The sequence below is a fragment of the Macaca nemestrina genome, chromosome 3, assembly GCF_043159975.1.
Source record: "Macaca nemestrina isolate mMacNem1 chromosome 3, mMacNem.hap1, whole genome shotgun sequence".
In the NCBI taxonomy this organism is placed as follows: domain Eukaryota; kingdom Metazoa; phylum Chordata; class Mammalia; order Primates; family Cercopithecidae; genus Macaca; species Macaca nemestrina.
This window is the reverse complement of record NC_092127.1, coordinates 190665961-190899301: the sequence shown is the minus strand read 5'-3', so window position 1 is coordinate 190899301 and position 233341 is coordinate 190665961. Positions and strand designations below refer to the sequence as shown.

At 50.0% G+C, this 233341-nt stretch overlaps 6 protein-coding genes, 1 long non-coding RNA gene, 1 other non-coding gene and 1 pseudogene across 14 annotated transcripts in view; 5 read left to right on the top strand and 4 right to left on the bottom strand.

The window, feature by feature from the left end:
• Positions 1 to 3363: 3363 nt before the first annotated feature.
• On the top strand, positions 3364 to 116112 carry NSD2 (nuclear receptor binding SET domain protein 2). 6 transcript variants are annotated; one of them, XM_011744853.3, is made up of 22 exons: positions 3364 to 3520; positions 34729 to 35354; positions 39243 to 39405; positions 52171 to 52337; positions 53464 to 53946; positions 66872 to 67016; positions 71223 to 71341; positions 74504 to 74585; positions 75716 to 75840; positions 87070 to 87201; positions 88039 to 88162; positions 89257 to 89457; positions 91351 to 91530; positions 91881 to 92037; positions 92171 to 92376; positions 94096 to 94199; positions 95641 to 95910; positions 97220 to 97336; positions 110755 to 110896; positions 111556 to 111662; positions 112804 to 113008; positions 114956 to 116112. In XM_011744853.3, exons 2-22 carry the CDS (start codon positions 34758 to 34760, stop codon positions 115225 to 115227), a joined length of 4098 nt encoding a protein of 1365 aa, XP_011743155.1. In that variant the 5' UTR covers positions 3364 to 3520; positions 34729 to 34757; the 3' UTR covers positions 115228 to 116112. The 6 variants fall into 6 exon arrangements, with proteins under 6 accessions (XP_011743155.1, XP_011743158.1, XP_011743156.1 ...); XM_011744854.3 differs by lacking the exon at positions 3364 to 3520 and adding an exon at positions 4164 to 4187; XM_071093921.1 differs by lacking the exon at positions 3364 to 3520 and adding an exon at positions 11945 to 12704.
• On the top strand, positions 110529 to 110654 carry LOC112427097 (small Cajal body-specific RNA 23). Its single transcript, XR_003018550.2, has one exon. It is a non-coding gene; the product is annotated as a small Cajal body-specific RNA 23 (non-coding RNA).
• Positions 113617 to 114885, bottom strand: LOC139362463 (uncharacterized). Its single transcript, XR_011621571.1, has 2 exons — positions 114545 to 114885; positions 113617 to 114100 (listed from the first exon to the last, which is right to left on the bottom strand). It is a non-coding gene; the product is annotated as an uncharacterized lncRNA (long non-coding RNA).
• A 2904-nt stretch (positions 116113 to 119016) lies between the features above and the next one.
• LOC105483843 (negative elongation factor complex member A) lies at positions 119017 to 145538 on the bottom strand. Of its 2 annotated transcripts, XM_011744857.3 has the most exons (11): positions 145111 to 145538; positions 128399 to 128570; positions 126179 to 126340; positions 124072 to 124161; positions 122515 to 122645; positions 122357 to 122426; positions 122017 to 122105; positions 121054 to 121165; positions 120118 to 120383; positions 119866 to 119965; positions 119017 to 119768 (listed from the first exon to the last, which is right to left on the bottom strand). In XM_011744857.3, the coding sequence occupies exons 1-11, from the start codon at positions 145351 to 145353 to the stop codon at positions 119584 to 119586; spliced, it is 1620 nt and encodes a 539-aa protein (XP_011743159.1). In that variant the 5' UTR covers positions 145354 to 145538; the 3' UTR covers positions 119017 to 119583. The 2 variants fall into 2 exon arrangements, with proteins under 2 accessions (XP_011743159.1, XP_024649180.1); XM_024793412.2 differs by lacking the exons at positions 124072 to 124161; positions 126179 to 126340; positions 128399 to 128570; positions 145111 to 145538 and adding an exon at positions 122914 to 124024.
• Positions 145539 to 175509: 29971 nt separating this feature from the next.
• On the top strand, positions 175510 to 176000 carry LOC105483844 (small ribosomal subunit protein uS11-like). The gene has a single exon (XM_071093918.1). The coding sequence runs from the start codon at positions 175529 to 175531 to the stop codon at positions 175982 to 175984; it is 456 nt and encodes a 151-aa protein (XP_070950019.1). The 5' UTR covers positions 175510 to 175528; the 3' UTR covers positions 175985 to 176000.
• Positions 176001 to 182089: 6089 nt separating this feature from the next.
• Positions 182090 to 184053, top strand: NICOL1 (NELL2 interacting cell ontogeny regulator 1). Its single transcript, XM_011744859.3, is given in 5 exon segments — positions 182090 to 182128; positions 182130 to 182164; positions 182414 to 182568; positions 182818 to 182906; positions 183943 to 184053. Coding segments are annotated over 5 exon segments (384 nt in total). The 3' UTR covers positions 184009 to 184053.
• Positions 184054 to 199812: 15759 nt separating this feature from the next.
• LOC105483846 (N-acetyltransferase 8 like) lies at positions 199813 to 209367 on the top strand. The gene is made up of 3 exons (XM_011744860.3): positions 199813 to 200269; positions 201326 to 201490; positions 204073 to 209367. Exons 1-3 carry the CDS (start codon positions 199894 to 199896, stop codon positions 204438 to 204440), a joined length of 909 nt encoding a protein of 302 aa, XP_011743162.1. The 5' UTR covers positions 199813 to 199893; the 3' UTR covers positions 204441 to 209367.
• A 2891-nt stretch (positions 209368 to 212258) lies between these two features.
• LOC105483936 (DNA polymerase nu) overlaps positions 212259 to 233341 on the bottom strand; it is a 156814-nt gene continuing 135731 nt past the window's right edge. The window contains exons 21-26 of the mRNA XM_071093915.1: positions 226958 to 227089; positions 222719 to 222829; positions 222053 to 222131; positions 215874 to 215941; positions 213258 to 213319; positions 212259 to 212583 (exon numbers count right to left, since the gene is read on the bottom strand). Coding sequence (XP_070950016.1) covers positions 212398 to 212583; positions 213258 to 213319; positions 215874 to 215941; positions 222053 to 222131; positions 222719 to 222829; positions 226958 to 227089 — 638 coding nt within the window. The 3' untranslated portion in view covers positions 212259 to 212397. The remainder of the gene's footprint in view (positions 212584 to 213257; positions 213320 to 215873; positions 215942 to 222052; positions 222132 to 222718; positions 222830 to 226957; positions 227090 to 233341) is intronic.
• LOC139362133 (HBS1-like protein pseudogene) overlaps positions 228350 to 233341 on the bottom strand; it is a 5939-nt pseudogene continuing 947 nt past the window's right edge.

The window sequence follows — 233341 nt, the reverse complement described above, 5'->3', positions numbered from 1 at the left end:
GTCTCTACTAAAAAATACAAAAAAAAAAACTAGCCGGGCGAGGTGGCGGGCGCCTGTAGTCCCAGCTACTGGGGAGGCTGAGGCAGGAGAATGGCGGGAACCCGGGGGGCGGAGCTTGCAGTGAGCTGAGATCCGGCCACTGCACTCCAGCCTGGGCGGCAGAGCGAGACTCCGTCTCAAAAAAAAAAAAAAAAAAAAAAAAAAAAAAAAAAAAAAAAAATAGAGATGGAGTTTTGCCATGTTGCTCAGGGTGGTCTCAAACTCCTGAGCTCAAGGAGTCCCCCATCTCAGCTTCCAAAAGTGCTGGGATTACAGGCATGAGTCACTGCACCTGGCCGGAATTTATTTCTTACGGTTATGGAGGTTGGTAAGTTCAAGGTCCAAGAGGTGTGTCTGATGAGAGTGTTTTTGCTGGTGAGGACTCTGTGAAGCGTCCCAAGCGTCCCATGACAAGGGGGCTGAGCATACTAACTGCTAGCCCAGGTCTCTCTTCCTCTTGTTATTTCTGAGAGATGGGGTCTTGCTGTATTCAAACTCCTGGGCTCAAGCAGTCATCCCACCTCAGCCTCCTGAGTAGTTGAGATTACACCCTGACAGTGAGGATCTTCTTTTCACGTGCATCCTTGCCATCCGGATATCTACTTTAGGGAGGAGGCATCTGTGGAGGTCTTTTGTCCACTTTACTATAGACAGGATCACATTCTGTTGCCCAGATTGGAATGCAGTGGTGCAATCACAGCTCGCTGTAGCCTCATGTAACTCTTGGGCTCAAGAGATCCCTCTGCTTCAGCCTCCTGGGTAGATGAGACTACAGGCATGCACCACCATGCCTGGCTGTTTTTTAATTTTTTGTAGAGACAGGATTTCACTATGTTGATCAGGCTAATTTCAAACTCCTAGCCTTAAGGGATCCTCCTGCCTTGGCCTCCCAAAATGCTGGGATTACAGGTGTGAGCCACTGCCTTTTTGTCCACTTTTTAAGACAAGGAAGGTCTTGCTATGTTGTACTGGCCGGAGCGCAGTGGCTATTCACAGGTGCAATCCCACTACTGATCAGCATGGGAGTTTTGACCTGCTCTGTTTCTGACCTGGGCTGGCTCCCCTCTCCTTAGGCAACCTGGTGGTTCCCAGCTCCTGGGAAGTCACCATACTGATGGCAAACTTAGTGCAGACATCTGATTGGCATAGCCCAGAGCTCCCGGATTCAAATGATCCACCTGCCTCGGATTTCCAAATAACTACAACTATAGGTGTGAGCCACTGTGCCTGGCTTGTCCACTTTTTGTTTTTTTATTTTTATTTCTGAGACAGTCTTGTTCTGTCACCTAGGCTAGAGTGCAGTGGCATGATCTCGGCTCACTGCAACCTCCACCTCCTAGGTTCAAGTGATTCTCCTGCCTCAGCCTCCTGAGTAGCTAGGATTACAGGTGCCCGCCACTATGCATGGCTAATTTTTGTATTTTTTTTTTTTTTTTTTTTTTAGTAGAGACGGCATTTCACCATGTTGGCTAGGCTGGTCTGGAACTCCTGACCTCAGGCGATCCACCTGTCTCGGCCTTCCAAAGTGCTTGTATTAAAGGTGTGAGCCACCGTGCCCGGCCCTGGCCGTCATTTTAAAAATTCATTTATTTGTTTGGTGATAGAGACGAGGTCTTGCTATGTTGCCCAGTCTGGTCTCCAACTCCTGGGCTCAAGCAATCCTTCCACTTTGGCCTCCCACAGTGCTGGCTCACACTTCTCACAGGTGTGAGCCACTGGCCTTGGCTCCATTTTGAATTAATTTTTGTTTAGGGTGTAAATTCTGTGTCTAGCCTGATTTTTTTTTTGCATGTGGACATCCAGTTGTTCCAGCACCATTTGTTGAAATGTCTTTTCTCCATTTCCTAAAGTCAAGCTCAGTTGACTCCATTATGTGGTCTATATCCGGGTTCTCTATTTTGTTTATGGATCTATTTGTGTATTTTTCCACCAGTACCACAATATCTCAATTACTATAGCCTTACAGTAAGTCTTGCAGCAACACTTTTTTTTTGGGCGGGGCACAACTCAACCTATACAGGGCCCAGCACCTGTGAAGGGACAGCAGTGGAGGCGGCGCGGGAGAGGAAGAGGGGAGGTGAACTGTGGCCACTCCTTGGCGGCTGGCTGGGTCCGGGGAGGCAGAAGCTGGGCTGAGGTGGCGTTCTATAGCCGAGGCCGGGCAGCAAGACCCTTCTTGAGGGGAACTCGGGTGGCGCACTTTAACAAAGCTCTCCTTGACCAAACTCTCGCCAGGCTCCCCTGGGCCCTCTTCTCAACGAGGCCTCAAGCTGGGCCTGTAAAGCTCGAGCAGACACTAAAGCTCAAGGCCGAAGGTGTCCCCGGCTCCCCGAACCTGCTGGACAGAAAACCCAAGGCCGCCGGCTCGGGCAGCACCTGGAGGCAGGAGCCGAACTTCCATGAGCGGCAGGCAGCAAATCACATCGGCTTCAGCGGCCCGGCCCTCTCGCTTTTTGCAGCGTCTGACTTCCCCGCTCGCCCGCGCCGCTTCCTCCTCCTCCCGGAGCCGCACGCCCGCGCCACCCCGCTAAGCCCGGCGCTACCGCAGCGGCGCTGGGGCAGCGCCCCTGGACCCGGCGTCCTCCCCTTGCAAGCGGTCCTCCCGCAGCCGCACCCAGCTCCGGGCCGGACCCTCGCCGGGGGGACTCGTTGTTCACGCCCTGCGGCCGTTAGGCGGGAAGAGCACGACGCCCTGCCCCGTCGCGGCGTCTGACCCTCTCCGCCACGTCTATGCTGAGGCCCCGGGCCCGCAACGGCTGAGCCTCTGCGACGGTTTCCCCACCCGTCCCCGCACTGCCGCTCCACGAGGCGCACGCCGCCAGCCACCAACCGCCTCCCGCTGGCCGCGGGCCCCAGGCCCCGCGCCCCTCTCACGGGACAGGAGTTTGCGGACCCGCGCGGGCGGGCCGCGCGCCCAACGCCGGCCTACGCGGCCGCGCGCCCACGGCTCTGGGGCGCCGGCTCCGGACGGTGATTGGGCGCGGACCGTGACGTCACTGCGCGCGGCGCCTGAGGCCGCCGGGTCTGGGCCGGGTGCGCGCCGCCGAGTAGCGGGAGCAGGGCGCGCGCCCGGCGCTCCTCTGAGGCGGCTCGCGGGGTCCGCGGCCCTGCCCTCCCGGCGCTGCCAGCCCCGCCCGGCCGCGCGGCCGCCACCCGCCGCGTGCCTGCCCGCCCCGCCCGTGCGCGGCCCCGGCGCGGATTTGAAAAGCCCGGTCCGCGGGCCCCGCGAGCGCGGCAGCCAATCAGCGGCGCGCACTTTTCCCGCGGCTTCTGCGAGGCGGCGGCGGCCCCGGCGGCGGCGGCGGCGGCGGGCGGGAGGCGCGGGGGCGGGGTCGGCGCCGCGCGCGAGAGCCTCGGCCTGGCCGCGCTGCGCCCGCCGCCGCCGCCCCCTCCCCGTCTGGGCCCTTACGCCGCACGGCCCCGGCCCCCTCCTAGCCTGCCGCTCCGGAGAGCCGCCCGCCGAGGATGCGACGCACCGCAGGTCACTGGGGCGCCCGCCCAACCGTCGCGGGCCGCCAACCGCCGGGGCTGGGGCCGGGAGGCCGGGCTGTGGGAGGCCTGAGGGGCGGCGGGGAGGACCGCGGAGGCCTGAGGGGGCGGGAGCCCCGGGAGGACTGAGGGCACCGAGGAGGCCTGAGGGGCCGGCTCAGGGGATGGGGGACCGGGAGGCTGAGCGGCCCGAGAGGGTCGTGGGGACCGGGGGGACCGCGAGGACCGCGGAGGCCTGAGGGCCGGCGGGAGGACCGGGCGGACCGCGGAGGCCAGGACGCGTCCGGGCAGGGGAGGGGCGGCGGCCTGCGGGCGGCGGCGGCTAACGGGGCCGGGCGGGCGGGCGCGGCCATGTTGGGCCCGGCCGGGCCCTGCGGCTGCACCTGTGCCCGGCCCGGCCGAGGCGGCCGCCTTTGTTCCCGCGGCGCCGAGCGGGTCGGGCCGGCCTTTGTGCTGCGCCCCCGGTCCGGGGCGGCCGCGGTGGGAGGGGCAGGTTGGGGTCCCGGGGCCGGCGCCGGGGCCTGGGGTCGGGCCGAGGATCGCTTTTTGTTTGCAGACGGTGTCCGGCGTTGACACTCGCGGCGCCCGGGCGTTGGTCAGCGCGGGCGCTCCCCCGGGAAGCCGGGCCGCGGTCCGGCCCTTGGCAGGTGGAGGCGGGGGTGAGCCGGGCGTGGGTACCCTGCTGGGGGGCTGCGCGCCCTCGGCCTCCGGGCCTCCCACCTGGGATGTTCCCCTTGCACCAGTATAGAGATTGATAGTCCTTGAAGCCTCAGGACATGAGATGGGACCTGGCGACTGAATGGCTGGTTTTGCTCCACTCACAGGAACCGTGGTTTAAAATCTCGGCGTTTAAAAAATGCTAGTCTTGACTTTCGGTAGAAATAAAATGGATGAGGATATTATGGACCCATTGCAGCACCAATCTTTCTGTGCCCACGATGGGCTTTGACATTCAAGTTGAAACATAGTATCAAAACTGATGTGGTGACGTTAGTCATTTTTAGGTAGATAACGTGTATTGTGTGTGTGTGTGTGTGAACAGACCCTGTGAGGACAAGACTAACTTGATAAAGTTCAGACCTGGCTTAGGAGGAGCTCTTCAGTACTACCCACCTACTTCACAGACTTTCAAGCCTTGATTTTTAAATGAGTTAAATGCCAACATCACGCATTGATTATATTGACTCTATTTTGTGTATTTTAAATATTATCAGCATGGAAAATAACTTAGGAGCCATCCCATTTATGAACTTGGGACTTAAACTTTTTAATTTTCCCAAAATGTTTTAAGTGCCCTAGTTACATATTTAAATGTGATGAGAGCAACAATATTTTAAAAAGCAGAACGCCAGCAACATAAAGCAAACAAGTTCTGTGAGCACAACCTTTCCTTGTGTACTTGATGTGTGCTCTCATTCCCCACAACTGATGATGGTTCAAATCTAAACTGCCAAATGGAGATGAAGAGGACTCATGCTGTAAGCACGATTACTTTGAGTCATTTCCTTTTCTTTCCTTCCATTTTCTCAGCCACCCAAACCCAGCAACCTTCAGTTTTAGGCTGATGGTTGGTAGAGTGAGGACTTACTGCACAATTTTGAGTTTCTGTAAGCTTTTGTGAACAGCTCTGATCTATTCAGTGCAAAAATCGTCCTCTCCTGACTGCTTTACTATCAAAGAGTCTGGCCTCTGATTCTAACAGTAAACATTTTATTTTAAGAGTATGAGGTAATTGTCAATTTCAAACAATGATGGACAATTTATCTTACATATTCTTGTGTAACATGTAAACTAATATAACTTGTGGAGACATACAGAACAAAATGATAAGGTCAACAGACTGTAGGTGTGACTTGGTTTGTTTTTATGCAATCAGCTTATCCAGGGCTTTTAAACCAGTACCTGCTGAAATGTGGGGACCCAAACGAAGCGTTAATCAGAATCCTGGAATGAGTCAGGAAGATAATCTGAATAGGTAGACTACCCACTCTTCCTAATCCTGTGGGAGTTACATGGGTACAGCCTTCTGCCTATTCAGATTATCTTCTCCTAAAAGGAATCAAATCTTACAAAGTTTACTCACATAGCAGAATGTGAACTTTTTTTTACAGTTTGAAGATTCAATGTAAAACATGCAAAAGTAGCTGGAATTAGTCTTGCTGAGCTGCAGGATTCTCTTTACTAAGTAAGAACTTGTATGAAAGGATGTGCTAAGATGGTGCTGAAGTTCATAATCCAAACATATTTTGTCCTGTGCTATTTATTTATTTTTAGAGACAGAGTCTCTCTATGTGGCCCAGGCTTGAGTGTGGTGGCTATTTCAGAGGAGAGCGATCATGGTGCACTTCAGTCCCAAACTTTTGGGCTCAAGTGATTCTCCCACCTCAGCCTCCTGAGTAGTGGGGACTACAGGCACACTCAGCCTTCCTGGCTCTGCCTTGTCCTTTTTAGCGGGGCAAGTGGGCAAATAACCTTTCTAAGTAAATAATTAATCAGCAGGAACAGAAGCCATAAGGCTTTGTACTCATATATTCTGATCCAGGTGCTTGGTTTTGCCTTTTTTTTTTTTTTTTTTTTGGTGGGCTGCCCATGGGCATAGAATGCATACAACTTTGGATAAGCATTTTAGTCTTCTGAACCTCAGTCTCTTGTTTTGCTTGATTGTGGTAAATGTGACCTTGGTCTCCGAATATGTGGTACCATGTCCTGACTCCAGGCCTTTGTGTGTGCTGTTCTTGGGTGTGGACTGCCTGCCACCTGTCTTTCCTCTTTGAGCATAATTCATGGCTTTTTAATGGCCACTTGTGACCTTTCTCCCCTGTTGGGTTAACTCTTAGAGGTAGGACTCTGTCATTGCCTTGGGCAGCATTGCCTCTGCTGGTGCCTTCTCATGGCAGACACTCAGTAAATGCTGAATACATGGGTATATGGCTTAGAGTAAACAAACTGCCCATTTTAATGCCAGTATCTGGCCTGTTTGCCTCTCTGTTTTGTAAGTAATGGAGCATCTGGGAGAAGAAGCTGAGTCTGGAAAGGAAATGGCTTGGCTAAGGTCACTCTGAAACATTGCAAGTATATAAGTACAACAAGTAATAGGACAGATCTGTACTACCACCAAGATGGAGCGAGAAATCTACCTCGTCGATTTCTCTATCCTTGGTCAAGACAAAAAAAAAAAAAAAAAAGTACACAGAATACAATAGAAGAGATGACACAGGGGCTTTAGAGGATTAGGCTTGTATTTATAAACTGTATGATTTGCTAATTCTTTTTTAATGAATGGTTATTTGCAGTGAGTACTTTGGGGGAGAAAAAGACTTATGTTGGTTACCCAGGGACTCTAGCATTTTATATTTGTCTGTTGGTTGCAACATTGCTCTTTTCTTTTGAGACAGGGTCTCACCTGTTACCTGGTGTGGAATGCAGTGGTGTAATCATAGCTCACTGTAACCTGGCACTCCTGGGCTCAAGCTCTCCTCCCAACTCAGTCTCCTAAGTAGTTAGGACTACAGGCAGTTGCCACCATGCTTGGCTAATTTTAAATTTTTTTATGGAGATAGTCTTGCCATGTTTGGGCTGGTCCCTGTAACTCCTGGCCTCACGGGATCTTCCTGCCTTGGCCTCCCAAAGTGTTGGGATTACAAGTGTGAGCCACTGTGCCTGGCCAAGTTGCAGTATAGCTTTTTCCTTTTTTTTTTTTTTAAAGACAGGGTTTTGCTCTGTTACCCAGGTTAGAGTGGAGTCATATGATTACAGCTCACTGCAACCTTAACTACCTGGGCTCAATCGATCTTCCTACCTCAGCCTCGTGAGTAGCTGGGACAACAGGCGTGTGCCACCATGCCTGGCTAATTTTTGTAGAGTCGGGGTTTCACCATGTTGCCCAGGCTGGTCATGAACTCCTGGGCTCAGGTGATCCTCCCACTTCGGCCTCGTGCCTGGCCTGCAGTATAGCTTTTGAAGGAATTGATTGATTTGATGAAATTTGGTTTGCTAGTTAAAAAATCAAGACAGATTGGCCGGGTGTGGTGGCTCATGCCTGTAATCCCAGCACTTTGGGAGGCCCAGGTGGGCAGATCACGAGGTCAGGAGGTTGAAATCATCCTGGCTAACATGGTAAAACCCCATGTCTACTAAAAAAAAAAAAAAAAAAAAATTAGCCGGGCGTGGTGGCGGACCCCTGCAGTCCCAGCTACTCAGGAGACTGGCAAAGGAGAATGGCGTTAACCCGGGAGGCAGAGCTTGCAGTGAGCCAAGATCGCGCCAGGGCACTGCAGCCTGGGAGACAGCGAGACTCTGTCTCAAAAAAAAAAAAAAAAAAAAAAAATCAAGACAGGTTTTGGCCGGGCACAGTGACTCAAGCCTGTAATCCCAGCACTTTGGGAGGCCGAGGCGGGTGGATCATGAGGTCAGGAGATTGAGACCATCCAGGCTAACACGGTGAAACCCTGTCTCTACTAAAAATACAAAAAATTAGCTGGGCATGGTGGTGGGCGCCTGTAGTCCCAGCTACTCGGGAGGGTGAGGCAGGAGAATGGCATGAACCTGGGAGGCGGAGCTTGCAGTGAGATGAGATTGTGCCACTGCACTCCAGCCTGGGCGACAGTGAGACCCCAGTCTCAAAAAAAAAAAAAAAAAAAAAAAAAAAGATTTCAAATTAGGTTTGTATTAGCATCTGCCTTCCTAAAACCACCTGACCCCAGATGAGTTTTCAAAGCATCTTACTTTCTGTAATACTTAATGGTTTCAACAAAATATACAAGGATAGAAATTGCAGTGTTGGTTAGCTGAGTGATGGCCTCAGCTCAAAAACTCCAGTAGTGGATAGACACAGTGGCTCATGCCTGTAATTGCAGCACTTTGGGAGGCTGAGGTGGGAGGATCGCTTGAGGCTAGGAGTTTGACACCAGCTTGGGCAACATAGGGAGACCCCATCTTTACAAAAATTTAAAAAAATTAACTGGGCATGGTGGTGTGTGCCTATAGTCCCAGATACTTGGGAGGCTGAAGTGGGAGGTCACCTGAGCCCAGGACTTTGAGGCTGCAGTGAGCTATGATCATACCACCACACTCCAGCCTGGGAGATAGCACAACCCTCTCTCAAAAAAAAAAAATCAAACCTAAACACAAAACCCCGGTAGTGAGACTACCCTAGTGGGTGTGTAGAAAAAATTCTGTTTTTTTTCTGGAAGGAATTGGAACCTCAGTTTTTAAGTTGACTTGGTTGGCATTGAGACAGCTGATGATGTGAATTAAATGTGTTAGGCCGTTGGCTGGTGCGGTGGCTCACTCCTGTAATCCCAGCACTTTGGGAGGCCAAGGCAGGCAGATCACCTGAGGTCAGGAGTTCGAGACCAGCCTGGGAAATGTGGTGGAATGCCGTCTCTACCAAAAATACAAAAATTAGCTGGGTGTGGTGGTGGGTGCCTGTAATTCCAGCTACTCGGGAGGCTGAAGCAGGAGACTTGCCAGAGCCTGGGAGGCAGAGGTTGAAATGAGCCTAAATCACGCCACTGCACTCCAGCCTGGGTAACACGAGACTCTGTCTCAAGGAAAAAAAAAATTGTTACGCTTTTAGAGGATCTGTGCATGTTAATGTTCTTATATTTTGATTGTTTTCATATATTTTTGCTGCTATATTATGGAGGCTAATGATCAGAAAGCATTTTTTCCAACTCCAGTTTTACTGTCTTCAGGTAGTTCTCTACACACTGCCTTGTTTTTTTAAAATACAGATGTCCTGTGTGTCCCCACTCTTCAGGGGGTGACTCTTACTGCCCATTGGGGTCCAAGACCAGTCTCTCACTGGGCTTTCTGACTCTCACTGCACTACGCGTTTTGCCTTCATCTCAGTTATTCAGCTTATCTCTTTCTGCCGTGTTTTTCCTCTGGGCCTTTGCATGGTCAGTTTTTGTTCCTTTCTTCTGCCCCTGTGCCCCCTTACCCCATGTGTGTGGGGGCTAGGCGTGCTTTCCCTCTTCCTTCCCTCTGCCAGGTCTCAGCTTGGGCCCCACACTGAATGCCATCCCTGACTCCCTGACTGTTTTGGGAGACCCTTGTCTTTTCCATCTTCACCCACTCCCATTCTCATTCTGTTACAGCCACACGGGCCTCTTGCCTGCTCTGAAGCCCTGCAGCTCTGCTGCCTCCGACTATTGCCCTTGCTCCTCCTTTGACATGGAATGCTGTATCTGTGTGGCTTGTCCCTCACCCTCCTTCAGGTCTTTGCTTATACTTCTCCCTCTCAGGCACCTTCTCTGACCACAGATTTAAAGTACTCTGTTGTGACCAGGTACTATTACAGTTTATCTGTGATCCTGGTGCTTTATGAAGTCAAAATGGGAGGATCACTCCAGCCCAGGAGTTTGAGGTTGCAGGGAACCATGATTATGCCACTGCATTCCAGACTGGGTGACAGTAAGACTCTGTCCCAAAAGAAAAATAAAATTAAAAAAAAATTATTATATATGTACACACACACTTCTGAGATGGAGTCTCACTCTGTCACCCAGGCTGGGAGTGCAGTGGCACAATCTAGGCTCACCACAACCTCTGCTTCCTGGGTTCAAGCGATACTCCTGTCTCAGCCTCCCAAGTAGCTGGGATTACAGGTGTGTGCCACCATACCCGGCTAATTTTTTTTTGTATTTTTAATAGAGACTAGGCCATGTTGGCCAGGCTGGTCTCGAACTCCTGACCTCAAGTGATCTGCCTGCCTTGGCCTCCCAAAGTGTTGGGATTACAGGCGTGAGCCACCATGCCTGGCCAAAACAATTTTAAAAATTACTCTGTTGCTATCTGACACTCCCCATCTGCCTTAGATTTTCTCCATAGCACATACCTCCGACATTCCATGTGTCTTTCTGACTGCATTGGGTCATCTGTGAAGGCAGGGACTTTTCTCCTTTCGCTTGGCTTGCTGTCATATCCTCAGCACCTGGAATGGTACCTGAGTGACTGTCAGGCATTCAGTGACTATTTGAATACATACACAGCCCTCAGTACTTTGTATGCTTTAGGGGGCATAATATGTCCCAGCAATGGTGTGAATGAAGGGGAGTGGTGTGAGCATGTTTGCCTTGGTGCGGAGTTGGAAAGGTGGAGGGCCACGGACTGGTGGCAGAGGTCACAGAAGAGCCTTATGCATCACTAGCAAGGGTGGAGAACCGTGACTTTACTAATGCACAGGAGGCGAGGCTGGGGAAGTGTGGACAGGTGGGAGAGAATGAGCAGAGGCAGCATTGCCGGGGCTGGACCACAGTGTGAGAGTGGTGCAGGAGCGGGGTCCCTGTCCAGACCTTACAGATGGAAAGATTGGGTAGTTGCTGGTACCACTGTTACCTCTCTGTGAACCAGGGGAAGGGAAAGTGGGCCTTGCTTCTGACCTACCTCATTTCCTTCCAGAAGGTAGCTCTGATCTCACCTACCTGCCTAAAAATGTGTTACTGGAACTTCACTGTTTGCTTAGAAGAGAAAGCCCTGGATCTTGAGGATGGTGTGTGGTTCCTGCCTGTCTTTCCTTCATATCTCTCTGTGTGTGTGTGTGTGTGTGTGTGTATACACACACCACATTTTTTTTTTTTTAATGTGTATTTTTTCTTTCCTCTGTGACTCTGGCCAGTGATCCTGCCTGTCTTTCTAGCGTCTTGGCTGGCCAGTCCTTTGTGGTTGCTGTGAGATCACATCATGCTGCCTGTAGCTCTTGTGATGAGCCGCGCCCTGTCCCATGGATCTTTGCATGTGCTGTTGCTTCTTCCTGACTTGCCTAATTTTGTGTTGCTGTGGTTGTTTTATGGCTCACCCCTCATCTCTGTGAAGCCTTTCACTATTTCTACCAGAACCAGGTGTTGCAGACCCTGGGCCCATGGCACTTGATATGTGTGTGTGTGTGTGTGTGTGTGTGTGTGTGTTTTGTGTTTTGTGTTTTCTCCCAAGTTTGTCATGCCTTCGTGAGTACTGGGCCCTCTTATGGCAGTTAGCCTGTTGCACAGGCTCTTGTCTCATTCTCTTTTCCATGTGAATTTTTCAAGTTGAGAGCCCTTTGATTTGTCTTCAGTGCCTAGATGTGGAAAGCACTTAGTTAACAAGTGGAGATAGTTTTTGGGTATTATTCTGTTTTCCTAATGATTTTTATTTCATAAATACGTGAATTTCTAGATTTTTGGTTAAAATATGTGTTAGAGGCTGGGCGTGGTGGCTCATGCCTGTAATCCCAGCACTTTGGGAGGCCAGGGCGGGCAGATCATAAGGTCAGGAGATCGAGACCATCCTGGCTAACATGGTGAAACCCCGTGTCTACTAAAAATACCAAAAATTAGCCAGGCATGGTGGTGGGTGCCTGTAGTCCCAGCCGCTGGGAGGCTGAGGCAGGAGAATGGCGTGAACCTGGGAGGCGGAGCTTGCAGAGAGCTGAGATCATGCCACTGCACTCCATATCCTGGGTGACAAAGCAAGACTCCCTCTCAAAAAAAAAAAATGTTAGAAATAGGAGGCTTCTGTGTTCTTTCCCCTCCAAAATTTGGAGTTGGTGTAATCTTTGTACAGCCTTGCTACATGAATCTTTGAGCAGCAAAGCATCTTCTCATTGAATCCTCACAGCAGGAAATTGAATCCCAAAGATGTCAAGTAACTGATCCAAAGTCACAAGGCTGTATGTGATGGAGTTAGAACTCCTACAGGGCCTGACCTCTGATTCTGCGCCCTGGGAACGAACTTGTTTTACCTCTCAGGGAAAACTTTAACATATAGCTGTCTATATGTGGATGGAAGACTGAGCCATTATATTTCTGCCAGTCAGTATGGCAGTGTACTTCTGTCTGATATTTCTTCATTCATTGAGTATCAGCTGTGTGCTAGTGATGAGCCAAGACCTATGTCCTTGTTCCCATGGGTTTTATAGGCCTGAAACGGGATGAAATGGGGCGGGACAGTGAGCAAAGGTCATATCTTTGAAAAGCCTGTGAAATACTTCTGTCAAAAAGAAAAAAAAATCAAACCTGAGTCCAGTCAAGCTCCTATGTTTAACAATCTACAGGAAATACAGGGGTGAGAGAAACATGCTGAACTATACTACAGAGTTGCCATTGGCAACACTGAGAATGTGGGAAACTCTAAGACCAGTAACCCATACTCATCAACAGGGAAAAATGTAGGGGACTGATGACAAGAGACTGGAGGTACATGGACTAATTTTTATCGTAGGGTTTATCTGTGTTAGTGTCAGGCCAGTCTGTTAGAGAAACAACTGAATATCATTTATGATATTTAAGACAATTAGAATTTGGAACATTGATTATATTTATTATTGAGGAATTATTTTTATTTTTACCTGTGGTAGTGGTTTTGTTGTGTTTAAAGTAATTCCTGCCTTTTAGAGGTGCATACAGACATTTACCAATGAAATGGTACATCATCTGGGATTTGTGTCATGATCCTATGGGAGCGAGGGAGCCGGTTATTTGTGGTTACATCAGGACTTCAGGACTGGTCTAGGTTGAAAGTGGTATGGGCACATGGGTTCTTTTTTTTTTTTTTTTTTTTTTGAGACGGAGTCTCACGCTGTTGCCCAGGCTGGAGTGCAGTGGCGCGATCTCGGCTCACTGCAAGCTCCGCCTCCCGGGTTCCCGCCATTCTCCTGCCTCAGCCTCCTGAGTAGCTGGGACTACAGGCGCCCGCCACCGCGCCCAGCTAATTTTTTGTATTTTTAGTAGAGACGGGGTTTCACTGTGGTCTCGATCTCCTGACCTTGTGATCCGCCCGCCTCGGCCTCCCAAAGTGCTGGGATTACAGGCTTGAGCCACCGCACCCGGCCTGGGCACATGGGTTCTAACTTTTTTTTTTTGAGATAGGGTCCCTCCTGGGCTCAAATGATCCTCCCACCTCAGCCTCCTGAGTAGCTGGGACACAGGTGTGTGCCACCACACCTGGCTAATTTTTTAATGGGTTTTTTTTTTTTTTTGAGATGGAGTCTTGCTCTCTGTTACCCAGGCTGGAGTGCAGTGGCGCGATCTCGGCTCACTGCAAGCTCCAGCTCCCGGGTTCACGCCATTCTCCTGCCTCAGCCTCCCCAGCAGTTGGGACTACAGGCGCATGCTGCCACGCTCGGTTAATTTTTTTGTATTTTTAGTAGAGACGGGGTTTCACCATGTTGGCCAGGATGGTCTCGATCTCTTGACCTCATGATCTGCCCACCTCGGCCTCCCAAAGTGCTGGGATTACAGGCATGAGCCACCGCGCCCGGCCTGTTTCTGTTTTTAAATAGAGACAAGGTTTTGCTGTTTTGCCATGTTGCCCAAGCTGGTCTTGAACTCCTGGACTCAAGCAGTCCTTCTGCCTGCACCTCCCAGAGTTCTGGGATTACAAGTGTGAGCTACTCCTCCGAGCCCTGGTTCTAACTATTCTCTCCACATTTATGTGTTAAGTTTAGAATTCCTGGCCGGGCGCGGTGGCCCAAGCCTGTAATCCCAGCACTTTGGGAGGCCGAGGCGGGCGGATCACGAGGTCAGGAGATCGAGACCATCCTGGCTAACACAATGAAACCCCGTCTCCACTAAAAATACAAAAAAAAAAAATTAGCCGGGCGTGGTGGCGGCGCCTGTAGTCCCAGCTACTCGGGAGGCTGAGGCAGGAGAATGGCGGGAACCCGGGAGGCGGAGCTTGCAGTGAGCCGAGATCACGCCACTGCACTCCAGCCTGGGCGACAGAGCGAGACTCCGCCTCAAAAAAAAAAAAAAGTTTAGAATTCCTTATCACACAAAGCAAGTCATGAAGGAAAGATCTAAGTGTATCTAGTAGGGAGGTTATACCTGACAGGGCTTTGGGAAAGACTTCTTGATGGGATAGACACTAGAGCAGGGAGCAGAGAGCAGAATGAGGGTTGGGTGTTGGCTCCATGAGGGTAGGGGTGAGTATCAGATGAAGGGAAGAGCCTGTGCAGAACTTCCATGATAGAGCAGGAAAAAGCTGGTATGGCTGGAGCAGAGGGAGTCGGGCACGTTCTTTTAGGTCCTATTAAGAGCAGTGTAGGCCGGGCGCGGTGGCTCAAGCCTGTAATCCCAGCACTTTGGGAGGCCGAGACGGGCGGATCACAAGGTCAGGAGATTGAGACCACCCTGGCTGACACGGTGAAACCCCGTCTCTACTAAAAAATACAAAAAACTAGCCAGGCGAGGTGGCGGGCGCCTGTAGTCCCAGCTACTCGGGAGGCTGAGGCAGGAGAATGGCATGAACCCGGGAGGCGGAGCTTGCAGTGAGCTGAGATCTGGCCACTGCACTCCAGCCTGGGCGGCAGAGCGAGACTCCGTCTCAAAAAAAAAAAAAAAAGAGCAGTGTGAGGTTTTTAAGGGTGATGGTGTGACATGAATCTATTTGCTTTGGAAAGAGGATTCCTTAGATTGCTCTATAGATTGAGTTGGTGCTGGGGAAGGTTCGGGAAGAGTGTGTACAGAAGCCCAATCTGTGGTCACTCTGTTCAGGTGAAAACCTTTCCGTTGTCCCTGCTTTGGGTCCCTGATTGGATTGGACAGCCCTGTCTCCTTGAAATGTGGTTTGGCCTGTGATTTGCTCCGGCCAGTGGAAAGTGACATGCAACTTCTGAGTGGAAGGGCTGAGACACATGCTTTATCATATTCCCTTTCTCTTGTTTCTGACTGTGGAAACAAACGGATGTGTACCATGGGCAAGAAAGAAAACTTTGGGCCAGGCGCAGTGGCTCACGCGTGTAATCCTAGCACTTTGGGAGGCTGAAGCGGGCAGATCTCGAGGTCAGGAGATCGATACCATCCTGGCTAACACAGTGAAACCCCGTCTCTACTAAAAACACACCAAAATTAGCCGAGCGTGATGGCAGGCGCCTGTAGTCCCAGCTACTCGGGAGGCTGAGGCCGGAGAATGGCGTGAACCCGGGAAGTGGAGCTTGCAGTGAGCTGAGATTGCACCACTGCACTCCAGCCTGGGCGACAGAGCGAGACTCTGTCTCGAAAAAATAAAAGAAAGAAAGAAAGAAAACTTTGGGTTGAGCCAAGTAACAGTTTTGGGTTTGTTGCTGTACCATAACCAATCTCCAGTGGTTCTCAAAGTGGTCCCCAGACTGGCATCATCAGTGGCCTGGATGCTAGTTAGAAATGCACGTTTTCAGGTCTCAGATCTACTGCATTGTAAACTCTGGAGTGGGGCCCAACAATCTGTGTTCTAATGTGTCCTTCATGTGATTCTGATGCCCTTGAGTTGAGAGCTACTGTCTGAGTTTCCTGACTGATAAGTCAGGAGACTGTTGGCGTCAGTCTTGGTGAAAGAGCTTGGTGGTTGGCCAGTGTTGGGATTGTGGGTGTGGAGAAAAGTGGACAGGCCTAGCTAGGAAGGCTTCTGGAGTAAAATTGATAAGTTGTGTTGTTTGGGATAAGGAGAGATGAGGGGAAGTTCTGGTGCCAGTGATAACCCTAAGTTTTTGTCTGACAGAACCAGATGGATGGAGGTGCCATTTACTGTCCAGATAGCGTTCTTTCTGTATGCATTTACATTTCCTTCCATTTCAAGGTTCAGAAACAAGAGAAAGCCCATTAAGAAATAAAAATTTGTGAACTTCCTTAGCTAGAGTAACAGTTTCTCAATGAACCCCACCTTGATGACTCTCCCCCCATTAAAAAGTGTACTCCCTCTGTAGGACTGGGTGCGTGACTCAGGCCTGTAATCCCAGCACTTTGGGAGGCTGAGGCAAGCAGATCACTTGAGGCCAGAAGTTCGAGACCAGCCTGGCCAACATGGCGAAACCCTGTCTCTATTAAAAATACAAAAAATTAGCTGGGCATGGTTGCACCCACCTGTAACCCCAGCTACTTGGGAGACTGAGGCATGAGAATCACTTGAACCGGAAGGTGGAGGTTGCAGTGACCCGAGATTACACCACTGCACTTCAGCCTGGGTGACAGAGCAAGACTCTGTTTCCAAAAAAAAAAAAAAAAGTATACCTCCTCTGCTCTCCTGATCCCACCTTGTTTGTTGTCCCCATCTGCTCTCTCAGCTGTAGTGGAAGCCCCATGAAAGCAGGGCTCTTGTGTCTTGTCCATGACTGCGTTCCCAGAGTGAGCAGCCTGGGTGGGTGCTCAGCATGTGTGAGCTGAAGGAGCTGCCTAGATGACAATGAGGAGTGAATGTGGCCCACATGGAGCTGCACGCAGGAGTTGCGCTGCTGCCTCTCATTATCTGTTCGTGTTTTTCTACACGGTAGCCTAGGATAGAGGCTGGAACTGTCACGAGAGCATGGAGAAGCTTGTTTAACTTAAGACAACTTATTCTTCCTTAAGTGGGAGAGAAAAATTGACATTTCAGCAGAAGCAGTACTAACTACAATGAAAACTTACAAAATTATACTACTGAGAAAGTTGCAGGCATAAAAATTAGATTTTTCCCCCTTTTTTTGTAGGGGAGGAGATGGGGTCTTGCTCTGTCACCCAGGCTGGAGTGCAGTGGCATGATCTTGGCTCACTGCAACCTCTGCCTCCTGGGATCAAGCCGGCCTCCCAAGTATCTGGGACTATGGGTGCATGCCACTGTGCCTGGCTAAGTTTTGTATTTTCTTGTAGAGATGGGGTTACGCCTTGTTGCCCAGGCTGGTCTCGAACTCCTGAGCTCAAGTGATCTGGCCCACCTTCGCCTCTCAAAGCACTGAGATTACAAGTGTGAGCCACTGCTGGCCCCTTTTGTTCTTTTTTTTTTTTTGAGACGGAGTTTCGCCCTGTCACCCAGCCTGGAGTGCAGTGGCACAATCTTGGCTCACTGCAACCTCCAACTCCCTGGTTCAAGTGATTCTCCTGCCTCAGCCTCCCGAGTAGCTGGGATTACAGGCATGTGCCACCACGCCTAGCTAGTTTTTGTATTTTTAGTAGAGACGGGGTTTCACCATGTTGGCCAGGATGATCTCGATCTCCTGACCTCACGATCTGCCTGCCTCAGCCTCCCAAAGTGCTGGGATTACAGGTGTGAGCCACCGCACCTGGCCTCATTCTTTATCTGTAAATTGTATACTTTATTTGTGGAAGACAAATGGATTATGTATCGTGTTAACAGTGTATTGGGTTCTTTTCAGTTGAGTTCTGAAATCTGCAAGTGTATCTTTAAAATTCAACTGCCTGGGCCACGCCAGTAATCCCAGCACTTTGGGAGGCCGAGGCGGGCGGATCACCTGAGGTCAGGAGTTTGAGACCAGCCTGACCAACATGGAGAAACCCCGTCTTTACTAAAAATACAAAAAATTAGCCGGGCGTGGTGGCAGGAACCTGTAATCTCAGCTACTCAGGAGGCTGAGGCGGGAGAATCACTTGAACCTGGAGGCGGAGGTTGCAGTAAGCCGAGATTGTGCCATTGCACTCCAGCCTGGGTGACAAGAGCAAAACTCTGTTTCAAAAAAAAAAAAAAAAAAAAATTCAACTGCCTGTAACTCCTTTGAAACAAATAATAGTGCTGCTTGTTTGTCCAGTATCTACCTTTTTAGGCTGAACGCATGTCTATTTTTTATATACCAGTATGTTCACAGCTGCTATAGGCATTTCAACAGATCAGTGGATTAAATCAGTAAAGAGCAGAAACAAGACATTGCCAGTGCCCTCAGGCTCCTGCTTACGGATCAGTGGAGCATTATTGAGGGCTCTCTACTGATTCAGAATAAATAGTAATAGAATGAATTATGGTCATTGCCTTCTCTATTTTCTTTGGGAGAGGGGGCCCTGGTCATTCTTGTAAGTTGATAAACTTCTGAGGTAAAGGACATCGGTCTCAGTGGCCCCTGTTTATGTGTATTTTGATAGGACCTTGTCCTTGCTCTGCATTTCTGCCTCTGGGGAGTCGCAAGTGGCTGCTTGGGGCTACGCATAATGCTGGAGTGTGGAGGCATGCTCTGGGTCCTTGAGCCTGGCTGCTGTTCATTGTTGTGCCTTCTTGGTGGGTGCCCCTGTCTCAGGAGCTGTTGTTGCCTCTCTGGTACCCATGTGCTGTTCCTCTTTGTTACCACCCAGCGGTCCCTGCAGACCTGGGTCTGAGGTCCGGGTTCCGCAGAGCTGCCCTGATACAGGCAGTCCCTCACTGCTCTCTTCCCCCAGGGGAAGTTCCAGTCGCAGTTCCACAACTCAGTAGAGAAACTGAGTTGTGTGAGTTCCAGCCTAGAGTTTATATAAATTTTATTTCCAGAGATGTGCAATTTGACACATCAATGTGGCAAAATTAGCTTAAGTATTATTTTTCATAATTCTATAATCAGAAAATATCTTTTATGAATAATTTGTATAATACAGAAAAGTGGAAGGAAAAATACAACTCTGCCCTCACCAACTAAAATGTTGAAGCATATTTTCAGCTTATCTTTTCCTTTATGAAACTAAAGCACGTCCATTGAAGACATGTGCTTTGTGAGTCTTGTAATCAAAGGTGACAGTCCCTGCTCTGCTCCCTTTCAGAGTTCCATCAAGGCAACCTCTGCTCTTTCAGCTGTTTCCTTTTTTTCTTTTTTCTTTTTGAGACAGGATCTCACTCTGTCGCCAGGGCTGGAGTGTGGTGGTATGATCTCAGTTCACTGCAACCTCCGCCTCCCGGGCTCAGGCGATTCTCGTGCCTCAGCCTCCTGAGTAGCTGGGATTACAGGTGTGCACCACCATGCCCAGCTAATTTTTGTATTTTTAGGAGAGACAGGGTTTCACTCTGTGGGCCAGGCTGGTCTTGAACTCCTGGCCTCAAGTGATTCACTCAGCTTGGCCTCTGAAAGTTCTGGGATTACAGGCTTGAGCCACTGCGTCTGGCGTTTCAGATGTTTCTATTTATCTGTACTTTAAAAAGTAACTTGCGGCCAGGTGCGGTGGCTCACGCCTGTAATTCTAGCACTTTGGGAGGCCGAGGTGGGCAGATCACGAGGTCAGGAGATTGACACCATCCTAGCCAACATGGTGAAACCCCGTCTCTACTGAAATACACACACACACAAAATTAGCCAGGTGTGGTGCCATGTGCCCGTAGTCCCAGCTACTCAGGAGACTGAGGTGGGGAATTGCTTGAACCTGGGGAGGCGGAGGTTGCAGTGAGCTGAGATTGCGCCACTGCACTCGAGCCTGGGGACAGAGCAAGACTCCATCTCAAAAAAAAAAAAAAAAAAAGTAACTTGCTTATTTTGCTAATTTTAGAACTTCCAGATTGATATATGTTCAGTTCTGTCTGTGGAAGATGATGAAGATTTAGCTTTTTTACCCGCCCTTCTTACCTCCCATGTTACCTCCCTACTTCTTTCCAATATTCCCAATGTTGTGGTGGTTTGATGATCTATTCCAGAACTTAGTGGCTGAAAAAACAACAACCTGTATTTGTTTACAGTTTTGTAAGTGGGACGTGGTCTGCCAAGGTTAGCTTGTTCCTCCTGTTCCATGTGATGCCAGCTTGTTGGTACTGGCTGTCAACTGTGAGAGTTCAGTAGGGACTTTCGGCCATGGACTTCATTCTCCCCAGTGTGGTCTATCCCATGAGGCTGCTTGGGCTTCCTTGCAGCATGGTGGCTGGTTCCATGAGGGAGGAAGTGAGATTTGCCAGTCGTTTTAAAGGCTAGAGTGAGAACTGTCATCACTTTTGACATGTTCTTCTTTTTTTTAAATCCCCCTTGCTCAGTTATAGCAAGTCCCCACTTTTGACATGTTTTGTTGGTAAAAACAGCTACAGGGCCAGGCTAGAGTCAGGGGACTGGGGAAGCAGACCTTCATGTCTTGGTGGAGAGAGTGACAAAGAATTGTTGGCCATCTTCATTTATATTTTATTGGTGAGGTCTTGCTCCCCTGTGCAGGCGAGAGTGCAGTGGCACAATCATAGCTCACTGTAGCCTCCAACTCCTGGGCTCAAGCAGTCCTCCTACTTCAGGCTACCAAAGTGCTGGGATTACAGGTGTGAGCATGAGCCACTACACCTGGCTAATTTTTGTTGGCTGTCTTTAATCTACCACACTTTTATAGCAAGTTTTGGTTTAAATGAATGTAAATTGTTACATTGTTCAGCTAAATCATACACTGTGATGGATAATACTTGTATGAGTTCTTGTTTTCTGTTGGCTTTGTTTTCCATATATCCGTTACTAATTCAGCCTAAGGTTTTTCAAATGAACTGTATAAAAAGCCTTTGGGATGGTCAGTTACACTAGATCTGTCAGTTCCTTTTTTTCTTTCTTTTTCTTCTGTGATGACCTTTCTCCCAGAGCTGTCTTCCTGCTCCAGATTGGACTCCTCCCTATTCTGCTGCACAGCTGTTCACATTATCTTCTGAGATGGACCATCTGTTTTTTTGGATCTCATGTCTTCCTTAGTTTACCTTCATATTTGGTGATACGCAGTCTGGTAGTTATCTTAAAATATGTGTGAGGCAATGTTTATTAAGACTGTATGGCTGGGTGCGGTGGCTCACGCCTGTAATCCCAACACTTTGGGAGGCTGAGGTGGGTAGATCACCTGAGGTCAGGAGTTTGAGACCAGCCTGGTCAACCTGGTGAAACCCTGTCTCTAGTAACAATACAAAAATTAGCCGGGCGTGGTGTTGGGCGCCTGTAATCCTAGCTACTCAGGAGGCTGAAGCAGGGAGAATTGCCTGAACTCGGGCAGTGGAGGTTGCCGTGAGCTAAGATCGGGCCACTGCACTCCAGCCTGGGTGACAGAGCGAGATTGTCTCAAAAAAAAAAAAAAAAAAAGGCTTTATATGCCCATCATCTCTGCATATTTTTCCTCAGAATTTTGAAGGTATTACTTTATTTTTTATTTTTAAATTGTTTTTATTTTTATTTTTTTTGAGACTGATTCTTGCTCTATCCAGGCTGTAGTGCAGTGGCAATCTCGGCTCACTGCAGTTTCCACCTCTGGGGTTCAAGTGATTCTCTTGCCTCAGCCTCTGGAGTAGCTGGGATTACCGGCATGAGCCACCGCGCCTAGCTAATTTTTGTATTTTTAGTAGAGATGGGGTTTCACCATGTTGGCAAGGCTGTTCTCAAACTCCTGGCCTCAAGTGATCCACCCACCTCGGCCTCCCAAAGTATTGGGATTACAGGTGTGAGTCACCACTCCAGGCTGCTTTATTATTTTTGAGCTTCCCATGTATATAATTTTTTTTTTTTTTGAGACAGAGTCTCACTCTGTCGCCCAGGCTGGAGTGCAGTGGCATGATCTCGGCTCACCTCAACCTCCGCCTCCCAGGTTCAAGTGATTCTCCTGCCTTAGCCTCCCAAGTAGCTGTGATTACAGGCACCCACTTCCATGCCCGACTAATTTTTGTATTTTTAGTAGAGATGAGGTTTCACCATGTTGGCCAGGCTGGTCTGGAACTCCTGACCTCAGGTGATCCACCCGCTTCGGCCTCCCAAAGTGCTGGGATTACAGGTGTGAGCCACTGCGCCCAGCCCACCTTTTTTTTTTTTTTTTTTTTTAATTGAGATAAAATTCACATAACACTTATTGTTTAAACCATTATAGAGTGTATAATTCAGTGGTGTTTTTGGTATGTTCAGTGTTGTTTAACAGTCCCTGCTACCTAATTCCTAAACATTTCATCATCTCAGTAAAAAAGTCTGCACTATTAAGCAGTCACTTTCTACCCTCTCCTCTCCCAGCCCCTAGCAGTCATTCTACTTCTGTCTTTATGGATTTGCCTATTTTAGGCATTTTACATAAATGGAATCATACAGCATGTGGCCTTTGTATCTAGCTTCTTTCACTTAGCATAATGTTTATCTATGTTGTAGCATAAATCAGGACGTCATTTCTTTTTATGGCTAAATATCCATCGCATGGATAGACCATTTTGTTCAACCGTTTATCAGCTGATAGACTGTTGGGTTGCTTTTTACTATTATCAGTAATGCTGCTATGAACATTCTTGTACAAGGTTTTTTTTGAGACGAAGTTTCGCTTTTGTTGCCCAGGCTGGAGTACAATGGCACGATCTCGGCTCACTGCAACCTCCGCCTCCTGGGTTCCAGTGGTTCTCCTGTCTTAGCCTCCCAAGTAACTAGGATTACAGGTGCCCGCCACCACACCTGGCTAATTTTGTATTTTTAGTAGAGATGGGGTTTCACCATGTTGGCCAGGCTGATCTCGAACTCCTGACCTCAGGTGATCACCTGCCTCAGCCTCCCAAAGTGCTGGGATTACAGGGGTGAGCCACCACGCCTGGCCGTTTTTTTCTTTTTTGAGACAAGGTCTCACTCTGTCACCCAGGCTGGAGTGCAGTGGCACGATCTCGGCTCACTGCAGTCTCTGCCTCACAGACTGACACGATCTTCCCACCTCAGCTTCCCCAGTAGCTAAGACCACAGGCACATACCACCACGCCCAGCTAAGTTTTGTATTTTTTGTAGTGACGGGATTTTGCCATGTTGCCCAGGCTGATCTCGAATTCTTGGGCTCAAGCGATCCTTCTGCTTTGGCCTCCCATAGTATGGAGGTTACAGGCGTGAGCCACTGTGCCCCGCCTACATGGAATTGTTTTATATGAGAACAGAGGTTCTTCCATCATTCAGTGATAGCAGGGTTGAAATATATTTCAAGTAGACTAGTGTGATGTATTAGAAAATGAGAGTATTTTAGGTATGTGTAAATCATATTTGCAAACTTGGGTTTTCCATTTCAGTCTCTTCCGCCCCTGGAGGAATGGGTTGGAGCTCGGTCCGTCTCGTGGCCTGGCTCTGGGGAATGTCCTGAAGATCTAACTGCTGTCCTAGTGTTGAGACCTCCTTCTGCTCAGTTAGATTGACAAATTATCAGAGTGGGCTTTAGCTGACATCTAAGCCAGTGGGCAAGGTGGGAGCAGTGAGGCCTACTGTGTCTGAGATGTTAAAGCTCCCCAGAGGGCTGGGTGCGGTGGCTCATGCCTGTAATCCCAGCACTTTGGGAGGCCGGCGCAGGCAGTTCACAAGGTCAGGAGATCGAGACCATCTTGGCTAACACGGTGAAACCCTGTCTTTATCAAAAATACCAAAAAAAAAAAAAAAAAAAAAAAAAGAAAAAAAAATTAGCCAGGCGTGGTGGCGGGCGCCTGTAGTCCCAGCAACTCGGGAGGCTGGGACAGGAGAATAGCATGAACCCAGCAGGCAGAGCTTGCAGTGAGCCGAGATCATGCCACTGTACTCCAGCCTGGGTGACAGAGTGAGACCCCGTCTCAAAAAAAAAAAAAAACCTCACCAGAAATGCGCACTAGGACTTACCCAGCCCCAGTCCAGGAAGGAATAGTCTTCCTGCCTCCCCACCGCCCTCTGCGTTTCTCTTTTCCTAGCATATCTACACTTCCTAATTTCTGCCTCTCTCCTCTAGAATATAAGCACCTCAAGAATAAGGAATGCATTTTGTTTGTTGCTCTATTTCCAAGTGCTGGAGAACTTGTGGGACTCAGTGGTTCTTTATTTTCATTTCTTTATTTTTATTTTAATTTTAGAGATGGGGTCTTACCATCACCATGTTGCCCAGGCTGGTCTCCAACTCCTGTGCTCAAGCGATCCTCCCTTCTTGGCCTCCCAAAGTGCTGGGATCACAGGTGTGGGTCCCCCACACCTGGCCTGAGTGAGTGGGTTCTGAATGGTGACTGTTGTTGTCCAGAGCCTTCCCCCTGCTTCGGAGAGTGGAGTCCCTCCCCTCATGTTGGAGACCTCCCAAGGTCCATGTGGTCCTATAGGGGCTGTTCAGCCTCCCTAGCCCCTTAATGTGTCAGGTCATATTGTATATATTCCGTGAAATGTGAATAGTTGTATAATTCCTAAGCACTTATTTTAAGAAACAGCAATGTGATGCTTAACTCTTCCCACCTCTGTTCCTGTCCCCCTTAGAAAACTACCGATAACTCTTTTTTTTTTTTTGAGATGGAGTCTCGCTTTGTCGCCCAGGCTGGAGTGCAGTGGCCTGATCTCAGCTCACTGCAACCTCTGCCTCTCGGGTTCAAGCGATTCTCCTGCCTCAGCCTCCTGAGTAGCTGGGATTACAGGCATGCACCACCACACCCAGCTAATTTTTTGTATGTTTAGTAGAGATGGGGTTTCACCATGTTGGCCAGGGTGGTCTTGAACTCCTAACCTGGTGAACTGTTCACCTCAGCCTCCCAAAGTGCTGGGATTACAGGCATGAGCCACCGTGCCCGTCCTAGAACCACTGATAACTCTTAACTGGTAATTTCTCTTTTAACCTCTATATTTTTATTTTTCACTTGAGTGCTTAAATATTTTCATCCTTTTTACAATGGTCATATTGCATTTGTATTTTTAAGGTATTTTAAGAAGAAAAATATTTATAAATGAGGAATTCTTAGGTTATTAGTCTTCTTCCTACAACAGCACATCTCCAGTACAAATTTGATTCCTCTAAGTCGGCCTTCCCAGGTTTGACATCTCTAACTCTAATCCCTTCTGTTCTTTGTCCTTGTGATTTTACATCTTTCTTTTGTGAAGGAGATATGTGTATTAAACTCTCAGACTGGGCTCGGTGACTTAAATGCCTCCAATCCCAGCACATTGGGAGTCGGAGACGGGTGGATCACCTGAAGTCAGGAGTTTGAGACCAGCCTGGCCAACGTAGTGAAACCCCGTCTCTACTAAAAATACAAAAAAATTATCCAGGTGTGGTGGTGCGTGCCTATAGTCTCAGTTACTTGGGAGGCTAAGGCAGGAGAATCACTTGAACCTGGCGGAGAGGTTGCGGTGAGCCGAGATTGTGCCACTGCATTCCAGCCTGGGCGACAGAGACTCTGTTTTAATAAAAAAAATAAACTCTCAGTCTTTGCATATCGCAAGATGAATTTTGCCTCTTTTTCTTGTTTTTGTTCTATTGTTTTGAGATAAGGTCTTGCTCTGTCCCCCAGGCTGGAGTGGAGTGGTGCTTTCTCGGCTCTCTGCAATCTCTGCTGCCCAGGCTCAACTGATCCTCCTGCCACAGCCTCCCAAGTAGCTGGGATTATGGGCATGCACCCAGCTAATTTTTGTATTTTTTTTGCAGAGACAGGGTTTCGCCCTGTTGCCCAGGCTGGTCTCGAACTTTTGAGCTCAAGTGATCCACTTGCCTTGGCCTCCCCAAGTATTGGAATTACAGGTGTGAGTCACTGCACCCGGCCCATCCCTCGTGTTTGAATGATAATTTATCTGGGCATAAAATTCTGGACACTTGTGGTGGTACTAGGTGGGCATTTATTTTCCCTTAATGCTTGCTTGATTGATTAACAGACAGTCTTGCTCTGTAGCCCAGGCAGCAGTACAATGGCATGCTGATAGGTCCCTGCAGCCTCGAATTCCTAGGCTCAAGTGATCCTCCTCCTTCAGCCTCTGAAGAAGCTAGGATTAGCTTCTAGGACTATAGGTGTGTACCACTCTACCTGGCTAAATTTAAAATTTTTTTGTAGAGATAGAGTCTTACTATGTTGGCCAGGCTGGTCTCAGACTCCTGACCTCAAGTGATCCTCCCACCTCAGCCTCCCAAAGTGGTGGGATTACAGGTGTGAGCCGCCATGCCTGGCAAAGATTTTCTATTTGTTCTTCATGCTCTGTCATTTCAATACACTGTATCTAGATGATTTGTTTTCATTTATTTTGCTGAGAACCTAGGGTACTCTTTTAATCAGAATACCTAATTTTCCTTTCATCTCTGGAAAATGTTTCATCTCTTTGAAATTTGTTGGCTGGCCGAGGTGATAGTCTGGCTGTGCAGATAGTCTACATTTTGCTTATCTATTCATCTGTTGATGGACCCCTGGGTTATGTCTACCTTTTGGCTACTGTAATCGCAGCACTTTGGGAGTCCAGGAATTCGAGACCAGCCTGGGCAATGTGGTGAAACCCTGTCTCTACAAAAAATACAAAAATTAGCCAGTGTGGTGGTACACGCCTATAGTCCCAGCTACTTGGGAGGCTGAGGTGGGAGGATTGCTTGGGCCCAGGAGTTCTAGGATGCAGTGAGCTGTGATGGCACCATTGCACTTTAGCCTGGGCAACAGAGCAAGATCCTGTCTCAATTAAAAAAAAAAAAAGAAAGAAAAATGGAAAACTTGTCTTTCCCTCATCCTCTCAAGCCTCTCCAACTAGAACTGCATTGGAATGTAAGCTCCTTGAAGGTAGAGTATTTTTGGGGGTATACGTAACATAAAATTTACCATTTTAACCATTTTAAAGCATTTAATTCTAAGGTCTTAAGTGCATTCACGTGGTTGTACAACCATCACACTATCTCCAGAACTTTTTCATCTTCTCAGACTGAAAGTCTGCCCCATAATTCTCCATCCCCCTTTCTCTTCCCCCAGCTCCTGGCACTCACCATTCTACTTCCTGTCTCTATGAATTCTATTCTGGGGACCTCACGTACATGGAATTTTACAGTATTTGTCTTTTTCATGTCTGCCTTATTTCACTTAGCATAGATAGTGTCTTCAAGATTCATCCATATTGTAGCAGATATCAGCATTTCTTTCCTTTTAAAGCTGAATACTACTCCACTGTGCAGATGGTCTACATTTTGCTTATCTGTTCATCTGTTGATGGACCCCTGGGTTATGTCTACCTTTTGGCTACTGTAACAGTGCTCCTGTGAACATGGTGTACAAATATCTTCTGGTTCCTGCTTTTAATTCTTTTGGGTAGATAGTGTTTTTCACCCCGTTCTGTTCAATGTTATAATCCCAACACCTAAAATCAGTGTCTTGCACATAGTAGGCACTTTATAAATATTTGAAAGAATGAAACATTCATAATCATTATGTCTTAATTTTACATGGTTTTCATCTCTTTATCAGCCTTTTTCCTTGCTGATTCACTCATATTTATCTTCTAATCTATTACATTTTTAGCTGTGCCTGGTCTGTTATATTCAACTCAACAACTGAGTTTTTAACTTCAATACCAATACCTTTTTTTTTTTTTTGCAAGTTTGTAAATCATGAAAACAGTAATTTCCTGTTCCTCTGTGGAAGACCTTCCATATTGTCCTGTGCCTGGCTCCTGGAAGATCTCCCACTGCTGGTGGGAGGCTGTGTTTACCTCAGGGGCATCTCTCAGTGGCTTTCCCGGGGGAGACGGGGGCTCCCCATGAGCAGTTCTCAGGTCTCCCTGCAGGCCCTACCAGTGTCACTCATTCTAGACCTGTTTTGACATACATTTTTTGGTCTCAGGATTTAGCCTTCTTAGGCAGAGGCTTGGGGTTCACATTTCTCAAGGGTGGCTCTGTCACCCCAGTGGCCTCTGGTGGGTGTTTGCTGAGGGCCCAGCCCTGGGCTGGCTGATAGAGGGGCTCAGGTGATGATGACAGCACTGTGACCACAGATACCTGGTGATGAGGAAGTCCTCTGCCTGGTGGTGGCTTCTTTTCCTCCTTAATGTTTGAAAGTACCCTGCAAGGTGGGTCCTCTGTCCTCAGGACATGGAGTGAGGATGAGTGGTAGAGTCACTTGGCCGGGGTCCCACAGTTTAGTAAGTGGCAGAGCTGGGATTCTAGTGCAGGTAGCAGCCTCCTCACTTGGTGCTCCTAATCACTGTAGCCAGCTGCTCTCTATGACTCCTCTCCTTGTGGCTCAGTGCAGGAAGCCCAGTCAGGCCCAGTGCCCTGTCCTGCACCTCTGCTCTGTATTCCGGCTGCCAAGCCCCAGCTCTTAAACTCTGGGGTCCTGCCATGGGCAACCTGCACCCTATGAGGCTCAGACTACTGTTCTCTTTTCATTTCTAGACCTGGAGATTTCTCTTTTTTGCTTTGTGTTAGGCAATGTAGCTGACAAGGTCTCGCTGAGTCACGAGGCTGGAGTGCAGTAGTGTGGTCACAGCTCGTTGCAGCGTCAAACTCCTGGGCCCAAGCCATCCTCTCACCTCAGCCTCCCCAGTAGCTGGGACTGTAGATGTGCGCCACTGTGCCTGGCTAATTTTATTTTTTGTAGAGACAGGGTCTCACTATGCTGCCCAGGCTCGTCTTAAATTGCTGGGTTCAAGCAATCCTCCCTCCTTGGCCTCCCAAAGTGCTAGGATTACAGGTGGTGAGCCACTATGCCCGGCCTCCCCCCCCCCCTTCTTCCTTCCTGAACTCTTTCATTTCTCTCCTTCCTTCCTTTCCTTTCTTCCCTTCTCTCGTTCTCTCTTTCTCTGTCTCTCTTTCTGTCTTTTTCTTTTACCTTTATTTCTTACCTTTGTTCGTTTTTTGAGACAGGATCTCACTTTGTCACCTGAGTGGGAGTGCAGTGGTGCCATCTTAGCTCACTGCAGCCTCGACCTCCCAGCTTCAAACAATCCTCCTGCCTCTCCCCTCCAAAGTAGCTGGGACTACAGGTGTGTGCCACCACGCCTGGCTAATTTTTGTATTAGAGACAGGGTTTCACCATGTTGGCCAGACTGGTCTCGAACTCCTGAACTCAAGCAGTCTACCTGCCTGAGCCTCCCTCAGTGCTAGGGCTATAGGCGTGAGCCACCATGCCTGGCCTCTTTTTTTCTTTAAAACAGCATTTTAGCTATCTTCACCAGAAAATTTCCATAATGTATTAATATTGTGACAACATTAATAGAATTCCTGATGTTGAATTATCCTTATATTTTTGGATAAACTATTTTTGGCCATGTTATCTTTTTTTTTTTTTTTTTTTTTTTTTTAATACAGTGATGGCTGGGTTTGATTGACTTCTGTTTGGGGTAGTTTCAGTCAGTTCTTGACTGATCTTGTCTATAGCTTTTTTTTTTTTTTAATACTTCTTTTTTTCCTGGTTTTGGTATAAGGATTGTGCTAACTTTGCATAATATTTTGGGAAACTTTACATCATGTTCTATGTATGTTTCCATCATTTTTTTTTTTTTTTGAGATGGAGTCTCACTGTGTTGTCCAGGCTGGAGGGCAATGGTGCGATCTCGACTCACGGCAACCTCCACCTCCCACGTTCAAGCGATTCTCCTGCCTTAGCCTCCCTAGTAGCTGAGATCACAGGTGTGCGCCACCACACCTGGCTAATTTTTGTATTTTAGTAGAGATAGGGTTTTGCCATGTTGACTAGGCTGGTCTCGAACTCCTGACCTCAGATGATCCTCCCGCCTTGGCCTTCCAAAGTGCTAGGATTACAGGCATGAGCCACCATTCCTGGCCTGTTTCCATCATCTTTGAATAACTTAATAAGAATAAATTATTTGTGATGAATAATAATGCAACAGCTAAAAAGACTAAGCTGTATTTGTACATATCATCATGGGGAAATAAAGATATGTTGACTGACTAATCAAGTTGCAGAGCAAAGGTATGATGGTGTTTATAGCAATACAAACTGCATGCAACAGTTCTGTGTTAATGGATACATACTATAACCTGGGAGGATATATAGGAAAATCATGATGGAGATTGCCTCTGGGGGACAGCAAATGGAACTTATACGTTGGAAATAAGGTAGACTTTATCTTTGCTTTATGCATTCACTCCTCACCAGACTGGTGGGAGGCAGCACCTAGAGGTAGAGTGCTTATATTTGAGTGCTGCGCCTCTGCTTCCCAGCTGTACTACGTGGGTGTCACAGCCCCTGCACCTGTGGAGTGGAAGAGTCATACCTACCTTACAGTGTTGTGGGTGTGGAGGTGGATGGTCTGCCTAGGCGACCCTGGCTTCTTGGACCTGGCAGCCCCATGAAGGCTGGCTCCTGTTCCTCCTTTCCTTTCCTAGTTCTCAGGTTTCGAGACTGCCTTCAAACCAGAGTGCCACAGAGGAAGCACTAAATACACATTTGTAGTGGTTATTATTTGTAGTTCTTTTCTTTCATGTTAAAACTAGAAGTGGCTGGGCATAGTGGCTCATGCTTGTAATCCCAGCACTTTGGGAGGTCGAGGTGGGTGGATCACAAGGTCAGGAGTTCACGACCAGCACCAGCCTGGCCAACATGGTGAAATCCCGTCTACTAAAAATACACACACACAAAATTAACCGGGCGTGGTGGCACACACTTGTAATACCAGCTACTCAGGAGGCTGAGGCAGGAGAATCGCTTGAACCCGGGTGGCAGAGCTTTTAGTGAGCCGAGATTGGGCCATTGTACTCCAGTCTGGGCGACAGCGAAACTCCATCTCAAACAACAACCATAACAACAAAAAACTGGAAGCAAATGTGGCAGAATGCAAAAAATTGTCTTTCAAGGTGGTGGGTATATTCGTTTGTCCTATTGTTCTTCATACTTTTCTAAACTTAAGAACTTACTCACTCCTTGCCTTCCCCAACATAAGAAAGATTGTTAAACCCATGGGTATGGTGGCTCACATCTACACCCAGCACTTTGAAAGGCCAAGGCGGGTGGATCGCTTGAGCCCAGGAGTTTGAGACCAGCCTGGGCAACATGGTGACTTTGTCTCTACAAAAACACAGAAATTAGCCGGGCATGGTGGCAAGTGCCTTATACTCCTCACAGCTGCTCAGGAGGCTGAGGCGGGAGACACTTGAGCTTGGGAGGCAGAGGTTGCAGTGAGCTGTGATCATACCACTGCACTTCAGCCTGGGTGACAGAGCGAGACTGTCTCGGGGGGGGGGGGGGAAAGGTGGTTTGGGCTGGGTGCAGTGGCTCATGCCTGTAATCCCAGTACTTTGGGAGGTTGAGATGGGAAGATCCGTTGAGCCCAGGAGTTTGAGATCAACCTGGACAGTATCGTGAGATCCGTCTCTACAAAAAATGGATTAAAAAGTTAGCTGAGCATGGTGGCATGCACCTCTAGTCCCAGCTACTTGGGAGGCTGAGATGGGAGGATTGCTTGAGCCCTGAAGGGTAGAGGTTGCAGTGAGCTGAAATTGTGCCATTGCCCTATACTCCAACTTGGGTGATAGTGAGATCCTGTCTCAAGGGAAAAAAAAAATTGTTTGGCAGGGTACAGGGGCTCCTGCTTGTAATGCCAGTACTTTGGGAGGCCGAGGTGGAAGGATTGCTTGAGGCCAGGACTCAGAGACTAGCCTGGTCAACAAGACAAGATTCCATCTCTACAAAAAATTTTATTTTTATGTTTATTTATTTTTGAGATGGAGCCTCACTGTGTCACCCAGGCTGGAGTGCAGTGGCATGGTCTTTGCTTGTTGCAGCCTCCACCTCCTGGGTTCAAGCGATTCTTCTGCCTCAGCCTCCCAAGTAGCTGGGATTACAGGTGCGTGCCACCAAGCCTGGCTAATTTTTGTATTTTTAGTAGAGTTGTGGTTTCACCATGTTGGCCAGTCTGGTCTCAAACTCCTGACCACAAGTGATCCACCTGCACTGGCCTCCAAAAGTGCTGGGATTACAGGCATGAGCCACCTCACCCAGCTGCTGAACTTTTCACCAAATTGGGGAACTTTTAGAGGGCCATTGTTTTCTCCAAATATTTTTGCCTTTTTTTTCCCCTTCTCCTCTTTCTGGGTGGGACTCCAGACGCTTTAATATTGTTTCACGAATCAGTGAGGCTCTGTTTCCTTTTTTTTTCTCTCTTCTTTTTAGTTTTGCTCTGTAATCCAGGTTGGAGCGCAGTAATGCAATCATAGCTCACTGCAGCCTTGAACTCTTGGATTCAAGTGAACCTCCTGCCTCAACCTCCTGAGTAGCAGGGACTACAGGCGCACATCACCATGGCTGGCTAATTTTTGTATTTTTTGTAGAGATGGGCTCTCACTGTCTTGCCTAGGCTGGTCTTGAATTCCTGGACTTGAGTGATCCTCCTGCCTCGGCCTCCCAAAGTCCGGCCACATTCCCCTTAAGAATGGTTTTGTGACCGAGCGCGGTGGCTCACGCCTGTAATCCCAGCACTTTGGGAGGCCAAGGTGGGTGGATCACGATGTCAGGAGATCAAGACCATCCTAGGTAACACGATGAAACCCTGTTTCTACTAAAAATAAAAAATTAGCCAGGCGTGGTAGTGGGTGCCTGTAGCCCCAGCTACTGAGGAGGCTGAGGCAGGAGAATTGCTTGAGCCCGGGAGGTGAAGGTTGTGGTGGGCTCAGATCGCACCACTGCACTCCAGCCTGGGTGACAGAGCGAGACTCTGTCTAATTGTGTCCAACAGCTGGAATCTCTTTTCAGTTATTTTCATAAGCTAGGCTGCTTGGAATCAGCCTGGAATTTGGGCAGAGTTTATAGGCAGAATTTGGGGCTCCCTTCTGAGACTGTCCTTGAGATTTCCCCCCTCATTTTATAACTGTTACAGTTGCTTCAAACTCTCCTCAGTCACACATTTAAAAATGGAGTTTACCCAGTGCTGTTCCATTTCTTTCAAGAATTGATTCCATCCATTTTCTCTCTGCTTTTGGTTGCTCTCAGTTCCTTCAGGAGGTGTTTTTTTAATATTTTGTCCAGGGTTATAGTTTTTACCTGTGGGACAGTTGGTATGATATGAGCTAGAAGAGGAACTGACTTTGATCTACCTTTTTTTTTTTTTTTTTTTTTTTTGAGACGGAGTCTCGCTCTGTCACCCAGGTTGGAGTGCAGTGGCCGGATCTCGGCTCACTGCAAGCTCTGCCTCCCGGGTTCCCGCCGTTCTCCTGCCTCAGCCTCCCGAGTAGCTGGGACTACAGGCGCCCGCCACCTCGCCCGGCTAGTTTTTTGTATTTTTTAGTAGAGACGGGGTTTCACCGGGTTAGCCAGGATGGTCTCAAATCTGACCTCGTGATCCACCCGTCTCGGCCTCCCAAAGTGCTAGGATTACAGGCTTGAGCCACCGCGCCCGGCTGTTCTACCTTTTTAAGAAATTGTGCGGGCCAGACAGAACACATTTGTGTGTGTTTTGGTGTTAAAGAGTTGTCCAAAGCACATGAAACTGAACTGGGACTTTAACGTTTTCAAGGTTTTACATTTGCTCTTTTCTTCCTGTCTCCTTCCTCGGCTGTCTACTTTTCTGTGGAGACTGCAGGTTGTAGACACCAGCGGCCCCCTATTGCTGCACGTCAGGTGTCTTCCCCCTCAGTACTGTGGACTTCTTGGGCTGCATAGCCCTGTTGCCCGGGCATCCTGTGCGTAGCAGGAGGTGCAGCAGCATCCATGACTACCACCCATCATAGGTCAGGGGCCGCCTCCTAGTGGTGGTAATTAAAAAATGCTTCCAGATGAGGCTAAGTGTTCCTGGGGAACAAAATCCTCCCTGTTTGAGAACCGCTGTTCTAATCCACGGGCATCTCTGGTCCTTACTGTATTCCGTTTTTTCCCAGTGTCTGATGCTGTTGGTTTCTGCCTTCTCAGAGGGCTCTTGTTGGAGCTTTTGATGGTGTACACCTGAGAGATGCCTTCCCAGCTGGGGCGGGTGCCTACCTGTTTCTTATTCCTAGCTGTGTTTTGGGGCTCTGGCCCCTTCACTAGGTGTCTCAGATTAGGGACTGTAGCTTTGCAGTGAAGACCCCACACCACCACACTGCAGCCAGAGTCATCTTCCTAAACTGCGTACTTCTGCACTTGGGCTTCATTGGCCAGTGTGGTGCACTGGCAAAGTGGCTCAGCAGTGTTGTCCTCAAGTAGTTAATCTTCAGATAGTAGCTAAAATATGTGATGTTACTGCTGTGTTCTTTCTTGTTTAATTTAGGCCTGAACTCGGAGGGGATAGTGGACTGTGATAAGAATACTGGGTTGAGCATAGCCAGACCTGACTGGGAAGGCTTTCACCCTTGGAGACTCTTGGTTTTTTGCTTCTTATTTTCATCAACCTGGAGCTAATCCTGTGCTTGGAGTTGGAATATCTGGTTTTACACTTTGCTGACCAGGTCATCTTGGGCACATTCTGAGCCTGATACCTCAGCTGTAACAGGAGGGACTGGGACGAACTCTTTTCCTGTTAGTGTTGATTTTGCTTTTATGCTGTTCTCTGTTGTCCTTTTGCATAGGCCTGTCATTATGCCAGCTGCCTCACACATATTAGCTCTTTTAAGTATATGCTGATGGACAGGTGGAAATCTGTGTTTCAGGGATGATTGACAAATTAAGTTATGCGTCCATGGCCATGCTGTGGATTATTAGTGGTATGATTGGAGTTTGCTGTCTTGACTGACTTTCATGTTTTTCCTTTAAAAAATGATTCCTTGTTCTTTCCTTTCAGCTTTATCATTTTTTGATTCCGTGTAATTTTTGTGATACTAAAACTGCCTTCTGTGACCTGAATTATTATAAAAACATCATAAATTACTTACAAAGAAAATCAGACCCCACAAAGCTGTAGAGGTCCTGACATACCTATTCTAGGTTTTAAATGTAATTGCTTTTTCTTTCTTTTTTCTATTTTTAATACCATAGTGTTCTAAGAACAGAAGCATCTGGGCTGAATGGAATTTAGCATCAAGCAGAGTCCCCTTTCTGTTCAGAGTGTTGTAAAGTGCATAAAGATGAAGCAGGCACCAGAAATCCTCGGCAGTGCCAATGGGAAGACTCCGAGCTGTGAGGTGAATCGCGAGTGTTCTGTGTTCCTCAGCAAAGCCCAGCTCTCCAGCAGCCTGCAGGAGGGGGTCATGCAGAAGTTTAACGGCCACGACGCCCTGCCCTTTATTCCAGCCGACAAGCTGAAAGATCTTACTTCCCGGGTGTTTAATGGAGAACCTGGTGCACACGATGCCAAACTGCGTTTTGAGTCCCAGGAAATGAAAGGGATTGGGACACCACCTAACACTACCCCTATCAAAAATGGCTCTCCAGAAATTAAGCTGAAGATCACCAAAACGTACATGAATGGGAAGCCTCTCTTTGAATCTTCCATTTGTGGTGACAGTGCTGCTGATGTGTCTCAGTCAGAAGAAAATGGACAAAAACCAGAAAACAAGGCAAGAAGGAACAGGAAGAGGAGCATAAAATATGACTCCTTGCTGGAGCAGGGCCTTGTCGAAGCAGCTCTTGTGTCTAAGATCTCGAGTCCTTCAGATAAAAAGGTATCTAGGAGATGTGTCAGGGGTCATGTGACCTTGAGCAGTGAGCATGGCCACCGTGTAAGGGCACCTGCACGAGTACTGGGGTGGGCGGAGGAGATGAGAACAGGTCTGGTACTTCCAGCCACTTGCCTGAACCCTGGCTGTGGGTTGGAGGGCGGGCTCCAGGATGCCCTGGCACTGCCTCCTCAGTTCTCAGCTGGCTGCTGAGCCTGTTGAGAGGTCTAGAGAGGTGAGCTAAGTGTTCAAGATTCAAATGGCTAAAAAGAGGCAATGCTTTTTTCTTTTTTTTTTTTTTTTTTTGAGACAGAGTCTCTCTTTGTCGCCCAGGTTGGAGTGCAGTGGCCGGATCTCAGCTCACTGCAAGCTCCGCCTCCTGGGTTCACGCCATTCTCCTGCCTCAGCCTCCCGAGTAGCTGGGAGTATAGGCGCCCCCCACCACGCCCGGCTAGTTTTTTGTGTTTTTTTAGTAGAGACGGGGTTTCACCACGTTAGCCAGGATGGTCTCGATCTCCTGACCTCGTGATCCACCTGTCTCGGCCTCCCTAAGTGCTGGGATTACAGGCTTGAGCCACCGCGCCCGGCCCATGCTTGTTTCTTAATGTGGTTCTGCCAGTTTCAGAGCCCTGGCTTGACAACATCAGGTTACATTCTTTTCGAGGATCTCATCTCCAAGGTGTTCTTTAGCCTGGTGTGGTCAGTGGAGACATGCTGGGCTCTAGAATGTGACTTCCTAAGTCTGCACCATCTGATGAGTGGGGAAGCAGAGCTGTGCAGCGGTGCGCCTGCTGTCCTTACCCTGTGGTTCAGTGTCCACTTACTGTCTTCTCAGCCAGGTGGTCCAGCAGATGGCCTGCCTCCCTGAGGCCTAGGGATGTGTCTTTTGCCTCCCATTCTTGGTTCCCAGGGCAGAGCCCAGCACACTGGACACAAGCGAATGAGTGTTTCCTCATCCTAACTTGAGATGGAAAGATGTGGTGGTGCTGCTCCATTCTGCCTGGTGGTGGGTGTTTCCATGCCTTCACGTGGCATTCAGATTGGCCCTGACACTCGGATGAATATAAGCCATGTGAAACAACTGAGGGGCCATGGCTTTGGCAGAAGGAAGGAACTCTTGATGGGGCAGCAGTCTCTGTTCATCTGGTGGTCGATAGGGTGTTGCTCTTTAGTTGCTGCTCCTTGGAATTGTTAAAATAATGAAGAGCTTTGAGAGTTAAAAAAATGTTTTTTGATTACTCAGGAGCTATTTAGTTCTTGCTCATGTAATTGCAGTGGCAAAGTTTCTTAATTTTATTTATTTTTTTTGAGACAGGGTCTCTGCCCAGGCTAGAGGGCAGTGGTGTGATCATGGCTCACAGCAGCCTTGACCTCCCAGGCTTAGGTGATCCTCCTACTTCAGCCTCCTGAGTAGCTGGACCACAGGTGTGCACCACTATGTGCCCAGCTAATTTTTTGTTTTTTTTTTTTTTTTTTTTTTTTTTTTTTTGAGACGGAGTCTCGCTGTGTCGCCCAGGCTGGAGTGCAGTGGCCGGATCTCAGCTCACTGCAAGCTCCGCCTCCCGGGTTTTTACGCCATTCTCCTGCCTCAGCCTCCCGAGTAGCCGGGACTACAGGCGCCCGCCACCTCGCCCGGCTAGTTTTTTGTATTTTTTAGTAGAGACGGGGTTTCACTGTGGTCTCGATCTCCTGACCTTGTGATCCGCCCGCCTCGGCCTCCCAAAGTGCTGGGATTACAGGCTTGAGCCACCGCGCCCGGCCTAATTTTTTGTTTTTTGTAGAGATGGGGTCTTGCTATGTTGCCCAGGCTGGTCTCAAACTCCTGGGCTCAAACGATTCTCCCACCTCCGCCTCCTGAAGTACTCGAGTTACAGGTGCGAGGGGCCGTGCCCAGCCTAGAAAGATTTTTTGAAGTGCCCATGGCAGTATTGAACCTCATGGTTTTGCATGGGAAGAGGCCTGTGCAAGTTGTCAGAGAACTAGCTGTTTTGTTTTGAGACAGGGTCTTAGTATGTTACACGGGCTGTTCTCGAACTCCTGGCCTCAGACGATGCTCCCGCATCAGAGCTGGGTTTTTCTTTTTCCTCCAACTGAAAAAAAAACAAACCAAACAAAAAAACCTGGCTTTTATTCCTAGCTCTGTCCCTTGGTTTTGTTAAAACTTGAGTAACTCACCTGAATTTTGACTCTCCATCTGCAGAGTGGGGTCAGTAAATGTAAACCTGGGTTGCTGTGCAGTAATCTGGTAGCGGTTCTGAAAGTATGTCAGGCCTGGTGCAGTGACTCACACCTGTAATCCCAGCACTTTGGGAGGCTAAGGCAGGAGGTTTGCTTGAACCCAGGAGTTCAAGACCAGCCTCGGCAACATAGCGAGACCCCATCTCTACAAAAAATAAAATTACCTGGGCATGGTGGCACTGCCTGTGGTCCCAGCTACTAGGGAGGCTGAGGTGGGAGGATAAAAACAACATGAAAATGTGTCACGTGGCAGCTCATGCCAGTCCTCACCAGCGTGCTCATGGCAAGGTTTTGGGCCAGCATCTTTAGCTCACAGATGAGAAAACTGAGGCCTGAGGCAGTGGAACAATCTACCCATGTGTATAGTGCTCTGAGGAGCAAGGCCAGGGATTCACCCTTGGCGGGTTGCAGCCACGCTGGCTGTGCTTGTTTCCACTGGAGAGCGCAACTGTGCGTGGCTTGTGGGAAGGAGTTTTCTTTGGTGGAATGTTCAGCCTCAGCCTACCCATCATGTTCTAGAGATGGAGAAATTGAGGCTCAGAGAGCCCCAAGGACTCAGATTACATGTGATGGAGCCGAGACTTGCTCCTAGTCCTCCTTGCCCTTGCCCTCACCACTCTAGGATGGTTCATGTTGGTGACACATGGGCTGCTGAAAACTGATTGTCAGACATGACTGGGGACAGGGATCAGTATGGATTTGGAATTCTGTGAGAATTCCTTTTTGACCAGTTGAATAAAACACCATTGAAGACCCTCTATTAATAGTAGGCCAAGGAAATAGATTTATATAGAGATCTTCATAATGTTGAACACCTGCTCTGTGCTATGTACTGTCCTGATCCTTTAGCTGAGAGGGAGAGACAAATTTTTTTTTTTTTTTTTTTTTTGAGACAGAGTTTTATTCTGTCGCCAGACTGGAGTGTAGTGGTGCAATCTCGGCTCACTACAACCTCCGCCTCCTGGGTTCAAGTGATTCTCCTGCCTCAGCCTCCTGAGTAGCTGGGACTACAGGTGCTCACCACCACTCCCGGCTAATTTTTTGTAGTTTTAATAGAGATGGGGTTTCACCATGTTGGCCAGGATGGTCTCGATCTCTTGACCTCATGATCCACCCGCCTCGGCCTCCCAAAGTGCTGGGATTACATGCATGAGCCACTGCGCCTGGCCTTTTCTTTTTCTTTTTTTTGTTTTTTGAGATGGAGTCTCACTCTGTCGCCCAGGCTGGAGTGCAGTGGCACAATCCCGGCTCACTGCAAGCTCCGCCTCCCAGGTTCACGCCATTCTCCTGCCTCAGCCTCCCCAGTAGCTGGGACTACAGGCTCCTGCCACCACGCCTGGCTAATTTTTTGCACTTTTAGTAGATAGAGTTTCACTGTGTTAGCCAGGAAGGTCTCAATCTCCTGACCTCATGATCCACCCACCTCGGCCTCCCAAAGTGCTGGAACTACAGGCATGAGCCACCGCGCCTGGCCTGAGAGACAAAATTTTAATGAAATGATGTTGAGGCTCTCATTTAAAACACAGCAAGGGAGCACACTCCATTTTTGGGGGTCTGTGTGTATTTGGACATTATAGCCTAATGAATCCTTGGTCTTCTGGATACACAGGTAGTGATTGGATGTGTTAGTGTTTGTCTTTTGTTGTTCATTTTCAGATTCCAGCTAAGAAAGAGTCCTGTCCAAACACTGGAAGAGAGAAAGACCACCTGTTGAAATACAATGTCGGTGATTTGGTGTGGTCCAAAGTGTCGGGTTACCCTTGGTGGCCTTGCATGGTTTCTGCAGATCCACTCCTTCACAGCTATACCAAACTTAAAGGTATTGTGTTCTTTGGGTTATTTTTCCAACTGTCTTCTGCACTTAATCTTTCTCATCTCCAAGCTTCTTTCTTACTCTTTCTAAATAGCCCTGCTGTGGTTCATTTCTGCAGCTTTACCTAAAGTTAGTGATTGATTCACATGTGATGTGTTGCCATTTCTTTTTATATTCAACTCAAATACGTATTGCATCTGATTGAATTAGTGTTAAGGGAGATATGACCTTTGCCTTGTATAACTTCTGTTTTTATGATAGTTTATTATTTAGTTACAATGATTGCTTGTTTCAGGATGATTTGCAACAAGAGTGTTTTATGCTAAGTTTAAGTTGTAAAAATGTCCAAGTGAATTTTATTAGGCCTATGGGAAGATGGAAAACACTGGAAATGATCATCTTTGTCTTATGAAGCTTGGGTAGATAAATTGATTTTTACATGGAGCAGCTGATGTAACATATTAAGAATGTAAGGCTGGGTGCGGTGGCTTACGCCTATAATCCCAGCACTTTGGGAGGCCGAGGCGGGTGGATCACTTGAGGTCAGGAGTTCGAGACTAGCCTGACCAACATGGTGAAACCCCATCTCTACTAAAAATACAAAATTAGCTGGATGTGGTGACGCACACCTGTAATCCCAGCTACTCAGGAGGCTGAGGCAGGAGAATTGCTAGAATCCGGGAGGCAGAGGTTGCAGTGAGCTGAGATTGCGCCATTGCATTCTAGCCTGGGCAACAACAGCGAAAACTATGTCTCAAAAAGAAAGAATGTTCTATGTCCCTGATACAGAGCAAATAATAGTTGGTCAACCCATAAATGTGTTTTTAGAGGAAGAGTAAAAGATAATGTGGTGTTTTTTTTTTTTTTTTTTTTTTGAGACGGAGTCTTGCTCTGCCGCCCAGGCTGGAGTGCAGTGGCCGGATCTCAGCTCACTGCAAGCTCCGCCTCCCGGGTTCACGCCATTCTCCTGCCTCAGCCTCCCGAGTAGCTGGGACTACAGGCGCCCGCCACCTCGCCCGGCTAGTTTTTTGTATATTTTAGTAGAGACGGGGTTTCACCATGTTAGCCAGGATGGTCTCGATCTCCTGACCTCGTGATCCGCCCGTCTCGGCCTCCCAAAGTGCTGGGATTACAGGCTTGAGCCACCGCACCCGGCTTTTTTTTTTTTTTTGAGATGGAGTCTGGCTCTGTCGCCCAGGCTGGAGTGCAGTGGCCGGATCTCAGCTCACTGCAAGCTCCGCCTCCCGGGTTTACGCCATTCTCCTGCCTCAGCCTCCCGAGTAGCTGGGACTACAGGCGCCCGCCACCTCGCCCGGCTAGTTTTTTTTTTTTTGTATTTTTTAGTAGAGACGGGGTTTCCCGTGTTCGCCAGGATGGTCTCGATCTCCTGACCTCGTGATCCGCCCGTCTCGGCCTCCCAAAGTGCTGAGATTACAGGCTTGAGCCACCGCGCCCGGCCGATAATGTGGTTTGAGGTTTTTCTGAAAGTTCTTCTAGAGTGAAGTTGGAATTTAGTTTGAGCAAGTTTCAATGTGGTGAGTGCAGAGTTAGAACTGAGCAAGTTGGTGTCACCCTGTGATCTGATCTGTACACCCTCTGGAAGTGTGGCGTCTAGAGCCAGGCCAGACCAGGCCAGTGCTCCAGTCCAGTATTGCTGACCAGTCAGCCTCTTATGACCCCTTGGTGGTCCTTGCGTACATGTTCCCTTCTGGTCTCTGGCCGAAGGCCTGAGCTCCTGTGGGGGCAGTGTTGCTGCCTTTGCTATGAGCTTATGTCTTTGCACTGACACCTGCATGGTCAAACAGGTTGGTCAGCTGGCTGTGGGAGCAGGTGGCTGTTAGAAGTGGAGTACAGTGGTGCCTCCCTGGCAGATGTAGATGTTAGAGGGGCAGGCTGACGATGAAGAGACCTCTGCTGAGTCCTGGGTGCCCTGGGTGCCCTTGCCTGAGTCCCGCCCTGGCCTCCTGTCCTGTGAGGCACAGGCATGTGTGCTCTGCAGGAGTTGTGGCAGAAGAGCCTATGGTCTGGCTTCAGCTCTGTCTCCGTGGAGGACCTTTGGCATCCTTGGCTTGCAGAATTGGGGGATTTCCTTTCCAAGGGGCTGCAGGAACCCTAGGGTGTACCCCAGGGTCTCTACACTTGGTCAGAATATGAAAAAACAAATGCTGGTTGAGACAGAAGTTGTCTCCTCTTTGGGGATGGACCTTCAAGCCTTTGCAGCCCGGGTGCAGGCACACATGGGTGTGTGTGAGGGGTTGCTAATTCTTTCTCTGCTTTCTAAAACCAGGCACAGTCTCCACACAGCAAACCTTGTGACTCCCATGTCATTTGTCTGTGTGGCACACAAGCAGCTCTTACTGATTTCCTTTTTAGTGTCTGGGGATATTTACTTGTTTATGTGATGCCATCTTTAGCTTTTAGCCTCTCATGCCTGTGAAACTGAAGTAGTCTTTTGAAAGTTTCCTTGTTCTTCCTATTAGGGTTTATTACTTTTAATTTCTTCTTCTTTTTTTTTGGGATGGAGTCTCGCTCCATCACCCAGACTGGAGTGCAGTGGTGCAATCTTAGCTCACTGCAACCTCTGCCATCCAGGCTCAGGTGATCCTCCCATCTCAGCCTCCTGAGTGGCTGGGACTACAGGTGCGTGCCACCACATCTGGCTAATTTTTGTATTTTTTTGTAGAGATGGGGTTTCGCCATGTTGCCCAGCTGGTCTCAAACTCCTGGGCTCTGGTGATCTGCTTGCCTTGGCCTCCCAAAGTGCTGGGATTATAGGCGTGAGCCACAGTGCTGCAGCTCAACTTTAATATCATTGCATCTTTCCCCTGCCTTGGAGTTAAGTAATTCCTGTAGTCTACAACAGCTTCTCTGACATTCAGATATACTGTTATTTTTATTCATCTCTCTTTTTTTTTTTGAGACACAGTTTCATTCTGTCTCCCAGGCTGGAATGCACTGGCATGATCTCAGCTCACTGCAACCTCTGCCTCCTGGTTTCAAGCAATTCTTATGCCTCAGCCTCCCGAGTAGCTGGGATTACAGGCGTGCGCCACTACGCCTGGCTAATCTTTGTATTTTTAGTAGAGACAGGGTTTCACCATATGGGCCAGACTGGTCTCAAACTCCTGACCTCAAGTGATCTGCCCGCCTCAGCCTCCCAAAGTGCTGGGATTACAGGCATGAGCCACTGTGCCTGGCCTCATTTCTCTTTCTTTGCTTGATTCCTGGACCTTTCACTCTTGTGCTTATGGCACTGTCATGTTACTCTCTGTGATTGAGGCTAGAACTCAGGAATCAGCCTGCCAGGGTCTAGTTCAGCTGGCTGATCTTGATAATGAACTTAATCTTGTTAAGCTTCAGGTTCCCTGTATATGAAAATGAGGAAGATGATACCATCACCTTCATGGAAAGGTCTTAATGCAGTGACCACCGGACGCTTGTATTAGCAATTGTTATTATCCTCACTTTTACTTTTAAAACCTGAGTTTTTATTTTATCAACCCTGATTCCCTTGGTTTCTTCTATAGCTGCTTCCTGAAAACCTTCCTGTTTGACCAGTTATTAACCCTGCAGCCACCTAGTATTTGGTTAATTTTAATAGTTTTGTATCTGTTTTTAAGTGTTTGCGTGTCCTCGGGTATTCCCTCAGTTTTCAATATATAATGCCAAATGGGCATACTTGGATTCTAGTTTTTGTGTGTATACGTGAAATATTTGATCTATTTTTTTTTATCTATCTTAAAAACTTTCAAGTCAAACAGCACAGCAGACACCTTTCCCCCATGTAGATTCTCCACCTTGAAACATCTTGTTCTACCTGTTGCATCTCTCTTTTTTTTTTTTTTGAGACAGAGTCTCACTCTCTTGCCAGGCTGGAGTGCAGTGGCGCGATTTTGGCTCATTGCAACCTCTGCCTCCCAGGTTCAAGTAATTCTCCTGCCTCAGCCTCCTGAGTAGGTGGGACTATATGTGCATACTACCACACCCAGCTAGTTTTTATATTTTTAGTACAGGCGGGGTTTCACCATGTTGACTAGGATGATCTTGATCTCTTGACCTCGTGATCCACCTGCCTTGTGGCCTCCCAATGGGATTATAGGCATGAGTCACTGTGCCTAGCCTCCATCTCTTTTGTTACGTGATATCTGGTAGCTGTCGTGGCACTGTTACCCCCAAATACGTCAGAACAAGGACAGTTTCCTTGTTGACTCAGCACCCAGCCACATTTTGGGAAACATCACATCAGTAACAAGGTCTGTTATTGTGCTAAAAGCAGGTATAGGGGCATGTCCCCAGCAGGCCCCATACCTGCCTTTTTCTGCACTTTGGGGTTGAGATGCATACTTTGCATCTGGTGGTTGTGCCTCTTCAGCTTTTGCTAGTCTAGAACAGCACTCCCAATCCCCAATTCCTCATGACCGCTTTAGTTTTCTCATGATCAGACCTAGGTCAGAAGGCCAGGTTGTATCTCAAAGTTGGAACCTTGAAAGGTAGCTTTGGCCCTTGACTAAAGATCTGTTTGCAGAAGAAGGGAGTGTCCTGCACCAGCCTAGGCTGGGCAGTGGCCTTCCTCACCTCAGCAGTCTGCTTCTCTACAAATTATTGTGGAATGTAGAGTAGGAGGCACAAGCAAGCCTACTTCAGAAGACTGATATATACTTTTTTTTTTTCGTGACGGCATTAGAGTGTAAAAGATACGTACATTTGAAAAGCTGTTCAGAAGGAGTCAAGCCTGGGTAGATACCCTTCAGCTGAAAGGAGATTTAGATAATCTTAAAAAGAAAAGGAGTCAAAGGAAGTAAGTAGAACAAAGAGAAGTGAGGGAAGGACAGAGTGCTAGTCAGACCACATTAAGAGGAGCTTATGTGTCAACTGACCCACTCCTGGTAGGCGATGGCCACCAGAGCTCTCTGTGGAAAGGCACAGGTACCCATTGTCACTAATGAGGGACCTGTGGACTGTGCTTGTCTGTCCCAACAGTGTAGCTTTTTTTGTTGTTTTGTTTTGAGATAGGGTCTTGGCTCTGTTTCTCCATCCAGGCTGGAGTACAGTGGCACAATCATAGCTCACTCCAGGCTCAAACTCCTGGGCTCAGGTGACCTTCCTCCTGCCTTGGCCTCCCAAATTGTTGGGATTACAAATGTGAGCCACCATACCTGTCCCCAACAACCATGGCTTTAGCAGTCCTTGATGATTCATCATGGACTTGATAAATGGTAACTGGCTATTACTGCACTTTCTACCTTTTAGCTGTCATTTTTCTGTGAAAATGAGCTCCCCCTTAAAAAAATAAGTTATGTATTTTAGTCCTTATTTTCTTGAATCCTCACATTGTCCCAAATTTGACCAGTGGGAGTCCCATTAAGTTCCTTTAAGCTGTATGCCTTTGACATGTCCCTGTCAACCCCTGAGCGCCTCTTTATGTTCTGGTAGAACAAGATGTTCCAGGCTCATCTTGTACTGTTTTCTTTTTTCCCCCCAACCCTAGCATCAGCCATTTCTCAGAGAAGGCCTAGGTTCTTTGAGTACAGAATGGTATGTAGGAGCCCAGGTCTGGTCGCTGGTTGTGTTCATTGCTCTGGGAGACAGAGTTTGCAAGGGAAACTCTGTGTGCAGTAGGTCTCCAAGCAGGGCTGAGCCCTTGCTCCAAGTGGAGCTCTTGGGTCCATTTTTGATTCTCCAACACTTGGCCTGCAGCACCCCATGATGAGAGTGAGACAGTGAATGGTGAGTGTCGTTTTGGAAGGGCAGGGACGTGAGGAAGAGATCTGCCATGGAGTGGGCTGAGCATGGGTCCTGTGAAGCCGGTACTTTTGTATTTTTCCACCCTCTATTCCTATCCTGTTTTTTTGGTTTTTTTTTTTCCTGGAGACGGAGTCTTGCTCACTTGTCCAGACTGGAGTACAGTGGTATGATCTCGGCTCACTGCAGCCTCCACTTCTGTGTTCAAGCGATTCTCCTGTCTCAGCCTCCCGAGTAGCTGGGATTACAGGAGCACACCACCATGCCCAGCTAATTCTTGTATTTTTAGTAGAGCTGAGGTTTTACCATGTTGGCAAGGCTGGTCTCAAACTCCTGACCTTGTGATCTGCCCAACTTGGCCTCCCAAAGTGCTGTAATTACAGGCGTGAGCCACCATGCCCGGCCCCCATTTAAAAAAAAATTATTTATCATGTGTGGGATTTATGGACCAGCTTGAATCTTTGTGTGTGTGTGTGTGTGTGTGTGTGTGTGTGTGTGTGTGTGTGTGTGTGTATATATATATATATTTTTTTTTTTTTTTTTTTTTTGAGACAGAGTTCCGTTCTGTCACCCAGGCTGGAGTGCAGTGGCTGGATCTCAGCTCACGCAAGCTCCGCCTCCTGGGTTCACGCCATTCTCCTGCCTCAGCCTCCCGAGTAGCTGGGACTACAGGCGCCCGCCACCACGCCTGGCTAATTTTTTATATTTTTAGTAGAGACGGGATTTCACCATGTTAGCCAGGATGGCCTCGATCTCCTGACCTTGTGATCCGCCCGCCTCGGCCTCCCAAAGTGCTGGGATTACAGGCGTGAGCCACCGTGCCTGGCCGAATCTTAGTGTATCTTAGTAATATACTTAAGTTTTGAAAACTGAAGTGTAATATACATGCAAAAATGAACATAACTCATAAGCTACAGCTAAATCTAGATTCTTTTGGAAATAAAAATTTCCTTTGGAAATCTTAAGTTAATGAAAGTCTTAGTAGCATTTTTGTAATTTATAGCAGCAGAACCTGTGTTAGCTACTATCTACCAGGCACCTAGGTGGGCTAGCAGCTTTGAGGCTCAACCTTTTCTTGAGACCAAGTCTTGCTCTGTCACCCAGGCTGGATGGAGTGCAGTGGCACAATCTCAGCTCACTGCAACCTCCACCTCCCAGGTTCAAGTGATTCTCCTGCCTCAGCCTCCCGAGTAGCTGGTACTACAGGCGTGTGTTACCACGCCCGGCTAATTTTGTATTTTTGCTAGAGACGGGGTTTCACCATATTGGCCAGGCTGGTCGAGGCACAACCTTTTAAGTTGGAAACAGAAGATAACTATACGTTTTAGATATCACACTCACTGGTTTTCTCTTTAGATAACTGTGGTCTGGAATCAAGTAATTTTCTGTTGTGGAGATTTTTGTTGTCACTTTTTCTGTGTTATGGAAGGGAATGTTAAGAATTAACCCTCATTGCTTTATATAGGAAAAAAATACTTCCAGCATTTTCTAAAAATATTGCAGGTAATCTGACTTTCTCATGTCTTGTGCTATTTGATGGTATAACCTTCTTACTAATTTGTTTCTTGCTTGTTCTATTAGTTGCTGAGAGGTGTGTTAAAATTTCCCATGGGATTGTGGATGTGCTGTTTTTCTACTTGTAGTTCTGGCAGTTTCTGCTTTACCTATTTTGGGGCTCTAGTGCCCTCCAGAGACTGAACTGGGAAACTTAGGCATGGTCATGCTTGTCCTTTGTTTCCCAGGGAGCTCTGTGGTCTCATGTCCTTGTGACTTTGCTCCTGTGCTTCCTTCTTGGCTTCTGCAGATACCTGGCCTTGTCTGCATCTTTATGGCTTCTCTTCCCTCCCTGGAGCTTTATCTCTGAGGCAGCGTTGTCTCTTGGTGGGGTTCATTTTGCATGCATGGAACTTAACAGGCTCCACAAAATCTGGAGAGAAACTCTGGCTTAGTTGAGCCCAGAGAGTCACAGATTACCTGTAGTCTAATGGGCTGTGATGGGGAAAAAAGGAACATAGTACAAAATTAGGTACCAGGACTGTTAATAGAAGCCAGGTTCTTTTAGAAGAGGATGTAGGTGGGGAGGTCAGTGACATGCATTTTTATATAGATGGTGATTAATGAACATCAGAACTTGCATAGGAAGAGGGCCAGGTGCAGTGGCTCATGTCTGTAATCCCATCACTTTGGGAGGCTGAGGCAGGTGGATGACTTGAGGTCAGGAGTTCGAGACCAGCCTGGCCAACATGATGAAACCCTGTTTCTGCTAAAAGTACAAAAATTAGCCAGGTGTGGTCGCAGGCGCCTGTAATCCCACCTCCTCTGGAGGCTAACGCAGGAGAGTCGCTTGAGCCCAGGAGGCAGAGGTTGCAGTGATCCGAGAGTGCACTAATTCACTCCAGCCTGGGCGACAGTGAGACTCCATCTCAAAAAAAAAAAAAAAAAAAAAAGGAAAGAAATTGCATAGGAAGGGAGAATTACTAATACATAGTGCTGGGACAACTAGTTAATTATTGGTAAAATAAAACAATGAGATATTCACCTCTTAACTTGGACCAAAAGATAGTTCATGTGGATTAAAGAAACCCACAAAAATAGTAGAAAATTCGGTTATGTTATCAAATTTCTAGATAGGAAGGAACTTCAGAATGTTACACTCATTTATTTTACAAACTTGGGATTGATTGCAATAATCTCTTCTGCTTTTTTTCCCACCTGACATGCAAGGAGCATTGATCTGTGTCATTATTTATAAACATGGGTTAATTTTATATTGTGTGTACTGTTACAGGTTTTCTTTATTATAAAAATGCTATAACATACCTGTATTGATTTTCATTACTAAGAAAAAGTTCTTACGAAGTTTTAAAGTAATGGAAGAAGTCACAAATCCCTTGACATATCCTTGAATCTTAGGTATTTTCAAATCAAAGAAGTTTGAACACTTAAAAACAAGTCAAATTGTACTGAAAGATTAATAGTGAAAAATCATCCCCTGCCTTCCTCTCTCCTCCCCAGAGGTAATTATTTTTATCTCTTTCAACATTTTCTTCTACTTCTAATACTTTGATTTTTTCATGTAGACATTTTTCTGTTAACTTTTTATCATGGAAAATGAAGATTGAGCTCTTTAGCCATTTTCTATTTCTTTCCCCCCATTCTCCCCGTATAATTAAGTCACTATTTGTAATAAATGAAAAATAAGTGTTTACATAATTTTGACTATGTAAATATCATTCAGTGAAAAACCAAGTTGTGTTCTGTAATTGCATTTTCCTTTTTGTAAAATCTTTTGTTTTCCTTGGAGTTAATTATTGCCTTTCTTTTGAAATCATGTGCTATGTTGTCCATATAGCCTTAATTTTTTAAAAGTATTCATCTCGTCATCCTTAAAACTCATCCTTATTATGAAGTTAGTTTCTCCTGTTTATATATTTATGTAGTTATTTTTTCGCCTTAAAAAAAAAAAATGAAAACCTGGGTTTGTGTCTCATCTTCCCTTTCTGCTCCTTGGAACTCATCTTTTAACCCTCTTCCCTTACTTAGATTTTCTTTCTTTGTAAAAAAGTTCTTTTCTCTCATCTTTTCTTCCCTTGGAGCTCTCTCCTAGAATCTTCCTTTTTTCTTCTTGAGTCTGGTTTGCTAGCACTCTTAACCTTTTGCACTGCAGTAAGCTTAGACTTTCTTTAAGCTGCTTTCCCTAGTTATTTACATTGTTTTCTGTAGTTCTGTGTGGGCGGCAAGCCACCCAGGTGCCGAGGCAAGAGACTGAATGCACAGGCTGTTCCAGTCTAATAAAGAAAATACTTAAAATAAGAATAGTTATATTAGATATAGAATATAGACATGATTATGTATGAATATTATCAATCATTAGTTTGTAGTATTATATTACTCTTTATTCCAATGCCAATGTTATAATAATCTCTGTTCTACAATTATAACCTAGGAAAAACCAGGCCATACAGAGATAGGAGTTGAAGGGACACGATGAGAAGTGACCAGAAGACAAGTGTGAGCCTCTGTCACGCCCGGACAGGGCCACTAGAGGGCTCCTTGGTCTAGCGGTAACGCCAGTGCCTGGGAAGGCACCTGTTACTTAGCAGACCAGGAAAGGGAGTCTCTTTTTCCCTGGGGGTGTTAGAGAAGACTCTGCTCCACCACCTCTTGTGTAGGGCCTGACATCAGTCAAGCCTGTCTGCAGCCATCTGGAGGCCTAAACGTCTCCCTGTGATGCTGTGCTTCAGCGATCATGCTCCTGTTTCACTTTCATGTTCTGCTCTGTACACCCTGCTCCACCTTCTAGAGAGCCAAAGCAGAATTAGTGAAAGTACTAAAGTCTTTGAAATGCATAGAAGAAATAATGATGTAAGCTGTCCCCCCTCTCTCTCTGCCTCGGCTACCAAACAGGGAAGGGCTCCCTGTCCGGTGGACACATGACTCGTGTGACCTTACCTATCATTGGAGATGACTCACACTCCTTCCCCTGCCCTCTTGCCTTGTATACAATAAATAACAGCGCAGTCAGGCATTCAGGGCCACTGCTGGTCTCCGCATCTTGGTGGTAGTCGTCCCCTGTGCCCAGCTGTCTTTTCTTCTATCTCTTTGTCTTATGTCTTTATTTCTATATCATCTCGTCTCTGCACACAAGGAGAAAAAACCCATGGGCCCTGTAGGGCTGGTCCCTACAGTTCTATACTGTGTTCTTTCTTGATTAAGTTTCCTTTTTTCCTGGAGTCTATTTTTCGTATCTTAAGATAGTTTGTATGGGAAGTAAATTTGAGTCCTTGCAATTCAGAGTATGCTACTTTTTTTTTTTTTTTTTTTTTTTTTTGAGATGGAGCCTTGCTCTGTTGCCAGGCTGGAGTGCGGTGGCGTGATCTTGACTCATTGCAATCTCTGCCTCCTGGTTTCAAGTGATTCTCTTACCTCAGCCTCCCGAGTAGCTGGGCCTACAGGCACACACCACCATGCCTGGCTGATTTTTTGTGTTTTAGTAGAGACGGGGTTTCACCGTGTTGGCCAGGCTGGTCTCGATCTCCTGATCTGAGGTGATCCGCCCACCTTAGCCCCCCAAAGTGCTGGGATTACAGGCGTGAGCTACTGTGCCTGGCCCAGAATATGCTGCTTTTCTGTCTTCACACTTGATTGATGGTTTGACTGGGTATAGAATTTTATGTTGAGAAGAAATTCCCCTAGGAATTTTGAAGGTATTACTCCATTTGTTTATAGCATCCAGAGTTTTTGGCCATTCTTCACATAATTTGCTATTATTCACATACCTTGCTATTCTATTTCTTGTTCCATTAAGTTGGAGGCTGGCCTTTCGCCCAACCCCAAGCGGCTTGAATTTCAGCAGGGTGTGCTCTGCTGTGGATGTTGGGACATTTAGGGCTGTTTTAGTTGGGGACTTGATTTTGGGTTTATTCTTGGAGCTTCTCTGTTTCTCCAGAAAGCCTATTATTTGGGTATCCGACCTTCTAGATTGATCTTACAGGTTGCTATGGAAATAGGTATTTTTCATCTTAATTTTTTTCTTCTTTCTGGGAGATTTCTTATTTTCCAAGCTTTCTTGTTGAATTTTTTTTTCATAGTTGTATTTTAGAATTTCAAATACCTCTTTGTTTTTCTGTGTTCTCTTTTCATAGCACACGGGGTTTCTCTATTGGGTGTCTTCTCTTCCCTTGTCTTGTGTCTGTGGCCCTGCAGAGGGCCATTCATTTCTGTGTGTTTTGGATTCGTTCATACTGGATGCTTCCCTGGGTCCAGGGGTTCCTTGGTGCTAGGCTTGTGTTTAAGAGCACAACACTTAGAGCTGCCTGCACCCATGGGTGGAGAGGCTTGGTTATCCCACCCTCCTTTGCGTTAGAGGGTCTCATTGGCCATTGGCCACTTAATTAGGGGAATCTCCAAAAGACTCACTGGAGAGGTTTTTCCTCTGGAGCACTTCAGGTCTTCAGGAAGTATCCTTTGATTCCTCGGGGCCAGTTCTGCATGAGGGGACAGGGAGTGGTAACCGCCACCCTCCCCACCTCACTGCCCCAGGGAGATCCCCTCCCTCTTCTCACCTGGCACAGAGATCTGACCTTTTAACCTGCTTACCTGTATTCACCTTCTCATTTGACTTCAGTGGAATCTGGTACCTCCTCTCTTGGATTTTGGGCCTGTCTCTTTCTTTCCTCATCCAGTTCCCCCTGGCTGCATTGTGGGACATGGCTTCTTCCTCTCAGCTAAGAGTAAGAGTAGTGGGCATCTGTGGGGTTACTCTCTGGTCTGAGCTGCTCTCTGAGGCCACTGATGCTCCTGCCCTCCTAGCACTGTGAGACAGCGGGGTAGCTAGCTGTTAGGTAGCAGGGCTGGTATTTGAACCCAGGTCGTGTGATGCCAGTATACTGCCTCCTTCACTGCCGCTGTCACTCTTTTCTTGCAGATGTCTTCTTGTCTTATTTAGTATCTTTCTAAGAGGGAATAAAGGAGTGTATTTAGCTAGTCAGCTAGCTAGCTTTTTTCTTCTTTTTTTTTGTTTTTGAGACAGGGTCTGGCTCTGTCACCCAGGCTGGAGAGCAGTGGTACAATCTTGGCTCACTGCAACATCTGCCTCCCAGGCTCACGCCATCCTCCCATGTCAGCCTCCCGAGTAGCTGGTCCTACAGGTACACACCACCACACCCGGCTAATTTTTGCATTTTTCGTAGAGACGGGGTTCTGCCATGTTGCCCAGGCTGGTCTCAAACTCCTGAGCTCAAACAATCTCCCCGCCTCAACCTCCCAAAGTGTTGGGATTACAGGCTTGAGGGACCGCGCCTGGCCTGGTTGGCTTTCTTTCCAAGTCAATTTTTGAACCTTATCTGAGTCTCTTGTAAGTTAGTTTCCCTCTTTGGCATGTGGCATGGTAGGGATAAGTATAGAACTTATTTTGACGTTAACAGGCTCAGACAACACCAAGGAAAACAACTGCAAAACAGCAGTAGATTTGACTAATTTCATCCCAGAACTAACTTTCATTTTCTAACATTTTATTTTAAAAACTAGGTCAGAAAAAGAGTGCACGCCAGTATCACGTACAGTTCTTTGGTGACGCCCCAGAAAGAGCTTGGATATTTGAGAAGAGCCTCGTAGCTTTTGAAGGAGAAGGACAGTTTGAAAAATTATGCCAGGAAAGTGCCAAGCAGGCACCCACGAAAGCTGAGAAAATTAAGGTGATAGATGACCCTTCAGTCTACTTTTAAACCAGAAATTTAATTTTTATTCTTTAAGTTAACTTATTTTGTTTCGAACTTATACTTACTTGCTCGAAATATTGTAATGGCTTAACAATCTCTTTCATTGCTGACTTTTGCCCAAGAATGCTATGTTACAATATGATAAAGTTTTTTTAGAGACACAACTTATTTTTTTTGCTCATTTGATGACTCTCAGAGATAACTTGCTTTAGAATTTTTATTTTTATATGTATACACACACACATACATATATATACACACACACACACAGATAGAGAGGGATTATATTAATGTAATGTGATAGGAATTGATTTCTGGTTTAAAGAAACAATAAAGGTATTATGTTGGGCTGAGTTCTAAAATTGGTTTTTATATGTTTTTTATTTCTATTTTTAAAAAAATTTTTTTGAGATGGATTTTTACTCTTATCACCCAGGCTGGAGTGCAGTGGCATGATCTCGGCTCACTGCATCCTCTGCCCCGCCGGGTTCAAGCAATTCTTCTGCCTCAGCCTCCCAAGTAGCTGGAATTACAGGTGCCTGCCACCACACCTGGCTAATTTTTGTATTTTTAGTAGAGACAGGGTTTCACCAGGTTGGCTAGACTGGTCTTGAACTCCTGACCTCAGGTGATGCGTCTGCCTCGGCCTCTGCAGGTGCTGGGATTATAGGCAGGAGCCACCACACTGGTCAAGTTTTTTGTTTCTAAAATTATGTGAAAATGTAAAAGTATTCTTTTTTTTTTTTTTTTTTTTTTTGAGACAGGGTCTTGCTCTGTCGCCCCAGGCTAGAGTACAGTGGCATGGTCTGGGCTTACTGCATCTACCGCCTCCCAGTTCAAGTGATTCTCGTGTCTCAGCCTCCCTAGTAGCTGGGACCACAGGCACGCACTACCATGCCTGGCTTATCTTTTGTATTTTAGTAGAGACGGGGTTTTGCCATGTTGGCCAGGCTGGTCTTAAACTCCTGGCCTCAAGTGATCCATCTGCCTCGACATCCGTAAGTGCTGGGATTATAGGCATGAATCATGTGCCTAGCAAAAGTAGTTAACTTTTATGTTTGTGTAATGAAACTTATAGTGTCTCTTTTTTCCCCCCCCCCAGCTATTGAAACCTATTTCAGGGAAATTGAGGGCCCAGTGGGAAATGGGCATTGTTCAAGCAGAAGAAGCTGCAAGCATGTCAGTGGAGGAGCGGAAAGCCAAGTTCACCTTTCTATACGTGGGGGACCAGCTTCACCTCAACCCTCAAGTAGCCAAGGAGGCTGGCATTGCTGCAGAGTCTTTCGGAGAAATGGCAGAGTCCTCAGGAGTCGGTGAAGAAGCTGCTGAAAACCCCAAGTCTGCGAGAGAAGAGGGCGTTCCCATGAAGAGAAGGCGGAGGGCCAAACTGTGTAGCTCTGCAGAGACCCTGGAGAGTGACCCCGATGTAGTGAAGAGTACTCCTCAAAAGACGGCAGAGGCTGACCCCAGAAGAGGAGTCGCGTCTCCTCCTGGGAGGAAGAAGACCACAGCCTCTACGCCACGAAGCAGGAAGGGAGATGCAGCATCCCAGTTTTTGGTCTTCTGTCAAAAACACAGGGATGAGGTCAGTACTAAGTTGTGTTTCATGCTAGCAAGTTTCAGAATTTGGGGAACATCCCTTCAGTGCAGAATCATCTGTTTCTCAGCATTATCAGGAGAATCTAGCGTGAGTCTTGCATAGATTTTAGATCTAATAAGTAAATATTATTAGTGAACAGCCATTCTGACCCTTGAGGGAAAAGATACTTGACTTGCACTCTGGGTTCCTAAAATATTCCTCCTAATGTGGATAAGAAGATACTGAGAACAGGCCAGGCATAGTGGCTCATAATCTCAGTACTTTGAGAGGCCAAGGCGGGAGGATTACTTCAGCCCAGGAGTTTGAGACCAGCCTGGGCAACATGGTGAAACCCCATCTCTACAAAAATTAGCTGGGCATGGTGGCACATGCCTGTAGTCCTAGCTGCTTGGGAGACTGAGGCAGGAGAATCCCTTGTCTTGGAGGCAGGAGGATCCCTTGAGTCCTGAAGGCGGGGTTTGCAGTGAGTCGTGATGGCATCACTGCACTCTAGCCTGGGTGACAACAGAGCGACACTGTGTCTCAAAAAATAAAAAAAAAACTGGCACAGAGGGAAGTGGGTCTCATCAGGCTGCGCTTTGCTTGAAGTGTGTGGCCATGTCCTTAATGTGTGACTCTAGGTTAGCATTTTCTCCAGCAGTCTGTTCTGAAGCTTCCAGTGCAGGATGTGCTCATCTATAAAGCTCATTGTATTCACTGGCACTGAGGGTGTTGATTTATTTCCCTGACATTTAAAAGGGTAGCAATGTGATTAAGACATTTATATAATTTTCTTAATTGTTTACATAAAATAAACAGTCTGTTAGTACATAATAAAGGCTGTGAGAACTGAAGGAGTTGGGTTCCCCACTTCCAACTTTTGGTTATGTTACTTGGAGTGGGTCATAGTCTAGTGCTTAAAAGGCTTTTTTTAAGTGTTCATTTTAAATTTACTTCCATAGGAATTTTCCATTCAGCAGTCTTAAGTCTATGTGGTGATTAAAGGTATCAAAAACAATAGTGTCGGCCAGGCGCGGTGGCTCACACCTGTAATCCCAACACTTTGGGAAGCTAAACTGGGCAGATCACAAGGTCAGGAGTTCGAGACCATCCTGGCCAACATGGTGAAACCCCGTTTCTACTAAAAATACAAAAAAAATTAGCTGGGCGTGGTGGTGCATGCCTATAATCCCAGCTACTCAGGAGGCTGAGGCAGGAAAATTGCTTGAACCAGGGAGTCGGAGGTTGCAGTGAGCCAAGATCGCACCACTACACTCCAGCCTGGCGACAGAGTGAGACTCCGTCTCAAAAAAAAAGTCTGTCTTCAGAAAGATTTCCATGAATCTTTAACCAGCATGTATTTTGTGGCAGGCAGCATGGCACAATAAGGAGCCATGAGGAATTCAGGCAGAGATGCATAAATGGGTGACTGTGGGTATTCTAAGAAATCTACTGGACATGATTTTTTTGTCCCTCTATGGGATCTGGAAATTCTGCCAGAGAAAGTCATTTGAGTGATATCTTCAAGAGTAATCCATGGCTGGGCGCGGTGGCTCACGCCTGTAATCCCAGCACATTGGGAGGCCAAGGTGGGCTGATCACCTGAGGTTAGGGGTTGAGGCCAGCCTGGCCAACATGGTAAAACCCTGTCTGTACTAAAAATACAAAAATTAGCTGGGCATGGTGGTGTGTGCCTGTAATCTCAGCTACTCAGGAGGCTGAGGCAGGAGAATCACTTGAATTGGGAGGCAGAGGCCATAGTGAGCTGAAATCATGCTACTACACTCCAGCCTGGGTAATCCATAGGGCTTTTCTCAGGAATGCAAGGGTGGTCTGATGTTAGAAAGCTATTATTGTGACTTACTGTGTAATGCTCATCTCCATAGAGGGAGAAAAGGCATTTGATAAAATTCATTGCTTTTTTTATTAAGTAAACACCCCATATTATGGGGTATATGTGATATTTTGGTGCATGTGTTAAAGTTCATTGCTTTTTCTCCTTGGGAGAGGCTGAGGTGGGAGGATTGCTTGAGCCCAGGAGTTTTGAGGTTACAGTGAGCTGTGATTGTGCCACAGCTTTCCAGCTTAGGTGACAGAGTGAGAGACTGTCTCATAAAAAGAAAAGAAAGGCTGAGTGTGGCGGCTCACACCTGTAATCCCAGCACTTTGGGAGGGTGAGGTAGGAGGATTGCTTGAGCCCAGGAGTTTGAGACCAGCCTGGGCAACATGAAACCCTGTCTCTAAAAAAAATTTTTTTTAAAATTAGGCAGGTATGATGGCATGTACGTGTAGTCCCAGGTACTTGGGAGGTTGAGGCAAGAGCTTGAGTCCAGATGTTTAAGGCTGTGGTGAACCATGATCATGCCAGTGCACTCTAGTCTGGGCCACAGAGTGAGACCCTGTCTTAAACAAAAAAATTACTGCTTATTGATAAAAGGTTAGTAAACCAGGAATAAAAGGGAACTTCCTAAATCTGTTGAAGGATATGTATCGGAAACTTTCATCGAGGATATTACTGATGAAACTTTAGAAGCATTCTCTTTAGGCCAGACATGGTGGCTCATGCCTGTAATCCCAGCACTTTGGGAGGCTGAGGTGGGTCGATCACCTGAGGTCAGGAATTCAAGAACAGCCTGGACAACATGGTGAAACCCCATCTCTACCAAAATTATAAAAAATAAGCTGGGTGTGGTGGCGGGCACCTGTAGTTCCAGCTACTTGGGAGGCTGAGACAGGAGAATCGTTTGAACCCAAGAGGTGGAGGTTGCAGTGAGCCAAGATCGTGCCACTGCACTCCAGCCTGGCGACAGAGCAAGACTCTGTCTCAAAGAAAAAAAAAAGCATTCTCTTTAAAGTCATGAACGAGAGCCAGGTACAATGGCTCACACCTGTAATCCTAGCATTTCAGGAGGCCGAGATGGGTGGATCAGTGAAGGTCAGGAGTTCGAGACCAGCATGGCCAACGTGGTGAAACCCCATCTCTACTAAAAATACAAAATTTTGCCAGGTGTGGTGGCCAGTGCCTGTAATCCCAGCTACTCAAGAGATTCAGAAAGGAGAATCGGTTGAACCTGGGAGGTGGAGGTTGCAGTGAGCCCAAATCATGCCACTGCACTCCAGCCTGGGCGACACAGTAAGACTCTGTCTCAAAAAAAAAAAAAAAAAAAAAAAAAGAAGAATGAGGAAACAATTTTTCACCATTTAATAAACATTGTACTGAAAATACTAGCCAATATTAGGCCGGGCACGGTGGCTTACGCCTGTAATCCCAACACTTTGGAGGCCGAGGTGGGCAGATTACTTGAGGTCAGAAGTTCAAGACCAGCCTGGCCAACATGGTGAAACCCCGTCTCTACTAGAAATAAAAAATAATTAGCCAGGTGTGGTGATGCGCGCCTGTAATCCCAACTAATCAGGAGGCCGAGGCAGGAGAATTGCTGGAACGTGGAGGCAGAGGTTGCAGTGAGCTGAGATCACGCTACTGCACTGCAGCCTGGACAATAGAACGAGTCTTCGTCTCTAAGAAAATGCTAGCCAATATTATAAAGGAATAAAGCTGCTGTTGTTTACAGAAGTCTATGTAGAAAACTCAAGAGAATGTACAGGAAATCTTTTAGAATTAATAGAGTTCACCAAAATTGGTGGATATAAAATTAACATACAAGTGCAGCATCAAAGAGGAAATGTAATGTTAAAAAAGATACTATTGATAATAGAAACAAAAATGTCAGGTACTGTGGAATCAGTATTATGAAATATGCATGTAATTTTAGAGAAAAATAACATATTTTAGCAGACCCCAATAAAGATATATTTATATATGGGAAGATTCAAGCTTCTGAAGTTGTCAATTCTCCCTTTAACAATCTATAAATTCAGTATAATTCTAATAAAACTTCTAACAGGAATTTCTTTGCCCTTTGTAAGTGGATGCTCATGTGGTCACATTTGAAGAGAGGCTTGGCCTAAGGACTTGCTCTACCAGATAAGAAGTTCTGTTATTTAAAATAACAGTATTTGGCTAGGTGCAGTGGCTTACACCTGTAATCCCAGCACTTTGGGAGGCTGAGGCGTGCACATCACCGGAGGTCAGGAGTTCGAGACCAGCCTGGCCAACATGATGAAACCCCGTCTCTACTAAAAATATAAAAATTAATTGGGTGTGGTGGCAGGTGCCTGTAATCCCAGCTACTCGGGAGGCTGAGGCAGGAGAATTGCTTGAACCTGATAGGCAGAGGTTGCGGTGAACTGGGATTGTGCCATTGTACTCCAGCCTGAGTGACAGAGCAAGACTCTGTCTCATAAAAAACAAAATAGCAGTATTCACGCAGGGCAGTCATATGGTCCAAGATGGGGCCCACAACAGGCTCCTGAGCATGTGGACATGGATGGGAAAGGGCTGCAGACCAGCTGGGTGGGATGTCTGCACTGGACATGGTGCTTGGACCACTGGTGGTTTATGAACTTGGCCAGCATGGGAGAGGAGCTTTGTCACCATGGGAGAGGGAAGGATTTCTTAAACAAGCCAAACTGATAACAGGCCATAAAGGAACTGTGTAAACATGAAAATCTAGGCCAGGCATGGTGGCTCACACCTGTACTCCCAGTACTTTGGGAGACTAAAGCAGGAGGATTGCTTGAGCCACTGCACCACTTCAGCCTGGGTGACAGAGACCCTGGCTCAGAAAAAGAAAAAATTCTTATGTGTCAAGGACACCATGAACACAGTGAAAGGACAAATTCTGTAAGGAGCCGAAACAATTCGGAAGGAGAAGGGCAAATTTCTTGGAGAGCCAGTAAGTGCATCAAGAGATGCTGCTTCACTGTGGCCGTGCCCAGGGAGCTGTATGTTATGATCCTGGTGGGGTGGTCCTTCTCAGTCATCAGGTGAGCAGTCATCAAATTCAGAACAGCCGGGTATTGAGAAGATGAGCAACAGTGGGAACAGAGAAGAGTGGGACTCCTCGTACAATGCTGGTGAAACATCATTTATTACACCTGTTTTGAGAGAAATTTGGCAATATCTAGTGAAATTGAAGATGTGCTTTTTTTCTCGTACAGTTTTACTCCTATTTACCCTAGAGTAATTTTGCCCTTGCACCCAAAGAGAGACCACAGTGTCCAAAACCAAAAAGTTACCGAGTGACAGACTATGGTGTGTTCCTACGGTGTAACTACACATCAGTTAAAGTGAACTCATTGGATGTCAAAGAAGAAACAAATTGCTGAAGGGTATGCACATTCTATCACTTGTGTAAAGTTTGAAAAGGGCCACATACCCATAATTGAGTTTAACCTATCTCTTTCTCTGCGTCCATCCAAAAAGTGTAAGTGGGCAGCTGTGAAGGTGTTTGCCTCTCTCCAGGAGCCAAGAGGTCTACCCAGGGAGGAGCCATTAACACCTCGTGGAGTAACTGTGGTCATTGTTGGATATAAAATGATACAAAGCAGGCCAGGTGCAAGGTGGGAGGATCACTTGAGGCCAGGAGTTTGAGACCAGCCTGGACAACATAGCAAGATCTTATCTCTACCAAAACTAAACTAAAATAAAATGGTATAAAGCACTCAGCAATGTGTGGACAGCCACCGTTTCAGGCATGTTGGGGGAGGGTGCAGTGGCAAGCTCTGAATGGACACCTCAGTGTTTGACAGCTAGGCCTGCACAGGGTTGGTGAGATGCTGTATGTTCTTGGGCCCTGAGGCTGTGTCGGGTGGGAACCACCCCGTCAGCCACTCTGGCATGTTGCTCGGCTGTGTCTCCACAACCTGTTCACTAGTTTGGAATTGTGAAAAAAAGTGGGTACCTGAGAAAGCCACTGTCCAAAGACCACCTTATTGGCTTTTTGGGACCCAAGTTGATCTCAGGTGGTCCTTCTAGTGCTAAGAAATGTGCCAAAAACGAAAGTCTGGATTGGCACTGTACTAAAAGTAATATAAAACCAAACTGAAGGTGTACAGTTAAAGTTGAGTTCTGAGCAGGGTGCAGTGGCTCGCACCTGTAATTCCAGCACCTTGGGAGGCCGAGGACGGCAGGCTGCTTGAGGTTGGTAGTTCGAGAACAGCCTGGGCAATACAGTGAGACTCCCATCTCTACAAAAAAAACAAGAAAATTAACGGGGCATGATGGTGCACACCTGTAGTCTCAGATACTCAGGAGGCCCAGGCAGGAGGACCACTTGAGCCTGGAAGGTCAAGGCTGCAGTGAGCCATCATTGTGCCACTGCACCCCAGTTTGGATGACAGAGCGAGACCCTGTCAAAGCAAAAACTACAAAAAATGGAGCTCTGTGTTAATGTCCAGCACTGCCCTGCCCACCCCTGGTCACTGATGGAAGGCCCGTGGGGCCTCCCTTCCCTCCACTGGACTCTGGCTGGGTGGTTTTGAGGAATTTTCTATTAGAAAAGCAGTGACTATTAGGATGCTCTTTATAACTGTTCTGTAATAAGCAATTCTAAACTTGAGGAAGCTCCTCCCTGCTTCCATCTGTAGCCTAGGTCTTTCTACATTGTTTTTTCTTTTTTGGGAGCGCTGGTGCACACAAGGATGGTTTTTGTTGGGTTGTCAGTTAACCAGGGGCCATCCCTTGAGATACAGAGTCAGGTGGAGCTTCCCTGCTGTTTCCTGGACCTTCCTTTTCTGGGGTCCCTAGATGGAAGGCTGACTTCAGGACTTTTTGTTGCTACTTGCTGACTCTTTAGAAGTCATTTTCTTTTTCTTTTTTTTTTTTTTGAGATGGAGTTTTGCTTTGTCGCCTAGGCTGGAGTGCGAAGGAGCCACCTTGGCCCGCTACAACCTCCTCCTCCCGGGTTCAAGCGATTCTCCTGTCTCAGCCTCCTGAGTTGCTGGGACCATAGGCACACGCCACCACGTCCGGCTAATTTTCGTATTTTTAGTAGAGATGGGGTTTCACTATGTTGGCCAGGCTGGTCTTGAACTCCTGACCTCAGGTGATCCACCCGCCTTGGCCTCCCAAAGTCCTGGGATTACAGGTGTGAGCCACTGCACCCAGCCTAGAGGTCACTTTCTAGCTTTGTTTCTCCCTACTAGTGAAGAAATGTACTTCTTTACATATATATAAAGATTTTTTGTTTTTGTTTTTGAGACAGGGTCTTACTCTGTCGCCCAGGCTGGAGTGCAGTGGAGCAATCATGGCTCGCCACAGCCTTGACCTCCCTAGGCTCAAGTGATTTTCCCACCTCAGCCACCCTAGTAGCTGGGACTAGAGCCATGTGCCACCACGCCTGGCTAACTTCTATTTTTTATAGGGATGAGGTCTCGCTATGTTGCCCAATCTGGACTCGAACTCCTGGCCTCAACCTGAAGTGATCCTCCTACCTCAGCCTCCCACAGTGCTGGGATTACAGGCATGAGCCAGTGTTCCTGGCTGGCTCCAGTATAAGCAGCATTTTCACTAGCAGGCCTTTTTCGCCTGATTTTTTTCTTTTGAGACGTAGTCTTGTAATGTCGTCAGGCTGGAGTGCAGTGGCATGATCTCAGCTTACTGCACCCTCCGCCTCCCAGGTTCAAACAATTCTCTTGCCTTAGCCTCCGAAGTAGCTGGGATTACAGGTGCCTGCCACCACGCCCAGCTAATTTTTGTATTTTTAGTAGAGACAGGGTTTCACCATGTTGGCCAGGCTGGTCTCAAACTCCTAACCTCATGATCTGCCCGCCTTGGCCTCCCAAAGTGCTGGGATTACGGGTGTGAGCCACTGTGCCTGGTTTGGCTTGAATTTTTAATTTTTTTTTTTTTTTTAATTTTTGAGACAGGGTCTCACTCTGTTGCCCAGGCTGGATTGCAGTGGCGCAATCACAGCTCACTGCAACCTCCGCCTTCCAGGTTCAAGCGATCCTCCCGTCAGCCCCCCTAGTAGCTGGGACTACTGGCATGCGCCACCACACCCAGCTAATTGTTGTATTTTTAGTAGAGACGGGGTTTCACCATGTTGGCTAGGCTGGTCTCAAACGCCTGACCTCAGGTGATCTGCCCACCTCGGCCTTCATAAGGGCTGGGATTACAGGCGTGAGCCACTGCACCAGCCTGAGTTTTTAATTTTTAAAGCCTTTTCTACCTTTCCTGGTCCTAGTTTTTATACATCCATTGGAGTGGAACCAGTGCTTTATGTCTCAGTTCTTTGTACATGCCTTGGTATTAGTTCTATCTATTGTTGCATAACAAGTTACCTCAAAATTTAGTGGCTTAAAACAACAGCGTGCATTTATTGTCTCAGTTTCTGTGGGCCAGGAATTTGGCAACCGCTTAGCTTAGTGGTTCTGCCTCAGGGTCTCTTGAAGTTGCATTAAGATGTTACCTGGGGCTACATCATCCTAAGGCTTGACTGATGCTGGAGGGTCCGCTTCCAGGGTACCTTCCCTCACTCATGCTGCTGGCAGGAGGCCTCGGTTCTTCACCGTGTGGCCCTCTCCATAGGGCTGCTGGCGTGTCCTCACAACTTGATGGGGGCTGGCTTTCTCCAGAGCAAGTGATCCAAAAAAGAGCAAGGTGGATATCTTTTATGCTCTACACTTGGAGTCATATGCAACCATTTCTGCACTGTGATATTGATTACGCTGTAAGCAGTAGTGGGGGCTTGAGTTCCAGGAGGCAGGGCTTACGGAGGGGTGGGGGGTTGTCTTGGAGGATGGATACCTAAACATTCTTCACTGAAGCCTGAAAGCAAAAGGAAACTCTAAAAAATGTTGGGGGGAGCACAGTGCAGTGCCTCATGCCTGTAATCCCAGCACTTTGGGAGGCCATGGCGGTCAGATCACTTGAGGTCAGGAGTTCAAGACCAGCCTGGCCCACATGGTGAAACCCCTGTCTCTACTAAAAATACAAAAATTAGCCAGGTGTGGTGGCACATGCCTATAATCCCAGCTACTCAGGAGGCTAAGGTGGGAGAATCACTTGAACCCAGGAGGCAGAGGTTGCAGTGAGCTGAGATCACGTCATTGTACTCCAATCTGGGCCACAGTGAGACTCTGTCTTTAAAAAAAAAAAAAAAAAGGCCGGGCGCGGTGGCTCAAGCCTGTAATTCCAGCACTTTGGGAGGCCGAGATGGGCGGATCACGAGGTCAGGAGATCGAGACCATCCTGGCTAACACGGTGAAACCCCGTCTCTACTAAGAAATACAAAAAATAGCCGGGCGAGGTGGCAGCGCCTGTAGTCCCAGCTACTCGGGAGGCTGAGGCCGGAGAATGGCGTGAACCCGGGAGGCGGAGCTTGCAGTGAGCTGAGATCCGGCCCCTGCACTCCAGCCTGGGCTACAGAGCGAGACTCCGTCTCAAAAAAAAAAAAAAAAAAAAAAAAAAAAAAAAAAAAAAAAAAAAGACGTGTAGGGAGCAGGTGGGATGAAGGATGAAGGAGGGGAATGTGATCTGAAGACTGTGATTTGTAGAGTCTCCAATTATATTGGCAATGTTTTAGTCAGCTGTGGGATTGTGGAAATTTGGTTTTCCATGTTTTTTGGTATGTTTTAAATTTTTATTTATTTTTGAGACAGAATCTTACTCTGTTTCCCAGGCTGGAATGCAGTGGCACAATCGTAGGTCACTGCAGCCCTGAACTCCTAGGCTGCAGTGATGCTTCCACCTCCGCTTCCCAAGTAGCTGTGACTATAGGCACTTGCCACCATACCCAGCCAATTTAAAAATAATTTTTTTTTTTTTTTTTTAACATGACCTTGCTCTGTTGCCTAGGCTGGTCTCAAACTCCTGGCCTCAAGTGATCTTCCCACTTAGGCCTCCCAAAATGTTGGGATTATAGGCATGAGCCACTGTGTCCAGCTTGTTTTTGATATGTTAAGAATAATGGGCCGGGCGTGGTGGCTCAAGCCTGTAATCCCAGCACTTTGGGAGGCCGAGACGGGCGGATCACGAGGTCAGGAGATCGAGACCATCCTGGCTAACACGGTGAAACCCCGTCTCTGCTAAAAAATACAAAAAAAAACTAGCCGGGCGCAGTGGCGGGCGCCTGTAGTCCCAACTACTCGGGAGGCTGAGGCAGGAGAATGGCGTGAACCCGGGAGGCGGAGCTTGCAGTGAGCTGAGATCCGGTCACTGCACTCCAGCCTGGGCGGCAGAGCCAGACTCTGTCTCAAAAAAAAAAAAAAAGAATAATGAAGTGGTGACTATTGAGTGCTTACCACATGTCAGATACTTGCCAGTATGTTACTGTACAAAAGTATATTTAGTACTCCTCAGAATGACCTTATAAGGTAGATATAAATTATCTCTGCTTTATAGCTGGCTAACCGGAGCTTAAAGTTGTAAGGTTTCAGTGAGATGATGCAGTCAGGAAGTAGAATTGGGACCTGACCCTAATTGTGTGTGTGAGTGTGCACTTTTATGTTTTCAGAACTCGTAACCATCATACCATACGGTTTCATTGTGAAGCTGGGAGACTTTAATGAGGAGTCATTGCTCTGTTAACCTAAAATGATGATGATACTTTCCTGGCTTCCCTACAGAAGCTGTCTGTGGTGGCCGTCTTGTGAGGCGGGGTGACTGCAGGGTGCTTGTGACTCTGCTTTGATGAAGCAGTAAAGGACACTGTTACGACTCATCCTAACTGGGGGCTCTGGAGTCATGGTGGGTGATGGGGTGCTAGGGGCAGAGGTGGGTGGAAGGGCAGCAGGCCTATGAAGGAATGTGCTGTGTTTGAGGAGATGAGAGGCAGGTGTGCTGTGGATCCGAAGCCCTGTGCAGAAATTTTCGCTGGTTGAAGAGCTGAGGCCCTTGGAGCTTGAAGAGTTGGGCATGGGTGGGCTCATGGAGTGGGTCATGGCAGCAATCAGGGCAGGGCCTGCTGGGTTGGGAGGGATGTGGCAGGAGTAGGCATACGCAGGGCTGGGGACAGGGACCCCACAGGGAACACTGGTGGAGTGCTGGAGGTCAGAGCCAGACCTGGAACTTCAGAAGGTGCCCTTGAGGTGGGAGGTCCCAGGCAATTAGGCTGGGGGTGTCTGCAGGTTGTCTAGAGAGGTGGGTGGGCATTGGTGGATGTTGGTGTCCAGGCCGGGGTGAGGACAGGAGGGAGTGGAGCCCATGACTCATCCAGGCAACAGGAGGGCAGATGGTGGGGCCATAGGAGGCTATAAGAAGCCATCTGTGGTGACTATCTTGTGAGGAGGGGTTTGGGTTTGGGGGCAGAGGTTACCTGTATTGGCTGGGCAGGTGGTAGGTCCAGGTGGTGATGGTAACCAGCCAACACTAACCTGATGGTTCCTTAGCACTGCCAGGTGGAGTGTTACTGCCCCATTTCACAGAGTGGAGGCAGAGACAGTGGTGGAGTGTTACTGCCCCATTTCACAGAGTGGAGGCAGAGACAGTGGTGGAGTGTTACTGCCCCATTTCACAGAGTGGAGGCAGAGACAGTGCCTTCACTCGCCAAAGTCCACGGAACTACCTAGTAGAGGAGCCAGCGTAAGAGCTGGGTCTGGCCCTGGAGCATGCTGGTTGGTACCGAGCCAGTCAGCAGACTGTTTCCAAAGGGCTGGTGAGCAGTGAGGGCTCTGTTCTGACTGCTCAGCTCTGCTGTTGTGGCAGGAAGACAGCCATGGGCAGCATGGGAACAAATGTGTGGGGCTGAGATCCATAAAACATTGTGGACACTGTTGTTTGAATTTCCTGTAATTTTTGTGTCATGAAATATTATGACACTTTTCAGACATTGAAGAGAAGCAGGTGGTGGGTTACACCTGGCTGGCAGGCATTAGTGTGTCAGCCCTGTGCCCTGCTCTCAATATCCGTGGCTCTCGGACTTGGGGACACATTAGCAACCCCTGGGAAATCTTTAAATCACTGAGGCCAGACCTGCCGGATTGGGTTGATCTTGGGTGGGACCTAAGCACCATGGGATTTCAAACCCCCAGGTTATTACCAGGTGCAGCCAAGGCCCCAGCATCAGACTTCAGTGTGTCTGCGGATCATCCTGGAGACCTTGTAAAAGTACAGATTCCTGGTAGGCAGGTTGGGGTGGGGCCTGGGAGTCTGCATTTCTAGTATGCTCTGGGTATTGATGCTGGCAGCCCTCGTGTGGCTGGCGAGTAGGGAAGCCTCGTCTCTTGGCTGTGCAAGGTTGTCTCCGTGTGCTGACCTGGGCTGTGACAGAAGCTAGCTTGCACTCTTTGGTGTGTGCCTTCACCCCTGTCCAGCGCCTGTACGTGAAAGACGAGAGTGGGTACTGCCCAGTGAGGATGCTGAGCTGAGCCCACCTCCATGCTCAGGGGCGGCGTTCGTTCCTGTGGCACTGGCTTTACAGCTAATTTTTCAGGGATGCCTAGAGGCTGGGTCTTAAGTTAGTTAGTGGTTTTGGAAAAGTATGTATATATTTTTGTCATGTATCGTTTCCAGCATTTACAGAAGTAGAGTTGAATTGTTTTCACTGGCACTGTTCTCATGTATGAGTTTTTAGTGAGTCACAGCATCAGTTAAGCACTACTTTTCTTTCTCTCTTTTTTTTTTTTTTTTTTTTTTGAGGCAGAGTCTCGCTCTGTACCCCAGGCTGGAGTGCAGTGGCGCGATCTCGGCTCACTGCAACCTCCGCCTCCTGGGTTTACGCCATTCTCCTGCCTCAGCCTCCCGATTAGCTGGGACTACAGGCCTCGCCACCACGGCCAGCTAATTTTTTGTATTTTTTGTAGTAGAGACGGGGTTTCACTGTGCTAGCCAGGATGGTCTCGATCTCCTGACCTCGTGATCCGCCCGCCTCGGCCTCCCAGAGTGCTGGGATTACAGGCGTGAGCCACCGCGCCCGGCCCAGTTAAGCACTACTTTTCTTTGAAGCTTTTATGGACATAGTTCCATGATGTGGGAATAAAAATGCGACACACTAAGTTCTAAAGGGCCATGCATTTAATTTCATGCAAAACAAAACCCAGTGAGTTTTACGGATTTAACTTCTCATTGCACCTTCTCCCGTGCCCACAGGTGGTGGCTGAGCACCCAGATGCTTCAGGTGAGGAGATTGAAGAGCTGCTCAGGTCACAGTGGAGTCTGCTGAGTGAGAAGCAGAGAGCGCGCTATAACACCAAGTTTGCCCTGGTGGCCCCTGTCCAGGCTGAAGAAGACTCTGGTAAACATAGCATTATGCTGGTGTCCTCCGCTTGAGTTGATGTGTGTAGTGTAGCAAACTGAGCTCTGGTCTTGGAACTGTAGGGAAGTGTGTCCACTCTCCCCGTTTCTGACCCGTGGGGTTTGGACCAGCGGTCCAAGTGTGTGTGGTCACAGTAAAAACAGCCTCTGCCGTCTGTGTTTCCTGGCTTATGAGAGCTATTCTGTGTGGTCCTGACTGGCCTGTGGCTCCCTTGCTCTCCTGCTCAAGTTGAGCAGCCACTGTGGTCACGGCTGCTGATGGGGCTGTGTGAGAGAGGACAGAAGAAGGAAGGGGAGGGAAGGTTGTCTCTTGGATTCCAGGCTTACATGATATGGTAGCATCAGCCTTCAGGCCTGTGACTTCCGAGGAGGCAGCACTTCCCATGCTTCTGAGAGCGACCCTCCTGGTTTCGGCTATAGTCTGCACCTTACAGGGGCCTGGAGTGTGGGCAGCTCCTGGCCTGTTTGCCCGAGAGCTCATAGCGCAAGAAGGGTGACTGGACTGACCTTGAATTCAGGTGTCCTTTGGTCCTTCCTAGGCCTTCGGCTTAGAAAACAGAAAGTGCTACTTTGCCTTGGGCAGAGCTGACACTGTAAGATTTGAAGATGTGTAACAATGGTTAGATTCGTGATATGTGTGTGCTTGGACACAAATTGTGGAAGACTGATATTTGAATGTAAAAATAAGTGACATATCTGGGTATCAATGTAAAATACCAAAGTACTGTATCTCTGAAGATTCATCATTGAGGAGCTCTGGAGAGACCAAACATAAAGTGTTTCAAGACTCACCTAAAAGAAAGTCGGAGCCCAGAAGCGATAGGGTCTGGTCACATGTGCTGCTGTCACCTTTCTCTTTATCAGATGTTTTCCTCTTGATTTAGGTGTTTCTAGATCTCTTCTTCAACTATCTCATTAATCTTGAATTTTGTTCAGTTTGCTCAGTGTTCATTGCAAATACTGTAATTTAGAATAGCAAGGATATTTAGGACTTGTATATTTTCTTGAAAAGAAAATATTCCTCACTCTATCAATACGCTAAATTTAGAGACATGTTCCCTTTAAATGACTGGCTTATGTAAAAATGAGCCAGCTCTTCCTGAAGCCAGATTCAGCTTACCCTCGAAGTGTAAGCATAAATTTGATGGTGTTATATTTTGCTGAGTGCTTAGTGGATAGAAGTGACAGGTGAGTTTCTGCCCACAGTGTGTGTCAGGTGTGTGCAGGTTCTTGGGTGCCCTTTAATCCTGACTCTCAGGTGACCCTGGTGCTAACAACTAAGATGGCACACCACATCTTTGTCACGCGCCCATGGCCTCAGTGTTAGAAATCTACACAGATGTCTGGGCACGGTGGCTCATACCTGGAATCCCAGCACTTTGGGAGGCCAAGGTGGGTGGATCACTTAAGGCCAGGAATCTAAGACCAGCCTGGCCCACATGGTGAAACCCCATCTCTACTGAAAATACAAAAAAATTAGCCAGGCGTGGTGGCGCATATCTGTAATCCCAGCTACTCGGGAGGCTGAAGCATGAGAATCTCTTGAACCGGGGAGGCAGAGGTTGCAGTGAGGCAAGATCACGCCACTGCACTCCAGCCTGGGCGACAGAGCAAGACTCAGTCTCAAAAAAAAAAATCCAGCCAGGCACAGTGGCTCGTGCCTGTAATCCTGGCACTTTGGGTGGCCGAGGTGGGCGGATCACCTGAGGTTGGGAGTCCGAGACCAGCCTGACCAGCATGGATAAACCCCATCTCTACTAAAAATACAAAATTAGCCGGGCGTGCTGGCACATGCCTGTAATCCCAGCTACCTGGGAGGCTGAGACAGGAGAATTGCTTGAACCTGGGAGGTGGAGATTGCAGTGAGCCGAGATTGTGCCATTGGATTCCAGCCTGGACAACAAGAGCGAAACTCCATCTCAAAAAAAAAAAAAAAAAAGCCCGAAAATCCATATAGATGGATTGTTGCTTATTTCTGTGAGAAACGGCTGCTGCTGCCTCATCCTGGATGAATGGAGAGGTGCTTAGGAGGTACTGTGTCAAGGACCTCGCCTGTGGGAAACCAGAGGTGCGGGGCTGGCGTTGTGCTCATGAACAGGTGTTCTGAAGGCAGACCTGCCTGAAGGGGTCCTCGAGAGTTTGGCTGACTGTGCCATATGGTGCCTATGCTTGGCAGTGGCTGAGCAGGTCCTGCTGCCGACCATTCCATGGGCTTCTTCCTCAGGCCGCCTTTATGCCAGCCTGCAGCAGTGTGGCCAAGAGTGGAGCTTTCATGAGGGCTGCTTACCTGACCCCCATCACGCCAGGCTGGAACTGCAGCTGGTAAGGGCCCCCATGCTCTGGCTGCTGACTCTTCTTTTGCATTGGCCTAGACCCGAGGTGAGGCTCTGTGAAAGCATTGGCACCAGGGCCTGGACACTTACTTGTAAGTCCAACTGAGGCCTTGCTGGACCCTGTGGAGCTGAGCACTCTTTTGCTGGTGTCTTCTGTCCCAACAGTAGTGAGGCTTGAGGGTGACAGTGTCCTTCAGGGCAACAGTGTCCTTCTGCAAGATGTTTTATGAAGAGTCCATTAATAAAAACCCTGAACCTGTCTGTAAAGCAGTCATGCAAATGAAAATATTGGATTTATATTTAAAATCAACATTGGCATGTTGAAATTAATCATCTGTCTAGAATTTGCACTCTTATTTCACACCTTACTGTCTTAGGTCGGTGTTGTTTGGATGCCTTAGGTCTTGGATTAGCGGCTATTCCTGGGAACACCTAGCACATGGCACAGTTGAGCAAACATGGAGGAAACTGTTAATTTGCATATATAAATGTAGTGTTACTACTTAACATGGTTCTTTAAGGAAATGTTTAAAAAGTAGCAAGTGGTTTTTTTTTTTAAAGTTCAACTTAAATTCCACAAGTCTTTGAATGTTAGTAAGGAAAAGATTTTTTTTTTTTTTTTTTTTAAAGACAGAGTTTCATTCTTATTGCCTAGGCTGGAGTGCAATGGCACGATCTTGGCTCACTGCAACCTCCACCTCCTGGGTTCAAGTGATTCTTCTGCCTCAGCCTCCCGAGTAGCTGAGATTACAGGCATGTGCCACCATGCCCGGCTAATTTTGTATTTTTAGTAGAAACGGGGTTTCTCCATGTTGGTCAGGCTGGTCTCAAACTCCCGACTTCAGGTGGTCCACCCACCTCGGCCTCCCAAAGTGCTGGGATTACAGGCATGAGCCACCCCACCTGGCCCGATGGCTCACACTTATAATCACAACACTTTCAGAGGCTGAGGTGGGATGATCACTTGAAGCCAGGAGTTCAAGACCAACCTGGGCAACATAGTGAGATCCTGTCTCTATCTTTAAATAAATAAATATAAAAGTAATAAAAAAGAAAGTTCTGGAAGTCTTTTAGGGTAAGGTGAGTTACTAATTGGACAAAAATATATTGCATACTTGCTGTGTGCTCAGGTTTGTTTACAAAGGTTCAGATAAGCAGTTTTGTAGATAAAATGTAAGTCTGATATTTGAAAACCATTTATTACACCCCTGTCCTGGGCACTGTGGTAGCCTTGGGGGGATTGCTGAATAAGAAAAGCAATCCTGTCCAGGCGCAGTGGCTCATACCTGTAATCCTAGCACTTTGGGAGGCCGAGGTGGGCGGATCATGAGATCAAGAGATCGAGACCATCCTGGCCAATATGGGGAAACCCCCTCTCTACTAAAAATACAAAAATTTGCTGGGTGTGGTAGTATGCGCCTGTTGTCCCAGCTACTCGGGAGGCTGAGGCAGGAGAATCGCTTGAACCTGGGAAGGGGAGGTGGCAGTGAACTGAGATCACGCCACTGCATTCCAGCCTGGGGAACACAGCAGGACACCATCTTTTAAAAAAAAAAAGAAAAGAAAAGCAATCCTTGGAATCCTTGGCCAGGCAGGATGGCTCATGCTTATAATTCTGGCACTTTGGGAGGCCAAAGTGAGCTGAATGTAATCTCTAAGGTTAGATACAGTCGCCAGTTTTTTTGTTGTAAAGAGATTTGATCTGTGAGACATAAGCCCTGGAAATCAGTAGGGTTACAGGAAACACATCACGCTGGATCTGTATGTTGAATGCCCTGGGTATGTTCTCACAGTGCTTCGAAGGCAGCTTTTGGAGTGGTTTTCATCTACGTTTTCCCCATCCCCCATTCCAGGTAACGTAAATGGGAAAAAAAGAAACCACACAAAGAGGACACAGGACCCTACAGAAGATGTTGAAGTTGAGGACACACCCAGGAAAAGACTCAGGACAGACAAGCACAGTCTTCGGAAGGTAATTGTGTTCCAGGTTTGCCCGACCTGTCAGTGTGTATGCTGCGGGACTCTTGGTGCCACTTTTTCCCTGCATGGGAGCACACACGAAATGCGGGTGGCGGTACACTCAGCTCCTCCCAGGCTGGTATTCAGCAGAAGGCTTGCATTGCTCACAGAACCCCATTGAGAAAGGCTGCTTAAGAAAGCAAGTTCTTACCCGCCAGGGGTGTTATCACAGAAACTGATGATATGTTGCTTTCCAAGAAAACAGACATCCAAATGCTTTGAGTAATACTTGTTTTTTAGATTGGACAAAATTGTCATTAAAAATGACCTCTTCGGCCAGGTGTGGTGGCTCACGTCTGTAATCCCAGCACTTTGGGAGGCCGAGGCAGGTGGATTGCTTGAGGTCAGGAGTTCAAGACCAGCCTGGCCAACATGGCGACACGCCGTCTCTACTAAAAATACAAAATATTAGCCGGGCGTGGTGGCATGTGCCTGTAATGCCAGCTACTCAGGAGGCTGAGGCAGGAGAATCACTTGAACCTGACAGGCAGAGGTTGCTGTGAGCTGAGATCACGCCACTGCACTCCAGCCTGGGCGACACAGCAAGATTGTGTCTCAAAAAAACAAAACCCCAAACACCATAACCTCTCTATAGGGCTTATTATTCAGGATGTAAGTAATGAACTGGCATGAACGTCCATTAAGGATATGTGTTACATGTCAGTAAAAAAGTCAACAATTCATTAAAGGCAATGAACCTAGATTTTATAGACTCATTTTAGTTCATTAGTAATTCATGTTATTGTTTACTGAATGGGAATACTAAACAGCTGTGCAGGAAAAGGGCAGCATAGCTACAAAGCCAGCCCCTGGTCCTTGTGCTCCTCACTTACTGCCAGCGTGTGTCCAGGGGCACAGTTTGCCTGGTGCCTGCAGGGGAGTGAGACCAACCAAGCAGGCCCTGGGTTATCCTGTCTAGCATATGGTGCCATGCATGTAGAAGACGTGAGCCCTTTTCCGTGTATGAAGTAGTGCCATTCATTTCAGCTGTCTCAGATGTCCGTCCAGTTAACTTTTTCATGAACTGAGACTTTAATTAGACTTAGTACTTTGAATTTCTATTTTATTTGATAATAGTTCTGGCTGGGTGTGGTGGCTCACCCCTGTAATCCCAGCACTTTGGGAGGCTGAGGCAGGTGGATCACCTGAGGTCAGGAGTTCGAGACCAGTCTGGCCAACATGGTGAAACCCCATCTCTACTAAAAATACAAAAATTAGCCAGGTGTGGTTGCACATGCCTGTAATCTCAGCTACGCAGAAGGCTGAGGCAGGAAAATCACTTGAACCTGGGAGGCGGAGGTTGCAGTGAGCTGAGATTGCGCCACTGCACTCTAGCCTGGGTGACAGAAGGAGACTCTGTCTCAAAAAAAAAAGTTCTGACAGAGTAGTTGTATATTTGTGATTTTGAGTAAAGCTTCATTCTGTCTTTCACTGATCTAAATTAAAATGTTCTTTTTATTTCAAAGAATGGAAAATAAATCTCACATTGCTAAGGTGTAAATATGTGGACACCATATCATTCATCTTATTTCTTTAAACTCGTATTTATAGTTGAGAGGAGCAGGCAGGCCCTGCCCCATTTTTCTGGCCAACAGAACATTCTTCTGGGGCACCTGCCATCAGGTGAGGTTGTTGAGCGAGCAAGTGTTCAGCAGTAAGCTAGGTCAGATTCACCTGTAGTCACTAAGGTTTATAGTTACCAGGAAGCGTGCACTTAATATTTGCTCTGGTCGCCTAAGTTTTTTTTTTTTTTTGAGAGTGAGTCTCACTTTGTCACCCAGGCTGGAGTGCAGTGGTGCAATCTCAGCTCACTGCAGCCTCCGCCTCCTGGATTCAAGTGCTTCTCCTGCCTCAGCCTCCTGAGTAGCTGGGATTACAGGTGCGTGCCACCATGTCCAGCTAATTTTTTTGTATTTTTAGTAGAGATGGGGTTTCACCATGTTGGCCAGGCTGGTCTCAAAATCCTGACCTCAAGTAATCCACCCACCTCCGCCTCCCAAAGTGCTGGGATTATAGGTGTGAGCCACTGTGGCTGACCAGGTTACCTTCTATTAAAGTAGCCCTTTGCTGGCAATCATACTGAAACTGATTGCTTTGAAATATTTGTGTAAATAGTATACCTAAAAAATACGTGACCCTGGAAACTCAAAATACTAAAATTCACATTAAGTGGCTAGTAATGTTTTATTAGCTACTATCTCAGGAGATAGCACATGATAAAAAGAAGTAGTGGTGTCTCTTCAGATTTGGGTTTTATAAACCTGATCCAAACCACATATGACACCCAATGTGCACTGAGCACTTCTGACATGCTGGGCACCGTCTCAAGTGCATTCTCCTGTCACCTTGTGCATGATCCTCTGGACTCCACACCACTGCATCCTGTCTTACCAGCTCTGGTTCCAGGCAGGTGGGTAAGTTGGGTATGAGTGCAGGAGTGGCAAGTCGTTCCCTGGGCAGCACTGCTCTAGTGCTCTGGGGACAGGGCATTTTTCAGCCACACCCTTCAGAATCTCGGCCCTCGATAAAAGCTTCATGATCATTTCTCCCTTTTTTTGCTTTTCTCAGTTGTGACATATTTTACTGATGATCCTTGTTCATTAGGTGTATCGGGAGTTTGTCTAAAAATTGGAAATCCTCAGTGTAGTGATACTAGTAATGTTGGTCCTGACTTAGCAGAGCTGAGTCTAACTTAATTGGGCACCTCTTGAATGGAAGGATCAGTTTTTCTCATGTTCATGCTCTGCTCTGGGTTCAGTGGAGAGTCTAGGTGCATGTTAAATACGACTTGTATCAGGTGTCTTAACCACATGACTGCAGCAGGTCTTGGCGTGGCCCCACCCACCTCGCCCTCCTGACAGATGCGAGAGCGGGAGGTGCGAAGAAAGAATCAGTCCAGATTGTGAAAAAAAGTCTGAGATTGGGCAACCACGGATGACTTGTGTGTGGAACACATTTCCAAAGGAAGAAGTTTCTGCCACGAAACTTTTCAGCAACCTGTGTTCATTCACATGAGGAGATTTTTTCCTTTCTTTTCCTTTTGTTGTTCTTTTTCTTTTTCTTTTTTTTCTTTTTTTCTTTTTTTCTTTTTTTTTTTTTTTTTTTTAAATAATAGAGAGACACAATCACTGACAAAACGGCCAGAACAAGCTCTTACAAGGCCATGGAGGCAGCCTCCTCGCTCAAGAGCCAGGCAGGTAATGTGGTCAGCGCCCTTTCCTTCTTGGCTTCTGGGTGCCCAGGCTGGGCTGGGTGGGCGGGTTGAGAGTGTGAAAGGGGAAGGCCGGGGCTGGTGAAGGGGAACAGGCCAGGGGAGGAATCCACAATTAAGCTAGGAGTGAAAAAGAAGGAAGGGAGGTTCTCTTGCAGTTGAAAAATAAACTGTTTTAATGTGTATGGCTGTTTTGAAGGGTTTGGCTAAATTTTATTGAAGTTACTTTTTACTTGGCTCTATTATTTTCAGTTTGAAATTTTACTAGAAAAGTGATTTCAACTAGAAGTTTTCAGGTTTCTTGATGGTGCCAGTTGCTACTGTAGATTCTGTCACCCTTCAGTACCCTGACCCTCTGCATGTAAGCTAACAGTAAGGGCTCGTTATTTATATTTCACATGCTAAAGAAACTAGCTTAAAACATATATGAAAAATAACTGCCAAAAAATAAGAGGGGAAATTACACTTCCTTTTACCTTTTAGGTATCTTTTTGAAATACCTGTTTGATCCCTTATTGAAGAAGTCATACCTTCTCCAACTCTTAATTAAAAGGAAAACAAAACCTTGGGGGAGGAGAGTGAGGGGGGTTGGGAATGGCTCTGTTTTTCTTGTTTTGCATGAGGTGCTGGACTGGCTTTTAAAAATCGGTTAAACAGACTCTTTTTTTTTTTTTTTTTTAAACATTTGTGAGCAATTGGACATTTGAACACCAGCTGATGATATAAGAGCATTATTACTTTTAAGCATGAGAGTAGTGTGGTTATATGTAAGACTTCAGGTTTAGAGATTTGTGCTAAACTTTTTATAGATGAAATGATATGTCTGAGATTTCCTTCAGAATAATCTGGCAGGGGGACATGGAACCAGATATGGATAGAGCCGTGCTGGCCCCAGGTTGATGTTTTTGGGGGCCAAGTAGTGAGGACATGGGGTTCATTGTACAGTTTGTCTGCTTTTGTTTATGTTCAGATTTTTTCCATGATAAAAAGCCAGAAGGACAAAGGAATTCAGAAGATTCATCTTTAGAACTTCACTTATTTGAGGGGTAATTTTAAAGCAGTAAAAAGATTAAGGGTTTATGATTTGAAACTTTACAAACCAAAATTATTTTACAGCAACGAAAAATCTGTCTGATGCATGCAAACCACTGAAGAAGCGAAATCGGGCTTCCACGGCAGCATCTTCAGCTCTTGGGTTTAGCAAAAGTTCATCTCCTTCTGCATCCTTAACTGAGAATGAGGTAAAATAATAATAATAACAGTAACCATGGCATTGGTATGAAGGCCATTTAGCTGCCCACGCTGCAGTGTGAGTAACGCTCAGACTTCATAAGTGCAGCATTGGTGCTCACTGCCAGTGCAGATGCTTTAGGGCCTCATGGCTATCTCACATTCATGAAATGGACAAACAGTGCACTATGTTAGTTTGAGCACTTTTTATACACACGCACACAGTGTGTACATGTACAGGTATACTTCAGTCTTGATGCAGTTTCATAGTTCTTAAAATCTGTCTTAAGAATGTTGTGTTCTGTGTAGCCCTCACACTGTAAGAGTTCACATGGAAGTAAGTCTGCGTTGGTTCTGAAAGAGCACAGTGTCAGTTGAGCTGACATACTGAGTGGGGTGGAGGGCGACTCACACACCACACCTGATTCCTGTTGCTTCCAGACCTAGGCTCATGGAGGAAGCCAAAGATTTCTTTGTTCTCACGCATTTCATGGCTTTGATCCTTTAAATTCTGGCACATTTTTAGTTACTTGAGTGTTGAGGTGAGTCAGAACTACCACTGTAATATGACTCCTGTGTTCTGGACTTGCAAAGTATATGATAGCAAAATAAAGCCATTTGAGACTGCTGCCTGCCATCATTGTAACATGACACTTAGACTTTATTATCAAACCTAAAATTTTTGCTGTTGCCAAAAACAAAACAAATAGCCACAGAATGTAGGTGTGACACTTTTTTGTTCAGAGGTAGTTTTGGTTTCCTGATTTTTAGGGATTACCTTCATAGAGCTTTGGAGTTTTAATTTCTTGTATTTGGTTCTCCGTGATGCTGATTTTCTCATTGTAGACATGGGTCCTGTTTTTGTCATATTTATGAGGGGATGATAACTGGGGGCCCTTTTGGAACAGGGTAGTGAGGCAAGGGCTGGACAGGCCCCTTACTCGTGCTGAGTCAGACGGCGGCACTTCTGACCAGGTCCCTGCTGTGGTCCCCAGGAAGGATGGGGTGTGCCTCAGGTGTTTCCACTCGTTAGAGGAGGGTAGGCCTTCCAGTGCAGGAAGGTCAGGGACCTGGGCAGCCTGTGCGGGCCTCAGAGAGCTCTGCGGCTTGCCGCTCTGAATCCTTCGTGGTGGTGCAGATAGCGACCACTCCCCCGAGTGGGATTTTCTGCAGTGACTCAAACCAACTCAGTAGTGGCTGAGACCTGCTCATGGATGGTGGGACTGGGGCTGGTTTACAGTTTGATACATGTAGATAACTAAGCATTTGTGACGTTGGGACACACTGGAGAAAATGCAGTAAGAATTATTAACTGAAACATCTAGGAGCTTACTGAAATATGGAAAGGCAAATTTTATACAAAGTATTTTTCCTTTCTTTCTGTCCAAGTTCAGGTTAAAATCCTAGAAAATTAAATGAAAGGTCATTTACAGTTCCAAAGAAGAATATTAAACATTTTTCACTGAAGTTGAGATTTTTGCTTTAAACAACATTTTTAATGAGTTTTTCTGTTATCATAATTTTGGTCCAGTTATTCACTTGAGTTGTTGCTTATCCTGTTGTCAGGTACAATAGAGAGAACATGGAGCCTGCTGGAATCTTGTCTGTTATTCCTAATCCTAAGTCATGTATATCAAAGACTTTGATTCAGAGTCATGCATGAGGCTAGTGCAGCAGGGGTTGAGGCCTGCCCATGAGTCAGGGGAGCTTAGTCTCCCTGGCCTAGGCAGTTGTTCTGACCTTGAGAAGACTTAGATGAAGTATTTTATCATCATTAGACTTAACTTTTAATTCTTTAGAATGTCAGAAGTTGATAGGCTGTTAAATACATTTATATAATACATTACATATGTGAAATCAATGCACCTTCCTACATTTTGAAGGTGATGCATAGATCCCATAGTGTGCATCATGTTCCTTATATGAAAACATTTAAATTACTGGGTCTTTTCCATTAAGCTACTTTTGTATGGCTTAGATAAATCTTCCATTAGTGTTCATTTTTATAGAATTAATGCTGTTAAAACAACTTTAGGTGAACAAATAAACTTGTCTGTTATGTATTAATGCGACTGAGCTACAGTAAATGTTTGTGATGTTTCCAATACTGAATGCCTGTTAGCATATGAGGCAAAGTGTAGTGTTATAAAAAACACTCTGTTGACTGCTGGGCCCGATTCTGATGTGAGTTAGGTGACCATGAGAATTGCTGTTTGAGGTCCACACTGACACACACCCATTTGGGTCACACCCCCTTTGCATGTTTGTATTTCCTCCCTTTCATCACATTTGTTTGAAATAAGGTACTTTCATAGGGTTGGTATTTCAGAACACTTTAGGTCATGTTATAGTTTAAATTCTTCTTGAAAAAGGTATATGTGATAAAAATTTTTATTGGAATAATTATTACATGGTACTACATCACCCTGAGGAAGAGAATAGTTTAAAATTACACACTTGCATGACAAAGGCCTGTGAAGGAATTAATGTGATTTGTTTTGTAACTTCATTTTTTATTCCTTTAGTAGAGCAAATTCTTATTTTTTTCGCCTTCACTGGTAACAGCTTTTGTGGGAGCCCACACCAGTCAAGTTGGATTTGAACCCAGCTGCCCTGTACTGCACTTAGAATGATGTAATATTCCAGGATGCTGCTGCAGGTGGCGTATCATCGTACACACTCAGTGACATTTCTATCACAATCATTTTATGGAAGATGTGTGATAATCTGTTTTTACTGGTATTAATAAACACATACAATGAAGAAAACAGATAACAAATTTTAAGACCAAGGTAAGATACCTAATCAAGGCCATTTAATCAATCACATTCATCTCATAATAGAAACACGTTCATATTCCAGTGGTCCATGTAGATTTCAAGTTGAAAGGCAGGCCCTTTAGTTGGGGGCTGTCCAGAGCTGCAGCAGGGCCTTGCACGGAACGGGTGGCCCTCTTAGAGTTGCTTCTCCTCTAGTTTTTAACTCGCTGGATTTTTGTGGAAAATATCAGCGTCGGTACCCTCAGAAACAAACTAACAGCACATGTTAGGAGGAGTCCTCATCAGCTGTTCTTATTGCCAATGAGATATGTTCAGTATTGTAGATACTACACTAATTTCCAACATAAGAGGCAGGAAGAGTTTTGATTCTATCCTTTTTTACTAAACAGTTTTATTACGACACTAGATACAGTAAATTTTTAGAAAAAAATACCATTTACAGTATTGTTGTGAACCATTTAACCCTTTTGATCCAAGGCCCCAGACCAGGGGGATACTGTAATCAGGTTATTTATACCAACTGCTGCATCGGTTGCTTCTGTAGAGCATCAGCCCTCATGTTTCATTGTCTTAATGTAGGGGAGCAGCCTGGTGTCCTGCCCCAGGTGTCCGCATTTTTGCATGGCGAGGAAAAGGCTTACTTGCCCTTCAGCTCATAAAAGCAGAAGGTGTACTATTCACAGTACCATGCGAGTAGCCCACAGTTCATTCCCAGCAGATTCTTTGGCTGTGTTTTATCTTTAATGAACGTTTCTGACTAATATTTTGTTGTAAACCATTAAGTAATGTAACGCATGTAAGACGCTTAGGGTGCCTGGCCAGGACTCCATGGTTTCCTGTTGTGACAGTAATAATGGTTATAATAATAAAAATGATAAAATCGCCATCATTCTATTTTTATCCAAAAGCATAAATTTTGCTTTGGCATGAACAGTGGTCCTCTTGACTGCATTATGCATGCGAGGATGAAATAAACCTAGAAGTGGCAGAACACTGGATTTGTGTGTGTGGCGCTTTAGGGTGCTGGACTACATGGCTGAGGGCTGGTTGGGTCGCTCTATTGGCTCTGCTCAAATGTTGCAGGGTACGTAGCCCCAAAGATGGCCTAGGAGCAATCTAAGCTATGTTACTCCAAAGGACATGAAAAAGCTCAAGAGTAAAATTAAAATTCTCCAAAAAAAATCATGAAATTTAAAGATGGGGGAAAAAAGATGGTATAAAAATGGCTCTGGTTCAATAAGCAGTCACCCAAAGTAAAGACTCTACCCTGAAAGGCTTTTGGTGAAAATGAAGGTTATTTCATTTGAAATTACAGCATGATGAATTTTGCGTGGGTGACCAGCCAGCTAGCCCATAACTGATAGATGCATTAGAAGTCAGCCAATGTGTTGGTGCTCCCTCTCTATTATGGAGAAAGTGAAACCCTGCAAATGACCAAATGGTTTCCAAAGAGCAGCATGACATCGGCATCAGCTGAATACCCAAGGAGCACACGGGGGAACATGGACGGGCATGACAGTGTTTCTCAGCGGGAGGTGACATCGTTCCCTGGGGACATTGAGAAGGTGGGTGGGGGTTAGTGAACTCAGCACTCTGCAGTGAGAAGGACAGTCCCATGTGTGGCAGCACTGCCCCACTTCAGATGCCAGGAGTGGGCTCATCATAGAGGAGCGGAGTTTTCCAAGAGGGCCATCTCCTGGTTTCCTGAAGGAGGTGGCTGGAAAGAGCTCTTGTTTTAAAAGAACTTAGAGAGGACCATTGGCTTGCCAAGAGTACAGAAATTCATTATGCTACTAATTTAACATGGAATTCCTTCATTTCATAAGAACCTCAAAATAATGGTGATACATTCTAGCCTTAAGACATTTGAATTGCCGGTTGTTGAGATGAATTTTGGTTGTCATACATGGAACCATTTTAGTCCCATTTGACTCGCTTCGGACACCACACCATGTCTGTGCCTGGCGAGGGGAGGTGGCTCTCTAGTGTAAAATTTGAGGCATTCACAAGAGGTGAAAACTTGTCAGAATATATAGAAGATTAGATTGTAGCTGTTCTAAAAATGTAAGTACTCCATTGTAATAGGGTGGCATCTTGAGGTAGTGCACGTATTGGCAATAGAGGTCCTGAATTGTTTTTCTAAGACTGATCTGAGAGCCACTGGACCATCAAGCCTTTATATATCTGCTTCTAAAATTGCCCCACCTGCTCTAGATGGATCTGTGGGCCTTTCCTCAGTGTTCATGCAAAAATTAAATGTCTTTTTTTAGTCATACATACTCTAGGTGTAGTTGCATCTCAGTGCTATCTTGAGTATACATTTTATTTCTTATACCTGTATCTCCCAACTAGAAACAGCTCCAGTGTTTTTAAGAGACTGTTCCTTAAAACCAGTAGGAAACTTAAGTGAGGTTTCATGACACACAATCTTTCATATGGTGAAAGGCACAGGGTGACTGTGTGTGATGTGCAGAGTCCTCGGACAGGAGTCCGTGGGTCCTCTGTCCCACTGCTGCTTCTTGAGTGGGTGGAGTGGTGCTTAGAGGATCTCCGAAGGGTCCCTGCAGCTCTAGGGGGATCTGATTTTGTGTTTTTTGTTTAAGTACTTCACACAGAAGCCTAGGTAGATTTAAAATGGGGTGCTCAGGGACTGGGGAACAAGACGCGGGTGGGGTGGGAAGATGGGCATTTGGAGAGTTTCATGTAGCTGGAGACTTTAAGAGCTGAGCACACCAGAGGAGAGGAGGATGCTGTGTGAGAGCCATGCTGTCAGGAGCAAATTTGCTGCTCCCATGCTGCCCTGACCCTGGCCCTGGCCTTCCTTGCCCACGGTTTGTGCCCAGAGGTATGTGTGAGGCTGCCAGCACAAGTGCTGAGTCTGTCACAGAAATGTTTAAAAAAGAAAAGTAAGGTTATAAATTGGCATCTAGTTCTAAAACCAAAAAAAGTGCCTGTGGATGTATATAAAATTAAGATGATAAGAAAGTGCTCCTGAGAGGGCTCTTGCCAGAAGCCTGATGTGAGTAGGTGGCACCTGTGGTAGCAGGGCTGCGAGCTGGGCTTCTGTCCTCCTCTGTGTCCCGGCATGGAAGCCAGTATAAGCATTTCCAAATGAGGGAAAAGTCCTTGGCTCGTTTGATCGAGTTGAGTTGAAAGGGTTGCCTTGGTGGCAGAGGCTCCTCTGATGGCTGACATCAGTCACTGCATCTGGGCCTGAGACGTGCCTGGAGGACTATAAAGCCACGATTCCCCTCACTGGAGAGGCTCCTGTCTGATAGCAGTAGATGAAAAATAAGGTCATTTTGACTTTGGCAAGCTTGCTTCATTTCTTTTTCATTTGACTTATAACACACTTCTCTAACATATCTAGCCCTTTTAAATTGTTAATTAATTTAAAGGTTCCTCTGACCAGGTAAACTTTTGTATACAGACCAGGTGAGAGCCCTTTTGACTTAGTGTGAAAATATAACATTTTATGCGTTTAAAATCAATAGGTTCATCACCTTAGTTTTAAAAAAATCTATAAACAGAGTAATTGCTGAGGTTTGCAGTTTATATTTGAGATTATAAAGCTAAATTATAGTCTTTTGCCAGAGAAACTGAAGTAACTATCATTAGAAAAGGTTTCTCAAAATACTCTCAAAGCTGTTATTGGCTTGTTATTAGCTTCTAAAATTTGCGGGCGGCGGGGGGGGGGTCTTACATTTATTTATTTATTATTTATTTATTTAGAAACGGAGTCTCACTCTGTCGCCCAGGCTGGAGTGCAGTAAGTGGCACAATCTCGGCTCACTGCAACCTCCGCCTCCTTGGTTCTGGCAATTCTGCCTCAGCCTCCCAAGTAGCTGGGATACAGGCGGCCGCCACCACACCTGGCTAAGTTTTGTATTTTTAGTGGAGACAGGGTTTCGCCATATTGGCCAGGCTGGTCTTGAACTCCTGACCTCATGATCTGCCTGCCTCACCCTCCCAAAATGCTGGGATTACAGGCATGAGCCACTGCACCTGGCGGATCTTGCTTATTTTAAAAGAAATATTCTGACTCATATTTTAGGACTTTGTGTCAACGAAATTGATTTTGATCACTTTGGGTACCATTTTTATTGTTTTACCTAGAATATTAGAAATTACCACTAATTTACCTGGCAGTGATGTCAAATTGACTAGCAGGTAGAAAATTATTTGTATTATATTCATCTGATTCCTTTACTGGATGAGCAAGGGGCATGCTTCCTTTGGGACATTCTCACAGCGGGGTGTCTCTCCAACAGCCCAACAGCCCTCATCTTGTTGGTTGGATACCTTTGAACTCCATGGTTACGTGTTAGGTCCACATTTATGTTTTTTTCTAGCCTACCTGTAGTTGTTGGCCTTTTTGCATATAACTCTTGGGTAATATTTTGAAGCATGCTGACCATCCAGGCATATAGAATTTTCAAGAAACGACTGAGGTAGGGGTGGGGGTCGTGGTCCGGCTGATGGGGGGTTTGCTCAGCACTGCGCTAGTGGAAGCAGGTGTATTGTGGGCAGTTTTGTCATTGTCCTCAAGTCCTTTACAGACAGTGCACAGCCTGCTGCCTGCAGTCAGCCAGACCAGGCTCCTCCCCAGCACACTCCCTGTGGGATGGCCGCTGCTCAGGACACAGTGGGACAAAGTTGGGTTGATAGGATATTTTAGACTCATTTTACTTTTGACAGGGGCAGGCCTTGAAGTGGGAACAGCAGCCACCTGGCCTCACTCTGGCCACAGGTGACACTTGGTCCTTGCTGCCACCTGCTTGGGGCTGTGTGGCTACGGCTATACAAAAGCCTGTGCAGGTTAGAAGATGACTGTGGTGTGCAGCGGTGCTCTGTGAATGGAGACTTCCTCTATTCTCAGAGACTCACCCCCAGCCCTGACCCTAGAGTTTAGTGGTAGCCAGGAAGTTTCTAGTTTGTGTAACCTAGAAGGGTCATTTTAATAAATATTGTTATGAACTATAGTATTTTAGATGATGAGTGACTAATTTTGACTAACATTTTACTGTGCTGTTAACTTGGAAGACCTGTTTGAGATTAGTCTTGATTTCACACTCATTTAATCTGCTGAGCACAGGGCTGTTGTCATTTGTAAACGCAAACACTGTGGAGGTACTTCTCGCCATCAACTTCCTTCTTTACAAAAGCATCACTTCAACATGAAAATTATGTCAGTTTATAGAAATATTTATTGTTCAAGGTCTGTAATTGTATTTCAAAAACGATGTCGTATTCAAGTTGTGAAGGGATTTGTTTTGTCAAAAAATTAAAAACTCAATGTGTATGACACCACTCTGAAGAGTAGGGGACTGCTTTGCAGTCACAGAAGGTGGCATCTGACTGCGGCTCATACAGGTCACCCTGAAGGGCCATGTGCTTTTAGCAGTTGGCTGGAATGTGTTCACTAGGTTCCATTATGTTTGGTAATATCATCTTGAAAAGTCCCTGTAATAGATCAAGGAGACTGCATTCCCTGCCCTGAAGGAATGTATTTCTAAGGCAAATAGGCAACTTGGTACTATCTTATTCTGAGTAGAGAGTGGAGAAAGTATTTTCAGACTGAAGAAAACTTTGAAAAGTCAGGAGCTAAGCTGCTCGGAGCTCAGTGCCGCAGCATGGCTGTGGTGGACGTGGGAAGCAACGGGAAAGTTCTTGACAGTCTGTGTCTGCTCAGTCCCTGCAGTTTTCCTTTCCAAATGCATCCCGTTGGATATGGAATAGATCGTAGATATTGTAGACTGAGATTTGGGACTGTGTTGGGACCGTACAGGTGAATGTGCCACCTCCACAAATGGCTTCTCCGAGTGAGTCACGTCACCTGGTGCGTGGAGGTGGAGCCTGCGGCTGGAGTAAGGCTCGCTGTGGGACGCCCTCGTACTTTGCTCTCCTTGCGGGTGGTTGCCGAGCCGAGAGCGTTGGATCCTCCCCGACTGTGGCTAGTTGTCTGTCCAGTGGCTGGGAGGGGGTGTGGTGGGAAAAAGTCGGAATCTTTACAATCTGTGTCATGGACTGTACTATTGTAAGGTCTGTATTCTGTATGTGGGTCCCAGACCCTGATCAGGAAATGAGCCTCATGTGTGTCTTTAACATTTATATATTTCCATTCAAAATATGTATTCAGTGTTTATTTCCTCAAAACAGACTTTGTTAATGTAGGAAATCTCTCCAAGTGGAAACGTGCTAACTTTTTCTGTAAATCTGAAATAAAAGGTGCTGTTCCTTCCTCTGACCCAGGACTGCTTTGTGTTTTCTGTCTTTCTCTCCATGCATTTTTTTCCTCATTTTTAAAGCTTTTTAAGTTTGTTCCACCACGTTAAGGGAAGAGCATGGGTTGGTGGATAGCGCTGGGGCTCTCTCCTCTGAGCCATGCAGAAGGCCCCTTTCTCTGGGCCTTGGTTCCCCCATCAGATGGGTCAGCTTGGGCGACTGTGTGGGTGACTCTCTGGGGCCCCAGACAGTGTAGCCACTGCTTCCCGATGCCCTGTGCTCCCCTGGCACCCCCTCCAGTCTCATCTCAAGTGCTCAGGTCCCCAGTGCTGAGTCCATATCTGAGGGGTTGTTAAATTTGGGGTTTGAACTCAGAGCATGTCAGGTGGCCCTTCGTGGGTGTTAAAGAGCAGGACGTGAGCTACGGCCCCCTTAGGGCCCTCCCGGCAGCCTCACAGTAACAGAGCCTTAAAATGTGTACTGCTTTGATTAGTGTTCATGACACTAGTCCATCTTCCTGGAAAAGGTGAGGAAATCAAGATTAAGAGGCCGCGTTTTCTTTAGACTTTGTGCTGTCAGGAGATGTATCTAGTGAGATGAGAAGAGCGGCTCACATCTGTCACCACCCACAGTCACCAGTCAGAGCCGACGGAAGCCCTTGGAAAAAGCCCACTCTGGCCGGGCGCGGTGGCTCACGCCTGTAATCCCAGCACTTTGGGAGGCCAAGGCGGGTCAGGAGATCAAGATCAGCCTGGCCAACATGGTGAAACCCCATCTCTACTAAAAGTACAAAAAAATTAGCCAGGCTTGTTGGCAGGCGCCTGTAGTCCCAGCTACTCAGGAGGCTGAGGCAGGAGAATCACTTGAACCCAGGAGGCGGAGGTTGCAGTGAGCTGAGATTGCGCCACTATACTCCAGCCTGGGCAACAGAGCAAGACTCCGTCTGGAGGGGGAAAAAAAAGCCCACTCTAACATTACTCTGAAGTCAGCAAACACTTCTGTGTTTGTTTTTAATTTGTTTTTCTTCCATCGCTCCCTGTAATGTCAGCTAAATGTGGAAAAGCTCATTGATAAGGTCACAGGATTGGTCAGAGTCCCTGGTGGGGTTGGCTTTTATTTTTTAATGTGGCCCAATTCCAATTTCTAACTTTGTGTTCATTGGCAAACAGCAAGCCGATAACATGATTACTTGTTTTTGTGATGATTGAGGTGTACAGGAAATGTAGTTTACGCTTTTGCTCTGTTTCATCTCCAAAATTCAGTGTTCAACACTTACTTACCTAACATCAAATAAAAACCAAATTTTTTAAACACTTGATTTGACAGACAAGAAGATTCTCTATTTTATTCATTTAAACATTTGTTGATGCTGCTTGTCAGGTGAGGGTGAAACGCTGTGTTCATGAGGGTGAGGCTTCAGCCTGGTCTTCAGTGATTTCTGTTAAATGAAGGGGAGACAGAGACAGAAGAGAGAGAACCTGCGAGCCATTCCACTCGCTCAGGGATTCCATGCCTCTATCCCAGACCTTTTACCTATAGACTCAGATGTGAATCAAGTAGGTAGATTTTACCTTGCCTTTGCCCACCTCACTTCTCTGGTGGGGAGAACAAGTGAACTGTGAAATACCAGGAAAAATAGGCAATGGGAGAAAGAAGAGAAACCGAACGGTCAGCCTGTGGTGTGAGTCCGGAAGACTCTCCTGACTGCACCCCCGCATAGGCACATACTTGGAAGGACACATGGTCTCCGCCCCGGAGGCAGCTGGACAGCATGGTCACCTGATGAGGCTGACACTTCCTTCATCTGTGGTTCCTTTACACGTTCGTTTGGTGTTAGCATGTTTCTCCCACCTTAGAGTAGTAGAACCTGAACAGACTAGGTAAGAAGGGCCAAGATTCTTGTTCCCAAAGCCTGTCTTAGTTCACCTACTAGAGCAAATTGGATGTTCATAACACTTCCTTCATTTTAAGGAATATGCCTCTTATATGCATATATATGCTAAATACTAGGTAGAATAAAGTCCATTTTTGAATTTTCTACATAGTCTAATTACGGGTTATATTATCACAAAAACCAGTTGATGATGGTTCCACTGTGAAATCACTGGCAATACAGGCCAGTGCTGAGAAAGACTGGAGGGTGGTGGAGTTGGGCGGGACAAGCCTGCCTGCAGGGCGTGGCCACCCACTGTGTTCTGCGACTAGTGAACTGTCATCCGCCTCCTTCATCTCTAGGTCTCGGACAGCCTGGGAGACGAGCCCTCGGAGTCCCCATATGAAAGTGCAGATGAAACACAAACTGAAGTGTCTGTCTCATCCAAAAAGTCTGAGCGAGGAGTTACTGCCAAAAAGGAGTACGTGTGCCAGGTGAGGGGAAGGCAGCATCCTCTGTGTCTGTGCTGGTGTCTGACTGGGGCCCCGGTATGCAGAGCGAATCTGTAGTGTCTTCTCTCTTCCCTCTAGACCCCTTCCCCAATCTCACCATCACTCACTGATCTCTGTTTTGAAGGGGTCAGACTGACTGCCGGTGGAATCCTGGGATTAAGTTGCCTCCATTAACATCCATAATTCGCATGTAGGATGAGATTTGTATACACATGTAATCCACACACACACATACATAAAGTTCCTGTTGGAAAAGCCGAAGTGCTAGGCCTGTTTTAGCTTCACTGATGACACGCACACCAGACAGGCCAGGCTGTGGGCTGAGGGGGCCATCACTAGACCTGTGTCTGCCCCCAGGACACCAGCCAGGCCACCTACCCTCTGTGCTTCAGTCCTGCCCCATCCGTCAGCTGAAGATGGCATGGGAGCTTCCATGCCAGGCAGTTGATGAGGGAAGTGTGAATACTGCCTGCACTCAGCGTGGCACCTGCCATCTGGATTAGGATGCCTTTGATTTCTGTTGATTTTCAAATCTGATTTAAAATACCTTGGATGTATCCTTCAGGGTTGTGATCCTGTTATTTCCTTTGCCATTGCTAAGGACTGGCCTCTTTCTGTAACAGTCATCTGGTTTTAATCTGATACTGTATTTGTTCGTTCTGTTCGGGCCAGACGTTTGCCCATGCATGTTGTTATATATCCTTGAGTAGCAAAATGGGATTTTCTGCTACTGGAGACAGAAGCAGACGGCTTACCTTGTGGTAAGAGGTGCAGAAGGGACTGCTGGGCGCTGCTTACCCGCCTGCTCTGCCCCCGCAGCTGTGTGAGAAGCCAGGCAGCCTCCTGCTCTGTGAAGGACCCTGCTGCGGAGCTTTCCACCTCGCCTGCCTTGGGCTTTCCCGGAGGCCAGAAGGGAGGTTCACCTGCAGCGAGTGTGCCTCAGGCAAGTTCCCCCGGGCGGGCAGCTCTGCAGCTTGGCTGGCCACCTGCTCCTGCAACCCCCTGCACAAAGTCCTGCCCTGAGGTGCCTGCAGTGGACAAGCTCCCTCCCCATCTCTACCACCTGGCCCTCTCTGGAGCTTGCAGCCCACACCTGGCAGGTGTACCCACCTCTCAGTGGCTGCAGGGTTTGCTCTGATTTCAATCATATGTGCCCCCTTGGTACCTTTCCATCAGGTAGAGGGCAGGGTGGGGCGGGATGATAGGTCATGGGCTTTTCATCCTGTGGGCTGGCCTGAGCCTGTGCTGTGTGTGAGGCGGCCACCACAGGGCACTGCCGCTCAGACAGTGCCGCGTTAAGGGTACGGGTAACCTGGTTGGTCACCGAACACTGAAGTCCATAGGAACATAGAGTTCTTTATGAAGACACAGTGTCACCTTGAGCCTCAGTTTCAACAGAAAGAACAGCTCCAGGCTTGTCCTGAGTTGTCGGTGCTGTTGTTCTGCCTCCATGTTACTGCATCAGGTGTCACCTGGCACAGTCTGGGGTCTATGAGAATGATGAGAGGACAGCTGCACAGCCATGGCCCTTCCTGCCTACTCACCGGGCCCAAGGAGTCTCCTAGCTCATGTCAGAAAACTTCCTGGGTCGGGAAGACACCTGGAGAGTCTCCCAGGCCGTGGCAGTCCCACAGCAGCACCTCACTTCTGGGAGTGTCTGTCTGCCAGCCCAGAATCATGAGTGATGGCTCCACCACTGGCCGGCTGCTCTCGAGGAGGAAAGGCCTCTTTTCATAGGAGCCCCTTCCTTCAAGCTTCTTGCCGGTTAGACTGGGCCTTCCCAGCCAGGCTGCCTAGTAAGATTCTCCTGTATTTCAGGTGAAGCTGGAGCTCAGATTGCAGCAAGGTAATCCTTGATGGCTGGATCTTTTTGCTGGAGAATGCTTGGACTAGTGAGCAAGGTTGGAAACAGGGCCAGGTGCTTTAGCAATGTGGCTGTCTCTGAAGAGGAGCTGCTTGATTTTAGTGGCTCAGAACTGCAATTTAATTCTTGTTCTTTGCACCTCTCTCTCCACCCCTTCTTTAACTTTTTGTTAGGGATTCACTCGTGTTTCGTGTGTAAAGAGAGCAAGACAGATGTTAAGCGCTGTGTGGTAACTCAGTGTGGAAAATTTTACCATGAGGCTTGTGTGAAAAAATACCCTCTGACTGTATTTGAGAGCCGAGGTTTCCGCTGCCCCCTTCACAGCTGTGTGAGCTGCCACGCTTCCAACCCTTCAAACCCAAGGCCGTCAAAAGGTACAGGTGCACCTGCGCAGCCTTGCTGTGGATTCAGATGCAGGCCCATGGGCACTTGGGAAGGTGGGCTCTTGGGATTGTCACCAAAGAGCATTAATTATCTTGAGTGACTAACTGGACGTCAGCTGGGTTGGGTTTTCTTTGACAAAGGACCTGTCCACCTTTTTCTTCTTTCCATCCTAAATATCACCCTAAAGATGCTTAACTTTAGGAGAGGGGCAACCTTTGGACCATTTTGATGGATTTTGTTTGTCCTGGCTTTTTTTTTTTTCCCCCCCTTCATAGAGAGAGTCTCACTCTGTTACCCAGGCTGGAGTGCAGTGCGATCACAGCTCACTACTTCCTTGACCTCCCAGGCTCAAGCCGTCCTCCTGCCTCAGCCTCTTGAGTAGCTGGGACTACAGGCACATGCCACCACACCTGGCTGATTTTTGTAATTTTTTTTTTTTTTTTTTTTTTGGAGATGGAATCTCCCTCTGTTGCCCAGGCTGGAGTACAGTGGTACGATGTCAGCTCACTGCAACCTCCGCCTCCCAGGTTCAAGCGATCCTCATACCTCAGCCCCCCAGTAGCTGGGATTACAGGCACGCGCCACCATACCTGGCTAATTTTTGTATTTTTAGTAGAGACAGGGTTTCGTCATGTTGGTCAGGCTGGTCTTGAACTCCTGACCTCAGGTGATCCACCTGCCTCAGCCTCTCAAAGTGCTGGGATTACAGGCGTGAGCCACCGCGCCTGGCCTATTTTTATATTTTTTTGTAGAGATGAGGTTTCACCATGTTGCCCAGGCTGGTCTTGAACTATTAGGCCACTGCTCTGACCTCTTTTCTTTTTTTTGAGACAGGGTCTCCTGTTGCTGAAGCTAGAATGCAGTGGTGTGATAACGGCTCACTGTAGCCTTGACCTCCCAGGCTCAGGTGATCCTCCCACCTGGTGTGGACCACGATGCCTGGCTAATTTTGTTTATTTTTTTTGTAGAGACGAGGTCTCTCTGTTGTGTTGCCCAGGCTGGTCTTGAACTCTTGGGTTCAAAAAATCCTCCTACCTGGGCCTCCCAAAGTGTTGGGATTACAGGCATGAGCCACCACGCCCAACCTGTTTGCTCTGGTTTTAATGGCCCATTATATGTAAGAAAACATCTTTATGGCCGGGCGTGGTGGCTCACGCCTGTAATCCCAGCACTTTGGGAGGCCGAGGCGGGCGGATCACAAGGTCAGGAGATGGAGACCACAGTGAAACCCCGTCTCTACTAAAAATACAAAAAAATTAGCCGGGCGCGGTGGCGGGCGCCTGTAGTCCCAGCTACTCAGGAGGCTGAGGCAGGAGAATGGCGGGAACCCGGGAGGCGGAGCTTGCAGTGAGCCGAGATCGCGCCACCGCACTCCAGCCTGGGCAACAGCGTGAGACTCCGTCTCAAAAAAAAAAAAAAAGAAAACATCTTTATATTAAATTACATTTGGATTATCTAATGTTAGGTGTGTGGGATGAGGGTGGCAGGTTGTCTGTACTTCTTGACACCAGTGGTTCTTTATCAGGGGCAATTTTGTCCTCCAGGGGACATTTGGCAATGTCTGGGGATATTTTGGGGATCTAGTGAGTAGAGGCCAGGGGTGCTGCTCAACACTGCACAATGCCTAGGATGGCTGCCCACATGCCCCAGATGCCTGCAGTGCCCAGGCTGAAAAAAAAACAGCATTTTTAGATGTATGACCATTTTCTCAAACATTGTTTTGAAGCACCTTTGCTCTGAAAGCTTTTTTAAAATCAAATACCTCCATTTCATTTTAGCATTAACTTTTCAAATTCATGGAGGCTGAGTAATTATTAATTGCTCTTTTCACTGTGATTGGAGTCAATGTTCAGGGTCCTCAGGGTGTGTTTCTTTGCCTTCAGGTAAAATGATGCGGTGTGTCCGCTGCCCCGTTGCCTATCACAGCGGGGATGCTTGTCTGGCAGCAGGATGCTCAGTGATCGCCTCCAACAGCATCATCTGCACTGCCCACTTCACTGCTCGGAAGGGGAAGCGACACCACGCCCACGTCAACGTGAGCTGGTGCTTTGTGTGCTCCAAAGGTGAGGGGCCTGGGGGTGTCTGCGGCACACGCCTCACACTCCCAGGAGCCACGTGTCAAGGCAGGTTCATTCCTTGTCTGTGCTGTGTTCACTGATGTTGACAGTGTTCTCTGCGTCTTCACATTCATAGTATGTCGCAGTAGTTCTAAATTAATTGTAATCATTTCGCAAACATACAGGAAATTATTTGTGGTGAAAATGACGTTTGCTTTTGTGCTAATGTACAGATCGCTGTTTTTAAACTGATGTTTATAAGTTAAGGCTGTAATAGCTGTAGATTGTGAAGCACTGAATCTGGGCTGAGCCATAACAGACAGGCTAAGCCTGTCTGCCTCGCCCTCCTCTTGCAGGGGGGAGCCTTCTGTGCTGCGAGTCCTGCCCAGCAGCCTTCCACCCTGACTGCCTGAACATCGAGATGCCTGACGGCAGCTGGTTCTGCAATGACTGCAGGGCTGGGAAGAAGCTGCACTTCCAGGATATCATTTGGGTGAAACTTGGGAACTACAGGTGTGAGACATAGAATCGTATGCTTTTATGTTTTTTCTGTTCACATGTGTTCGCTTTACAGTACTTAAAGTATTGAAATTATTGTCGCTCTCTCTGAGGAGTCTGTGAATCCTGTTTTTAATATTTATAATAGATGGTGGCCGGCAGAAGTTTGCCATCCCAAAAATGTTCCCCCAAATATTCAGAAAATGAAGCACGAGATTGGAGAATTCCCTGTGTTTTTCTTTGGGTCTAAAGATTATTACTGGACGCATCAGGCGCGAGTGTTCCCGTACATGGAGGGGGACCGGGGCAGCCGCTACCAGGGGGTCAGAGGGATCGGAAGAGTCTTCAAAAACGGTACGGAGATTTTCAGATAGAGAGTGAGACAGCACTCTCGTGCATTTTCTTACCCCTAATTTCTATTTTTAAAAATTTGATCTTTGTAGAAAATACTGGACTACACATTCAATCTGTATTTTTAAATTAGGGAAAAGTTTGCAGTCTGGTTTATTTGTTAAGCATACAGTAAGATACACTGATAACTTTTGTAACATTGGTTTGTGATTAATTTCATTAAAATTCTGTAAACCTATTATTCAGAAATTATTTTTAGTACTAATTTACAGAAATGTTCCATGGCTTGCCTTTATGTAAAATGCAGATCTGAAGGAAGGGTCCTGTTGTCTGGACCTTGTGCAGCGGGCTCTTGGGGGCTCACTTTACCTTTCAGTGCATGAGGAATCAGGTGGTCAAGCAGACAAGGTGCTTGGCCTCTGATTCCCCAGCTGCGGGGAGGCAGGAGCAATGACGTGGCATGGCCGGCTGGCGAACCACATTTGTGGGAGGCAGGATGGGGTGTGACCCCTCACTGGAGGAACTGGTGTTTATGACACAGGTTGAGAGAGAATGAGGCCAGCAGGGAAAACCCAGGGTGTACATGTGGCTCATTCAGGGAGAAGCACATGCTGTGTTGCAGCCAGGTCAGTGCTCGCTCCTGTGTGGCTGCAGGCGGGGACCCACGCATTTAAAGCTCTGTTAGCTCCATGCTGCCAAAAGCTTTGCAGGCTGCACTGAGTGGTAGGAGGGCATGGTGGGCACCCAGAGGCCTCATAAAGAACAGGTAGGCATTGAAAGAGTTTTAAAAATTATTAAGAGGGCAAGACGAAATTGAGAGGTGGCCTTATGTATTTGGTGTGACCGTCGGCGAAGTCTCCTGACTATGGATGTGGGTGTCCTATAGTGCCAGACCCCTTTGTGGCTGACTTGCGGCCGCAGAAACAGGGCAGACCACAGGACACGTCCAGCGTTGACATGGGACTGGCCTCCTTCTCAGGACGGATTGTAGGGGTTTGTGTTTCCTCTATTCTTGCTTGAGCCTGTGGTTCATCTCTCAGAGCCCCTTTCGCTTCAAGAGGAGCTCAGCTGCATGTTTTGTTTTTTGTTTGGAGACGGAGTCTTGCTCTGTGGCCCAGGCTAGAGTGCAATGGTGTGATCTCGGCTCACTGCAACCTCCACCTCCTGGGTTCAAGCAATTCTCCTGCCTCAGCCTCCCAAGTAGCTGGGACCACAGGCACCTGCCATCATGCCTGGCTAATTTTTTTTTGTAGAGAACGGGGTTTTAGCATGTTGGCCAGGCTGGTCTTGAACTCCTGACCTCAGGTGATCCGCCTGCCTCGGCCTCCCAAAGTGCTGGGATTACAGGCGTACAGGCGTGAGCCACTGCACCTGGCCTCTGGTGCATTTTTATTTTCTGTCTGAGAACAGCAAGTCCCAGGCTTTGACCCTGGTGCTTTGTCCTTAGGCCATAGTGGAGGACAGGGAGCTCCTGATAGAACTCCGCCCTGGGCCTGCCTTGTAGAGAGGTGATGGCTGTTCTCTGAGCACTCCTCTGCCTCACACACTTGGCCACATTTAAAAATACCTGCCCACTGACAGTTGTTCATAGAGTCTAGTTTTATGGGAACCAGAAACTAATACTTAACATTGAAAGTTTAGAGTGAACTATAAAAATATGGAGCTTGAAAGTAGTTACCTTTATTTACTAAAATCTTTCCTCCTATTTCATTGACTTTTTAGCACTGCAAGAAGCCGAAGCTCGTTTTCGTGAAATTAAGCTTCAGAGGGAAGCCCGAGAAACACAGGAGAGCGAGCGCAAGCCCCCACCATACAAGCACATCAAGGTGGCGTGTGGGAGCTGCGTGCACGCGTGTGGAGGGAGTTTTCCCCAGGGGCTGTGAGCGGTTCTCAGGCACACCCAGGCTATGGCTGGGGAGAGGACTGTCACCAGCCAGGATCTGTGGTGCCTGGCATGGATGGCCACGCAAGAGACCATGAGCAAATGGCATGGGGGGATCTGCATGGGGGTTCTTGGTTCCACCTTGGAGCATGAGGCTTGGCTTGGTAGCTAGCAAAGGGGTTGGGGTGACAGTCCTGACCAGGCTGCTTGGAGCAGGAGGAGCTGAGGGATGAGCCTCCCACCTCCACCAGGCTGTTGCTAAGTGCTGGGAGTCAGTCATATGGGAGCGGGGCTCAGTGACCGAGCCCCAAAGGCATAGATCCTCTACCTCAGAGACCAAGGTGGGGTGTGGGGTGGGGGGCTTGCCAGTTCTGTGTTTATTCTAGTGAGCTCCAGAGCCCCAGCAGGAGAGCAGGAGGAAGTGCAGCCAGGGCAGGGCTCTGTGAGAGCTCCAGGCCCCTCAGGGCTGCCTGTGCTCAGAGCTGGTGCCTCTTGGGCCGCATCCCCAGGAGCCTTGTGGCCGTTCCTGATGAGTGTTTGTGATCAGTGTGCCGGAAGTCAAGTGCTCGCTCTGCCTTTGCTTGTAAAATGTGGGCTGCAGTCAATATCTTTGTGTGTAAAGAAAGCACTCTGTATTCATCTTTATATAGTATTTTCTTTGGGATGGATTCCCAGAAACAGAATCACAGGGTCAGAGAGCCTGAAATGTTTAGATTCTTGGGGAATATTCCCAGATTGTTCTCCGAAGGGTACAGTTTGTCACACCACAGCATCGAAAGGGGTGTCTTTTGCCACCTCTTTCCTAAGATTGTGCATTTCTACCCCAGCGGATTTTCAGCTATCTCTACTGCTTTATTATTTGGTTGCTTGTCTTTCACTAATGATAAACCACAAGGTCATGAGAGCAGAGGGTGTGCCCCCCTGCCCAGCACTGCTCCCCCTGAGGTGGCCTCCCATGTGGCTCGCTGCTGGTGCTTGGTAAAGGAAGAGTCAGAGAGATGGGTCGGGAAGCTGCTCAGAAGAGCTCTTACCCAGTGTTTGCTGGACACCCTGCAGTGTACCAAGCAGTCAACATGCGTTTTCTCTCTTCATCTTACAATGGCCTGACTGGATACGTGTCAGCTCTTGTTCATCAACGAGGAGCCACAGACACTAAGATAAAATAACGTGAGAGGGCATTGGGTTGCCCTGCCTGCCTCCTGTGCTAAGAAGGCAGAGGAGAGCTCCTCTGGGATCTGGGGAGGGCTGTTCTGAGGAGTGTGTCCCAGTCGGGCCTCTGAAACTTTCTAAAAGGACACCTGGAGGCTGGGTAAGGAGAGGCCGTGGTGGGCGTGCCAGGGTATTCATTCCTTTGTGGGCCAAGACAGCTTACTCCTTCCCTGCAGGTGAATAAGCCTTACGGGAAAGTCCAGATCTACACAGCGGATATTTCAGAAATCCCTAAGTGCAACTGCAAGCCCACAGATGAGAATCCTTGTGGCTTTGATTCGGAGTGTCTGAACAGGATGCTGATGTTTGAGTGCCACCCGCAGGTGTGTCCCGCAGGCGAGTTCTGCCAGAACCAGTGCTTCACCAAGCGCCAGTACCCAGAGACCAAGATCATCAAGACAGATGGCAAAGGGTGGGGCCTGGTCGCCAAGAGGGACATCAGAAAGGTATGTGCCCTTATCGCCTCCCCTGCTTTTGAGAAATTACGGTTCACTGGGAATTAGACTTAGGTTTGCTTGTGGTGGTTTTGTATTCATGTGAGAATGGTATTTTTTGGAAAAAAAAATTTTTGTTTTTGTTTTGAGACAGGGTCTCTCTATCGTCTAGACCGGAGGGCAGTGGCATGATTGTAGTTCACTGCAGCCTCAGAATCCTGGGCTCAAGCCATCCTCCCACCTCAGCTTCCCAAGCAGCTGGGACTACAGGCATAGATGACCATGCCCTAATAATTTTATTTTTTTGGAGATGGGGTCTTGCTATGTTGCTTAGGCTGATTTCAAACTCCTGGCCCCAAACCATCCTCCTGCCTAGGCCTCCCAAAGCACTGGGATTATAGGCAAGAGCCTTGGTGCCTGACCTGAAATATTTTTTTGAATTGAATTATTACAATTGAATATTTTAAAATGTTACATGAAAGATATCTGCTAAAACTCATACATTCCCTTAAAGCATGCCTTATGTCAGAATTCTGATGGTTATTTTTATGAAATGGAAGATTCGTGAAGTGACCCATTTTCCTCTGGGCCAGCAGCCAGGTGCTTGGGAGCACTCACCAGGCAGGCGTAAGGAGATTGCTCTTGTGAGGGGTGGTCCTGGCACAGTCTAGGACCAAGCTGTTGGTAGACACCAGGACTGCTGACCTCCTGCATCTGCTCCCAGACTACATCCCAAGGACATCCAGGGACTAAGAGACATGTGGAACTGCTGACCCTGATGTGTTTTGGCATGGCCTAGGGGTGGGTGGTCTCAGACCCCAGGTCCATACCAGGACTGATCCAGCACAGAGAGTTCATAAGCCTGGTGCCAGTTCCAACAACAGCATAAAAGGTTGCTTAGAAACACTTCCCCAGCATCCTTGTTCCTCACCTGCCTGACTGCTGATTCACCCAGACTTGCTGTATATCCTGTCAGATACTTTGTAGCCATTTTTTCTATTGTGGAGATCACTGTGTAAAGTGGGTTATGTAGAAGCTTGGTTATCAGACAGCCCTCCTGAGACAAGGTCATGTAAGAAGCAAGGGTTGGCATGTTGCCACTTCATGAATACTTAATACATTTTTCATTGGCAACCTTTACATACAGATATGTCTGAGATCCTTTGAATTTAATTTATGAAGACTTTGTATGCGCCCTCCATGGAGGTATGCTGATGTGTGTGGTACCCGTTCTAAGTGATCATGATAGGGAGTCTTGAGCCCCGACACTGAGGATTGGTCAGCACGCTTTTTGTCATGGCCACATTCTTGTGATTTCCAGGGAGAATTTGTTAACGAGTACGTCGGGGAGCTGATCGATGAGGAGGAGTGCATGGCGAGAATCAAGCACGCACATGAGAACGACATCACCCACTTCTACATGCTCACTATAGACAAGGTAATGTGGAAGGGTACCCCACTGTGAGCTTCTGCAGTGTCCTGGACCTGGAGCCCTGATGGTCACCGGTAGAACTGGACTTTGCTCTGTGGCAGCGCCAACATTTATCTCCTTGGCTGCTTATTTTCAAACATCTGCATGTTTTCTTCTGAGGTGCAGCATGTCTTTCAGCTACGCCAGAGGGCTACAGCTAACCACCTCTCAGCACTCAGGCACCCTGAGGCTCTGCTTGTCCGGGTGTGCATGCAGAGCGTTCCAAGCAGCCTTAGAACAGGGCAGGGAAGTAGAGAGGACACAGACGAGGAAGTCTGAGCATCTTCTTTTGTTTTTTCAAAAAGATTGTATTTTATTTTTTAATTTTTGGTGCTCTTTGGATAAGGTCTCAGCATCTTCTCTGTTGTGTAGCAGAATCGTTTTTGGTTGGTTGTTGCTTGTGTGAAGCCCATGTTTCTAAGCATTTTAGAACCTAGGTGCTAGAGGGATCAATATTCTCAGGAAAAGGAGGATGGGATGATTTGTGTAAAAGTGGGCATGGATAAAAGACAGTGCATCTGGAGTGCTCAGCTCTGGGCCTGATGCCCAACCCTGACAGGTGTTGCCGGGCCCTTCCAGGGCAGCTCCTTAAATGGCCACAGCCCCGTGGGGGTGCATGTCATCCTTTCCCTCACACAGCAGGCTTTTGGCTTCTGGATAACTTCAGCTGGGGAAGTGTGGCCTCCTTAGTGCCTGAGTGGTCTTTGAAAGGAAGGGAGATAGAATACATGTTTCTGCCTTTTGTTGCCCTTAAGCTCGTCATCTAGTAGAAAAGTCTGGCTATTAAAGAGTAGATTAATAATAGTGCTTGAAAACCAGATAGACAATGATCACAGATAAAAATTGTTGAACATTTCATGGAAGACAGATGTGATGAGATCTAGAGAGAAAGGGCTGCTGTGAAAATAAGAATGGTTCCAGGGACCTTGTCAGGTGGTCCCTGGTGAAGCTAAATCCCCTACCCCTGCAGTAGTGGGGCAGCGCTGGCCAGTGGAGCCTGCTCCGGGCGAGCACTAGGCTCTGTGTCAATCACTGCAGGTCGTGGGGCTTAGACCTTTCAAGGAAGTCAGTGTCATGAAGGACAAAAGAATCCTGAGTTAAAAGAGAGTAAAGAAGTACCCAGAGGAAGTGTGTGCTTCTTGATCAGAGCCTGAATCTGGGATGAGGAGCTATAAAGTATGCTTTTGGGGGCAGTGGGAAAAATTTTAATTTGGACAAGACACTGTTCTTCATGTTAAATTTTGTAGGTGTGGAAGGTGTTGTGGCTGCGCAAGAGAATGACTTGTGATGCGTTTAGGGTCAGAGGTCAGATATCGGTAACTGACTTTCAAAGGATCAGGGAAAAAATGTGTGTGTGTATACGTATATCCATATGTATCTCCATAAACACACCCTGAACCCCTCAAGCTGTGTGCAAGGTGAGCAAGAAGGATCCTGTTCTCCAAATAGTGGGTATCTGTGCTCAGGATCCCTGATTGCTGCTTCTGATCACAAAGGTGCAGACAAAGAGGTGGGCTGCCGTTGTTACTACAACTCCCTCAGTTGTTACAAGCCCCTCCCCCTCCAGCTGATGTAGCTTCAAGAGGATTTAAAGGGCCAGCACCAATTGCCCTCCTCTTTCATTTTTCTGTTTTTCCCCTTTTGGGAGCCAGACATTAAAAGACTAGGACATTCAAAGACAGCTTTGGGGAAAAGTAGATAATTTAGAAAATTAGAAAGTGACTATGCATGCTCAGGTAAAGGTACAGGCTCAAAAAAGATCTGGAAAGACCTTAAATTTACATCTTGGGTTGATCCTCTGCATAGAAACAGCCTGCAACAATCAAAAGAAAATAAGAACAATAAATAAAAATAACAAAAACAGCAAATCCAGGGCAAGGGGAGAAAGAATCTAATTTCTAGAGTTACCACATTATTAGACTTATTAGACTCACTTGTCCAGTGTTCAGAAAAACAATAACAACAACAACAAAAAAACCCTACAAAGAGACAGGAAAACATGGCCCATTTAAAGGGAAAACAAAATAAACAGAAACTGTCCCTAAAAGAAAGGCCGGATGACAGAGCTACTAGACAGAGACTCTAAAACATCTGTCTTAAAGATGCTAAGAAAACTAAAGGAAAACCTGCAGAAAGTCATCATGTGTGAACAAAATGGCAGCATCAATGAAGAAATAGAAAACCTATAAAGAGAAACAAACAAAAAAGAATTGTTGAGCCTGAGAAACAGAAAAGAAGATTGAAGAAAAGTGAACGGAGCCTAAGGGGCATGTGGGCTACCATCAAACAGACCAACATATCTATTGTGGGAGTCCCAGATGGTAAAGAGAGAAAGAGGCAGAGACAACTTTTGAAAAAATAATGGCTGAAAACTTCCCAGGTTTGATGAAACACATGAATATAAACATCTAAAGAAGCTCAATGGACTCCAGATAAGATGAACTCAGAGAGACCTACATTGAGACATGTTATAATCAAACTTTCGAAAACCAGACAAAGAATCTTGAAAACAGCGAGAGGAAAGCTACTAATTACATACAAGGTGGACTAGTCTATTTTTACACTGCTTTAAAGATACTACCCAAGACTGAGTAATTCATAAAGGAAAGAGGTTTAATCGATGACTCACAGTTCCACATCACAGGGGAGGCCTCAGGAAACTTACAATTGTGGTGAAGGCGAACGGTACCTTTGCACATGGTGGCACGGGAGAGAAGTGTGTGAGAGCCCCAGAAAAACTACCATTTATAAAACCGTGAGATTTTGAGAGAACTCACTCACTATCATGAGATGGCATGGAGGAAACTGACCCATGATCCAGTCACTTCCCACCAGGTTCCTCCCTTAACACCTGGGGATGACAATTCAAGATGGAATAAGCTACACCATACCACAAGGGATCCTCAAGGAGATTATCAGCACATTTCTCATCAGGAATTTTGAAGGCCTACAGGCAGTGGGCCAATGTATTCAAAGTGCTAAAAGAAGAAAAAAAAATGTTAACCAAGACTCTTATATGCAGTAAAACTGTCTTTCAAAGGTAAGGGTGAAATTAAGACATTCCCAGATAAAAGCTGAAGAAGTTTTTTGGCACTAGACCCGCCCTGCAAGTAATGGTCAAGAGAGGTAATGAAGAGAAGCCTTGTAGGTTGAAATGAAAGGACATTATACAGTAACTACAAGTTGTATGAAGAAGAAAGATCTCAAAGTAAATACATGGTCAGCTATAAAAGTTTGTATTGTTGTAACGTGGTTTATAACTCCATTCGTTTGTTTGTTGTCTACATGATTTAAGAGACATACATTTAGAGCCAGGCGTGATGGCTCACGCCTGTAATCCCAGCACTTTGGGAGGCTGAGGTGGGCAGATCACGAGGTCAGGAGATCGAGACCATCCTGACTAACATGGTGGAACCCCATCTCTACTAAAAATATTAAAAAATTAGCCGGGTGTGGTGGTGGGCGCCTGTAGTCCCAGCTACACGGGAGGCTGAGGCAGGAGAATGGCATGAACCCGGGAGGCGGAGCTTGCAGTGAGCTGAGATCCGGCCACTGCACTCCAACCTGGGCGACAGAGCGAGACTCCGTCTCAAAAAAAAAAAAAAAAAAAAGAGAGTGGCTCAAGCCTGTAATCCCAGCACTTTGGGAGGCCGAGACGGCGGATCACGAGGTCAGGAGATCAAGATCATCCTGGTTAACACGGTGAAACCCCATCTCTACTAAAAAATACAAAAAACTAGCCGGGCGAGGTGGTGGGCGCCTGTAGTCCCAACTACACGGGAGGCTGAGGCAGGAGAATGGCGTAAACCCAGGAGGCGGAGCTTGCAGTGAGCCGAGATCCGGCCACTGCACTCCAGCCCGGGCGACAGAGAGAGACTCCGTCTCAAAAAAAAAAAAGAGAGAGACATACATTTATAAAACAATTACTAGTTTAAAAGCTGGTATTTTAATTTTAGTTTGTAAATTCTAACATTTTGTTTTCTATATAATTTAAGCTACTCATGCATTACTAGTTTTACTCATTAATTACCAGCTTGTGTTTTAGGGCACTCAGTATATAAAGATGTGAGTTTGTGACATCAGTGACTGAAAACGGTGGGGACAGAGCTGTAAAGGAGCAGGGTTTTTATGTTATTAAAGTTCAGCTTGTATAAATTCAAGTTATAACATTATATAGAGAATTGGAAAACTCAAAATCGATGAAATCAAAAGTTGGTTCTTTAAAAAGATCAATAAAATTGACAAACCTTTAACTAGATGGACTAGGAAAAAAGAGAAAAGACTCAGATAACTAAATCAGAACTGGGTGTGTGAAGACATTATTACTGCTTCTACAGAAATAAAAAAGGATTATAAGAGAGTACTGTGAACAATAGACAAATTCCTAGAAACAAACTACCAAGACTAAGTCATGAAAAAAATATAAAATCAGAATAGACTTATAACTAGTAAAGAGATTGACTCAGTAATTAAAAATCTCCTGACAGGCTGGGTGTGGTGGCTCACGCCTTTAATCTCGGCACTTTGGGAGGCTGAGTTGGGTGGATCACTTGAGATCAGGAGTTCGAGACCAACCTGGCCAATGTGGTAAAACCCCATCTCTACTAAAAACACAAAAGTTAGCCAGGTGTGGCGGCTTGTGCTTAATCCCAGCTACTCAAGAGGCTGAGGCAGGAGAACCTCTTGAACCTGGGAGGTGGAGGTTGCAGTGAGCCGAGATTGTGCCACTGCACTTTAGTCTGGGTGACAGAGTGAGACTCTGCCTCAAAAAAAAAAAAAAAAAAATCTCCCGACAAAGAAAAGCCCTGGATCTGATGGCTTCACTGATAAATTTTTCCAAACACTTACAAAAGAACTAATACCAATCCTTCTGAAACTCTTTCAGAAAAACTAAAGAGGAGGGAACATTTCCAAACTCATGCCATGAGGCCAGCATTACCCTGATACCAAAGCCAGACAGGGACGCTACAAGAAAAACTACAGGCCGGGCGCGGTGGCTCAAGCCTGTAATCCCAGCACTTTGGGAGTCCGAGGCGGGCGGATCATGAGGTCAGGAGATCGAGACCATCCTGGCTAACACGGTGAAACCCCGTCTCTACTAAAAATACAAAAAAATTAGCCGGGCGAGGTGGCGGGCGCCTGTAGTCCCAGCTACTCGGGAGGCTGAGGCAGGAGAACGGCGTGAACCCGGGAGGCGGAGCTTGCAGTGAGCCGAGATCGCACCACTGCACTCCAGCCTGGGCGACATAGCGAGACTCTGCCTCAAAAAAAAAAAAAAAAGGACTACAGACCAATGTCCCGTATGAACATTGATGGGAAAATCACCAAAATACAGGCTGCCCCTAACTTAGGGTGGTTTGCCTTACGATTTTTTGACTTCATGATGGCGTGAGAATGATACCCATTCAGTGGAAGCTGTACCCATACAACCATTATTCTGTTTTCCACTTCCAGTATAGGGTTCAGTAAATTACATGGGACATTCAAATTTATGTTAGATGATTTTCCCCAACTGTAAGCCAGTGTAATTGAGCACATTTAATGTAGGCAGGCTAGTTAGGATGTTTGGTAGATTAGGTATATTAAATGCATTTGTGACTTAAGGTATTTCCAATTTAGGCTGGGTGCAGTGGCTACTGCCTGTAATCCCAGCACTTTAAGAGGCCTAGGCCAGCAGATCACAAGGTCAGGAGTTCGAGACCACCCTGGCCAATATGGTGAAACCCCATCTCTACTAAAAATACAAAAATTAGCTGGGCGTGCCTGTAATCCCAGCTGCCTGGGTGGTGGGTGCCTGTAATCCCAGCTACTCAGTAGGCTGAGGCAGGAGAATCGCTTGAACCCGAGAGGCAGAGATTGCAGTGAGCAGAGATCACGCTATTGCATTGCAGCCTGGGTGACAGAGTGAGACTCTGTCTCAAAAAAAAAAAAAAAAAAGATATTTCCAACTTAACAGTGGGTTTATTGGGACACAGCCCCATTGTAAGTGTTGCCAGACACTGAGGTTCCAGCCTAGGTCTGCCTTCTCACCACAGGGAAAGCCAATCACCGAGGCAGTCAGTATTGCCAGAGAAGAAGGGCTTTCACGTGGGTGACATCAGACGGGAGACCAGCCTCAAATCCATCTTCCCAGCTGACTCAAGTGGTTATACAGGAGTTGGTCAACAGGCAGCAGGTAGTCAGTCTGGTGTCTTATTGTCAGGATGGGTGATCTGGGAAATTTCAGTTCTTTGATATTGTCTGGGAGAGAAATTGGGACAGGTTCAAGTGGAGCATCTGTGCTTGCAAACCAAATTGGCAGCATATTAAAAGAATTACACACCAAGGAACATAACCCTAGACCTCGCATTCTAGGGCCCTGCTTATCTATGACTTCAGACAAAGATGGAGAGAGCTGACCATCAATATAATTTAGCTGAACGAAATAATGAGATATTTTAGGAAGCAGAACATTGAATGTCAGAAGTTAAATGTGAGATCCAAGAAGTAAAGGTGAACAGACAAGTTTGTGGGTGTGTGGATATGTCTTAAATAAGTCAGGTTGTGTCAAATTATGGTGGATGATGATGACTGCATGGCAGGAAGAAGGAAGATGAAAAGGAGGAGGCATTGAACACTGACGGTCACGGAGCATCGGGAGTGTGGTGACGCCAGGGTGAGCTGCTTGTTTTGTGAGGGTGGAGGGAAGAGATTTATTAACCTTAGACTTCGTCACAGTATACATGTGACATCTACATGAGAAACTGCTAAATGAATAGAAGTGGAAGGTGTAACTTCCACACCATTAAAGGGTAAAAAGGAGAGTGAGGAAAAGTCAATTTAGTAGAACCTGAGGGAGGAAGATGGGGGAAGGAGAAATAATAGTAATTAGAAAGCACAGATTAAAAAAAAAATCAAAATATCAATTACCACAATATATGTAAGTGGTTTAAATGTGTAAGTTAAGACTAAGATTCACATTAGGGTTAGTACATAGTAACAACAAGGAAAGGCTCCCACAGGCCTTAATGTTTGTAGTTATTGGAGTGGAGGAGACACAGGAGACAGCATGGAGAGGAAGAATTAGATGAGATGCACATCTGACAGTTTGGAAAGATCCTAAAGGTAGTGTTCAAAGAAAAAACTAAGAGAATGTGATTCACAGCCAAACAAATCTATTCATAGGATTCTGGTAGCAGATGGCAGCTGCTCACTTCCAGAACAAAAAATGTACACAAAGTACATCTTCACTGAAACTATGGGACAAACAGACCCGTCCACTGAAGTCCAACAAGCAGAGAAAAGTGCTGGAGACCTGCAGTGTCGCCTGAGCACAGGGAGTGCAGAGATGTGGGAGTGTGGCCTGGCAGCCAGAGCAAGCACTGGGGGCCTGCTCCCAGCAGAGCTGAGAGTTGAAAGGGAGCAGTGGGAAAAGAAGGCATGGGGAGTTCCTGAGAAGAAGAGATGACGCATCTTTGAAAGGATCACCTTCCAAAAGGAAGGCAACATTCTGGAAGGCAGAGAGAAAGGGACCCAAGGCTCTGAGGGCCCACAGAGACTTGGGTTCTGTGGTGAGGAGACCTCCATCAAGCCGACAGCAGTGAGACAAACCTGGGATCCAGCCAGTACCCGCTCCAGGAAATCCAGCTTGTTCAGAGAATGATGAAAAGGTTATGTAAGAAAACTCCAGCCAGGTGCAATGGCGTGTGCCTATAATCCCAGCACTTTGGGAGACCGAGGCAGGAGTACTGCTTAAGGCCAGCCTGGAGTTTGAGACCAGCCTGGGCAACACAGCAAGACCTTGTCTCTACTAAAAAATAATAATAATAAAAATTAGCTGGGCACAGTGGCATGTGCCTGTTTTCCCAGCTACTCAGGAGGCTGAGGTGGGAGGATCGCTTGAGCTCAGGAGGCTGAGGCTGCAGGGAGCCAAGGTCCTGTACCATTGTGCTCCAGCCTGGGCAACAGATTCTGTCTCTAAAACAAACAAAATCCTGACCCAAAACAGCAGAACTTCCTTATAGATGGAGAAAAGCCACTTAGAAAAATTTTTATCACAAAGCAGATAAAAGTTATACCCTAATATTCATCACAAATTTTTTGAATATGAGGATTCAGAGATAGCCAGGCAGAAAGGAGAGCTAGATTGGAAACTTGTAGAACTCAGGAGTGAAACAAGGAAAAGAAAATTATTTTCTAAGCAAAGCCTAAACCTCAGGGAACACACTAGAGAGTAGGAACCACAAGGACTGCACGAGGGTGGATGTGGGGAGTGAGCGGAGTGCAGCTGAAAGAACCTGGGAGAGAGAGAGAGAGAAGGAAGGTAGGAAGGAAAGAGAGAAGGATGAGAGTGGCGCCTTGGGCAGCGGCTGCTGAGGAGAGGCACTGTGCATTCAAGCAGGCCAGAGAGTGGTTCAGCGGGGCTGAGTCAGATTGGGCAACATCATAAATAGGATTACGGGATGCAGCCAAGAATCCTGTAGATAGGCAGGCAAAACAAAACAAAAAAAACCCTAAATTGCTTCTAAGGGGAGAAATAGGGCCAGCTGGAGGCTCTTCATGGCAAAACCCAGTGCCCCGGACAGGGTAGGCTCCATGGAATGAGCCAGGGGTGTCCATTCAGCCATGTGACTCTCTGGGTGTAACGACTACAGAGATGCAGGTTGGAGCATAGAGAATTAAAGGAACACGTCCTTCCTGAGTCAACTGCTAAGAGATGAGCTCTAAGCCTTCAGCAGAATCAGGTGAAGCTCCAGCAACAGGATGGGCAGTGGCAGCAGCGTACTCAGCATGTTGCCCCCACCAGAAGGGGCAGTGGAGGAGCAGGGAGAAAGGAGGTTAAGTTCATCCCCAACACCCGTAAGCCAGAGCCGCCGAGTCAGATGGGAGCAGAAGCTGAGGTGTGTTCTGGAGCAAAGGAGAGCATGAAGATAATGCCACTGATGAGAGCTGGGCTCGAGGGGCAGTTGAGGGAGGGGATCCCGGCTGATTTCAGTGTGCACAAGCAGGGGCAAGGGTGTCCGGGACGTTACATGTGGGCATGCAGGATGACGGGTCACGTAAAGGGCCGCCAATAGGAGAGGACAGAGTCCCCAACAGCAGGAGATCCAGCAGCCCCTCTGCCTCACAGTGAAAGGCTGAAAGCCCATAGAAACAAGACATGAATGTGTTCTAACTGTGCCCAGCATATCTGGAAAGAGGAAATGGGCTCACTTACTTCTTAAAAGACTTCCAGATTGGATCATAAAACCGAACTCTCTGCAGCATGCAAGGAACAAAGATTCTGGAAGGTTAAAAATAAAAGTGTGGGCAGGCTGGGCTCAGTGGCTCACACCAGTAATCCCAGCACTTTGGGAGGCTGAGGCGGGCAGATTGCTTGAGCCCAGGAGTTCGAGACCAGCCTGGGCAATATAGAGAGACGCTGTCTCAATTAAAAAAACAATTGTGGGCAAAGGTATGCCAAGGTAGAGTCGAAGAAAGGAGTTGTTCTCAGACCAGGTGGAATTCAGGCCCCACCACTTTCAGTGACACAGAAGAAGGCTTTTTTGACACCAGAGCCACCACTGGGGATGAGATGCACCCTAAATTTAGGGCCTTCCCACTAGCCTGTGGGATCCAGGAGAAAGGCGAATGAAGACAGCTGACGGTGAGTTCACCTCTTAGTTGAAGGCAGAGATTCTGGACAGATGATGAGCATGAATTCATCTCGTCAAAAAGAAGGACAGAATATACTGGAGGAAGTGTTTAGAGACCAAGCAGAGACTCAGAAATTAAAAAACAAAACAAACAATAGAAATAAGTAAATCTCTTCTTACAAACCCACAACAGTGCTGTGTATTTTTCAGAGACACACGTACTGAGGCGTGAGGTCCGAGCCAGGGCGTGGACCTGTGTGTGAACATGGGAAGAGGGGCCTGGGACCTGTGAGGGTGTGTGCCAGCCGGCAGAGTGCACCTGAGCAGAATGAAGAGCAGTTCCTTGTGACCGAGTGGGGTTTACCCCAGGACCGCAAGGAGGGCTTAGCAACCCTGTCAGTAGGTAAAGGAGGAAAACAAATCCAGGGTCATTTTCATGAACACCAGAAGATAATTTGAGAAAATTCAAACCTATTCCTGACGAAAACTTCCCAAGAAACCAGGACTACAACTATGCTTACCTTGCTAAAGGACATCAGCGGCTGCCAGCTGATGCTTGGTGAGCCAGACACTTGTGGCCGGTTCAGAAATAAGTCAGGACGCGGCCGGGTGCGGTGGCTCAAGCCTGTAATCCCAGCACTTTGGGAGGCCGAGACGGGCGGATCACGAGGTCAGGAGATCGAGACCATCCTGGCTAACACAGTGAAACCCCGTCTCTACTAAAAAATACAAAAAACTAGCCGGGCGATGTGGCAGACGCCTCTAGTCCCAGCTACTCGGGAGGCTGAGGCAGGAGAATGGCGTGAACCTGGGAGGCGGAGCTTGCAGTGAGCCGAGATCCGGCCACTGCACTCCAGCCTGGGCGACAGAGCGAGACTCCACCTCAAAAAAAAAAAATAAATAAGTCAGGACGCTCATGCCGCTCCTGTCCCCCCTAAGGCTGCAGCAAAGCAGCAAGAGGCAAATGGTGTCTCTTGGAGAATGAGACGGCTGTGTTTGGTGATGGCCTCATGTGAGCTGTAGTGACAACAGAGAGAGGCCAGGTCCACAGGTTTTCCTCTACCCTCCTCATGTATGCAGAGCCACAAAGAGCGTTGATGCATGTATGTGAATGCAGTAGGCTTCTTTGGAAAGTTTGGCAGTGTCACTGAAGGACACGAGAGATGACATGGACGAGTGGTGACACGGGCTATGTCCCAGCTGGGAAAGGAGAGGCTGTGAGGGTGGAAATCTTCCCCGGTGCAAGCTCGTTGTAAGCGCAATAAAAATAGCAAAAACGTTTAAATATACCTGGACAGGCAACTTCAGAGTCCACGTAGAAGGAAAGATCTGCAGGTCTAGCCAGTGCTCTATCTTGAAGCCTTACTGTAGGAAAGGTGGGCGTCCCCTGGGGGTGACAGTGCTCCCCATGGTGTTCCTGTGACTCCAGCGGGGCCCAAACCCAGGTGGATGGCCGGGGGGAGTGTGGCCAAAGCCAGGGCTGGGCAGCCCACGTACCACGCACTGATGCCTCCCCTCACACCACTTACGAAGGCCAATTCCAGATGGATTAACAGCTAGGAGAGGGGGAGATGGATGTTATAATCTGTGTGGTGGGAAAAGCTGCATGCAACTATTCAGCAAACCGAAAATGCATGAAGCAAAAGGGTAAAATAGTTGCAGCTTTGTGAGAAAAGGCATTGCGCAGGGAAGATTCCTTTTGGGAGCTGGGAAGCGATGGGAAAGGTTTCGACACATTTTTTTTTTTCTTTTTGGAGACGGAGTCTCACTCTGTCACCCAGACTGGAGTTCAGTGGCACAATCTCAGCTCACTGCAGCCTCTGCCTCCTAGGTTCAAGTGATTCTCCTGCCTCAGCCTCCCGAGTAGCTGGGATTACTGGTGCACACCACCACACCTGGCTAATTTTTGTCTTTTTAGTAGAGACAGAGTTTCACCATGTTGTCCAGGCTGGTTTCAAACTCCTGGCCTCAAGTGATGCTTGGCCTCCCAAAGTACTGGGATTACAGGTGTGAGCTGCCGTGCCCGGCCAACACATTGTTATAAAGGGGTCTGATGTTTGGAATATCTAGGGAAAACCTATCTGAAAATCAGTTAAGATAAATAAAACAGGGTCAAGACATGGCAGGCAACCCACAGATGAAAATTGGCCTGATAAGAAGGAAGTGGCACTGGGCCCTGCTGGTAATGGTAGGAATGTAGGTTAGACATGGTGCTGCCAGGCGTCAGAGGCTGGAGTTGTCATTGTTGGCTTTGGTGGCATGTCCCAGGTGCATGCCCCATGCTGTCCCTGTCCCTGGTGTCCTGCAGAAGTGATGTGCATGCCAATGTGCACGTCAGCACCACGGCTCAGCGCGTCGTGACGAAGCATCTGCAGAGGGCGGATGAGCACCCCCACTTCTGTGTTAGGGGGTGTCATGCAGGTGTTGAAGAGTGGCACTCTGGGTTGATTAGTGTATTTCATTATTGTGAAAAGCACCTTGCAGAAAACCACATTCTGGTACCATTTCTGGTTTTAAAGGGATGGCCTGTGTGGGTATGTAGAAAGGACAGGGGGCCAGCGGTCCCAGACAGGGGCACCCTGGGAGATTGCACCAGGACTGGGTGCATGGGCAGGTGTGTCAGAGGTGGCGTGTGAATAGTGACTCCAAAGCCTACTGCTTCCTGGGACCATGAGACAGCTAGCTTATAGATGTCCGTATGCCTGTATTTATCTCTATTCACACACGTGGTTTTGCATGAATACATGACTATTATGCTTTATGTGGCCTTTTGATTTTCCCCCACGCGGTTGTGTGGTGGATCTGGTGGCTCCTCGGGTGGAGGCCGGGGCTGTCCGTCCCCCGCTGCTGGGTGGATATATTGTCTCCAGTTCCTACCTTTGGCCTCTAGGCACCTGGATTTCAGTGGGTCAGTTCTAGGCCACATTGTGCTTGCATTTGTGATTCTTTATCAGATTGCTGTCTCGAAAGCCTTCCTGACAGCCCTGTGGCCACCCCCTCATCTCAGCCAATGTGACATCAGCGCCATGGGTGTCAAGTCAGAGCTCATTGTCACTCTGATCTGCATTTCTCCACCTTTGCCTGTATTTGCTCTTTGCAAATTGTTTCTTTGCATCCCTTGCTGGTTTTTTGGTTGGGTGAGGTTTTTTTTTGAGATGGAGTTTTGCTTTTGTTGCCCAGGCTGGAGTGCAATGTCATAATCTCCACTCTCTGTAACCTCTGCCTCCCGGGTTCAAGTGATTCTCCTGCCTCAGCCTCCCGAGTAGCTGGGATTACAGGCGCCCACCACCACACCCAGCTAAATTTTTTTGTATTTTTAGTAGAGATGGGGGTTCACCATGTTGGCTAGTCTGGTCTCAAATTCCTGCCCGCCTCAGCCTCCCAAAGTGCTGGGATTACAGGTGTGAGCCACCACACCCAGCCAGGGTGAGTCTTGTTCTTGTCCTTGAGTGCCACTCGGCTAGGCTGTTGGTGTTGACCTTAGCTCCCTTGTTTGCCATCATGGAGGATGCTGGGAGCTCCGGCTTCCTGTCGTGTCTTTCCGGGCGCTCACTAAGGCTCGGTCCTCTCCATGTGGTCCTGACCCTGTCCTCTGTGAGCAAGAGAAACAGGACTGGTTTGGGGGTGTCCTGTCTCAGTGGACACGGGGCACCACGGTTTTCAGTACAACAAGGAACACAACTTGTTCAGTGTGCCTTATGATGGTGAAAATTCCCTTTAAAAATAACACGATTGCTAACACTTGATCTCATATATCACTTGACTTTCCAGGACCGTATAATTGACGCTGGCCCCAAAGGAAACTACTCTCGATTTATGAATCACAGCTGCCAGCCCAACTGTGAGACCCTCAAGTGGACAGTGAACGGGGACACTCGTGTGGGCCTGTTTGCCGTCTGCGACATTCCTGCAGGTACAAGCTCTGGGGACCCTGTGTGGGGACCCTGCGTGGGGCTCCTGGCTATGGGGACACTCGCGTGGGCCTGTTTGCCGTCTGCGGCATTCCTGGTACAAGCTCTGGGGACCCTGTGTGGGGACCCTGCGTGGGGCTCCTGGCTATGGGGACACTCGCGTGGGCCTGTTTGCCGTCTGCGGCATTCCTGCAGGTAGGTACAAGCTGTGGGGACCCTGTGTGGGGCTCCTGGCTATGGGGACACTCGCGTGGGCCTGTTTGCCATCTGCGGCATTCCTGCAGCTACAAGCTCTGGGGACCCTGTGTGGGGACCCTGTGTGGGGCTCCTGGCTATGGGGACACTCGCGTGGGCCTGTTTGCCGTCTGCGGCATTCCTGCAGCTACAAGCTCCAGACCCTGTGTGGGGCTCCGGCTATGGGGACAGAGTGGCCATTGCTGCGAGCTGCGTGGGGCTGGACTGGAAAGGCTCTGGGGGAGGTGGGTGCTAATGTGGAGTCTCTTTTGGTTTGAATGTCTTTTACCAAACAAAATTGAAAGGCCATGGATCAAGCCAGTACAGATACGAAAATAACAGAGCATTTTGTTGACCTAATGCACGCCCTTAGCATTGGAAGAGACAGGCAGGGGTTTCCAATTCGGTGTCTGTCTGCTCCTCCCAGGGACGGAGCTGACTTTTAACTACAACCTCGATTGTTTGGGCAATGAAAAAACGGTCTGTCGGTGTGGAGCCTCCAATTGCAGTGGATTCCTCGGGGATAGACCAAAGGTAAGGCTGTGATGCCCTCCTTCCGCCCAGGCTCTGTGTTGGCATTTTACACCCCTGGAGACATGTGCCTCACCGTGAACAGTGGCCTCCTCCAGGCTGGCTTGTTGCTGGACAGGTGGGAGCGAGGTCCCTGCTGTGGGCTGGGGAGGATGGCTCCCCAAGCAGGGCACAACAGTGCCTCTCAACAAAGGCCAGTTGTTAAGAGTTCCTCACTGAGAGTGTTTCCTGGGGCTGCCAGAACAATGCCCCACAGACGCAGGGCTTAACAGGAGCATATCGTTTCTTAGTTCTGGGGGCCAGAAGTCTGAAGTCAGGGTGTGGGCAGGGCTGTGCGCCCTCCGAAGCCTCCTCGGGAGGCTCTTTCCCAGGCCTGTCTCCCGTTCCTGGTGGTGGCCACAGCCCTTGCCGCTCCTTGGCTTGTGGCAGCACCGCCCAACTGTTCTCCCTGCGAACATGACTGTTGACCTGACCTTCTTATAAGAGCACTGGTCCTGTTGACTTAGGGCCTACCCTACTACTGTGTGACCCCCCATCTTAACAGATCTCATTGACAATGACCCTATTTCCAAATACAGTCACCTTCCAAGGTTCCAGGAAGGACAGAGATGGGGGGGGCACTCTTGCACCCCTTCCCTGTGCTGTGTAGAACCTGGGCCTGAAAGCCTGACAGTGGCACCAGCTCGGCCCTGAGCCGGCGTCTGTCCTCAGCCTTGTTGCTGAGGATGGTCACTGCCCTCAGGTCATTGCCACCCACAGGGCACGTGCCTGTGGAATTTCCCAGTGAGGAGACCCCGGGTGGTGGGCGGGAACTGTGACGCCTGTGGTGGCCTCCTTTGCTCGTGGGTCCCATCAGCAGATCCTGGAGCTGCGTGTCTGCTGAGATGCTGCTGAGATGCATCATTGCAGGCTTCCAGCAAAGCTCACTCTAGTCGTCGTCTTTGTTCAGCTTTTTCACGCTGAGTTGAGTGAGTCTAAGGATGTCTGGGGAGCACGGGGAGGACACTCCTCTCCTCCCCTCTTTGTGTTGGGCACCTGCAGAGATCCCTGAAGTTTCCGGATTGTAACTTGCTCTTCTGCCCTCTCTGTTTGCTTCAGCCTGTGTAATTCTTTCCGGTGATCTGTGCTTAATTCTTGACTCTAGACCTCAACGACCCTTTCTTCAGAGGAAAAGGGCAAAAAGACCAAGAAGAAGACCAGGCGGCGCAGAGCAAAAGGGGAAGGGAAGCGGCAGTCAGAGGACGAGTGCTTCCGCTGCGGCGACGGCGGGCAGCTGGTGCTGTGTGACCGCAAGTTCTGCACCAAGGCCTACCACCTGTCCTGCCTGGGCCTGGGCAAGCGGCCCTTCGGTGGGTGTGCAGCCTCATGGTGGCTTGGGGCTGTGTCTGTGTGGCAGGCACCTGATGGTGGCTCCTGCTGCCGCTTTTCCTGCTGACCAGGCCTCATCTGGGTGCAGGCGCATCGGGCACTCACGCAGCAAAGGCCCTGATCCAGGGTGGCAGAGCCTTTCTTTGTTCCACCAGCCGCACATTCTAGATCTCTGCATCGAGCAGAGAAGATATGTGGTGACGGGGTAGCCCCTGGAACCTCCATGAGGGATTCAGGCAGCCCGAGGCCCAGCTGCAGAATTGGGGCTCTCATCCATGCTGTGGGGGCGGGGCGGCCAGGAAGGAGGCGGCCCTGGGAACTAAAGCCCCTCCTAGGAGAAAGGCCTCTACAGCAGCCCCGGCACCTGCGTCTCCCTGGCAGCCCAGAAGGGTCTGGCCTGGCTGCACTACACTGGGAATGGAGGGGCCCAGAGCCCCTGTCCTGGATGCGCAGGGCAGGCTGTCCCCAGAGACACCTGTGCACCAGGAGGCGCCGCTGGTTGACGAGCTGCAGATCTGGCTCCGTTTGAAGGAAAGTAGAGTGGGCTCCACCTTCCAGCACCACGCATTTCAGAGATGACAGGCGCCAGTGGGAAACAGTAGCGTCTTGTTCCACTTGGTGATGAGACAGTCTGAGAAATGGGTCGTGAGATGACTCTGGTGCTGCACAAACATCATGGCTCACACCTAAGGGTGCAGCCGCCTCCGTTACAATCTTGCAGTGTGTCGCCATGGGGCTCATGACTGTGGAATCACAGAAGAAAAATTAAAAGGCCCTTACCCAAAACAAGAAACCAAAAAGAGGCCGGGTGCGGTGGCTCACGCCTGTAATCCCAGCACTTTGGGAGGCCAAGGTGAGCAGATCACCTGAGGTCAGGAGTTCGAGACCAGCCTGACCAACATGGTGAAACCCTGTCTCTACTAAAAATATAAAAATTAGACTGGTGTGATGGCACGCACCTGTAATCCCAGCTGTTCGGGAGGCTGAGGCAGGAGAAATGCTTGAACCCGGGAGGCGGAGGTTGCAGTGAGCCGAGATTGCAGAGAGCCGAGATAGTGCCATTGCATTCCAACCTGGGCGACAGAGCAAGATTCCATACCAAACCAAAAAAACTACAAAAAGAAAATCCAGGCCAGGCATGGTGGCTCATGCCTCTAAACCCAGCACTTTTGGGAGGCCAAGGTGGGTGGATCACTTGAGGCCAGGAGTTTGAGAGCAGCCTGGCCAACATGGTGAAACCCCATCTCTACTAAACATACAAAAATTAGCTGGTCGTGCTGGCGGGCGCCTGTAATCTTGGCTACTTGGAAGGCTGAGGCAGAATCGCTTGAACCCGAGAGACGGAGGCTGCAGTGAGCCAAGATCGTGCCACTGCTCTCCAGCCTGGGTGACAGAGCTAGACTCCATCTCAAAAAAAAAAAAGAATTCGGATATTTGTGTGAAAAACAACACTTTTGTATGGTAAAGATGACACACGATAAAGTGTTGGCCATGGGTGTGAGAGGGTGGTCCCTCACCTGACAGAGCCTTTACAGAGTCATGCCAGAAAGATGAATACCCAAGTTGGAAATCAGTCCCTTGGGAGAGGGCAGGTCGCATGAAAATGAGCAAAGCAGCCCCTGCTTGTCCACGCGGGGCCGGGGACACTCCTGCACCCGGCACAGCTCCTCTCTCAGTTGCTGAAACAGAGAGACGCTAACAGGTGGTCCTTAGGGGCCTGGCAGGTACTGTGGAGTCAACAGGCCCTGCCAGGGAGCCTGCCCGGGCTGCAGTGGAGACAGTTTGTCTGCCCATCCTGTTAGCTGGAGCCAGCACTATTTTAATTTGTGTTCATTTGACCTGACGGTCGTAAGTCATCTTCAACCATGAGAAAGTTTAAGTTGTGATTCCGTCACTTCTGTGTGCTCATATCTTGTGTTCTGTTGCAGGGAAGTGGGAATGTCCTTGGCATCATTGTGACGTGTGTGGCAAACCTTCAACTTCATTTTGCCACTTCTGCCCCAATTCATTCTGTAAGGAGCACCAGGACGGGACAGCCTTCAGCTGCACCCCGGACGGGCGGTCCTACTGCTGTGAGCATGACTTAGGGGCGGCATCGGTCAGAAGCGCCAAGACTGAGAAGCCTCCGCCAGAGCCAGGGAAGCCAAAGGGGAAGAGGCGGCGGCGGAGGGGCTGGCGGAGAGTCACGGAGGGCAAATAGCGCCAGGCGGCAGCTTGGCCGGATCCACGGGCGGTGTAGGGCGGCCGGCCCTGCCTGCGGGAGAGGGCGAGCATGAACTGGCCCAGAGGACCCAGCTTGAGCCGCCAGGACACAGACGTACAGGCCTCCTCGGGAGGGAGCGCCTCCCCACCACTGAGCCATCCTCAGCAGCATCTGCTGCGTCTGCACTGATGACCGTCTGAGCCCAGCTCAGCGTTCCTGGACAAACAGCCTCACTCCTCAGCGTTACCGCCACACTTGAATTTCTCAGAATGTCAAGGTTCCCTCCCACTCTTATTTTTTTAGGTTAAAGTTAATTGGCATATGGAATGTTTTAATCTCCTCTGAAATGTGTAGCGTAGGCTTTTCCCGAGGGTCGCTAGAAACTCGGCTTCGCGTTGCTCTGCTTCTGCTTTCAGCGCCGTCGCCACTCAGGAGAGGCCGGGTAAGGCCCGTGTGAGGACTGACCCTGGATTCCTCGAAACCGCCATTGTGATCATTACTCTGCTCTTTGGAAATGGCTGTATCATTTTTTTGTACTAATGTGAATTGTTCCTCAGAAATGCTTCTTTTCCATCCTAGTGAGCAGCTGGCCACGCAGGTGGTGGCAGCAATGGTGTTGTAAGATTTCCTCCCGTCGTTTTTTCTCCTCGTGGATTCGAATGAAATGCCAATAACACGTCCACTTCAGCATGTAGTTCCCGCGGAGCACTTTCGAGGCCTGGCCGGGTTGGGCCGCGTCTCACCTGGGCCTATCTTCTGAACTCGCTAGGTTCTTATCAACATTTGGGGGAGAACTTTGTATATTTTTTTCATTTGGCTTTTCTTTACCAGTTTCTGATTTTTATTCTCAATATATTTTTGCTAAACCTATTTCACAAATCACCACCGACTGAAATGTGTCTTTACTGATGCGACCCTGAGTTCCATGGCGAAAGGAGTGACTTCCGCAGGGCCTGAGACCACAGTCCGCTTAGAGCACAGGAAGTGACAACTTAGGGAGCCCCGCAGGGCGCGGCAGGCCCCAGGGACCACAGCACGCGGGTCTACAGAGAGACCCAGAGTCTAGCCCTCCTGCCACCCAGAGTGGCTTCCATGTCAGCACTCGGGATCTGCTGATGGAAGACGCAGACTCTGCCGATCAGTCGCCCTCCGCCAGGGCACCCACTGAGAGGTGTGGTCGTGGGGGTGGAGGCCTGCCTGGCAGGTGTGCGTGCCCCGCCCGTGTGTCACGGGCACTGGTCTAGGCCAGGTCTGACACCCACTTTCCTGTGAGGTTTCGCTTTAGTTTTTAAAAGGTCCAGTTCTACAAAGTGAGACCTATCTGAGTACTACGTATGTTGTAAGAATTGGTTCTTTCTTGAGGGATCCTCGACCCTGGGAAGTTTGGAGCACCCTGAGAAGGGGGCACGGTGTGTGCCTCTGCCCACGTGCCCTGAGGGGCTGCTTGTCTGGGAGGGAGGAGGGAGAGAACATTCAGCAGCAGGTGCTTTTTTATGGCCTTTTCTTAAAATAACCTAAGGAGGACACATCCATATTGCAGAGAAGTTTACAGAACTCCCCTTGAAAACTGCTGCTGAGGCTCCTGTTAATTTTCTGTGGCATCTTTTATGCCTTGGTAAACTGCAGTGTCTTTGGACCTGAGACTGGCTACTCTGTGGTTTTGTGACCTGTAAGCGTGGGGTTTGGGGTGTGTGGCCTACAGGGTCCCACGCCTCCCTGAGCACTGACTGGAAGTTTCACTGACTGGTGGCTGTCCCTTCTCCCATCACAGTCTGCAGCAAAGTTAACTACACAGAGGACCCAGGGGAAACGAGCTGAGAGGCCACTGACTTGCTCGTGTGGCCGTGGCCTCTGAGATGCACTCGCTGGTTAAGATGGGGTGGGAGTGCTTTCCAGTTCAGACTCTTAACTTCTCTCAAATTGTCCTAAGAAAATACTGGATCGGCTCATAGATTTATGCTCCTTTTGCCCTAACTTGGAAGGTTGTTATAGGGACAGGCCGGGCAGTGTCCCCACATACGTGTGGCCCTGGCCTTTAGAGTCTAAGGCTCCGGGGCCTCGCTGTCACTTGCCCGAAAGATCCTTTCCGGCAGCTAAGGGACTAATAATGCTTAAGTCAAAACATCAGAATCGGCTTTGCAGTGCACTTTGGGGAACAGATATTAACTTATTTTTGTGTTTGACAGTAGTGAAATATTGTGACTTTTAATCGCTTTGATAATACTTCCAAATTATTTTATGATCTTTCTGAAGGAAATACTGCAAAAATTTTAAATATGGTTCCTCCCCCTTTCCAAAACCTGTTAAACTAATGAGCAAATAACACTAACTTTGAATGTCTCTAGAATACCCGCTGATAACTCGGTGGAGCCAGGCTTTGGGGCAGCGGCCCTGAGCTTGCAGGGCTTCTCTCCACTGCGGCTGACCAGGCCCCAGCTGTGACTGTGGGTGTGGTCGGCTCCCGGCCCTGCCCAGCTTTGTTCTGAGGATGCGGTGGCTTCCTGATCATTGGCTTCCAATTCTTTGTCATTAATGTGAAGCAAAACACAAAAACTGCCCCAATCCCTCAGGATTCCTTGGCATCCGAAACCAGGATCTGCACCTAAACCCATACCCACCCACGTGTGGTCACAGGGGATATGTCCGATTGGGCAGCTTAAAACGTGGTCACCTGTGGGGGAAACTCTTCAGGCACCCGAAGTGAGAACCCAGCTGTCCATCCTCAGGCCAGCCTTTCTTTTGGTGACGCCCGTCCGCGGCTGTCTGGGTTCCCTTCGTGGTGTTTGTCTTGACCTCTAAACCCCGGTGTGCGCAGTGCCCATCTTCCAGAACTACCTTATTTTCAAGAATTAAACCTGTTTTATAATTCAAGTTAATGCAAATGACTGTCAGTTGCCAAATATCTTGATCCTATGAGTGTAGTTGATGACTGTTTGTTAGTCAGTAGAGTAAAATGCTGTGTCCATGGGGTGTCACGGCCTCACCAGACCCTGTTGAGGTGTGAAATGCCCTGTCAGAAATTAAATACAAACTTAAATGTGCCTATTGGTGTCTAAACTTCATACAATATAAGGTCAGATTCCTTTTAGGAATACTGGGTGCTGTCACCAGGTTTGATAGTTAGACTTAAAAACTTGAAATTCACTTTTGGGGGGGATATACTGAAATAGAGATTTGAGACTTGCCAGTTGGGGGAAAATAGCATTTAAAATGGAAAGCTGTGTTTGGAAAATTGTGTATGAGTATTTTTGTATTAAAAACATTGTAAAGGCTTTTTTTCTTAACTTATTTTACATGGGATTGTTTGATTTTTTATTTCCAGTTACTTTGAATTGCAAAGCATCGGGCGTGGCGCTGATGCTTCCGATGGGTGGGGCTCCCTGTCCTGACCGTGTCATTTTGCCTTTGACCTGACCCGCTGGGGAGAAGCAGCGCCATCTTGGGAAGTATAACAAATACTGGAAATAGCAGGAGTAACTGACTTTGGAAAAATGCTTTCTTCTTTCAGAAATAATTTGCTTCCCAAATTCCCATTGAAGGCGAAATGGTCTGGAGAGAAGGAACCACTGCTGTCCCGCAGCCCTGCAGTCGACTGAGCCGGGTGGTCCCCAGGCCTGCAGCCAAGTCAAGGGAGTGCCCCGAGGGCTGACCCTACCTGTTCCTCACCCTGTGGGCCAGGGTGTCCTAGGAAGCCCCCAGCCCTGGACCACCCCATCCTGACGGCCGCCTAGGGAGGGACTGGGTCCCCGGAGCAGGGAGGACAAGCTGGCCCCAAACACAGCTATGGTGGCTTTCTTTAGAAAAGCTAAACTTTAATGGTTCAGATAGTTTTACAATGAAAATAGGTACCCAAATACTGTCTTAAATGTCCACAACTGTACAAAAGATGAATACAAAACTCCCAGGCAGGCACTGGCAGGGGACAAGGCCTGCCGTCTCCCACACTCTGGTGTGGTCAGGTGTCCCTGCCCCACCCCCAGTACCACCATGCCAAGGGCACTGCCCCAGCGAGAAAAATAGAAAAGATTTTAAAAAGTAAGAGTCTAACAGGCAGAGCTGTCACTAAAATTAGGAAGTTGTAACTTTTTTGGTTAATTTACTACATTCAAAAATGGAACGTTGAGTCCAAAAAGTGTCTTAAATCACACAAAAAGGAACCCATATTAAAAATTTAAAAATAAGCCCAAAACACCCCAGAGAAATGCATCTAGAACTTAAAATAGGCTGGGTCAGCAGCAGGGCGGTGGCTGGGGGACCTCGTGGGCCAGGTGTCCGCTGTCTGGTTAATTTAAGCCGGCAAAGCCATCGTCCCTTGGAGCCCCCAAGTGAGGGCCAGCTGTGAGGCAGGTGGCCCTAGGACACGTTGGTCATGGGCTTGTACTTCTTGAAGCGTGTCCACTGACCCGTGGCATAGTTCATCTCGAACACTGTGTCCACCAGCATGGTTGTGCTGCCCTGGCCATCCGCCTTGGGCAGGTCCTCCGTGTGCTCGCTCAGCTTGATCTGGATCACGTCCCCCTGCTCCTGGCACGGGTTCTCTGCAGAGAGCACGAGCTTCTGGGTGGGTGTCTGGGGCCAAAGAGCCCGCCCCCCACCCGGCCCGGTGCACCCCCAGACCCTGCCTGATGAACACACCTCGGGAGCCGGCCATGAAGCCCAGGATGAGAGCCTTCTCGGGCCGTGTCACTTTGTTGGCCGTCTTGAACATCTCCTGGGCAGCGAACATCTGCTCTCTCTACAGCGGGGAGAGGGGTGTGGGTACCAGGGCCCCAGCAGGACCACCTCCTGCATCCCCCTGCAGGCCCTGTGGCACCCCCATGCCACAGCAGGTGACCAGGGCCATACCACCTACCTGGTGGCCTGTGGGCCCCGCCAGGGCACACCTACCGTGAGCGACAGGTTCTTCTTAGGCTGCTGCTGGGCAGAGGCCTGGGTCTGCGGGGCCACCATGGCAACCGGGGGCGTCTGAGTGGTCGGGGCGACAGCCGGAGGTGTGGTGGGTGTCAGAGGCGAGGTGGGCGCTGCAGGCGTGGGTGTGGCAGGGCTCAGGCCGCTGTTGTACATGGGTGCCCGCTGCTTGAACTGCGCTGGCAGCGTAGGGCTCGGGGTGCTGGGCTCCTCTGGTGGGCGGCTGGCTTCTCGGGAGGACGGGGCTGCAGGTAGACCGGGGCCTGGTGAGGGGGCTGGACCCCTACCCTGTTCCCAAACCCTAGTGCTCCTGGAGGTGACAGGCTCAGCTCCCCTTCTCTGTCCTGCTACCCTCTGACGAGAACTCCCTGTGGCCCCCAGCCAGGGCACAGGCCCAGAAGCCCCAGTCAGAGGAGCAAGGCCAGTGGTCTCAGGCCTTTCCAGACCCGCAGATAACATGTCTGGACTCTGGCCAGCTGCTGGCCTGCAGCGGGTCCCCATACCGCAGGCACTGGTGGGAAGAGAGGAAGGCCGTATCCTGAAGCCCCTGGGGCCCAGGACCTGGCCTGAGGTGCTGTGAGCCTGGCAGTACCCTCCATCTAGGGGGGATGGCCCTCGGCTCCCCTCCCGGCTACCCAGCAACAACAGCTGGGTCACCTGGCAGAAGACCCTTGCCAGCCCCATCCCCTTCCTGCGGTGTCCTGGGGCAGCTGTCTGTGCCCAGGACGGGCAGGGCAGGGCAGGGCAAACAGCTGGTTTGTGTCGTGGAGCTCAAGCTGACAAGCAGGGCATCTGCCTCGGGTGGGGGACAACAGAGATGCAGGAGTGGGAACCGCAGCCCTGGCAGCGCCCATGGGCAAGGCCACGTCCTGGTGGGCAGCTCAGCTGGTTCCAGACTGGGGCCAGCAGACTCACCTGGGGGCGTCTCGGAGCTGGGGATGTAGGAGGAGGCGGGAACCACGCTGGGCGTGGAGGGAAGGTAGCTCGTGGAGGGCAGCGCAGGCTCACTGTTCAGGGATCCAAGTTTCTGGAACACAGAGTTTAAGGTTTCTCCCAGAAGAGGCCATGCTTCCGGCATGTGCTAACACTCACGGCCCGACCTGGAGCTCCACCGCCACAAGCTGTGGCCCCCGCCCCAAGCTACAGCAGGAAGGCGGGGGCCACTCTCCAGAGCTCCCTGGGCTGGGCAAAGGGACCCCTGGCTCCTGGTGCCCCAGCAGAGTTGGGGACTGAGCGGCTCCTGTGTAGGAGAGGGGAGGGGTTGGGGAGCCCAAACTGCCCATCTCTGAGGACAGAAGTGATGCTTTTTCTTACCACGAAGCATTGATATAAAAGGAAGAGGCTCGTGTAAAGAAACCCCGGACGCGCAGCGACGGGAAGGAAGGAGCTTCTTATCCCCAAGTGACCCTGCAGTGTGGCCTCCTCCAGGCCCTGGCCTCAGACGACCCACTGTAGCCTCTGTGCACCTGCCGCGCCCCACGGCTGCCTCCTACCCGCAGGCAGGGCCTGGTCTCCAGGACACCGAGGCCTGACCACCCAGCACCCCCACAGGCCTGTCCTGTGCCCATTCACGGCCACCTGCAAGGCAGGTTCCACCAGTCCTGCCTGACAGGGGACACTGAGGCACAGGGGTGAGGAGGACTCCCCCAGCAGCCCATCCAGCAAGCGTGGGGCAGGTTCCCGCTCAGAGCCTGAGTTGGATGCCCATGTCAGGATGCGGCCCACACTGCCTCTCATATACACATGTATGCACAAATACAAACCGCACACATATGTACATACACATATTATCCAATAGAACACACTAGAGTGGCCACAATCGGAACAAGAAGGGCACCTGCAGCGGTGCCAGACGTGGGGTGCTGCCCTGAGCCCTACCTGTGTGGACACCAGACCGGCCGCGTAGTCCGGGGTGGCGTTCTCCACCACAGTTTCCTCCTTGGCTGGCTTCTCCACCACCTCCGCATCTGTGGACAAAACAGGCGTCCTCACCAGTGCCCAGGTGCGTCTGCAGGCTCAGCTCGGGGCAGCAACAGGGAAGCAAACAGCTTCCCAGGAGAGGCCGCCAAGGAGCGAGGAGAAAAGCAGGCGCCCACCCACAGAAGAGGAGCCTCACAGGGGCACAGCCCTGCCCGCTGAGCGTGGACACGCCCCACCCCACCTGGGCAGGGCCCGCAGGGACCCCCACTGCCGCCTCCACGCAGGCCCCAATCCCCACCGAGAGTCTTCCTTCTCCTCTTCGCCTCTCGGCCAGCACCGACCATATCCAGCTCAGAGATGTCCAGCAGCTGCCAAGACAAGCACAGCCCTGCCTTAGTGACAGCACCAGGGCACGGCAGGCCTCAGGGCGCCACAGGAGCTGGGGGACGGGCCCACCTTCACACCCCGTTCTTTCCTCAGCAGCGTCCTGGAAGGCGGGATGGGGGTCCGGTTCCCCGTGGGGCTGAAGACGCTGGGCGCCGTGGGGCTTCTGAAGGGCGCCTGCTTCGGGATGCCTTTGAGTGGGGCTGGAGGACGACAGCAACTGTCAGGGCCAGCAGCAGGGACCGGCAAACATCCTCCACCCTCTCTGAGCCCAGAACATCCCACCCCTTCTAGGCTAGCGCTGCAGTGGGGAAGGGCCAAATCCCTGGCGGGCAGCAGGCAGGACCCCCAGAATCCCAGACCTCACGGAGCAGGGGAGTGCCTGGAGCCACAACCTCACACTTTGCCAAGACACCAAAGACAGCGGCACCCCAGCCCAGCCACAGGATCTCACCCGGTGGAGTCTCTCACCAGCACGGGGGGCTGAGCTCTGGCTCCTTCCTGTACCTCCACAGGCAGGGGCGCGAAGCCAGGCGCCTGGGCTCGAGGACTGCCCTCCCGAGCCTTGTCCTCCTGTCCCGAGGACGCTCCTGAGGCCTACGCCATTACCCACCAGTGCCCACACACACCCTCCAGGGCATGCATGGCTCTCATGGTGCCAGGACCGGAGAGAGGGTGCCCGGCGGACCATGCCGTTAGCACACTGGGACAGGCTGGACACACTGCTCAACAGCTGGCCCACCCTCCCTGGGACAGCAGGTGCAGCCCCAGCCCTGGGATGCCTGGTTGGGGTGGAAAGACAAGGGTCTGCTCCAGGCGGGGCAGAGGAGAGCAAGGTGGAACCTTGGCTGCGGTGGGCAGGAACGTGACCTGGGGATGGCCCCCCCACGCAGGGACAACAGTCAGCAGACCCAAGACGCCTTCTACTAGGTCCCATGTGAACACTGTGGAATTATGGGAGCCCAAATAAACTGAGCCAGGCTGGTCCGGGGGCTGCATGGAGGGTGCCTGCAAGGCTGCCCTTTCAGCACCACCCATCTGCAGTTTACCCAGCTGTCTCAGCACAGGACGGCACCCGTCCTGCCCTCTGGCCCCCAGGTCACTCTCCAGCACCCTGTGGGGTGAGTATGCCCTGCTGCGGTTCCCAGGGGCACGCCGTATTCCTGTGATCAGGGTCCATTCTGCTTAAGCTCACACCCGGCCCTGAGAGCACAAATCAGGAAGGGCAGATGGAGGGGTGCAGGGGCGCAGCCCCGCGGGCGGCGGAACACGGTCACGCCCTCCCCGCGCAGCCTCCCAGGGACACTCGGAACCCAAGAGCAGCACTTGGGGCTGAGAACCCGAGCTGGGAAGGCCGAAAGCTGCTGCCGACAGCGGAGAAGCAGGGGCCAATGCTGTCCTCCGATCCCGGCCTTCCTGTCTCAGCACCCATGCACCCTCCCAGGGCGCTCCCCAAGGGGAGAAGCTGGTACAACTGCCCCGGTGCCTTCGCTTTCCCGCGCGCTCCCAACACTGCTGCCTGCGGGTCATTCACATGCACCACCTCCCCAACAGGGAGCCGAGTCTCCAGGTCATGCTCTTAGCTCTGCCCTAAAAGCAAGGCTCGCAGCACCGGGGTGGGGGCCTTACTGGTGGTGTCCATCTTCCGCAGCAGCCCCCGGCCCTTGGCGTGGAAGGGCACCCCAGCGCTCCGCTTCAGCTGCTGGGCGGTCTCCGTGGCTGGAAGGAAGAGGTCACATGTGTCAGGGATCCTCAGAGTGAGAGCTCTTGGCCCTTGTAAACGCATCTCTGTCAAGCGGATTCATCCGACGGCCTGAGCCGTGAACACTGCATTCTCTCTAATGAGCAGCTGTTTCGAGCAGGGCCTGACACCAGCTCGCACATTACAACAAGTCAGAAACTCACTCAGGTGAGCAAGTTTCGGGAGCTGGGTGGCTGTGGCTGTACCTCCCAGGACCCCACGGCAGGGGGAAGCAGCAGAGAAGGAGTTGAGGGGCCTCACCGGCCCACTCCCACGACCCGGGCCTCCCCCTGGCTCAGTGGGAGCGCCGTCCTCGCTGAGGGTCAGCAGGCATGGTCTAGACACAAAAATATGAGGAAGAAACAAACGAAGAGATTTTCCTGACTTGGTTCAGTGAGGCTGAAGGGTCAGGGGACACTGAGTGCCCAAAGCACAGCCTGAGGCCGCTGCTGGCCTCCAAAAGGGATGCGTTCCACTGTGGGGTGGGGCCCAAGGGGCCAGCAGAGTCCTTCATGGGCTACCCGGTGCCCCTGGGGCTGCACGGAGCCTCCTGGACAGCGCTGGGCCCCGGCTGCTGCCTGTTCCAGCCAAGACCCAAGCACAGCTGCTGTCAGCCTTTTATTTGGATTCTCTAGAAACGGGGTATTGATGTACATTATAAATATTCATTCTGTAACCATTCAAAATAAAACGATTTTATTGTAATCTTTGTCATGCTTTGGGAAAACGTTAAATGAAATGATTAAATAAATTTCAAGTCAAATTGAGATCACTGGCCACTCAAGAAGGTAGCAACGTGACAGTAAGGACGGTGCCCCTCCAGCCATTCACAACGGCACCCATCGTGCCCAACAGCGGGACTCAGCGGGCACAGAGTTCATTTGGTAACAGAGATTAAAGATGCCTTAACCTAAAATTCTGAAGTTTTTGATTTCTTTCTTTTTTTTTTTTTGAGATAATGTTTTGTCCTTGTTGCCCAGGCTGGAGTGCAATCTCAGCTCGCTGCAACCTCCGCCTCCCAGGTTCAAGCGATTCTCCTGCCTCAGCCTCCCTAGCAACTGGGATTACAGGCCTGCACCACCACGCCTGGCTAATTTTTGTATTTTTCATAGAGACGGGGTTTCACCATGTTGGCCAAGCTGGTCTTGAATTCCTGACCTCAGGTGATCTGCTGGCCTTGGCCTTCCAAAGTGCTGGGATTATGTAAGCCACCACGCCTGGCTTAAATTCTGAAGTTTTTAAAGCATGTTTTCAGAACACAAAGTTTAATATAGTGATAAATAAACTTCTAACAAAAAACTTTGGCCGGGCATGGTGGCTCACGCCTGTAATCCCAGCACTTTGGGAGGCCGACGCGGGCGGATCACGAGGTCAGGAGATCGAGACCATCCTGGTTAACACGGTGAAACCCCGTCTCCACTAAAAATACAAAAAATTAGCCGGGCGTGGTGGCGGCGCCTGTGGTCCTAGCTCCTTGGGAGGCTGAAGCAGGAGAATGGCCTGAACCCGGGAGGCGGAGCTTGCAGTGAGCCGAACTCGTGCCACTGCACTCCAGCCCGGGCGACAGAGCGAGACTGTCTCAAAAAAAAAAAAAAAAAAAAAACTTCAGGCAGAACTTTATCTTCTTTTTTTTGAGACAGGGTCTCACTCTCACCCAGGATGGAGTGTAGTGGTGTGATCACAGCTCACTGTAGCCTCAGCCTCGCAGGCTCAGGTGATCCTCCTACCTCAGCCTCCCAAGTAGCTGGGAGCACAGGCACGCCACCACCATGCCTCGCTATTTTTTTCCTATTTTTGGTAGAGATGGGGTTTCTTGGCTGGTCTCAAATTCCTGGGCTCAAACAACCCACCTGCCCCAGCCTCCCAACAGGGGTGAGCCACCATGCCCGGCCCAGAACGCTATCTTGAAGGGGCAGTCTTGGTTCCTTAGAACCTAAAGAAACCTATGAGTGGAAACTACACAGACAAGGCCCGATGGCGGCCGTGGCCACTCACACTTCTGCAGCAGCTCCGCCCGCAGCGTGGCGCTCTTGGGTTTCCGCTTCAACTGAAAATGCTTCACCGGCGGCGTGAGGGGTCCCGCGAGGGTTGTCAGGGCGTTTTTGTTCAAGTACTGGCACTCCAGTGGCAGCATGGCAGACGCTTCACACTCGCCCACTGCGCGGTAAGAACCACACGACAGTTAGGGCGCCCAGGCCGCAGAGCTCCCCGCTGAGAGGAGCTGGTGGCTGCCCAGCCCCACACCCTCCTCGGCGAGGGTTAGGTCATGGGAGCTGCAGCTGTTTTCGAGTCCCCGAGAGACTGACTCCCCACGGCTCCAGCAGAACACCCAGGAGCGTTTTCAGAACAGGAACGCCTGAGAGGTGGACGTGCCTCGAGAGGGCTGCAAACTGGAAAACGTTTGGCACCGCGGATATTGAGAGCCACAAGTGGACATAGTACAGTGATTCCCGGAGGGCTCCAGGCACTTCTAGAACATAAAATGTTAACGGATCCCATCCCCGCGTAAGAAGGACCTCCCATCTGGGGCTTCTCTCTTCCCATCCCCAAGGGTAACCAGGCCGGTGGTCTCTCCTGGAATCCCAGCCCTCATCCAAACTGCCCACATCCATTTCCTCAGTCCGCATGGTCACCCAGGGTTCAGAGCCCGGGAACTGCCCCACAAGGACAGGCAACCTCCCACCTGAACTGGCTACGTGTCCCGCCTGGAGAAAAAGCACAGGCAGGCAGATGAGAGTTCACCGCCCTCGGCCTTCCTGCCTGCGGGACACTCCTGAGAGATACCAGCGGGGGGTGGGGTGGGGTGGACCTGTCCAGGCCACTGCTCCAGAGGCACCTGCGTGGTGTGTGTGCTCTCACAGGTGGGCAGAGGTGCCACCTGCAGGGGGGTGGCCAGGAGGGCCCCTGCAGGAGTGTGCAGCCTCGATGTCTCCATCCCACAACCCTGTCTCTCCGGGTGCTGCCCTTGAAGGAGCTGGGGCACAACGTCTGGGCTCTGAGGAACCAGTGGCAATTGTCCAAAGCAGGAGAGAAACTCAGAGAAGCACAAGCATCCCATCAACACATGTTCTTCAAAACCATCTACAAATTGTTTTTTGTTTTTTTAAGAGATATGTTCTTGGCCGGGCGCGGTGGCTCACGTCTGTAATCCCAGCACTTTTGGAGGCTGAGGTGGGTGGATCACGAGGTCAGGAGATTGACGCCATCCTGGCTAACACGGTGAAACCCCGTCTCTACTAAAAATACAAAAAAATCAGCCGGGCGAGGTGGTGGGCGCCTGTGGTCCCAGCTACTCAGGAGGCTGAGGCAGGAGAATGGCATGAACCTGGGAGGTGGAGCTTGCAGTGAGCTGAGATCGCGCCACTGCACTCCAGCCTGGGCGACAGAGTGAGACTCTGTTTTAAAAAAAAAAAAAAAAAAAAAAGATACATTCTCACCGTGGTACCCAGGCTGGAGTGCAGTGGCACGATCATGGCTCACTGCAGCCTTGGCCTCCCAGGCTCAAGTGAGCCTCCTTCTCAGCCTCCCAAGTACCTGGCAGGACAGGCGCGTGCCACCACGCCCAGCTGATTTTTATTTTTTGTAGAAATGGGTTCTTGCTATGTTTCCCAGGCTGGTCTTGAACTCCTGGGCTCAAGTAATCTGCCCACCTCAGCCTCCCAAAGTGCTAGGGTTACAGGAGAGAGCCACGGAGCCTAGACTTGCGAATATTTTCTAAGCAATTGTCAGTTCACATTTAAACAACTGAATTGCTGATATTTTCAACATGCATTTCTGAGCATGTACTCTGGGCCAGGGAATGTTCTGGGCCCTAGAATCTAGGATCTGCAGATACAACCTGAATGGGCAAAGCCCCTGCCCTCATGGAGCCAACCAGGAAGAGACCGCGAGTGGCGCTGACACCACCCCCCCGCCGACCCCGCCCCCCGCCGACCCCGTCCCGTCCCCGCCCCCCCCCACCACCGACACCGCCCCCCCCCCGACACCGCAGCAGCGAGGATGGGGCCTGTGGGTTGTTTTGAGTTTGTTTTCAAAGATGGCAAAAAGCCAGGCAGCAGCTTACACGGGAGGAAGGTGTGTACATAGTTAATATTTTAGGAACCAGGACACATGGAAAAACGTAACAGTCTAAAAATCAAATTCATTTCAGAAAAAAACTTTTCAAGAAAGATCCATTTCCCTCCTCCCAACGTGAATTAAAGCCACGCAACATACCCTTTTCTCTAAGTTCTCCCAAAATATCCTGAACATTGGGATTCTGCTCCTCGAGCTCCAGGTTAAGTGAGCCCGTGTCCGGAAAGGACTTCAGGATGTCGGCGACCATGAGCACCCAGGGGTCCGAGTCGAGGCTGGCGAGCTGGATGATCTCCACCAGGGCGCCCTTCATCTGCAAGACAGGATGTGGCCAGTGCCACCGTGCCCTTGCCCACTTCCGAGCCCACTCCCTGCTGAGCTTCTGAATGGGCACTGGGCAGTGGCAGGGCTCTCTGGCAGTCTCCCCCAACACTTCCTCCTGAGGGCTCTCCTTCCTCTGAGCCCCCGGCCTCACCCCAGGGCCACCTTGCTTCCCTGAGCTGCCACAGCCACTGCCAGGTTGCAAGGCCCGGCATCTGGTGCCCCCCTGGCAGCCTCCCACCTCCCAGCAGCACCCAGTCTGCTGGGCTTGCTCTCCCCCACCGGTGTGCAGATGCAAGAAAACCTGAAGGCTGAGACGCCGGGGCCACCACCGCCCCCACAGAAAGCCTGCCGGTGGGGCATCCTGGGGATGACGGGCGTACAGCAGGTAGGTGCCCGGCACAGCAGAGCACAGGAGCAGGGTGGAGTCACCTGCCACAGGGGCTGTGTGCCCAGGCAGCAGGGGGTGGGGCCTGGGCAGCACCCGTGCCAGCTAAGCTGGTCAGCCTAGTCACCATCTGGGCAGGGATGGCCACCTCCAGGTCTGGACGGCGCTGGGAGGTGGCGTGCATGGAGGCTGGAGGTGGCCCCAGGACCTGGAGTGAGGCCAGGGCCTTTGGTAGGCCATGGGCGATGTGGGTGGAGGAAGCAGGTGCACCCCGCGCTCCCTCAATGCCTGGGAGGCCAGATCCATCCACACCAGGGCCTGCTTCAACCACATAAACCCCCTCCCACAAGGAAACGCAGAGAACCAGGCCGTGGCGTGCCTGTGCCTCTGCCACGGGTCCACTGGGCTGCTCACAGCGTGAGACGGCTGGGCTGGCAGGAGCTGGGGTTGAACAACAGCGCCCTGCCCTGTCCGGACGCCAGGGCTGAAACCCCAGCACAAGGCATTCCTGACACCCACTCCCTGCGTCAGGCGCCAGAGACCTGTACTAAGAGGGCTGCAGCCATCACGTCCCCGCGAGCACCACCTCCTGGTGGCCTCTGAGTGGGAGGACCTTCCAAAGCTTCCCCTCAGACCTCACTGTCCTCATGGGCTTCCTGCCTGGAGGGAAGTTGGCTCGAGGGGCAGAGGTCAGAGGTCGTGCCAGGGGAGCCTGCCTGCTGCCAAGCCCCCCTGCATCTGCCCTGCAGGACACCCAGCTGCCCTCAGGAGTCAGGAACCTCCGTGTGGCCCAGCCCTTCTGTTCCTTGGGCATTAGGGAGGGTGTTGCCTCGGCCTCTGACCCTGTGCCCCCAGCCCTCACTCCCCACGCCCGCCCGAGTTCAGGGAACAGCGCACGCTGCTGGAGAAGATGCCACGTGGCTGCAGGAGGCGCTGCGCACACAGTGACTCTGGCAGCCGCACAGCCCCACTGTTCCCAGCCAGTGCTGCCTCCTCACAGCAACCCCAGGGAAACCCTATGCCTGCCAAGAGGCAAGTGGGCGGTAAAGATAAAAAAAGTCGGGGATGTTAATTTAAAACAAAAAGGACCACTGTTATGGAGTAAATGTTTTCTCTCTCCAAAATGCGTATGTTGAAGACTGTCTTACTCTACTTGGACATCTGCTAGAAAATGCTCGGCTTTCCCGGGTGCGGTGGCTCACGCCTGTAATCCCAGCACTTTGGGAGGCAGAGGTGAACGGATCACGAGGTCAGGAGTTGGAGACCAGACCACCCAACATGGTGAAACCCCGTCTCTACTAAAAATACAAAATTAGTCAGGCGTGGTGGCGCATTCCCTTAATCCCAACTACTCAGGAGGCTGACGCAGGGGAATCGCTTGAACCCAGGAGGCAGAGGTTGTGGTGAGCCAAGACCATGCCATTGCACTCCAGCCTGGGCAACAAGAGCGAAACTCCATCTCAAAAAAGAAAAAAAAAAGAAAAAAGAAAAAAGGAAAAAAAAAAAAAGAAAAAAGAAAAAAAAGATAATGCTTGGCTTACACACAACAGAAATTTACTTCTCATGGTTCTGGAGGTGGAGAGTCCAAGATCAGTCAAGGCGCTGGCAGATTCCCTGCCTGGTGGGGGCCCCTTCCGGCTTCATGGAAGGTGCCTTTTGCTGGTGGAAGAGGGGAACGAGCTCCTGGGGCTTTTTTTTTTTTTTGAGACAGAGTCTCGCTGTTGTCACTCAGGCTGGAGTGCAATGACAGGATCTCAGCTCACTGCAACCTCCGCCTCCCCAGTCCCAGAGATTCTCCTGCCTCGTTTTCCCACGGTGCTGGGAATCCAGGCACCACCACCATGCCCAGCCCGGGCCTATGTTGTGAGGTCTGTAATTCTTAGAGAGCAGGGGCCCTAACTCACTTCTGTACCCTTTACTGAATAAACTATCACATCATTAAAATCTCTCTTCCTCGTCCCTGGTATAAAGGACTGCTATTTACTAAGCTTTTAAGAGGAACAGGGCCGGGTATAGTGGCTCACACCTGTGCTTCCAGCTACTCGGGAGGCTGAGGTAGGAGGATCATTTGAGCCCAGAGGTTCGAGGCTGCAGTGAACAAAGATGGCACTACTCCACTCCAGCCTGAGCGACAGAGCAAGATTTCATTTCTTAAAAAAATTAAAAATTGGCTGGGCACAGTGGCTCATGCCTGTAATCCCAGCACTCTGGGAGGCTGAGGCGGGTAGATCACTTGAGGCCAGGAGTTCAAGATCAGCCTGTCCAACATGGTGAAACCCTGTCTCTACTGAAAATACAAAAATTAGCCAGGCATGGTGGTGCACTCCTGGAATCCCAGCTACTGGGGAGGGTGAGGCAGGAGAATCGCTTGAACCTGGGAGGTGGAGATTGTGGTGAGCCAAGATGGCGCCAATGCACTCCAGCCTGGGCGATAGAGTAAGACTCTGTCTAAAAAAAAAAAAAAAACACATTATAAAACCAGTGAACTGGTTGCAGAATTTCATTCAGAAACACAAGTTGTAGCAGATGCCATGTATAAGGTTAACCTTATGTGTCAACTTGACTGGGCCATGGGGTACCTGGACAGTTAGTCCCTCGTGATTCTAGGTGTATCTGTGAGGATGTTTCTACATGAGACTAACATCTAAATTGTACTGAGGCAGAGGGCCCTCCCTCCTGTTGAGTGGGTCTCATCCAATCAACTGGAAACCAAAGCAGAACAAAAATGCCGAGGAAGGGGAACTCCTGCCCGTCTGAGATGGAAGATTGGTCTTCTCCAGCCTTCAGACTCAGGCTGGAACATCAGCTCTTCCTGGGTCTCGAGTCTAAGGGCTTACATCACTGGCTCTCCTGGTGTGTGTGCATGTGTGTGTCTGTATGCCCTCCTAGTTCTGTTTCTCTGGAGAATCCTGCCCGATACACTGTGGAACACATCCAGCCCAGTCATCTATTCTAGTCACCCTGTATCTATGGTCCTATGTAGAAAAGTTTAATTTTCAGAATGATATCCCTAAGGTACCAGACCCCTAAATAAACGAAAAAAGAAAACTAAGATAAATTAGAATGTCTTATAAACCTTTTTTTAAATACCAAGAAAATAAATAAAAATATTTTTCAGAGAAGTAAATTACCCAGAATGGCCTAGTCCTTTCACAGTCTAGTTAAATGAGGTCTTTATCACAATTTCTCGAAATACATAAGGACAAAGTCCAAGAAAAATACATATAAAATAAAGCTGGTATACTTACATTAATATTAGATAGAAGCAGATTTTAAGAACAAAACATTACTAAATACAGAGATCTCTATGTAAAGATCCAAGGTTGAGTTCACATGGTAACTATAACAACTATAAACTTGGATGCACCTAATAACACAGCCCCAAGATATATACAGCATAAGCTGAGAAGGAAAAATAGAAAAATCCATAATCATAATGGGGAGATCAACAAATCCTCTTCTCACTGATTTTTTTTTTTAAATTTAAATCAAGCTGCACATGCCTATGATACTTGGGAGGCTGAGGAGTTTGAGTCCAGCCTGGGCAACATAGTAAGACACCACACCTTTAAAACAACAGTAAGAACAGAATAGATTTGTACAACATGATTATAGAAATTTGGCCTAATGAACATCCACTGAGCAATGGATCTCAAAACTAGAGAATATATGTGATTCTCAAGCTTACTTGCAACATTTACAAAAACTGACCATATATTTTGCCATTAAGCAAATCTTAAATTTCAAACAACTAAAATAATATAAACCATATTCTCTGACAAGAGCTCAATACAGCTAGAAATTAATAATAAAAACAAAACTAAAATCTCTTCCCCTCCAATGTAGGAAAATTAAGAAACATTTCTAAATTACACAGGGATCAGTGAAGAACTTATTGAAATTTAAAAATATTTTTGACTTGATACAGTTCTGTGACTATCAAAACTTGTGGGATGCAGCTAACACTGTAATTAGAAGAAAATTAGTGCAAAAATTAGTGAAACAGAAAGCAAAGATCAACAAAACCAGAAGCTGGTACTTTGAAAATTCTTATAAAATCAACAAACATCTGGTGAGATGGATCAAGGGGGAAAAAATAAGAAATAATCACTACACATGCTTTTGACATTTACAAAGAAGATGTTGGGCTGGTCATGTTGGCCCGTGCCTGTAATCCCAGAAATTTGGGCAGCCGAGGCAGGTGGATCACTTGAGGTCGAGAGCTTGAGACCAGACTGGCCAACGTGGCAAAAGCCCGTCTCTAGTAAAAATACGAAAATTAGCCGGGCATGGTGGTGCACGTTTGTGATCCCAGTTACTCAGGAGGCTGAAACACGAGAATTGTTGAGCCTGGAAGGTGGAGGTTGCAGTGAGCCAAGATCACACCATGGCACTCCAGCCTCAATGACAGAAGGGTATTTGAGACACTCTCTCTACAAAAAATAAAAAAAAGAAAAGTAGGCAGGTATGGTGGTGCATGCCTGTAGTCTTAGCTGCTCACCAGGTTGAGGAAGGAGGATCACTTGAGCTTAGGAGTTTAAGGTTACAGTGAGTTATGATCACATCACTGCCACTCCAGCCTGGGTGACAGTGACACTATGCATTAAAACAAGCAAACAAACAAAACTCATAAAAACAAAAATCAATACCGAAAAATCCTCCCACAAAGTAAATTTCAGGTCCAGAAGGCTTCATTACCAAGTTCTACCAAATATTTAGGAAGAAATCACTCCATTAGTAAACAAACTTTCCAAAGAAAAAGAAAAGACCAGATATGTTACAAATCCTTTTCAAAGGGTAACATAACCCCAATACCAAAATCCAACAAAGACAGTCTGGGTAAGTAAAACTACAGGTCAATCTCACCCAAGAACAAAGATACAATACAAAATCCCTATACAAAACCTCAGGATGATATAATCCAACAACATAAAATGACCAATTTAGATTTACCTCAGGAATGCAAGGTTGGTTTATAATTAAAGGTATTTTGTTAATGTGGTGAATTACATGTCAATAGATATTTAAGCATTTGATAAAATTTAAAGTTCCCTTGTGTTCGTACCCACTAGGATGGCTACATCAAAAAGATAACAAATGTTGGCAAGGATGTGAGAGACTGAACACTCAAAAATCACTATGGAGAATGTAAGATGGTGTAGCCACTAACATCCTATACAGGAGCGATCCTACTGGCATCAGGTTGGTGCCCCTCGAGGTCAGAGGTCCCAGAAGAAGGAGCAGGAACCCATCTTTGCTGTTCTCCAGCCTCCTTTAGTGACACCTCCAGGCACGGGAGTGAATCAGATGAAAATGGCCTGAAGAGAACCCCCAGCAAACTGCAGCAGCCCTACAGAAGAGGGACCTGACTATTGCAAGAAAAACAAACGAGCAGAAAATGACAACAGCATCAACAACAACAACAACAACCACAACAAAAGGCCCCATCCAAGGGTCAGCAGCCTCAAAGACTGAAACTAGGCAAACTCATGAAGATGAGAAAGAATCAAGGAAAAAATGCTGAAAACCCCAAAGGCCAGAGTGCCTCTTCTCCTCCAAATGATCAGTGTCTCTCCATCAAGGGCGCAGAACTAGATGGAGGATTGGATGGACGAGTCGACAGAAGTAGGCTTCAGAAGATGGGTAAAAACAAACAAACAAACAAAACAAAACAAAACAAAACAAAACAAAACAAAAAAACGAACTAAAGGAGCATGTTCTATCCCAATGCAAAGAAGCTAAGAACCTTGATAAAAGGTTAAGGAATTGCTAACTAAAACACCCAGTTTAGAGAGGAACATAAATGACCTGATGGAGCTGAAAAACACAGCACAAGAACCTTGTGAATCATCCGCAAGTATCAACAGCCGAATCCACCAAGCGGAAGAAAGGATATCAGAGTTTGAAGACCACCTTACTGAAATAAGACATGCAGACAAGAATAGAGAGAAAAGAATGAAAAGGAATGAACAAAGCCTTAAAAAAATATGGGACTTCATAAAAAGACCCAACCTACTACTGACTGGAGTACCAGAAGGAGACGGGGAGAATGGAAACAAGCTAGAAAACACACTTAAGGATACCATCCAGGAGAACTTCCTCAACCTAGAAAGACAGGCCGACATGCAAATTCGGGAAATACAGAGAACCCCACTAAGATACTCCACGAGATGATCAACCCCAAGACACATAATCATCAAATTCTCCAAGGTCGAAATGAAGGAAAAACTGTTCAGGGCAGCCAGAGAGAAAGGCCAGGTCACCTACAAAGGGAAGTACATCAGACTAACTAACAGCAGACCTCTGCAGAAACTCTACAAGCCAGAAGAGATTGGGGGCCAATATTCAACATTCTTAAAGAAAAGAATTTTCAACCCAGAATTTAATATCCAGCCAAACTAAGCTTCATAAGTGAAGGAGAAATAAAATATTTTCCAGACAAGCAAATGCTGAGGGATTTTGTTACCATCAGCCCTGCCCTGGAAGAGCTCTGGAAAGCAGCACTAAATATGGAAAGAAAAACCGGTACCAGCCACTGAAAAAACACACCAAAATATAAAGACCAATGACATTATGAAGAAACTGCATCTAGTGTGCAAAATAACCAGATAGCATCATGATTACAGGACCGAATTCACACATAACAATATCAACCTTAAATGTAAATGGGCTAAATGCCCCAATTAAAAGACATAGACTGGCAAATTGGATAAGGAGTCAAGACCCATCGGTGTGCTGTATGCAGAAGACTCATCTTACATGCAAAGACATACACAGGCTCAAAATAAAGGGATGGAAGAAACTTTACTAAGCAAATGGAAAGCAAAAACAAACAACAAACAACAACAACAACAACAAACGGGTTGCAATCCTAGTCTCTGACAAAACAGACTTTAAACCAACAAAGATCAGAGAAGACAAGAAGGGCACATTACACAATGGTAAAAGGAACAATTCAACAAGAAGAGCTAACTATCCTAAATACATATGCACCCAATACAGGAGCACCCAGATTCATAAAACAAGTTCCTAGAGACCTACAAAGAGACTTAGACTCCCACACAATAACAGGAGGAGACTTTAACACCCCACTGTCAGTATTAGATCAACGAGACAGAAAACTAACAAGGATATTCAGGACTTGAATTCAGTTCTGGATCAAGTGGACCTAGCAGATGTCTACAGAACTCTCTACCCCAAATCAACAGGACATGTATTTTTCTCAGTGCCACATGGCACTTATTCTAAAATCAACCACATAATTGGAAGTAAAATACTCCTCAGCAAATGCAAAAGAACTAAATCACAACAGTCTCTCAGATCACAGTGCAAATTAGAACTCAAGATTAAGAAACTCACTCAAAACCACAGAATTTCATGGAAATTGAACAACCTGCTCCTGAATGACTCCTGGGTAAATAATGAAATTAGGGCAGAAATCAAGAATTTCTTTGAAACCAATGAGAACAAAGAGACAATGGGCCAGAATCTCTGGGACACAGCTAAAGCAGTGTTAAGAGCGAAATTTACAGCACTAAATGCCAACATTAGAAAGCTAGAAAGATGTCAAATCGACACCCTAACATCACAATTAAAAGAGCTAGAGAGGCAAGAGCAAATTAACCCCAAAGCTAACAGAAAAAAAGAAATAACTAAGATCAGAGAAGAATTAAAGGACACAGAGACATGAAAAACCCTTCAAAAAAATAAACGAATCCAGGAGCTGGTTTTTTGAAAAAATTAACAAAATGGATAGAACACTAGCCAGACTAATAAAGAAGAGAGAGAAGAATCAAATAGACACCAATAATAATAATAATAATAATAACAATAATAAAGGTGATAGCACCACTGGCTCCAGAGATATACAAACTACCATCAGAGAATACTATAAACACCTCTATACAAATAAACTAGAAAATCTAGAAGAAATGGATAAATTCCTGGGTGCATACACCCTCCCAAAACTAAACCAGGAAGAAGTCGAATCCCTGAACAGACCAATAACAAGCTCTGAAATTGAGGCAGTAATAACCTACCAACCAAAAAAAGCCCAGTACCAGACGAACTCACAACTGAATTCTACCAGAAATACAAAGAGGAGCTGGTACCATTCCTTCTGAAACTATTCCAAACAATGGAAAAGGAGTGACTCCTCCCTAACTCATTTTATGAAGCCAGCACCATCCTGATACCAAAACTAGGAAGAGACAACAAAAAAAGGAAACTTCAGGCCAGTATCCCTGATGAACATCAATGTGAACATCCTCAATAAAATGCTGGCAAACCGAATCCTGCAGCACATCGAAAAGCTTATTCACCACGATCAAGTCGGCTTCATCCCTGGGATGCAAGGCTGGTTCAACATATGCAAACCAGCAAGCATAATCTATCACATAAATAACCAAAGACAAAAACCACATGATTATCTCAACAGATGCGGAACAGGCCTTTGATACAAAATTCAACATCCCTGCATATTAAAAACTCTCAAGAAGCTAGGCATTAATGGAACGTATCTCAAAATAACAAGAGCTATTTAGGATAAACCCACAGCCAATACCATATTGAATGGGCAAAAGCTGGAAGCACTCTCTTTGAAAACCGGTACAAGACAAGGATGCCCTCTCTCACCACTCCTATTCAACATAGTATTGGAAGTTCTGGCCAGGGCAATTAGGCAAGAGAAAGAAATAAAGAATATTCAAATAGGAAGAGAGGAAATCAAGTTGTCTCTGTTTGCAGATGACATGATTTTATATTTAGAAAACCCCATCGATTCAGTCCAAAAACTTATTGAACTGATAAGCAACTTTAGCAAAGTCTCAGGATACAAAATCAATGTGATTTTAATAGGCAAGCAAAGAGTCAAATCATGAATGAACTCCCATTCAAAATCACTAGAGAATAAAATACCTAGGAATACAGCTAACAAGGGATGTGAAGGACCTCTTCAAAGAGAACTACAAACCACTGTTCAAGAAAATAAGAGAGGGGCCAGGCACAGTGGCTCACGCCTATAATCCCAGCACTTTGGGAGGCCGAGGCAGGCGGATTACCTGAGGTCAGGAGTTCGAGACCAGCCTGGCCAACATGGTGAAACCCCGTCTCTACTAAAAATACACAAATTAGCTGGGCATGGTGGCACAAGCCTGTAATCCTAGCTACTCGGGAGGCTGAGGCAGGAGAATTGCTTGAGCCTGGGAGGCAGAGGTTGCAGTGAGCCTCGGCTTGTGCCACTGCATTCCAGCCTGGCTGACAGAGTCTCGCTCTGTCTTGGCGGGCGGCGGGGCGGGGGAAGGCTGGGCACGGTGGCTCACGCCTGTAATCCCAGCATTTTGGGAGGCCGAGGCAGGCAGATCAGGAGGTCAGGAGATCGAGACCATCCTGGCTAACACGGTGAAACCCCGTCTCTACTAAAAATCCAAAAATTTCGCCAGGCGTGGTGGCGGGTGCCTGTAGTCCCAGCTACTCGGGAGGCTGAGGCAGGAGAATGGCGTGAACCCGGGAGGCGGAGTTTGCAATGAGCCGAGATCACGCCACTGCACTCCAGCCTGGGCGACAGAGCAAGACTCTATCTCAGGAAAAAAAAAAAAAAAAAGAGAAGAAAATAAGAGAGTACACAAACAAACGGAAAAACATTCCATCCTCATGGATAGGAAGAATCAATATCATGAAAATGGCCATACTGCCCAAAGTAACTTACAGATTCAATGCTATTCCCAACAAACTACCATTGACGTTATTCACAGAATTAGAAAAAACTATTTTAAATTTCATATGGAATCAAAGAACATCCCGTGTAGCCAAGACAATCCTAAGCAAAAAGAACAAAGCTGGAGGCATCACGCTACCTGACTTCAAACTATACTTACAAGGCTACAGTAACCAAAACAGCATGGTACTGCTACCAAAACAGACCTATAGACCAATGGAGCAGAAAACGGACCTCAGAAGTAACACTACACATCTACAACCATCTGATCTTTGACAAACCTGACAAAAACAAGGAATGGGGAAAGGATCTTCTAGTCAGTAAATGGTGCTGGGAAAACTGGCTAGTCATATGCAGAAAACTGAAACTGGACCCCTTCCTTACAGCTCATACAAAAATTAACTCAAGATGGATTAAAAACTTAAATGTAAAACCCAAAACCATAAAAATCCTAGAAGAAAACCTGGGCAATACCATTCAGGACACAGTCACGGGCAACCACTTCATGACAAAAACGTCAAAAGCGACAGCAAAAAAAGCCAAAATTGACAAATGGAATCTAATAAAACTAAAGAGCTTCTCACAGCAAAAGAAACTATCATCAGAGTGAACAGGCAACCTACAGAATGGGAGAACATTTTTGCAATCTACCCATCTGATATCCAGAATTTACGAGGATCTTATATTTATAAGAAAAAAACAAACAATCCCATCAAAAAGTGGGCAAAGGAAGTGAACAGATACTTCCCAAAAGAAGACATTTACGACGCCAATAAACATGAAAAAAAGCTCAACGTCACTGAACTTCAGATAAATGCAAATCAAAACCACAACGAGATACCGTCTCATGCCACTCAGAATGGCAATTATTAAAAAGTCAGGAAACAATAGATGCTGGAGAGGCTGTGGAGAAATATGAAGGCTTTTACACTGTTGGTGGGAATGTAAATTAGTTCAACCATTGTGGAAGACAGTGTGGCGATTCCTCAAGGATCTAACACCAGAAATACGATTTGACCCAGCAATCCCACTACTGGGTATATACCCAAAGGATTATAAATCATTCTACTATAAAGACACATGCACATGTATGTTTATTGCAGCACTGCTTACAATAGCAAGGACATGGAACCAACCCAAATGCCCATCAATGAAGGACTGGATAAAGAAAATGTTATACATATACACCGTGGAATACTATGCAGCCATAAAAAGCAATGAGATCCTGTCCTTTGCAGGGACATGGATGAAACTGGAAGCCACCATCCTCAGCAAACTAACAAAGGAACAGAAAACGAAACACTACATGTTCTCACTCATAAGCGGGAGTCAGCTGAACATTGAGAACACATGGACACACAGAGGGGAACAACACACACCAGGGCCTGTTGGGGGTGGGAGTGAGGGGAGGGAACTTAAAGGGTGGGTCAACAGGTCCAGCAAACCATGGCACACGTAGACCTATGCAACAAACCTGCATGCTCTGCACATGCAACTTTTTTTTTTTTTTAAGAAGAAATAAAGGGCACAGTGGCTCACGCCTATAATCCCAGCACTTTGGACTTTGGGAGGCCAAGGCGGGCAGATCACGAGGTCAAGAGATGGAGACCATCCTGGCCAACACGGTGAAACCCCATCTCTACTAAAAATACAAAAATTAGCTGGGCATGGTGGCGCGTGCCTGTAGTCCCAGCTACTCGGGAGGCTGAGGCAGGAGAATGGCGTGAGCCCAGGAGGCGGAGCTTGCAGTGAGCCGAGATCACACCACTGCACTCCAGCCTGGTGACAGGGCAAGACTCTATCTCAAAAAAAAAAAAAAAAAAAAAAAAATTACATTAAATGTATGATTCTATTTATATAAAATATCCTGAATAGACAAATCTATAAAGCAAAAAGTAGATTACTAGTCACCTAGGAGTGGGGAGGAAGAGGACTGGGGAAACGCTAATGAGTATAGGATTTATTTGGGGGATGATGAAAATGTTCGAAAACTGACTAGAATGATCATCAACTCTGTAAATATACTAAAAAGCACTGAACTGTACATTTTAAATGGTGAACTATCTGGCATAATTATATGGTACATAAATAATATAAATAATATATTTTTTCTTTGGAGACAGGGTCTTGTTCTGTAGCCCAGGCCAGAGTGCAGTGACGCAATCATGGCTCACGGCATCCTCAACCTCCCAGGCTCAAGTGATCCTCTCGCCACAGCCTCCCAAGTAGTTGGGACCACAGCCATGTGCCACCACCCGTGGCTAATTTTTATATTTTTTATGGAGACGGGGTTTCACCATATTGCTCAGGCTGATCTCGAATGCCTGGGCTCAAGCAATCCGCCCATCTTGGCCTCCCAAAGTGCTGCGATTACAGGCATGAGCCACTGCACCCAGCTATACGTTATATCTTAATAAAGCTATTTTTTAAAAATTCATGATTAAAAGATTTTTTTTTTTTTTTTTTTTTTTTTTGAGACGGAGTCTCGCTGTGTCTCCCAGGCTGGAGTGCAGTGGCGTGATCTCGGCTCACTGCAAGCTCCGCCTCCCGGGTTCACGCCATTCTCCCGCCTCAGCCTCCCAAGTAGCTGAGACTACAGGCGCCCGCCACCACGCCCGGCTAGTTTTTTGTATTTTTAGTAGAGACGGGGTTTCACCATGTTAGCCAAGATCTCCTGAGCTGGTGATCCGCCAGTCTCGGCCCCCCAAAGTGCTGGGATTACAGGCTTGAGCCACCGCGCCCGGCCTCAACTGCGTTTCTTAAACCAGCAACAAGTCAAAACTAAGACTAACAGACCCCATGTACAACGGCGTGGAAAATACTAACTAGGTGGTAATATATGAGATGGAAGGCCTCTACGGAGATCATAAAGAACAGCTACATAGATATGGCCACACCCACAAGTTCTAAGATGCAATATGAAGAGGACAACACCCCAGAATGAACGGCAAATTCGGCTCAGCCTTAAAATCCCAGCAGGCAGGCTCTATGTGTTTAAGAAGTAAGTATGGAAGATACAGGCAGACGTGTGAAGGGACAAGAATAGCCAAAGATGATCCCAGAGAAAAATACAGTGGGAGAGTTTGCTCCGTCAGCTAACAAGACTTAGAAATAAAGTGACAGGAACCGACTTAGTGGGTTATTAGCACATCAATATGTAAATGACCAAAAGAACAGAGCACAGCCCAGAAACAGATCCACAGTAGAAGTTACAGTGCAGATCAATGGAAAAAGACAGTCATTTCAATCAACGTCCGGTGCTGGACTAACTGGACATCCACGTGGAAAATTAGACTCTCTGCTTCACACAATCAATTCCACACAGACTGAAGATTCAAGTGCAAAAGGCAAAACCGTACAGCTACGCCAAGATAACCCAGGGAGTGTTCCGGGCATGTCCCTTGGGGACACAATAGGCACCAATGATAGTGGGCAGATGAATACACCATCTACGTAAAAACTAGGAGTTTCTATTCATCCACAATTCCAGGAAGAGGCTGGACGCAAGGATCACACCTGTAATCCCAACACTATAGGAGGCCAAGGCAGGAGGATCACTTGAGGCTAGTTCAAGACCCGCCTGGGCAATATAGTAAGACCCCCCATCTTCATACACACGCACAAAAATTAGCCAGGCGTGGTGGCAGAGCATCTGTTGTACCAGCTAGTACAGAGGTTGAGGAGGGAGGACTGTTTTAGCCCAGGAGTTCAAGGTTAAAGTGAGCTATGATTATACCACTAGACTCCAGCCTGGGTGACAGAGTGAGACGCTGTCTCAAAAAAAAAACAAAAAATGAAAAACAAAAGCCAGTCATGGTGGCTGACGCCTGTAATCCCAGCACTTTGGGAGGCTGAGGTGGGTGGATCACGAGGTCAGGAGATCAAGACCATCCTGGCTAAGACGGTGAAACCCCATCTCTAGTAAAAATACAAAAAATTAGCTGGGTGTGGTGGCGGGCGCCTGTAGTCCCAGCTACTCGGGAGGCTGAGGCAGGAGAATGGTGTGAACCCGGGAGGCGGAGCTTGCAGTGAGCAGAGATCGGGCCACTGCACTCCAGCCTGGGGTCAAAAAACAAAAAAACAAAGAAAAGAATTCCAGGAAGCTAAGTCAAAGGACAACTGGGAGATATTTGTAACTGAAAAAGAACTGACATCTAGCATTTATAATAAATAATAAAGGCCGGGCCCGGTGGCTCAAGCCTGTAATCCCAGCACTTTGGGAGGCCGAGACGGGCGGATCACGAGGTCAGGAGATCGAGACCATCCTGGCTAACACGGTGAAACCCCGTCTCTACTAAAAAATACAAAAAACTAGCCGGGCGAGGTGGCGGGCGCCTGTAGTCCCAGCTACTTGGGAGGCTGAGGCAGGAGAATGGTCTAAACCCGGGAGGCGGAGCTTGCAGTGAGCTGAGATCCGGCCACTGCACCCCAGCCTGGGCGACAGAGCAAGACTCTGTCTCAAAAAAAAAAAAAAAAAAAAAAAAAAAAAAAAATAATAATAATAAAAAAGATACTCTTACAAAATAATAATAATAATAAAAAAGATACTCTTACAAAACAATGGGAAAAAAGAGAATTTAAAAGCAGATTTGAATATACAATTCTCAAAACAGAAAACCAAGAAGCAGGCCGAGTGCCATGGTTCACACCTGTAATCCCAGCCCTTTAGGAGGCTGAGGCAAGCAGACTGCTTGAGGTCAGGAATTCAAGACCAGCCTCGGCAGCATGGTGAAACCCTGTATTCCCAGTTACTCAGGAGGCTGAGGTGGGAAGATCACCTGAGCCCAGGAGGTCAAGGCTGCAGTGAGCCATGATTGTGCAGCTGCACTCCAGCCTGGGTGACAGCGCGCCAGACCCGGTCTTAAACAAAACAAAAAAACAAAAACAAAACACTCTGAAAAATAATTTGGCATAATCCTATGATCCCCACAATTCCACTCCTAGATATTATACCCTAGAGAAATCCCAAGATTCCAAATACCTGATGCAACACATCACAATAATGTAGTAACAGAATTATTTACAACAGCACACAACTGGCCATAAGCTAAATGTGTCACTGTGATAGAATGGATAAAGAGCTTCGTGCTCAAAGGAATACCACAGAGCAGTGAAAATCAAACCAACTCAGCTGCAACTTGGATGAAACTGTCAAGGTGTCCACCAAAAGGACACATGCACGCCACACACAAAATACACTATGATACCATCACACTAAGTCCAAATCAGGCAATCAAGCTGTGCCATTCAGGGGTGCATAAATAATTGCTAATACCGGGGAGATGGTACAGAAATGATCACCTTTCCAAAATGAGGGAGGGGAAAGTAAGAAGGCTGTGATTACCAATGGGAGGTTTCCAAGGAACAGGCATGGTTCTGTATCTCCACCTGTGTGAGGATCACAGGAGTGGCTCACGATGCTACTATTATTCGTGAAACTGAACAAAAATGCACTTTTCCATACATGTCATATCTCAATAAAAAACAATTACAACCTATAATATAATACGCCAGTAGCCGGGAACGTTTAAACCACCACGGGGCTTCAATAGTCTGCAAAACTACTTGGTTTATTTCGCACGGAAAGAGATACAAGATAACATTGAGGAAAAATAAAACAAACCTCACACACCCACTCATTGGAATGACGCCAAACGGCGTGCAGAAAAGAGTAAAATGGACATAGAGCACTCCGGGCGGCCGGGGTCTTTGCGAGGTGAGAACAACAAAATGCAGTCAGCGGACACTGGAGCTACAGAGCACAGGCCGCCCCTTCCTCACGTGGGTTTCTCTCGGGACCCCCGCCCTCGCCCAGGTCACTGGGGCTGCGTCCCCGACGGGAGACCCCGCTGGGGCCGGCGCACCCCCGCCCCGAGAGTCGGTCGCTTTGGGACGGTGGGGGATTAGGGTGGTGAGGACTGGGGGCGGGGGAGGCGGGGGCGGGGGAGGATGAGTACCCGGGGGCCCAAGGAGGGGAGTGAGGACCTGGGGGTCGTAGTGAGAACCCGGGGCCCGGCGTGGAGGAGGCTGAGGATCCCAGGGGAGGTGAAAACTTAGGTAGGGGTGAGGACGAAAAGTAGGGAGGTGAGGACCCTAGGGGGGGATTCTCAGGGCGCGAGGAGGTGCGGGGGGGAATTGCTGAGAACCCAGGGTGGGGATGAGAACCGAGGTGGGAGATGAGGATCGAGGCGGGGGATGAAGACCCAGGGGGAGGTGAGGACTGGAGGGAGAGATCGGGAGGAGCGAGGAGGGGGCGTGAAGGCGGGAGCGTGAGGGCTGAGGACCCCGGGGAGGCTGACAGTCTGAAGGGGGATGGGAAGGTGGGGGAGGGACCGAGGAGGGTCCGGAGCAGGGGCAGGAGTAGGGTGTGCGGGTCGGAGGTGGGAAGGCTGGGAATCTGGAGGCCGCGGGGCGCCCCGCCTGCCTCACCTCGTCCACCGTGCGGCGCGGGAGGTGCAGCGTCCCGAGTAGCAACTTGAGCTTCACCGCCGAAGAGAGGCCATGGAAGCAGAGACGGATGTTGTCGATGACCGCGGCCGTCAGCAGGGACGCGATACTGGGCGGCGCCCACAGCTCGTCCGTGGCCCCTAGCTTGTTGTGCAGCCACAGGCCCGTGTCGCTCTCCCGCATGGACGCCATCTTGGGGGAAAGCGCGCGTCGCAGCCCCGGCATCTTATGAAGACACCTACGCGCCCTCGGCTAGGACCCCAACATGGCGGCGCCCGTCGGGCTGCGGGCTGCAGAGGCGGCGCAGGCAGCAGGGTCCCACGAGCGGGGCTTCCAACGAGAGCGCTTCTGGGTGGCGGCCGCGTCTCCGGGAAGCTCTGTGGCAACGTCGAGAGCCGGAACGACGGGGTGACGCCGGGCAAGAACTATCGGCTTCCGTAACGCATCATGGCGGCGCCCGCTGCCGACTCTCGGGGAGACCGCAAAAGATGACGTCACGAGCGGGCGCGCGTATTCGCGGCTTGGGAGCTCGGGATGCGGCCTGGCGTTCGCAGTGCAGGTGTCAAGTGCCGCAGACTCGCGGCCGTGCGTTGGGGCGGAGGTTCCCGGTGCGCCTGCCCCGTCCTCCGCTCTTCGCTTTCTCCCCGCTTGGGTCTCGGTGCGGACCTGGTCGCCCGCCCCCGCGGGCCCAGCACCTGCACAGAGAGGAGCCGCGGCCCTGCGGAGTGAGCCTGCGGGATCCCAGTCTCCGCGCTGAGCTTCCGTCCCCCGCTGAACCAGCTCTGCCCGTGGCGCGCCGCCAACTGAGCTGCGCTGAGCATGCGGATCGGAGGGCGCTCGGGGAGTGGTCCCGGGGCACCCGTGACCCCGCAGTGCAGGGAGGCTCCGGCCCCTACTCGGCCTGGAGCATATGGGCAGGAGCCAATAGTGAACTTTTCAGTTTTACGAGCTTGTCATTAGGTACAAACATGAGTAAAAGTTGAACCTCATTTTATTAAATTCATTTTACTCTTTTGTCTTTTTGACGAGGCCTTCCTATGCTGGCCAGGCTGGTCTCAAACTCCTGAGCTCAAGCGATCAGCCCGCCCGCCTCTGCTTCCCAGAGTGCTGGGGTTACAGGCCGGGGCCGCCTTGCCTGGCTTCTGTATTATAGTATCTTTTTTTAAAAGGTCTTTTCCTTATTCTTCCACTGCTATGCGCCTGCCGCCGTTCACAGCTGTTGCCACTGGGCAGTGGGAACGCAGGGAGAACAGGGCTCAGCCCAGCTGCTAGCAGTGCCCTGGCCTTGGCGGCTTGAACTTGGCAGTCCTGCGGAAGTCACACGGTGGAAACCCGCAAATGCTACAGATCAGGGCTGGAGCGGCGGTTTTGTTGACTGCTTAAACTGAAGAAAGTGATAGAGAAAATGTTGATGATGTAGATTAAACTTAAAACTGTGTCATGTCGATAACCATTACATTGCAAATAGCACATAAAATTTAAGAGAATATTTTTTAAATGATTTAAAAGTTAGTATCCAATTCAGCAAAGACAAGTTATTGACTAATGGGTGAAGTTGTGACATCAGTGGGGCTGGTGCTGAAAGAAGTTTAATCATTAGGCCAGGCGTGGTGGCTAGTGTCTGTAATCCCAGCACTTCGGGAGGCCGTGGTGGGCGGATCACCTGAGGTCGGGAGGTCGAGACCAGCCTGACCAACATGGAGAAACCTCATCTCTACTAAAAATACAAAATTAGCCGGGCATGGTGGCGCATGGCAGGCCTGTAATCCCAGCTACTCGGGAGGCTGAGGCAGGAGAATGGCTTGAACCCGGTTGGTGAGGTCTGCGGTGAGCTGAGATTTTGCCATTGCACTCCAGCCTGGGCCACAAGAGCAAAACGCTGTCTCAAAAAAAAAAAAAAAAAAAAAAAAAAAGTTTAATAATTATAAATTGACGGTAAGGAATAGTTTAACAGTGGATACATATCAAATTTAGTATGAGAAGAGTGGAAGGTACTTCAAGTTGTGAAATCATGATTGAACCATAAACAGTTGGCTGAAATGGAAATTTTTGTTCACACAGACACCTGTGTGCACACGTTTATAGCCACTTTAATTATAATAGCCCAAAACTTGAAACAATGCAAATGATTCTGACCCCAAACTGTCTGTAGCTTTCTGTAGGATACGCAGCACTTTTCTGTACACGGTGTTTGAGGCATCTCGAGTCTTCAGTTTTATGCAGGATAAATCCAAGTTAACATCTGGCTTAACCAAGAAGACAAACCACTAGGAGGACTTATTTACAACGTCAGAAAACAATGGATTAATATTCAGAATAAAAAAAGGAATGCTTGTAAATCGACGAGAAAAAGACCGACAATAGACAAATGTGCAGAAGATAAGAATAGGCAATTCCTAGCCTGGCCATCATAGTGAAACCCCGTCTCTACTAAAAATACAAAAATAGTGGGGGCGTGGTGGTGCACACCTGTCATCCCAGCTTCTCAGGAGGCTGAGGCAGGAGAATCGCTTGAACCTGGGAGGCAGAGGTTGCAGGGAGCAGAAATCACACCACTGCACTCCAGCTTGGGCCACAGCCTGGGCCTGTCTCAAAAAAAAAAAAGGCAATTCGTAGAAGGAGGAACCCAAATACCTGAGAGGAACGTGGAGAGATGCTTAAATTCATCAGCAACCCGACAAATCCAGACTAAAATAACAAGATGCCTCATTACACCTATCAGATTGCAAAATTAGAAAGCCAAAGTTTTTTTCATTTTAAAATTTGGTATCCTATTGTTCCCACATTATTTGTCAAAATGACTATTCTTTCTGGACTTTTCTATCCTGACTTACTCATCTGTCTTTATGCCAATACCAGACTGCCTTGGTTACTATAGCTTTCTAAAATAAGCCTTGACATCAGGTAGTGTTAATTCTCTGACTTTGTTTTTTTGAAAAGTTATTTGGGTTATTTTAGGTCCTCTGTATTTCCTTTTTTTTTTTTTTTTTTTTTGAGACAGGGTCTCGCTCTGTTGCCCAAGCTGGAGTGCAGTAATGCAGTCTCAGCTCACTACAGCCTCTGCCTCCTGCCTTCAAGTGATTCTCATGGCTCAGCCTTCTGCGTAGCTGGGATTACAGGCATGCACCACCAAACCTAGCTAATTTTTGTATTTTCAGTAGAGACGGGGTTTCACTCTATTGGCCAGGCTGGTCTAGAACTCCTGACCACAAGTAATCCACCCACCTCAGTCTCCCAAAGTGCTGGGATTACAGGTGAGCCACCGTGCCCAGCCTGCATTTCCATATAAATTTTAGAATTATTTGTCAATTTCTACCAAAAAAAAAAAAGGCTTCTGGCATTTTGATTGGAATTGTGTTGAATCTGTAGGTCAGTTGAGGGAGAATTGGTAACTTCTGTCTGGTGAACATGGTATTTCTCTCTGTTATTTGAGTCTTTGAATTCTCTCAGCTAGGCTCATAGCTATGTAATCCCAGCACTTTGGGGGGCCGAGGACGGATCGCTTGAGCCCAGGAGTTGGAAACCAGCCTGGGTAATGTGAGGAAACTCCATCTTTACAAAGAATATAAAAAGTTAGGCTGGAGGTGCGCCTATAGTCCCAGCTACTTAGGAGGTTGAGGTGGGAGGATCGCTTGAACTCAGGAGTTCAAGACCAGCCTGAGCCACATAGTGGGACTCTGTCTCTAAAAAAATAAAAATAAATTAAAAAATAAATTTTCTCAGCCCCATTTTGTAGTTTTCAATGTATTGATCTTGCACATCTTTTGTCAGAATTGCCTCCAAGTATTGCATAACCTTGATGTGATTGTAAAGGGTGTTGTTTAAAATTTTTAATTTCCAAGTGTTTGTCGCCAGTATATAGAAATAAAACAGATTTTTGTGTATTGATTTTGTATCCTGCAGCCTTGCTAAACTCATTTATTTGTTCCAGTAGCTTTTTCATACTTTGTATTGGTTTTCTGCAAAGACAATCATGCCATTTATGAAGACAGTTTTATCTTTTTTTCTAATTTATTTGCCTGACTCTTCAACATGAAGAGTCCTTATTTTGGCCGGGCATGGTGCCTCACGTCTGTAATCCCAGCACTTTGAGAGGCCGAGGTGGGCGGGTCACCTGAAGTCAGGAGTTTGAGACCAGCCTGGCCAACATGGTGAAACCCCATCTCTACTAAAAATACAAAAAATTAGCTGGGCGTGGTGACAGGCGCTTGTAATCCCAGCTACCCAGGAGGCTGAGGCAGGAGAATCGCTTGAAACCAGGAGGTGGAGGTTGCAGTGAGCGGAGATCGTGCCATTGCACTGTAGCCTGGGCAACGAGGGAAACTCCATCTCAAAATCGAGATCAGCCTGGCCAACATGGCAAAACCCCGTCTCTACTAAAAATACAAAAATTAGCCGGATATGGTGTCAGGAGCCTGTAATCCCAGCTACTTGGGAGGCTGAGGCAGGGGAATTGCTTGAACCTGTGAGGCAAAGGTTGCAGTGAGTTGAGATCACGCCACTGCACTCCAGCCTGGGGGACCAAAAGAAAAACAAAAAAAAGTCCTTATTTTTACTTTAAAGCAATAAATTGTACAACTTCACTGAATTTCTAAAAAACAAAAAAAACCCTAGTGGTATTTTGATTGGATTCCCATTAGGTTTGTAGATTAATTTAGAGAGAACTGACATTTTTATATAGTATATGATACATAGGCTTTCATTTTTCTTTCTTTATGATCTTCAGTAGACTTTACTATTTTTCTCCATATGGTTTTTTTTTTTTTTTTTTTTGAGACAGGGTCTCACTGTTGCCCAGGCTGGAATGCAGTGGCACCATCTTGGCTCACTGCAGCCTCTGCCTCCCAGGCTCAAGCGATTCTCATGCCTCAGCCTCTCAAGTAGCTGGGACTGCAAGCATATGCCACCATGCCCAGCTAATTTTTGTGTTTTTCTTTCTTTCTTTCTTTTTTGGATACAGAGTCTCGCTGCATTGCCGAGGCTGGAGTGCAGTGGTGCGATCTTGGCTCACTGCAACCTCCGTCTCCCAGGGTCAAGCAGTTCTCCTGCCTCACTTTCCCTAGTAGCCTCCGCCTCCCAGGTTCCAGTGATTCTCATGGCTCAGCCTCCCTAGTAGCTGGGATTACAGGCATGCACCACCACGTCTGGCTGATTTTTGTATTTTCAGTAGAGACAGGGTTTCACCATGTTGGCCAGACTGGTCTCGAACTCCTGATCTCAGATCTGCCCACCTCGGCCTCCCAAAGTGTTGGGATCACAAATGTGAGCCACAGCACCCAGCTTATTTTTGTGGTTTTGTTTGTTTTTTTAGTAGAGATGGGGTTTCGCCATGTTGGCCAGGCTGGTCTAAAACTCCTGGCCTTGAGTGATCTCTCCTTGCCTCGGCCTCCCAAAGTGCTGAGATTATAGGAATGAGCCACCATGCCTGGCCAGTTCTTTCTTACTTATTTATTTTTTTTTTAGAGATAGCGTCTCGCTCTTGCCTAGGCTGGGGCGCAGTGGTGCAATCTTGGCTCACTGCAGCCTCGTAACTGAGACTACAGGCATGTGCCACCATGCCCAGCTAGCTTTTGAAATTTTTGTAGAGATGAAGTCTCACTATGTAGAGATGAAGTCTCAAAGTCCTGGCCTCAAGCAATCCTCCCACCTTGGCCTGCCAAAGAGCTGGGATAACAGATGTGTACCACCGCCCCAGGCCTCATACAGTTCCTAATCATTTTCATTACCTTAACTCAGATGCCTTAGTGTATTTCATGCTCTTATGAATGATATCCTATATTCTATTTTCCAGTTGGTTATTACGAATATGAGGAACACTATTTTTTAAGTCGGACATACATCCAGCAACCTTTATGGACTCCTATATTTATTCTAATAATTGTGGGTTGATTTAGTTGGTTATTCTGAACTTTTCATTTACAAACAATGACCGTTCTGTGTCTTCCATGTATATTCATACTTTTCCTTTATTATTTTTTTGGTATTGGCCAAAGATTCAAGTCCTGTTGAACATTAGCAGGGCAGTGAGAATCCCGTTGTCTTGCTTCCAGTCATAAAGGTATATGTCCAATTTTTTTTTTTTTTTTAACAAGACAGGGTCTTGCTGTATTGCCCAGGCTGGTCTCAAACTCTTGGCCTCAAGGGTTCCTCCCGCCTCTGCCTCCCAAAGTGCCGAACCACCACACCTGGCCCATGTGTGAATTTTATCCATGAAATAACCTAGGTTATTAGTGGATCACCTTTGTCCACTTAAGGAAGTTTTCTTGCGTCCTTTATTTTCCAGAGTTTTCATCCTAACAGTGTTTCTCTTTAAGAAAAATGAGCTTTTCCGCATCTGTTGAGAAAATCTCACGCTACCCTTCCTCTAGGCTATGAATGTGGTTCCCAAGGTCATGATAGGATCTCTGATGTTCACCCGTCCCTGTGCGCCTCCGAAGAGCCTTCCTTGTCAAGACAAATTATCTTTCAGGGCCAGGGCCAGGGCCTGGGCAAGGGGAGAGAGCTGAGGGAGGCTTCCCAGGGGTCGAAACCCTCAGCCATCACAACAAATGGTATTTGAATGCACCATTTTACAAACTGAAAATCAATGCCAAGAAAAGTCAATGATAAACAAAATACTGACATTTTAAATAAAGACAGATAGTAACAGTGCCATGTCAATCCATATTGGAGCTGAGGCAAGAAAACCAATCAGTAATACTGATGCTGTCTTCATTTAAAATTTTACATTTTGTTCACCATAGTTTTTTTGCATGAGTTTGGACTCTTTAAGGTAGTGCATTAAAATATTTTTTCTTTTAAATTATTTTCCTTTTGTAGGAGCTACTCTATTAATTGGAAAATATTTATCTTAATAACTGAGTATTTTGGAACCTCCTGAATTTTTTGCCCAAAACAAGTGCTTCACATACTTCACCCTAATCACAGCCCTGTTCGTCTTAACTCGCTGTGAATTTCTTTAAAATTTGCACCTCTGATTATGAGTGAATTGTCCTATAATTTTGTTTGTATATATTCTTTTTTTATCTAGATTGGGAATTAGGGCTTTGTAGCCTTTTATTTATTTATTTATTTATTTATTTATTTATTTATTTATTTTTCTTTTTTTTTTTTTCAGGCAGAGTCTCGCTCTGTTGCCCAGGCTGGAGTGCAGCAGCTTATTTTTTAAGGCGCCCTAGATCAAATTAAAGAAGCTCCCTTCTATTCCTAATTTGCTACAGGTTTTTAAAAATCATGACCAAACATTTAATTTTATCAAATGTTCTTATAAAATGTTTTGTTGTGCATATATTGAGATGATTGTATGATTTTTTTCACCTTTATTTTGTAAATGTGATGAATTACATTGATTGCGTTTCAAATTACATAAACCTTAACTTTCCTGGAATAAGCCCAACTCAGACTATGTTGTTCTTTTTCACATGTTGCTCGATTTCGCTTGTTAGTATTTTATCTAGTCTACTCATGCTTTGTTCATGAGTGAGAAGAGCCTTTACAGTGTTGGGTTAAGTTTATGCAGCCTCATGCAGTGAGTGGATCCCTCTTCTCACCTTCCCTGGGAGAAGCCCTCTAGGTCAGCACCACACCAGCAGCCAGTCCTGATGGGCTGCCAGGACGGCTCCTGGAAGCTGGGGAAAAAATGATGACATAGAAAATGAGGTGGAAGGCCGGGCATAGTGGCTCACGCTTGGAATCCCAGCACTTTTGGAGGCCGAGGTCGGTGGATCACTAGGTCAAAAGATCAAGACCATCCTGGCCAACATGGTGAAACCCCATCTCTACTAAAAATACCAAAATTAACTGGGTGTGGTGGTGCGTGCCTGTAATTCCAGCTACTCAGGAGGCTGAGGCAGGAGAATCTCTTGAACCAGGGAGGCGGAGGTTGTGATGACCTGAGATCGCGCCATTGCACTCCAGCCTGGGCAACAAGAGTGAGACTCCATCTCAAAAAAGAAAAAAAAAAAAAAAAAAAAAAAGAGGTGGAAAAGACAGAGGGGTCTTGGCAGAATATTGACGACAGGATGAGAATTGAGACCACTTCACTCTTGGGACTCAAGAGCTGAGATCGCCTGTGTCAACCTGATTTAATTATTATTTCCAGAAAACTCTTTCCAGGAAGATAAAACTAAATCAGTCAATCACCGTCTGCTTCAGGAAAATCTTGCAGGACAATGTATCCTGGCACAGAGTTCACCGATCTGGAACCAGCTCACTCATCAGAACTTTTATCCGGCTGTGTTTCTCTGTCCTGCACTGTTGGGCCATGAGCTTGGTCCTATCCCAGTGAGTCCTTGCATTGAAAGACAGACCATCAACCATCTGAGCCCAGATTCTAAAATCCTATGAGGCCAGGCGCACTTTGGGAGGCTGAGGTGGGAGGATTGCTTGGGCCCAGGAGTTAGAGACCAACCTGGCAACAGAGCAAGACCCTGTCTCTACGAAACACTAAAAAATTAGCCGGATGTGGTGGAGCACACCTGTAGTCCCAGCTACTTGGGAGGTTGACGGGGACGGATTACTTGAGCCCAGGAGGTTGAGGCTGCAGTGAGCTGTGGTTGCACCTCTGCAATCTAGCCTGGGCAACAGAGCAAGACCCTGTCTCTAAAAATAAACAAGTTTTCTGGGAGTCACTGCTGAGTTGTTGGCAGTGAATGGTACTAAATGCTCCCATGGGATTCAGCTGAGACGGCCTCCCCAGGATGGCCTGAGACCTGTGACAGGAACCAGCACTCTCCTCGTGACCCTCTGGTTTCCTTTTGTGAAAGCTCCTTGTGTTCTAGGGTTGAGAAAGCCTTCTTACATGTGCTTTGATTATCTGATGAGATGAAGGTTTTGATCCTTGTGGAAACTACTTTGCTGCTAACAACAATTCTGTTTGTCCGTCTGTCCTTGTCACCTTCTGTTGTGAAGAGCTCCTTGGGAAGAGGATGAACTAACACAGGTCTGAATGTCCCTGTCTCAAGGGCGCCAAGGGCCAGTGAGTTCCGGTCTTGTGAATCCACTGTTGTTATCTAACAAACAAAATCCTCATCTGCACCTTCTTCAGTTTTGCCTTGTTTTCAGGCCTGTCCTCCTGGGGAGACCCTTAGGTCAGCACTGCCTTCAGTGGAGGGTTCGTGGCCCCAGGTGAAGGAGCTCTTGCCAGGGTGTGTGGCGGCTGGGGTCCTGCCCTCAGAAGGGGTTTCTGCTCCCGGGTGGGCGTGCTCCCACTGTGACCTCAGTGCTCCCCTTCCTGAATGGTGCCCTTCCCTCAAAGACCACTTCGGAGCCGGGCGCGGTGGCTCAAGCCTGGAATCCCAGCACTTTGGGAGGCCGAGGCGGGCAGATCATGAAGTCAGGAGATCAAGACCATCCTGGCTAACACGGTGAAACCCTGTCTCTACTAAAAATATAAAAAATTAGCCGGGCGTGGTGGCGGGCGCCTGTAGTCCCAGCTACTCGGGAGGCTGAGGCAGGAGAATGGTGTGAACCCGGAAGGCGGAGCTTGCAATGAGCCGAGACTGCGCCACTGCACTCCAGCCTGGACGACAGAGTGAGACTCCGCCTCAGAAAAACAGAAAACAAACAAACAAACAAAACACAAAAAACACTTCGGGTTGCAGTGGCCACTGTGAATAATTTTTGTACATCATTCTCAAATTGTGTATTTGAAGGGCTTAGAGTGAAAAAGAGGGAAATTCCCAAACACCAAATCTTTCGTTCCTTTGCGTTTTGTCATTAGTAGGAGGAAGCTTCCTAAAGAAAGATTGAAAAATTAATTCCTAAAGGATTCCTTGATCAAATAAAAATGGGAAAACATAAAACTCTTTCAGATCCCTCAAATTGCACCGTGAACTTTATGACCTTTATTTCACTCTTGCTACAAGCTCCTCCACTGCCCCACCCCTCTATCTTTCCTTTATTTTTTTAGAGGCAGGGTCTTGTTATGTTGCCCAGGTTGTTCTTGAACTCCTGAGCTCAGGTGATCTTCCCAGCTCAGCCTTCGTGTGGCTGGAGCCGAGGCCCACACCACCATTCCTGGCTATCTTTCAAAAATTAATTTTAATTTTAATTTTTGTAGAGATGGGGTCCCCTTGTGTTGCTCAGGCTGGGATGCCCATCGTTTGAATTCATGTCCTTTCTCTTCTGTTTGGCCAGAAACCCCTGAGGCTCGACTGCCTCTTAAAGGCAAATCATCTGAGAAACAGGCAAGCCCCTTCTCTCTCTCTCCCCTTCCTGCCTGCCTGCCTGCCCTCCCTTTCTTTCTTTCTTTTCTTTTCTTTCTTTCTTTCTTTCTTTCTTTCTTTCTTTCTTTCTTTCTTTCTTTCTTTCTTTCTTTCTTTCTTTTTCTCTTTCTTTTTCTTTCTTTCTGTCTTTCTTTCGTTTCTTTCTTTTTTTCTTTCCTTTCTCTCTCTCTCTCTCTCCCCTTCCTTCCTTCCCTCCCTCCCTTTCTTTCTTTTCTTTCTTTTTTTCCTTTCTTTCTCTCTCTCCTTCCTTCCTTCCTCCCTCCCTCTCTCCCTTTCTTTCTCTCTCTTTCTTTCCATAATTTCTCTCTCCTTCCTTCCCTCCCTCCCTTCCTCTTTCTTTCTTTCTTTCTTTCTTTCTTTCTTTCTTTCTTTCTTTCTTTCTTTCTTTCTTTCTTTCTTTCTTTCTTTCTTTCTTTCTTTCTTTCTTTCCATAATTTCTTTCTCTCTCCTTCCTTCCTTCCTTCCTTTCTTCCTTCCTTCCTTTTTTCTTTCTTTATTTTTTTTGAGATGGAGTCTCACTCTGTCACCCAGGCTGGAGTGCAGTGGCACAATCTCAGCTCACTGCATCCTCCACCTCCCAGGTTCAAGCGATTCTGTCTCAGCCTCCCGAGTAGCTGGGATTGCAGGTGAGTGCGACTACACCCAGCTAATTTTTGTATTTTTAGTAGAGACGGGGTTTCACCATGTTGGACAGGCTGGTTTCGAACTCCTGGGCTCAAGTGATGCACCTGCCTCAGCCTCCCAAAGTGCTGGGTTTACAGGTGTGAGCCACTATGACCGGCCTGGCTAATTTTTAAAATAACAGCTTTATTAAGTAATAATTTATATATTAAAAATTTACCCTTTTGGAAGTCCAAGCCACAGCAGTCAGGCAAGAGAAAGAAGTAAAAGGCATGCACAAAGGAAAAAAAGTCAAACTATCTCTGTGGGGCAAAGAAAGAGAGATCAGATTGTCACTGTGTCTATGTAGAAAAGGAAGATAAGAAACTCCAGTTTGATCTGTACTAAGAAAAATTGTTCTGCTTTGAGATGCTGTTCACCTGTAACTTTCGCCCCAACCCTGTGCTCACAGAAACATGTGCTGTACTGAATCAAGGTTTGATGGACTTAGGGCTGTGCAGGATGTACCTTGTTAACAGTATGTTTGCAGGCAGTGTGCCTGGTAAAAGTCATCGCCATTCTCCTTTCTCTTAACCAGGGACACAGTGCACTGCGGAAAGCTGCAGGGACCTCTGCCCAAGAAAGCCTGGGGATTGTCCCAGGTTTCCCCCACTGAGACAGCCGGAGATATGGCCTCGTGGGAAAGGAAAGACCTTACCATCCCCCAGCCTGACACCCGTAAAGCGTCTGTGCTGAGGAGTGAAAGAGGGAGGCTTCTTTGCAGTTGAGATAAGAGGAAGGCTTCTGTCTCCTGCTCGTCCCTGGGAATGGAATGTCTTGGTGTAAAGCCGACCATTCCCATTCGTTCTATTCTGAGATAGGAGAAAACCGCCCTGTGGCTGGAGGCAAGATATGCTGGCAGCAATACTGCTCTGTTGCTCTTTGCTACACTGAGATGTTTGGGTGAAGAGAAACATAAATCTGGCCTACGTGCACATCCAGACACAGTGCCTTTCCTTGAACTTATTCATGATACAGATTCCTTTGCTCACATGTTTCCCTGCTGACCTTCTCCCCACCCGTTGCCCTGCTACACTCTGCTTGCCAAGATAGTAAAAATAATGATCAATAAATACTGAGGGAACTCAGAGGCTGGTGCCAGTGCAGGTCCTCTGTATGCTGAGTGCCAGTCCCCTGGGCCCACTGTTCTTTCTCTATACTTTGTCTCTGTGTCTTATTTCTTTTCTCAGTCTCTCGTCCCACCTGACGAGAAATACCCACAGGTGTGGAGGGGCTGGCCCCCTTCAATCTCTCTTCGCTGATGCTATGATTCTATACTTAGAAAACCCTGAACTCCACCAAAAGGTTCCTGTACTGTAATGACTGCAGTAAAGTTTCAAGATACAAAATCAACATTCAAAAGTCATCAGTATTTCTTTTCTTTTCTTTTTTTTTGAGACAGAGTCTTGCTCTGTCACCAGGCTGGAGTGCAGTGGCACGATCTTGGTGCACTGCAACCTCCACCTCCTGGGTTCAAATGATTCTCCTGCCTCAGGCTCCCAAGTAGCTGGGACTACAGGTGCGTGCCACCATGCCCAGCTAATTTTTGTATTTTTAGTAGAGACATGTTTCACCATGTTGGCCAGGATGGTCTCAATCTCTTGACCTCGTGATCCGCCCGCCTCGGCCTCCCAAAGTGCTGGGATTACAGGCGTCAGCCACCGCGCCCGGCCAGTCAGCAGCATTTGTATAAACCAGTAGTGTCCAAACTGACAGCCAAATCAAGAATTCTATCCCATTTACAATAGCCACACACAAAAATAAAATACCTAGGAATATGTCTAACCAGGGAGGTGAAAGACATCGATAAGGAAAGTTACAAAACACTGCTGAAAGAAATCATAGATGACACAAACAGAAAAGATACCCTGTGTTCATGGATTGGAAGAATCAATATTGTTACAATGGCCATACTGGGCTGGGCACAGTGACTCACACCTGTAGTCCTAGCACTTTGGGAGGCCAAGGAAGGCCTGATCTTTGACAAAGTCAACAAAAATAAGCAATGGGGTAAAGACTCCCTATTCAATAAATGCTGCTAGGAAAACTGGCTAACTATATGCAGAAGAATAAAACTGGACCCCTACCTTTCACCTTATAAAAAAACTAAAGATGGATTAAAGATTTAAATGTAAGACCACAAACTAGAAGAATCCTAGAAGAAAACCTGGGAAACACCATTCTGGACATCAGTCTTGGGAAAGAATTTATTACTAAGTCCTCAAAAGCAATTGTAACAACAACAACAAAAAAATGGATGAGTAGGACCTAGTTACACTGAAGAGTTTATGCACAGCAAGAGAAACCATCACAGAATAAACAGACAGCTTACAGAATGGCAGAAAATATTCTCCAAATATCCCAATGAAGGTGTAATATCCAGAATCTATACGGATTCGGTTCAGAAGACAGGAGGGTTTGGCAGCCTTATTGCCACATTTTCTTGACCTGGAAGTGTTGTAATCTGGAAGACACAAACTTTACTAAGTGGTTAAACAAGCAAGGGCCAAAAATTCCTAGTAATGAGATACCTACCGAAGGTCCTAGGTGAGGTAAAAAACAGGTGAGACTTGGGAGGGCATTTTTGACAGTTGACCAGATATAGCTGGGTCCGTGCCCTGGTTATGTCTACGCAACCGGGGAGCTTGCTCATAAATCTTTTGATTGTTAACATTATTATGCCCAGAGTTGTTCATATACATGCAGCAGGTTTTGTTAATAGCCGTACAGACTCCACCTTGTTCAGCTAGTAAATAATTCAACACTAGTCTTTTATCAAGGATTATATTTGCCATACAGTCTAGGGATTCTTAAATTCCCTTTCATGCCTGACCTCTGTTGGTGGCTAATGATTCTAGGGTTTGAGTCGAATTCTTTAGGGTTGACTCGTGGTTGGCAAAGTCACCTCACGGGGCTAAGATTGTCCTATTACTACCCTGATTCCTCCCAGAATTAATCCTATTGCTCATTATCTTCTGATGCTCTTAGGTCTTATGGGTTATAGACGTGACCCCGGGAGGGGCAAGGATGGTCAACACACATCCACTCCTGTTCCAAGATTTTGATATGTAAGGGAAAGCTACTTCTAAAAGAACAGGTGGGCTCCCTGGGGAGCTGCGAGCTGGGTGCTGGGAGTGAACACGGAGTGGGCCTCTTCCCGCTTGTGGCCACAAACAAAAATGAACCCAGCTGGGACACAAATAGAGGCCCTGTGGGACGTGGTATGTATCCTCTGCTGCCAAGTTGGGTCTGTAGAGATGTTCCTTCCCTGCTCCATTGTGGGTGGTTGAACAACCTTTGTTTTCCAGGAGAGGGTGGTACTCCCACCTTCCCAGATTAGACAGCTGTTTCTCCCCCTCTACATTCTGATCTGGGAGAAGGCACCGTAGATGATTTCCTCACTCGCAAGTGGGATCCGATTTACTTCACTGCAGCCTTGAGAACCTGGCAACATGTTGTGTCAGAGCATCGCAGGGAAGCTTCTGCTTCTGTGTTAACACAACAGTGAGCACAAAAGACAGCCGTTAGCACACTGGAGATATAGATAGCCCGCTTTCTGGGTCCAAGTAATAGTGGTGGGGAGTGGGGTACAGGGGTAGGGGGATGAGGTTCAGGTGAAATCCATTAAGTGGAGGAGAGTTCCACCTAACAAGCAGGGGTCTGGGTACTTTGGGATCACTATGGTTAGGAAGTCTGGGGAGAGGGCTGTGAGATTTTCCAGATAGGCCAGAAGATGGAACTCTCTATCCTGGGGATGTTGATGACAAACCCAGCAACCATGAAGATGGTTCCCTGATGCTGTAATTTTTGAAATATTTACTGTAGCATTCTGTTCCCGCCCACAGTGGATCAGGGTGATTGGGAGGGCAGGCAGGATAAACAGTGGCAGCATGGTGTCCAGTTAGGCCTTAGAGTGGCCTCTACACCCAACAAGGACAAAAGAGGTATTTTCCAGTGGGAAGCAGCTGGCCAGAGTGATAGAAAAGAAGTATTATAGGAAAAAAAGAAAAATTAAAACTCCTGTTCCCACCCATAGCTGGTGTGCCTGGTTTGTGTAGTGGCCAGACCCTGTGCTTGCTTGTTCACACACCCCTCACCACTCTTTGCCTGGCTCACCCTGGGCAGGCCTGCGATCCAGGCTAGTAGGATGAGCCAAGCACAGTCTGCCAGGCCAAGTGGGCAGAATGAGCCCAGTGGGCCCGAGCAAAACTCGAGAAAAGGTGCCACTGGCCACAGAGGTTTCCAGCTAGTGAAGTGACACCCCAAGGATCCTGTGACAAACCCATATCATTATGCCCCCAGACCTCCCAAATCCCATGTCCTCCTCACACTTCAAAACACAATCATGCCTTCCCAACAGTCCCCCAAAGTCTTAACTCAAAAGTCCAAGTCCAGACTCTCATCTGAGACAAGGCAAGTTCCTTCTACCTATGAGCCTGTAAAATAAAAAGCAATTTAGTTACTTCCAAGATAAAATGGGGATATAGGCATTGGGTAAATACTCCTGTTCCAAAAGGGAGAAATTGGCCAAAACAAAGGGGCTAAGGCCCCCTGCAAGTCTGAAACCTAGCAGGGCAGTCGTTAAATCTTAAAGCTCCAAAATAATCTCTTTTGACTTCATGTCTCACACCCAGGGCATGCTGATGCAAGGAGTGGACTCCCAAAGCCTTGGGCAGCTCTGCCTCTGTGATTCTGCAGGGTACAGCCCCCACAGCTGCTTTCACAGGCTGCTGTTGAGTGCCTACAGTATTTTCAGGTGCACAGTGGAAGCTGTCAGTGGATCTACCATTCTGGGGGCTGGAGGATGGTGACCTTCTTCTCACAGCTCCACTAGGCAGTGCTGCAGTGGGAACTCTGTGTGGGGGATCCAACCCCACATTTCACCTCCACACGCTCTAGTAGAGGTTCTGCATGAGGGCTCTGCCCCTGCAGCAGACTTCTGCCTGGACATCCATGTGTTTCTGTACATCCTCTGATACCTAGGTGGAGGCTCCCAAGCCTCAACTCTTGCCCTCTATGCACCTGCAGCCTTAACACCACATGGAAACCTTGGTGCCTTCTGGCTTGCACTCTCTGGAGCAGCAGCCTGAGACGTATCTTGGCCCATTATAGCCATAGCTGGGGCTGGAGTGGCTGGGATGCAGGGTGCTGTGTCCTGAGGCTGCACAGAGCAGTGGGGCCCTGGGCCTGGCCGACAAAACCATTTTTCCCTTCTAGGCCTCCAGACCTGTGATGGGAGGGGCTACTATAAGGATCTCTAAATATTTTGGAGACATATTCTTTATTTTCCTGACTATTAATATTCGGCTCTTCTTATGCAAATTTTTGCAGCAGGCTTGCTTTAATTCCTCCCCTAGAAAATGGGTTTTTCTTTTCTTTCACATGGTCAGGCTGCAAATTTTCCAAACTTTTATGCTCTGCTTCCCTTTTTTTTCTTTTTATTTTATTTTAGGTTCTGGGGTACATGTGCATGTTTGTTACATAAGTAAATGTGTGCCATGGTGGTTTGCTGCACCTATCAACCCATCATCTAGGTATTAAGCCCAGCATGCATTAGCTATTTTTCCTGATGCTCTCCCCTGTTTCCTCGCCCAAAAGGGCCCAGTGTGTGTTTTTCCCCTTCCTATGTCCATGTGCTCTCATTGTTTGGCTCCCACTTATAAGTGAGAACATGCGGTGTTTGGTTTTTGTTCCTGCGTTAGTTTGCTGAGGATAGTGGCTTCCAGCTTCATCCACATCCCTGCAAATGACATTATCTCATTCCTTTTTATGACTGCATAACATTTCATGGTGTACATGTACCACATTTTCTTTATCAAGTCTATCATTCATGGGCATTTGGATTGACTCCATGTCTTTGCTATTGTGAATAGTGCTGCAATGAACATACATGTGCATGTATCTTTATAATAGAATGATTTATATTCCTTTGGGTATATACCCAGTAATGGGATTGCTGGGTCAAATGGTATTTCCCATTCTAAATCTTTGAGGAATCGCCACACTGTCTTCCACAATGGTTGAACTAATTTACATTCCCACCAACAGTGTAAAAGTGTTCCCATTTCTCTGCAACCTTGCCAGTGTTTGTTGTTTGTTGACTTTTTAATAATCACCATTCTGACTAGCATGAAATGGTATCCATTGTGGTTTTGATTTGCATTTCTGTGATGATCAGTGATGTTGAGTTTTTTTCATGTTTGTTGGCTGCATGTATGTCTTCTTTTGAGAAGTGTCTGTTCATGTCCTTTGCCCACTTCTTAATGGTTTTTTTTTTGGTTTATTTTTTTTCTTGTAAATTTGCTTAAGTTCCTTGTAGATTCTGGATATTAGACTTTTGTCAGACTGATAGATTGCAAAAATTTTCTGCCATTCTGTAGATTGTCTGTTTGCTCTGATGATAGTTTCTTTTGCTGTGCAGAAGCTCTTCAGTTTGATTAGATCCCATTTGTCAATTTTTCCTTTTGTTGTAATTGCTTTTGGCGATTTCATCATAAAATCTTTGCCCAAGTCTATGTCCTGAATGGTATTGCCTAGATTTCCTTCTAGGGCTTTTATAGTTTGGGTCTTATTTTGAGTCTTAAATCCATCTTGAGTTAATTTTTATATAAGGTGTAAGGAAGGGTCCAGTTTCAATTTCTGCATATGTCTACCCAGTTCACCCAGCACCATTTATTAAATAGGGAACCCTTTCCCCATTGTTTGTTTCTGTCAGGTTTGTCAAAGATCAGATGGTTAGATGTGCAGTTTTATTTCTGAGTTTTCTATTCTGTTCCATTGGTCTATGTGCCTGTTTTTTTTTTTTTTTTTTTTTTTTTTTTTTTTTTGAGACGGAGTCTCGCTGTGTCTCCCAGGCTGGAGTGCAGTGGCGTGATCTCGGCTCACTGCAAGCTCCGCCTCCCGGGTTCACGCCATTCTCCCGCCTCAGCCTCCCAAGTAGCTGAGACTACAGGCGCCCGCCACCACGCCCGGCTAGTTTTTTGTATTTTTAGTAGAGACGGGGTTTCACCATGTTAGCCAGGATAGTCTCGATCTCCTGACCTCGTGATCCACCCGCCTCGGCCTCCCAAAGTGCTGGGATTACAGGCTTGAGCCACCGCGCCCGGCCTATGTGCCTGTTTTTGTACCAGTACCACACTGTTTTGGTTACTGTAGCCTTGCAGAACAGTTTGAAGTTGGGTAGTGTGATGCCTCCAGCTTTGTTCTCTTTGCTTAGAATTGTCCTGGCTATACAAGTTCTTTTATGGTTCCACATGAATTTTAAAATAGTTTTTTCTAATTCTGTGAGGAATGTCAATGGTAGTTTAATGGGAATAGCATTAAATATATAAATTGCTTTAGGCAGTATGGCCATTTTCATGATATTGATTCTTCCTATCCATGAACATAAAATGTTTTTACATCTGTTCGTGTCCTCTCTGGTTTCTTTGAGCAGTGGTTTGTAGTTCTCCTTGAAGATGTCCTTCACATCCCTTGTTAGTTGTATTCCCAGGTATTTTATTCTCTTTGAGGCAATTGTAAATGGAAATTCATTCGTGATTTGGCTCTCTGCTTGTCTGTTGTTGGTGTATAAGAATGCTTGTCATTTATGCACACTGATTTTGTATCCTGAGACTTTGCTGAAGTTGTTCATCAGCTTAAGAAGCTTTAGAACTGAATCAATGGGGTTTTCCAGATATAGGATCATGTCATTTGCAAACAAAACAATTTGAGGCCGGGCGCGGTGGCTCAAGCCTGTAATCCCAGCACTTTGGGAGGCCGAGACGGGCGGATCACGAGGTCAGGAGATCGAGTCCATCCTGGCTAACACCGTGAAACCCCGTCTCTACTAAAAATACAAAAAAAAAAACTAGCCGGGCGAGGTGGCGGGCGCCTGTAGTCCCAGCTACTCCGGAGGCTGAGGCAGGAGAATGGCGTAAACCCAGGAGGCGGAGCTTGCAGTGAGCTGAGATCCGGCCACTGCACTCCAGCCCGGGCTACAGAGCAAGACTCCGTCTCAAAAAAAAAAAAAAACAAAAAACAAAAAACAATTTGACTTCCTCTCTTTCTATTTGAATACCCTTTATTTCTTTCTCTTGCCTGATTGCCCTGGCCAGAACTTCCAATACTATGTTGAATAAGAGTGATGAGAGAGGGCATCCTTGTCTTGTGCCAGTTTTCAAGGGGAATGTTTCCAGGTTTTGCCCATTCAATATGATATTGGCTGTGGGTTTGTCATAAACAGCTCTTATTATTTTGAGGTATGTTCCTTCAATACCTAGTTTATTACGTTTTTTACATGAAGGGATGTTGAATTTTATTGAAGGCCTTTTCTGTATCTATTGAGATAATCATGTGATTTTTGTCTTTAGTGCTGTTTATGTGATGAATTACATTTATTGACTTGTGTATGTTGAACCAGCTTTGCATCCCGGAGATGAAGCCGACTTGATCATAGTGGATAAGCTTTTTGATGTGCTGCCAGATTTGGTTGCCAGTATTTCATTGAGGGTACTTGCATTGATGTTCATCAGGGATGTTGTCCTGAAGTTTTCTTCTTTTGTTGTATCTCTGCCAGGTTTTGGTGTCAGTATGATGCTGGCCCCATAAAATTAGTTAGGGAGGAGTCCCTCCCTTTCCATTGTTTGTAATAGTTTCAGAAAAAATGGTACCAGCTCCTCTTTGTACCTCTGGTAGAATTCAGCTATGAATCCACCTGGTCCTGGGCTTTTTTGGTGGGTAGACTATTTATTTATTTATTTATTTGAGATGGAGTTTTGCCCTTGTCATCCAGGCTGGAGTGCAATGGCATGATCTCGGATTACTGCAACCTCTGCCTCCCAGGTTCAAACGATTCTCCTGCCTCGGCCTCCCAAGTAGCTGGGATTACAGGCACCCGCCACCACGCCCAGCTAATTTTTGTATTTTTGGTAGAGATGGGGTTTCACCATGTTGGCCAGGCTGGTCTCGAACTCCTGACCTTGTGATCTGCCTGCCTCAGCCTCCCAAAGTGCTGGGATTACAGGTGTGAGGCACTGTGCCCGGCCAGCAGGGTATTTATTACTGCCTCAATTTCAGAACTTGTTATTGGTCTATTCAGGGATTCAACTTCTTCCTGGTTCAGTCTTGGGAGGGTGTATGTGTTCAGGAATTTATCAATGTCTTCTAGATTTTATAGTTTATTTGCATATAGGTGTTGATAGTATTCTCTGATGATTGTATTTCTGTGGGGTCAGTGGTAGTATCCCCCTTATCATTTCCGATTGTGTTTACTTAAATCTTTTCTCTTTTCTTCCTTATTAGTCTAGTTAGCAGTCTATCTATTTTATTGATTAAAAAAACCCAGCTCCTGGATTCGTTGATATTTTGAAGGATATTCCGTGTCTCTATCTCCTTTAGTTCCATTCTGAGCTTGGTTATTTCTTGTCTTCTGCTAGCTCTGAGGTTTGTTTGCTCTTGGTTCTTTAGTTCTTCTAGTTGTGATGTTAGTATGTTGATTTGAAATCTTTCTCGGTTTTTTATGTGGTAATTTAGTGCTATAACTTTCCCTCCTAACACTGCTTTAGCTGCATCCCAGAGATTCTGGTAAGTTGTCTCTTTGTTCTCATTAGTTTCAAAGAACTTCTTGATTTTTGCCTTAATTTCATTATTTGCCCAGAAGTCATCCAGGAGTAGGTTGTTCAATTTCCATGTAGTTGCATAGTTTTGAGTGAATTTCTTAATCTTGAGCTCTAATTTGATTATGTTATGGTCTGAGAGACTGTTATAATTTCCGTTCTTTTGCATTTGCTGAGGGGTATTTTACTTCCAGTTATATGAGCAATTTTAGACTAAGTTCCATGTGGCACCAAGAAAAATGTATGTTCTGTTTTTTGTGGGGTGGAGAGTTCTGTAGGTATCTACCAGGTCCACTTGATTCAGAGCTGAGTTCAAGTCCTGAATATCTTTGTTAATTTTCTGTCTTGATGATCTGTCTAATATTGACAGTGGGGTATTAAAGCATTCTACTATTATTGTGTGAGTGTCTAAGTCTATTTGTAGGTCTTTAAGAATGTATTGGCCGGGCGTGGTGGCTCAAGCCTGTAATCCCAGCACTTTGGGAGGCCGAGACGGGCGGATCACAAGGTCAGGAGATCGACACCATCCTGACTAACATGGTGAAACCCCGTCTCTACTAAAAATACAAAAAACTAGCCGGGCGAGGTGGCGGGCGCCTGTAGTCCCAGCTACTCGGGAGGCTGAGGCAGGAGAATGGCGTAAACCCGGGAGGCAGAGCTTGCAGTGAGCTGAGATCTGGCCACTGCACTTCAGCCTGGGCGACAGAGCGAGACTCCATCTCAAAAAAAAAAAAAAAAAAAAAAAAAAAAAAAAATGTATTGCCGGGTGTGGTGGCTCACATCTGTAATCCCAGCACTTTGGGAGGCCAAGGCGGGTGGATCAGGAAGTCAAGAGATTGAGACCATCCTGGCCAACATGGTGAAACCCCATCTCTACTAAACATATAAAAATTAGCTGGGTGTGGTGGTGCGCACTGTAGTCCCAGCTACTCGGGAGGCTGAGGCAGGAGAATTGCTTGAACCAGGAGGCAGAGGTTGCAGTGAGCCAAGATTGCACCATTGCACTCCAGCATGGGTGACAGAGCAAGCCTCTGTCTCAAAAAAGAAAAAGAAAAAAAGAAAAAAACCCCACAAACAAACAAACAAACAAAAAAAACAAAAACAAAAAACGTGTTTTATGAATCTCGGTGCTCCTGTATTGGGTGCATATATATTTAGAATAGTTAGATCTTCTTGTTGAATTGAACCCTTTACCGTTATGTAATGCCCTTCTTTGTCTTTTTTGACCTGTGTTGTTTCAAAGTCTATTTTGTCAGAAACTAGGATTGCAACTTCTGCTTTTTTCTGCTTTCCATCTGCTTGGTAAATATTCCTCCATCCCTTTATTGCTAGCCTATGTGTGTCTTTGCATATGAGTTGTGACTCCTGAATACAGCACACTGATGGATCTTGTCGTTTATCTAGCTTGCCATTCTGTGTCGTTCAATTGGGGCATTTAGCCCATTTACATTTAAGGTTAATATTGGTATGTGTGAATTTGATCCCGTCATCATGATGCTGGCTGGTTACTTTTGCAGACTTGTTAATGTAGTTGCTTCACAGGGTCATTGGTCTGTGTACTTCAGTGTGTTTTTATGGTGGCTGCTAACAGGTTTTCTTTTCCATGTTCAGTGCTTCCTTTAGGAGCTCTTGCAAGGCGGGCCTGGTGGTGGTGAAATCCCTCAGCATTTGATTGTCTGAAAAGGATTTTATTTCTCCTTCGTCTATGAAACTTAGTTTGACTGGATTTGAATTTCTGAGTTGGAAATTCTTTCTTTATTTCTTTCTTTCTTTTTTTGAGATAGAGTCTCGCTCTGTAGCCCAGGCTGGAGTGCAGTGGTGTCATCTCAGCTCACTGCAGCCTCCGCTTCCGGAGTCCTGGTTCAACCAATTCTCCTGCCTCAGCCTCCCAGGCAGCTGGGATTCCAGGCACGCACCACCCTGCCCAGCTAATTTTTGTATTTTTAGAAGAGATGGGGTTTCACCATGTTGGCCATACTGTTCTTGAACTCCTGACCTTGTGATCTGCCCACCTCAGCCTCCCAAAGTGCTAGGATTACAAGTGTGAGCTACTGCCCCTGGCCTGGAAATTCTTTAAAAATGTTGAATATTGGCCAGTCACGGTGGCTCACAGCACTTTGGGAGGCCAAGGCGGGCAGATAACAAGGTCAGGAGTTCAAGACCATCTTGGCCAACATGGTGAAACCCCGTCCCTACTAAAATACAAAAAACCATCTGGGCGTGGTGACATGTGCCTGTAATCCCAGCTACTTGGAAGGCTGAGGCAGGGGAATCACTTCGACCCAGGAGGCAGAGGTTGCAGTGAACTGAGATTGCGCCACTGTACTCCAGCCTGATGACAGAGCAAGACTCCGTCTCAAAAAAAAGAAAAAAAAAAAAAAAAAAGAAAAAAAAAAGGAATTTGAATATTGGCCCCCAATCTCTTCTGGCTTGTAGGGTTTCCACTGAGAGGTTCACTGTTAGTCTGATGGGCTTCCCTTTGTAGGTGACCTGGCCTTTCTCTCTGGCTGCCCTTAACATTTTTCCTTCATTTTAACCTTAGGGAATCTGATGATTATGTGCCTTAGGGTTGACCTTCTCATGGAGTATCTTATTGGGGTCCTCTGGATTTCCTGGATTTGAATGTTGGCCTGTCCTGGTAGATTGGGGAAGTTCTCCTGGATGATACCCTAAAGTGTGTTTTCCAACTTGGCTCCATTCTCACCATCTCTTTCAGGTATTCCAATCAGTTGTAGGTTCAGTCTTTTTATATAGTCCGATAGTTCTCAGAGGTTTTGTTCATTCCTTTTCATTATTTTTTCTCTAATCTTGTCTGCCTGCCTTATTTCAGCAAGATAGTCTTCAAGCTTTGATATTCTTTCTTTTGTTTGGTTGATTTGGCTATTGATGCTTGTGTTTGCATGATGAAGTTCTCGTGCTGTATTTTTCAGCTCCATCAGGTCATTTATGTTTCTGTCTAAACTGGTTATTCTAGTTAACACCATCGATAATGTTTTATCACGGTTCTTAGCTTCTTTGCGTTGGGTTAAAACATAATCCTTTAGCTCAGTGAAGTGTATTATTACCCACTTTCTGAAGCCTACTTCTGTCAGTTCATCTGTCTCAGCTTCAGCCCAGTCCTGTGCCCTTGCTGGAGAGGTGTTCTGATCATTTGGAGGAGAAGAGGTATTCTGGCTTTCAGAATTTTCAGCGTTTTTGCGTTGGTTTTTCCTCATCTTTGTGGATTTATCTACCTTTCATCTTTGAGGCTGTTGACCTTTAGATGGAGTTTTTGTGCGGTCTTTTTTGTTGATGTTTTTGTTGTTGCTGCTTTCTGTTTGTTTGTTTTTCTTTTCTTTCTTCTTTTTTTTTTTTTTGAGATGGAGTCTCGCTCTGTCGCCCAGACTGGAGTGCAGTGGCAAAATCTTGGCTCACTAACTGCAACCTCCGCCTCCCGGGTTCAAGCGATTCTCCTGCAGCCTCCCAAGTAGCTGGAACTACAGGCACCCACCACCACACCTGGATAATTTTTGTATTTTTAGTAAAGACAGGGTTTCACCATATTGGCCAGGCTGGTCTCGAACTCCTGACCTTGTGATCTGCCCGCCTCAGCCTCCCAAAGTGCTGGGATTACAGGCGTGAGCCACTGCGCCTGGCTGTGTTTCTTTTAACAGTCAGGCCCCCCTTCTGCAGGTCTGCTGCAATTTGCTGGGGGTCCACTCCATACCCTGTTTGCTTGGGTTTCACCAGTGAAGGCTGCAGAACAGCAAAGATTGCTTCCTGTTCCTTCCTTTGGAAGCTTTGTCTCAGAGGGGCACTGACCTGATGCCAGCCGGAGCTCTCCTTTATGAAGTGTCTGGTGACTCCTGTTGGGAGATCTCACCCAGTCAGGAGGCATGGGATCAGGGACCTGCTTAAGGAAGCAGTCTGGCTGCCCCTTACCAGTGCGGGTGCACTGCACTAGGGGGAATCCTCCCTCGTCCCGGTCACCAGGACTCTTGGGAGCCAATAGGCAGGAAAGATTAAGTCTGCCCAACCTGAGACTGCGGCCACCACTCTCCCCAGGTGCTCTGACCCAGGGAGATGAAAGTTCTGTCTGTAAACCCCTGGCTGGAGTTGCTGGAACTCCTGCAGGGAGGCACTGCCCGGTGAGAAGGGATGGATCTGGTTCCCAGCTGAAGCGGTAGCCTGGCCATGATCTGCCACAGCTGCTGTGCTGCGCTGCGGGGGAATTCCGCCTAGTCCCAACCTCACAATTTCCCTGGCACTGGCCCGGGAAAACTGCCGACTAGAGCCACAGTTATGGCAGTCGACCCTCCACCCGCGCCCGCCGTGCCCAAAAAACTCGGTCATTTTAGGCAGACTCCAGGCTGCTGTGCTGGCCGGTGGGGATTCCAAGCCAGTGGGCCTTAGCTTGTGGGGTTCCATAGGAGGGGTCCTGCTGAGTGAGGCCGCCTGGCTCCCTGGCTGCAGCGCCCTTGCCATGGGAGTGGATGGGTCTCCTGCCTCGCTGGAGTTCCGAGAGCCGCTGAAATATGCAAACACTCCTGCAGCTCAGTGCCCGCCTGAGCGGCCGCTGACCCTTAGGGCTGCCGTCGCCTGCACAGCTTTATGGTCGGAACCCAGGGTCCTGGTGGTGTGGGAACACGAGCAAATCTCTTGATCTGCTGATTGCAAAAATCCCTGGGGAAAGCGTAGTTCTCTGGGTGGGTAGCAGCAACCTCTCACTGCCCCCTCGGCTGGGGGAGGGCGATCCCTTCGCCCCATGCAGCTCCTGGGTGAACGGTCTCCGCGCCCTGCTTTTCCTTGCTCTCCGTGGGCTGCACCCACCACCTAGTCAGTCTCAATGAGAGAATCTGGGGACCTCAGCTGGAAATGCAGAAATCACGTTTGTCGCTGTGGGAGCAGCAGATCGGAGCTGTTTCTACTCGGCCATCTTGGCCTCTCCCCCACTCTGCTTCTTTTTTGAATATAAATTTCAGTTTCAGATAATCCCTTTGTTCCTGCATATGAGCATACACTGTTAGAAGCAGCCAAGCCAAGTCTTGAATGTTTTGCTGCTTAGAAATTTCTTCTGCCAGATACAATCATCTCTCTCAAGTCCAAAGTTTCACAGATCTGTAGAGCAGGGGCACAATGCCACCAGTCTCTGCTAAGGGGGCACAATGCCACCAGTCTCTGCTAAGGGGGCACAATGCCACCAGTCTCTGCTAAGGAATAGCAAGAGTGATCTTTGCTCCAGTTCGAAATAAGTTCCTTATCTCCATCTGAGACCTCCTTAGTCTGGACTTTATTGCCCATATCACTATCAGCATTCTGGTCACAACAATTTAACAAGTAAGTCTCTATGAAGCTCCAAACTTTCCCACATCTTCCTGTCTTCTGAGCTCTCCAAACTGTTCCAACCTCTGCCTGTTACCCAGTTCCAAAGTTGCTTCCACATTTTCAGGTACCTTTATAGCAATGCCCACTTCTCTGCTACCAATTTTCTGTATTAGTCCATTCTCACACTGCTACAAATAATTACCTGGGACTGGGTAATTTATAAAGAAAAGAGGCAGGCTGGGTGCAGTGGCTCATGTAATCCCAGCACTTTGGGAGGCCGAGGTGGGCAGATCACCTGAGGTTGGGAGTTTGAGACCAGCCTGACCATCATGGAGAAACCCCGCCTCTACTAAAAATACAAAATTAGCCAGGCGTGGTGGAACATGCCTGTAATCCCAGTTACTTAGGACGCTGAGGCAGGAGAATCACTTGAACCCGGGAGGCGGAGGTTGCGGTGAGCCGAGATCGTGCCATTGCACTCCAGCCGGGGCAACAAGGGCGAAACTTCATCTCAAAAAAAAAAAAAAAAAAAAAAAAAAGAAAAGAAAAAAAGAAAAGAAAAGAAAAAGAAAGAAAACAAAAAAGAAGAGGCTTAATTGGTTCATGGTTCTGTGGGATGTACAGGCTTCTGCTTCTGGGGAGGCCTCAGGAAATTCACAATCATGGAAGGTGAAGGGGAAGCAGGCAAATCTTCAGATGGCCAACAGGAGAGACAGAGTGAACGGGGAAGTGCTACATACTTTTTCGAACAGCCAGATCTTGCGAGAACTCTGTCAGGAGAATAGGAAGGGGAAGTCTGCTGCCATGATTCAATCACCTCCCACCAGACCCCTGCTCCAACGATGGGGACCACAACGCAACATGAGATTTGGGTGGGGACACAGAACCCAGCCACACCAATGGATGAGCGTTCAATCATCTCTTCATCAAATAGGAGGTCTGAAGTGAAAAGGGGCCTCCCGTAAGTCATTTCAACCGGGCTAAGCTTTAAGATTCCCTTTGGAGCTATCCTCGTGTGTAAAAGAGCTATGGGTAGGAGAGAAACCTTGGCCTCTGAGGTCTCCTGATGGAGTTTTGCTAATGTTCTTTTAAAAACATGATTGACTGGTGTGGTGGCACATGCCCGTAATCCCAGCTACTCGGGAGGCTGAGGCAGGAGAATTGCTTGAACCCGGGAGGCGGAGGTTGCAGTGAGCCAAGATTGCACCACTGCACTCCAGTCTGGGCGACAGAGTGAGACTCCATCTCAAACAAACAACAACAACAACAACAACAACAACAAAACATGGTTGGCTTTTTCCACCTTACCTGAGGACTGAGGCTTCCAGGAGGAGTGAAGGTGATAGGTAATGCCTAATGCTGAGGAAACCCGCTGGACCACTTTAGCTGTAAAGGACAGTGCATTATTACTCTGAAGATTTATTGGTAATCCAAAATTTGGAATGATCTCTTTAAGAATTTGGACACTTCTGGCCGGGCGCAGTGGCTCATGCCTATAATCCCAGCACTTTGGGAGGCCGAGGTGGACAGATCATGAGGTCAGATCAACACCATCCTGGCTAACATGGTGAAACCCCGTCTCTACCAAAAATACAATTAGCTGGGTGTGGTGGCGGGCACCTGTGGTCCCAGCGACTCAGGAGGCTGAGGCAGGAGAATGGCGTGAACCCTCCCGGTGCGATCTCAGCTCACTGCAACCTCCGCCTCCCAGGTTTAAATGATTCTCCTCCCTCAGTCCCTCGAGTAGCCAGGATTACAGGCATGCACCACCACACCCGGCTAATTTTTTTTTTCTTTCTATTTTTAGTAGAGATGGGGTTTTACTGTGTTTACTAGGCTGGTCTCGAACTCCTGAACTCGTGATCCACCCACCTCAGCCTCCCAAAGTGCTGGGATTACAAGTGGGAGCCACCACACCCGGCCTTGTAAGCCCATCTGTTCTGCCCATTTACTTTCCTCAGGAGTATAGTAGGTGCTGCTGGCATGGGTGCAGTACCCGCATTAGTCCGTGGCCTGGAGTATAGTAGGTGCTGCTGGCGTGGGTGCAGTACCCGCATTAGTCCGTGGCCTGGAGTATAGTAGGTGCTGCTGGCGTGGGTGCAGTACCCGCATTAGTCCGTGGCCTGGAGTACAGTAGGTGCTGCTGGCGTGGGTGCAGAACCCGCATTAGTCCGTGGCCTGGAGTATAGTAGGTGCTGCTGGCGTGGGTGCAGTGCCCGCATTAGTCCGTGGCCTGGAGTATAGTAGGTGCTGCTGGCGTGGGTGCAGTGCCCGCATTAGTCCATGGCCTGGAGCGCTGGTGTTCTTTACCTGTGGCCTTGGCTGTTCTGTCCATCAGAGCATTTCCTCTGGGATAATAGAGGTGTCCCCCTTTTGGTGTCCTCTGCAGTGAGTAACGGCCACCTCCTTTGGGAGCTGGACAGCATCTAAAATTCCAGGATCTCAGAGCAATGCTGTATGGGGGATTCCTTAGCTGTTAGAGGTCCCTTTTCTTTCCATATGGCGTCATGAGTATGGAGCACCAGGCATCCATATTTGGAATCGGTAAATATGTTGACTCTTGAGTCTTTTCTCAGTCGGAGGACCCTGATTAGACCAATTAATTCCACTTTTTGAGCAGATGTCTGGGGAGGTCAAGCTTTGGCCTCAATGCCTTCTTGTTGGCTAACTACTGCATAACCGGTCTGTCTTTCTCCCTTATGAATAAAACCACTTCCATCTCTGAGCCACTCTACATCAGGGGTATGCAGGGGGCTCAGGGGCTCATCTTTGAGGTCAGGTCTGCTAGAGCAGGTCTGTTCTATGGTTTCCACACAGGAGTGAATGAGTTGGGGATCTCTTTCCTGGGACATGAAGTCCAGCAACAAGGGTGCAGAGTTTAAAACTCAACATGCGTTAAGGGTAACATCTGGGGTGTCAAGCAGAAGGGCCTGACATTTAAGTAACCAGCTCTCTGTTAGCCATTGGTGTCCCTTTGTCTCTAGGACCCCCTCTACTTGGTGGGGGGATCATGACATCTAATGGTTGTCCCAAGGTAAACTTACTGGCTTCTGTCAATATAGTGGTGGCGGCTACAGCTCACAAGTCTCCTGGCCACCCAGCCACCACCTGGTCTAGTTTAGAAAAGTAAACCACTGGTATAGGGTCATTCCTGAGCCCCTGGTTTAGGATGCCCAAAGCTACCCTTTGTTTTTTAGCCAAGATGAAAGGATGGAGCTGTACAGCATCTGAAAGTTCATCTAAAGGGTGAAAAGTTTTTCTTTTTTTTGAGACGGAGTCTGGCTGAGGCAGGAGAATGGCATGAACCTGGGAGGCGGAGCTTGCAGTGAGCTGAGATCCGGCCACTGCACTCCAGCCTGGGCGACAAGCCAGACTCCGTCTCAAAAAAAAAAAAAAAAAAAAAAATTACACTATAATGGTAAAATTAATTATTTCTTCTGTACTTCTGTCAACTGTTGCTTTCAATGTTTTGAAGCTTTGTTATTTAGTATCTTGCTATATCATAACCCCTTTTGACATCAGTACCTAGAACTGAGTTAATATATTTGCCTGTATTAGGGTTTTCAATGAAAAATCCTCAGCTCTGTCAATGATCTTTTCATCACCTAGGAGTTTATATCAGTATACAGTTTTGGTATCAAAATCAAATAAAGCATTAAATAAGTGGAATGTGTGAATAACACAAGTGGGATTTGTGCAAATTCATGTTTTTTTAATGATGGGGAGGGTTGTGCTTGTCCTCTTGTTGGATTCACTAAATAGAGTCACTATCAAAAAAATACATTATGGCTGAGCACGGTGGCTCACGCCTGTAGTCGCAGTACTTTGGGAGGCCGAGGTGGGTGGATCGCTTAAGGTCAGGAGTTCAAGACCAGCCTGACTAATATGGTGAAACCCAGTGTCTACTAAAAATACAAAAATCAGCTGGGTGTGGTGGCAGGTGCCTGTAATCCCAGCTACTTGGGAGGCTGAGGCAGGAGAATCGCTTGAACAGGGAGGCAGAGGTTGCAGTGAGCCAAGATTGTGCCACTGCACTATAGCCTGGGCAACAGAGCAAGATTTCGTCTCAAAAAAAAAAAAAAAATTATAGAGAAACCTGTTTCTACAAATCACAAAATGGTTCTCATCTATAAAATACTGATATGTGATCGTTCAAATTGCTTGCTAGAAATTAAAATTACCAAGAGTTAAACCTAGGCCGGGTGCAGTGGCTCATGCCTGGATTCCCAGCACTTTGGCTGAGGCAGGTGGATCACTAGAGGTCAGGATTTCGAGACCAGCCTGCCCAACAAGGCAAAACCCTGTCTCTACCAAAGAAAAAAATACAAACATTAGCCAGGTGTGGTGGCACGTACCTGTAGTCCCAGCTACTGGGGAGGCTGAGACAGGAGAATCACTTGAATCCGGGAGGTGGAGGTTGCAGTGAGCCTAGATCATGCCACTGCACTCCAGCCTGGGTGACAGAGTAAGACTCCGTCTCAAAAAAAGAGTTAAACTTCTAATTAATATATATAATTCTGTATATAAAGTGTACCAAAAAGATGTGTTTTATGAGAAAAATTATAAGAAAGGCACAAATCTTTCTGGTGTGGAGACTGGAGACGATGTGCAGAAATGGCACCTCGAAAGGGGAAGGAAAAGAAGGAAGAACAGGTCATCAGCCTCGGACCTCAGGTGGCTGAAGGAGAGAATGTATTTGGTGTCCGCCATATCTTTGCATCCTTCAGTGACACTTCTGTCCATGTCACTGATCTTTCTGGCAAAGAAACCATCTGCCGTGTCACTGGTGGGATGAGGGTGAAGGCAGACCGAGACAAATCCTCGCCATATGCTGCTATGTTGGCTGCCCGGGATGTGGCCCAGAAGTGCAAGGAGCTGGGTATCACTGCCCTACGCATCAAACTCCAGGCCACAGGAAGAAATAGGACCCAGGACCGGGGACCTGGGGCCCAGTCGACCCTCAGAGCCCTTGCCCGCTCCGGTATGAAGATCGGGCAGATTGAGGACGTCACCCCCATCCCCTCTGACAGCACTCGCAGGAAGGGGGGTCACCATGGTCACTGTCTGTGAACAAGACTCCTCAAAATATTTTGTTAATAAATTGCCTTCATGTAAAACAAAGGCACAAATATGTATTATTTATTGAGAAAAAGGAATAATTTTAAGGTTATTTCAAAATATGGATTCAGGAAGGAAACAGAAACAAGATAAAAAGGAACCAGCAAGTATGAGAGAGAGAGAGAGAGAGAGAGAGATGAAGAGCGTCATGGGAGTGAAGATGCAGTTTTGGTAAGAAACATTTTTTCTTTTTTGAGATGGAGTCTCACTCTATGACCCAGGTTGGAGTGCAACGGTGTGATCTCGGCTCACTGCAACCTCCGCCTCCCGGGTTCAAATGATTCTCCTGCCTCAGCCTCCCCAGTAGCTGGGATTACAGGCGCGTGCCACCATACCCAGTTAATTTTTGTATTTTTAGAAGACACGGGGTTTTGCCATGTTGGCCAGGCTGGTCTTGAACTCCTGACCCCAGGTGATCTGCCGGCCTCAGCCTCCTAAAGTGCTGGGATTACAGACATGAGCCACTGTGCCTGGTCCGTAAGAAAGATTTTTAAAAGAGAATAATTTTGCATGAGAAAGAATCTGATATGGTAATTTTTTGTCCTAAAGTAGAATCTCTAGTTATTTAAGAAAGAGAGGCTGGGCACGGTGGCTCATGCCTGTAGTCTCAGCTGCTTGGGAGGCTAAGGAGGGAGGATTGCTTGAGCCTGCAACGTCCAGGCTGCAGTGAGCCATGATCCTACCACTGTACTCAGCCTGGGTGACAGAGCGAGACCTATTTAAAAAAAAAAAAAAAAAAGGCCGGGCGCGGTGGCTCAAACCTGTAATCCCAGCACTTTGGGAGGCCGAGACTGGCGGATCACGAGGTCAGGAGATCAAAACCATCCTGGCTAACACGGTGAAACCCCATCTCTACTAAAAAATACAAAAAAATTAGCCAGGCGTGGTGGCGGGCGCCTGTAGTCCCAGCTACTCCGGAGGCTGAGGCAGGAGAATGGCAGGAACCCGGGAGGCGGAGCTTGCAGTGAGCTGAGATCTGGCCACTGCACTCCAGCCTGGGCGACAGAGCGAGACTCCGTCTCAAAAAAAAAAAAAAAAACAAGGAACAAAATAAAAGAAAAAGAAAGACAAGGCAGAAAGTTGAAGGATATCGTCAAGGCTCTGAGAAGTTGTGATAAGGTTCACAAAAGATGAATTTATGAAAGGAATTTGTGTGTGATCCAGTTGGTTATAATTAAGAGAATTATTTCTAAGTTTTTCTGAAGATTGAACTTTTCATCCCCTATGTTATTTATTTTTATTTATTTTTAAATTTTGTTTGAGATGGAGTCTCACTCTGTCGCCCAGTCTGGAGTGGAGTGAAGTGGCACAATCTAGGCTCACTGCAACCTCCGCCTCCCAGGTTCAAGTGATTCTCCTGCCTCAGCCTCTCAAGTAGCTGGGACTACAGGCGTGCACCACGACTCCTATTTATTTATTTATTTTTAGTAGAGATGGGGTTTCACCACATTGGCCAGGCTGGTCTATAACTCCTGATCGCAAATGATCTGCCCACCTCAGCCTTTCAAAGTGCTGGGATTACAGATGTGAGCCACCACGCCTGGCCACATACTCTATGTTATTTATTTGTTTACAAAATTTTTAAAGGTTGGCTGAAATGCCTGGGCTTCAGTGACCCTCCCACCTCAGCCTCCTGAGTAGCTGGGACCACAGGCACATGCCACCACATCTGGCTTGGTCCCCTGCCTTAGAACAAAGTTTTCTTGAGCTAGTGGTCTGCTCATAGTAAAACTGCAAGAGGTTTAGATTTTTAATTCTCTGCAGCACTTTTCTGTTTTTTTATTTTCTCCATTTAATTTCCCTTGTTTCAGGTCAGAAATGCTGTCTTCTTCATTTAGAGTGGAAATTTCATTCCTTGAGGTAGAGCTTTCCTCTTAGAGCATCTCAGACTCGTGTTTCAGAAGTTCAGCTTTTGCTACATCTTGCAGCCTGTGATTCTCAGGACACGCACCACTGCCTCCAGCTCCTTCTCCCCATCAGAGGGCCTGGGATGGTGACGCTGTGCTTCAGCCTTTTTGTCAGCTCCTGTATCTCTCCCCTCTGATTCTAACTCTTTGTTATGAGCTGATGCTGAAATGTCTGTCTTTTTTTTTTTTTTTTTTTTTTTTTTTTTTTTTTTTTTGAGACGGAGTCTCACGCTGTTGCCCAGGCTGGAGTGCAGTGGCGCGATCTCGGCTCACTGCAAGCTCCGCCTCCTGGGTTCACGCCATTCTCCTGCCTCAGCCTCCTGAGTAGCTAGGACTACAGGCGCCCGCCACCGCGCCCGGCTAATTTTTTGTATTTTTAGTAGAGACGGGGTTTCACTGTGGTCTCGATCTCCTGACCTTGTGATCCGCCCGCCTCGGCCTCCCAAAGTGCTGGGATTACAGGCTTGAGCCACCGCGCCCGGCCATGTCTGTCTTGAAGACCTGGAAAAACAATGTTTTCTTCCCGTATAATTTCACCCGTCTTCCTGGGTTTTCTTGATGTGTCTGAATTGTCCGTGTAACCAGGAAACTTCTCATGCTTTTGGTTTTCCTAACAGCCACGTATTCTCCTGCTCAAGCTACTAACTGTCTCGTTTACATTCCTCTCTAATATGGTGTGCGCTCAAAACCTTGGACACACGCACACTCTTCCCGTGTCTGGTTAAACTGAGTACATTTTCATCAGGTTTGACTTTCAGGTAAACTAAACGGGTGTCCCATAAGTGGAAGAAATCACATGGCAGGAGGTTCTTCTTTACCTTTTTGGTGACTGGCCTCAAAAAACAAAGATTTTCAAGATAACTTCCTGAGTTGCCTTTATTTGTTTTTTAAATTACTTAGGAAAACTGAGTTTTGAAAGGGTTGTTTTTTTAATCCATGTATCTTTCTGTATTGCTTTTGAAGTATTTGACTATCACTCTGGTTAAATAAATGACTGTTATTTCACAGTGACCTGTGATCCTGTTTTGATCAAGTGTTTTGAACCTTTTGACATCTTTGGCAGCTGGAAGACTCAGGGTGGGTGGAAGACACCAGCGAGCCAGGAGGTGGGGAGAAGCCCTGGCTATCTGCAGAACCGGGCAGGTCTCAGCTGAGGGAGGCCTGTGGCCCAGCAGGAGGCCCAGCAGCTGGTGGGAGTGGGCAGGGGAATGCCCTGGTGGGGGAGTTGGGAGGGGACAGGGGACCTTGAGGGCCTCAGCTGCGTCAGGGCTTGCACTTCCACTGGAGTTGAGAGGGGAGCTGTGAAGCCTCCTGCTTGGTGGCAGTGTCTGATGTGATCCCAAAGGCCCCTCTGCCACTCATAGCTGCCAGGAGGCTCATCCACAGCCCGTGGTGCCTGTGCTGCCCACAGAGGCAGGAGGACGGCTAGAACCCAGGAGTTCGAGACCAGCCTGGGCAACATAAAGAGACCCTGTCTCTAAAAAAATCTAAAAATTAGCCAGGCATGGTGGCACGTGCCTATAGTCCCAGCTATGTGGGAGGCCAAGGCATGCTGTCTCTCCAACAAACAAACAAACAAACAAAACAAAAAAACAAACAAGGAGAGGACACTAAGCTAAGTGAAATAGGCCAGTCCAGCCACAAAAGGACAAACACTGTGAGATCCCACGCAAGTGAGGCCCCAGAGTGGCCACATTCATAGAGAGAAAGTAGAGGCTGCGGGAAGCGGGGGGACGATGGGGAGTTATTGCTTAAATGAGGACATTTTACCAACATTTTAAAATAAAGTTCTCTCTGACTGCTTTGTGGAGACTGGACTACAGGGGGCTGGAAAAAGGGAGACAGTGAGGAGGCGACTCCCCAAGCCCAGGTGAGGGGCTGGGACCAAGAGCAGAGAGGCATGGGGTGGAGAGAATTCCCAGGGCTGTAGGGATGGAGCTGACAGGGCTTCTGGAAGGATTGTTGAGGGCTCAGGGAAGGGGACATGGAAAGGCGGGGGACAGGTATCGCTTAGAAACACCCAGGAGGAGCAGGCAAAAATGGGAGGGAGGGGACCCAGACCCGACAGGAGCGGGCTCCAGACGGAAAGGGGTAGGCACTGGCCGGCCGGAGAGGTGCGGGTCGCCGAGGGGGCGCCAGGTTTGTTTTGTTTGGATGTGAGGGAATCTCAACCCGTTTGCTAGAGAGAACCGTAGGGTGGGGGCTGTGCCTTGGGAGGAGGCGGCTGGGAGGAAGCGAAGGTGCACGGGCGGCCCGACGGCACAGCGATGTCCCCAGGAGAGGAGGGGGAGAGGGAGTGTGTCGGGCGGCGGTGGCCAGATTGGATAGTGGGACGAAATAGGTCCTCAGGCCCTGGGTGCCCGGGACGTGGGAGAAGGTGCGTGAGGGGTGTACGAGGAAGGGGGTGCGGTGAGGCCGAAGGCAGCCAGGGGCCATCCAGACCCTGGGAGGGGGGGCAGCAAGCCCGAGACTCCTGGCGACCCAGATGCACCGCCACTGAGGCCCAGCCCACCTCGCTTCTGTGGAGGCGTTTCCCTTCCCCGCAGGGACGCGGCCATCTGTGGGTGCTAGAGGCAGGGGTGACAGGGCAGGTTTCGAGGGGGCGCAGCGTGGGACCGAAGGGGAGAAGGACGCCTGCGGCCCAGCACGTCCCCGGAGGCACGTCCCCCCCAGGGCTCAGCGGCCCCGGCGACCGCGTGGGGCTCCCCCTCTACGGCTCCCGCCCCACTGGGGGACTGCGACGGCCTGCTCCCGGGCTCGGGGCTCCGGGTGGAGAAGAGCGCGGAAGTGCGCACTAGCCCGACACTCGGGAGGGCCGCTGCCTCCCCGGGCGCCTGGGACACCAACCCGCAGCCCCCACCCATCCCCTCGGGGGCCCCGCCTGCGTTTCAGCGCGCTAGGGATGCAGTGCACCCCCGAGGCGTGACCAGGTCCCCGAAGCCCGGCGTCGGCCCAACCCGGAGGAGGCAGCAGCGGTCATGGGCACGCTTCCCCAGCCCACCGTCCCAGCCCCGCTCAGGGTCAGGACACCGCGTCCCGCCTGGGCAGGGGCGGCTCTGACCACGCGAGAAGCAGGTGCGTCCGCGGTCCCAGCTTGTGCCGGGAAGACCACCGGCCAGAAGCCCAGAGGTTGGGGATACAAGTCGGCTAGGCGGCGGAGGGGGCGCCCGAGGCTGGGGGTCCTGCACGGCGAGAGGGGCGGCCTCCCGGTAGGGGTGCGGCTCCGCCCACTAAGAAGAGGGTCTGGCGGGAGGTGTGGTTAGTCCCTGAGCTCCCGGCCAAAGCGCGGACTGCTGTGGCGGGGGCAGCGGGGGGGGGGGGGGGGCGCCAGCACCCACGTGGGCCTGGGACGCCTTCTGCGGAGGCCACGGCCTGTGTAGGTGTCGGCGTGGGGCCTGGCTCCGACGTCTGAGACCATCTCTCCCAGGGCGTCCGGGGCCCAGATTCGCACTTGCCGGGCGCCCCCAGGGACCACTGGAGGCACCGCGCTCTTTAAGGCCAACAGCCCTGAGTTCATGGGGCTGAAATCGGCACAGAGAGGCCGAGGACCTGTGGTTGGGGCTCTCGGCAAGCGGTTCTCCGGGCTCCGAGGACACCGAGAGGAGGAGAGGAGGACCCTGGGGAAGGGGTGGGCAGCCGGGAGGGACCGAGGAGGCTGGTGCCCACTCTGACGCCCGAGGATCAACGAGAGGCTGGGTCAGGGAAAGGCCGGGCGAGGGCCGATCCCCCGAGCTGATCCCCCAGGCCAGCTCTCTCCAGGCGGCGCGACCCCACACTGGACACTACCCGCCCGGGGTCGGAGGCCAGGCTTTTGCATGCACCGCTCCCCGCCACTCGCGAACATCTAGCAGCTCCCTCAGGATCGCCCCCGACCTGCTGAGATCCAGCCAAAGATCTCCCACTTCCTCAGCTTTGCTTCGCCGGCAGTGCGCCCTGGAGGTCTCGCCCTGGCGCCGCCTCCTCCAGGCAGCCCTCTAGACTGCATCGGCCATGGGCCTGGACGCTGCTCCCGGGGCAGCCCCCGGCCAGGGTTAGGCACACCCGATTCCTGGAGCGTCCTAGGTGCCTCTAAACGCGTGGCCAGCGCAGTCTCGGGTTTCCATGACGACGACGTCTGATGGGGAACCCGGGCGGGGTCGGGTCGGAGCGCATGCGCGGTGCGCGCCGGACGCGGAACGTCTGCCGGTGTCGCCCGCGCTGCTGGTCCTGGGGTCCCTGAACCGCGGTAAGGGCGGGGGGTGCGGGCGTCCGAATGGGGGTTTTCAAGATAGGGGGCGCGGACTAGAGGCTAGCTGGGCCCAGGGACCGGCCAACTGGAGTCAGGGAGCCGGGGGTGGGGCGGGGGCTCCCTGGCCCGGGGTGGGTGGGTCCAGGGCTCCCCGGCCTGGGGCGTGGACGAGGGTAGCGGGCCTGCGGGAGGGGACGGGGACTCACCGGCCCGGGGCGGGCGCCGCTGACCCCTCGCTGGCTTCAGGGCGGCCCCGCTCCCTCCGCTGGCCATGGCCCCCCCGCCCGCGTGCCGGTCCCCGATGTCACCGCCGCCGCCGCTGCTGCTGCTGCTGCTGAGTCTGGCCCTGCTGGGCGCCCGGGCCCGCGCCGAGCCCGCCGGGAGCGCCGTCCCCGCGCAGAGTAGGTGCTGGGGGGCCGGGTTCCGAGGAGCGGGGCGGGGCTGGCGCCGGGGGCGTGCGGGGCCGGTCCGCGGGGAGGACCGCGCCTCGCCTTTGTTCCCGGGAGCGGGTCCTCCCCTTCGCGGGAGATGGTGCCGTGGGGAGTGGGGACGCGCGCTCTGTGGCTCTGGGTGGACGGGCCTAGGGTGCGTGGGGGCCTTGCGGGTGACCCCCCCTGCGCCCCCTCCACCCTGACCTGCGTTCCCCGCAGGCCGCCCATGCGTGGACTGCCACGCCTTCGAGTTCATGCAGCGCGCCCTGCAGGACCTGCGGAAGACAGCCTGCAGCCTGGACGCGCGGGTGAGCGCGCGCAGCGCGACGGTCCCCCCCGGGCTTCTCCGGGGGTGGGGAGGGCAGGGAGGATGCGGAGGAGGCCCCCGGGGGAGAGTGGAGGGTCCCTCATCCTTCACCCCTGATTTAAGACTCCACACCTATGCCCCCTTCCTCTGGCTCCAGTCATCCAAGGGGCATTCTGGGCACCCGTCTCACCTATGAGACACGCCTCTCTCCAGCATGCTCTGTTTCCAGCCCCTCCCCCAGAAGGCCCTCACTGGGCACTTTGTCCTATGACTGCCACTCCTGAGGGCTGTGACAGACCTGGACCCTGAAGAAGAACTGTCAGCCCAATCCAGGATCCCCTAGGTGGGCGGCGAGGCCCCGGGGCAGAGAAGAAACTGAGGCCAGAGGATGTGGCCAAACTGTCAGGAATGGGGGGTCAGGCTGGGCAGCGTGGTCTGGATCCTGGGTGGATGCACAGGTTGGCTAAGGCCCCTCCAAGCCTGGGTGAACAGGGAGCCCCCAGGCCATGGGGTGCAGCGAAGGAGTTTTGGTTTGTGCCGGGGCTCCTGCTTCTTCCCGGAAAGGGAAAATTCTAGGAAGGAGAAAGCAGGGAAGACCCTGCCTGGTCCCCCCCACCAGCCCTAGTGTCCTTCTTGGGAACACTCCAAAGGGCTTGGACTAAGACCTGGAGCCCTGTCCCCACTCCCAGAGGCTGGAGCTGAGCTTTTGGGAGGAGCAGCCCCCACCTATCCTTAGGCATGGGGGTGGGAGGGAGTGGGGGACAGTGGACCCCTGCGGGTGGTGTGGGAGCTGGAAGAAGGCAAGTGGGCACTCTGGCATGGCATGGGCACCAGCAGACCCCAGGCAGGCCCCACCAGTGGGAGCCACTGCAGAGGGAAGAGACAAGTGGGAGGCTCTGGGTGTGGGGCTTAGAGCAGGGCCTGACCTTGTCTGTCTCAGGAGCCGGTGGAGATAGGGCTGCCTTGGGTGGGTGGAGGTCCAGGGGAATGCCAGTGGGCAGCTGGGCTGCACCCTCACACCTCTTGTTGCTTTGCAGACGGAGACCCTATTGCTGCAGGCAGAACGCCGTGCCCTGTGTGCCTGCTGGCCGGCAGGGCGCTGAGGACCACGCTGCTCCATGTCAATAAATGCCCAGTGGCACACCTGTGTCCTGTTTCCCTGTTCTGGCCATCAGAGCCCCTGCGTCGCCCCCAGCAGTCCTGGGTTGGGCCCCTCTCTGGGCTTGGGTTTCCCCAGCTGTTCCACCTGGGCAAGCCCTCTTGGCTGCTGTCCCACACCAGTGCCCATGCGGAGAGGTAGACACACACGTCTGACCTCAGTGACCTGTGCTTCCTTGGACCTGCTCCCCTGCCTGCCTGCCCTTGTTTTGAGGCTGGGAAAGTGTAGAAATCGGCCTGACCCCCCTGAGTCCCCAGAGCAGCTGCCCCAGGGCTGAGCCCCTCCAGGCTCCTGTACCACTGAACTGGTGGACCAGCTGCCTGAGACTGGGAGACAGAGGGTCCTGGGGAGAGAGGGCAGGGCCACCCTGCACAGCCTCAGCTCCCCTGCCAGTCCCACCTGTAGCCCTGAGCCCGGCCCCTGGTCACCGGGGAGCTCTGAGTGGGAACTTGATGAGGCTGTCCTCCCATCCACACACATGTGCACACAGCACCCAACAAGTGACCTCCAGCTGAAGCAGGCACCTCCCTCTTTTCATTCAGTCTGTAAATGCTTTTTCAGTAAAATTAGAGCCTTTTATCAAAGTAATGCAGGAACGTGGTTAGGAAAAAATCCAGGTGAACAGCAGGCCAGAAGTGACTGCCATGTGCCCTAGGTGGGACTCGGCCTTTGGGGCTTTGGTTCCCTGGCCCTGGGGCCCCAGCCCCACCCTGCCTCAGGCCGGTGGAGCTGGACAAGCCTGGTATCCACAGTGAACAGAGTCATCCCTTGGAGCTGGCACCCGTGGAGAGACTGAGTCAGGTGTCCAGCTGGGAGGATGTCTGCACCCTCTAATGCAGGCCAGGGAGAGGAGGGGCCTGACATCACTGCAGGCCCAGGCAGGGTGGGGTGTGGGGCAGGAACCAGTGCCAGCCACCAGCACTTGCTCAGAGGCTAGGAGGCTGGGCCATGTCTTTAGGGGCGTGGCCTGGGTGGTGCTCATGTCCCATTGGTCAGCCTTCCTCACGTGGCCTTTCTAGCTGCAAGGGAGGCCAGGAACATAGCCGTATTTCTAGGCTTATATTTACAGATTTAGCCAGTCAAGTCCAGGAACAGCCAGATTCTTGTTTATCCCTGCAGTGTTAGGGATTCCTCACACTAAACATTGTTTATCTAAAAATTCAAATATAACTCAGTGTCCTGTGTTATGGGCAGCTGTGTGTCCTGGCACAGGGTGGGGTCTCCATTACTATAAAAGACAGAGTCTGGAGCATACTTGTCACGGAGCCCTGGGGAGATGCCCTCTGGGCTATGGTGGGGACACGAGCCAGGCTTGGCTGTGGGGCACTGGGTGGAGAGGCTTCCTCCTAGGCCTTGCAGGGCTGGGGCAGGGACAAGGTTTGGCGACAGGAGCTTCTGGCTGGCGGTAGGGAAGGGATTCGTGGGGCCTGTGAGGAGGTGACGGCAGACTGAGAAGGAGAGCGGCCCCATGGCAGCAGAGGGTAAGAGGCAGCTGGATTCCAGGTGTGTTTGCGAGTAGAGCCTGTGGGATTTGGGTGGGGGGTGGGAGTGGTCATGGGGGTCTGGGAGGCCACTGGGGGGGTACGCCTGGAAAAGGAGCTGGAGAGAGAAGTCTGGGATCCCCTGTGGCCTGTTTGGGGGCAGAGGAGAGAAGAGGGCCCCTAGGGGTGCTGAGCAGCTGTGAGGCAGGAAGAGAACCAAGCTGCATCCCAGGCAGCCACAGGTGTGTCTCATGCTACCAAGGTCAAGCAAGGCAAGAGGACCACAGGGTCCCTGAGGATCGGGGAAGGCCTGGGAGGAGCAGAGTGGAGGGAGCTTGGGCATAAGCGTTGGCAGGGCCAGTGGCATTCACATTCAGTCCTGGAGCCATGGCGTGGCTTTCCTGCCAGGGGCTCGGCAACTCCAGGATGAGTCAGCCCCGGCATGGCCGAGCAGTGACCGGGCACTGCAGTCTCTTTCTGGGACATCTCTTCTTTCCCTGGACCTGCTGTTTCCCTGATCTTCCCTGCATCCCCCTTATATCTGTACCTTCTCCAGTGTCAGGGCATCCCCTTGGTCCAGGGCCTGTCCCTGTGTTCCCTGTGGGCCCTGCCTTCCTCCCAGCCAGCTGGGCATCCCCACTGCCCACCTGCACTCTAGCCCAGAGCTGCCTTTCTCTGGATCCTATGCCCTCTGCTCCCTGCTGCTGTGTTGAAAAGTGTGTGGGAGGGACACTGTGTCAGCTTGTCTGGAAGGCGGCCGCTGCACAGTTCATCTGCAGGTCACCCTTCCCACCGCAGGGCCTGTGCATGCGCCCTCTGTACTGACGCACTCTTTGCCCCGTGACCGGCCTCACTCTGCAGCCCCGTGTCCCTCCTTAAATAGTTAGTTTATTTTTTAGAGAAGGCCTTGCTCTGTCACCCAGGCTGGAATGCAGGGGCCCCATCACAGCCCCCTGCAGCCTCAACCTCCTGGGCTCAAGCCATCCTCCTCACTGGGCCTCCTGAGTAGCGTGGCCCACAGCGCGGGTACCGGCCCACAGAGCCCAGAGCCTGCAGCTGGGTTCCCAGGGCATGCCCACACACCCAGCCCTGCCTTTTCTTCGATGCGTTTGTCCCTAAGGGGTCCCGGGCTGTTTGTCTCTGTTTCTTTCCTGACACCCCGCCACCCCACACTGGATTGTGAAGCCCAGGAGGGTGAGATCTGCGCTTCCCGGGGCCCCTGCAGGCCGAGTGTTCACCCAGTGGAAGCTGCAGGGAGGCTGCCCGGGCCAAGGCTCTGGGAGGAGCTGGCTGCAGGGGTCCCCCGCAGCCCCTCTCCCTTCCTGCCCTGGGGTCTTTGGGACGCAGGGCTGCACGGGGTGTGGTTTCGGGCCATCTTCCCCTGGAAGATGCTGGCAGGGCGAGCCTGGGGCTTAGGGCGCTTTTCTGCCACTCCCACCTCCCGGCCTCCTGTGGAGCCCCCGTTGGGCGCCCTGTGGGTCTGGGGACCGTTCTGCTTTTCGTCCTTCTTCTTCCCGCCTCCCGGTCTGTAGTTCTGCTTCATAAGAGCAGCCGCCCCGCCGCCCCCGGCTCCGTCTCACCCGCAGCTCCATTCCACCCCGCCCGCTCCCTCCCACCGTGGCCAGGCCCGCGCCGTCCGGGGTTCCGCTGGGCTGCTCGCCGGCTCCCTGCGCCCGTTCTTCCTCCCCACGGACTCGGGCTCGGGGTGGCCGCGGTGGGATAGGAGCGCCCCGACGGCCTTGGAGGAGACCCCGCGCGTCCGGCTTGGGCGTGGGCTCGCGGGTCCCAGCTCCGCTGTGGGTGGGGCTGCCCTGCCAATGTTCCCTGTGTTTGGTGTGCCCTCCTCAAACCTGAGTATCCAAGCGGCGGAGGCCTGGGCGCCTCTCAGCTTGGCCTCTGAAATCTGGAGTCTCGGCCGCCGTGCTCTGGCCAGGCCGGGCGCGGGGGCAGCTGGGGTGGGGGCAGCTGGGGCGGGGGTCTCCGGTGAGGAGGGTGCTTAGGGAAGCAGGAGCCAGAGGCGGGGATGGGCGGCCAGGGAGGACCGACAGGTCTGGGTTTCCGCTCTTGCCCCGCAGGCTGACCTGAGCGAGCCTCAGTTCCCTTCTCTGTAAAATGGGCCTTGGCGCCAACCTGGGGCTGATACAGGCGCTCTGCTGCTGGCGCTGGCAGAGGAAGCACCTGTTGCCTGCGGGGTTCTCCCCTTGTCGTGGGGAGGGGGCTCTAGACTCCCCCCCAGCCCCCACCTAGAGCAGATGCCATGGTCTCCCAGACCTTCCAGGCTGCTGCCTAGAGCCCAGTCCTGACCCTTCCAAGCTGACGGTGTTCTGGTGCCTTCCAGGTACCTGTGAACCCGGGGCTGGAGCACAGGCCTCAGCGGACCATCATGGCCACTGGGGGTCACATGGCCCCAGGCGTTGGGTGACTTGTAGGGGGCTGAAGGCTGAGGCCAGACAGGCTGGAGGGAGGAAGTCTGCAGATGCAGACTGGAGGGGCCACCAAGGCAATACTGAGCAGGAGCCCAGGCCTGGCCTCTGCCCTTGGGCCTGGCTAATGGGGCCCCGCAGTGGCAGGCTCAGGCTCAGGCTGTGGGGATGAGGTGGAAAGGGCAGGGGCCAGCAGAGGCTGTGGCCCTGTCAGGGCTGGACCACTCTCCTTGGAGGTCACTAAGGCCTTGGGGTCTGGGTGGGGACACTGCTCAGGAGCTCCTAGACAGTGGCCGTGGCTTCTTCCCTCTCCTGGCCCCCATCAGAAGCATGACAGCCTGTTCCCCCAGTATCTGCTCTGGAGCCCAAGGTCCCCATTCAAAACCCAGCCTCACCTTCCTCCAGCCCCCTGGCTCTCCAGGCACACCAGCCCCCAACTTGTCTCCAATGCCTGGTGTTTCCTGCCCCTTGTGTGCTGATCCCTCTGCTGGGACGCTCTTCCTGCCGTCCATGTGGCCAACCTCGGGACGACACTGTGGAGCTGCCCCTGCGGCTGGGCAGGGACCCTGGTCAGCGCTTGAGCCTTGCGTGCAGGGGTTGTTGAATGGATCAGCGAGTTCCTTCGAGATGTTCCATGACCCACGTTGCCTCCCTGGAAGGCATGAACGTAAAGGGTTGCCCTGACCCTGTGCCCCGGGGCTGCAGTCCTCAAGCCTGGCTCCAATAAACTCTCTACTTCACATTAGTCTTGCCTCAGTTTTTTCCATTAGGTCAGCGTATCTGGCGTAATTCAGCAGGCTTCGGTGACCCTCTTCCCTGACCACCCGGGGCTCCTTCCAGGACTTGGGGTGGTATGAGCAGAACCCACCGTGCTCCCCTCCCTCCAGAGGTTTCCTGGGTGCACAGCAGTGAGTCCTCCCAAATTCAGAGCTTTGTTTTCTTTTTGCTGGACACCTAGATTTCATTTGAAGTGTTTTTTAAACCTGCTTTTAACAGAAAGGGGGCTTCAGTCTCTGTCTTTGGACAGGGGACTCAGATAAAGAGAGAACTCTGCCTTCTCTGCCACTGCCTCAGGGCAACAGGTTTAGGGCATGGTATGGGCAGTCTGGCACTGGTGGTTTCACATCTTTGGGTCTAAAGTTACACAGCAAGCTTTAAAATTGCAACTGTTGGGCTGGGCGCAGTGGCTCATGCCTGTAATCCCAGCACTTTGTGAGAGGCCAAGGTGGATGAATCATCTGAGGTCAGGAGTTCAAGACCAGGCTAGCCAATATGGCAAAACCCCATCTCTACCCAAAATAAAAAAATTAGCTAGGCACAGTGGCACACACCTGTAATTCCAGCTACTCGGGAGGCTGAGACACGAGAATCACTTCAACTCAGGAGGCAGAGGTTGCAGTGAGCCAAGATGGCGCCGCTGCACTCTAGCCCGGGCAACAGAGCGAGACTCCATCTCAAAAATAAAAATAACAATAATAACAACTTCAACTGCTCCCCGTTGCCTGTAGTTCGGACTTGTCTTTTCATTTGGGGCCAGTTCCTGTCCGTCCTACACGGCAATGTGCATAAGCGTGAGTTTCCTCGCCCCGAAGAGAAGAGTCAGTTGCTCTGTGTGACCCATGCAGGTGCTCTGGGCAACTAGAGACTTCGCAGATGTCAGAACTGTTGTCCTGGGTGTGCGGTGGCCTCATAGGACACCCCTCACAGGAGAACATTTCTGGAACTCTCACTTATCTGGAAAGGTATAAATAAGGGACTGGTCACCCCATTACCTTGAGTACCCGACTCTCAGTTGACACCCTGAGGAGTGGCTCATTAGCAGCACGCTTCACCCGAAAACACATTCTCGGCCCTGGTCACTTTTGAAAAGTTCCTAAATTATGGGAAACCAAGCTTCAAAATCTGAGCATTCTTTTTCTATTTTTCTTTCTTAAAAAAATTTTTTTTGAGATAAGGTCTGGCTGTATTGCCCAGGCGGGAGTGCAGTGGCACGATCTCAGCTCACCGCACCTTCCCCTTCCAGGGTCAAGTCATCCTCTCACCCGAGTAGCTGGGGCTACAGGCATGCACCACCACACCTGGCTAATTTTTGTACTTTTTGTAGAGATGGGGTTTCGCCATGTTGCCCCGACTCATCTTGAATTTGTGAGCTCAAGCAATCTGCCCACTTTGACCTCCCAAAAGGCTGGAATTACAGGCGCAAGCCACAGTGCCTGACCAAAAGCTGAGCACTGTTTTAAGGGACAACTGCCTTGAGAAACAGCAGCTGGTTTTATGTACAACACCTGTGAGGCATCCTTTTGTAAATATCTAGGGAAATGGACCCACATAGCCTGGGACGGTCGTCAGCAGTAATGGCTGAAATGGGGGTCCTTTTAATTGCTAAAATAATTCATTTGTGTGCACAGTTGGAAAAGCTGATTTTAGAAACAGACTGATGGAAGACCTACTTTCTGTTTATCCTGACTGAAATCTGATAATAAGAGGGTGGAAGGGATTTTTTTTTTTTTTTAATAGCTCTATGGTCAGAAGTCAGCCTAATTAAAAGCTAATATTCATCCATGTGGGCAACATAGCAAGATCCTGTCTCTACAAAAAAAATTTTTTTTTTTTTTTTTGAGACGGAGTCTGGAGTGCAGTGGCCGGATCTCAGCTCACTGCAAGCTCCGCCTCCCCCGGGTTCACACCATTCTCCTGCTTCAGCCTCCCGAGTAGCTGGGACTACAGGCGCCCGCCACCACACCCAGCTTTTTGTATTTTTTTTAGTAGAGACGGGGTTTCACCATGTTAGCCAGGATAGTCTCAATCTCCTGACCTCATGATTCGCCCACCTTGGCCTCCCAAAGTGCTGGGATTACAGGCATGAGCCACTGTGCCTGGCCCAAAAAACCTTTTTAAAAATTAGCCAGGCATGGTAGCACATGCCTGTGGTCTCAGCTACTCCAGGGGCTGAGGCAGGAGGATCACTTGAGCCCAGGAGTTTGAGGCTGTGGTGAGTTATGTTCGTGCCACTGCACTCCAGCCATCTCACTCCATCCACTCACTCCACCAACAGAGTGAGATCCCATCTCTTAAAAAAATAAAATTTGAGCTACGCACATGCGCGCGCACACACACACACACACACACACATTTTTAAAGGCCTTTCTATATTTTTGTCTTGTTTTGTTTTGTTTTTGGTAGACACCAAATCTTGCTATGTTCCCCGAGCTGGTCTCAAATTCTTCGGCTCAAGTGATCTTCCTGTCTAAGCTTCCCTGAGTGCTGACTCTTCTGTTTTGGATCCTGTTGCTGGGATTTTTTCAGTCGACTGAAACCCCTTTTAAAATAAGTTTGGTCCCTTTGTTTGCTTTTCTTGTTGGCATGATTTTGCTGCAAACAATGTAAAACGTCCTTGACCTTTTAGAAAGCCTCAAATCTTGAGAACTGGTTCCTCTGTGACGCCTTCCATTTGCCGCCGCTTGTGCTCCTCCTGCCTTTTACCATCTTCAGTACCACACAGGAGACTTCCAGCAACCTGAGACCTCTTGAGGAACACAGAAAAGGCCACGCACACCCCGTTTTGGGGGCTTCTGCCTTTCTCACAGAGTCTCAAGAGTCCGGGGCAGGCCCCTCTCAGGCCCAAAGCTCTGCAGTCTTTTGCATTGCATTGCCTGATCTCTTTGGCTTTGCGGGTTCCAGGGATTACTTTGTACTATGAGAGAGAACCTGACCTTCGTGTGTGCCATGGCTGACAAGGCACTGGCGAAAGCTACTGACAAGGCACTGGCAGCGGCTGCAGTGAACCGTTATCGTTGCAGGGGCTACTTGTTTCTCTGTGCAGTTTGGGCCCCTGGAGGCTATGGGAAGACTTGCCACCAAGGGATAAGACTCCTAGGGGTGGCGGGCTGACCACAGGGCAGGCTGATTGGTGTGGGGTCACCCACCAGCCTTGGGAGAATGTCTTGGTAGCATGGTGTGCTGCGGAAACACTGCGTGGCCCGGTCCCACGGGGTTTCTTCTCTTGGGGGACCTGGGATTTGGTGTAAAGATGGGATCCTGGATTCTTAAAGATCTGGATGCTCTGCCTTCCCGCTGTGCCTGCTCTTCACATACTTAAACATCAGGCCCGGAACACTGCAGATGCTTTCTGCACCCTGTTCACTACAGGGCTCTACCAGAACGCAACTTTCTGACATTTAGCTGGCTATTTTGAGACTCTTTGTAAAAGAAATGGACATCTATAAAGGAAATCTCCATTTCTAAGGACATCTCTTTCTCTAAACCACTAGAAACTTTGAGGATGAGGAAGATATTGACTTAACATTTATATTTACATAACAAGTCTTACTTTTGCTTAAGATACTTTTCCTGGCATTTTTAAATTCTTAATTAAATTAAATTAATTTATTTATTTTGAGAGAGACGGGGCTTCACTCTGTCAAGCAGGCTGGAGTGCAGTGGCACGATCATAGCTCACTGCAGCTTTGAACATGCGGGCTCAAGGGATCCTCCCACCTCAGCCGGGATCCCGAGTAGCTACATGCATATGCCACCACAACTGGCTACTTAAAAAAATTTTTTTTCTAGAGATGGGGTTTCACAATGTTGCCCAGGCTGGTCTTGAACTCCTGGCCTCAAGCAATTCAGTCTTATCTTGACCTAATTATCTGTGCTCCTTTTGGCCTCAAGAAGTAACAGTGTTTAGCTCTAAGTTCTGTGCCTTTGAGATATAAATTTTCTACCTTGTTTCACCTAAGAATCATGTCTTTGGAAGTACAAGTTGAGGGTTTCTGAGCTAACAATTGTTAAGAGCAATGGAACAGGTAATCGAGAGACTGATAGTCTAAAGGTGGGCGAGAAACAATTTGAAAACTGGCAGATGAAGAATCTTATACCCCTACAGGATCTGCTGCTGTCTGTGTGTCTTTATGTCTCTACGTTTATGTGTCATACGCATGTGATATTTCACTACCGACAGGTATGAAAGTGCTCTAGTTAATTAACCAATTCACCAATTAGTTACTTGGTTTAAAGAAAAAGGTGTTAAAATGTTTTATCAGAAAAATAGAAACCAACTCAACTACCTTTGAGTTCACATGACTTGAGGAAATCTCTGGTAGGTAAGACTAGTTTGATATTGTTAGATGAAAACAACGGTGTCTTCTGATTGGTGACATGCCTGTGTTTGAAACTTTGGGGTTCTCACTTATATGGTCACTGCCTCACATTTTCAGGCTGTAAAAATTATTGACAAGGAAATAACCTGAGATGATGGCTAGCTTTGTTTAATGGACAAATCAAGCATAATTGTTAAGAATGAGTAAAGTTGGCCGGGTGCGGTGGCTCACGCCTGTAATCCCAGCACTTTGGGAGGCCAAGGTGGGTGGATCACCTGAGGTAGGGAGTTCAAGACCAGCCTGACCAACATGGAGAAACCCTGTCTCTACTAAAAATACAAAATTAGCTGGGCATGGTGGTGCATGCCTGTAATCCCAGCTACTCAGGAGGCTGAGGCAGGAGAATTGCTTGAACCCAGAAGGCAGACGTGGTAAACTGAGATTGCAGCATTGCACTCCAGCCTGGGCAACAAAAGTGAAGCTCTGTCTCAAAACAAAACAAAACAAAACAAAACAAAACAAAAAACAACAAGAAGAATGAGTAAAGTGAATGTAAATGGGATAAAAATGTATAAATGAACTTTTCATAGTTACAAAAGTATTTTTACTTTTTCGTTTGTTTTTGAGATGGAGTCTTGCTCTGTCGCCCAGGCTGGAGTGCAGTGGCAAGATCTCGGCTCACTGCAAGCTCTGCCTCCCAGTTTCACGCCATTCTCCTGCCTCAGCCTCCCAAGTAGCTGGGACTACAGGAGTCCACCACCGCACCTAGCTAACTTTTTGTATTTTTAGTAGAGTTGGCCATGTTAGCCAGGATGGTCTCGATCTCCTGACCTCGTGATCCGCCCTCCTCAGCCTCCCAAAGTGCTGGGATTACAGGCATGAGCCACTGCGTCGGGCAGTATTTTTACTTTTTTAAAAATAGGATCTTGTGCTGTTGTCTAGACTGGAATGCAGTGGCGCAATCATAGCTCACTGCAGCCTTGAACTCCTGGGCTCAAGTGATCCTCCTGCCTCAGCCTTCTAAGTTGCCAGATTTGCAAGTTCCACTGTACCTTGCTGAAAAATCTTTTTCAGTAACTTAGTATTAAAATCATGTTACGTCAAATTAATAGGTAATAATTGTATTAGTCTGTTTTCACACTGCTGTAAAGAACTACCTGAGACTGGGAAATTTATGAAGAAAAGAGGTTTAATGGACTCACAGTTCTGCAGGCTGTCCAGGAAGCATGACTGGGAAGCCTCAGGAAACTTATACTCATGGCAGAAGATGAAGGGGAAGCAAGGCACGTCTTCCCATGGCACAGCAGGGGAGAGAAAGAGAGAATGAAGGGGGAAGCACCACACACTTTTAAACCAGCAGATCTCGTGAGAACTCACTCACTATTGTGAGAATACCAACGGAGAAATTCACCCCCCTGATCCAGTTACCTCCCGCCAGGCCCCTCCCCTGACACATGGGGATCACAATTCAACATGAGATTTGGGTGGGGACACAGAGCCAAACCATATCAATCACAACATGTCTGAAGTTACTTTTTATTTTTATTTTATTTTTTGAGACGGAGTCTCGCTGTGTCGCCATGCTGGAGTGCAGTGGCATGATCTCGGCTCACTGCAACCTCCGCCTCCCGGATTCAACTGATTCTCCTGCCTCAACCTCCCAGGTAGCTGGTACTACAGGCACGCGCCACCATGCCCAGCTAATTTTTGTATTTTTAGTAGAGACAAGCTTTCACCATGTTGGTTATGATGGTCTCGATCTCTTGACCTCATGATCTGCCTGCCTTGGCCTCCCAAAGTGCTGAAATTACAGGCATGAGCCACGGCACCTGGCCACAACATGTCTGAGGTTACTTTTAAGTGAGTTAAAATACTGAAATAATCATTAAACACAATTTTAAATTGATATACTTTGGCATTATATTTTTATATGGTATAGAAAAGTTAAAAATATTTAGATCTGTTAATAAGCAAAAAATTGAGGAAACATCTTCCTAAACAATTATTAAACGGGCTGGGCACAGTGGCTCATGCCTGTAGTCCCAGCACTTTGAGAGGCTGAGGTGGGCAGATCACGAGGTCAGGAGATCAAGACCATCCTGGCTACCACGGTGAAACCCGTCTCTACTAAAAATACAAAAAAACTAGCCGGGTGTGGTGGTGGGCGCCTGTAGTCCCAGCTACTCAGGAGGCTGAGGCAGGAGAATGGCATGAATCCGGGAGGTGGAGCTTGCAGTGAGCCGAGATTGCACCACTGCACTCCAGCCTGGGCGACAGAGCGAGACTCTGTCTAAAAAAACAAAAAACGAAAAACAAATTATGAAATGGTTTTCTTCTAAAAATACTGATAAGAAACAGTTCAAAATTACTTCCTAGGTTTTTCACTAAAATTAAGGCTCCTGACTTAGAATTGTAGTTAATGCACTTTGAGAGACCAAGGCAGACAGATCACTTGAATCCAGGAGTTAGAGACCAGCCTGCACAACGTGGTGAAACCCTGTCTCTACACAAAATACAAAAATTAGCCAGGCATGGTGGTGTGGGTCTGTAGTCCCATCTACTTGGAAGGCTGAGGCAGGAGGATTGCCTGAGCTCAGGGGGTGGAGGCTGCAGTCAGACGAGATCGCAACACTGCACACAGCCGAGATCTTGTTGCCTGAGCAACAAGAGGGAGACCCTGTCTCAAAACAAACAAACAAAACTGTAGTTAATGTATGTAATTAAAACTACTAGATGTAAAAGAAACAATTCTGAATACAGAGCATGTAAGAAAAATAGGTTATGTTTTTGGTAAAGATTATAAAGAAGGCATGAGTGTGGTTTTTGCTGGGCGCGGTGGCTTACGCCTGTAATCTCAGCACTTTGGGAGGCTCAGGCGGGTGGATCACGAGGTCAGGAGATCGAGACCATCCTGGCTAACACGGTGAAACCCTGTCTCTACTAGAAATACAAAAAATTAGCCAGGCGTGGTGGTGGGTGCCTGTAGTCCCAGCTACTCGGGAGGCTGAGGCAGGAGAATGGCGTGAACCCGGGAGGCAGAGCTTGCAGTGAGACGAGATTGTGCCACTGGACTCCAGCCTGGGCGACAGAGCGAGACTCTGTCTCAGAAAAAAAAAAAAAAAAAGAAAGAAAATGTGGTTTTTGTTATGGGAACAGTAAATTTGTCTAGAGGTTTTTAAAGGTTAAGCTGAAGGGATAAAAAAGAATGATAGATAAAAGTGAATGGATATAGAAAGCTGTGGAAAGAAAGAGAATGGGGAAAATTGTGACAGGTTATAAAAGATTTACTGGGCCGGGTGTGGTGGCTCACGCCTGTAATCCCAGCACTTTGGGAGGCCGAGGCGGGTGGATCACCTGAGGTCGGGAGTTTGAGACCAGCCTGACCCAACATGGAGAAACCCCATCTCTACTAAAAATACAAAATTAGCTGGGCGTGGTAGCACATGCCTGTAATCCCAGCTACTCGGGAGGGAGGCAGGAGAATTACTTGAACCCAGGAGGTGGAGGGTGTGGTGAGCAGAGGTTGCGCCATTGCACTCTAGCTGCCTGGGCAACAAGAGCGAAACTTCATCTCAAAAAAAAAAAAAAAAAAAAAAAAAAAAGATTTATTGGCCGGGCATGATACCTCATGCCTGTAATCCCAGCGGTTTTGGAGGCCAATGTGGGAGGGTCACTTGAGCCCAGGAGTTCCAGACCAGCCTGGACAACATGGAGAAACCTTGTCTCTCTCTGAAAAAAAAAAGAGAGAGAGAGAGAGAGAAAAGAAAAAAAGATTGATTGCCATCTTACCTTGCAGAGTGCAAGCTGGTTGGGATTGGAGGGATTGGCATTCCCACTGTGTTCGCAGCCTTCCTCTGTCTTCCAGACTGTGGAACGCACAGGTGGGATAATAGAAAACCCATCTGCAAAGCTAAAACCAACTTCTAACTCTCCCTGGCCTAACATGTTTCCACTGTGGTGCTTAACTTGGGTTCTACCCCGTTTGGAAAACTTCAGCTTTCTCGCTTTGAAATAATACCAGGAAGGCCCTGTGCCTGCATGAAGGAGCCTCCAAACCAGCTCCCCTTAAAGGCGATATTTTTCATTATTGCCAAGACCCTATAGAGCTTCTCACTGCACATTCTAAATTAATTAAGGATTCTGTTAACAGCAAGTTCTCAGGAGATGAAGATATGAAAGATCAAGGTCTCCAACCTGGAGATTTTATGAGAAAAGCATCAAATATGCTTCCTCCTGGGACCACACCAGGCAGCCTCACCAGAGATGACGTTTTCATCACTGGAGAACTTCAACATCTTGTTCTTCAGGCCAGGACCAGAAGGAGACAAAATAGGTATCTGTTTACCTTCAGAAATAGAAGCACTCTTCAGTTCTAGATTTCAAATTGTTAACAGTTGCCCTTATTTGTGTCATATTTTTCTTTTCTTTTTTTTTTTTTTTTTTTGAGGCAGAGTCTTGCTCTGTTGCCAGGCTGGAGTACAGTGGCATGATCTCAGCTCACTGCAACCTCCACCTCCCAGGTTCAAGCGATTCTCCTGCTTCAGCCTCCCAAGTAGCTGGGATTACAGACGCCTGCCACTAAGCCCGGCTAATTTTTGTATTTTTAGTAGAGGCGCAGTTTCACCACGTTGCCCAGGCTGGTCTCAAACTCCTGACCTCACGTAATCCGCCCGCCTTGGCCTCCCAAAGTGCTGGGATTACAGGCATGAGCCACCACGCCTGGCCCATATTTTTCATTCTTAAATTGATTAGGCTTTGTGTTTCTGGATGTCCAAAGTCAACCAAAAAACCCCGAGGATGCTAGCTAGATGCTCAGAAGGCATCCAGCATGCGTGGCTCTTTTGTAGCAGATGGCCTGACAGACCCTGTGCCAATCAACCTTGGCCTTGAGGCCTCAAGAAGTACTTAAGCGCCCACTAAACGTCTCCTCTTTCCCCCCATGCGGGGTGAGATGGCCCGGGAATGAGCCTTCCCAGCAGAAAAACTTACATCTAGAATGTCAGTCATCACTGCTTTGAGAAGAGAAAGATTTTGATCAAACACAAGAAATGAGAAAAGAAAAATAGCCTAGAGCATCCTGAGCTATGTGGGGTACCCAAAGATTATCTGGTCCAGAGACACCTGAGCACAGGGCCTCAGTCCCGCCTCCCCACCCACGCCTGGGGCAACTGCTGGAAGGCATTTTGTTCTTTTCTTTCCTACATTGTCCGCCTGGCCGCCTCAGCGTCATCTTCATGTTCCTGGAATTTGTGACACAAATAATAATGCACACCAATCAATAGCTTATGTTATTTGAGTGCAAATTCTTGGTGAACTTAGGAGCTGCGTCTTCGTTTTTCCTTTAAAAACGCACTTGTAAACTGCTGCGAATGACAGCGCGTGCATTCAGACCAACTTGAGTCTGTGCTTCCACGCTGCAGTCCTCAAACTTGGCCCCAACAAAGTCTATTTCTATTCGTTTTGCCTGTTTTCTCCTTTAGGTTGAAAAGCTGACAGCGGGCCCCAGACGCTGAGGGGGCCCCTCCCCGTCCCCTGCCCCTCTTCAGGGCCTGTTCACTGGCAGTCGGGGCTGTGGACCAGTTCAGCCATCCCTCCCCACCCCACCAGGGCGCTGCGGCCTTACTCCTACGTCCACGAGCAGGCTCAGCCCCTCCTGGCAGCCGGGTGACCTCAGCTACCCCTCTGGCCCCAACTCCACCGCACAACGCAGACTGCGGGACCCCAGGCCTGGACCCCTGGCCCCGTCCCGCCCGCGCAGGTCGGGGGAGCTCCGCTCGGGCAGCTCTCGGGGTGGTGCTGGGAGGCCGCGCAGAATGGCAGGTGGCTAGGTTCGCAAAGCGCCGAGAATGGGGGTCTGTGGCCTCCTGCCCGCACCTGAGTTCCTCCGCCCCAGCCTGCGGCGTCTGCAGGTCCCGCTCCGCGCCGAGCCCCCGCTGCACCTGCACCGAGGCCACGGGGCGCATGCGCGGCCGCGGGGAGCGGGGGCCGGGGCGGGAGGGGTCCTGCGGGCCCCGCATCCCCATGCCCACTGCGGGGCTCGGACAGGGGGACGCCACGCCAGGCCGCAGACCCCGCCCTTCCACGTCCCCACTCCGGCGGCCCGTGCGGCTCCGGACGACGCTTCCCGGGGGCTGCGGGCCGGGGCAGCCGCGGCGCCCCCTCCCCAGGTCCACCGCGGGCGCCGCTTTCAGACAAAGGCAGGAGACGGAGCGGGAGACGCTGCCGTGACTGCTCCGGGCGGCCGCGGAGGAGAAGGACGTGGCGTCGGCGGCCGGGCCCGGGGTCTGGGCGCTCCCAGGCGCGCGGCGTGGGAGCGGGGGGCGGGGCGGGGCGGGGCGGGCGGCGCCCATCACGCGTTCCGCGGCCGGGTCCCGAGCCCCGTCGGGCGCCCAAGGGGCCAGGAGTCCCCGCCCGCGCCGCCACCCCCGCCCGCGCCCGGCCCCTCGCGCTGCCCCGCCGCCCCGTCGCGCCCAGCGAGCCACGGCGGGGCGGGGGCGGTGTCTCCCCCACCCCCGCGATCACATGGTGACCCCCGGCAGCCAATGCAGTGGACGCTAGGACCCTGCGGGCCGCGGGCGCCGCGACTGCACCGGCGCCGCCGCATTATAAATACTTCTCCAAAATGCGGCGCAGCTCCCTGCGCGCGCCCCGGCCGCCCGCCGCCTCCGCCCCGCGCCCCTGAGCCGCCGCCGCCGTCGCCGCCGCTGCTGCCGCCGCCGCCGCCGCCGCCGCCGCCGGTCCGAGGGCGCCGCGCCCTTGCCCTGGGCCCGGCCGTGCCCGCCGCCGCCCGGCCGCGTCCCCGCTGCCGCGCCGCCCGGCCGGGTGCATGCATTGTGGGCCTCCCGACATGGTCTGCGAGACGAAGATCGTGGCCGCCGAGGACCATGAGGCGCTGCCGGGGGCCAAGAAGGACGCGCTACTCGCCGCCGCCGGCGCCATGTGGCCCCCGCTGCCCGCCGCGCCCGGGCCGGCCGCCGCGCCTCCCGCGCCCCCACCTGCCCCGGTGGCTCAGCCTCGCGGCGGTGCGGGGGGCGCGGGGCCGCCGGGGGGGCGCGGCGTGTGCATCCGCGAGTTCCGTGCGACCGAGCAGGAGGCGGCGCGCCGCATCTTCTACGACGGCATCATGGAGCGCATCCCTAACACGGCCTTCCGCGGCCTGCGGCAGCATCCGCGCGCGCAGCTGCTCTACGCCCTGCTGGCGGGTCAGTGCGTCGGGCCCCCGGCTGCCGCAGTCCCTCGGGCCGGCGCGGAGCTCCCTCGCCCCGGCGTCCACGCGGACCCCGCGCCCGGCGCCCGGGGACCAGCCTGGGAAGCCCCCGCTTTCTGCCGCGCCGGCCCCGGGCAGGGCTGGCCAGGGGCGTGGGGATGAGCGCGGGGCCCAGAGCCGGCCAGAGCCGGGGAGGGTCCGGGGTCCACACCTGCGTCCCTGCCGCGCAGCTCCCCACCCCCCACCGCCTCCCCTGTCCCTTCCCGGGCATCCTGGGTGGGGGCGGGTGCCAGGGCAGGTAGCGCCCGCCGCGGCTGGGCCCCGGCGAGTGCCTAAATATAATCTGCGGGCGGGGGAGGCCGCCTCCCGCTCGGTGCTAATTTATGAGAGGAAGACAGCCGGCGCCGCGGGGGGTGCGCGCGCCTGGCACAGCCGGGGCGGTCGCAGAGGCCGGCCCCTGCAGGGTCTTTGGGTGCCCTTCCCCTCAGAGCTTCCTGCCGGGGAGAGGGAGTTCGCTCCCATTTTACAGATGAGGAGCTTGAGGCCGGGTGGGGAGAACGCGACTCCCCCAAGGTCATGGCAGCCGAAATGCGGCTGGAAGCCGTGTGGGGCCTCCCTGCCCTGTCCCTGCTCTCAGAGCGCCCGGACGCTAGCCAGGAAGGGCTCTTGCTGGGGCCCTGGGAAGAGGGGGGCCTAGGGCCCGGTGCTGGAACGTGGGACTTCCCTTCCCCCTTCCCCTCCCCCGTGCGGGGCCTGGTCTGCGGGGCAGCTCCCTGGCAGAATCTGCCCACCTTGGCTTCAGCAGGTCAGCGTGGGCAGGGCCCTTCCCAGCCCGGGCACCCCAAGGGTGCCCTGCCGTGTTTGGAGGCTTGTTCCAGGCGGTGGGGGTGGGTGGGGTGGTTGTTTTTACCGCAGGAAGCTTGGAAATAGGGAGAAGTAGAAAGCACCCGAGACGACCCCGGCTCCTCCACCCGGAGCGCGGCCCGGCGCGGCGTCTCCCAGGGCCTGGGGACCCCCCGCCGCGCCGCTGACCCGCGCCCTCTGCCCGCAGCGCTGTGCTTCGCCGTGAGCCGCTCGCTGCTGCTGACGTGCCTGGTGCCGGCCGCACTGCTGGGCCTGCGCTACTACTACAGCCGCAAGGTGATCCGTGCCTACCTGGAGTGCGCGCTGCACACGGACATGGCGGACATCGAGCAGTACTACATGAAGCCGCCTGGTGAGTCCCGCTCCTGCCCCTCCCCACCCTCCGCCCCAGACAGCCCTCGGGTGCACCCACTCCAGCAACCTCAGGGCAGATTTGGGCGAGGGCCAGCGTGGGTGGGCCTGGGCCGGGGCCCCTGTGACCTGAGCCTTCTGGGTGACCGAGGCCTCCAGTGTCAGCGGGGCTGGGGGAGGCAGAGCCGGCTCCTCCCGCTGAGTGACCTGAGCTGGCCCTGCGACGCAGTGGCTCCACCATTCCCTGCTCTGGATGTGTCTCCCTGGTGTCTGCTGCGGTGGGGCAAGGGCCGCTGGGCTCTGTGGGTCTTATCTGGCATGCCTTGGGGTTGCCTGCAGTGCCCGGCCCTGGGGGGAGGGGACTTGTGTGGCAGGGGCTGGGGGCCCTATTGGGGCACAGAGGATGGGGTGGCGGCAGGGGACCTGACCTTGAGCCTTGGCCTTCACTTCTGGCCTGATCTCTGGGCCACTTAGCTGGAGGGTTTTGTCCCAGCCCCTGTGGCCTTCTGTAGCTGGAGGGGCTGGGACTGGGCTCTAGGGGGGCGGGGGGTTGCTCTCCACCCCAGGCTGGCCCCCAGCCGCTGAGCGACACCGGTTCCCCCATGCCAGATGCCCCAGGGGCGAGGACTTTGCTCTCTGGGGTAGGAGGCTCTCTCAGATCCTGGAGGGTCTGTAGGCCAATGAGAGGGACAGAATGGGCCCAAAGGGTTGGGCAGGGTCTGTCAGTATCCCGGTCAGTGTCAGGGGAGGGGCAGCGGCTCCGGCATCGCTGGCTGCCATGCTCTACCCCCGCCCCACAGCCTTGGCGCCTGCTGCTCTCCTTGACCCTTTCCTAAACCCAAACAGAGCATCTGAGCAACCCCTGAGCCCTGGCCAGCCTCTGCTTGGGAGGGGAAATGGGCCATGAGGAAGCACCGGCCACAGCAACAAAGGGGGCTCTGGTGGGCACACGGGGCATGGCCTTCTCCCTCTGGGCTGTGGCCTCCCTGGTGTGAGGGAGTGGAGGGGTAGCTGGCAGGGCTGCAGGAACACCCCGTGAGGGCAGAGGTGGATAGCTGCTGATGGTCCATGCTGGATACCTTGGAGCTGCTTGGGCACATGGGCAAACCGAGTCCTGGAAGGAGTGAGGTGTGCCCAGGGCCACATGGTGCTGGGGGTTGTTATTCCTGGGATGGGCTTGATCTCTATCTGGTCTTGCATGGGTAGGTAGAGGCAGAACCCCTGGGTGGTGGGCAGGCTAGCTGGTGGGAGGGGTACTGGTCCAGGACTCCCTCCTTGGAGGTGGAGGTGTTGTGTAGGTAGGGAGATGGGGGGGTTGGGCGTGGGAGACCCCAGGGGCTCCAGGCCAGGGGGCCGAGAAGGGGCAGCCCTCCTGGGAACCCTGGAGCTGCACAGAGCTTGGAGGGCCGAGCTGCTTGGGCCCGTGGCACTGGCAGCGGTGCCCGGTGGCTCCCCCTGGGCTACTTCTCCTTGGAGGGCCCTCAGTACCCCCTTAACCGCCTGCCAGGCCTCAGCGTCCAGCACTGAAGGAGATGGAGGTCCCCCCCATGGAGCCAGCGGTCTGGTGGCTGCGCAGAGCGGCAATGGGGAGGGATGGGAGGGCTTCCTGGGGCTGGGGGCAGGTGCAGAGCCTCCTTGAGGAGGAGGCCGGAGGGGCCACAGGCAGCCTGTGTGGCTCTCCACTGGCCAACCCCTTGGTCTACAGAGAGGTCTCTGGGTGTCACCTCTGCCTTTGGCTGCTGGAGGCGGCCGGGCTTCCCTTGTAGCCTGTGCCTGCAGGTTCCCTCCCACAACTGCCCCCACCTGCCCCTGCACCTCTCCTCCCCTGCCGGTTCCCCTCCCTGACGACCGCCACCTCCTGGCTTCATGCCTGACTTGAGGCGGGAATTGGGCTGTGCTGTGGATGGGGTGGTGGCCTGGCCACTTGGCTTACTGCCAGGAGAGGCTGGGACCAGAGGGGCCACCCGCCGTCCCCCACTTGGATTTATAGGAAAGCTCCTCCTGGGCTGTAGGGAGCCTTCTGGACGCACTTCGCTGACCGCTGCCCCTCGCGGCCTCTGGTGTGGGTGCTGGAGTTTGCTATGATGGCCTGGGTGAACCTGGGTGGCCAGGAGCCACAGCAGTTTGGCTGCACCATGGCCTGTTCAGGGTGGCCCAGGCCATCGAGGCATTTGGGTCTGGAGTAGCTGGGCAGGGCAGGCGCCTGACTGGGCAAAGCCTACCCCAGCTGTTGGTCTCAGAGGAGGGACTCGGGCCTTTGACCACCAGTCTGAGCAGCGCAGCCTCCAGGCTTGAGTGGGTCCTGGCTATTGGGCTATTGGGTAACAGGTGTTGGGCTGGCTTTCTCTGCTTAAGGAGCTCTAGAGGGGGGCTCTACCTGCTTGTCCTGAATAGTGGCTGCCCCTCCCTTGGCTCTGGCAGAGCTAGGACCGGGGGGCTGCCGGGACTGGGTGTCCCACTGCCCTGACTTGGTGTCTGGCTGGAGGGGACCCCTACCAGCCCCTGGCCCTGTCTCACCCCAGAGGTGGAGGGGTCTCCCCAGCCTTCCTCACCGGGTGTCCCTGACCACCCTGTCCCCTGCAGGCTCCTGCTTCTGGGTGGCCGTGCTGGATGGCAACGTGGTGGGCATTGTGGCCGCACGGGCCCACGAGGAGGACAACACGGTGGAGCTGCTGCGGATGTCTGTGGACTCGCGTTTCCGTGGCAAGGGCATCGCCAAGGCGCTGGGCCGGAAGGTGCTGGAGTTCGCCGTGGTGCACAACTACTCCGCGGTGGTGCTGGGCACGACGGCCGTCAAGGTGGCCGCCCACAAGCTGTACGAGTCTCTGGGCTTCAGACACATGGGCGCCAGTGACCACTACGTGCTGCCTGGCATGACCCTCTCGCTGGCCGAGCGCCTCTTCTTCCAGGTCCGTTACCACCGCTACCGCCTGCAGCTGCGCGAGGAGTGACCGCCAGTGCTCACCCGCCTGCCACCCCGGCCGCCCTGCCCGCCTGTGCCCGCCTGCCCGCCGCCCGGCGCGGCCTCTGCTTTCAGACGCCCACCTGGCGTTTGGGTTGGGATTTCCCTTTTCAACATCCTGCGGTTGTCTGGCTGGTTCTGTGGGGTGCGGGGCTGTTGCTCTTCCGCGACACTGGTGGGGGTGGGTCATTTGTCGCCACAGCCCCTTGCCCTTCCCCACCTGCCCGGGCGGCTTGCCACCTGAAGAGTGGCATCTTGGACCACCGCAGTTGTCCACGACGCTGCCCTGCCCGCCGCCACTGGGGAAGGCCCAGCCTTGCTCACCAAGCACAGAACCTCGCAACAGAGCCCGGGGCCAGGCTCCGGCCCCGCCTGCGGCCCCAGCGCCACTGCCCGTGGAGGCCCGAGCTGGCCATGGCGCTGCTTTGCTCCGCGCATGCCGAGGGTGTGGCCCGGCCGAGCATGCCGCATGCACACAGCCCCGCCCTGCCGCCCTGCCCGGAGACCCGGGCCGGTGAGCGCCCCTGTCCCTGGCCCCGAGCTGGCCATGGGAGGGCCTGTCCCTGCCCCCACCCCCTGGAGGGCCTGGTCTGCCCCGCGCCGCCCGGCTCTGTCCACGCCTGCTTTGCTCTGATGCCCTCCTTTCCTCTGGCTCCGGCCCTTCCCCTGCCTGGGCTGGGCTGGCTGGTGTCATCACCGGGGTGGCTCCCATGGCGTCCGTGGCACCGCCGGGGTGGGGGTCCATGGGATCCCTCTCCCCAGTGCCCACTGGATCACGGTGGTTTCTCTCAGATTTCCCTGGGGACCTCCTGTCTCTGGCTGATGGTCCACCCTGTGAATCTTACCAGCCCAGGCTGCTGCCAACAGCGCCCAGCCCACAGCTTCTCCCAGCCTGAAACCAACCCATTTTCTAATAAGTTATTTAGACAGAATAGCACTCTGCATGACTTTAATTCTTGGGACAAAACGGTAGTTTGTACCGTAAGACACAGTTTCTGGCCCAGTGTGATGGGGGTGGGTGGCCGGGTGGGTGGAGCGTTCTGCTGTTGGAGACCTGGAGGGAAACCCTGACTGGGTGTCATTTCCCACCATGGAGCACGCCTCCCAGCCCTGGCCTGCAGGGTGGGCAGGGTGGGGGGCAAGGGAGTCCGCAGCCTCTGGGAGGAGGGGCAGGGCGCTGCCTTGGGCTGGGTGGGAAGAGGGCTGGCCGCCTCGGCTCCTGCTGGCCATGCTCCTGGTCTCTCCTTCCTGAGGTCCCAGGCGGGGGTTGCCCTGGGTGGGGGGGGTGGCCTGGAAGGGGAGACAGAGGAGGAGGGTGACACAGGTCGCACATCCAGCCTAGAGGCAGACCTGGCTTTGGTGGCAGGAGAAGAAACACTTGCCCAGACCCTTTTGTGTAGGGAATTGGGGAGGGGGTGTGGCAGGCAGGTGGGCCACGGAACTGGGTCCCGGGCACCAAGGCCACGTGCAGGGCCACGGACGGATGCTCCTCACGAGGCTTCAGAAGTGAGCGAGGGGACGGAGAAGCCCCGCGTCCGAGGGCCTTTTGTCCCGTTAGCAATTGAGGTGTGCAGAGCACTGTACAGACCCCACTCCCCTGTACATTCTCCCTGGAAGTGCCCGGTCCCTGCTCGGGGATGGGAGTTTTGTAGACTGTATAGAAATCGGCACCCTATTTTCTTGCAGCTAGATTTTGTTAATCTGGAAAATACAGACAGACGTGAAGTGTTTTAGCAAAATGGAAACAAACAGTTGTGCCTTTTTCCTCTTTTGGTTTGGTTTGGGTTTGGCTGGGGGCAGGAGGGGCAGGGCGGGCCAGGTGCAGTCAGGTCTTGGGAGTGTCATGTCGGGGTGCCACCAGCTTCCCTTGGTCCTGTGCCTTTGGAGCCTTGGGCTCCTGGGGTTAAGGGCACTTGGGGCTGGCTGTTGGAGCCCACCAACACCAGGGCAGGGCCTGGAGGCCCAGGGACTGCCAGTGTCTCGTTGATACTGACCTGAGCTGGGCTCATAGCAGCTCCCCCTCCTGGGGGTTCTGAGAGTTCTGGGCAGTGTGGCCCTCTCCCATTCTGGTGGCACCTGCGCCCCTGAGTGACCTCTTCCCTGGCTGCACTGCCCTGTGGGTGGTGGGATGCTTGGCCTTTCTTTGTTGCTGCCAGGACTTGGTAGAGATGGCAGGAAGGGTGTGCGGGGTGGTTGTGTGCGGAACCCTGCCGCCCCCGAGGTGAGCGGAGGCACTGGCGTGCCTGCCAGGCTGGGGCGGAGCTGCCCGGAGCCCTCTCCAGGCCAATGTGCAGCTCAGTGGGGCCCTTGAAGGCCACTGGGGGGCAGATGTGTCCTCCCCCCGGGCTGGAGGCCAGGTGCCCTGGTGGGTGGCCTGCCCTGGGCCGCCTTGTCCCTCCAGCCCGGGATCTCACTGCTCTGCACATGTGCACTGACGTGAATTTTATATGTTTGTAGAAACTGATGTAACTTCTTCTACCTCTGAAGCGCCCTCCTGGGCCCTGCTGTCATGTGGCTGGTGCGGCTTCCCCGAGTGCTGGCCCCCTGCCCGCTCCCCATGGGCACCCACCACTCAGACTCTGCGTGGCGAGGCCCGGGGAAAGCCAGCCCGGGGCCCGGCACTGCGTAGGGGCCTGGGGCTCCTGGAATTCCTGTGTGTTTGGAAGCCTCTGTAGTGGGGAGGGCGTAACGCGGGAGGGGCTGGCAGTGCCCGGGGCCAGAGCTGGGCGAAGGAGGACATCCTCGCTGGACGAGCAGTGCAGGCCTGACGAGAGGCTCCGGGCAGCTGAGGGCTGAGGCGCCTTGGGATGCCCCGCACTGCCCAGAGCCATGGGTCTTGCTCTACTGGGGGTGGGGTGGCCCGTGTGGCTGCCACCACCCAGGTGTGAGCCGCTGCAGACCTGGCTCCTGAGGGTGGGAGGCCTGCTTGTGCTGAAGCTGCCATTTGGTCTGGCCCCCAGAAGGGCTCCTGAGTGTAGGGAGTTGAGCCCCGCAGCCATGGTGGCGTCTCCCCCTCCTTCCTCTGCCCAATGCCCAGCCTTGCTTCCGGCTGGTGTCATGCCTTGGGGCCAGGCAGCAGCTGAGAAGCTGCCCCCGGAGGGAGGGACCGAGGGCTGAGTTAGTCTGGCCTGAGGGGTGGATGGCTGGCCCTGGGGGAAGGCTGGGTCTGGGAGGCCCTGTGGACAGCAGGCCTGGGGCCACCCCTCTCCTCTGGGTGTCCTTCTCAGAGAAGATGGCAGAAGGTTGCAGGCCCTAGAGGGGACGGGCTGGGGACGCCCTGAGCTTCCTGGCTGTGTGGTAGGTGCTGAGGAAGCTCTCTGGGCCATAAGGACCTGGCTCCCCTCTGAGAGGCCCACCTGCCCCGGGGCACCCAGGACTGTGCCTGTGGCCTGAGGCCGGGAACTTGGTTTCCTGGGCTCTGCTGGTGCCTAGGATTTGTGGGGGCCAAAGGTGATTGCCCCGCCAGGCAGGGGGCTGTGTGGGCCCTCGTGGGGCCGCCTTCTTGTCAGTGCCCGAGGGACGGTGGAACAGTTGCCCCTGCGCCGAGGGAGCCCACTGCCGTCCCCTATGAGCTGGCGCTGCAGCTGCGCACCCTGTATTGCCTGCTGACTTGCTTGTGTCTGTTTGGAAGCAGTTTCTGTTTGGCCACAGGCCTGTGTGCCTGGGCTGATGGCCACAGAGCTGACACTTGGGGTTTGAGTTCCAGACTTGGCAGACCCTGGGATCCGCTTACTCCTCAGCGCCATGGCTGCTGTGCTTCCAATGGTGGCATGATGCCTCCTGGGGCCACAGCGGGGTGAAGGAGGGTGAGCCGGACATACCATTGTTGGATGTATTTTTTTTTTTAAAACAGCAATAATTAGCCATTTTAAAGGAGAGGTGTACCTGTGTGTGCATGTGCACGTGTTTGAGCATGTGTGTGTGTGTGTGTGTGTGCAAGTGGGTTCTTGATATGTGTAGTGTGAACATGTGTGCATGTGTATAGGTGTGCATGTGTGAGCATGTGCACATGTATGAGTGCATGTTGTGTATGTGCATAAGCATGTACACGTGTGAGCATGCATGTGTGCATGTCAGTGCACACGTGTGTACAGGTGTACATGTGCATGAGTTCTTGCATACCTGCGTGAGCACGTGTATGATATACGTGTGTGGGTGTGTGTGCATGTGTAAGTGTACATGTGTTTGTGTCGGGTATGCATGAGCATGCACGTGTATGAGTGTCCATGTGTATGCATGAGCACGTATACATGTGTGATGCACATGTTCCTGTGCACTACTCTGAGGGGGCACATGTGTATGAATGGATGCGTGTGTACATATGCGTATGGTGTATGTGTACTTGTGTATGCGTGGGCGTGTATGCGTGAGTCCTTGCGTGTGCTGGTTTATGTGTGGGCATGCACGTGTATGGATGTACATGTGAGGTGTACATGTAGTGTATATGTGTGTTGCATGAGCATGCACGTGTGTGAGTGCCTGTGTGTGTACTTGCATATATGTGGCTGTGCAGGTACCCGGCGGTGGTGAGCTGGCAGTGCCCGGGGAAGCAGGTCCTACCCACCAATTCCCTGCTGGGCCCCCGGCCCTGGGCAGAGCCTCCCTGGCCCCTCTTGCCCCTCAGTGGGGCAGGGCCTCGGTGGACGGCCTGGGCAGCTCCAGGGCAGGTCCAGGGAGGCCAGGCTTGGGGAGCGCAGGGGGTGGGGTTCACCTGCTGCTGTTTGTTCCCGAAACTGTACTGTGAGCCCACGGCGGGGGCAGATTGTTCTGAGGCCCCAGATGTGCCAAAACAGCCCCCAGGGTGGGGGCAAGCGCGTTCTGAGGAGAGGGGCTGCGGGGGCCCGGGGTGGGTGTGCGCCCCTCCCCTGGATGGCCCCCAATGCTGCTGTTTTTCAATAAAACCAGAGTTGAAGGCACCTGGCTCCCGTGCTCTCTTGAGGCGCCTCCTGCCCACTGTGTGGCAGGGCTGGCTTTCAGGGATGTGGGCCCCCACCCTTGGTGCCCCAGTTTGGCCCCTGCCACCTCCCCCTTCTCCCCTGGCCACCCCCTTTCCTCACCTTGGCTCCCCTACACCTGGCCAGGCTGCCCTGCAGCCAGCACTGCCCCCTGGAGGGAGTGTAATCTGGGAGGTGGGGCAGAGAGGCTTGGTGGCCTCATGGGCTGAGGCCCCTCCCCCAGCAGGCACCCAGCCGGGTGGGCTCTGCCCATTCACTCTCAGGCCCGGGATCCCCCTGAGCAGCTCCTGGGCTCTGCCCTCCCCCAGCTCTGTGCTTGGCCCTGGGCACTCTAACTCTTGGCAGAGAGCTTGGCCCCCAGCCCCTGCCCCCACACCATCCTTGCCACCCCAGTGGGACTCCCGGCCAGGCCCACCAGGCCCTGCTGCCCTGTCCTCCTGGGTCTGAGGTTCCCAGTTCTCGTGGTTATGCCCATCCTTGCCCTGGCAGCCCCAGCACCTGCCTGGCCCCTTGGAGGAACAGTGGTGCTGAGGGAGGGTGTGAGGTGAGTGGGCATTAGAGCCCACCAGGATGGGGGTGGACCCCCAGTGTCTGTGAGGGAGGATGCCAGGTCTGGGGTCCAGGCCGAGGGTGCTGCAGCTCAGGGCTGTGGTGGGGAGCAGGGTGTTGGGGGGGTCTTGCAGACAGACATGGGGTGGACACAGACCCCTGCCCTGGCAGATCCCTGTCAGGATGCCAGTCTTGTTGGCAGAGGGACTCCTGGAGTCTAGGGGTCCCCCAGCTCCATAGCCCGGTCCCCTGGGCCGCTTTCCTGGTAGGGGTTTCCTTGGCCCGGCTTCTGCCTTCTCCACCTTCCCAACCCGTGCTGCCAGGCCCTCCAGCCAGGACCCTGGAGGAACCCCAAGCTGCGAGTATCTTTCCAAGGGCAGGGGCAGGGCTGCCCCTCAGCCTGGAGGGCTAGGCAGCCTTGGCCTGGGCTCAGGTAACCAACAGCAAAGCCCATCTGGGACATCCCACTGAAACTGCGGCAGGACGGAGGCCTGGGTGCAGTGGGTACATCAAGGCCTGGCGGGGCCTGGTGGGGCTCAGAGTGCTGCCCAGGGAATGGAGGCAGGGGCAGCACCGCGCTGGCAGGAAGGCCCAGCAGTGGTTACAGGCAGCTCCCTGGATCACTGGGACGTCCCACCACACTGGGGACAGGCCCGGTCACCCACGACCCACACACATGGGAGGCGGTGAAAATGTTTTTGATGCTGGGAGAAAACCAGGCTGTCTCGGCCAGAGTGGGTGTCCTCTTCCTGGGGAGAAACCAAATGCTTCCTTGAGACACAGGATGGGCACCTGGCTCCCCCCAGGGGGCAGGAAGCACGAAGAGGGGCGAGGCTGGCGTGGCACAGCAGCAGGACTGTGATCTGGACCCAGCTGTCCCTGCCTCCCCAGCGCCACCCATGGTGTCAGGCAAATGCTGCATAATTGAAGGGAAGAAGGAACGGACTTCCAGCACCCACAGACCACAGCAGCGAGGTCCCGGCCAGTTTATTGTGATGACCCAGGTCACCCAGAAAAGATGACCCATGTTCAGTGGGCACAGGCAAGCCGCGCGGGTGACACAGCCGCCATTTGAAAGAGGGCAGGGTGGTACACGTGGTGGGGGGGGGCCACTGCTTAAACCCACAGCGCCATCTGCACCCCATATACTCACCCCGGCTGGCCTCCTGCAGTGGCACCAGGTATCCCCACGCGCAGCCAGCACCTTGATGGTGAGCCTGAGTGCTGGCCGCTCTGTGGGTGGCGCCCACAGAGGTGACAACCCTGAAGGGTGCAGGGGGCCCTGTGCCCCACTTTAAGGGATGCTCTTGGAGCCCAGACCCAGACCTTGGTAAGGAAGTACATGGAAGGGGCTGAGGCACCCGGGGCGGGGGTGGCCTGAAAGCAGGACCCCAGGAGCACATTTCCAGGGGCCACCACAGAGACAGGGAGCCATGGTACAGGGTGAGGATGCAGCTGAAATCCTGGCTGGCGCAGTTTTGAGCCCTGTGACCTTTTGGTGCCTCAGTTTCCCCACGTGCAAAGGGGGGATCGTGTTGGTGCCTCTGTCGCAGCCCGCTGTGAGGTGGAGGCGAGTCACAGGTGTCTTGCTGGGATGGCAAGCGAGGCCACTGTGCATGAGGGAAGGCAGGGGGCACGTGGGATGGGAAGAGTCTGGAGGGGCTGCTTGGAGCACTGGCTGGCTGGCGGGAGCCAGCCTGTTTGCAGCCACTGGTCACCAGCCTGCAGGAGGCTCATGGGAGAGACCTTGTGTCCTGAGAGCATGTGACCCCAGACGCCCACAGGTCCTCGGTGGCCCCCAGGCCGTGTCCATGGCGGAGGCCTGCAGTGGGTGGGCAGGCCTTCTCATAGAGGGGCTCCTCTGGTCCTCCTGACGCATCAGTCAGGAACACAAGCTCCAGGGGCCTCAGTGCCTGCGGGGAGACTGCGTTCTCTCCGTCTCAGTACAGGGCTGCACGCTGGGCTGGCCTGGGAGGACGGTGCACGCCCTGGGCCATGGCTTCCTGAAGCAAAGGGAGCCAGCAGTGGGGGGACACCACAGGGCGTCAGAGCTGGTGGCTTCTTGGACACCTGCCAGGGGTGAGCAGCTGCTGAGCCACGAGGGAGCCCTTCCCCTGGAATCCGTGGGGGAGAGAACCAGGAGTGCCTACCCTCTCTGGAGTGTCTGGCCCAGACCCAGCCTGGGTCACTCCCATTTTGGGGCACTCAGCCCTGCCCCGGCCAAGTGGCTGGGGGTTGTGGACGCGACATTTCCCAAGCACAGGAAGAATTCACTCAGACAGGATGAGGAGGGCTTTGCACAGGCATTTACTCCAGGGGATGACAGGCCACCCCAGCCCCAAAGGGTTAATGCGTCCTGGGGCACACAGAGCTGGTGACCTTGGGGAAGGCCACACAATGGACTGCTGGAAACCAGTTCTCTCCTCCCACTGTTGCCTGGGGCTACAGACAAAAAGAAGGCGAAAAATGCGGGGGCGGGGGGTGGCTGCTGACAGGGGACCCGGGGGTAGCCAGGCTGTTGCTGGGAGACTCAGTGCGACATGGGCCTAGTGGAGGGCCCCAGGCCTCCTGCAGTGGCAGCAGGTGTCCCCATGAGCGGCCGGCACTCAGGCTCACCTTGAGGGGTACCTGCAGATGGCAGCCAGAGGTGAGCCTGAGGCCTGGGCCGGCCATCCCCAGCCACCTCCCAGACCCCACGCAGGGGGACAGGGCCTACAGCACACAGGTGCACACATCCAGACACGTGATCAGCCACACGCACACGTGTGCATACACGTGCACACTCACCACACTCGCCCAGTAACAGGCGTTTGCCACATCCACCTCCCAGTCACGACACCTCGATCTTGGCGGAGGTTCCCCCACCTGCCAGGGCCTCTGTGCCAGTGGGTAGGCTGTGGCCGGCAGACAAGGTGCCCTTGGACGGGTGCGTGTGTCCTGGGTGTGCTTGCCCCTCAGGGTCCTGCCCCTGAGAGGATCGGTGGTTCCTAGAGGCCAGGAGAGCCCTCCCCGGGGTCCCTGACCCTGAGTGGACCAAGCCTCCACGGCTCTTGACAGGGAGGGAGGGGTCCAGCCCCACCTGCTGTCCCTGTTCACTGAAGTGAGCAGAGTCGGGTGGGGCTTCCCAGCTTCAGGGACCGTCCAGCCTCCACTTCTGTGCCTGCTGTGGAGTGGCCATCTTTGGGCCAGGGCCATCTCAGGGCTGGGGCTGCACCCTTTGGCCTGGCTCTTCTGCCCTGGGGGTGCTGGCCTCCCCTCACCCTGGGCTCCGTGAGACTGGGCAGGGTTGGGTGTCCCCTCACCTGAAGCTGCAGCTCCAACGCCTGCACCTGTTCCAAGGACTCCATGGTCCTCCTGACGAGAGCTAGAGTGCGGGAGAGAGAGGAGGCCCTGCTGGTCCCTTGGCCTTGGGGCCTGGGAGCCCAAGACAAGAGAACTTCCAGGCCCAAGTCCTGCCCCGACCCCCGAGCCCCCTTGTTTTTCCTGTATCCACTCGGTCACCCAAACCAGCTGTGGGACCTTAATGCCCACAAGCAGCCCCTGAGTGCCCGGCCCCTGAGGCTGGGTCCAGCTCCCTCGGCCCCGTCTACAGTCCAGGATGCCTCTCGCAGGCCCCTTGGCCCTCGCTGCATCCCCTCCTCCTGGCCTGGCCCGCCACACTGCACTGGCCCTCACCCCTACCCCTCCGGCTCAGCTCACCCAAGCTGGGGGCCGTGGGGTGGGGCAGGCGTCATGCCAGCTCTGTTCCAGAGCCTCTGGGGCTGGGAGGAGGGGGGAGGCACAGGGAGCCCCACCAGCCAGAGCCACCAGGCACACAAGAACCCCCAATCCCCACTACCGCCGGGTGAAGTTTGAGGAAACAGTGGCTTTGTACCACGGGCAGACTGGCCCCATTGTGGGGGCTTGGATCACCATGCAGCAGTGGGGCTCAGGGCCCTGAGAAAAGGAAGGCCTGGGCAGGGGGTGGGGGCGGGGGCAGGACCCGCAAGCTCAGGCTTTCTCAGGGCTCGCTCTGAATCCTTGAGCCCCTGGATAAACATTCGTTCAGTCCTTTTGTGCTGTGTGACACCGCAATGCAAAGATGGTGGCAGGAGCCCTAAGCTGTGGTGGGCACCACCTCAATTTCCAGCCCTGCTGGCCCCAGAAGAGCCAGGGCCTCCCTGGTGTGTCCTGAGCCAAGGCCAGTGGCCACCTGAGCTCTGTGGCCCTCAGTGTCTTCTGTGCAGGAGCCGGTCACTGTCTGCAGGGAGCTGTCGGCCAGCAGGTGGGCATACGGCCCATGTGCACGGTGGGGAGCCCTGCAGAAGGACCTGGGCCGCCCTGGGGACCTTCTTATGGGGACAAGGCTGGAGAGCCGATGCAGTCCAAGCTGGACCGTTGCTCCTCATGCTGGCTGGGGCTACCCCGAGTGTGCAGAGAACGGGCCCCTCCTCTGTGCCTGGTGGGGTGGTGCTGTTGACTGAGTGCGTGATCCCAAGCAACTGCTGCTCAGAGAGGGGCAGCAAGCGTGGGGCTGAGCTGGCACTCAGTTGGAGTGCTCCCTGTGGGGCCTCGGGAGGGCAGGCAGGGCAGAGATGCTGGGCACTACACGCCGCCTGGGAGACACGACCTGACCCCCAGCCCTTCAGGGATGGTGCAGGCCCTGCCCAAGCCCCGGTTCCCCAGGCCCTGCAGTCCCTGGCCCTGAGTGCTCTTGAGAGAGCAGTGCACAGGCTGCAGCCTGCCTCAGGAGCTGCCAGGCCAGCTGGAGGAAGCTGCTCCCGGGAACAAGGCCGTTTGGGAATGTTTTCTTTCCTTTTTTAACCTACAGCTGAGCACACGTTATACTTGTTAAATGGTCACGTAAGATGGGTGTGTTTTCAAATGAGTGGCTGGACATAGTTTTCAAGTGGCAGAGCCCTGCTTTAGGCTGGAGTGGGTTGGGTGGGCACCAGGGATGGGAGCCTCACACCCCTAAGGGTAAGACCTGGAGAGGGTGGGGCTAGGAGGGCATGGTGACCACCACTCGACAGTTGGTGCCCGAAGCTTCCAGCCCTGATGCTCCCGTGCCTCTTCTCCCAACGCGTGAAGCTGCCCTGGCCATTTACAGACCTGGCCTGGAGAACTGGGGGCACAGGTCCACGTGGGCACCTGCCCTCACCTCTCCCCTGTGAGGCCAGAATGGGAGCCTCCATGGGACCAGTGGCTGGGTGTTGTGGGGAGGTCCTGGCCCTCCCAAGGGAGACAGAAAGAACCCCTCGGCCTGACCGCTGGGGGTGACTCTGCCTGAGCTCACTCATCTATGGGCTCAGCAGAGGGGGTGGCCTGTGGGACAGGATGGGACCCAGGCCTGAAGTCTGTGCTGAGCCTGCGGGGCCTCCGTGACTCCAACACCCCAACAAGAACACCTGCTGCCCGCTCCGTAGCCTGGCCCCAGTCACCTGGGTGGCCCCAGTGCCCACTCCCCATCTTTCTAGACCCCAAGACACAGAGGCCTCGGGCCGCAGACAAAGCAGCCTTGGGTGTCTGCAGCTGCTCTCCGGAGCTCCCGTCAGCTGGAACACCTGGCGCACTCGGGGGCGGAGCCCACGTGGGCCTTTCAAGGGCCCCCAAACCCAGGCTGGCCCCTCTGCCTGCCAGGACCAAGGTGACACAGCAACATGAGGTGGCAGCAGCCCGGGGGCTTTCCTGGGCTGGGCCCATGGAGCATGGAGCCTCCTCTTAGCTGTTCGTGAAGACCAAGCAACGCTGTGTTGCCCCAGGACTACCTGCACACTCCGGGACGCCCCAGGGCTACCTGCACGCTCCGGGACGACCCAGGGCTACCTGCACGCTCCGGGACGCCCCAGGCTACCTGCACACTCCGGGATGCCCCAGGCTACCTGCACGCTCTGGGATGCCCCAGGCTACCTGCACGCTCCGGGATGCCCCAGGGCTACCTGCACACTCCGGGATCTGCGGATCTTCCACTTCAAACAGCAGCTCATCATGGATCTGGGCCACCAGCCTGGCAGGGAGGGAGGGGGTCACCTTGGGAGGCCAGGACTGTGGGGTGGGGGCTCAGGGTTGCATGCAGAGGCGGGGGCCCATCCTCAAGGTTTCTGAAAGGTGGTTCTGGCACTGGGGCCCAAGAGGATGTGGCTCCTTGAGGCACGGGGAGGACCCAGCCCATGGGCACCACTGCCTCCCCACGGCATGGGGAGGACCCAGCCCATGGGCACCACTAACCCAGCCCACGGGCACCACAGCCCATGGGCACCACTGCCTGAGGTCACCCACTGTCACCAGGACAGCTCTGGGCAGCTGGGAGAAGGGGTGATAGGGATACAGGCTGGTTGGAAGTGACTCTGGTCAGCTGCAAGGAAGCAGGTGGCACACCCAGCAGGAGGGGCTGGGCGGCCCGTGTCCGCCCCACCCAGGTTGGTCCCATGGGGCTGAGCAGTTCGCGTTCTGAAGTCTGGGCAGGGATGGAAAACAGCCCTTCGCGAAATGTTGTGGGGCCTGACATGGGCTGAGCCTCATGAACATCATGGGTTCCTGTGCCCTGAAGGCTTCTCGGAGAGGCGGGGTGCTCATTCCTGGCTCCTGCCTCGCTCTGGTGAGCGTCCAGCCAGCCCCAGCCAGCCCCAGCCAGGCCCCAGCCAAGCCCCACCCTTCCCCAGCCTCCTTCATGGAGCCCCTCAGTGCCCCTCCCAGGGCGTCAGCAGGGAGAGCAGGTGGGACCCGAGTGGGAGAACATTCCGGTGAAATGCACTGCCGGGGGCAGGTCCCTGGGGCAGGGCTTACAGATTGAAGTACAAGTTCAAGTGTGCACAAGGTGGACGGATCATGGCTCTGGGCGATCAGCTCTTAAGGGCCCACACCACGCTGGGCACAGACCCGGCCACAGCTGGATTCGGCCAGGGCGCTGCAACTCCACATGCTCCTTGGAAATGGGTGATACACACCTTGGGCAGATGATGCCTCAAATGTTGGTGATGTGAGACCTCTGCTGAGGCCTGCTGCCCCCAGACCCACTGCCAGCCTCTCATGTCGGGTGGACACGGGCAGCTCACCCTGTGCCCTCGGAAGGGTACATGCGGTGTGGGAGACTCACAGGATGAGCTGCTGGGAAGGATGGGGTGCCAAGGGGTCCCACACGCTTTGTCCTCTGTGTGACCTTGGCTCTGTCTCCTGGATTGAGCCTTCATGGGCAGGGGTCACGTCCTATCTTCGACCCTGCTGCCCGTCCTTGGCCGGCACAGACAGGGGCACAGCGGGCCCAGGGCCCTAGGGAGCTGGGCTGCCAGGGAGCCCTCGCCGGGCAGTAGTCACGGGCATGTGATGGATAGCCCCAGCTGGGATGAGGGGCAGCCTTCAAGCCCCAGGGTACAGGTGGGCCATGCTGGCACTTTCCACAGGGGACGTGGACTTTGCAACAGCGATTTCTGGTAACCTGCCCCAATCCGCCCTTCCTCTCTTTCTTCACGTTGGTCCCTTTGTTGCCGGATGGGGTGGAGGTGGGGCTGTGTCCTCAGCTGCAAAGGACATTTCGCAGGCTCTCTCTCAGGCAGGGTGGCCCAGGACCGCATTCCCTCTAGCTCGCAAGGAGGCTATTTTTTTTTTCCCCCCTTAGCAGGGAGGGAGGTGAGGAGTGGGATGGAAAAGGAGACTCCAGGAAAGCTCCTAAAAGGGAAGGCTCTTTAAAGGGCTGACTGTAAAGGGCTGCCAGGGGCAGATGCTCTTCTGACCACTACTACTTTCTCCTTTTGCCTGGAAGGTGTGATGGCTGGAGCAGCAACCTCCATCATAGCTCCAGGAGGGAGTGGCCAGGGAGCCAGAGGGACTTCGGTCCTGCTGCTCTGCGCCTCTGAAACAGCAACCACTGTTCTCTGGACTTCTCATGATGGGAGAGAAATCTGCCTTCTGGAGCCTGAGCTATTGTAGCTTGGGCCTGTGTCCCTGACGGCCAAGTGTCCATCCTCCTGGGTGTACATCCACAGCACACTATGTGGGCCCAGACAGTGGTACAGTGCTGCTCACACCCTGTACCTGGCAGGCTGCCCCCAGGGAGCGGGAGGTGGGCCTGTGCTTTATGTGCAACCTCTGGCCAGGGGCCGTGGACGCTGCCCTTCCAGAAGTCAGAGGGGTGAGAGAGCCCCAGGCTGTCAGCACCAGCGAGCTTGTCTTACACTAACTTCAAGGCCTCAGGCAGAAGTCTTTGTCTCCCAAGAGAACTTACTTTTCAAATGGGCAGAAACCTCAGAAAAGGCACTTGTAACTTTTTCCAGATTTAGCAGAAGCAGTTTTCACACTTCTTGAAATTACATTGTGAAATTCTGAGCTGCTGGTGTGGCAGGAACCTAAGAATAGGTGTAGTTGTCAGTTACTTACACATCATTCTTGCAGTCACTGAGACATGACCGCGCTTCTAATTGGGAAATGGGGCATGGGTGAAAGAAGAAGGACGTCTGTCGTCTCCGTGTGGGGTAGAGGAATGCAGGACCTTGGATCCTGTTGTGTTCCGGAAGGGAGTGGACCTCTGGTGCAACTCATATCCCTGTTCCTGAGAGGGGTCGGCCACAGAGCTGCTGTGTTCGGTATCTGGATGGCCTCACTGAGATCACTGCACGAGTAGGAGAATGTTCCAGAAGAGCCTCACTGCGTTGCCCTGTCTGGGGCCTGCAGGGGCAGCTTCCTTGCAATGGATGCCCCCAGCCCTGCTGAACTGTTTTGTGGACTCATCCTGAGTGTGGGCGCATGGTGGCCTCATGCAGACCCGCCTTGAGAAGGCCCAGGAGAGGGACCGTCACAGCACTGACACGTTCTGAAACCCAGGAAGGCCTTTTCATAAAGGGCCTGCATCAGAAGAGACAGGACAGCTGAGCCATGGCACAGAGGCCTGTGAACACTGGCCACTGGCCTCCTGCTCTGAGCCTGACCTCTCTGGTCTTTTTAGGGTCTGGACCGAGAGGCACGAACAAATGCCATTTCTCTATCACAGGGACTGTGGGTGGGGAATGGGGACTGTCCTGTGGCCCCAGCCCACCTGGGCAGACCCTTGGGGCAGCCAGATGAATCTTTTTTGTTGTTAGACAGAATCTCGCTCTCGCCCAGGCTGGAGTGCAGTGGTGCGATCTCGGCTCACTCTAGGGGCACCGTGTGCCTCCCAGTGATCGAGTTTCATGCCTGCTGCTTCAGGCAGAGATGCCCGGCCACACTGAGTCTGCACCCGTCCCTTCCAGATGCCATCCACGTTACTCCTGGAAGAACAAATTACGTTCACAAAACACAGACCATGGAGTGCCCAATATTCCACACGAGTCCGCTTTGCATTTTGCTATGAGAGCATTTCCTCGTGACAGCCAATGGTTGATAATAGAAAGACGACTAGCGGGTAACTGTGTTCCTGAGTAAAAGTGTCTGTGTCCAGCTTTCGGAAGGACTCAGTCAGCAACAGAGAAAGACCTCAGCTCCTCACATGCCAACTTCCTTTATCAATTCCACAAGGGTTGAAAGTGAACCGACTTTTTCTTTTTTTGAGGCAAGGTCTTACTTACCCTGTTGTCCAGGCTGGAGTGCAGTGATGTGATCATGGCTCGCTGCAGCCCCGACCTCCCAGGCTCCGGTGATCCTCCCACTTCAGTCTCCTGATTAGCTGGGACTACAGGTGTGCACCACCATGGCTTGCTTTTTTTTTTTTTTTTGGTAGAGACAGGTTTCACTATGTTGCCCAGGCAACACATATGTTGGTCACAAACTCCTGAGCTCAAGTGATCCACCCGACTCGGCCTCCCCAGTGCTGGGATTACAGGTGTGAGCCACTGCACCCAACCTTGAATCAACTTTTCTAGACTTGCAGTATCTTAGAGGCAGGACCACCATTTGGCTTTCAGTTCCTGCCAAAACTAGCACAAGCTGCTCATACCCTGGGAGAAGCTATAATTTACCTGCAGAAACTGGAAGTGAGCTGGATGCATGGATTTCAGGACACCAGGAGAACACTGTGCGGCACTAGAGGCTGGCTGGCATCAGTGTGTATGTATGTGTGTGCACGGGTGTGTGAATACATGTGTGTGTCCATGTGTGTGCATGTGTATGGGCGCATGTGCTTATGTGTGCATGTGTGTGCGTGTATGTGTGCGTGTGCATGCACACGTGTGTGTTGGGAAGGAATGCAGATGGCAGCGAGATGGGGCAGGAGAGGACTGAGAGTGAATCTTTTTTGTTGTTGTTGTTAGAGTTTCACTCTCACCCAGGCTGGAGTGCAGTGGTGTGATCTCGGCTCACTGCAACCTCCACCTCCTGGGTTCAAGCGATCTTCCTGCCTCAACCTCCTGAGTAGCTGGGATTACAGGTGTGTGCCACCACACCTGGCTAATTTTTGTATTTTTAGCAGAGATGACATTTTGCCATGTTGGCCAAGTTGTTCTCAAACTCCTGACCTCAGGTGATGCATCCGCTTCAGCCTCCCAAAGTGCTGGGATTACAGGTGTGAGTCACCACGCCCAGCTGAGAGTAAATCTAATGCTCCACTCCTGCCTCCTGACCACTTCAGTTACTGCAGAAAGCAGCACTGATAGCCCACAGCCCAGTGAAGCTGCAAGCAGAGCCTCTGGGGCAGTGCTTAGACCCTGTGGGGTCTCAGGTATCCTCCCTCCCTGGGATGACAGCCTGGGCTTCAGCCTCCTTCTGGGCTTCGTTTCCCTGAGGTTTTGGGTGATTGTGGACCAGAGGAAGTACCCAGAGGGGCTGCAAGGGGAGGAGCCAGCTGGGGTTCGGTGGACTTAGGGACCACCCCCTCCTCTCCATTGCTGGGTGTCACACCTTGGCCTGGGCAGGGCCATTGCTGGGGACACAGTTCTGCACAAAGTCGCTGAAATCACTGGAACAGCACAGGCTTGAAAGCCACAGTGACAGGAGGGAGTTCGTGAAGACATAAGGAGGCCACTTTTAAAGAGAGATGAGGGATCTCTAATAAGGCAAAAAATCATGCCTTGAGAATGTAAAATAACCTCAAAAGCCAAGAGAAAGTTGTAAGCTCAGATGTTGTAAAGTTGTAGGCAGGACATGGGTTTGTGTAAGCTCCTGCAAGGACGTTTGTGATGAGATGGAAAAGAGAGGCCACGGGTAGGCAGGACCCACAACCCAAAGTCAGGGGTGTGCACACTAGGGAGGCCTGAGCCACATCTTATACTCTAGAAGCCTCTGCCTCAGCCCACCCTGGGATCCCCTCCTGGATGCATCTGCAGTGGCAGGTGCACCCTGGTCTGCAGAGGCTGCCCCCATGGGACTGGCACCAAGAGCTTCAGGGCCCTTAGGGTGGGGGTAGGAAAATGTCTATGGTGGGTCAGAGCGCCAGAGGCCCTTCTGGGGGCTGACACTGGGGGGATGCTGAGGCGGCTCAGCTCCCAGAAGGGGCTCTGGGATTCCTGAGGGGATCCCCCACAAGGAGAATGAGGAGAGGAGGTGTCTGGGTGGCCATTTCCAGCAACCCCAGGGCCTTGGTTGGCAAGGAGGAGGTGGTTGGGTGAGGGCTGCTTGTCCTCTGGCTGCCGAAACTCTTGAGGTATGTGCCCTGGGGGAATAACTGAGGCAGGGACAGAGGCCTGAGAGATCTGTGGCCTGGGGGGCAGCCACGGTGCAGCCTCCATCACCAAGGCACGTCTGAACGTTGGCTTTGGGCTCGGGGCTGCAGCCAGAGCTGGACGTGGGGCACACTGCCTGGCATTGGTGGCAGCAACAGGTAGGAGTGGGGACAGTTTGGAGTTCCCAGGGTCCTGCTCAAGGGGCTGAGGGGTTCACCTGCCTCTGGGGTGGGCAGCCCCAAGGGGTGCCCCTGTGCTGTGCAGACACCCTGAGGAGGAGGGGTCTGGGGGAGACAGCATTTCTGTCTGGAAAGGCCTCATCTGCGCCCCATGCTGGTAGACAGCTGGTTGCTGTCTGCATGCCTGCTGGGGGTAGCCTCCAGGGCCTGCCACAGGCTGAGAGCCTCGAGAGGAGTTGGGGGCCCGATGAGCAGAGCTGGTGAGCGGTCAGAATCGTCAGCCCCCAGAGGGTCTTCCCGCAGAACACTAACCCTCCCATCCAAGCCCTGGGAAGGGCTGGGGCCCAGGCAGGCTGACCGTCACCCACTGACCTGGCTGTCAAGGTGCGGGAAGTGGCCACTGCAGTGAAGACACGGATCATGGCCAGCTTGCAGAGGTCAGCAGCGGAGCCTGTGGGGCACGTGGTGCTGTCTTGAGGTCCCAAGGCACACGGTTCATGGTGCACTCAGCATTTGGCACCGTCGCCACAGCTCTCACGGCACCTCCACACAGAGGTGCTGGCTCTGAGCTGTCTGAGTGCCAAGGCCACAGACGACTGCAGGCAGGCACTTCATCCTTGCTCCTCCCGCCCTCTTGCTACTGCAGGGCACCTGGGTTTTGGGTGCCTTATTCCCAGAGGCCTCACCCCTGCCAGGCATGCATGGAGAGGATGGAAGGGCCTAGGCCAAGCACCAAAGGACCGAGCTCCAGGTCTGCCTAAACCCTTGAAGCCTCAGTTTCCCACCGCAGAGATAAGAGAAACAGTACTGCCTGGGCCCAGCTCTTGGGGGAATCATCCTAGCTACAAAGATGACTGTGTCCCCTCACGCCCCTGACAGTAACTGCCAGGCAGGACATGGGTAGTGTAAGCTCCTGCAAGGAGGTTTGTGATGAGCAGGAAATACCACATCAGTGATCAGTGGGTGCCGCCAGCCCTGTGGCTGCTAAAACCCAAGAAGCGAATGGACACAGAACTACAGCGTAAGAGGTTTCCGTACCTTGCACCACGAAGTTCACTGCCTGTCGCTCTGCTTGTGCCCGGAGTTGCTGGTCATGAGCGTGAATCCTTGGCAGGGGTCTCCTTCTGCCCATGATGGATACCACATAGCCTGAGTCACACAGAGCAAAAGCAGATGAGGGACAGAAACAGGCACTGCAGCAGGTGCAGCTCCCTTGGGCCAGGTCCAGAGGCCCCAGAGAGACAGTCACACTGCAGTGCAGACTCCGAGCCTCCCCTGGGCCCTTTGAGTCTATCGCAGGGGCAAGCGGGCTCTCCAGTGGGAAGGCAAGGGTCTGCTGCTGGGCACTCTGCACTTTTTTTTTTTTTTTTTTGAGACAGAGTAAGACTCTGTCACCCAGGCTGGAGTGTAGTGGCGCGATCTTGGCTCATTGCAGCCTCCTCCTTCTGGGTTCAAGCAATTCTTCTACCTCAGCCTCCTGAGTAGCTGGGATTACAGGCGCCTGCCACCACGCCCAGCTAATTTTCTGTATTTTTAGTAGAGACGGGGTTTCACCATGTTGATCAGGCTGGTCTCGAACTCCTGACTTCAGGTGATCCGCCCACCTCGGCCTCCAAAGCACTGGGATTACAGTGGGGAGCCACTGCCCCTGGCCACACTCTGCACTCAGCTCTGCACTCTCCTGACTTCTAGCTGCACCTGGATCTCATATAGGACGAGGGAGGGCAGCTTTTGCAAAGTCATGTGGAGGCCTTGAGCCCAGGCCAGCTCCGAACTGTGTGGAATGGAGGAGAAAGGGGTCAGCCCACATCCTCAAGGAGGGGCATGTCTGAGTCAGGTCCACACCCTGCACTGGGCAGATCCAATCTCGTGTGGCCTGAAGTGTATGCGGTTTGGGGGCTCTTTTTAAGAAAATGACTATATTCCTGACCAGTGAGGACTTCTGCCTTAACTAGGTGTGGGCGGGAAATAAATCCTCCACCTGTGACTGAGGATGAGAAGAATTTCCCACATCTGTAATAATCAAAGTGACAAGGGATTGAGTACCTACTACATGCCGGGCAACACGCAGGATTCCTGAGAGGGACTGGCATGAGGACCCGAGACGGCTTCTGCTCTGACCTGGTCCCTTTCCGCTCCTGCTGTTTTGTCGGTCTAGTGAGTTTTGACCGGACGCTGGGCACTGTGAATTTTACGTTGTTGAATGCTGGGGTGTGCTGTCTTCCTTTTGAGGGTGCTTTGGCAGGCTTAAGTTACTTGCCAATCATCCTGATCCTTTTGAGGTTTGCTTCTAAGCTTTGTCAGAGTGGATTTGGAATAGTTGTAATCTAGGGCTAGTCCAGACCTGTCTCTAAAGTGTGACCCTTCTGAGGCCTCTGCTGAATGTCCCAGGTGTCTAACAAGGACTCTCTGCTCTGGATGGTCAGAACTCAAACATCTCCTCGTTCCATGTGAACTCTGGAATCATCCAGCTTACTGCTCCCGGCAGTTTTTGTGCTTAGTCCCGTAGCGTTTCACTCAATGTATGTGTATCTTAGTGTTCAAAAACAGACACAAGGGGGACTCCTTGAAGATTTACAAAGCTCTCTCTCTCTCTCTAGCTCCCTCCTCTCTGACACTCTGACTTGCAAAATACAGCTGCATCTGCCTCCCCAGCCTGGATCCATGTCTCCTCCACTCATCGAGACCACTCTGCAGTCTGCGTGGCTCCCCTTCCACACACAGGCTGTGCCTCCAGACACACGGCGTTCACAGGACTCAGCTCACTGGCGTCTTTTCTCTCAGATACAAGAGCAATACGCTACCCACTAGCTAGTGTTGGAAACGGCTGCTCCAGGTACTTTGCCCCGTTTTCTGGTTCTTCATGGTGGGTGCAAAGTCTGAAGCCAGTGACTTCCTTGTGGCCTAAGGCAGAAGTCTCCTGACTCCATGCATTTCAAACCTCATTTCTCGGCCGGGCGCGGTGGCTCACGCCTGTAATCCCAGCACTTTGGGAGGCCGAGGCGGGCGGATCACAAGGTCAGGAGATCGAGACCACGGTGAAACCCCGTCTCTACTAAAAATACAAAAAATTAGCCGGGCGCGGTTGTGGGCGTCTGTAGTCCCAGCTACTCGGGAGGCTGAGGCAGGAGAATGGCGTGAACCCGGGAGGCGGAGCTTGCAGTGAGCCGAGATCGCGCCACTCACTCCAGCCTGGGCGACAGAGCGAGACTCCGTCTCAAAAAAAAAAAAAAACACAAAAACCTCATTTCTCCTCCACCCAGTGCTACCAGTGCCAGTGCCCTGGCCTTTTGTGGTGATGCTCGCATGGCACCAGGGCTCCTGGAAGCCACTCTTGTGCCAGGATGGCTAGCACCACACCACACAGAGAAAGCAGGGGACCACAGGAGCACCAGCAGGAAAATCCACATTAAATGAGTTGCCAGCTCAACTGGCTGTGGCCCCACTGATGCCACCCGGCATAGAAAGGTGTGTGGTGGAGAAAGCCAGAGCGGTGGAGGCAGCAGTCCTAGCCGAATGTAGCTGAAACACTTTCTTTTGACATGTTTACAAAATGTAGAAGGACGTGAGCACATTGCAGGGCCTCTCCCAGGGCCTTGGGACGGCCAGCATCAGAGTAAGTCTGCTCCAGCCGGGGCGGCCAAGTGCCCTGTGGAGAGCACTGACCCCTGAGGGCTGGTGGCCAGAGAGGCATCTGAGATCCCAGCTGGCTCCCAGCTTTTGATGCCTCCTTGACATCTCTTACGTGCCATTCTCCCTCCGCCCCTCCTCCGTTACTGTGTTAATGCCTGCATGCTTCTAGATTATTCTCAGGGGTGGCTTTGACTGCACCTCAAATCTCTTTCCCACATCGTGACTGGAATCATTGTTGAAGGACAAAGCTCAGGTTCTTTCTGCATGGAGTGTCATGCGTGGTCTGGGTTTACCCAGCCCTACCTGTTCTCTGGCCCACCTGCCCATGCTGGCACTCCTCCTGGCCCTTCCTGTCTCCACTCAGGTCGCCCGTTCCATGAGGTGGAGACAGGCACAGCTCCCTTGGGGCCTCTGCGACTGCTCTGTTCCTCTCACACCTGGATGCCACCTTCCTGTCCTTGTCTGGATGCTTGGCTCCCCTTGTGGGTTTACCGTGTCCTCCAAGGACTATAAGCTCCGTGGGAGCAAGCAGCTTGTGTCTCAGGTGCTGGAGAGGCCCCCCTTCCAGGCTAGCATGGGCTGTGGCACAGATGCTGCCCACCTGCCCGTCTGCTGTCAGACCAACGAGGAGCCTGTAGCAGGGCTGGCCGGAGCTCATGGGGCTTGGGCACGGGCCCCAGAGTGAAAAGTCATCAGTGAGTCACTGGGAGAGGCTCACGGGGGTTCTACGAGGCTGTACACAGACACGGCCAGCACCCAGAGGCAACAGGTCACAGCATCCAGGGTGCTGGCCCTGCTGAGGCCAACTCTCGGCCGATTTCCTCACTCCCAGTGACTGCTGAGTGCTGTGAGTGCTCTTCCTGTGTCTGTCGTTCATCCTCCTCTTTGCTGTTTATTTCATTAATTTCTGCTCTCCTACTAATTTCTTCCCTTTTTTCTCTGTTGCTCATTTCCAGATTTCTTGTGTAGAACACAACTCATATATGCCCACAACTTTCTCTTTCTTTAAAAAATACTCCTTTAAAAGATTCCTTTGCTTCTGAGTGAGGCGTCAGCTTAGCCACATCCCGGTTTCTGATGAGATACTTTTACTTTAAATTTATTTCTAACATTTTTTGTCATTTTCTTAGGGTTTCTTTTTTTAATCCTAAATTATTAGGAGTATAATCAATTTCCAAATAGGTAGGTGGAAGGATGGCTACAAATACTCAGACATACATGTGTGAAAACACCTTTTCATTGCACTGTGGTCACAGAATATGTTCTACTTGATATTCTTTGAAATTTATTTGGGTTTCCTTTGTGACCTGATTGTGGTGATATTTGTAAATATACCAGTGCTTTTCACAAGAATCCATGTTTTCCCTTTCCAGGTGCAGGCTTGTATCTGTTTTTACCTATCTGCCCACCCACCATCTAGTCACTCAAGTATGTTCACTATGTTGCTTCAAGCCGCCCAGACTCCTGTCCCTTCTCGTGTGGAAGCTTCAGCCCTATTTGTCCAACAAGAGCTGAGGATTCACCCAGGCCCCGAAACCAACCTCAGGACCCAGGGCCCGCCCACACACCACCCACCCAGCTGTCCCCGTATCCTCCCACAGAGGGTGGGCAGGGAGCAGGAAGCTCTGGTTGTGGCCAACTCACCTGTCCGGTGACACTGGGCAATAGCTGCTCGGGCAAAGTCCTTGATTTTCTTGTACTTCTGCAAAAAACTCTCCAAAAACTGGGCAGCTTCCTGAACAGGAACTCCAAGGCAAGCAGCAAGCCTCTCCTTCCCTGTCAGTCAGAGAGACGCATGTCAAGGCCTCACTCACACAGGCCGTGACCGTGTGCATGGGCTCAGTGAGTCAGGTCCAGTTGACAGCACTGGTCTTTTCTGATGGGTTGGGATGCAGTTGGTGTTGGCTTTACAAGCTGGGTGCTAGGTGCCAATCAATCAGGACTGGGGCCTGTGAAACATGTATTTATTCAGTGATACTAACTCAGCGCCTGCCAGGTGTTTCAGGTAATGTGGTGATGAAGTAGACACGGTCCCTCCTCCCAGTGCAGCCAGTGGGAGACCCAATTCCAGAACTGCGGAGGTTAGAGTGGGGCACAGAGGAAAAGAGGAAGGGGAAGTTCCATGGTCAAAGTATGAGAAAATGGTGCTCAGGAATTCAATATTTGGTTCTAGAAGATGCAGGTGTTCTTGTGACACTGCTGGTAGAAATGTCTCTGGTTGGGGCCAGGCATGGTGGCTCATGCCTGTAATCCCAGCACTTTAGGAGGTTGAGGCGGACGGATCACTTAGGCCAGGAGTTCAAGATCAGCCTGGGCAACAAAGTGAGGCCTACTTTCTATTTATCAACAAGAAAAGAAAAGAAAAAAAGGACTTTGGCTGGGCAGTGGCTGAGTTCCACAAGCATGTGAGCAGGTTCAGCGACCACAGAAGCCTGGGTCTGGGCCCAGTCCCACCAGGAGGTTCCGTGTGGCCCTGGGGATGTTGCCTGACCCACATTAAAGCTCGTTTCTGCACTGTATATTAGGAACAAGAGCCCTTATCTCCAGCTGGGAGCCCCATGAGCTAAGGCATGGGAAGCTCTAAGCAGTGCGTGGTTCCTACTTGGTACTCAATATACACTCATTCCCTCCCATTTTCCTCCAGAAGAGAATAATAATGTAAATAGAGAATGAGGAATCCATGAGGACATCATCCCTTGCTTGACAGTGGGATCCTAGGGAAAGCCTTGGCCCTGGGGAGTAGTGCTGTGTCCTTGGAAGGAACCCCAGAGAGACAAGCAGCCTGAAGACCTGCCTTCCTGGGGGAGCATGCCCGGGACCAGCAGTGGTCTTGGCTGTCCTCTGTGATAGGTAAACTCTGGGGTTGTACTAGAGGGGGCTCCGTGGATCTTTGGACAGGATAGTGCAGAAACATGGCCCAGGGGGTGAAGGTGTGGGGTCTGTGAAGACCAGGGAAGAACCCTCTGGAGGAATGGGATCGACTGGCCTCTCTGATTCAGCCCTTCTTTCAGCCAGGCCACTCCTGGCCCTGGCCAGCTAACGGCGCAGCAGCTCTGGACAGAGAGAATATTCAAGTCTTAGGAGAGTGAAGGGGCAGGCGTTTGCTTCCACTGCTTTGCCAGCAAGAGTGGGAAGGTCTGGGGTGCCCTGTTCTCCCCAAGTTTATCCTGGAAGAGAGGGATAAAGTCATAGTCCTTCTATGCCCAGGACTGCCTGATGAATTGGCACCATTTGGCTGGAAATGAAAAATCTCCAATATCTCTTTTAGGGCTTAAAACCCTATTATTGTGATATCTTCACAAATAAGTTATGTGTTCTGCTACACTTTACTGAAATAATTCATCTATGACTCTTTCTTTCTGTCAAATTCCAACCACCACCCTCACCTAGTGCCTCAGCTATGGTGCTGCAATGGAAAATTCCCTTGGCTCTCAGAAAGAAATCCAATGGTGGCTGGATACACAAGGTTGGCCAGATGAGACTTTGAGTATCTTCTTAGACAAGTCTTTTCTCACCTCTAATCTGCTGTTAAGCCCATCTGGTGAATATTTTATTTCTGATATGCAGTTCTAGAAATTCCATTTTAGAATTTTATTTCTTGAAGTTTTCTTTTTTCATTTATTATGAGCATATTTTCTTTTACTTCCTTGAGCTTAGTTATTAATAGCAACTTTAAAACCCTCATCTGTTAATTCCAACATCTGGGTCATCTTAGGATCTGTTTCCATGATTTCCTTTTCTCTTAAGTATGGTTAAGCTATTCTGTTTCTTCCTGTTTAGGAATTTGGGGTTGTATGCTGGATATCATGTATGATATATGTAGAGTTTTGGATCCTATTATGTTCTTCTAAGGGGTGCTATTTTTTTTTTCTGTTTTTCTTTTTCTTTTTTTTTTTTTTTGAGACAGTGTCTTGCTCTGTTACCCAGGCTGGAGGGCAATGGTATGATCATAGCTCACTGCAGCCTTCAATTCCTGGGCCCAAGCGATCCTCCTGCCTCAGCCTTCTGAGTAGCTGGGACTACAGATGTATGCCCACCATGTCTGGTAAAGGAGTGCTAATTTTTTGTTTACACTTTTTATATATTTATTTTAAAGTGTATATTTAGGACAAATGTTTTTAAAAATGTATAAAAATAATTCACATAAAAATCCAACTTCTATATTTACATGGTCCCTTAAAAGATTTTCATTTTATTATCATTAAAAATGTATTTCAACAATCTTCACAGTACTCTCAAAAGTCAGGAATTTTAAGATTTTCTAATAGAAAAATTTTAGTATTTATCTACACAAAAATAATGAAACTAGGAATTATACCATATTTTAAAATATAATGTCTCAACTATGCTGTGCCACATAAGAATAATCTTCACACTAAACGATTATAATTCCAAGTCCTGGCATTTTCATTGATGAACAAAGCACAAAAACATTTCATAGAAAAAAAATTTCATCATAAAAAACATAGGAAGTGGAATGCTTCAAACAAAAATATCTGAGGTCTGATTTCACAACAAGTTTCCATATCCACTTTGTAAACATATACTTACTCAGTATAGGTTACCAGCTTAAATAAAGTCAGTTATCACCAAAAGAAGACATAGTTAAAAAAAATTCAGTGCAAAAATACGTATCAACTAATCAACTGACCTACAACAACTTTGGTGAAAATCACAATTTGAATCCCATCATATAAAGTGATTCTCTGAAGACTTTAATTAAAAATAAAAAGCTCTACAACAGCAATCAAGTTTTCCTTTTGTTGCTATTCTCTAGTAAATGCTTTTTTTGATTAGCTTTTACAATATCATCAGGTGATACTGATTTGAAGTCAATGGTGTTATCGCTACAAGAGGACTTATTTCTTTGTCCTTTACATCTTGAACTTGTCTACCATAAAGAAAAGTCTTACAGAAGTCAAGGGTGCGTCACTTGCAGCTTTTCAGTGGGTGACAAAGACACAGTGTTGAGGGAAAAGCTGAACTTCTAGCAGCAAGGGCCTTGGTCTAAGACAGAGAAAAAGGTGGTTTCCTAGTCAGACAGCCTTTATTGTTTTTCTTATTATCCTTAGCAAAATTGGAATTCTTCCCTAGCTTTGAACTTAGAACTTCAGTTCGTGACGATGGAGCAATGGATTGGTCTACTATACGCTTTGAAACAAAATCTGGGTTTTTTATAAGGACACTGAGATCAATATTTGAATCTATTCCAGGAGACCTCTCTTCAGATAAACTGACCTCAAAGGACTCTTTCTTAATCTGAGAGTTGTCTACATCAATCGTTTCTGCAATCAATTCAGAAAGTGACAAATTCTCAAGGTCTCTTGTGAGAAGCTTTAGGAAATGCCAGTGACAACAGAGATCCTGTTAATTCTGATATTCCGGGTGAAGACTGACAGTGATTTGCTAATTGTGACAGGCGAAAGGATCCCAAACTTAGATCTGTGAAACTGGCAGATGACTGGTTACAAAGGTCAGACAAAGTAAAGCACTAGCTTATATTGGTTTCTTTGTGTTCCCGACACAGTTCAGTTAGGAATGGACTTTTCACACTGAGAAAACTGCAAATTATCATTTTAAAAAATGTAATTCTTGGCACTTTGTTCAACTAAAGAAACACTTCCAACTTCAGTTTCTTTACTAGCATTTAAATTATCAACAGTCATATTTTCCAATGAGCTAGTTAAGCACAAAGGATTATTTGAACTTCCTAAACTGCCCTGTACTGGAATGTTTTGAAAATCAGATAGTGAATTATTTTGAATATATAAAGAATTACTCGGTGTTGTGCTCTTTATCATCATGGCCTTTAAATCCGGCATTTCTTTGAATGCAGAATCATCTTTGGAAACACATTCGGATGCATGAAGTCTCAACAGATCAGCATCTAGGTTCTTTGAAAGTAGACTTTGCAGACTGTAGATGATAATCTGACTGATGGCTGACTGTCACAGGAATCTCTTGACATATCATGAATTAGGTCAGTTAGTGAAAGTTCTTTTGTTAACTTACATAATTCCAGTTTCTTTTCCCTTTTAAGTCTGTCAAGTTTCTTCTTCCTAAGGAGTAAACAGTGACTTGGAACTGAAGAATTATGAGATAATCCGTATTTTCCTACTGAGCTAGAAAAATCAAAGGGTTTGCTACGATAATCCAAATGATTTGCTGACTGAGGATAAGAGCTTTGAACATTATTAGCTGAAACTTCAGAAGAAGAAAATAAGACTCCTTACCTTTTGTTGTCTTTCCTGTAGATACTGTTCCCTCATTCTCGTCCTTCAAATTCTGCATGCTAATCTAGAACCCCTGACAAAGGCTTCTGCACATCAAACTTGTTCTTCAGAACTGCTTCAATTAATATTTCATCTGGCACAGCATCTCCAAGTACCTTCTCTCATTTGATCAAGGAATGAATAAAGATGAGCTTGATCAAATCCACTGAGCTGGTGGTTCGAAACAGAATTGAAAGATTCTTTCAGATCTTCATGATCATATTCTTTTACAGGCTCAATGGAAGGTTTGTCACCCCGTGAATAAATAAACTGAGCAGCTGTTGATGGTGAAATACAATAATCATCCTCTACAGACTGGCCATAGAGATCATCAACTTCAAAATCTTCATTGTAGTCAAAGCCTCGAACATTCCGATGCCGGGCCATGACGGCGGAGAGGGCGTTTACCACAGCCCCTTAACTCCTTCCAAAACACTCCGCTTAGATACTGTGCCAACTCAGGAGTACTAATTTTTTTTTTTTTTTTTTTTTGAGACGGAGTCTCGCTCTGTCGCCCAGGCTGGAGTGCAGTGGCCGGATCTCAGCTCACTGCAAGCTCCGCCTCCCAGGTTTAGGCCATTCTCCTGCCTCAGCCTCCTGAGTAGCTGGGACTACAGGCGCCCGCCACCTCGCCCGGCTAGTTTTTGTATTTTTTAGTAGAGACGGGGTTTCACCGTGTTAGCCAGGATGGTCTCGATCTCCTGACCTCGTGATCTGCCCGTCTCGGCCTCCCAAAGTGCTGGGATTACAGGCTTGAGCCACCGCACCCGGCCAGGAGTACTAATTTTTTTTAAAGGGGCACTTAGTTTGGTTGAAATCAAACTCTGTCTCCCTGCAGTGGGAAAACGCTGAAATCTCAGGTCAGTCCTTTTTGTCTTGGCTTCTGGATTGTTTGAAGTCTGTCCTATTCATGCATAGTTAGGAGTCAGCCAAGGATCTGAGTAGAGTTCATACCTGGAATTTGGCCTCATTTCCTGGCTCTCTTCTTTCTAGAATTTCTCCCTTCACTTTCCAGATCCTCTGGTTGTCCAGAACTCTGTCCTCCAGTTCTTCAAGCTAGTAGGATTGTATGTTCCTAGCAGAGTTTCTGTCCCCACAGCATCAACTGAGGTTTGCCTTCAGGTAAGGGCTATAGAATGAGAAATTCACCAGTGCCATTCCTTTCCTCCAGGTGTCAGCTGACCTCCAACTGCTGTTGCTCTGGTCACTTCCCAGTGCCTCTGGGTAGTTGTCTTTTTATACATTTTCCACAGTTTAAAGCTGATCCCTGCAGGAGGGCTGCTCCAATCGGAGCGACTTGGCCATCACCAGAAGTCATGCCTTGCTTTCTAAATACTTATGGCCAAGGGAGAATCCCTTTCCTTTCTTCTGTGGAGCTGTCGGGATCTCTGAAGGGCAGCGGGTGGCCTCAGTCCCCATGCATGAAGAACGTCCATCCACAAGAGAGCAGACGGTGTGGTGGCTCCACAAGCAGCAGGGACGAGAGACTGAGATGGAGCCTGAGGGTCCGGGAGGACTTCCAGGCCCTGGATCCTTGCTCCTCACTCCTTGGACACCCTTAGCAGTGAGGCTGTCACACTCAAAGGTCACTGTCCCTTCCCCAAGCAGGATGGCTTTTGGCTCTGTGGGGACTTCTCTGTCTCACGCTTCCTGTGGACTGCTCCTTCTTTTCATAGAACTTGTTCCCACACTGTGATTCCGTTGATCCTGTTTCACACACAGGCCCTGAGAGATCTGCATACTAGGGGCACTAAGT

Excerpts from the sequence above, each read along its gene's own strand:
- NSD2 (XM_011744853.3), top strand. The coding sequence starts at position 34,758 with ATGGAATTTAGCATCAAGCAGAGTCCCCTTTCTGTTCAGAGTGTTGTA. Across the intron at positions 89,458-91,350 it reads AAACCCAAGGCCGTCAAAAG|GTAAAATGATGCGGTGTGTC; the intron begins GTACAGGTGCAC and ends CTTTGCCTTCAG. Across the intron at positions 97,337-110,754 it reads ACATGCTCACTATAGACAAG|GACCGTATAATTGACGCTGG; the intron begins GTAATGTGGAAG and ends TTGACTTTCCAG.
- LOC105483843 (XM_011744857.3), bottom strand. The coding sequence starts at position 145,353 with ATGCCGGGGCTGCGACGCGCGCTTTCCCCCAAGATGGCGTCCATGCGG. Across the intron at positions 122,646-124,071 it reads GCGGAAGATGGACACCACCA|CCCCACTCAAAGGCATCCCG; the intron begins GTAAGGCCCCCA and ends GTCGTCCTCCAG. Across the intron at positions 119,966-120,117 it reads AGAAGAACCTGTCGCTCACG|AGAGAGCAGATGTTCGCTGC; the intron begins GTAGGTGTGCCC and ends TCCCCGCTGTAG.
- LOC105483844 (XM_071093918.1), top strand. The coding sequence starts at position 175,529 with ATGGCACCTCGAAAGGGGAAGGAAAAGAAGGAAGAACAGGTCATCAGC.
- LOC105483846 (XM_011744860.3), top strand. The coding sequence starts at position 199,894 with ATGCATTGTGGGCCTCCCGACATGGTCTGCGAGACGAAGATCGTGGCC. Across the intron at positions 200,270-201,325 it reads GCTCTACGCCCTGCTGGCGG|CGCTGTGCTTCGCCGTGAGC; the intron begins GTCAGTGCGTCG and ends CTCTGCCCGCAG. Across the intron at positions 201,491-204,072 it reads GTACTACATGAAGCCGCCTG|GCTCCTGCTTCTGGGTGGCC; the intron begins GTGAGTCCCGCT and ends TGTCCCCTGCAG.